General features: G+C 46.0%; 3 protein-coding genes and 1 non-coding gene across 4 annotated transcripts in view; 2 read left to right on the top strand and 2 right to left on the bottom strand.

Moving 5' to 3' along the window:
* utp20 (UTP20 small subunit processome component) overlaps positions 1 to 23,833 on the bottom strand; it is a 120,594-nt gene extending 96,761 nt beyond the window's left edge. The window contains exons 1-12 of the mRNA XM_078221075.1: positions 23,684 to 23,833; positions 20,442 to 20,522; positions 18,542 to 18,608; positions 16,361 to 16,493; positions 15,615 to 15,803; positions 13,545 to 13,626; positions 12,501 to 12,638; positions 11,339 to 11,494; positions 9,453 to 9,599; positions 6,645 to 6,779; positions 4,523 to 4,600; positions 3,309 to 3,487 (exon numbers count right to left, since the gene is read on the bottom strand). Coding sequence (XP_078077201.1) covers positions 3,309 to 3,487; positions 4,523 to 4,600; positions 6,645 to 6,779; positions 9,453 to 9,599; positions 11,339 to 11,494; positions 12,501 to 12,638; positions 13,545 to 13,626; positions 15,615 to 15,803; positions 16,361 to 16,493; positions 18,542 to 18,608; positions 20,442 to 20,522; positions 23,684 to 23,728 — 1,430 coding nt within the window. The 5' untranslated portion in view covers positions 23,729 to 23,833. The remainder of the gene's footprint in view (positions 1 to 3,308; positions 3,488 to 4,522; positions 4,601 to 6,644; positions 6,780 to 9,452; positions 9,600 to 11,338; positions 11,495 to 12,500; positions 12,639 to 13,544; positions 13,627 to 15,614; positions 15,804 to 16,360; positions 16,494 to 18,541; positions 18,609 to 20,441; positions 20,523 to 23,683) is intronic.
* A 1,836-nt stretch (positions 23,834 to 25,669) lies between these two features.
* LOC144499016 (sodium-coupled monocarboxylate transporter 1-like) lies at positions 25,670 to 49,571 on the top strand. Its single transcript, XM_078221074.1, has 16 exons — positions 25,670 to 26,020; positions 27,976 to 28,041; positions 30,611 to 30,662; positions 30,763 to 30,830; positions 32,594 to 32,748; positions 32,837 to 32,977; positions 35,664 to 35,793; positions 37,190 to 37,278; positions 37,521 to 37,633; positions 39,377 to 39,444; positions 42,889 to 42,975; positions 43,934 to 44,136; positions 46,656 to 46,759; positions 47,489 to 47,530; positions 48,302 to 48,360; positions 49,437 to 49,571. Exons 1-16 carry the CDS (start codon positions 25,670 to 25,672, stop codon positions 49,569 to 49,571), a joined length of 1,863 nt encoding a protein of 620 aa, XP_078077200.1.
* A 2,839-nt stretch (positions 49,572 to 52,410) lies between these two features.
* Positions 52,411 to 257,604, bottom strand: LOC144499015 (anoctamin-4). Its single transcript, XM_078221072.1, has 31 exons — positions 257,382 to 257,604; positions 243,207 to 243,284; positions 219,226 to 219,507; positions 201,548 to 201,688; positions 169,020 to 169,214; positions 155,955 to 155,969; positions 151,103 to 151,239; positions 146,106 to 146,264; positions 128,372 to 128,472; positions 127,313 to 127,357; positions 124,045 to 124,176; positions 116,500 to 116,606; positions 111,042 to 111,097; positions 110,325 to 110,446; positions 106,001 to 106,135; positions 97,367 to 97,463; positions 95,202 to 95,262; positions 91,537 to 91,619; positions 90,785 to 90,925; positions 88,647 to 88,811; positions 86,963 to 86,999; positions 84,976 to 85,087; positions 81,580 to 81,637; positions 75,383 to 75,480; positions 70,036 to 70,178; positions 64,195 to 64,347; positions 61,583 to 61,730; positions 58,536 to 58,655; positions 56,761 to 56,866; positions 53,933 to 54,145; positions 52,411 to 52,470 (listed from the first exon to the last, which is right to left on the bottom strand). Exons 1-30 carry the CDS (start codon positions 257,602 to 257,604, stop codon positions 53,954 to 53,956), a joined length of 3,642 nt encoding a protein of 1,213 aa, XP_078077198.1. The 3' UTR covers positions 52,411 to 52,470; positions 53,933 to 53,953.
* On the top strand, positions 246,768 to 246,839 carry trnad-guc (transfer RNA aspartic acid (anticodon GUC)). Its single transcript has one exon. It is a non-coding gene; the product is annotated as a tRNA-Asp (tRNA).
* Positions 257,605 to 288,358: the final 30,754 nt, after the last annotated feature.

The raw sequence follows: 288,358 nt of genomic DNA, 5'->3' as shown, positions 1-288,358 counted from the left end.
TACTTGGCAGGTCTGGTTCAATGTTTCGAGCCAATTGGGGTGGCACAGTCGTTAGCACTGCTGCCTCACAGCTCCAGGGACCCGGGTTCGATTCCTGGCTTGGGTCACTGTCTGTGCAGAATCTGTACGTTCTCCACATGTCAGCGTGGGTTTCCTCCGGGTCCTCCTCTTTCCTCCCACAGTCCAAAAATGTGTAGGTCAGGTTGATTGGTCATGCTAAATTGTCCCTCAGTGTCAGGGGGACGAGCTAGGGTAAAATGCATGGGGTTATGGGGACAGGGCCCGGGTGGGATTGTGGCCAGTGCAGACTCGATGGGCCGAATGGCTTCCTCCTGCGCTGTAGGGATTCTATGATTCTATGAAAGTAAAATCCCAAACTCATCCAATCTATCCCAAAGCTGCAATCTTTCATGGAATCATCATAGAATCCCTACAGTGCAGAAGAGGCCATTTGGCCCACTGACTCTGCACCGACTCTCCAACAGAACATGTTACCCAGGCCCAACCCCTCGCCCTATCCCTGTAACCCACACATTCAGCATAGCTAATCCCATCTAACCTACACATCTTCAGACACTAAGGGGCAATTTAGCATGGCCAATCAACTTTACCTGCACATCTTTGGACTGTTGGGGGAAACTGGAGCACCCGGAGGAAACCCACACAGAAACGGGAAGAACATGCAGATTCTGCACAGACAGTGACCTAAGGCCGGAATTGAACCCAGGTCCCTGGAGCTGAGAGGCAGCGGTGATAACCATTGTGACACCAATCCTGTAAAGCTTTTCTATACCTGTTCCTGTGCTACTATAGAGTGGGCAGAATTGTGCACAGTACTTATGAGAATAGCATGAGTAAGGTCAAGTTTAACATAACTTCAGCACTTTTCAATTCTACACCCCAGTAATAAATCCCAGTGCTTTACTGGTATGTTTAATTGTTTGGCTAACATACCATGCTGCTTTTAATGATCTGTCCCCCTACTCCCTGGATCATAGAATCACTACAGTACAGGAGGAGGCCATTTGGCCCATCGAGTCTGTACCGACCACAATCCCACCCAGGCCCTATTCCTGTAACCCCACACATTTACCTTGCTAATCCTCCTGACGCGAAGGTCATTTTAGCACGGCCAATCAACCTAACCCGCACATCTTTGGATCCCTTTGATCTTTTACCCCACTCAGTTATATTATCCGAGGAATGTTTCCACTTGTCCTATCCGAGTGTGCCACCTCACAGTTATCTGTGCTGAAACTTCATTTGCCACTTAACTGCTCAGCCTCAAGATCGGAATGCAGCACGCAAATCGGTTTCTGAAGAGTTTGTTCAGTTTCTCAATTAACCGTTCAAACCTGGTGCCAGGTCCGTTTGAAGATTGAGTTAGTGTTGTTTCACACACAGATCAATGCTGCTCGAAGGGACTGAAACACGATAAGAACTTAGCAGTTCAAGCTTTGGATCAGACTTCCACGTAGGCCAGGATTATAGACAACATCGCAGAGTTACACAAACCCCCGCTGCGAGATTAATCCATTATTTTCAGGGTGAATGGAGATCAGTGGGTTCTCAGGAACTCAGCACCTAACAGCGGTGGAACATTAACTCGGCAATTTCATCCACTGTGTGGTGGATTCCAGGGACCACTGACCTTGGCTTTCCCTTTCACTCAATTTCCACTCCCAACATCACCCTGCAACCTCCAACATAATAGAACATCCCAAAGTATTTCCCAGGGACATAATCAGGTGAAGATCGACACCGTGCCACATGATGAGATCTCAGAACTGAAAACAGAAAATGCTCAGTGGGTTTGGCAGGACCTGTGGCGATGCAGATGAACGATCATCGACCAGAAACATTCACTCTTTTTCTCTGCCCGCAAATGCTGCCAGACCTGCTGAGTATTTCCGGCATTTTCTCCTTTTAATGTCAGACTTCTGATGATTCAATAAGCAGTTGGAAGCTGCCAATCTCTTCAATTCAGTTTCACTTTAGGAATATAGGAACAGGAGGAGGCCATTCAGCCCGTCGAGCCTGTTCCATCATTCAGTACAATCATGGCTGATTGGACACTTCAATGCCTTTTACTATCCCCATAATTAACATTATTGTGAATCAGCAATCTCTCAGTCTCTGCTTTAAACACACTCAGTGACGGAGCTTCCACAGCCTCTGGGGCAGAGAATTAGAATCCCTGCAGTGCAAAAGGAGGCCATTTGGCCCATCGAGTCTGCACCAACCACAATCCCACCCAGGCCTTATTCCCGTAACCCCACGTATTTACCCTGTTAGTCCCCCTGACACTAAGGGGCAATTTAGTATGGCCAATCAACCTAACCCGCACATCTTTGGAATGTGGGAGGAAACCGGAGCACCCGGAAGAAACCCACTCCTTCAAAAATTACATATAACTAAATATCAACCCTATTACAGGGGTCCAACTTTAATTAAAGTATATTATAAACTATTCCAATGCATTTATCTACTGAGTCGGTGGGCGGCACGGTGGCACAGTGGTTAGCACTGCTGCCTCACAACGCCAGGGACCCAGGTTCAATTCCAGCCTTGGGTCACTGTCTGTGTGGAGTTTGCACATTCTCCCCATTTCTGCGGGGGCTTGCTCCGGGTGCTCCGGTTTCCTCCCACAGTCCAAAGATGTGCGGGTTAGGTGGACTGGCCGTGCTAAATTGTCCCTTAGTGTCAGGGGGATTAGCAGGGTAAATACGTGGGGTTATGGGTGGAATTGTCATCGGTGCAGACTCGATGGGCTGAAAGGCCTCCTTCTTTCCCTGTAGGGATTCACTGATTCTATGATTCAGTCAGGAAGTCACACAATGAGTACATACCCTCGTGCATACATTGAACTCCTGGTAAATGTTCTTATCGAGAAGAGTACAAACGAGTTCAGGAAATGATTTGTCCTGCATCTGAGGGATTGCAGTCTTTTCCCTGAACGCAACCAGCAATACTGAGACAAGTGGTGATACTCACTGCTCCTGACCCTCTTTACTCTCGTCAAAGTTCTTCAAGAGCAGATTTCATCAAGAAAGACACGTTTATCAAATGTCCTTCCTGCCCGATTCAATAACCTCTGTGCCCTTAAAGAACCTACTTCCCTCAGACAAGAGTGCCAGGGGAGACACGCGCTCTGAACTACAGCCATATCGAAGAGGTTCATGATTGTAGAATTAATGCAAAAGAATTTGAATTTTCTGAGGTTATAGAGCTGTCTATGTCCCTGGGTTAGCACACCTGCACACTTCAATGAGGTGCATCACCACAAGCCGTGCGATCACTGTACTCACACTTGCCCCTGTCCCGTGAAGTGAAGAGGGTATTTTTCGAACGCCATCGATCCAATGGTCGGGGGCTCAGCCTTGGCCAGAATCAGTTTCACCAGGAGTCCCAGCATTTCCTCCCTGGCGGATAGTTCAGCAATCGCAAAGCATTCCTCCACGTACTGCAGCAAGCTCGGCAGAAGCAGCTGTAAATAATAACAATGAACAAGTTTGTCCGTGGGGTTTCCTCTTTTCAGAGTCTACAATTTTCCAAGCACCTTTCTCTTGAGCTTAAACAAACTTTAAAAACCACTGCTTTCCTTTCGTTGAAAAAGGATAAAGTGAGAATGTGCACAAAAGTCAAAGGTGAACATCACTGCTTGCTGCCAGAGTCAGACAGCACAGAAAGGGCCCTTCGGCCCATCGAGTCTGCACCGATAATAACCAATACTAACGTGGTCATCAAGTGCACAGAGGGTGGTGGGTGCCTGGAACTCGCTGCCGGGGGAGGTAGTGGAAACAGATACGATAGTGAGTTTTAAGGGGCATCTTGACAAACACGTGAATAGGATGGGAATAGAGGGATATGGTCCCCGGAAGGGTAGGGGGTTTCAGTTCATTCAGGCAGCATGGTCGGTGCAGGCTTGGAGGGCCGAAGGGCCTGTTCCTGTGCTGTAATTTTCTCTGCTTTCAAGTTACAAAGGGACGTGGCGCATGGAAGGACAGTTTGTACTTTGCAAGAGCCTGCGTTTTCAGAAGCCTCTTGTATCACAGAATCAGAATCCTACAGTGCAGAGGAGGCTATTTGGCCCATCGAGTTTGCACCGATTCTGAAAGAGCATCCTACCCAGACGCCATTCCCGTAGCCCCACGTTTTTACCCTACTAATCCGCTAGCTTACACATCTTGGGACACTAAGGGGAGAACATGCAAATTCTACTGTCAGTCACCCGAGGCCAGAATTGAACCTGGGTCCCTGGCGCTGTGAGGCAGCAGTGCTGACCACCGTGCCGCCCGTGTTAATTGTACCGAGCAACTTAGAGTCTCCCAATAAGTATCCAATCTTTGCAAGTTTCTGGGAGGATCCACCAATACAGATTTTATTGTATTAGATCCTTGATCAGTAATCCGATTTAGCAGGAACGAATGGGACAGATTCCTGAATTTGAATACAACAATCCACTTTCCCAATGTACAATCTGAAAGCTTGCTACAGCACAAGTTACGTGTTTCAAAAGTACCTGCTCAAACTGGTCCATGGTAAACATCTCCACGGAGAACTCCAGAATCAATGCTCTCTCAAACCCACTGCTGAAAACCTGCAAAAAAGACAATTAACTTTAAATCTCTTTACCTTTTAACAAGAAGTCACAAGTTGTGCAAATATCTCCATCATCATCAGCCATAGGCTTTGACCATCGGTTAACGGTGGCAACTTGTTATTTTCACCATTCCAAAGCTACGGAAAGGTGGGGGTGAAGTTGGGCGGGGTTAGAAACGTGCTACCGTATCTCAGGGAGCAGAGCGAGAATAAATCACCCATTCTGGAAGATGCTAAAGATGCATCTTGGCAGAACTGTTTAGGATGTTAGACAATACTGATTAGGCATCAACTGGGGTAGTGTGCCCAAGTCGTATAATCCCTACAGTGCAGAAGGAGGCCATTCAGCCCATCAAGTCTGTACCAACCACAATCCCCCCCCAGGTCCTACTCTCATAACCTCACGTATTTCCCCTGCTAATCCCCCTGACACTAAGGGTCAATTTAGCACGGCCAATCAACCTAACCCGCACATCTTTGGACCTTGGGAGGAAACCAGAGCTCCCGGAGGAAACCCACGCAGACAGGGAGAGAATGTGCAGACTCTGCACAGACAGTGACCCGAGGCCAGAGTTGAACCGGGGACCCTGGCACTGTGAGGCAGCAGTGGTAACCACTGTGCCACCGTGCCCACACTGGACACCACACTTTAGGAAGGATGCAAAGTGCTTGGAAAGAATGCGGAGAAGGTTTGCCAGAATGGTTCGGGGATAAATAGCTTCAGTTCTGTGAGATTGGTTAAATACCTCAGACAGAAAAATCAATGGAGACAGAGAGTGAGACTAATCAAATAGCGCTAAGAGCCAGCATCGGCTTGATGGGTCAAACGGCCTCCTGCTGCACTGTGTGGTTGCATTATTTTCTATGAGACACGCGGAGTGTATGGAGGAGGAGAGCGAGGGCTATACCCGAAACACAGTGCTGCTTCTTTGCTTCAGCAGCTCCCAAACCAGTGACCACACTACCCAGAGAGAGAGAGCAGCAGGTGCACAGAAACACCATCACCTCACAACATTCCCTCATACATCATCTCAAGCTGGACACGTCTCAACCATTTGTTCGACGCCGCTGGGTCAGAACCGTGGAATTCACTCCCTAACAGCCCCGGCAGAGTGTCCTTAGCTCAGAGACTACAACGGTTCAAGAAGGCAGCTCACCCCCACCTTCTCAAGTGGCAACTAGGGATGCACAATAAATGTTGGCCTTGCCAGGGACACCACTTCCAAAGATTTTTCCAAATGAACAGCTGCAGAGATGCACATTTCATGAAGACAATCTGCTGTTTTCTTTTGCTGTACAATAATTGAAGAGACATGCTGCTGAAGCTTTTAGTCCTGCATTCGTCAGGAACGACAAATACAAGAATACCAAATTTCAAATGATCACAACAACATATACCGCAGGAGAAAAGAGTGCACGTTCGTTGATAATTGTTATATATGATTCCACAATTAGGCAGCACTTGTTGAACAATCCCAAGTGCGTTAAAGCTACAGTAACATCCAATTTAAGATAATCAGTCGAGTTCAGGGCCGAGTTGGCTCATTTGGAATCATGAAATCCCAACTGTGCAGGAGGCGGCCATTCGGCCCATCGAGTCTGCACCGACCACAATCCCACCCAGACCCTCTTCCCATAACCCCACAGATTTGCCCTGTTAATCCCCCTGACACTAGGGTCAATTTAGTATGGCCAATCCACCTAACCCGCACATCTTTGGACTGTGGGAGGAAACCAAGGCACACGCAGACACAGGGAGAACATGCAAACTTCACACAGGCAGTGACCCAAGCCAGGAATTGAACCCGGGTCCTTGGCGCTTTCAATAATATCATCTTTTTGGTGTCACGCTTGAAGTTGATGCAAAGCAGCATAATCAATGCAGAGTTCTCATACAACAAAAGGTGTTTACGAGTCCTGCTTAAAAAACTGAAGAACAGTCAATGGCCTGTAGACCTCGAAATGACTCCACTGGCAGAATGTATTGCAATTATAACAAGCTTTTAGTATTTTGTGAAGTAAATGAGAAACAAATCGATTACCTTTCTGGAAGCTTCTTTGATCAGTGCTTTCGGCAGAGTAACATTCTTAGCCTTGAGGAGAGTGGAGACCACCTCGAGCAGTGTCTCACAGCACGGTGTAGCCATCTGTGAATCCTGTAACATCTGGATCAGGGTCTAAAGAAAGAAGCACATTGGGTGAGGGGATCAACAGAAAGCAGGTCTGGTTTTACTGTATGGGGAGTGAAATCACCTTAAAGTCTGTTGTGCGGAGAGAATGAAGGTGCGGGTGTTAACTATATAAGTAATTGAGTATTGAATTGTACTCAGGTTGAGTATTAACTGGGGATCCACTTGTGTTTCAACAGAAAGGGGCAGACTGAAGCTGTGGTTGTTGCATTTGAAGACACATGTTTGAAAGAGGTTGCCCTGGAGATAGTGGGTGCGTTGGTGAATTTCATCTTCCAAAATCCTATGATTTCTAGAATGGTTGCCGCAGATGGGAAGATGGCAAATGTCACCCCCACTGTTTCAGAATGAGGTGGAGATGCCGGCGTTGGACTGGGGTGGACACAGTAAGAAGTCTCACAACACCAGGTTAAAGTCCAACTGGTTTAGCTGGAATCACGAGCTTTTGGAGCGCTGCTCCTTCATCAGGTGAGTCGTGATTCCAGATAAACCTGTTGGTGCTGTGAGACCTCTTACTGTTTAAGAAGGGAAGAGAAAATGGGGAACTACAGACCTGCTAGCCTTACATCAGTCATAGGGAAAATCTATTATAAAGGATATGCTAAATGTGCACTTAGATAATAAGGATCTGATTGGCATGGTCAGCATGGATACACGGTCATGTTTGGCAAACCTGTTGGAACTTTTTGAAGATGTTACCAATAGAATTGATAAAGGGGACTTGGTGGATGTCGCTTGGTGGATTTTGAGAAAGCCCTTGATAAATTCCCCCTCACGGTGAACAAAATCAAAGCACATGGGATAGGAGATAATCTAGTAGCATGAATTAAGGATTAACAATCAGAAAACAGAGACTAGGAATAAAAGGGTCATTCTCGCATAGGCAGGCTGTGACTAGAGGGGTACCACAGGGAACAGAACTCGGGCCTTACATATTCATAATATATATCCATGATTTGGATGTGGGGACCAAATGTAATATTTCCAATTCCGCAGATGACCCAAAGGTAGGTGGGAATGTGAGTAGTGAGGAGGATGCAAAGTGCCTTCAAGAGGATCCTGATGGGCTTGGTGAGTGGGCAAGGACATGACGAATGTGGGAAAATATGAGGTAATCCACATTGGGAGGAGGAACAGAGACACAACGCATTTCCTAAATGGTGAGGTTAGAGAGTATAGACGTATAAAGGGATCTGGGTGTTCTTGTAAGTAAGTCACTCAAGGCTAACATGCAGATGCAGCAAGCTATTAGGAAGGCTAATGGTATGTCAGCCTTTATTGCAAGAGGATTTGAATACAGGAGCAGCAGAGTACTGCTTCAATTGTGCAGAACCTTAGTTAGACCGCACCTGGAGCACTTGTGCAGTTTTGTCCCCTTACCTCAGAAATGATATTATTGCCACAGAGGGAGTGCAACAAAGGTTCACCAGACTTGTTGTGGGGTTGGTGGGACTGTCTAGAACAAAGAACAATACAGCACAGGAACAGGCCCTTCGGCCCTCCAAGCCCGTGCCGCTCTCTGGTCCAAACTAGACCATTCTTTTGTATCCCTCCATTCCCACTCTGTTCATGAAGATAGATTGGGTAAACTGGGCCTGTATTCTCTAGAGTTTTGAAGAATGGGAGGTGATCTCATTGAAACCTAGAAAATACTAAAAAGAATAGACAGGGTAGATGTGGGTAAGATGTTTCCCCTGGTTGGGAAGTCTAGAACCAGGGGGCACAATTTCAAAATAAGGGGAAAGCCACTTAAGACACTGTTTAAAGCAGCGATTGATAGATTTCTAAATACCAATGACATTAGGTGATCTGGGGAAAGGAAAAGGCATTGAAGTGGATGATCAGCCATGATCATATTGAAGGTGGACCAGGCTCGAAGGGCTGAATGGCCAACTCCGATATTCCCATGCATTATGTTCCTGTGTTAATAAAAGTGTCAAAATTAGGCTTCCGTTTTCTCCTTCACCAATTTTCCTTCCAGACTAGAATAGTGGAATTCCTGACTTGGGTGACTGTCTGTGCAGAGTTTGCACATTCTCCCCGTGTCTGCGTGGGCTTTTCTCCGGGTGCCCCGGTTTCCTCCCACAGTCCGAAAGACGTGCTGGCTAGGTGAATTGGCCGTGCTAAATTCTCCCTCAGTGTACCCGAACAGGCACCGGACTGTGGTGACTAGGGGATTTTCACAGTAACTTCATTGCAGTGTTAATGTAAACCTACTTGTGATAATAATAAATAAACTTTAAAAAAACTTTATTATTCTCCTCAGAGCAGATGGAGGAAGTTTTGAGGAGATTTAATGGTGATATTCACAATGAGGGTCTTCAAGTGAGCAAGTAGGGAGGAACTGTTTTCACTGGCGAATGGGTCAGTAACCAGAAGTCACAGGTTTAAAATAATTAGCAAAGCAATGAAATAAGGAGGAATATTTGTTGTAATGATCTGCATCACACTGCCCAAAAGGGTGCCAGAAATAGATTCCACAGTAATTTCCAAGTGGTAACTGGATATGTCCTTGAAGAGGAATCTATAGAGTTAATGGGCAATAGCTTCGATACGGGGCTAAATCGGAGAGTTCTTTCAAGCAGCCGGTACAGGCACAACGGGCCAAATGACCACCCTGTCTGCTGTAAAAGTCAATGATTCCATGATTACGAGCCTCACCTCACAGATCTCCTCAGGATGGGTAACCTTTGACCCATGCGCACTCTCCAACAGCACCAGGTATATCTGCAGTAAACGCTGGACTTGCTCAAAGCCTTCTTGTCTGTCGTCACAGGTTAATTTGTCACGTAGGCCCAGGGTGCATCTCTATCAAAGGCAATTGTTCAGTTTTTAATTGCAGAATATGTTTTACAATGGGCAGTCACACAAAACATAATGTATCCCTCCAATTATCCTGGTTTCTTCAGCTCCATTCACCAGTCACATGCGAGACAGAAACTTATTCCAAATCACAGTACTTAGAGGTTTACAGCATGGAAACAGGCCCTTCAGCCCAACTTGTCCATGCCGCCTTTTTTTTTAAACCCCTAAGCTAGTCCCAATTGCCTACATTTGGCCCATATCCTTCTATACCCATCGTACCCATGTAACTGTCTAAATGCCTTTTAAAAGACAAAATTGTACCCGCCTCTACTACTACCTCTGGCAGCTTGTTCCAGACACTCACCACCCTCTGTGTGAAAGAATTGCCCCTTTGGACCCTTTTGTATCTCTCCCCTCTCACCTTAAACCTATGTCCTCTAGTTTTAGACTCCCCTACCTTTGGGAAAAGATGTTGACTAGCTGATCTATGCCCCTCATTATTTTATAGACCTCTATAAGATCACCCCTCAGCCTCCTACGCTCCAGAGAAAAAAATTCCAGTCTATCCAGCCTCTCCTTATAACTCAAATCAGCAAGTCCCGGTAGCATCCTAGTAAATCTGGTCACCCTATTTTTTTTTTTTTACAAAAGACGGTTATTATAAAAGCAGGACCAGCCAGTGGCTCGTGGTCCTGCATATTTTTTTTATAACTTACTAGTTCTAAGACAGCACGATCAATGGCTCGAGATCCTTCTCACTAAACAGCAGGGAAGATGGTGGCATGGTGATAAAGTCAATGGACTAGAATCCAGAGGCCCAGGCTAATTAATGCTCCGGGCAACTCGAGTTCAAATCCCACCACGGCAGCTGGTGGAATTTAAATTTAATTCAAAAATCTGGAACATTCATTGAGGGCGGCATGGTGGCACAGTGAGTAGCACTGCCTCATAGCGCCAGGGACCCGGGTTCGATTCCCAGCTTGGGTCACTGTCTGTGCGGAGTCTGCACGTTCTCCCCGTGTCTGCGTGGGTTTCCTCCGGCTGCTCCGGTTTCCCCTCTCAGTCTGAAAGACATGCTGGTGAGGTGCAGTGGCCATGGTAAATTCTCCCTCAATGTACCCGAACAGGTGCCGGAGTGTGGCGACTAGGGGATTTTCACAGTAATTTCATTGCAGTGCTAATGTAAGCCTACTTGTGACACTAATAAATAAACTTAAGGAACAGAGCAGGGAATGCCTTTCAGCAACTTGACCCTGCTTCGCCTATTAGATCACGGACAATCTCTATCCTAACTTCATTTATCCAACCTGGTTCCGTAACCCCAAACACCCCTGCTCAACAGAAATCTATCCATGTTGGTTTTAAGAATTTTCAACTGACTCCAGTTTTTTGGGTGAAGAGTGTCCTAGATTCCCAATACCCTCAGTAGAAAGAAATACTTCCAAACATCACCCTCTGAAAAGCCTGGCTAAAATTTTAAGCTTCTGCCCCTTTGTTCTGGACTACCCACTAACATAAGAACTATCTATCCAATCAATTCTTTTAATCATCTTAACCACCTCAATCAGATCACCCCTTCATCACCTTTACTCAAATGAACATATACCTATTCTACGACACCTGTCTCATAATTTAAGCCTATAAACCCCTTGGCTCTTTGCTGTCCTCATTAAGCAACGCAGCAGGTGAGCTGTCATGAGCAATGTCACTGGAGGTTCCCTGGCACCTTTCGATGAACTCACTCGTAAACAGCTCCAGATGACATCAATGTGTTCCTCATCAATGTAGGCTGCACAACACTTGGCCATGTGGCTAATGGCTTTCCTGATGGTATCCCATGGCAGCACACTGTCGGTCTCTGTGATAGGTCCCAGTTTCTTTAAGACAACAGGGATAACCTGCAAAACAGAAAACAAATCTTTACAAATCTCAGTGACAGATTATTTTCTCTTCTGTAAAATAATAAAACTGCAAGTTAATCCTCCCCAAAAATTATATTTTAATAAGTTGCCTTTAAATTTTGGGGTTTTTTTTGTTAAAGTGCCTCTTTAAGGAGTGGTGCTTTAATTAATTAGTATAAAGAAAGACTTACTGGCTCAGTGGGCACAACAGTTACCTCTGAATCACAGGATTCCAGTTTCAAATCCCACTCCAGGCTTGAAGCACAGAGCTGACACGCCAGTGACAAACTGTAGAAGATGGATGCAAAGCTTCCTACGATGCTAGTTTAAGTGGCCTATCTTCAATTGGTTCATTTCATACAATCCTACAGTGCAGAAGGAGGCCATTCGGCCCATCGAGTCTGCACTGACCACAATCCCACCCAGCCCCTATCCCCATAACCCCATGCATTTACCCTAGCTAGTCCCCTTAACACTAAGGGGCAATTTAACACAGCCAATCCACCTAACCCGCACATCTTTCGGACTGTGGGAGGAAACCGGAGCACCCGGAGGAAACCCACGCAGACATGGGGAGAACGTGCAAACTCCACACAGACAGTGACCCAAGCCGGGAATCGAACCCGGGTCCCCGGTGCTGTGAGGCAGCAGTGCTAACCACTGCGCCACCCTGCTGCCCGACACGACAAATTTGTTTATTTGTATTTCTAAAAGTGTAGAAAGGAAGACTTGTAGGATACTGGGTGTTAGTGGGCAGGAGGCAGATATATGTAATGTCGCCTTCTGTAAATAAACCAGCTATCAAGAAATGGATTGCCGTATAGTTCCATATTTCACCACCTGGCTTAGGATTGATTTCACATCTCAGGTCACTCAGCCAAGCCTTGCCAACAGTGCCCTGCTAACCCCTCAGCGGTGGAGTCCCAATGGCCTGAAAGCAACACCAAGGATAGGTAATAAACAAGGTCTTGCAAGTGACATCCTGGAATAACTTGAATGTTACCTTGGCTGCGCACGAGTGGAAGGTATTTTGGACTCCTCTGCAGACATCAAAAAGCAGCTGTCCCACACCCTCTGCCTTCTCAGGGTGCTCCTCCAAGTCAGCGAACATGAAGTTGAAAAGGGCGTTGTGGTCAGGAGCCTGCACATACACAAGGAGGAATTTTGAACTGGTGTGTGAAGGAACAAAGACCTGCGTCAATACAGTTCCAATAGAATAAACGCGGAAAATAAATCCCACTGCACTTTCTTCAATGGGATAAGAACGCAACTTACAGCAAGTTGCGTTTACAAAACAACTTTAACATAGCAACGTTTTTTGTTATTCATTCATGGGATATGGGCGTCGCTGGCTGGCCAGCATTTATTGCCCATCCTTATTTGCGCGAGGGCAGTTGAGAGTCAACCACATTGCTGTGGCTCTGGAGTCACATGTAGGCCAGACCGGGCAAGGGTGGCAGATTTCCTTCCCTAAAGGACAGTAGTGAACCAGATGCGTTTTTCCAACAATGGTTTCATGGTCATCAGTAGATTTTTAATTCCAGATATCTTTTATTGAATTGAAATTCCACCATCTGAAGTGGCGGGATTCGAACCCGGATCTCCGGAACATTATCTGAATTTGTGGATTAATAATCTAACGATAATACCACTCGGCTATCGCCTCCCCATATTACCTGAGGTGCTTCACAGGAGTGCGAGCAGGCCAGCACTGACACTGAGCAACACAGGTTATATTAGCACAGGCTACCAAAAGCTCAGTCAGAAAGGTAGATTGTAAGAGGGAGGAGGTTGAGGAAGTTCAGAACTCAGATAGGCAGATGGTTAAAGATAAAACGTTGGACTTTATTCACGTACAAGTTTTTAGTTACATAGACACACTGTGTTCCTCCGTTCATTTATCTATATTTTATAGATACATGTTCACACACACACAGCACTGAATCTCATTAACTTCCTATCGATATACAGTTAACAGCCAGAGCCCCGGCAGCTGAAGCCACAACGCCGGTCCCAGGAATGAAGAATAATATGAAAATAAACTCACCTTTCTCATCAAGAAAGCAAAACTTTCAGCTGCAAAACATCTGATGTGTTCCTTCTTGTGGCCCAAAAGTGAACTGTACAAGCTAAAAACAAACAGGGAAAGTATATTAACTACAATAAGTTCAAAGCAATGGTACCAGACATGGTGTCACACAAAACATCTTCCCCCTTAACCAATCACCCGAAATGGATGATGTGGCTCTTACTTCAATGTTATTGATGGGACCTTGTGTGGGGAAACTGCCCAACCTGTTTCCCAATATTACAAACAAATACTTTACCAACTATTTCATTGGCTGCAGAATGTTCTTTGAATCATCGAATCCCTGCAGTGCAGGAGGAGGCCATTTGACCCATCGAGTCAATACCAACTCTCCAGGGATCCAGGTTCGATTCCCGGCTTGGGTCACTGTCTGTGTGGAGTTTGCACGTTCTCCCTGTGTCTGCGTGGATTTCCTCTAGGTGCCCCAGTTTCCTCCCAAAGTCCAAAATTGTGCGGGTTAGGTGGATTGGCCGTGCTAAATTGGCCCTAGTGGTCAGGGGGACTAGCTAGGGTAAATGCATGGGGTTATGGGAATAGGGCCTGGGTGGGATTGTGGTTGGTGCAGACTTGATAGACCGAATGGCCTCCTTCTGCACTGTAGGATTCTACGATTCTATAATCTTCTGTATCAACTATTCTTCCGCTTGGACCCGAGTAGTTCTTTATTCCAGGAATCTGCTTGTGCAATCCATTCAGTTTTTCCATTTCTGAGTTTCTTCCAAGGTGAATCCATCATTTTCTCCAAACAAAATTTGATAATATCTCTCCCTTCTCATTGCTTTGCACGTTTTCAGACAACTGCCACGTTCCTTTTGTCGAAGTTGCATCAAACTCTACTTCTACCTTCAACATTTCTTCCTTTTTCTTTTTATATTTACTGGACAATTCTCTCGAGTTGCTAACTTATTCCAACAGTTGTGTTCTTCTCTCTTTGGGTTTGTCCATTGCTGTGTCCTCTTCAGCACCCTCAAATACCGGACAGTTTCTGCCTCTCTGCAGAATGACAATTTCTCCAGCTCATTTGTGCATTCCACACGACTGGTAGCGCAATCATTCAACTGGATCTCTGCAGGATTCCCAATATGGCTTTGATGAATGATAGCTCTGCTGCAACAGTGCAGTGACTCTTGCAGATGATGCAGGATGTTGTATACATGCATCCATGGATCAAATCTTTGATGTGTTTCATTCCGAGACTAGCAGTTCTCTCACCCAACATGGAACTAATAGCATCCATTTCATGGGAAATCCTGGCTCTTCTCGAGTTCCATGCTACGACTCCTGTTGCCGAGTTCTGCTTATGCTTTTTCTCTCAACTCTTTTTTAATCTTTTATTCACATCTTTCTGCTCTGGCGGGTGGCACGGTGGCACAGTAGTTAGCACTGCTGCCTCACAGCGCCAGGGACCTGAGTTCGATTCCGGCCTCAGATCACTGTCTGTGTGGAGTCTGCACGTTCTCCCCATGTCTGCGTGGATTCCCTTCGGGTGCTCCGGTTTCCTCCCACAGTTTGAAAGACGTGCTGGTTAGGGTGCATTGACCCGAACAGGCACCAGAGTGTGGCGACTAGGGGAATTTCACAGTAACTTCATTGCAGTGTTAATGTAAGTCTTACTTATGACTAATAAATAAACTTTACTTTATAACTCTAGTTCCTTCACCGCATCCTGGTGAATGTTGTCATGTGTCTTACTAATAGATTTCCTAGTTATTTCCGCCTTTTCCATGGTGCTTCTTTTTGTTTAACTTTGATCGAGCTGGGCCGCTTCTCACTTAGATTAGGATCAAACACCTTTACCTCATTTTCGATTTGTTGTAGCTCCCGGTTAATCTCATCTTTTCTCTTCAGTCTTACTTTTTCTTCTGCTGCGCCTTGTCTGACTTTGACTGATTACAGTTTTATCGTCTGCTTGTAGTTTATTGCTAAAACTTCCAAGGAACTGCTCATTACAGTACAACAGGGTGGGAAAAGGGAGGGCACTTAATAGCCTGAAGAGAAGACACATGATAAAAGAAAATAAATACACACCTGTAAATGTCCGTTATGTCCTTCACCATAAGTCTCCAGAGGTATTTGTACAGGTAGGAGAGGCAGGTGAAGGCCCATTCCAACAGCTCTGTGTCCTGTGTGTTCAGTAGGGAGGTTATAATTATGAAGAAGTCTCTGAAGTGAGGATAGAAATCCGTCTGCAGATCTCTGGCTAGCTGTACCACCAGGCTGTAATATACAAATAGTGGATACCAATTATCACACCACCACTGTACAATTATAGATACCTATCATAGCAAAAACAGCCCAACATGCTTAATAGTAACACTAACAACCCTTGACACCTAGTCACAGTGATATTAAAGCACGCTTATCCTCCTGCAACATTATGTGAAATGTACAATAACAACAAAGCGGGGGCGATACTCCCAAAAAGGTTGTAAGTGCTGCATTCATGGGAAAACTGGTGTAAATCATGATTGTTTTTCCAGTGGGAGTTCAGACTCGGATCTCCCGCACTCAGTGCTATGCAGAGGTCACAATCGGGAATATCATTAAAAGCTCGGGGGAGGCAGGGCCTATTCGTGCCAGAGTCTGATAGTTCCAGCAGTGGTCCCGAACTGTCAGCCTGCAGTTTGCTGGCCAGCCCGGGACTCTCGCAGTGCTGCCCCTCCAAATTAGCGTGTCTGGATGGGAGAATCGCCCCCGGCGTGACTAGGGTTGGTGCCTGTGTACACTTTCTGTGGGTGAATTGTGGGGAAGAGTTCATCTGTTCAGATCCTTACTCAAGCAAAGGCTGATAGGCCAGGCTGTTCTTGGTTTGAAGATGGTTTTTCAAGCTTTCCACCACTGCATTCTGATGGTACACCAGCTGATTAAAAGACTGGGTTTTTCCGTACACCTCTTTGTGAAACTTAACTATAAAAGAAAAACAGATTGGAATCCAGTCAGCAAGTTACAACCGTGCAGATTTTGATTCTGTATCGCAGCCTTTCATCAGTTTGGCTCAGCTGAGAGACCATAAGACATAGGAGCAGAATTAGGCCACTCGGCCCACCGAGTCTGCTCCGCCATTCAATCGTGGCTGATATTTTTCTCATCCCCACTCTCCTGCCTTTTCCCCATAACCCCTGATTCCCTCATTAATCAAGAACCTATCTATCTCTGTCTTAAAGACACTCAATGACCTGGCCTCCACAGCCTCCTGTGGCAAAGAGTTCCACAGATTCACCACTCCCTGGCTGAAGAAATTCCTCCTCATCTCTGTTTTAAAAGGATTGTCCCTTTAGGATCAAGCCCCACTCCACAAGCCGAGGACACAGGGCTGCACTGCCAGATGGATCCTGAGCCAGCAATCCAGTCTGCCTCCTGGTTGGGAAGGAATAGGGAGCTCGCCCACAGTCTGGAACAATACCGACCAACAATCAGACAATATCAATTAACACAATCACTTTCGCCACTGCTGTACGAATACAGCCACTTCTAAACAGTGACTGCTCTTCAAAGCAAGACATTGAGTGCAAAGCGCTTTGGGACGTTAATGGCAGATGTGATAATTTTCCTCCCTTTATACAAAAGTTTAATTCACTGTGAAAATTAAGTTGTAATTCCAGCTATGGCCAAATATTTAATTCACTTTGTTCTGCAAGATTAAGGATGCTCATTTCAAATAAAGCACCGTGGGGTTGCTGGGACTTGTGAAACGATAGTTAAAAGCAGTTAAAAACGGCTTTTGCTGGTGTGGAAATTAAGTTACAACAACAACAAGGCAACTCTGTCAGCAAGAATGGAAAAAAACTTATCAAGCAAAGCCCCATTTGAGGTCAGCGGTTGCGCATTCAGGAATGAGAATAATCTAACCTTGTGTCAGTTTCATAAACACTTATGTGATTAACATAAATCCTCAAGTGTGACTAAAGGGGCAGCACTGCTGCCTCACAGCGCCAGGGACCGGGTTCAATTCCGGCCTCGGGTCACTGTCTCTGTGGAGACTGCACGTTCTCCCCGTGTCTGCGTGGGTTTCCTCCGGGTGCTCCGGTTTCCTCCCACAGTCCAAACATGTGCGGGTTAGATTGATTGGCCAAGCTAAATTGCCCCTTAATGTTAGGGAGATAAGGAGGGTAAATATGTGGGGTTATGGGGATAGGACAGGACCTGGGTGGGATTGTTGTCAGTGCAGGCTCGATGGGCCAAATGGCCTCCTTCTGCACTGTGGATTCTATACTACCAGCCTGCTCCTAGATATCCAAATTAGTGTAGCCCAAGGCAAGAATTTAATCTTTCCTGTGGTGATTATGTTGGGCCTTAATGTAAATCTAAGGAGACCAGTTTAAGCAGACCTAAGGAGACCATTCAGCCCCTGATGCCCATACTGCCTCTTTGAAAGAGCAATCTCCCATTAATTTGGACAGGTTCAAGGGGTCACATGATCAACCCATGCTCCTATTTCTGGTGTTAGTCTGCTCTTCCCCCGAAGGCTCAGAATCCCTACAGTGCAGAAGGAGGCCACTCGGCCCATTGAATCTGCAACAACTCTCCGATACACATTTACCATTTCCAATCCACCTAACCTACACATCTTTGGACACTAAGGGGCAATTTAACACGGTCAATCCCCTAACCTGCATATCGCTTGGACTGTGGGAGGAAACAGGAGCACCCAGAAGAAACCCTTACACAAACATAGGGAGAACGTGCCAACTCCACACAGGCAGTGACCCGAGGCTGGAATTGAACCCGGGTCCCTAGCGCTGTGAGGCAGCAGTGCTAACCACTGTGCCACCGTGACGTCCATTTTCAAGAATTTATCCGCTCCGGAGTACACCGGATAGTTCAGCGCATCAGATTGGTTTACTAGATTATCCCGACCAACTGGAGTGAAAACCAGCTTCCATATTTCACTGAAAACTGTAATAAGGTTCAGGCAGATGTTCGCGGTGTAACCGTGTAAGTGAAGCAAGCCATACCAAAGTATTCAGTGCAGTTCAGGTCTTTCCATTTCTCCAGCCCTTCATAAAAATAGGTTTCGACCTCCTAAGATGAGAAGTGCAGGCTTTTATATTCACGTGCAATAGAGTTCAGTTCGCAAGCACAAAGAGAAGACTGGAATCACAATATCTGTCACTATACTTCAGAGCAGGAGCAAACACATTGCACGCCCACCAGTCCTGTAGGTCTGCCCCACAAGTCTAGGTAACTGTGCCCGATACTCATATCTCTCACTCACTGGTCTGTTCTGCCTGAATCTGAGCATTTGGAAAGAGTTGTGCGCAGTGCTGTTGTCTCCATGGTAGAAAAATCCCAAATCAGAACTGCAAGTTTGTCGGCATTATCATTTATCTGGGATTTAATAAGATAGATACTGCAGCTTGCTGTGTAGCTGCCAAGTTAAAAAAAAATGTTTAAATAAAACCTCATTCTGGACAGTGTGCCAACAGGTCGCTAAATGAAACTGTCTTTTGTTAAAATGCACAGCCATTGGGTTAACCAAGCAATCTATCACTGGGGACGCGATGGATCCAAACATTTGTTTTTATTTATCCATTTTACAGGATGTGGGCATTTCTGGCGGGACCCAGCATTTATTGCCCATTACTCATTGCCCTCCATTTCAGAGGGCACTTGAGAGTCAACCACATTGCTGTGGGTCTGGAGTCACATGTAGGCCAGACCGGGTAAGGACGGCAGATTTCCTTCCCTATAGATTTGCACTGGAGCTCAACATGAAGTCAGATCCACAAGCATCAACCATGGCTGGGTTGGGGAGCAATTTTACCCAAGTCAGAAGCTTGGAGAATTCAAGTCGCACTCCAAGATTGGAGCACAGAATCCAGGTTGGCAGTCTCCAGGTGCAGTACTGTCATAGATGCCAACTTTCAGATGCGATGTTTAATCGAGATCCTGTCTGGTTTTTCAGGTGTAAGAGATCCCTTGGAACTATTTTGCAGAAGAGCAGCAAAGGTCTCCCATGTCCTGACCAACAGACACCCTACAGCCAAATATCACTACAACCGATCATCAGATCACATTGCGATTTGTGGGATCTTGCTGTGCAAGTTGGTTGCCACGTTTTCCTCCATTGCAACAGTGGCTGCGTTTAGAAAAACAATTATGTGGCAATCAACTGCTTCAGGACATTCTAATAACATAAAAAGCGTGATACAAATGCAAGCTGATTCTTAGTTACAAAGATTTTCACACTTCACTGTGCGCCAAGGAGTGAAGGTTACAAAAGCTTGAGTGTTTATTTACACAGGAGGACCTTAAATAAGAACACCTAATTTTTACAACGCGCCATTGGTTAATTTAGTTTTAGGAATGCAGGGAAACCAAAACAAGGCTCTTTTCCAAGTCAATGAGCACAATTGTTTTTAAAAATGACTTCAGATCACAGCAATTATAAAGGAGACCACTCAGCCCATCAGACCAATGCTAACCCAAAGAGAAAATGCTGGAAAATCTCAGCAGGTCTGGCAGCATCTGTAAGGAGAGAAAAGAACTGACGTTTCGAGTCCAGATGACCCTTCGTCAAAGCTCTTTCCTCTCCTCACAGATGCTGCCAGACCTGCTGAGATTTTCCAGCATTTTCTCTTTTGGTTTCAGATTCCAGCATCCGCAGTAATTTGCTTTTAGACCAATGCTATCGTTTCAAACCTGCTCCCATTTCCCCTTTTCTCCACATTGTGTCTCCTTCTTCAAATCCTTACCCAATGTTTCAGGCTTTGTCTCAATAACCCCTTGTGGTGAAAACATTGCCCAACAATCTTTGATGTGAAATTTTAAATCCCTCTTCATGTTACTCCAGATATTTGAGGGAGGTAATTGAAACGTATTCGTTATCAAAAGGCCTGTGCCATGAGTCATTACCTCAGCATAGCTCCCAGTTCTATCAATCCGGTGAATTATATCGATATTCACATTCGCCAATCGTTCAGAGAAGGTGAGAAACTGTAAACACAGAAAGGTTCATCTCATTTATCTCAAACACAGCACATCATCCAGAATCACTGCACACAGAGCGAGGCCAACCGTGGACCCTCTATGCGACTCAGTTGGGTAATAAAATGAAGCAATTGCTTTTTGTTCAGTCAACAACATCCTCCAGTGCAACTTCAATCAACATTCAAATCTATTTCAATATCACTCTCTGCAATAAGGGAATTTCCCAAAATAAATTTTGGTTCATTTTTAGGTCACCTATCTATAGAGACACAAATCCAACACCTCACCAACTGGCAGCAACATTCCCATGATTATGGGATGCTCCCATTTGGGAATAAAGAGTGCCTTCCATGGGGAAGAGGGTACTTCAGGACTGCTTGACAGTTTGGAATCGGGTAAAGTTTATTTATTTATTAGTCACAAGTAAGGCTTACATTAACACTGCAATGAAGTTACTGTGAAATTCCCCTAGTCGCCACAGTCCGGCGTCTGTTTGGGTCAATGCACCCTAACCAGCACGATTTTCCGGTTGTGGGAGGAAACCCACGCAGACACGGGGAGAATGTGCAGACTCCACACAGACAGTGACCCAAGCCGGGAATCGAACCCGGGTCCCTGGCGCTGTGAGGCAGCAGTGCTAACCACTGTGCCGCCCCGGGTCGGGTGGAGCGTAGGGAATTTTCATGGTTTTGACTTCAAACTAAGTGCATGTAAATTATACCTCAAGGCATAAAACAAACCCGGTCTTTTGGCTAAGATCAAGCATTGGATAGAGCCCAAGATGGGATGCAATGCCTCATCTTGTCAGCTTGGATCATGTTTGTCTTCCTTGTGGGGACCTTCAATTGGGACTAATTGGAATTTGAATTTGGTTTCCTGGACCAAGCAAGGAATGGGTTTGGGTTTGCCCGGTCCATTCTGAGCATTGGCTTTGTAACTTTAAGGATGGAGTAAAAAAATTTTTTTAAACTCCAAAGTAAAGCAGAGCCGGACTCTCCTTCAGGATTTTCACTCCAATTTGCTGTCACCTCAGATCCAAGTCCAGCTTCAAACTGCATTTCTGCTGCAATTGTAGCCCTGGTGTGAAACAAAACCGATTCCCAACAACAGCCTCTATACTTGCAGCACAAATTGTTAGAAAGTGCCCAAACACTAGCTTGATAAAGAGCCAGCATTTCCCACATTAATCAACATGATGCTCGATGCAGTCCATTCTGCGCAGCAATCTCTGAGGCTCAGGACAAGTTCACCACATAGAATCCCGACAGTGCAGAAGGAGGCCATTCGGCCCATCGAAACTGCACCGACCACAATCCCACCCAGGCTCTATATATCCCTAAAACTCCACGTATTTACCCTGCTAATCCCCCTGACACTAGGGGGCAATTTAGCATGGTCAATCAACCTAACCAGCACGTCTTTCAGACTGTGGGAGGAAACCAAAGCACCCGGAGGAAACCCTCGCAGACACGGGGAGAATGTGCAGACTCCACACATACAGTGACCCAAGCCAGGAATTGAACCCGGGTCCCTGGAGCTGTGAGACAGCAGTGTTAATCACCATGCCACCCATGAAAGTTGGAAAGGGTTGGCAATTACAGTCAACTATTCTGGGTGTGAAGCCACACACAGGACCACAGTCCATTCAGCTCACCATGTCTCTGGCAATTCTTCACTGAAGCAATCGAACCCTATTGCCCCGTTCTCTCTCCTAATACCTTCACCCGCAGAAAACATTTAAGATGCAACAGACTCTGCCTCAAATGCTCCTTGTGGCATCAGTCCATTCTGCGCAGCAATCTCTGAGGCTCCTTTCCGAGTCAATGATAATTTTAAGTCAATGACTCTCATCACCTAATTGAGAGGAAACAGTCTGCCCATATTCACTTCAGCAAAAGCTTTATTTCTCTTTTAGAAAGAGATACTAAATGTCCGTCTGTTGCAGGGGTAACAGTCCCCTTAGCTGCAACTTCTGCTTGTTAACCCCAAGCTCCCCTTGGGTGTCTCTGTAATGGGGGCAGACTCTGGATAAGCTCAACTTCTCTCTGCCCCAGGTTAACACAAATTGTACACGTGTTTTCTGATCCCAGATTCTGGAGTGTCTCCATGTTTTCCAACGGTGATTAAATACATGAACCCATATTGCAGCCATGAGTCAGCCAACGTATATACCCTGGTGACATAGCGGCCAGAATTCTCTGACGTTCGTGCTGCATCGCCAGCGCGGATGGAGAATTTGGCGTTCAGCCAGATCTCTGCTCATTGTAGCAGGACTGGAGAATCCCACCGGCGTGGATGGAGAATTTGTCTACAGCAGGACCGGAGAGCTCCGCCGGCGCAGCCGGCCGGAGAGCCCCGCCAGCACGGACGGCCAGAGAGCCCCGCCGGCACGGACGGCCAGAGAGCCCCACCGGCACGGACGGCCAGAGAGCCCCGCCGGCGCGGACGGCCGGAGAATCCCGCCGGCGCGGACGGCCGGAGAATCCCGCCGGCGCGGACGGCCGGAGAATACCACTGGTGCGGACGGCCAGAGAATACCACCGGCGCGGACGGCCAGAGAATACCACCGGCGCGGACGGCCAGAGAATACCACCGGCGCGGACGGCCAGAGAATACCACCGGCGCGGACGGCCAGAGAATACCGCCGGCGCAGACGGCCAGAGAATACCGCTGGCGTGGAAGGCCGGAGAATACCGCCGGCGCAGACGGCCGGAGAATACCGCTGGCGCAGAAGGCCGGAGAATACCACCGGCACGGACGGCCGGAGAATACCGCCGGCGCAGACGGCCAGAGAATACCACTGGCGCAGAAGGCCGGAGAATACCACCGGCGCGGACGGCTGGAGAATCCCGCCGGCGCGGACGGCCGGAGAATCCCGCCGGCGCGGACAGCCGGAGAATCCCATCCTACACAAATGGGACACAAAAAGGCCTGGTACCCAACTGGGCGATGGTTGATTTCCAGCCAAACTGCTTCCTCCCCTCCTATTTTTAATATTTTGATATCTGATGTTAGAGGTCAGCTCTGTGTTGCGATGTCCCGGGGATATTCCCCCAGGGTCGCGCACAGCACTGTCCTGGAGACTGATCCTCAATTACTGGAGGCTCCCGGCCAGTCCGGGGGGGTTGGCATGGTGACCAGCCCGGGCAGGGCGCTCCGCCGCTCACCCGGAATGTGTTGTCGGTCCGGTGCCGGGCGGGTTTGTTCTTCATGGCGGGGGCTGGGGGGCGGGAGACCCCCGGAAGGCCAGGACGGGAGTTCGCTTGTCTTCCCTCCTCTCACTGTGCCGCACGCCGCCAGCATCTGGGCGCCGCCATCTTCACTGCTGCATTGTGGGAGAGCAGGCCACGTGACCTCAACGTCACTGGGCGAGCTGACCAATGAGAGCCCGACTCGAACCGGTCACCACGTCCCCTCTCCGCGCATGCGCGGCGCAGGCAGCACCTGCTGGCCTTTCCCAATGGGAGGCCATTCAGCCCCTCCAGACTGGGCCAGCATTCAGCATCTTTCCATTCAAGCTGCTGCTTTGGGCACACTGCTGGTTTGTTAAATTTATAAAAGTAAATGAAAAATGACAATAACAAAGAAAATTGCCCTCACTTTCCAAACCCACCCACTACCGTCCAGATGGACAAGGGCAGCAGATATATGGAAACACCACCACCTGGAGGTTTCCCCCAAGCCACTCACCATCCAGACTTGAAAATCTATCGTCGTTCCTTCAAAATATGGGTCAAAATCCTGGAACGCCCTTCCTAACAGCACTGTGGGTGTACCTACACCTAAGGGACTGCAGCGATTCAAGAAGACTGCTCACCACCACCTTCTCAAGGGCAACTCGGGATGGGCAATAAATGCTGGACTAGCCAGCAACATCCACATCCCATAAAGGAATAAAACAGATTGAGGGAGTCGTTTGATCACAACAGCTTCAAATGATGGAGTTAGGAATTGTAAAACACCACAGTATTTGTACTCATTCACTCCTCACTATTAGTCATGGTTTCTAGATCAAATGCGACTAATATTTTGATTTGATTTGATTTATTATTGTCACATCTATGAGTATACAGTGAAAAATATTGTTTCCTGCGTGCTGTACAGACAAAGCATACTGTTCATAGAGAAGGAAAGGAGAGAGTGCAGAATGTAGTGTTACAGTCATAGCTAGGGTGTAGAGAAAGATCAACTTAATGAAAGGTAGGTCCATTCAAAAGTCTGACCGCAGCAGGGAAGGAGCTGTTCTTGAGTCGGTTGGTATGTGACCTCAGACTTTTGTATCTTTTTAAAATATTTTAAGAACATGTGCTGCAATCCCAGGGGTAACAACAGGACTCTTCCTGTAGTTCAATGGTTAAGTAACAGGAATAACAAACTATGTATTTCTTTGAAGCAGGTTAGAATGAATACCTCTCTGAGGACTGCTGTTACTGAGTCAGTCTTTTAAAAATTGATGTGCATAATGAGGATCAGTGCCGAGAGGGAGCGTGGGAATGTGAGAATGGAAGGTAGCTTCAGCTGAGGGAGATAATTTTTCAGACAACAGCATTCCAAGCAAAACAGTACAAGAGTTCTTTCTGCAAAAGCTAATTGGAGAAGTCGTATGAGTCAGTGAATCACAGACTGGGGAAGTCCCAGATTCTAAAATGTGGCCTGTCTTGAGCTGACTAAATTTACTCTGTGGGACCCTGGATTCGGGAAGAGCTATTTGGCCATGGTCGCTATTCCTCCTCAATGATGGCGGCTGGTGAATATGGCAACCCTTCATTCTCACCCTGTGACTGAATAACCCTTCCAACACACTCACACAGGAATAATGAACACTTGACTGAGGCCTAAGAGGCTATTTAAAGCCCATCGGTCATCCTTCCTCCCTGCTTCCTTCCTCCCTCCCTCGATCTCCTCTTTCCACATTGGTCTTTGTTGCCAAATCCTGTATGTTGGGTTAATGAATCATGTTTTCTAGTTGACTATGCTCTTTAATGGGTAACATGTGGGACATTCCTTATAAACTCAATCCAAGAGGTGGGGAATTTCAGATTGGTTTGACATTAACTTGCTAACAGGTTTGGAAGTGGACAGCTCACTGCCGCGTGGGAACATTGTCCAGATCTGCCAGCAAGCTCTGGGCTGAGGGAAGGGAGTTCTGCAGTATGCCTGCACCAAGAGTTTCTGGCGGTTTCAGTACCTGGGATTACGTGGTTTTTGCTGCCATCCTGCTGATTTCAGCCCTGGTGGGGATCTACCATGCAGTGGTGGGGAGAGGAAAGGAGACATCGGAAGACTTTCTCCTGGGAAGCCGCCAGATGAGCTCCATACCAGTGGCTCTCAGCCTCACGGCCAGCTTCATGTCTGCAGTGACAATGCTGGGGGCCCCGTATGATACCTATCACTTTGGGGCTGTCAACACCTATTTTGCCATTTCTTACACGTTAGTGGTGATTCTCAGTGCCGAGGTCTTCCTGCCTGTCTTCTACAGGCTTGGGGTCACCAGCAGCTATGAGGTAAGAGCCCAGGTGAGGGGAAGGGTCACAGCAGATTGCCAATAGTCACTGAGTAATTAAAACTGCCACAGTTAGTAAACTCCCAAATCAGTAGGAATCCATATTGATGTGTGATAGTCAATCAGTTCTGGTAAGTGACTCTCTAGATGCTTCCCTTCATGATTTGGCAATGTGATTTTTAATAGAATCCCTACAGTGCAGAAGGAGGCCATTGGCCCACCGAGTCTGCACTGACCACAACCCCACGCAGCTCCTTTCCCCATCAACCCATTCATTTACCCTAGCTAGTCCCTTTGACACTAAAGGTCAATTAAGCATGGCCAATCCATGTAACCCGCACATCTTTGGAATGTGGGAGGAAACCGGAGCACCCGGAGGAAACCCACGCAGACACGGAGAGAATGTGCAAACTCCACACAGACAGTGACCCAAGCCGGGAATCGAACCCGGGTCCCTGGCGCTGTGAGGCAGCAGTGTTAGCCACAGTGTCTTCTTAGGCAGTTCCTTGGTTGGCCACAAGCCAGGGTCTCCCATGACTGGGTACGGGAGTGGTGGGGGAGGGGGGGGTGGTGGTGGAGGGGGAGTGTGGGAGTGGATGGTGGGGGGTGTTTGGTTTCTTCAGGATATTCCTGAAGTCTTTCTGCTGTCTGCCTGGGAACATCCTGCTGTGACTGGGATTTGAGTCGGGTAGTTGTTTCAGGAATCTGGTGTCAGGCATGCGAATAATATCCGCCCTGGAGCTGGAATGGACGATTAGCACCTCGATACTGGGCGAGCTGGCCGAGGAGAGAATGCTGCTATTGGACTGCCTTGCCACTAGATTTAAAGATCTTCCAAAGGCTCCACTTCTCCAGGGCTCTGAACTGCCTGCTTTAGGTTGGCCAAGCTTTTCAAACTAATACCTCAACCAATGAGATCGATATTGAGAAACCAGTGTAGATAAGTATGCAGACTCTGCAGCTACAATGAGGAATATGGTAACCAAGTTCATTAAAGTTTATTTATTCGTCACAACTCGGCTTACATTAACGCTGCAATGAAGTTACTGTGAAAATCCCCTAGTCGCCACACTCCAGCGCCTGTTCGGGTACACTGAGGGAGAATTTAGCACGGCCAATGCACCCTAACCAGCACGTCTTTCAGACTGTGGGAGGAAACCAGAGCACCCGGAGGAAACCCACGCAGACACGGGGAGAACGTGCAAACTCCACACAGACAGTGACCCAAGCTGGGAATTGAACCCGGGTCCCTGGAGCTATGAGTGCTAACCGCTGTGCTACCGTGCCTAGTTTCTTCCTTCTGTCTCTAACATTAAACATCCTCCCTGCCTATTGTCTTCCCACTTGACTACTCTTGAGACTTTGGGTTTGCGTTTTGCAACAAGTCCAGTTGCTGTAAACTCAACAATGTTCTTTAATCATAGAATCATAGAAACCATACAGTGCAGAAGGGAGCCATTCTGCCCATTGAGTCTCCATCGAAGACAGAGCATCCTACTCCGGCCCAACCCCGTTCCCCAACGTATATACCCCGTTAATCCCACAACCCACACATTCTGGGACATGAAGGGGCAATTTAGCATGGCCAATTCACCTAACCCGCACATCTTTGGAGTGTGGGAGGAAAATGGAGCACCTGGAGAAAACCCACGCAGACACGGGGAGAATGTGCAAACTCCATGCAGACAGTGACCCAAACCAGGAATCGAACCCGGGTCCCTGGTGCTGTGAGGCAGCAGTGTTAACCACTGTGCCGTCCTCTTACAATGTTGTGATTGATCTGTGCTAAAATATGTCAAGTTTCTAGAACAATTCAGCACTTTTTGTGATATTAGTGAACCAGATGCCACATCGAGTGGAACAGCACAGCGGAGAATGAAGATGTCTCCCCCAGACAAACTAGCTTTATAAATGATATTTACACCCAGGTTTCACTTGTGACTCTTTGATTTTTAGTACCTGGAGTTGCGGTTTAATAGATGGATCCGTTTATGTGGAACAATATTGTTTATGATTCAAACAGTAAGTACCCAATTAAAATAAGTGCATAACTCCTACTATCCCATAATAATATTTTAACTGTATAAAAATAATCAAAAGTACATTTATTTTGAGTGACAGTTTTTATGGTAAGCAATCTGTAATGTTAAAATGGAATCAAAGGACTATGCCTGGCACTCAGAATGTTGAGCTGACTTTACAGCTTTGATATAGAGCTTGTATTAACTACTGGGCCGTGAATTATTCTTCTATGTACGTGCTTCTTTCTAGCCTCAGTCTTGCACTACTCTTCAATAAACTGTCCAATCAGTGTTTGCTACGCTGGCTTACCCAGCGGCATTCTGTTTCCAGCTATTCGGGAAGTGAAATAACTCCTCAGAGGCTGGTGTCCCTTCACCAGATTCTCTTTGTTTACAAACTCAATTCCACCCCTAAGAGTGTTTCAGGTACAAAGTCAGAATCCAGAGTGTCAGTAGCCCTGACGTTCCTCAGTATATGATGTGGAGATGCCGGCGTTGGACTGGGGTAAACACAGTAAGAGTTTTAACAACACCAGGTTAAAGTCCAAGAATGGCATTTGCTACAAAATAAACCTGTTGGACTTTAACCTGGTGTTGTTAAAACTCTTACTGTGTTCCTCAGTATATACACAGATGAGACTCTCTGATTGGGCAAACAACTGTTACTCCAATCAAGGATTTCTTTCGATACCAATCAAGTAAACAAACTCAAATTAACTTAGGGACAAAGTAAAAGGGGCAGCTCCCCAAAAGGAAGGGGGGGAACAGCCCGAACCAAAAACAAAGTCGAAAGGAAACTTAAAACGTCAAACCAAAAGGTGATTATCGGGGTCGATAATACACCCCAGCCCCTGCGGCGCCCAGCGGTCGCGGAAGGCGTCAACCGCGCCCGTGAACACCGCATGCTCCCTCTCCAGAGACACCTGGCCGCGAATGTAGCCGCGGTAGAGGGGCAGACAGTCGGGATGGACGGCCCCGTCGATCGCCCGCTGCCTGGACCTATTGATGGCGCGTCTCGCCAGGCCCAGGAGCAGGTTCACGAGGAGGTCGGCATCCCGACCCGCCCCTCTCCGCACCAGGTGTACTCCAAGAAGCCAACCTCGTGGGCCTCATTGAGGTAATTACAAAAAGTAATTTGATGCTCAGAGTTCACTCACCTCACTGATTCTCAATCCTTTTTGAGAATCACCAAAGTTTTCAAAACAGAAGGAGGCCATTTGGCCTATCCATCCTGTTGTGCCAGCTCTTTGAAAGAACTATCCTCTAAGCCCCATTCTGCACTTTGTGTATAGCACTAACTCAATGTGCCCAAATGTCCTCCTTCCATGTTGTAACCATTCTATGATTCCCTGTAAAATTTTACATTTCAAGTTTATATCCAGTTCCCTTGCTGAAGCTCTTTGCTTCGCTGTGCTGGCTGGGAACTCCTCGTGTGAGCAATTGCTGACACTACCACCTTCTTCTAGCCTTTGACACTGCACACTGGCCCTGCAACGCGTAACACCACAGTGATCTCCTTGAGTCACTTTCAGCATATTTTGAAGCAGTTTCCTTTATTTGAGTTTTGTCAATGTATTCCAATTTGCATGTTGACATATGTTTTGCTGTGTTTAAACCAGAATCTGCATCAGTAAACATGGTTGCATAAGTTTGCACTTGGTTAAATATATCTGTTATGTTTGTATCGCATGTAGCAACTCATTGCCCAAACCTTGCCCAAGGCAAAATGGTCACAATTCCCAAATGTGCCTCAGAACTGATCTCAGAAAGTCTCTCTCTTTCTCTTTCTCTCTTTCTATCTCTCTTTTTCTCTCAGTGGGGTGTGAGGATGGTGGGGTGGGGGGGGTGGGGGGGGGGGTGAGGTTGGGGCTCAAGATCTGGTAAAACCCAAAAGTCACAAACTCGCTGGCTACATCGCGACTTCCAATTCCCTTCTCCCCTTCCCCCCACCATCACAGGTGACATAATTAGGTTCATGTCCACAATGGGTGTGAACCTGATTTCAATACATTTGAAAACATTAACATGTTATTAGAGAACCCCCCCCCCCCCCCACCCCCCTCGCTGTATACTTAGCCCGAGGTTGGCATGTCATCACTTCACCCAGACGTGAATCTGTTGAGGGGATCCCCAGGGGAGCATGGGTGAGTATAGCCCTTAGGGGAGAGGGACGTGGCCAGGCACTGTGCCAACCTGGGAGAGCCGAACTGTACTGGTGGCAGTGCCAGGGGCAGACCCAGTGGGAGCCTCACGGAGGCAGAGAGGGATTCAGTTATTTGTGGTGGCGAGGGGGAAAGTGGACGTGGGAGCTGGGGCTGCCGGCAATGGCCGTTTCGGTGGGGGGTTCAGGGGAAGGGGTCCGATGTTCGACGGTGGTGGGGTGGGGGGTGGGGGGGAGGTTGGTGCCGGTGTTGGATATCTGGATGGAGGGTTCTCTTGTTCTCACCTTCTCTTATTCTCTCTCTCTCTCTATCTCTCTTTCTCTATTTTTCCTTCCTTTAATTTAATGGCTTTTGAAATCGGTGTTTAATGAGTCCTTGGTTATATGAATTATGCCTCATTTATTTCAGGTTTTATACACCGGCATCGTTATTTATGCTCCAGCACTGGCATTGAATCAAGGTCTGTATTACTTTCCTGCCCCATCATTTGTCAGTTCAGCAATAGTATCAGTGACTTTCTCTCCTGCTGATTCACCGATATCTTATTTCTTTGCTTTAAGTGACAAATTTCAACCTCTGGGGCTCTATTATCTCAACTGGAATCGTCTGCACTTTCTACTGCACCTTGGTAAGTTCTGATAATCGAGTTGGTGAAATTAGCAATGAGAGGGCACAAGGTTAAGGTCATCCCAAAAAAGGGTTAAAGGGTTTACGTAGAATGGGATAAAAGCAAATTACTGTGGATGCTGGTATCTGAAACCAAGAAAGAAAATGCTGGAGAACGTCAGCAGGTCTGGCAGCATCTGTAAGGAGAGAAAAGAGCTGAAAGGGTCATCTTTCGAGTCCAGATGACCCTTTGTCAAAGCCTTGCCCAGCTTTAACAAAGGGTCATCTGGACTCGAAACGTCAGCTCTTTTCTCTCCTTGCAGATGCTGCCAGACCCGCTGAGATTTTCCAGCGTTTTCTCTTTTGGTTACTTGTACATGATGCTATTCCTCTTCTTTGTTTTAAGGAGGTCTCAAAGCTGTTGTGTGGACGGATGTTTCAGAACCAGAATGAGGAATTCTCATCCACAAACCTTTGCTAACAGAGTCCGTCAATTATTTCAAAAGGAAGCTAGATGCTGGCTTATAGAGGAAAAGACCTGGGGAGTGAGGAATAGAGTGGGAATGGGCAACGTTCAGAAAAACACAAGGGCAAATGAAGTGCCAAATGACCCGTTTCTGTGCTTGGGTGCTAACTGAAGCTCGGTTAAGCTCAGTCTGGTTATCTCAAAGTGCTTTACAGTGAACTAAATGTTTCTAAAGAGTAGTCACTTTTGTATCGGAAGGCATGAGGCAGCCAATTTGCACACAGCAAGTTTCCAAAAACAACAATGAGATAATGATGGATTGTGGTTGAGGGTTAAGCATTGGCCAGGACACCATAGACAACTATCCTGTCTGCTAGAGTACCAGAACAGAAACCCGAAAGCCCAACTAGACCCCAACTATTTTTAATTTTGGCATTAGTGTGAGGATAAGATGTTTCACTCCAGGTGTGATTCTATTGACCTATTGGGAAGCTTCTTAAACTTTATTTAACAATACAGTTGAACTATAACAAATGACTTAGCTTAATCTTTACCAGTTGAAATACTTAAACATGACAAGGTATAAGTCTTAACTGCTAACCTATCTCTATTAGTTCCAATCAAGCAATATTCCTCTTATAGACTTAAACCCCTCTTCAAAATCAGTTAGCATCACCCTGGCTGACGTATTTGTACTTGTTAACAGTCCTCAAGCCTTTTGAACACCTCTGGACAGACAGAAAGACAGAGACACCTATCTTTTATCAGCCCCAAACAGCAGCCTCCAGAGAGAGAAAGATACCTCTTGCTTATTTCAAAAACTGACTGTTTCAAAATAGAAGAGAACTGTGTGCTTTTCCCTGCAAGCTAAGCTCCAGCCATTCACATGACTCTGCCTCTGCCAATCAACCTAATCAACCTACTCTGAAACCCCAAGGGAAAAACCAAAATAAACAAAAATGCATTAACTCAGCTTAAAACAAATTGGCACTGCATAAAACAGCTGAATTTTAAACACACCTCTCAAAAGGAAACATGATTAAAAATTCTTAAAGGCACAGTATCATCACATGCCCTTGTTCAAATGTCGTAGTGGAACCTATTCTGATGGCCTCGAAGGGAAGACAGGGTTATGTTTCACCTGAGAATGGCACCTCTGACAGTGCAGCACTGCCTAAGTTACACGTTGGATGTATCAGTTCGATGCGTGGTCTCTGCAGTGAGATTTGGACCCACAATCTTGTGAGTCAGAGGACTACGCACTGAGCTAAGGCTGACTCCTGACTTGTACATGATGCTATTCCTCTTCTTTGTTTTAGGGAGGTCTCAAAGCTGTTGTGTGGACGGATGTATTTCAGATTGTAATCATGGTGACTGGGCTTGTGTCAGTCATTATCCAAGCGATGATATTGGAAGGGGGCATCAATAATGTACTGAATACTGCTTCTCAGGGGGGAAGACTCAACTTCTGGAGGTAAAGTTTACAAAGATCTGGAGGTAAACTTTACAAAGACCTTTTACCAACATGCTTTGTAATTTAATGACCAACCTCTGTGTACCAGTTTTGACCCCAACCCATTTCAGAGACATACCTTTTGGACAATTGTAATTGGTGGCACTTTCACATGGACGGGAGTCTATGGAATAAATCAGGCCCAGGTTCAGAGGTACATCTCCTGCAAGACTAGAACTCAAGCCAAAGTGTGAGTATTCATTTGTCATTTTAATCTTGGAATTAACTGGAATCTGGCAGCACCTCAATTTTTAAATTCTCATCCTTGTTTTCAAATCTCTCCACGTCCTCGCCTCATCCCTTTCCCTGTGATCTCCTCCGGCCTGACAAAACCTACGCTCTCTCTGACAAAGGGTCATCTGGACTCGAAACGTCAGCTCTTTTCTCTCCTTACAGATGCTGCCAGACCTGCTGAGGTTTTCCAGCACTTTCTCTTTTGATTACGCTCGCTCTGATTCTGGTTTGCTGAGCATCCATGATTGTAATCACTCCACCCTTAGAGTCTGTGCCTTTGTGCCTTCAGTCATCTGGACCCCAAGCTCTGAAATTTCCTCTAAACCTCTCCACCTCTCTACCCCCGTCTCTCCTCCTTTAAGACACTCCATAAGTCCTACCTTTTTGACTCGCAGTTGGTCAGCTATCCCAATATCTTATGCTGCGCAGTGTTGAAATTTGTCTCATCATATTCCTATGAAGCATCTTGGGAAGGTTTTTTTTATAGCATTTATAGCGTTACATAAATGGAGGTTGTTGTTGATGAAATCATGCTGTTAAATCATTCGTTGACCACCTGAAAATGTTGGAGTAACAGGAAACTCCAAGTCGGGAAAAAGTATCTATTCCTGCATTGGCAGAATATCAATGTTGTCAGGTACGGTGGTACAGTGGTTAACACTGCTGTCTCACAATTCCAGAGACCTGGGTTCGATTCCTGGCCTGGGTCACTGTCTGTGCGGAGTTTGCACGTTCTCCTTGTGTCTGTGTGGGTTTCCTCCGGGTGCTCCGGTTTTCTCCCATAGTCCAAAGATGTGCTGGTTAGGTGCATTGGCCAGGCTAAATTGCCCTTAGTGTCCCAGGATGTGTAGGTAAGCAGGGTAAATGTGTGGAGTTACGGGAATAGGGCCTAAGTGGGATTGTTGTCAGTGTAGACTCAATGGGCCAAAAGGCCCCCTTCTGCACTGTAGGGATTCTACGATTCTTTCAGCTTGAAGGAAAATGATTTGACCGATCTTCTGTTCCAGTCATGGTGAATGATTGAGTTTGATCCCCCCGGCATTGTCAGGCATGCCTGTTTTATATAAGCAGGTAATTAGCCGTAGTCTAGAAAGGACCATAGTCACCTTTCCCCCTTTCAGAGGCAATTGGTTATCTAGCTTGAGGGGAAACATTCCATGTCAAGTTCAGGGCAAGTTAAAGAGTCAGACCTCCATCAACAGCCGAATTGGGGATCGAACCTGCACCGTTGGCGTTATTCTGCACCACACTCTAACCATCAAAGCTAACCGGCTCCCATACCTGCCTCATATAACCTTAAACTATTTGTGACTTTTAACTCTTGACATTCCTGTGCTGCATTGTTGGAGATTTTCAGGTGAAGACATTACTTCTCTCTCAGGTGGATGTAGGAGATCCCATGTCGCTATTTGAATAAGAGCAGGGGCCAATTCTCCTTTATATTCTGGCCAATATTTATTCCTCAATCACAGATGATCTGATCATTCCCACATTTCTGTTTATGGGAGCTTTCTGTGCACAAAATGGCTGCACTGTTTCCTACCCTACAACAGTGACTACACTTCAGAAGTACTTCATTACACGTAGAGTGAAGGTTTTCCAGGCTCATTCCTGGGATGGCAGCTCTGTCATATGAGGACAGGCTAAGTCGATTAGGAGTTTAGAAGAGTGAGGGGGATCTCATAGAAACCTATAGAATTCTAACAGGGTTAGACAGGGTAGATTCAGAAAGAATGTTCCCAATGGTGGGGGAGTCCAGAACTAGGGGTCATAGTTTGAGGATAAGGGGTAAACCTTTTAGAACTGAGGTGAGGAGAAATTTCTTCACCAGAGAGTGGTGAATGTGTGGAATTCACTACCACAGAAAGTAGTTGAGGCCAAAACGTCTGATTTCAAGAAGAAATTAGATATCGCTCTTGGGGCTAAAGGGATCAAGGGATATGGGGGGAAGCGGGGGATCAGGATATTGAATTTGATGATCAGCCATGATCAAAATGAATGGCGGAGCAGGCTCGAAGGGCCGAATGGCCTCCTCCTGTTTCTATTTGCTATGTTTCTATGTTGAAGCACTCTGAGACACATAGAGGCTGTGAAAGCAGCCAAAAACCAATCCAGCTTCCTATTGAAGATTTGCCAGACAGTCCAAGTCGCAGCGGTGACAGTGATTATCTCGCTGAGCAGCACAAAGCTTCTCTGGCAGTGAGCAGTGAACCTTACGCCAGTCAAACCTTTCCAACAGCTGCTACTTCAGCCAGTTGGTGATGAGAGAATATAAAACCACCCCACCCTGGACATTCTCTCTTCCACCTTCTTCCACCGGGAAAAAGATACAAAAGTCTGAGGTCACGTACCAACCGACTCGAGAACAGCTTCTTCCCTGCTGCCATCAGACTTTTGAATGGACCTACCTCGCATTAAGTTGATCTTTCTCTACACCCTAGCTATGACTGTAACACTACATTCTGCACACTCTCCTTTCCTTCTCTATGAACAGTATGCTTTGTCTGTATAGCGCGCAAGAAACAATACTTTTCACTGTATGTTAATACATGTGACAATAATAAATCAAATCAAATCAAATAAAACACAGCTCAGATCTTTCTGCCAGTTGATGTTGGAAACTTTATTTTGCTCTGCTCCAGAGCCCTTTACCTGAACCTCATTGGACTGTGGGTCATCCTGGTCTGTACGGTGCTGTCAGGATTGTCCATGTATTCTCTCTACCGTGACTGCGATCCGTGGACTTCGGGGAAGGTTAAAGCTCCAGATCAGGTACACTGCTCCAGCAGACAATTACTGACGGCTTGGTATTTTTGCACAGTTTGTCAGGAACACAGCTACATTATAAATAGTCACCGGAGGCCGTACGGGTAGTATCTACACCTCTGAATCAGAAGGTGGCGGCATGGTGGCACAATGGTTAGCATTGCTGCCTCACAGTGCCAGGGACCCGGGTTCGATTCCGGCCTCGGGTCACTGTCTGTGTGGAGTTTGCATGTTCTCCCCATGTCTGTGTGGGTTTCCTCCACTTTCCTCCCACAGTCCAAAGATGTGCGGGTTAGGTTGATTGGCCATGCTAAATTGGCCCTGGTGTCAGTGGGATTAGTAGGGTAAATGTGTAAGGTTACGGAGATAGGGACTGGGTGGGATTGTGGTCGGTGCAGGCTCGTTGGGCCGAATGGCCTCCTTCTGCACAGTAGGGATTCTATAATCCTATGATTCTAAGCTTTGAGCTTTGTTGTCTTGATTTTGGTGATGTAATCTCGGCTGTTATTTCAGTAAGTCAGTGCCGTATCATCAGATGAACAGTTGAAGCGATGCCCTATTGCTCTTTCAGGTGGATGGTGGCCACTGTTTCAGGAAGAGCAGATAAGTTCACCCTGGTGTCATGACCAATATTTACTCTTTGGCCAAAATCAATAAGGCTGGAGGGTATCTGGCCTTTCATACTGCTGGCTTTCTTTAAACTAGAACACCACTATCTCTGTACCTTTGGAGAACCAGGATGGTCGAAGGGAAGTTAAATTGATTTTGCTTCCCAAACAGTTTCTGTGTTCCTCTTTAACTCATTTCTGTTTGTGTGAATGTGCAGTCTTGAAATTGGCTGCTGTGTTTACTGCAGGTGGCACAGTGATTGGCACTGCTTCCTCACAGCGCCAGGGCTCACATTAACTCTGCAATGAAGTTACTGTGAAAATCCCCTGGTCGCCACACTCCGGCGCCTGTTCGGGTACACTGAAGGAGAATTTAGCATGGCCAATGCACCCTAACCAGCACGTTTTTCGGACTGTGGGAGGAAACTGGAGCACCCGAAGCAAACCCCCACGCAGACACAGGGAGAACGTGCAGACTCCACCCAGACAGTGACCCAAGCCGGGAATCGAACCCGGGTCCCTAGTGCTGTGAGGCAGCAGTGCTAACCACTGTGCCACCGTGCCACTGGGGATAATTCTCCTGCTCTTTATTGAAATAGTGGCCGTGAATGCAAATGAAAGGATATGTGGGGCTACTGTTTGACGACTCATCTATATAAATAGGTATTACCTGCAGCATATTACTGAAACATGTACCTAGACCTGTATGTTACCCGTAGTATATGTATGTGTATGTTATCTACAGTACATGCCTGAATAATCAGCATGTACAACCTATTGGTTGTGTTATTTAGCTGGTGCCTTACATGGTGATGGACATTCTGGGAGGTTACCCGGGGCTGCCAGGTCTCTTTGTGGCATGTGCGTATAGTGGGACATTAAGGTAGGTTGGGATAGTGGAACAGACACTCAATCAAATCAAACTTTATCTTTAACACATTGTTTTGAACTTGGACACAAGTGCTGGAAAACTTGTCAATTTAAACCGTGCAAATCGTGGCTTGTTGTCCACTGATACTTGAGTTTAATTTCTACTTAGCTTAATACGCTAATTAAAACTTGTTTGTCGAAGAACTTCTATGAACGTTTCATGACAATGGTGCATTTAAACCTCTCCCGTTGCAGCACAGTGTCATCCAGCATTAATGCGCTTGCTGCTGTAACAGTGGAAGATCTCATCAAGCCTTATTTCACAACCCTCTCAGAGAGGGAGCTCTCTTGGATTTCCAGAGCTTTGAGTAAGTCGTTGGTCTTCTTCATTTGGCAACTTGCCATTCTGTTATGCTAGGCCGGACTGAAAGGCCGGAACTTTACCACCACACCCGCCCCAGAATCAGGGCAGGCGCGGCTCACAGAACAGAATTCTCCGTAGGCCTTGGGTGGGATTTTACAAGCTTCACCCGAGCGTGGTTGTAAAATACCGGCCAAAGTGCTCAATGTCTTGGTTGAGTCAATTTGAAATTGATAAGGGTCAATTAGAGGTTGGAGAAACTTGGTTTATTCTCACTGGCATGACGGAGGTGGAGGGGCAACCTGATTATGAGGGGCATGGACAGAGTGGATAGTCAGAAGCTTTTTCCCAGGGTGGAAGAGTCAATTACTAGGGGGGCACAGGTTTAACGTGCGAGGGGCAAGGTTTAAAGATGTACGAGGCAAGTTTTTTACACAGAGGTTGGTGGGTGCCTGGAACACGCTGCCGGGGAGGTAATGGAAGCAGATACGGTAGTGACTTTTAAGGGGCATCTTGACAAATACATAAATAGGATGGGAATAGAGGGATATGGTTCCCAGAAGGGTAGGGGGTTTTAGTTCAGTCGGGCAGCATGGTCGGTGCAGGCTTGGAGGGCTGAAGGGCCTGGTCCTGTGCTGTAATTTTCTTTGTTCTTTGTTCTTTGATTAGGCCTTTCTGAAGAATGAGAGATGATTTAATTGAAACATATAACATTCTTCAGGGGGCTGACAGGGTAGACGCTGAGAAAATGCCCCCCGCTCGCTGGTCTGGGGAAATCAATAGTTACTTTCATTTGCTTTATTTCAATTGTTGGATTAATGGAACTTATTGTTAAATTCTTGTGTGAACAAGAGACCTTCTGGGAGAGTTTTTTTTTGTTGATCTGGCAAAGGTCACAAACAAACATTTTCCAAGAAAATATCCTTTCTCCTTCAATTGTACAGTTACACCAAGAATTAATATTAAGGTTCCTTTTCCAAATTCCTAGCGTTCATTGACACTTGCTACAGCATTACCTCTGAACTTGACTATTCCAATGCCCTCCCACCTTCTACCCTTCCTTAGCTTAAACTAATTCTAAACCCGTTGTCCATATCCTAACTTCTGCTAGGTCCTATTCACCCTCACTTTGTGCTCGTTGACACATGTTGGCTCCCGGTCTGACAACACCTTAATTTTAAATATCCTGGCCTTGTTTGCAAATCCTTCCATGCCCTCATCCATTCCTATCCTTGTAACCTTCTTCACCTATACAACCTATACAACTTACGTAACCCATACATCTATACAGCTTATACAACCTATACAATCCATACTCCTATACAACTTATACAACCCCCTATACACCTATACAACTTATACAACATATACACCTATTCAGCCCTCTGAAATCTCTGCACTTCTCCAATTCTAGCCTCTGGAGTATCTTTGATTTTAATCACTTCCCCATCAATGGACATGCATCCAGCTGCCTGGGCCATGGGTCCTGGAATTCTGCCCCTAAACCTCTGCACTCTCTTCACCTCACTCACCTCCTTTAAGACACTCTTTAAAATATGCCCCTTTGAACAAGATTTTGGTCATATTTCCTAATTTCTCCTCATACACCTTATTCGTTAACACTCCTGCGAAGCCCCTTGGAATGTTTTATTTTGCTCAAGGCGCTATATTAATGCAGTTTGTTGTTGTGTGTGGTCAGAGTTCCACTCCACAGGCAAAGTTCACCATTCTGTTCTGTCTTCACTTTCAGGCCTGTTGTTTGGTGCTGTATGTGTCGGGATGGCTGGGTTAGCCTCACTGATGGGAAGCCTTTTACAGGTACCTTGTTGTTTGTTGGAACTAAATTTGCCCCATTTTCAGAATCCTTTCCTTTATCTATGGAGGATTTGTCCAGCCTCCTGGGCCAATACCGATCTCTCAACCACTATCACTAATTTTGATTTGATTTATTATTGTCACATGTATTAGCATGCAGGAAAAAGTATTATTTCTTGCGCGCTATACAGACAAAACATACCGTTCATGAGAAGGAAACAAGAGAGTGCAGAATGTAGTTTTACAGTCATAGCTAGGGTGTAGAGAAAGATCAAGTTAATGCGAGGTAGGTCCATTCAAAAGTCTGATGGCAGCAGGGAAGACGCTGTTCTTGAGTTTGTTGGTACGTGATCTCAGACTTTTGTATCTTTTTCCCGACGGAAGAAGGTGGAAGAGAGAATGTCTGGGGTGCGTGGGGTCCTTGATTATGCCGGCTGCTTTTCCGAGGCAGCGGGAAGTGTATCTCATTGCTGTCTATGGGATCTTGTTGTGCACAGGTTGGTTGTTGCATTGCCCACATTACAACAGTGACCACACTTACACAAAGCGCTTCATTAGCGTAGGGGATATAGTTAAAACAGTAAAGGCCTGTGGCAAAATGCTAGAAGACATTAATGAACTCACAAAATGGGTGTGCCATTGACAAATGAACTTCAGTGTTGTTAAGTGTGAGCTCGTGCATCTTTGGGGTAGGAAGAATGATGTCCCCATTTAATCCTTGGAAATAGATGTCTAAACAGGGTGAAGGGGCAGAGGGATCAAGGAGTACAGCTACACAAATCACCAGAAGTAGCGAACCAGTTAAGAAGGCCATAAAAATTGAAACAAAACACTGAGGTTCATCGCTGGAGGGATAGAATATTGAAAAGTTAAGTTAAAGTTTATTTATTAGTCACAAGTAGGCTTACATTAACACTGCAATGCAGTTACTGTGAAAGTTCCCTAGTCACCACACTCCGGCACCTGTTTGGTTAGACTGAGGGAGAATTTAGCACGGCCAATGCACCCTAACCAGCACATCTTTGGACTGTGGGAGGAAATCGGAGCACCCGGAGGAAACCCACGCAGACACGGGGAGAACGTGCAGACTCCACACAGACAGTGACCCAAGGCTGGGAATTAAACCCGGGTCTCTGGCGCTTTGAGGCAGCAGTGCTAACCACTGTGCTGCAATGCCGCCATAGGAAGTTACGTAGCACATGGATTAGGGAATGCCTGTAATGCTCTGAACAATTCTGGTTCCGTATTATAAAAGTGCTATTAAGGCACAGGAGAAGAGACTCACGAGAATAGCTTCAGAATTGAGAGGTTATAGTGATCAGCAAAGACTCAACACTTTGTTATATATTTAAACAAGATTACAGATTGCTTTAACAGCTGATCACCTGATTTGATGGTGATGTCATTAGCTCAGGCCGCAGTTTTACTTTCAGCTTTGTATTTGACGCAGCGCAGAGAGTAGCTCCTCAATAAAACCTATTCTGTGTGTTGTTTGAATCTCTGTGTGCAAGCCAATCTGTTATCTTATCTGTTAAAACCCACAGCCCCTAACATAGTTAGGACATTACAAGGTTGGAGCTGATTTTCTCTGGAAAAGAGGAGGCTTGGTAGAGATCTTTTAAAATTATGAATGGGTTCGAATGAATCGCAAAAAGTTGATTTGCAGGTGCAGCGGGTGATTAAGAAGGCAAATGGAATTTTGTCCTTCATTGCTAGAGGGATGGAGTTTAAAAGCAGCCAGGTTATGTTGCAGCTGTTTAAGGTGCTGGTGAGGCCACACCTGGAGTACTGTGTACAGTTTTGGTCTCCTTACTTGTGAAAGGATATACTGGCACTGGAGGGGGTGCAGAGGAGATTCACTAGGTTGATTCCAGAGTTCAGAGGGTTGGCTTATGAGGAGAGACTGAGTAGACTGGGACTATACTCATTGGAATTTAGAAAAATGTGGGGGAATCTTATAGAAACATATAAAATTATGAAGGGAATAGATAAGGTAGAAACAGGGAAGTTGTTTCCACTGGCAGGTGAAACTAGAATGAGGGGGCATGGCCTCAAAATAAGGGGGAGCAGATTTAGGACTGAGTTGAGAAGGAGCTTCTTCACTTAAAGGGTTGTGAATCTGTGGATTTCCCTGCCCAGTGAAGCAGTTGAGGCTACCTCTTTGGATGTTTTCAAGGCAAAGATAGATTTTTGAACAGTAAAGGAATTAAGGGTTATGGTGAGCGGGCGGGTAAGTGGAGCTGAGTCCACGAAAAGATCAACCATGATCTTATTGAATGGCGGAGCGGGCTCGAAGGACCAGATGGCCTACTCCTGCTCCTAGTTCTTATGTTCTTTATGAAATAGAGAAATTGTTTTCATTTATGTGTGAGCCTGAAACTAGGGGCCATTAATATAAGACAGTCACAAATAAACCTACTAGGGAATGGAGGAGGAACTTCATCAGAGAGTGGTAAGAATACGGAGTTTGCCACCACAGTCTGTAGTTGAGGCAAATGACATAGCAGCATTTAAGGGGAAGCTGGATAAATACATGAAGGAGAAAGAAAAAGAAGGGCATGTTGATGGGGTGAGATGAAGTAGGGTGGGAGGGAGGATAGTGTGGGGGATGAAGGTGAACACCAAGCTGGTGAATTGAATAGAAACATGGAAACTAGGAGCAGGAGTAGGCCATTCGGCCCTTTGAGCCTGATTGCCATTCTACATGATCATGGCTGATCCTCTATCTCACCATCGTACTCCAATGCTCCCCATTGTATGCGGACGGCCTCAACCGGGATCTTGGGTTCATGTCACACTACATGTAACCCCACCATTTGGCCTGGGCTTGCAAAATCCCACTAACTCTCCTGGCTTGAGACAATTGACACCTCTTTAACCTGTGATTATCCCCTCTCCACTCACACTGTCTGTACCTGTAAAGACTTGATTACCTGTAAAGACTCGCATTCCAACCATTATTTTGCAATTGTGTCTCTGTCTATATCTGCCGTGTTTGTGAACCCAACTCTCCACTCACCTGATGAAGGAGCAGCGCTCCGAAAGTTCGTGATTCCAAATAAACCTGTTGGACTTTAACCTGGTGTTGTGAGACTTCACCCCAGTCCAATGCTGGCAACTCCACATCATCCATACCCCTCAACATCCTTAGAGTCTAGAAATCTATCCATTTCCTTCTTGAATACATTCAGTGACCTGTCCTCCACAGCTCTTCTGTGGGAGAGAATTCCACAAGTTCAGCACCCTCTGAGTGAAGAAATCTCTCCTCATCCTAATCCAAAATGGCCTCCCCCATATCGCAAGACTGTGGCCTCTTGAATAGCCTGTTTCTGTGTGCCGTACATTCTATGTTATGGGCTGTAAAGTGCTTTGGGATGTGCTGAGGTTGTGACAGGCACTGTTTGCAGATACAGGTACTCCACCTCCTCTCTGTGCTTACATTTACAGGCAGCTCTCAGTATTTTCGGAATAGTTGGTGGACCGGTCTTGGGATTGTTCACTTTGGGCATTTTGTTTTCCTGGGCCAATTGCATCGTAAGTACGACGTGTTGTCGAATGAGTGTCTTAGGATACAACTCAGGTTTTGGGGCAATTCATTCTGAGCAATCAGATGGTGCAGTCTCCCAGTTAATAAGTTAACTTTGAGCTTATAGAATTAAATTCATGCCACCAATTACTTAAGAGTCATCCTGGGGGGGGTTCTCTGGCTTCCCCTCCCTGTGTTTCTCACAGCGGGAGGCATCGCACCATTTGCCCATGGCACGATCATCTGGTCCCGCCACTGTCAATGAGATTTCCCACTGATAGTGGGTTTCCACAGCAGGGGTGTGCCGTCGGTGGGACAGCAAGATCCTGTCGGGATGAGCAGCTGGAGAATTCCGGTTATTGAGCCAAACAGCACAGAAAGAGGCCCTTCGGCCCATCATGTCTGCGCTGGCCATCAACACCTCTCCTAATCCCGTTTCCCAGCACTTGGTGAAACAGCCTTAATAAAAGCAAATTACTGCGGATGCTGGAATCTGAAGCCTTTGTATAATTTGTATATTGGAAACTAGTCATCTCAACACTTGAGATGGCTTTCACTGACTCTGAGAGTGATGGACTTTTATTCAGCAAAAATACCAGGAGATGTAGAGGAAAGGTTGAGAAATAGACTTGAGGTACCGATCAGCCATTAACTAATTGAATGGCGTAACAGGCTCCAGGGGCTGTACCTATATTAATTTCCTACAGTGTCATCGCCTTATCATTGATTTTTGTTTCCATCCCATTGAGTGTAGATCCCTGCTGGATGTGCAGAATGGGCTAAATTTCCCCATAAGGTCATTGGGCAGAGGTCGGATTGGACGAAAGCTTACAGTCATAATTAAATCAAACCTTCAGTGCTGACAGGAATTTTCAGATCCGACAGTTAATACGGACTTGGTCTTTACTGATCTCCATGTTAATAAGTTCATTTGATCTGAGCTGTTGCCTTTCTGGTTTACTGTAGGGTGGAATCGTGGGACTCATCACTGGATTTGCATTTGCACTGTGGATTGGAGTTGGATCTCAGATCCACCCACCGCCCCCTGAGGTGAATATGCCTCTAAACCTCAGTACCGCCGCGTGTAACGTCACTCAGCTGGGTAATCAGACATCCTGGAGAACCAATTCCCTTCTCGCAACAGGAACAGCAATGTTCCGAAATGACAGGTCCGTAAAAACTATCAATGGAAATTCAGGGGTTGAGATAAAGTCATTCCGCTCATTGGTCGTGTATCTAAGATCTATCCTCTATCAACCATATTGGTGTGACTGTGGCATCTTGGATAGGAGAGACACTATCGCCAGAATTTTACCGCCCCCTTGCCACAGGAATTGGAGCGGGCGAGGGATAGAACATAGAACATAACAGCGCAGTACAGGCCCTTCGGCCCTCGATGTTGCACCGACCAGTGAAACCAACCTAAAGCCCATCTAACCGATACTATTCCAATATCATCCATATGTTTAACCAATGACCCTTTAAATGCCCTTAATGTTGGCGAGTCCACTACTGCTGCAGGCAGGGCATTCCACGCCCATACTACTCTGAGTAAAGAACCTACCTCTGACATCTGTCCTATATCTATCACCCCTCAATTTAAAGCTATGTCCCCTCGTGCTCGTTATCACCATCCGAGGAAAAAGGCTCTCACTATCCACCCTATCTAATCCTCTGATCATCTTGTATGCCTCTATTAAGTCACCTCTTAACCTTCTTCTCTCTAACGAAAACAGCCTCATGTCCCTCAGCCTTTCCTCATAAGACCTTCCCATCATACCAGGCAACATCCTGGTAAATCTCTAATGGATGGACAATGGGAAGGTCCGTTGACCTCAGGCAGAATTTTACAGTTTCGGGACGAGTGAGGCCGTAAAATCCCACCTTATAAGAACATAAGAAATAGGAGCAGGAGTAGGCCATCTAGCCCCTCGAGCCTGCCCCGCCATTCAATAAGATCGTGGCTGATCTGATTTGGTTTAGTTCCACTTACCCGCCCACTCCCCACAACCCTTAATTCCCTTATTGATCAGAAATCTATCTACCTGTGACTTAAACATATTTAACGAGGTAGCCTTCACTGCTTCAATGGGCAGAGAATTCCAGAGATTCACTACCCTCTGAGAGAAGAAGTTCCTCCTCAACTCTGTTCTAAACTGACTCCCCCTTATTTTGAACAGTCCTCTACTCCATAGGAAAACCCGAGACTACAAGGATGTTTCATCCACCATGCACATGTCAGGCCCTAAGTCCAAACCTAAAACGGTGATGAAGTAAAGATATAATTAGAATATAGAGAATTAGGTAACATTCATATATATATAGGACATTGCATTTTAGTTAAATCCAAATGAATTGAACAAGCAGCCCCTCTTTCGTAAGAATTGACTGGAAATTTTTAAAAAACCTTTTTGAACATGGGCATCATGACACAGGCTGTTGGAGAACATTCCTTTTTGCTAACGACTTTCTGTTAAAAGGCTAGTAACGTTCCTCGATGTCAAGACTGGTCTGGAAAATGGCACACTGATCATAGAATCCCTGCAGTGCAGGGGAAGGCCATTCGGCCCATCAAACCTGCACCGACTCTGACTGAGTGCCTTACCCAAGCTCTCTCACCCACCTTATCCCCGCAACCCCACGTATTTCCCATGACTAATTCCCCCTAATATATTTTTAAGAATTTTTAAAATTTCCAGTGAATTCTCAAACCATTATGTAATGCTCATTTATTCTCAGTCGAGTTTTCAGAGATATTCTTGTGTGTGCAAACATGTCTAGGTGAACACTTTAGTCCTTTCTTTTCCTCACGAAAGAGGGACTGCTTGTTCAGTTCATTTGGATTTAACTAAATTGCAATGTCCTAATTACATATGAATTCTACCTAATTCTCTATATTCTAATATAGGGAATGCACATCTTTGGAGTGTGGGAGGAAACCGGAGAACCCGGAGGAAACCCATGCACATGGGGAGAATGTGCAAACTCCACACAGTCACTCAAAGCCAGAATTGAAGCCTACTCCTTGGCACTGTGAGGCAGCAGTGCTAACCATTGTGACACTGTGCCACCCCAATATTGGGAGCTGAAAAAATAAGTTAGAACAAACAGGTTCATGAGCATCAGATCAGCATTTTACACAGGGTATCCTGGAGACGGCATGAAGGATTCAAACATCACCCCCCCCCCCCCCCCCCGCCCCCACTGTTTAAAATTAATCCTTAAATAACGCACCCTCTGATTTGAGTTTCAATTCCCGCACTGGCTGAATTTATTCGTGAAGGCCCTGCATTCTCAACCTTGTCCCTCACCTGAGGTGCGGTGACCCTCAGGTTAAATCACCACCGGTCAGCTCTCTTCCTCAAAGGGGAGAGCAGTCCATGGTCAACTGGGACTTTACGTGAGAGGCTGTGTTGGAATTCCCACACTCATTGAGATTGGGAGTGAGTCACTGTAATGGCCGTTGTAACTGGTGCACTGCCTGGTGCAGTGTTCTTGCCTGCTGATTGGTGTAGATTCTGAAGGTCTAAGAGGATGGAAAAGCACAAAGGAGCTTTGAAAAGATGAAGCAATTGTTTGACTTGAAGTCACATTGATGTTTGCGTGTGATGCGGTGAATAGGGGCTGTGATAATGGGCGAGATGGTTCGTGCAGTTACATTTTGATGATGATTACTCTCATTCCACAGGGCTGAAACACTGGAAACCTGGTATTCTTTATCCTACTTATACCTGAGCACCTTTGCAACTTTACTCGTTATAATTGTCGGTTTAGTCGTCAGCATACTAACAGGTATGTACATAGCGTTTGGCTTTTCCATAGAATCATTGACTCTTATAGCTCAGTAAGTAGCCTTTCAGCCCATTGTGCTCTCATGTAAGGTTTGCCAAGTGATCCTACTACCCCTCTCCTCCATAGCCCTGCAAACCTTATCCCTTCAAGCATTTCTCCAATTCCTTTTTGGAAGTTCCTGTTGAATCTGCTTCCATTACCCTTTCAGCCAGCATATTCCAGATCATTCCAACTCACTATGTAAGAAAGCGTTTCCCCACGTCCCCTGGCTGGAGAATCTAAAATGGGGGGGGGGGGGGGGGGGGGGTGGCGGGAGGAGTGGCACAGTCTCAGAATAGGCGTCAGCCATCCATTTAGGATTGAGATGAGGAGAAACCTCTTCATTCGAAGAATTGTGAATCCAGAGGATTGTAGATGTCGAGTTGTTCAGGGTGTCAGTCGAGGTCAGGGGTCAGTAAATATTTAGCCGCTAAGGCCATTAAGGGATTTGGGGAGAGTGCAGGAAAATGGAGTTGAGATAGGTCAGCCATACAGAGCAGGCCTGAAGGGCCGAGTGGCCTACTCCAACTCCTGTTTCTTATGTTCTGATATAATGTTGCTTCTGGCACTTTTGCCAAACACCTTAAATCTGTGTCTCCCAGTTTCTGACCATCTGAAACTGTTCCTTCTTCTGGATTCTATCAAAACTATTCATGACTTTGAACACTTCTCAACCTTTCCTGCTCTAAGGTGGCCAACCCCAGCTTCTCCAGTTAGTTCAGGATGGAACTGGTAAGTGTTGAGAGTTTTTCTAACAGTCTTGACTTTTTCCAATTGGGTCGAAAATTGAAAGAAGCTGAAGAGAATTGCTTCATTCGGCTCATTATCATCAACATTTTCCTGATAACACTCCCGTGAAGTGCTTTGGGATGTGAGTTGTGTCGATGATCAGGTATAAGTGTGAACACAGTTGTGACTGCTGTCACTAGAAGTCTTCATGCGTAACCAAGCGGCGGGTGGTTTCATTAGTCGTTTTTTTGTACTGTCATTTCAATGCATTTATGGATAAATATTCTGTCAGGAGGAAGAAAAGCTCAAGTCGGCACAGAGTTACTCCTGAAACGGACAGACTTTTTGTGCTACTTTCCTTGGTCTTCTAATGGCGTAAGTAGTCCTCTCATTCGCTTTCCATGTATATCCATTTTGTATGAAGTCTGGTGTCCTACTCACAGTAAGAAGTTTAACAACACCAGGTTAAAGTCCAACAGGTTTATTTGGTAGCAAAAGCCACACAAGCTTTCGGAGCTCCAAGCCCCTTCTTCAGGTGAGTGGGAATTCTGTTCACAAACAGAGCATATAAAGACACAAACTCAATTTACGTGAATAATGGTTGGAATGCGAATACTTACAACTAATCAAGTCTTTAAGAAACAAAACAACATGAGTGGAGAGAGCATCAAGACAGGCTAAAAAGATGTGTATTGTCACCGAAAGGTCCTACTCACAGCCATGCCCATCATCACACCTCAGATTTCCACCTTCCCATCTGCAAATCTCCATCAGAATTGCATCTCATTTGCAGTTTAATGATTACAAAATTTGAGGCGATCACAACTGAGTGGGTAAGTACAGAGCAATCAAATACAAAGGGACACAAATGCCCGAGGGACGACCGGAGACATGAAAACACAAAATAAAGAATCTGAAAAATTAGGAAAAAGTGAAAATAATTCAAACCACTCAAGACATTTGACAACCTTTACATCTGCTAAGTGGTTAGTTTACAACATAATAAAAACAGGAAAAAAATTACAGCAAAATAAACATTTCTACTGTTAACACTTTCAATGCCCAATGTGCTTTCTAGTAGAAGGCGATGGAGCTGGAGCCTTAAATTGTTGCAGGTTCCAGACTATTATCATTGAACCATGCTCACACTGTCTGCTATGGGCTATGGAGATTGGGAAATCTATTCAGTTGACCAGAATAAACAGAGTTAAAAAGGGCAGAAGAACCCAAAAAAAAGCAAACGCTTCTTCACATTTTTAACAAATTGGCAGAGGGCATCTGATCCATAGCCTTGGACCTTTGACATCCAGGGTCAAGTGTTTCTCAGGCAGCTCCTTCCAAACACACCTCTACCACCTATAATGATAAGGATAATGGGTGTACAGAAAGTCCAGCACCTTCAAGTTCCCCCCCAAGTGTGACTTGGAAATATATTGCGGTTCCTTCATGGTTAAAGGGTCAAGATCCTCAAACCTCCCCTTAGTAAGAGTATCTACACCACATGGGTCAAGATAGCAGCTCACTTCGACATTCTCATGGAATCATAGAATCCCAACAGTGCAGAAGAGGCCATTCAGTCCATCGAGTCTGCCCCCCTCCCTCCCCCCACCTTATTCCTATAACCCACACATTTACCATGGCCAATCCATCTAACCTACACATCTTTGGACACTAAGGGATAATTTAGCATGGCCAATCCATCTAACCAGCACACATTTCAGTGAAAATTAGAGATGGGCAACAAATCCCAGCCTTGCCAGTGAGACCCACATCATGAAGAATGAATGGAAATCTCTTTGGAATATCTTTGGTCTGCCACTGGACTGTATGAAGGACTTCCATTCTCTAATTCTTCACTTTGATGAGCAAACGCATGGAATAATCATTTGGTGCGATGTGTGTTTTGCAGGATAGAACCGAGATTGTGGATTGTACACCTTGCAGTGACACAGAGATTGGAAACGACAATCTTGCCTTCAGTCACATGGAGCTGGACAGCACCAAGGAAAGGCCATTCGGTCCATCAAACCCAGAATATCTTTGATTGCTTCATCATGGCCATCCCCATCCATGCTACATTCACACCATATAAAAAAAAAACCTTAAATTCAGGTATAGAGTTCAATGCCTCGAATGCCTTATCTACGACCAACTCGAGAGTTATTTAAGCATAAATTTGCATTGCCAGAGGCAGTAATAGAGGCAGGTACAATTTTGTCTTTAGATGGTTACATGGGTAAGATGGGTATAGAGGGATATGGACAAACACGGGCAATTGGGACTAGCTTAGTGGTAAAAACTGGGCGGCATGGACAAGTTGGGCCGAAGGGCCAGTTTCCATGCTGTAAACCTCTATGACTCATATTCCCACTGCTCCAGAAAGTTTACCCAATCTGGTTGCAAAAAACCCCCAAAAAGTAATCAAGCAGAGGTTCCGATTTGCTCTCTCAACCCCCTTTCCCCAATAGATCATTCAACCCCTTTGTCATTTGACCCCATCACAATCTCAATTAATCCATGGAGTGCAAAAGTGATTTTTATACTGGGTAGTCTTAAGGGGGTTGGTTTAACTCAGTTGGCTGGTCTGTAATGCAGAGTGATGTCAACAGCAGAGGTTCATCCCGTATTGGCTGAGGTTACTCGAGGGTCCCGCCTTCTCAACCTTGTCCATTGCCTGGGGTGCGGTGATCCTCAGGTTAAATCACCACCAGTCAGCTCAAATGGACAGCAGCCTATGGTCACCTGGGACTCTGGTGACCTGGGATTCTGGTGACTTTACATTTTCTATAGTCTGACATTCATTGTGCAATGTGGACTGGTTATTTCTTGAAGCCAGCTAGCTAGCCACTCTGTTAATTGTGCCCCAACTCCACCTTCTCTAACCGTATCCATTAGACTATTATTTGGGACTTTATCAAAGGCCTTTGCAAAATCTAGATAAATTATATCCACTGCATTACTCGGATCCACTCAGTCACGTCTTTAAAACTTTTAATGAGATTCCTTGCTCATTATTCAGTTAGATTTTTGGCTTCTAGGTGTTCTTTTTCTCTCTCCTAGAAGAAGGGATTCCATTATTTTTTCTGCCAATGTTAAGCTGATTCCTGGGCTGGTTTTCTCTCCTCCTATCACATTAGTCAGCTGCCAATTTTCTGGATTGACACCTTTCTCATTGCAATGGCCTGAATGCAGCGTAGATGCTAGCATTGACTGACAGGGCCGAATGGCCGGCCGTTTCTTTATTTGTTCATTTTAACTTAGTTCATATCTTCCATTATTTTGACGATCGTGGGACCATTCTACAATCAAAAATCTTTAATCTATACTTGTCATATTAAAGATGTGATATTGAATATAATGACAATATAAACTACCTGGTTAGTAGTTTTGAATATAATGGCAACTTTTTAAAAATTCATTCATGAAATGTGGGCGTCACTGAAAAGACCAACATTTATTGCCCATCTCCAGTTGCCCTGGCCATTGCTGGACTATTTCAGAGAGCCATTATTGTGGCTCTGGAGTCATGTAGGCCAATCAGAGCAACGACGGCAGATTTCCTTCCCTAAAGGGACATTAATGAACCAGATGGGTTTTCATGGCAATTGCTTCATGATCATTATACTTTTAATTCTAGATTTTTAATGAAATTCAAATTTCACCATCTGCTGTGGTGGGATTCGAGCCTGGGTCCCCAGAGCATTGGTGGGTCTCTGGATTACTAGACCAGTGACAATACCACTTCCTCCCTATAAACTGACAAGATAGCGACGTTGAATATAATGGCAATATAAACTAATTAGTTAGTGGTGTGAATATAATAAACTAGTTAGTGATATTGGATATGTTCCTCTTGGAATGTGAGGTTGTGACTAAAGTTTTGAAGTTTATTTATTAGTGTCACAAGTAGGCTTATATTAACATTGCAATGAAGTTCCTGTGAAAATCCCCTAGTTGCCATACTCCGGCACCTGTTCGGCTACACAGAGAATTTAGCATGGCCAATGCACTTAACCAGCACGTCTTTCGGACTGTGGGAGGAAACCCATGCAGACATGGGAAGAACGTATAGACTCCACACAGACAGTGACCCCAGTCGGGAATCAAACCTGGGTCCCTGGCGCTGTGAGGCAGCAGTGCTAACCACTGTGTCACTGTGCTGCCCCGGGTCCCTGGCGCTGTGAGGCAGCAGTGCTAACCACTGTGCTGCCCCCGAATTATCGGAAGCAAAACAGATTGCAACCAACTTTTGGAAAATAAAATGATTTCTCAGCCGTCTTCAAACTCCAAGTGCATATTTATTTTCAATCTCTGCATCACAATATACAAGCAATAGATGTGACTTTCCGGTTCCCAAACCTGATCGTAAATCATGGAAAATTCAACATTCTGCTTTTGGCTATTTACAGAGAGTCTGCATCATACATCTTCGTCAGGAAGCGACAGGCTTCGAGAGAGAAAAAATACATCTGTAAACAGGGTTGGTGTTGGTTCAGTGGGAGATGCGGATCAAAGTAGATTGCAGAGGCAGCAAATAGGTTACACAAATTATGCAAAATAGTTCTCAGAATTTGTTATTTACAATATTGGAGGCGAGAGTGTAAAAGTCAGGTTGATGGGAGACAGATGATGCAGAACTGGAGAAACTTAACAACCCGGTGTAAAACGGTTACCCATTTTAAGTAAAAATTGGCTTATAGAATTGTATCATATTTGGAATAACATGTTCAACATGCTGACAGCGTTATAAATATTGAAAGGATCATATCCGAGTCATAAAAGTCTTCACAGCATATCCTCTTACGGTTGGATACTGGATTATTTTTTTAAATTCCTTTTTTTTTCCTGACATGCATTAAAGCTGCATCGTATTCAGTCTGTAGGTCGGTACTCAGGAGTTGCAGGGAACAGCTGCAAAAATACACAGAGAAGGCAGGCTTAACCTGTTTGGGGTTGAGGGGGGTTGGGGGGGGGGAGGGAGGGAGGGAGGGAATGGAAAGAGAAAAAAAAAAGTTTTTCAAATTGGGAATTAGTTTTGTCAGCAAAGTCAAAATAAGAAGAAAGGAAGAGGTACAGTAACTGGTTCACGGAATTCAGGCCCGAGGCATCAACATTTCATTAGCATCACAAAGCACTGAAGGAGGCCATTTGGCCCACTGTGTTTGCACTGGCTCTTCCTATCCAATTAGTCAGGATGTGGAGATGCCAATGTTGGACCAGGGTGGGCATAGTAAGTAGTCTCACAAAACACCAGGTTAAAGTCCAACAGGTTTATTTGGTAGCACGAGCTTTCGGAGCAACTTGGCTATGATAGCCAAATTCCACACACGAGGACGGCCTCATGTCACACTATCTGTAACCCCCATGATTTGCAAAATCTCACTGACTGTCCTGGCTGGAGACAATTCACACCTCTAACCTGTGCTTAACCCTCTCTCCACTCGCATTGTCTGTACCTGTAAAGACTTGATTTTCTGTTAAGACTTGCATTCCAACCATTATTTTGTAATTGAGTCTCTGTCTATATATGACCTGTTTGTGAACCCAACTCTCCACTCATCTGATGCAGGAGCAGCGCTCCGAAAGCTCGTGCTACCAAATAAACCTGTTGGATTTTAACTTGGTGTTGTGAGACTTCTTACTATCCAATTAGTCACACACTACAAACCAGGAGTAGGCCATTTGGCCCTCTGAACCTGCTCCACCATTCAATGATCAGGACTGATCCTGTATCCCAACACCAGACTCCAGCTCTCCCTCACGACCCCTCGACACAGGGTCTAGAAATCATCTTAAATAGATTCAGTAACTCGGGCTCCACAGCTTTCTGTGGTGGAGAATTCCACAGGCTCATTATCCTCAGCTCACTTCTAAATAGCCTACCCCACATCTCCTGCTCTTGCCCTATAGCCTTGCGTCGTTTCTATTTTTCAAGTATATATCTCACCCTTTCGTTTTTGAAGTTATTCCAGTTTGAATCCACCACCTGTTTGAGCAATGCACTCCAAATGGCAGTGAAACTTCCCAGTGCCTGGCCAGTTAGAACCAAGCTACTCCTTCAGCCATTAGCTTACAGGTTGAGCGAGAACAATTCAAGTCTCCGGTGATAGATTGCATCTCCAGATTCCATTTGCGATCTAGACTGGCACCCCATCCTCCACCTTAAACATTCATTCCCTCCACCGACAGTGTCAAGAGTGTGTACCAGCTACAAGATGCACCTCAGCAACAGCTCCTCTCTCAGCACCTTTCAAATCCACGACCACTACCAGCCAGGTGGATCAATCCACCAAACAGACCCTAGTTAACACTGCTTCAATAAAGCAGCGCTGTAACTAATGTGTTGTATTAAAGACACTGGTCTATGGAAGGATAAAAGGATTAAAGGACAAGGAATAATGCTACCTCGGTGATTGCTGTCTGTATTCATGGCCATTCATTGTGGGAGCCTTTCCCGTTCCTTTTCCTCTCGTTGCGTTCTTTGTGAAGCCGCTCCAGCTCAGCCTCGTACATCATCTCCTGAATTAAATACTTCTCACGCCGCATCCTGTCCCGGAGGTCTTTTGGTAAGTCAGGAATCAAATACGCAATCAGATTCTTTATACTAAAAACCAAATGCTGGAAGGAAATCAAATATATAAATCATATCAATCAAAAGAATTACAGATTTTAACCAGGAACCTGGTAAAATTCCAGGAGAATTTTATAAAATATTAAAAGTTTTCCTTTAGCAAAAGGTCTTACTGTCACTGTATTGAGTAATTAAACACAAAGGTGGTAAACTGTTCAAGAATTATTTGTGATTACATATCTGAAAAATAGACACAATGTAACTTATGACAGGTTGCACTGCAGGAACTCACCAAGGTTCCTTTGACAGCACCTTCCAAACCCACAACCTCTACCATCTAGAAGGACAAGGGCAGTAGATACCCGTGAACATCACCACCTGCAAGTTCCCCTCCAAGCCACTCACCATCCTGACTTGGAAATACATGGGCGGCACGGTAGCACAGTGGTTAGCACTGCTGCTTCACAGCTCTAGGGACCTGGGTTCGATTCCCGGCTTGGGTCACTGTCTGTGTGGAGTTTGCACATTCTCCTCGTGTCTGCGTGGGTTTCCTCCGGGTGCTCCGGTTTCCTCCCACAGTCCAAAGATGTGCGGGTTAGGTTGATTGGCCATGCTAAAAAATTGCCCTTAGTGTCCTGAGATGCATAGGTTAGAGGGATTAGTTGGGTAAATATGTAGGGATATGGGAGTAGGGCCTGGGTGGGATTGTGGTCGGTGCAGACTCGATGGGCCGAATGGCCTCTTTTTGTGCTGTAGGGTTTCTATGATTCTATGATCACCGTTCTTTCACTGTCGCTGGGTTAAAATCATGGAACTCTAACAGCACTGTGGGTGTACCTACACCTCATGGACTGCAACGGTTCAAGGAGGCAGCTCACCACCACCTTCTCAAGGGTAATTATGGATGGGCAGTAAATGCTGGGCCTAGCCAGTGGCACCCACATCCCAAGAAAGAAGAGAAAAAAGGAGAACCTCATGACTGGCTCCTCAACAACCTCAGCAGCTCTTCATTACTGGCCCAACCAATCCAAGGAGGGGCGACTGCACAGTGGTTAGCACTGCTGTCTCAGTGCCAGGGACCCGGGTTCGATTCCCGGCTTGGGTCACTGTCTGTGTGGAGTTTGCACATTCCGTGTCTGCGTGGATTTCCTCCGGGTGCTCCGGTTTCCTCCCACACTCCAAAGATGTGCAGGTTAGGTGGATTGGCCATGCTAAATTGCCTCTTGGTTGGGGGGGATTAGCAGTGCAATTATGTGGGGTTAGGGGGATAGGGTTTGGGTGGGATGCTCTATCGGAGAGTTGGTGCAGATCCGATGGGCCGAATGGCCTCCTTCTGCACTGCAAGGACTCTGACATCAGCACCAAGACCTGACATTACTTCCTGGGACTTCACTATCCTGCTCGACCCTGAACCCACATCCACCAGCCCAGGAACATTCTGCCCGAGCAGCTCTGTCACACTAACAAACAACAAAATACTGCAGGTTCTGCCATGACTGCAGTCTGTGTGCAGTGAAGGTGCTGTTAGACTGGGAGCGCCAGGATTCTGGTTTGGGAGAGTAATTTAGCAGGAACATAGGGATTATGCTGTTCCCACAACATAATTGCTGCTATTGTCCTTTTGGGTAGCGGAGCTCAGTCACATCAATGTAACCTTACTGAATCGCTGCAATGAATCCTGCAACTGTGGAGGTGGAGAGGAGAGGGGAGGGGGGGGGGGAGGAGAGGAGAGGAGGAGAGGAGGGAGAGGAGGGAGAGGAGAGGAAGGAGAGGATGGAGAGGAGGGGGGGGGGGAGGAGAGGAGAGGAGATAGAGAGAGAGAGAGAGAGAGAGAGGGAGGGAGGGAGGGAGGGAGGGAGGGAGGGGGGGAGAGGGGGAGAGGGGGAGAGGGGGAGAGGGGGAGAGGGGGAGAGGGGGAGAGGGGGAGAGGGGGAGAGGGGGAGAGGGGGAGAGGGGGAGAGGGGGAGAGGGGGAGAGGGGGAGAGGGGGAGAGGGATGGGGGGGTGGGGAGGGGGAGGGGGATTTAAAGATGTGTAGCAAAGATATACTCAAGACTCTACTGGTTTCCACCGATTGCTACTTGTTGATGCTGGCTTTTGAGTTCCAACATATATTAATGAGGTTGGTGGGATTTAAGTCAGTTAGATTGATGGAGAAACTAACACGAATTTCAGCCTATTTACACCACCCAGGAAATTCTGTCCCATTGACAGGCCATCAATTGAAACCATTAACTGTTTCTCAACAGTGTAGTGGCATTGCCACTGGATTAGCGATCCAGAGTTCGAATCCCACCACAGCAGGTAGCGAAATTGGAATTAAATAAAAATCTGGAATTCAAAGTCTAATGATGATCAAGAATCCCCACTGTTGATTGTCCTAAAAACCCATCTGGGTCACTAATGTCCTTTAGGAATCTTTCTGGTCTTGCTACACGTGACTGCAGATCCACAGCAATGTGAGTGACTCTTAAACACCCTCGGAAACAGGCAGATGAGGGATGGGCAACAAGCCAACTGCACCCATAACCCATGAATGAATAAAGGAATGTTACCTGACCTGGTAATTCCCAGCTTGTTTCCCTCTGCCTGAATGAAGTGATCATTACCAATGATTTCCTGCGACTGTAGAGGGATAATGACAAATGAAAGAGGCTGCTTACCTCAAACACAATGATAAAAGCTAGCCGAGCTGCTAACACATGCCAAAACTGCAGAGTGTAGGTGTAAGGTTCTTTGGAATGAGGTGGCTCCCTATAGTCACGATACCTGTCAGATGGTTTAAGAAAACAATTTCACATTAGTCCGAAATGACCAAACCAATTTTAAATTTTGCTCAGTGCTGTCGCTGAATGGTCTGCAGAATGATCTTCAATCCAGAAAACCTGAGCTTTTGGTTCAAACTGCTTCTTTCATTCTGCTGGGATTTCCTGTGGCCAAGCTGGCCTGCAACCATGACTCTATTTTAAAGACAGGTGCATGGATATAGAGGGATATGGGCCAAGTGCAGGCAGTTGGGACTAGCTTAGAGGTAAAAACTGGGCAGCATGGACAAGTTAGGCTGAAGGGCCTGTTTCCATTAAAGGACACAAGGTGTCAGATGTATCAGCTTATCCTCGACAGGGAGTTCTTTACAGACTTTCAGAGCCAGTGTTCCTTATCTGGACATTGGAACGTAAACAAATGCACTCGAGGACCGATATGGGTCTGGAGTGACCAATACCACTACTGAGTTAGACCAATCAAATTGACCCAACAATGCAATTGGGGTTTCTGATCAATTCATTGGCTGGTTACCAAGGAACGTGTGGAGTTTTAACTCTGCTAACATAAAGAGCTTGTTCAGAAGGCAGCGAGAAGAACCCAGGGACCAAGCACACAAGGAGACACAACATCTGGAACAAGAGGAGAACAAAGGACTGATTCCACGTGACAAAATCCTGTCCAGATTTTAATTGCAAGGTGGGAATCAACCTTAAGTTAACAGATAGTGAGTATTTGATTTCTGCATTGCAAGTATTTACTGTTGTTTAAATGGCAACTGGGCTATAGGATAAAGGAAATTGTTTTGAAGTATTTAAAGTCAACTGTATGTCTCTATTTCCGATGTGGAGATGCCGGCGTTGGACTGGGGTAAACACAGTAAGAAGTTTAACAACACCAGGTTAAAGTCCAACAGGTTTATTTGGTAGCAAAAGCCACACAAGCTTCTGAAGAAGGGGCTTGGAGCTCCGAAAGCTTGTGTGGCTTTTGCTACCAAATAAACCTGTTGGACTTTAACCTGGTGTTGTTAAACTTCTTACTGTGTCTTTATTTCCTGCAGCGGTTAAAACACACAGGCTTGTGCAACATTAAATTTGCTGCATATCAAGTTCAGTCAGTAGCCAGCCGAGTCAGTCACAGGTTCAAATCCCACTCAGACCAAGCACAAACTCTTGGCTGAGAGGGGAGGCAATGGTCTAGTGGTATTATCGCTGGACTATTAATCCGGAAACTCAGCTAATGTTCTGGGGAACCGGGTTCGAATCCTGCCACGGCAGATGGAGGAATTGGAATTCAAAGAAAAATATCTGGAATTAAGAATCTACTGATGACAATGAAACCATTGTCAATTGTCGGAAAAACCCATCTGGTTCACTAATGTCCTTCAGGGAAAGAAATCTGCCATCCTTACCCAGTCTGACCTACAAAGCCACAGCAATGTGGTTGACTCTCAACTGCCTTCCAAGAGCATCTGGGGACGGGCAAGAAATGCTGGCCAGCCAGCGATGCCCATGTCCCACAACAGAATAAAAAAGGGCACCGATATCTTGCACGACTACCACCAATAATGTCACAGATTCACACAGCTGTCACTGCACTCTTATTAATTAAGGTTAAATGATCAAGGGCAAAATCAATTGGTTTTGGGCCAGTTGAGTGTGTCCCAGCCTCTTACCTGCAGTACTCTACCTCTGTACCAAAGGAGTCACTCCCATTTGTATATGGTTCAGAACGACTTTCAAAGTCTGCCACCAGGAACACTGACAAGCTGGCATTCACGTAACCAATCATGCATCTGGGAAGGTACAACAGGCAACTGGTTAACCCTTGCCTTGCATAAATCACACCCGATTTCACAGTCTCTTCTTAGAGACCATACATTCACCGTTCTTATTCATCATTTGGTGGCACAGTGGTTAGCACTACTGCCTCACAGCGCCAGGGACCCCGGTTCAATTCTGGCCTCAGGTCACTGTGTGTGGAGTTTGCACATTCTCCCCGTGTCTGCGTGGGTTTCCTCCAGATTCCTCCCACAGTCCAAGATGTGTGGGTTAAATGGATTGGGCCGTGCTAAATTACCCCTTAGTGTCAGGGGAACTAGCTAGGGTAAATACATGGGTTATGGGGAAAGGGGCTGGGTGGGATTGTTGCTGGTGCAGGCTCGATGGGCCAAATAGCCTCCTTCTGCAGTGTAGGGATTCTATGAGATAGCAGAGGTTGCTGATGCTCACGGGCATTTGGGTTCCATGTGAGAAACTGGGCGGAGAACCCTGTGGAGTTATTTATTATTGTCACAAGTAGGCTTTACATTAACACTGCAATAAAGTTACTGTGAAAATTCCCTAGTCACCACACTCCGGCACCTGTTTGGGTACACTGAGGGAGAATTTAGCAAGGCCAATGCACCTAACCAGCACGTCTTTCAGAATATGGGAGGAAACCGGAGCACCCGGAGGAAACCCATGCAGACACGGGGAGAATGTGCAAACTCTACACAGACAATGACCCAAGCTGGGAATCGAACCCAGGTCCCTGGTGAGGCAGCAGTGCTAACCACTGTGCTGCTCCGTGCCACTGAGTTCAATCAAGATAATCCAGTGAGTGATGAAGATAAAGGCCAACCGGTCTGAGCTCCAGGTGATAAATGCCAAGAGATATCTCTCAGTCATTCCATGACCTACACTGTGGTCTGATTGAGCAAGACTGAGGGGTCCCCCCACCCCACCCAGTCTGATGGAGGCTAAAGGGCTCCCTCTCCCCCCATCCACCACCCCATATTGAACCACGGTCTAGGTCAGTATTTCTGATTGGAGGTTAGCGAATGTTGTCCCATTGTTTAAGAAGGGGAACAGAGACTTCCCCGGGAATTATAGACCGGTGAGTCTCACTTCTGTTGTCGGCAAGATGTTGGAAAAAATTATAAGGGATAGGATTTATAGTTATTTGGAGAGTAATGAATTGATAGGTGATAGTCAGCATGGTTTTGTGGCAGGTAGGTCGTGCCTTACTAACCTTATTGAGTTTTTTGAGAAAGTGACCAAGGAGGTGGATGGGGGCAAGGCAGTGGACGTGGTATATATGGATTTTAGTAAGGCGTTTGATAAGGTTCACCATGGTAGGCTTCTGCAGAAAATGCAGATGTATGGGATTGGGGGTGATCTAGGAAATTGGATCAGGAATTGGCTAGCGGATAGGAAACAGAGGGTGGTGGTTGATAGTAAATATTCATCATGGAGTGCGGTTACAAGTGGTGTACCTCAGGGATCTGTTTTGGGGCCACTGCTGTTTGTAATATTTATTAATGATCTGGATGAGGGTATAGTTGGGTGGATTAGCAAATTTGCTGATGACACCAAAGTCGGTGGTGTGGTAGACAGTGAGGAAGGGTGTCGTAGTTTGCAGGAAGACTTAGACAGGTTGCAAAGTTGGGCCGAGAGGTGGCGGATGGAGTTTAATGCGGAGAAGTGTGAGGTAATTCACTTTGGTAGGAATAACAGATGTGTTGAGTATAGGGCTAACGGGAGGACTTTGAGTAGTGTGGAGGAGCAGAGGGATCTAGGTGTATGTGTGCATAGATCCCTGAAGGTTGGGAATCAAGTAGATAGGGTTGTTAAGAAGGCATATGGTGTCTTGGCGTTTATTGGTAGGGGGATTGAATTTAGGAGTCGTGGCGTTATGTTGCAACTGTACACAACTCTGGTGCGGCCGCACTTGGAGTACTGTGTGCAGTTCTGGTCCCCACATTACAGGAAGGATGTGGAGGCTTTGGAGAGGGTGCAGAGGAGGTTTACCAGGATGTTGCCTGGTATGGAGGGGAGATCCTATGAGGAGAGGCTGAGGGATTTGGGATTGTTTTCGCTGGAAAGGCGGCGGCTAAGAGGGGATCTTATTGAAACATATAAGATGATTAGAGGTTTAGATAGGGTGGATAGTGATAGCCTTTTTCCTCTGATGGAGAAATCCAGCACGAGGGGGCATGGCTTTAAATTGAGGGGGGGTAGTTATAGAACCGATGTCAGGGGTAGGTTCTTTACCCAGAGGGTGGTGAGGGATTGGAATGCCCTGCCAGCATCAGTAGTAAATGCGCCTAGTTTGGGGGCGTTTAAGAGATCCGTAGATAGGTTCATGGACGAAAAGAAATTGGTTTAGGTTGGAGGGTCACAGTTTTTTTTTAACTGGTCGGTGCAACATCGTGGGCCGAAGGGCCTGTTCTGCGCTGTAATGTTCTATGTTCTATGTTCTATGTCCTGATCAGAAGGCTGGATTCCAGAATTCCTGGAGTTAACCTCTGGTGGGATTTGAATTAAAGACTACTGGATTGATAGTTCTATCACCATTAGGGTGTCCTATGCATCAATGACTCAAAAGGGGGTCAATTTAACCACTAGAGAACATCTATCTTGTGTCCCACTCTCCATTGACTTCAGAGTTGAATAGTATGGGAGGCAAACCATCAGTGCACCTCACCCCATTGGTCTGACAAACCAAAAGTGACCCCATTATCTCTGGGGATTGACTCAACCCTTTCCTTCTAATCATCCAAGATTTCTTCAATTTATCAATTACATCTAAACCAGTGTCATCACCACATCTGGAGTATCTGTAAAGCAATGGGATGAAAGACAGGGAGGCCAGGACTCCTACTGGGATCCCCGCTGCTCACGGGCCCAGACTCATTTCTATCCCTCGGGGCAATGGAGCAAACAGGAAACAGAAACTTACTTTTCTCCAGCCTTCCCTTGCCCAGCACAAGGTCCATATTTATACGCGTACACCAAGCGGGGGATGAAGTCAGAGGTCACCGCGATGACAAATGCATTGGTAATGACCGACAAGATCCCAATGCCTTCCAGAATTCCATACCAGATTCCTAAACAAACAAACCAAGAACAACATTCAGAAAGCTTCAGAAGGTTTGTAAACCAAATTGGATGATCAAAAAAAAAAATCACAAACTCTCCTCGATTTGTTTTTGGGACGTGGACAATAATGTCAAGTGGATGTTTGTGGCCCATCAGAAGTTGCCCTCGTGAGGGTCAAGTCAAGCACAAATGGGGTAGATTATTTTATGGGTGAAATATGAGGGTGTGGTAGGAGAGTGAGGGATCAGGACATTCTCCAAGACAGCAGCAAAAGGCCTGAAGCATGTTCACATAATCGGTATCTTATTTCAATATCAGGTGAGTTGCCCACATATTTGGGGAATTGGCAAGAAGCTTACTAATTGGTCTGGGAAGAGTGGGGAGATAAAGCTTCTCCTCAGAGACCGGTTGGTGTTTTGATTAGTGGCGGCGGTTGGGAGTTCACTAAGATCCACCAAACTCTTTCAAGAAAAAAATCAGCAAACCAAAATCTTCTAGGCCACAATCTGGAGTGGTCCTTTAATAGACTTGCAGTCAGGTCACTCAAATGCTCAGTGAGGAATCCACTTCATTGGCACTTGAAGATTGGTTTGTCCTCATCTTCAGATAGGTGGCAAAGGCACCCTGTGGAATGCCCCAATCAAAATGGTGCGGAGGAGAACAATGGGATGCACCTTTGACCCACGTTCTCACCCATGAACAGGGATGAAAACCGTAGCCAACTGGAGTTGCATGTGGGCTTCATGGTGTCAGAGCGGGCATGGCGTTCCTCCCCAGGACAGGAGCGAACCAACTGGGAATTATTAAGAATGTGGCAACTTCCTTGGCTCGATTCCAGAACGTGCTGTGGTGGGGTTAGGTCTTGATGCCTAGATTGCTAATGGTGCATCATGTGGTTACCAAATGCAGGAGAAGGACATTGATTGGATTGGGTCTTGAACACAATGAAACTTTTACTGTCACTGAGGGATGGTTGAGTTCGAAGGTATGTACTTGTAAAAGTTTCATTCTTATGAATCGAGCAAAGATTGACTTTCTTTTCATCCTTTAGTCCTTCTCCATAACAGAAAATAGGGGCAGGAGGCGGCCATTCGGCCCTTTGAGCCTGTCCCACTGCTCTCTGCTGATAACCACCAGGCTACCGTGTCCTATGCACAATATAAAAATTATATGCGCCGTCATAAGATTTGTAAACTTCACCAGATACACCCAAATCCTAGAATTGGTAAATTACAGAAGTGGCAAACACATTACTCTCCGGATAGATTCCCTCCCAGTGTCTGCTGTGTTAAAGGCTCGCAAATTCACTTAACCAAACAAAGAACTAATTCTCAATCCTGCCGCAACACCACAATTTAAGAGGCGGCTGGATATCGCACTTGGGGCAAACAGGATCAAAGGTTATGGGGAGAAAGCAGGATTAGGCTATTGAGTTGTACGTTCAGCCATGATGGTGATGAATGGTGGCCTCTTCCTGCTCCTATCTTCTATAAGAGTGGGTGGGTTTATCTTTCCTGTGACTCGGATTTCAGTGAATTTAAGTTGGTGCAGTACTGAGGGAGTGCTGCAGATGCTGTCTTTTGAACGGGAAGCCAATCCAAGGCCCTGTGCATGCCCTCAGGTGGATGGGAAAGATCTCACCGTGTTGTTTCGAAGAGTAGGAGCATCCCCTCCCCAGTGTCTTGGCCAACATTGATCCTTCAAACCAACATCACTAAAACCAGATTATCCAGGTGTGAACACAGTGCACAGCAAGATCCCACAAGCTGCAATTTGGCTGGCATGTTTCCTATATTACAACAGTGACTTTATTGGCTGCGTTTTAGTGAATTCTGAAGTCTCCACAGTGAGCACTCATGCTCAAAGTGCACTTCAATGAACTCGGAGTCTATGAGAATTGGGCAGACTGGAATCATATTGTTTCCCTCAACAGGGAGGAAACCTGCGTTTTAAATTGTATTGCGACTGCAGGAGATGTAAAAGGAGGACTGAATTTTAACACATTCTTGCCTCCTGTCTAATTGAAGCAAGAATTACAACCAACATGCTACAGCATCAGCGATTTGCAGCTAGCTATTTTACAGAGCTGAATGAGTAAATGTCCCCAGGAGGTCTCTCCACACGCCATCTTCCACTCAACTCCCGACTCATCAACAATGTAACGGGTTGGGCAAGGCCATGGTCAGGCCACCCTCACCCCCGCCCCAATCGAGAACTTCAAGTGGCTAATCCGATTGGCCTGCAGCTCTTTCCAAGCTGAGACTTCCTCCCGAGCGAGGGAGGGGCAACAGCAACAGTGGGGAGAGTAGTCTCCTCCCCCCCCCCACACCCCCCCCCCCGACCCTTTGCATGGTGCCATTATCCCGATTGGTGGAGAAACAAATTCAGCCCCAGAGCAAAGTTATTGGCTCCACACAAGCTCAGTGACTAACTCTGGGGAATAAAGTTCTAACCCGCTCGCCTCATCCTCACCTATATCCTTGGCTCTCGAAGCTAAAGGCCTTCTCCACTGCGTGACAAATTTGTAGGCGTCCAGTCGAATTTCAATGATGTTGTTCAATAAGGCTAGGAGAGGAGCCAATGGAAAGGCTGCCACAAATATCGTTGTGAAACCAAACTGCAGAACTGGAAAGAAGCAGAGATGCATCGACAGTCAGCAAGCAGCCCAAGGCAAACATTGTGCTGTAAAACATTCAGGAAACTCACCACGCTAACTGAATGGTGTTGTGGAAATTAGGTTACAACAACTGTGAAAATTAAAGTTCCATAATTGTCAAAATTAAAAACTCTGTCAAGTAATGGAAAATTATTATTAGCCAAACACAGCCTTCAGTAAGGCCAACACTGACATACGCAGGATAAGCAAGTGTATCTGAAACCTTGTTCCATAAACACGGCATTCCAGGTTAGGACAGCAGGATGAAAACAAAGAACAAGTTACCACGGCGATTACCAAATAGCAAGATATGGGGACATATTATGCTAATAAAGAATTTGTTTTCTATTATCTCTTGTTCCTGATTTGCTGTAATTGACTATAACTGCTGAGCTGTTTCTTTGTAACCTCAGAACTGCTCCGGCCATTCTGTGTCGGCCGTAGAGAGTTCCATTTGTACACCAGTAACTAAAGACCCTGCATGGTGTCCAGCACTGTTTGTGTTAAGAGTTGACTGAGTGCCTTTAGATTGCTGTTACCCAAGAGAATTCTACAGTGTGGTAAACAGTATGCAGTTAAATGCTACCAAGCACAACACCAACTTCAGTACACATGAGCGCATACCCCTGGATTAAGTTAGGCAGTTACCACAGTATCCCTACAGTGCAGAAGGAGGCCATTCAGCCCATCAAGTCTGCACTGACTGTGGTGGACCTCAGTTGTGCCTTTGTCCTATATGGACCACCGTTGTGTGTGCTTGTCATACCTGGACACATCCCCTTCCAGTTTGGTTCCTCCCCTCGGCACCTAGTATAAAGGTGGCTGTCTCCTCCCCCTTGTTCAGTCCAGGTTGGTTATTTGTTGGGATCTGCTCCTGATTCTGTTGTGAATAAAAGCCTACACTTGTATTGACACACTGGTAGTCTTTCGCTTTATTGATAGCGCATCACTGACTCTCCAACAGAGCATCTTACCCAGACCCTAAGGTCGATCTTAGACTCTCAGTACCTGTCATTTGATAAGACCCTTCAACCCGGTAGGTTGGCTAAGGTTACTGGGGAGAATTTAAACTAGATAGGTTGGGGGGAGGGGAGCTAGAAGAGTTGACTAGGATCAAGGAACTAATTGATGGGGTGGAGGATGCAGGGGTAAGGGGAATTACAAAATTAATGGTAGAGGAGAGGGTGCAAGTGAATGAAGGCGGTAATTTAGATAAGGGAGTAGAGGGAGACGGTGTTCGCGACTCATCAAAGCGGGTCCAGATAAAAGCTGGAATAAGGACACTTTGCCTGAATGCACGAAGCATTCGGAACAAGGTAAATGAGTTGATGGTGCAAATCAGCACGAGTGGGTACGATCTAGTGGCCATTACAGAAACGTGGCTGAAAGGTGACCAGGACTGGGAGATGAATATCCAGGGGTATCAGGCGTTTAGGAAGAATAGACAGGGAGGAAAAGGTGGTGGGGTCGCGCTATTAATAAGAGATAATATCAGGGTAGTACTGAGGGATGACATAGGCTCTGAGGAACAAAACGTGGAATCATTATGGGTAGAGATGAGGAATAGTAGAGGGAGAAAGACACTAGTAGGTGTGGTATATAGGCCCCCAAATAATAATGTTGAGGTAGGGAGGGCTATAAACAAGCAGATAAGGGATGCGTGTAAAAACGGAACGGCAATAATCATGGGGGACTTCAACATGCACATTGACTGGCAGACTCAAGTCGGTAAGGGTGGAATGGAGGAAGAGTTCTTAGAATGCTGTCGGGATAGTTTCCTTGAACAGCATGTTACGGAACCGACGAGGGAACGAGCTATTTTGGATCTGGTATTGTGTAACGAGGTAGGTAGAATTAAGGATCTTATTGTGAAGGACCCTCTTGGGTCTAGTGACCACAATATGGTCGAATTTCTGATTCAGATGGAAGAGGAGAAAGTTTGGTCCCAAACCAGTGTCCTCTGTTTGAACAGAGGGAAATATGATAGGATGAGGGATGAATTGGCTAAGGTAGACTGGGAGAGCAGGCTGGCAGGTAGGATAGCTGAGGAACAGTGGAGGATTTTTAAGGAGATCCTTTTCAGTTCTCAGCAAAAATATATTCCAGCAAAAAACAAGGATTGTAAGAAAAGGGAGAACCAGCCGTGGATAACGAAGGAAATAAAGGAGAGTATTAAAATAAAAACAGCTGCGTACAGAGTGGCCAAAAATAGTGGAGAAACAAGTGATTGGGAAAAATTTAAGAAACAACAAAGAGAGACTAAGAAAGCGATAAAGAAAGGAAGGATAGACTATGAAGCTAGGCTAGCAATTAATATAAAAAATGATAGTAAAAGTTTTTATAAATATATAAAAAGGAATAGAGTGGCTAGAGTGAATGTTGGACCCTTGGAGGACGAGAGGGGGGAGTTAATAGTGGGAAATGAGGATATGGCTGAGTCTTTAAATAAGTTTTTTGTGTCGGTCTTCACGGTGGAGGACACAAATAGTTTGCCAAATATTAACGATAGAGGGTTGGCAGCAGGAGAAATACTTAATACAATTAATGTTACCAGAGAGGCAGTGCTGGGTAGACTAATGGGACTGAAGGTGGATAAGTCCCCGGGTCCGGATGGAATGCATCCCAGGGTATTGAAAGAAATGTCAGAGGTAATAGTGGATGCGTTAGTGATTATTTATCAAAACTCGTTGCATTCTGGGGTAGTGCCGGTTGATTGGAAAACGGCTAATGTTACGCCGCTGTTTAAAAAAGGAAGGAGACAAAAGGCGGGTAACTATAGGCCGGTCAGCTTAACGTCTGTAGTAGGGAAAATGCTGGAATCCATTATTAAAGAGGAGATAGCAGGGCATCTGGATAGAAATGGTTCGATCAATCAGACGCAGCATGGATTCATGAGGGGAAAGTCGTGCTTGACGAACATGTTGGATTTTTATGAAGATGTGACTAGGGCAGTTGATGGAGGAGAACCGGTGGATGCGGTGTTTTTGGATTTCCAAAAGGCGTTTGATAAGGTGCCCCATAAAAGGCTACTGAAGAAGATTAGGGCACACGGAGTTGGGGGTAGTGTGTTAAAGTGGATTGGGGACTGGCTATCCGACAGGAAGCAAAGAGTCGGAATAAATGGGTGTTTTTCCGGTTGGAGGAAGGTAACTAGTGGCGTGCCGCAGGGATCGGTACTCGGGCCGCAACTATTTACCATTTATATAGATGATCTGGAGGAGGGGACGGAGTGTAGGGTAACGAAGTTTGCAGACGACACAAAGATAAGTGGAAAAGTGAATCGTGTGGAGGACGGAGAAGATCTGCAGAGAGATTTGGACAGGCTGAGTGAGTGGGCGTGGATATGGCAAATGGAGTATAACGTTGATAAATGCGAGGTTATACACTTTGGAGGAAATAATAACAAATGGGATTACTATCTCAATGGAAACAAATTAAAACATGCTACCGTGCAAAGGGACCTGGGGGTCCTTGTGCATGAGACGCAAAAGCCCAGTCTGCAGGTACAACAGGTGATCAAGAAGGCAAATGGGATGTTGGCCTATATTGCGAAGGGGATAGAATATAAAAGCAGGGATGTCTTGATGCACCTGTACAGGGCATTGGTGAGGCCGCAGCTGGAATACTGTGTGCAGTATTGGTCCCCTTATATGAGGAAGGATATATTGGCATTGGAGGGAGTGCAGAGAAGGTTCACCAGGTTGATACCTGAGATGAGGGGTTTGGATTATGAGGAGAGGCTGAGGAGATTGGGTTTGTACTCGTTGGAGTTTAGAAGGATGAGGGGGGATCTTATGGAGACTTATAAGATAATGCGGGGGCTGGATAGGGTGGAGGCGGAGAGATTCTTTCCACTTAGTAAGGAAGTTAAAACTAGAGGACACAGCCTCAAAATAAAGGGGGGTCGGTTTAAGACAGAGTTGAGGAGGAACTTCTTCTCCCAGAGGGTGGTGAATCTCTGGAATTCTCTGCCCACTGAGGTGGTGGAGGCTACCTCGCTGAATATGTTTAAAGCGCGGATGGATGGATTCCTGATCGGTAAGGGAATTAAGGGTTATGGGGATCAGGCGGGTAAGTGGTACTGATCCACGTCAGATCAGCCATGATCTTATTGAATGGCGGGGCAGGCTCGAGGGGCTAGATGGCCTACTCCTGCTCCTATTTCTTATGTTCTTATGTTCTTATGTCCCACAGCTCAAAACTCTAGAAGCACAGGGAGTTAGTATTTGTACCAAGTTTGGAAAATCCCTCAATTTCAGAACTGGTTACTGTCACCAGGCTCAGAGCAATCAAGGCAATTTAGGAGTTTGTCTATATTCCCGGCTTGGGTCACTGTCTGTGTGGAGTTTGCACATTCTCCTCGTGTCTGTGTGGGTTTCCTCCAGGTGCTCCGGTTTCCTCCCACAGTCCAAAGATGTGCGGGTTAGGTTGATTGGCCATGTTAAAATCACCCCTTAGCGTCCTGAGATGCGTAGATTAGAGGGATTAGTGGGTAAATATCTAGGGATATGGGGGTAGGGCCTGGGTGAGATTGTGGTCCGTGCAGACTCGATGGGCCGAATGGCCTCTTTCTGTGCTGTAGGGTTTCTATGATTCAACTGTGTACATTGTATGGAAAGGTACTAAAACATAGCCCAATTCCCCATGTGGCTTGGGTCCTCAGTGAAGCACTCAATGATAAAATCTAGATGCATTTCAGTGTCTAATACTTAGGAAAGGTGCATTACATAGAAACGAAAGGCAGGAGTAGACCATTCAGCCCGTCGAGCCTGCTCTGCCATCTGTTCTGACCATAAAGTTAAAAAGTTTATTTAGTGTCACAAGTAAGGCTTACGTTAACACTGCAATGAATTTATTGTGAAACTCCCCTAGTCGCCACACTCCAGCGCCTGTTCAGATCAATGCACCTAACCAGTACATCTTTCAGAATGTGGGAGGAAACCGGAGTACCCGGAGGAAACCCACACAGACATTGGTGGGGGGGGGGGGGGGGAACAAGCAGACACCACACAGACAGTGACCCAAACCGGGAATCGAATCCGGGTCTCTGGCGCTGTGACGCAGCAGTGCTAAACACTGTTAAATATCATCAAATTCAATGTCCTGATCCCACCTTCCCCCCCCCCCCCCCCCCCCCCCCATGTCCCTTGATCTCACTAGATTTGTATTGAGGACGGCACGGTGACACAGTGGTTCGCACTGCTGCCTCTCAGCGCCAAGAACCTGGGTTCGATTCCGACCTCGGGTCACTTGGAGTCTGCACGTTCTCCCCATATCTGTGTGGGTTTCCTCGCACAGGCCAAAGATGTGCAGGTTAGGTGGATTGGCCATGTTAAATTGCCCCATAGTGTCAGGGGGATTAACAGGGTAAACATATGGGGTTACAGGGATAGGTTGTTGGTGCAGACCTTCTTCTGCACTGTAGGGATTCTGTGTAATTTTAATAGCGTTTTAATTCAATATTTTCTTTAAATATCCCATCCACCACTTCCTGGTTACCTGCGGAGTTTGTCTATTTTTGTCACTACACAATTGCTACATGTTTTAAACTTGATTACTTAGTTTAAATATCTATCCAACTGGCAGTGCGATTCATGCTGCGAAAAAGTTTGTTTCTTGAAGATACCGTTATTATTAATAATTTAAACCTGGCTTACTCATCTCCAGATATTCATCAAACAGGCCGTAAGCATTCATTGGCTGCAGGTTGTAGTCCTTCTCCCATTGTGGAAAGATGGGTTTGCCATTATTCCCGTGCTCCTGTCTCAATTTTCTTCTTGTCCACCAGTTCTGAATCAGACTACAGGAAAAAGGGGAAAACAAGCCCCAAAGAATGTGATTCGAATATAAAAACTGCATCTTATAACCAACTTTATCACAGTGCCATAAAACTGCCATTTCACAATATTTCCATGAATGCTTTCCTTCGAGTCTCACCAACTCTCTTGATTAAAACTAGCAAGGCACCAATTATATTCCACAAATAAACCTTGGGGTTAAAATATTGGCCAAGGGAGGGGTAATGAGAGAGCGTGCGTGCACAGAACAGCGAGCATGTGACAATGGGCATGAGACATAGCGTGAAGTTCCAGAGCTAAGGACCTAGGCAGCTGAAGACAAGGCTGTCCATTTAGCATTCCCACTGAAGTTGAACTTAGCCCACGGTTCCTCCTTGGAACTCAAGCACACAAAGTTTATCTTGCGGGTATCCCTTCAACAACAGCCACCTACTCTGATCCCTCTTCTTCACCCTTTCCACCCCTGCCCCTTCCTGTTCCAAGGCACTCCCAGATCCCCACTGGAACGTTGCCATAGCCTTTTCTTCAGTCATTTTTTTTGCAGAACAACATTTTATATTCTAGTAACTCTTATGAAAATAAATTTGTCTAATTTATTCATCCCTCAGAATCCTCACTCTGTTCCTTCCTCATTATTGATTCACTAACCAAGGGGAAACTCTCTCTCACTGCTTCGCTCTCAATATAATCATTAAAATCTACCCAACGAGAAACCCAGCCAATTTACGTCCCACTAGCATACACTGTTATAGAAGAGATATATATACACACACACACGAACAGATGAATTTTTATAGTGGGCTAGATTTTCCATTTCCTGTTACCATTTTTACAGAATTATAAACTATATTTTTGTTTCTCTCTATGCAGATAATAGATAAATGAACCACTTTGCAATTCTCCCAGGCCGTTCTAGTAAGGGCAAGACATCATTTACATTTTCCCTTCATTGCACATGGCAAGATCCCAGAAAGAGCAATATGATGGCACACTTGTATATCAACAGTAATATACTGGCTGTGGATGGAGAGTACGGTGGTCCCCTAGGAAAGTAATAAGGTGCTGTACAAATTCTTTGGTTATTTCATGGTGTTGAGAATCCAGTAGAAATTGGAGTGTCTACAGGTAAGTCGTTACCCCAATAATCATTCATGACAATTTCTGTCCAATGACACTCCCCAGACATGAGCGTAATATTGTTAATTCCTTGTAACTGGGTGACTGCTTCAATGCAACAGAAGGGGACCATTAAAAGCAGTTCAACAATGGAGGAGAACCCAAACTAAACTGATTTGGCCAAGTGGAAAATCACGCCCGCGATGCGAGATAGCAAATTGATCAAATGTGCAATTCCCAACCCATCAAGATGGAGGTTAATGAAGGAGTTTTTGGAGGGGGAAAGAAAAAGATGGCAGAGGCACTAACCATAATTTTCCAAAAACCTTTTTGGCAGCCCTCTGGAACCTGGCAGCAGTAGAAAAGAAAAACAGAAGAGAGTTTGTGTGAGAAAGAGAAAGTGAAAGAAAAAGTGCAGCGGTGAGAAAGTTCAATTAGATGATGGTTTTCTCAAATAATGAAGGAATGGAGTTGGTTTCAAAATGACAAAGGATGAAAAATTGTTTGCGAATAGTTGGTGAATTGGGAACACAGACCAGGCTATAGGAAAGGAAATTGGATGAGAGTAGATAGTACAGTACAGGGTTTGATGGGCTGAATGGCCAAATGTTCGATAGTTTTTACAATTCCACTGATTAGAAACCCTCCCCTATTGGCTGCTGGTGGAATCCTAAACTCTGGAATTTCCTCCCTAAATCTCTATACTCTTCTGCCCCGCTCTACTTTCAGACACTCCTTAAAATCTTTGACCAAAACTTTAGCCACCTATCCTTGTGTGGCTCTGTAAAACACTGCTGTGAAGCTCAAAGTGCTTTGCTATGTTTAAAAGGTGCTATATAAATGCAAGCATTGGTTGTTTCTTTTCTTTCCTGCCTCCAGTGAATGTACAACTTCCCAAGAATATAAACCCTTCCACCACAGCCCACTTTACACATTCCCTTTTGAGCTCTACATCAGCCCAGGGTGCTAATCGTAGAGGTGGCGATGGCCCAGTGGTATTACCGCCAGGCTATTACTCCAGAAACTCAGCTAATGTTCTGGGGACCTGGGTTCGAATCCTGCCACAGTGGATGGTGGAATTTGAATTCAATATCTGGGGATTAAGAATCTACTGATGACCATGAAACCATTGTCGATTGTTGGAAAAGCCCATCTGGTTCACCAAAGTCCTTTAGGGAAGGAAATCTGCTGCCCTTACCTGGTCTACATGTGACTCCAAAGCCACAGCAATGTGGTTGACTCGTAACTGCCCTCTGAAATAGCCTAGCCAAGGGCAACTAGCGATGGACAATAAGTGCTGGCCAGCCAGTGATGCCCGTGTCCCACAAATGAATTTAAAACAAAAAATCACCTACAGAAAGCTAATTTTCATTACCCATGTAGTCTCCTTGCTCTTTCAACATCACTCATAGCAAGTGAGCGTGTGAGAGCGCGATTTCAGGTCCCTTTTACCCCCCCAATTCTAGCTCACTATCCGTATCTTCTACTGAGGTCCCGGTTCAGTGTCTAACAAGATTATTCATTTATTTATTATCACCACAATCAGGCTTCCATTAACACTGCAATAAGTTACTGTGAAAATCCCCTAGTCGCCACACTCTGGCACCTGTTCGGGTCCACTGAGGGAGAATTTAGCATGGCCAATACACCTAACCAGCACGTCTTTTGGACTGTGGGAGGAAACCCATGCAGACATGGGGAGAATGTGTAAACTCCATACAGACAGTGACCCGAGGTGGGAATTGAACCCAGGTCCCTGGCGCTGAGCGGCAGCAGTGCTAACCACTGTGCCACCGTGCGCTCAAATGCGGTTTCACTGCTCCTCGCTCTTTCAACAGAACTGTGACCTTTTCCTGTTTCTTCTCCCTGTCCCCTCCCCCAGGGTAGCACCAAAAAGCAGCCAGCTTTTCAGGACCTCACAGCACCCGGGACCCTGGTGCTGTGAGGCAGCAGTGCTAACCACTGTGCTACCATGCCGCCCTTGAGTAAGCAGGTACAATCATAGAAATCATAGAAACCCTACAGTGCAGAAACAGGCCATTCGGCCCATCGAGTCTGCACCGACCACAATCCCACCCAGGCCCTACCCCCATATCCCTACACATTTACCTGCTAATCCCTCTAACCTACACATCTCAGGACACTAAGGGGCAATTTTAGCATAGCCAATCAACCTAACCCGCACATCTTTGGACTGTGGGAGGAAACCGGAGCACCCGGAGGAAACCCACGCAGACACGAGGAGAATGTGCAGACTCCACACAGACAGTGACCCAAGCCGGGAATCGAACCCAGGTCCCTGGAGCTGTGAAGCAGCAGTGCTAACCACTGTGCTACCGTGCCGCCGGTACACGCTCCTGAGTACAAGCTCAGGAATTTTCCACCATTTTCCTTCAGGTGGAATACATTTCCCAAGACTTATCAGCCAGTGGGCTCACTAAGGAGAGAATCCAGAGAGATTCACACACCAATTCAGGGACCTCCCAAATTCCCAATTCTGGGACATCAGGAGTTTAGAAGGTTGAGGGGAGATCTTATAGAGACATAAAATAATGAAGGGGCTAGACAGGGTAGAAGCAGCGAGGTTATTTCCACTTACAATGGGAACAAGACCTAGAGGGCACAGCCTCAAAATACAGGGGAGTCAATTTAGAACAGAGTTGAGGAGGAACTTCTTCTCCCAGAGGGTAGTGAATCTTTGGAATTCTCTGCCCAATGAAGCAGTAGAGGCTACCTCGTTAAATGTGTTTAAGTCACAGATAGATTTTTAACCATTAAGGGAATTAAGGGTTATGGGGAGCAGGCGGGTAAGTGGAACTGAACCCATTATCAGATCAGCCATTCCTGCTCCTATTTCTTATGTTATGTTCTTATGGACCAAGCCAAGCCTCAACTGTCTCAGAGGAAGATTCCCACTACCTCATCAGTCCAAACTCCTTCACTCAACCCACACTGGAGAGTTCACCAATATAAGCAAAAGGAGCAGGGAGGAAGACCAGTTATACACAAAACATCATTAAAACGTGCTAGAGAAGGCAGGGTAGTCTGCGTAAAGCACTTATGACATGAACAGAATATCTGAGCTAGATGGATTAGTTACTACTCGACAGGATCGTTATCACAGAATGGCGCAGGAGGCGGCCATTTGGCCCATCGTGTCTGTACCAGCTCTCCATCCAAGCATCATGACTTAGTGCCATTCCCCTGCCTTTTCCCAGATTGGACTAGATTCTTTGGATTGTGCTGTCTTCACGGGGGAAGCAGGTTCAGTGAAGAAAAGAGTTGATGAGTTGGATCTGGCTTTGCTTCCACCTCCCGTCACCCCAACCCAATCAGAGGACCTGTGCTTGGAACGGTCTCAGGCCCAGTGTTACTATGGAAACCAGGCTGAAAATGGGTGGAAGACTGAAGGAGAAGCAAAGTTGATCCTTCTAACGGTTTCTCCTAATTTTCATAGAATCCTACAGTGCAGAAGGAGACCATTCAGCCCATTGCGTCTGCATAGACTACAATCCCACCCAGGCCTTATCCCCACACATTTACCCTAGCTGGTCCCCCTGACACTAAGGGGGCAATTCAGCATGGCCAATCCACCTAACCCGCACATCTTTGGATTGTGGGAGGGAACTAGAGCACCCGGAAGAAATCAATGCAGACACAGGGAAAATGTGCAAACTTCCCACAGACTCCCAAGCCTGGAATCAAACCCGGGTCCCTGGCGCTGTGAGGCAGCAGCGTTAACCACTGTGCTGCCCATTTTCTGGTATGATACCACAGGTGTAACGTCTACAACAGTCAGGATGTCCTAATGTCAGGTGTACAAAGTGGGTGGGGCCTGCTGCTACACTCCCATTTGCTGCCTTGGTTTCCAGCTCCTGGCTTAGCCATGTAAGGGGGTCGGGATGAACCAAGAAATGGAGGGTGGTTACGGATAAGCTGCCCCCTAAGCGGGGACAATAAGCAGTATCTAGCAGTGAAGCAGGCTAAACACCGGCGATCTCGCAGATTTAGCGAGCTGATACAGGGCACAAACACAGCAGACTCTGCTTGTTCTCGAACAACTGACCAGGCGCGAGTCGCAGCTACTTACGGGTAGCCAAGCTCCATGAAGTTATTCCAGCTTTGCTTCAGAACCATGATGATTCCCATTTGCAAACACAGATCGATAAGGCAACCACTCGGATGACACTGCAAGTTGGGCAAAAGGCAGGGTGTAAGAAGCGTTGACAAAGTGACAGTTACTGGAGGATTCCGTTCAACACAGCAACTGTTAGCCATGGGTTAGTTGTAGCAAACTCTCAAAATCATGACTTGCAGTCTCATTGCAAAGACCCCCCACCACCCCCGCCCCACCCCAAAGATTCCCCCCCCCCCCCACCATCTTATTCCAAAGTCTCCCCGCCCCCCCACACAGTCCCATTCCGAAGGCTCCCAGGGTCAGTACTGAGGGAGAGCTGCATTGCTGCTGATGCCTTTATTAAAAAAAGACATTAAAACCAAGACCCCATCTTCCCCCCTCAGCTGGATGCGAGAGATTCCTCGCTCGCTATTCAGAAGAGAGAAAGGAGGGGAGTTCTCCCAGGCCCCCTCCCCGCCACCCAAGGCCATTAATTATCTCAATCAACGTCACTGAAGATAAATTATCCAGTCATTGCTATTTGTGGGAGCTTGCTGTGCGCAAATTGGTTGCTGCAGTTTCTACTTTACAACAACACAAATAAGTACCTCATTGGCAGTAAAGTATTTAAAGATTCCTGGAGGTCATGACATACGCTTTATAAATATAACTTTATTCTTTAATAAACTGCAGTTTCAGAGAGAGGTGGTCTCACTTTACAGTAATGTGAAGGAGGAATTGGAAGGTAAATGACTTCAATCCAGAAGAAAATATTGATTGCTATCACACTGCTTCTTTGATATTTATAAATGGTCAACTTAATGAAATCATTTCATTGTGAAATAATAGTTACACTGCTGAAAAAAGAATGGTGTTGTCAAAGCTTTTCATAGAATCCCTACAGTGCAGGAGGAGGCCATTCAGCCCATTGAGTCCGCACCGACCACAATCCCACCCAGGCCCTATCCTCATACATTTACCCTAGCTTAGTCACACGGTAGCAGCAGTGTGTACCATCTACAAGATGGACTGCAACAACTCACCAAGGTTCCTTCCAAACCCACAACCTTTACTACCTAGAAGGACAAGGGCAGACAGACAGATTGGGAACACCACTTCCTGCAAGTTAACCCCAAGGCCACACACCATGTTGACTTGGAAATATAATTGACCCTTTGACAGTGAAAAAACAGCCAAGTCCTGGAATTCCCTCCCTAACAGCGCTGTGGGTGTATCTACACCTTAGGGACGGTAGCGGTTTCAAGGCGGCAGCTCACCACCACCTTCAAGGGCAATTAGGAATGGACAATAAATGCTGGCCTAGCCAGCGATGCCCACATCCCATGAATGATTAAATGGACACATGTACGCACACAGGCATCCTCTCACAAACATTAGTCCACAGGGAGAGACAATGGCCGAGTGGTTTTATTGCTAGACTATTAATCCAGAAACTCAGCTAATGTTCTGGGCAGATGGTGGAATTTGAATTCAATAAAAATACCTGGAATTAAGAATCTACTGATGATCGTGAAACTATTGTCGATTATCGCAAAAACCCATCTGGTTCACTACTAATGTCCTTTAGAACATAGAACATTACAGCGCAATACAGGCCCTTCGGTCCTCGATGTTGCGCCGACCAGTGGAACCAATCTAAAGCTCCTCTAATCTACACTATTCCAATATCATCCATATGTTTATCCAATAACCATTTGAATGCCCTTAATGTTGATGAGTCCACTACTGCTGCAGGCAGGGCATTCCATGCCCTTACTACTCTCTGAGTAAAGAACCTACCTCTAACATCTGTCCTATATCTCTCACCCCTCAATTTAAAGCTATGTCCCCTCGTGCTAGCCATCACCATCCGAGGAAAAAGGCTCTCACTATCCACCCTATCTAATCCTCTGATCATCTTGTATGCCTCTATTAAGTCACCTCTTAACTTTCTTCTCTCTAACGAAAACAACCTCAAGCCCCTCAGCCTTTCCTCATACGATTTTCCCACCATACCAGGCGACATCCTGGTAAATCTCCTCTGCACCTTTTCCAACACTTCCACATCTTTCCTATAATGCGGCGACCAGAACTGTACGCAATACTCCAAATGCGGCCACACCAGAGTTTTGTACAGTTGCAGCACGACCTCCTGGCTCCGAAACTCAATCCCTCTACCAATAAAAGCTAACACACCGTACGCCTTCTTAACAACCCTATTAACCTGGGTGCCAACTTTCAGGGATCTATGCACATGGACACCCAGATCCCTCTTAGGGAAGGAAATCTGCCGTCCTTTTGACTCCAGAGCCACAACAATGTGATTGACTCTCAGCTGCCCATAGAAATGGCCCAGTAAGCCACTCAGCTGTATCAAATCGCTCAAGGCAGCAGCTCACCACCACCTTCTCAAGGACAACTAGGGATGGGCAATAAATGTTGACCAGCCAGCGACGCCCATGTCCCACGAATGAATTTTTAAAAAATCTTTGAAGATATGAACTATCATGGACAGATAGAAACCATGTCCGTCTGTCTGCCTAGCTCTCAGATAGGTTAGCAAGCCACCTGGGAGCCTATTATAGAAAGGAATCATCAACTTAAAGTATCTACTTAGCATAAAGTATTAAGCGATATTTTCCTCTTTAAAGGGACAGAGATATTCCAATGCCCAATTAAATGTCTGTCTGTAACAATTGTGATACTCTTCCATTCTATCCAGAACCATGTGATGGAAGGATTGGTGGAATTATTTCAATGATGTGGAGATGCCGGCGTTGGACTGGAGTAAACACAGTAAGACGTTTAACAACACCAGGTTAAAGTCCAACAGGTTTATTTGGTAGCAAAAGCTACACAAGCTTTCGGAGCTCCAAGCCCCTTCTTCAGGTGAGTGGGAATTCTGTTCACAAACAGGGCATATAAAGACACAGACTCAATTTACATGAATAATGGTTGGAATGCGAATACTTACAGCTAATCAAGTCTTTAAGATACAAACAACGTGAGTGGAGAGAGCATCAAGACAGGCTAAAAAGAAATGTATCGTCTCCAGACAAGACAGCCAGTGAAACTCTGCAGGTCCAGGCAGGCTGTGGGGGTTACAAATAGTGTGACATGAACCCAATATCCCGGTTGAGGCCGTCCTCGTGTGTGCGGAACTTGGCTATCAGTTTCTGCTCAGCAACTCTGCGCCATCGTGTGGCGTGAAGGCCACCTTGGAGGACGCTTACCCGAATATCAGAGGCCGAATGCCCGTGACCGCTGAAGTGCTCCCCAACAGGAAGAGAACAGTCTTGCCTGGTGATTGTCGAGCGGTGTTCATTCATTCGTTGTCGCAGCGTCTGCATGGTTGCCCCAATGTACCATGCCTCGGGACATCCTTTCCTGCAGAGTATCAGGTACACAACGTTGGCCGAGTTGCAAGAGTAGGTACCGTGTACCTGGTGGATGGTGGCAGGAAAGGATGTCCCGAGGCATGGTACATTGGGGAAACCATGCAGACGCTGCGACAACGGATGAATGAACACCACTCGACAATCACCAGGCAAGACTGTTCTCTTCCTGTTGGGGAGCACTTCAGCAGTCACGGGCATTCGGCCTCTGATATTCGGGTAAGCGTTCTCCAAGGCGGCCTTCACGACACACGACGGCGCAGAGTCGCTGAGCAGAAACTGATAGCCAAGTTCCACACGCACGAGGACGGCTTCAACCGGGATATTGGGTTCATGTCACACTATTTGTAATCCCCACAGCTTGCCTGGACCTGCAGAGTTTCACTGGCTGTCTTGTCTGGAGACAATACACATCTTTTTAGCCTGTCTTGATGCTCTCTCAACTCATGTTGTTTGTATCTCAAAGACTTGATTAGCTGCAAGTATTCGCATTCCAATCATTATTCATGTAAATCGAGTCTGTGTCTTTATATGCCCTGTTTGTGAACAGAATTCCCACTCACCTGAAGAAGGGGCTTGCAGCTCCGAAAGCTTGTGTGGCTTTTGCTACCAAATAAACCTGGTGGACTTTAACCTGGTGTTGTTAAACTTCTTACTGGAATTATTTCCACCCAGAGGACGGTGGGGGTCTGGACCTCACTGGTTAGAAGTGTGGTAGAGGCAGAAATCCTCATTGCATTTAAAAAACACTTGCGTTTGCACGCAAGGTGCTGCGATGTACAGGGTTATGGACAAAGTACTAGAGGATAGGATTGGGCTGGGGAAGAGTCTATGATAAGGGTAGCCAATGAGGTTTAACCGAGGCATCGTCTGATGCAATGTCTCAAAGCCATCTCGGACTTTAGGCTCAGATGAAGCATTAGATCGAGCCCGGGATGGGGTGCAATGTTTCATCTCGTCAGCTTGGATCTTGTTCGTCTTTGTGGGGACCATGAACTGGATCCAATCGATTTTTGGAGCAAGGAATGGATTTAGGTCTAGCCGTTCCACTCCTGAGCATTGGCTTTGTAACTTCAAGGATGGATTAAAACATTTTAAAAATATTATAACACCCCAAAATTCATTACAAATATCTCCACCCAAACTCAAATCTTCAAATGTTAGATTCTTCTATATTAATTTCAGGCCTATTCTCAATCGCACATACTTGTGGATTAATGTAATCTTCCTTTGATGGACATATTCCCTTTCTTTCAGAAATCTTCTATCTGTAGCAAGTCTAGGTGTGAATTTTGGATCCTCTTTGGAATTTCGGGATTCATTTAGCTTTGTGGTTTATGCAATGCGTAGCCGGCAGATCACCTACTGTATTTTTATGGTAAATTTGTGTACAATTAAAACTTAAATTGTTTTACCCAGTCTTCTGCATTAAACACACCATGAACCCAACTCATGTTCCCTTGTTGGAGGGGGAAATTTTTTTACAGGAAAATGACAATCTAGTTAGAATAGAAACATAGACGATTGGGAGGAGGATGGAACTTTGACTTTTTTTTCCCCTTTGGGAGTGGGGGGGGGGGGGGGGGGGGGGGGGGGGCGGTGGGTGGTGGGTGGTGGTTGGGGTAAGTTGTATTCAGTGGGCTCAATGCCAGAGAGTCCAATTCCTTCTGGCTGGAGTTCCAGGAAACTAATTGAGGAGCACCTCTTCCCAATAGCTTTGGATAATGGGTTAGGATTGTAAAACACCACATGCACACAAATAAACACAGACAACAAAATGAATAAGGCTGCACATGCACACAGCATACACCAGAATAGTCAATCTGCACAGCACATTGAGAGAATCAGAGACCCAGCTAAACTCCTGAAGTTGAGCAGGTTGTTCCAGTTAACTTCGGAATCCTAGAATCCTACAGTGCAGAAGGAGGCTTTTCGGCCCATCGAGCCTGCACTGACAACAATCCCACCCAGGCCCTATCCCTGTAACCCCACACATTTACCTGCTCTCCCCCCTGATGCTAAGGGGCAATTTAGCCCCTTTGGGAATTCAGAGACATTGGAACGCCAGGATGAGTGCAGCTTCAATAACACGCGAAGTTCAACACATTTCAGGACAAAGCAGCCCGTTTGCATGGCACCCCCGTTCACCGCTCAAACTCATTCTGTCCACCACCAACGCATAGAGGCAGCCGTGTGTACCATCTAGAAGATGCACTGCAGCAACTCACCAAGGCTCCTTTAAACAGCAACTCCCAAACCCGTGACCTCAACCACCTGCAAGGACCAGGGTAGCAGATGCACAGGGACACCTGCACATGGAAGCTCCCTTCCAAATCACTCACCACCCTGACTTAAATATATCGCCATCCTTTCACTGTTGCTGGGTCAAAAACCCTGGAACTTCCTCCCTAACTGTGGGTGTACCTACACCACGTGGACTACAGCGGTTCAAGGGGGTGGCTCACCACCTTCTCAAGGCCAGCTAAGGATGGGCAATAAATGCTGGTCTAGCCAGCGATGTCCACATGGCATAAATTAATAAAAATACAACATGTTTGGAAGGATGCACCAGATACATCGGACATGACGACTCCGACTTCCTGATATTTTGTTTGAAGAAACGAACCAGGCAGTTTATCCTGGACAGACTGAACAAAACGGATTGTTCCGGAATATCCTTGTCAAATAGAAAAATGAGACAAATATTTAAAACATGCACACGCATAAAAAAAATGTTTACGAGGCTGTAATCTTCCTCAAGTCAGAGCTACTAACCTCCTCCAACCTCCAGCGGTTCAGAACTCTCAGATAGGCTCCCGGGCGTCCTGTTAACCTATTATAGAAAGGAATCATCAACTTAACATTTTATGCCAAGTAGATACTTTAAGAGATATTTTCCTTTGTTAAGGGACAGAGATATTCCGATGCCCAATTAAAAATGGCATTGAGGAGCATCTCTGATCCCAATAGCTTCAGATAATAAGTTAGCATTGTAAAACACTACATGTACACAAATAAACACAGACCACAAAACAAATAAGCCTGTACACGCATACAGCATACATCAGAATAGTTAATCTGCACGGCACATTGTGAGGATCAGAGACCCAGCGAAACTGAAGTTGAGCAGGTTATTCCAGTCAACTTCGGAATCGTAGAATCCCTACAGTGCAGGAGGATCATGTTCAAGAACATGGCGGCACAGTGGTTAGCACGGCTGCCTCAGTGTCAGGGACCTGGGTTCAATTCCCGGCTTGGGTCACTGCGGTCTGTGCGGAGTCTGCACGTTCTCCCCGTGTCTTTCCTCCGGGTGCTCCAGTTTCCTCCCACAGTCTGAAAGACGTGCTGGTTAGGGTGCATTGACCATGTAAATTCTCCCTCAGTGTACCCGAACAGGCGCCAGAGTGTGGCGACTAGGGGATTTTCACAGTAACTTCATTACAGTGTTAATGTAAGCCTACTTGTGACACTAATAATGAATAAACTTTTCCTCCTGTCTGCTCATTTTCATATTGGTTTCTCGTTGTCTGATTTCCATTTCTCTCTAACTCTCTTCCGACCATCATGCTCTTCGGTGGCTTAGTATCGAGACCAAGCCGTCCTTACCCTGGTCTGGCCTACATGTGACTCCAGACCGACAGCAATGTGTTTGACTCTTGACTTGCCTCTGAAATGGCCTAGCAAGCCACTCTATCCCAGGACAATAAAAGCTGGCACAGAGAGCAATGTCCACATCCCAGGAATGTATAGAAAAAAACCCGCAGATTTTTGATTGATGAGGGAGTTGAGGGTTACGGGGGCCAGGGGGGTGGTTTGGGAGTGCAGATTTGATTTGATTTATTATTGTCACATGTATTGGTATACAGTGAAAAGTATTTTTCTTGTGTGCTGCACAGACAAAGCATACCGTTCATAGAGAAGGAAAGGAGAGAATGCAGAATGTAGTGTTACAGTCATAGCTAGGGTGTAGAGAAAGATCAACTTAATGCAAGGTAGATCCATTCAAAAGTCTGACGGCAGCAGGGAAGAAGCTGTTCTCGGTTGGTACGTGACCTCAGACTTTTGTATCTTTTTCCCGACGGAAGGAGGTGGAAGAGAGAATGTCCGGGATGCGTGGGGTCTTTAATTATGCTGGCTGCTTTGGAACGTGGTTAAGGCTACAATCAGATCGTCCATCATCTTGATGAATAGTGGAACAGGCTCGATGGGCAGAATGGCCTCCTCCTATTTCTTATGGTCTCAGGATGGAAAAGCGTAATTTTCCTCAAACAGGCGAGAAGCCAGTAAATGTTGGTAACCAGAGAGATTTGGGTGTCGTATTCACAAATCACAAAGTTAATATGCAGGTAGCAGCCAGCAAATAGGAAGACAGATGGCATGTTAGTCTTTATTAGAAAGGGATTGTGATGTAGGAATAAGGAAGTTTTGGCAAAATTCTCTCAGGTTCTGGCCTGAACACATCCAGAGCACGGTGTTCAGTTTTGGCTTCTTTACCCAAGAAAGGGCAGACCTGCCTTAGATTGCAACAATATATTAATGTGGTGACAGGATTGTTCTAGAGAGGAGAGATTTAGTTTATTTATTTATTAGTCACAAGTAAGGCTTACATTAACACTGCAATGAAGTTACTGTGAAATTCCCCTAGTCACCACACTCTGGCGCCTGTTTGGGTCAATCAAAGAAATCCTACAGTACAGAAAGAGGCCATTCGGCCCATCGAGTGTGCACCGACCACAATCCCACCTAGGCCCTACCCCCACATCCCTACATATTTACCCACTAATCCCTCTAACCTACACATCTCAGGCCACTAAGGGCAATTTTAACATGGCCAATCAACCTAACCCGCACATCTTTGGACTGTGGGAGGAAACCAGAGCACCCGGAGGAAACCCCACGCAGACACGTGGAGAATGTGCAAACTCCACACAGACAGTGACCCAAGCCAGGAATCGAACCCAGGTCCCTGGAGCTGTGAAGCAGCAGTGCTAACCACTGTGCTACCGTGCCGCCCTAACCAGCACGTCTTTCAGACTGTGGGAGGAAACCGGAGCACCCGGAGGAAACCCATGCAGGCACAGGGAGAACGTGCAAACTCCACACAAACAGACAGTGACCCAAGCCGGGAATCGAACCCAGGTCCCTGGAGCTGTGAAGCAGCAGTGCTAACCACTGTGCTACCGTGCTGTTGATAGGAGTGAAATTAGTTTTTTTAATTCTTGGATTTTAGAAAATCTGAGAGGCGATCTCATTAAAACACAAAATTGAGAGAGAGTTTGATGGGTAAGTGCTACTTCCCCCGGTTGGTGAATCTAGAATTAGGGATATCTCCTCGAGGGGGTCAGCTAAGAGGAGTAATTTCGTCACTCAAGGGTTGCAAATGTTTGGAATTTTCTAACCCAGCGAGTTTTGTACACTCATTCGATGAATATGTTTAATATGATCTTGGATACTAAGGGAATTAGGGGAGGCAGAAATGTCACTGGACTAGTAATCCAGGGGCCCAGGCAAATATTCTGGGGGACACGAGTTCAAATCCTACCATGGCAGCTGGTGGAATTGGAATACAATTCACAAAATCTGGAATTGAAAGCGAGTCTCAGTTGCCATGGTCACCATTAATTGTTGCAAAAATATATCAGGTTCACCAATGTCCCTTTTGGGAAGGAAATCCTTACCCGGTCTGGCCTACATGTGACTCCACAGCTGTGTGGTCGACTCTTAACTGCCCTCTGAATAAGGGCAATAAATGCTGGCTTTTCCAGCGATGCCTACATCCCTGTAAATCCGCACATTCAACACGGCCAAGCCACCTAGCCTACACACGTCTTGCAACACTAAGGGGCAATTTGGCAGGGCCAATCCATCTAACCTGCATATCTTTGGGCCGTGGGAGGAAACTGGAGCACTCGGAGGAAGCCCACGCAGACATGGGGAGAAAGTGCAGACTCCACACAGACAGTGACCCGAGGCCGGAATTGAACCCGGGTCCCTGGCGCTGTGAGGCAGCAGTGCTAATCACTGTGCCACCGTGCCCCCGGGAATCGAACCCGGGTCCCTGGCGCTGTGAGGCAGCAGTGCTAATCACTGTGCCATCCAGCTTTCATAATGGTCTGACCCTTTTCTCAAAATTAAAACAACAATCAGACTATTCCCAAATAAAGGATTTACCTGCCCAGGAAAAACGCGATGTAAAACGTGGAGCTGTTCAAGTTAACAAACTGAAACAAAAACATTTTTAGCGTGAAGCTGTTCTCCCATTCCGACTCCGTCCGGGGCTGCTCTGTGAAACAGAATCAGCAAGAACAAAAAATAAATAAATAATCAGCCTCTCCACCCCAAGGCAGCCGGAACCTTTCCATTACATAGTTCATCCTTAATTTCATTTAACTTGCACTTTTGCTTCAATAATTATATTACTCAGAGGTGCTTGGTTTTATTGAATTAAGGTCACTTCAGATGGAATAATCAGCAAAGGCTGAAGTCATTTGCTCCGTCATAAGACATAGGAGCAGAATTAGGCCACTCGGCCCATTGAGTCTGCTCCGCCATTCAATCATGGCTGATATTTTTCTCATCCCCATTCTCCTGCCTTTTCCCCCATAACCCCTGATCCCCTTTCCCCAATCCTACAGCTTTGCCATTGGACATTTCAGAACATTATTATTGGCATACTGGTGTTCACCTTGAAGACCTGATTTGAACCCAACTTGCCTCGGGGTGGGTTGGACCCTCTCTTTAAACATGTGCCAGTATTTTACCACCTCACCTCGGGCGAAGCTCAAAGTCCCGCCCAGGGCCAACGGAAAATTCCGTTCAGCGAGCTGTGTCCGCCGCGATTCTGGGGCCGGCGTGGTGGTAAAATTCTGGCCATGAAGTCAAAGGGCAAAAACAAGACGTGACTCACTCTCACAGGGCTGGTTCTGGATATTTATAGATTGAAAAGTGGTTAAGCAAGATATACATCTCATCCAGTCTGAATGTGCATGAATTCTGTAAGGCAACAAGATTTTACTCTTCATAATTATTCTTAAATTACCCTCTTCTGCACAACAGCCCCCCGAAAAAAAACCCCCTCCAATTCCCCACCGGATGAAGTTGCTATAAAGGGACACAGAACAGATCCTAAACTGCCGAGGGGAGCGGTGAAAGTGCAAAGTCATTCACAGCACCAGAGGACAACCATTTGGCCCATTAAGTCCATGCTACACAGTCCGTTCTACTCCACTGCTCAGTCCCTGTAGCTCTGCAAGTTTATTTCCTTCAGTTGCCCATCCAACTTCCTTTTCAAATCATTGATGGTCACCGCTGCCATTGTGTGGGCAGCGGGTTCCAGGACATTACCACACGCTGGATAAAACTGTTCCTCCTTGCGTTCCCCTGCATCTCTCGAGAGGGAGATGGGGGCGATGGAGAGGGGGTTTAAAAAAGTAGGAACTAACCCTCAGACTGTCACATCTACACATCATGGGTAATATCGACAAAGCTTCGCTGTTTTACAACCAGGAGATGGAGAATGTGAAACACCAGGAGTAACTAAATTAACTAACCTAATACTAGAAAGATTATAGCATGCTGAAGTTCGAACACTTTCCAAGTTTAACATCAGCAACTAAAGCAGCCCAAGACTTTTGTAACAATGGTTTGCAATTTTTATTCAAATGATAGTCAACAACATCTTTTCCCAAAAGTAGGGGGGGGGGGGAAAGAGATACAAGAGGGTCCAGAGGGATAATTTTTTCACAGAGGGTGGTGAGTGTCTGGAATAAGCTGCCAGAGGTAGTAGTAGAGGCGGGTACAATTTTGTCTTTTAAAAAGCATTTAGACAGTTACATGGGTATCGCAGGATATGGGCCAAATGCGGGCAATTCGGACTAGTTTAGCAGTAAAAACTGGGCAGCATGGACAAGTTGGGCCAAAGATCCTGTTTCCATGCTGTAAAACTCGATGACTGTGTGTGTGTGTGTGTGTGTGTGTATATGGGTGGGTTGTGCCCTCAATAGGAAGCCGATGAGGGTTTAATCATGAGAAGCTCACCCATTTTCATTAAACTTTCCACCCATCATCATCGTGACAGTAAATCTCTCTCTAGCATCTTATAGGCTCGTGCGGACATTAAGCTCCCCGATATACCCAGCGAGACGGCACAAGGACTTACCTAAATTGGTCAGAAGGAGAGCAACTTTCTCGTACAGCTGAAAAATAAATAAATATTTAGATACGTTATCGTGGAGACACAAGACCCTGTTTGTGGCCAGTTTTCCACATCACACGTGTGGCTTTATTAAATTGACTAATGATGCTGAGCTAATATAGGTTGTAACCAAATCACAGGGAAACCCTCAAAGCTACTTTGCACACTCCCCTCCCCCACAGTGGACTCCAGCACAGACACAATGGGCCAAATGGCCTCCTCCTGTGCTGTAGGATTCTATGATCTAGGGAAGAGCAACACTACAAGGCGAGTGCTGCAGAGCATTGTGGATACAATCAATCAGTGCCGTCGTCCAGTGCACGATTTTGGCAGAGAGGAGCAACTGAGAATTGTTATCCGACAGAAATCTGATCAGTGCAAGCCTCGGAAACTGCACAACTGATCAGGGCATTGCCAAAGACAAGAAAACATCTGCAACACACTGGCCAGACCCGCATTACTGGAATTGACAGGAGCAGATGTGGAAACTTGTGTACCTGCAATGCCATTCGGCCCATCGAGCCTGCACTGACTACAATCCCACCCAGGCCCTATCCCTGCAACCCCACGTATTTACCCCGTTAGTGTCAGGGGGGGATTAAGGGGCAATTTAGCATGGCCAATCAACCTAACCTGCATATCTTTGGAGGGTGGGAGGAAACCAGAGCACCCGGAGGAAACCCACGCAGACACAGGGAGAAGGTGCAAACTCCACAAAGACGATGACCTGAGGCTGGAATTGAACCCGGGTCCCTGGCGCTGTGAGGCAGCAGTGCTAACCACTGTGCCACCTTTAGTTGGTGGATGCAAATTCAATAGTAACTTTTAAAAGGGAATTAGATAAAGACTTTGAAAGGAATAGGTTTGCAGGGCTAAGGGGGTTCGGGGGGGGGGGGGGGGGGGGGGCGGCGGCGGTGGGGGGAGTGACTTTAATCGCCAGTATGAGCATGAAGGACAGAATGGCTGTTGGGATCCACAAATATGAGGATCTTCTTGAACCAGTTGAGCACATTCTGCAGTTTCAGCTGGCTCTGTCGCAGAGGCTGCCTGGCAACAAAGGACATTACTACAGTCAAAATAAAGAGAGGCTTGCTGTCTCAGTGTCACAATACTGTCAATAATAAAGGCAAAAGGAGTATCCTTGCCTCTGTTGGTTTCAAAGTTTCGAGTCAATGGTACATTGTTAACAAAGTAGTATTGAAGTAACAACTCAGTGACGATGCCAGTGAGATGGAGATTCTGATTTAACCTGGATTAATATTACCCATCTTAATTATGGAAATTACAAAATAGAGTTCTACTTGTAGAGTTGACATCTGGGCTGATGTTTCCAATTTAAATTCTCTCTAAATGAGAGTCAATGCCCATTTCATTCGATGAAAAGGATTCTGGCTCCATTATGAAACCAAAGCATTATGTCAATTTCACAGTAATTCATTGCAGTGTTAATGTAAGCCTTACTTGTGACTCATAACTAAACTTTACTTTTAAGTACCACTGCAATGCTTTTTCACACAGGAATCCTGACAGTGCAAGGCACGAGTTGGGTGCATTGCAACACAACAGTACAGGACACCTTTCTCTCACACAGTGCTAGAGAGCCAATTGAAGAACATTCGCGTCTCCTTTCCAGTTGAAGGAAGTTTACCACATTCAGAAGCATGATGATACAGAAGTTGATGCACACTGCCGTTCCCGTGGTAGCAAGCTGAGAGTTGTTCCGAATCAGAGCCCACTCAAATGCAGCAAAAATGCTCACGGTTATCACCCGATAAATGACAATTCCAAAGACGGCAGCGATCACCACACAGATCTGAGAGAGAGGGGGGGAATTCAGAGACAGAGATTTGTCAAATTCATCAATTAGCTGAAATGGGGTCAGTCTTAATTCAAATGAGGTGAAGTGGGATTGGTTCACGGCTTGGGGTTGGGGGGGGGGGTGGGGGTTGGGAGGGGGGGGGGGGGAGCGGAGGAAATCGTTGGCCACTTTCCCATTAGGATTCTGGAATTCTGCAGCCCCCCACCTCCCCACACCAACAACCCAGAAGAAGTCCCTTCACCATATAGAATCCCTACCGTGCAGAAGGAGGCCATTCGTCCCATCTTGTCTGCAATCCCACCCAGGCCCCATCCCTGTAACCCCACGTATTTACCCGAGCTCGTCTCCCTACACTAAAGGGGCAATTTAGCATGGCCAATCCACCCAACCCGCACATTTTTGAACTATGGGAGGAAATCGGAGCACCCGGAGGAAACCCACGCAGACACGGGGAGAACGTGCAGACTCCACACAGACAGTGACCCAAGTGGGGAATCGAACCCGGGTCTCTGGTGCTGTGAGGCAGCAGCGCTAACCAGTGTGCCACCCGTGGACTGCAGTTGCTCATCACCATCCTCAAGGGGGCAACTAGAGAGATGGGCAATAAATGCCAGTCCTGCTGGAGACACCCACATTCCACTGACCAATCATACTGCTCAATCACTATCAATGAGTTTACAATAGATTCAGCCATGACCATAAGAATTGGGAACTGGAGGAGGGAATTCAGCCCATTGAGCCTGCTCCACCACTTAAGATCATGGCTGACCTAACACTCACCAAGTCCACTTTCCTGCCTTCTCTCTGCAATACTTAATCCCCTGACTGATTAAAAACCTATCCATCTCAGCCTTGAGAATGTTCAAGGACTCTGCCTCCACAGCTTCCTGGAGTAAAGAATCCCAAAGATTCACCATCCCGAGGAAATTCTTCCTCAAATCCATATTCTGCAACTACTCTGTTGTCTTTCTGCTGGCGGGGCAAATCTCCTTAAAATCAGGAAGGAATGATTCTCTCCTGTTTGATTGGATCAGGAAGACCGACTATTCCAATAAGCTTGGGAAGAGAAAGACATTTTAATACTTTCAACTGCCTCAGGGATTAGGCCCATTCTCAGGTGTGTTGTCCGAGAATTATAATTTATTATCCAAAACTTCAGAGTCACAGCTCTCAACGGAAAATCAGAAAGTGCGTTGGGAATTTAAATCCCGCCAATGCGGTCACAGTGGTGGAACGATGGGTCTGGCATGTTCACCTCCTCATGTCACCCTACTAAAGGATTAGCTGGAGTCATTAAGGTCAACGACACAGAGCAGGGGGTTGGGGGGGGGGGGGGGGGGTGGGGAGGATCATCCAAACATTCTTCCAAACTCCAATAAGTACAGGCCCAATAGCTTTGGTGCTGCCAGCTGATTGCAAGAGAGAAAAAGGAGATAGAATGATGGGCTGTGTAATGACTTGAAATCAGGCCACAGAGGTTGGTCTATTGGAATATGAACTCCCTGGGCGCTGCAGGGACTGGGGTGTATTATTGACCCTTTCAATCATATTTTGATTTGATGTTTAAAGTTTCCTTTCCGCTTTGTCTTTTGTTTCGGGCAGTTCCCCTTCTTTTAGGGAGCTGGCCCTTTTTAAGTTGTCCCTAAGTTAAGTTGATTTTGTTTATTTGGTGAACACAAAAAGATATCCCTGATTAAAGAGTCAATTGATGGAAAAGACTCCCCGATTGCCCCTTGTATTTGACCGGGCGTGTCAGTTCCTCTGGCACCCCCGATGGTAGACTGCTGACTGCGAGCACTCTGTTCACAACTCTAACAGCAGTACTCAACGGGATTGTGGTGAAGGGACTTCTGCCTCCGTAGACCTATTCCGGTTGAAAGGCAGAAATGAAGCAGATGGAATGGGAAGGGACGCAGGCAGAGCACAAATACCAAAACAGACAAGATTCCTCGACGCAATTGACTAACCATGAAGAATATTCCGGAGGCTGATACAATGATCCTGCTGCATTTGTCCGTGAACGCTTGATAAGGCTCTGGCTTTCCCGAGATGGGGTTCATGCGTTCCTTCTTGGAATACTTTGCTTCAAACTGGGGTCGGATTTCTTCCTGCAGGAAAAGCGTAAACATTTCCAAATTTCCATTTCCCCCGATTGATTCAGGCTCTGCAATAGGGTCAAAGTTCACTTCGGATTCCTGACCTGTGCGTGTAGCACCTCTAACAATGCAGCACCTCCCCCAGTTCAGCACAGCCTTAGGGCTGCCCCCACTGACAGTTCAGCACTCCCCCAGCACTGCTGGCCTGCCGCCAGTTCCAAGGCTTGTTCCCCCCTCCCCCGATAGCACAGCATTCCCTGGAGGGTGCCCCTGCCCCGCCAACAGCACAGTGCTCCCTCAGAGCTGTCCCTCGACTCATTATCAAGTCTCCAAAACAGGGTTTGAATCCCCAACCTTTGAACAGCAAGAAAGAGCTGTCGGCAAAAAAAAGTGATCAGGTCCGATTTGGTCACCATTTAGTAGGTGATAAATTTAATTAATTGGACATTTTGAGCTGATCAGCATTCCCGAGGTGGTTGTGGGGAACCAGTGGACATTAACTTTGTTCTATTGAGTACTGGAACTGCTATTTCTACATCTTTATAAATATTTGGCTTCCCGAGTACAATTAATCTCCGGAGTGAGATGTGTAGTTATTCCGATTTCAGTTACTCAGCACTAACCTCTTCTTCTTCCCAGTCTATCAGATCCCAGTCATAAGCAATAACTGCTCTTCTCCGTTTCCAAAACTCCAGGAACACAGTGGCTGAGAGAGAGAGAGAGAGAGAGAGAGAAGGAGAGACGAGGTTAGATTCAGATACCACAGAGATTAGAAAACGTCATCATTCAATAGATTCCCAAAGAGGAGATTGGGGGGTGGGGCTTTTATTCTCCAGAAGGAACCAAGATGCTTTGTAAATAAATCAAGATGCAGCTTCTTCAAAGCACAATTTCCACATAACGGGGTCTCAGTGTAATGTGCTACCTATGGTGTGAACACTTTTTGGTAGTGATTCAGAAGGGAGCGTTTATATAGTACAGGTGTGTTGGGGACGATTTTCACCTGTAAGAGACTGTATCAGTTGTATGATTTCCATTGCACTTATCCAGGTACAAAGCACAGCGATGTGAAACTTTATGAATTACCGGTTGGACCTCATGGGTGTATTGCTTCAGATTTATTTTCTTAATATTCTTTCATGGGATGTGGGCGTCGCTGGATAAGCCACTGCCCATCCCCAATTGCCCTCGAAGGTGGTGCTGAGCTGCCTTCTTAAAACCGTTTCAGTCCATGTGGTGTAGGTACACCCACAGTGCTGTCAGGGAGGACATTCCAGGATTTTGACCCAACGACTGAAGGAATGGTGATATATTTCCAAGTCAGGATGGTGAGTGACTGGGAGGGGAACTTGCAGGTGCCGGTGTCCCCATGTGTCTGCTGCCCTGGTCCTTCTAGATGGTAGTGTTTGAGAGTTTGGAAGGAGCCTTGGCGAGTTACACAAGAACACAAGATGCAGGAGCAAGGAGTGGGCCATTCAGCCCCTCGAGCCTGTTCCGCCATTCAATACGATCATGGCTGATCTCATCTCAGTCTCAACTCCACTCTCCTGCTCGTTCACCATAGCCCTTCAAACCCATTAATTAAAAATCTGTCCACCTCTTCCTTAAATTTACTCCGTTCCGGCACTCACTACGCTTTAGGGCAGAGAATTTCACAGATTCACAGCCTTTTAAGAGGTTTTAAATCCATTACCCCTTATCCGAAAACTATGATCTCTGGCTCTAGATTTCCCTACAAGAGAACATCCTTTCCACATCTACTTTGTCAATCCCCCTTATCATCTTGTAAACCTCAATTGGATCTCCTCTCATTCTTCTAAATCGAGAGAGTATAGACCTAAACTGCCCAATCTCTCTTCGTAAGACAAACCCCTAATCTCTGGAATCAATCCAGTGAACCTCCACAAAACCATCTACAACGTAGCTTCAGCCCTCCTCAAGCAAGAGGATCAAAACAACAATATTCCAAGTGCAGTCTCGCTAATGCTTTGTACAATAGCAGCAATGCTTCACTACTTTTATATTCTATTCCTTCAGGAATTAAAGCCAAAATTCCATCTGCCTTCCTTATCGCCTTCCCTGGACATTCCCTCTTCCACCTTCTTCTGTCGGGAAAAAGATACAAAAGTCCGAGTTCACGTACCGACCGACTCAAGAACAGCTTCTTCCCTGCTGCTGTCAGACTTTTGAATGGACCTACCTTGCATTAAGTTTATCTTTCTCTACACCCTAGCTATGACTGTAACACTACATTCTGCACTCTCTCCTTTCCTTCTCTATGAACGGTATGCTTTGTCTGTACAGCGTGCACAAAACGATACTTTTCACTTGTATGTTAATACGTGATAATAATAAATCAAAATCATTACCTACTGTACCAGCATACTAGCTGTTTGGCATTCATGCACAAGGACACCCAGATCCCTCTGCATGGAAGTTTCTCTCCATTTAGGTAATAATTTGCCTTTGTATTTTTCCTATCAAAATGGATAACCTCACACACATCCATGTTAAACTCCATCTGCCATTTTTGTCTCATTCACTTAACCTTTAATCCATTTGTAAATTTTGTATTTCATTGTTGCAACTCATATTTCCCACCTATTTTACTGCCATCTGCAAATGTGCCTATGGTGTCCACTGACCCTGTATCCAAGTCATGAATATAGATTGTGAACCATTGTGGCCCCGAGGACTGGACCCTGTGGCACCGCACTAGTCACATTGCGCCAACCAGAAAAAGTCTCAGTGATCCCAACTATCTGTTTTCTGTTGGTTAGCCAACCCTCCATCCAAACTAATAAATTACTCCTAATCCTTGTGAACTAACCTTGTGCATTAACCTTTCACATGGCACCTTATCAAATGCTTTCTGGAAGTCCAGATATACTACATCTACAGGATCCCCATCATCTACCTTGCTTGTTACATCTTCAAAGAACTCTAGCAAATTAGTCAAATGCGATTTACCATTCATATAACCATGCTGACTCTGATGGACTGAATTTTGACTTTCCAAATGTCCTGTTATTACTTCCTTAATGATGAATTCTAACAATTTCCCAACAACAGATGACAAACTAATTGGCCTATAGTTTCCTACATTTTGCCTCCCTCCCTTTTTGAATAAGGTCATTACATTGGCATTTTTCCAATCCACTGGAACCTTTCCTGCATCCAGGGAATTTTGGAATATTGTAACCAATGGATCCACTATCTCCAACGCCACTTCCTTTCAGACCCTAGGATGTAAGCCAATAGGCCATAGGGACTCACCTGCCTTCAATCCCAATAGTTTGCCCAGCACTAGGGAAAAAGTATCAAGTTCCTCCCTTTCTATAACCTCTACATTTTCTGTAACTATTGGGATAATGCTCGTGTCCTCCATGAAAACTGAGGCAAAATATTGATTTAGTGTCTCAGCCATTTCTGCGTTCCCTACTATCAACTCCCCAGTCTCCTCATCTTCTGAGGGATGAACATTCACTTTAGCTCCTCTGCTCTTTATATGCTTATAGAATCTTTTGTTATCCCCTTTTTATATTTTACACTAGTTTTCTTTCATAATTTACCTTGCCCTTTTTATTATTTTTTTTAAAGTCACCTTTGTTGATCTTTAAAAGCTTCCCAATTTTCCAACTGGTTCTAAAGAAAGGATTCAGGTCTCTGGGGGACATTGCTAAATTGGAACAGAGATAGCTAGCTGTTAGGAATTATATTTTATCACGTTTAAGTATTTTGATTGGTAAAAGTTATGCTAATTCTTTTAGTTATATTGTGTGTCCTTAAATAAACTTTATTTGATAAAAGCTTCCTAGTGGGTCACTTGAATCATACCTGGAGTGAAACACCTTAAGCTCACCCTAATATCAAAATCAAATGTGAAAGCTAGGGTCCAAGCTAACCTCAAAATATCCTGATGTTTCTGATCTGGTTCTCAACACGTGGAGTTTGAGCACAGATCAGGGTGCGGTCTGCCCAGCTCCGCACTCAAGTTAGCGAGAACACTCAGGCTTTGAGACCTCCTGAAATGACCTCCGAGCTCCATCTCCTGTCATAGCTGTGGAATGGGGAAGGAGCAATGCTGTCTGAATGTAGCTTTAGACAGCAATGGTCATTTATGACAATATAATTAATCCACATCCATACCGTGACAATACACAGGCACATTTTGACAATGGGTTATTGAAATTATAGCAATATAAAAATCAACAGAGAGTCAATGATGAGGTCCATCCCCTCGAGTGCCATTTATATCCCATCCTTCCCTCAGTGGCAAGAAACTTACCCCAAACAGCCATGAAAACAGCAAAGAATACAGTCGCTCCATTGTCAAAGAGGTGAGTCACCTGCAAATGGAAAAGAATTTCTTATCGTTGGTAACATTAGAAATGAGTCAACTCTTCTTTGGGGCTGAGATTTTCCAAACATCTTGCAGACAATCCATAATGCGTAGCTGGTAGTGCCGACAAGGTTAGTACTTGGAGATTTCTAAAATAATCTTATTCTCTTAAAGCCCTCAAACAATTTGCTCCAGTAAAACTGCCAACACTGTTGAAATCAGAATCTGTGAAGCTAATATTCACTTGAACTATTCCAGACGCTTGAAGTTGTCCGAATGTTCCTTTGGAACATTCCTGAGTGAAGAATATAGTGTCATGGTAACATTACTGGACTGACAATCCAGAGACTTGGATCAATAACCAAAAAGATTAGCCGTTAGCAGTGGCAAATTATTAAACCCTTCACCGTAGAGATTGAGAATTCAGGGAAAAAACAAAAACCATCTGGGAATATGATTTGGGTCTCAGTAAGATTGGCCATGGAAGTTGTCTTTTGCTGCAAAATCCCAACTGGTTCCGGAATGACCTTCAGGGAAGGGAAACCGGCTGTTCTTACCTTGCCTGGGCTGATTTGTGGCTTCAGTCTCACACCAACAAGTTGGACCCTTTCTACAAGAGTATTTTAAATCTGAAACTCCCTCCCCCTAGAGGCTACAGAGGTGAAGGGGGCAGCTCAAATCTCCCAAATTTGGTAGATTTTGTCAGGTAAGTGATATGGAGAAAAAAAAGCCAAGTTGAGATGCACATCAGGGAGAAGATGGTAGTGTGGTGGTAATGTTACTGGACTGGGAATCTGGAGACCCAGTGTAATGCTTGGAATACTGTGTACAGTTCTGGTCACCCTATTATAGAAAGGATATTATTAAACTAGAAAGAATCCGGAAAAGATTTACTAGGATGCTACCGGGACTTGATGGATTGAGTTATAAGGAGGCGCTGGATAGACTGGGAGATTTTTCTCTGGAGCGTAGGAGGCTGAGGGGTGATCTTATAGAGGTCTATAAAATAATGAGGGGCATAGATCAGCTAGATAGTCAATATCTTTTCCCAAAGGTAGGGGAATCTAAAACTAGAGGGCATAGGTTTAAGGTGAGTGGGGAGAGATACAAAAGTGTCCAGAGGGGCAATTTTTTCACAGAGGGTGACGAGTGTCTAGAACAAGCTGTCAGAGGTAGTAGTAGAGGCGGGTACAATTGTGTCTTTTTAAAAAGCGTTTAGACAGTTACATGGGTAAGATGGGTAGAGAGGGATATGGGCCAAATGCAGGCAATTTGGACGAGCTTCGGGGTTTTAAAATAAAAGATGGCACGGACAGGTTGGGCCGAAGGGCCTGTTTCCATGCTGCAAACCTCTATGGCTCTATGCTCTGGATAGATGGATTCAAATCCCATCATAGCAGCCGGTAGAATGTAATCCCAACCAATAAATCTGGAATCGAAAGCTAGTAATGGTTGTTTGTTCGTGTCCTTTGGGAAGGAAATCTGCTGTCCTCACCTGGTCTGGCCGACATTTGACTCCAGACCCACAGCAATGCAGTTGACTCTCAACTACTTAGTTCAAGGGCAAATTGAATTTAACAGGGCCCTTCTAACTGGGGCAGCTCTGCCGAAGTCGACTGGAGTTATCTTCCGCAGCCTCAGAAATCTGGTGCTGGGAATCAAAGCATCAAAACAGATGGATGGATTCTCGTTTCACAAGATTATTGGGGATTAGGGATCCAAAGCGGGTAGATGGAGCTAAGTTACAGATTAATCATGGCCTATTCGAGTGGCAGAGCAAACTTGAGGGGCGTTATGACATCCTGTAAATTCTTTGAACGCAACGAGCGGTGAAAATCAGCTTCAAAGAATCAACCATCATCTAAGAGAAATGAAGTGTCCAAAGATTTTACTCACAAAACTATCTTTACACCAATCCTCTCGCAGTTGACCATGTTCCAATACATGGGAAGAGGAAGTTTAAATACCAGGTGTGTCTACATCCAAGAACAGATTGGTTTCTATGACAAGTAACTCTCCGCAATACCCTTGTAGAAGTCGCGAATCTATCACACTATTCCGTAACATCTGTGTTGCATCCTGATTTACGTGGGTTTGGTAGAATACCGTACCTTGGCATATACACAGCTGTACGATAACCGCATGTAGCGACAGTGCTGGTCACAGAGTGGACACATGATTATTTCTGTTGCTTGGCAGATCTCTTTACTGGATGGAGAAGAAAGAAGAGACAATGAGTTAATACAGGGGGGAAACCAGGGTGGTGAATGTAGCCCAATCCATCACGCAAACCAGCCTCCCATCCATTGACTCCGTCTACACTTCCCGCTGCCTCAGAAAAACAGCCAGCATAATCAGGGACTCCCACTCATTCTCTCTTCCACCAGGTCCCGTTGGAAAAAAGATACAAAAGGCTGAGGTCACATACCAACTGACTCAAGAACAGCTTCTTCCCTGCTGTTGTTAGAATAATTGGATAGATGAAGAGCCAGTACAGGTGCAATGGGTTGAATGGCCTCCTTCTATACTTTGAGCACTGGAATGGCCAAAACCAGTGAAAAAGAGAATTCTTCTGGAGGAGCGAGATGAACAGAAATACATTTTCCCCCAAATGATATATTTTTCTAAAATGTTGAGATTTCTCATTGATAATCTAAGCTTTATTTACAGTGAAATTGATACAGCGCCAAGAAGGGCAGCACAGTGGTTAGCACTGCTGCCTCACAGCTCCAGGGACCCAGGTTCGATTCCTGGCTTGGGTCACTGTCTGTGTGGAGTTTGCATGTTCTTCCCGTGTCTGTGTGGGTTTCCTCCGGGTGCTCTGGTTTCCCTCCCACAGTCCAAAGATGTGTGGGCTAGGTTGATTGGCCATGCTAAATTGCCCCTTTGTGTCAGGGGGACGAGCGAGGGTAAATGCATGGGATTACGGGGATAGGGCCTGGGTGGGATTGTGGTCGGTGCAGACTCGATGGGCTGAGTGGCCTCCTTCTGTACTGTAGGAGTCTATAATGAGCATCAGAAACAAGTGGCTGGTATCCTTGCCTCTAGCCGGCTGCACACTTCATATAAACATCCAATTGCTTCAGGCAATTTAACTTTCAAAACAGTTCAGAAAAATAACTGATGGTGATGTGGTCTGGTGATGCCAGTTAAAGGATACTTGGAATGAAAAAGGATTTGTATTGCAAAGATAGAGAGCAGGTCCAGGGTGCCCCTTGCACATTGCAGCAGGGAATCAGACTGGCAAATCAAGGTGGCCCGCGAGAAAATCCAGAACTCATTGTCCATTCTACCACCCTGTGACCAGGTCCACGTTTCTTCACCTCTGCTAAATGTGCAGAGATTACAATTGTATTTATATAGCGCCTTATGATCCCAGGACGTCCCAAACCTCTTCACATCCAGTGACATATGTTTTCCAGTACAGTGACTGTTGTAATGTAGGAAGTGTGGCAGCCAGTTAGAGCACAGCAAGCTCCCGCAGGAAACAACATAATGATAGGGGCGGCACGGTAGCACAGTGGTTAGCACTGCTGCTTCACAGCTCCAGGGACCTGGGTTCGATTCCCGGCTCGGGTCACTGTCTGTGTGGAGTTTGCACATTCTCCTCGTGTCTGCGTGGGTTTCCTCCGGGCGCTCCGGTTTCCTCCCACAGTCCAAAGATGTGCGGGTTAGGTTGATTGGCCATGCTAAAAATTGCCCCTTAGTGTCCTGAGATGTGTAGGTTAGAGGGATTAGCGGGTAAATATGTAGGGATATGGGGGTAGGGCCTGGGTGGGATTGTGGTCGGTGCAGACTTGATGGGCCGAATGGCCTCCTTCCGCACTGTAGGGTTTCTATGATTCTATGATCACAATCTCTGCAGGGGTGGCACGGTGACACCATGGTTAGCGCTGCTGTCTCAGTGCCAGGGGTCTGGGTTCAATTCCCAGCTTGGGTCATTGCCTGCGCAGAGTCTGCACGGGTTTCCTCTGGGTGCTTTGGTTTCCTCCCACAGTCTGAAAGACGTGGTTAGGTGCATTGGCCGTGCTAAATTCTCCCTCAGTGTATTCTCCCTCAGTCCCTCATTGCTTCTTGGAAGTACAGCAGAGAGGGAGAGATTCGCGAGAGGAGTGCTGCGGGTAAGCGCTTTTATTTTTTAACTTACTTTTTCGCGGGTTTTTTAAAAAATATCTAAACCCGGAAGTGGTCGCGCAGGGAGGTCTGGGAGAGAGAGATTTTTTTTTCCCCAATAAATTGGAACAGAGAGGAATCCCGATACTCTACACTTGTAGAGTATCCCACCCTCCCTCCTCCTCTAACCTAAAAAAAAAAGACCCAGTGAGAGCAGGGCTTTGGAGAAAACAGGAGGAGGAAAGGTAAGTTTAAAATTTTCATTCACTTTTTTTTTCCCTGTGTGTTTAAAAGGGCAATTATGAGTGTGAGGCCAGTATGTTGTTCCCAATGTAGGATGTGGGAGGTCCTGGAGGCTCCTAGCCTCCCGGACGACCATATCTGTGCTGGGTGTGTTGAGCTGCGGTTCCTAAGGGACCATGTTAGGGAACTGGAATTGCAGCTCGAGGACCTTCGCCGGGTTAGGGATAGTGAGGAGGTCATTGACAGGAGCTATCGGCAGGTGGTCACACCGGGACCACGGGAGGAGGGTAACTGGGTAACAGTGAGGAAGGAGAAAGCTCGGTTGATGGTGAGCACCCCGGTGGATGTGCCCCTTAATAATAAGTACTCCTGTCTGAGTACTACTGGGGTGGACAGCCCACCTGGGGGAAGCAGCGGTGGCAGTGTCTCTGGAGCTGAGCCTGGCCCAGTAGTGCAAAAGGGTAAGGAAAGGAGGGTAGTGCTAATTGGGGACTCTACGGTGAGGGGGTCAGATAGGCGTTTTTGCGGACACAGACGGGACTCTCGGATGGTGGTTTGCCTCCCTGGTGCAGGGGTCCGGGATGTCTCTGGTCGAGTCCCAGAAATCCTGAAGGGGGAGGGAGAGGAGCCGAAGGTCGTAATGCATATAGGTACTGCTGACATAGGTAGGAAGAGGGAAGGGGTCATGAAAAGAGAATATAGGGAGTTAGGTAGACAGCTGAGAAAGAGGAATGCAAAGGTAGTAATCTCGGGATTGCTGCCTGTGCCGCGGGAGAGTGAGAACAGGAATCGGTGGAGAATGAATGCGTGGCTGAGGGACTGGAGCAAGGGACAAGGATTTGGGTACTTGGATCATTGGGACCTCTTTAGGGGCAGGTGTGACCTGTTTAAAAAAGACGGGTGGCACTTGAATCCCAGGGGGACCAATATCCTGGCGGGAAGGTTGGCTAAGGCTACTGGAGAGACTTTAAACTAGAAAGGTTGGGGGGAGGGAATCGAAATGAGGGGACTGAGAGCGAGGAGGTTAGCTCGCAAATAGATAAGGAATGTAGACAGGGTAAGAGGGAGGTTAGACGAGTGATGGAGAAGGGAAGTGCTCAGGCTGAAGGTCTGAGATGTGTCTATTTTAATGCCAGGAGTGTAGTGAATAAAGTGGATGAGCTTAGAGCGTGGATTGCTGCTTCGAATTGTGATGTGGTGGCCATTACGGAGACTTGGATGTCTCAGGGACAGGACTGGGGCTTCAGGTGCCGGGTTTTAGATGTTTCAGGAAGGACAGGGAGGGAGGCAAGAGAGGGGGGGAGTGGCACTGTTGATCAGGGATAGTGTCACGGCTGTAGAGAAGGTGGACGCCGTGGAGGGATTGACTACGGAGTCTCTGTGGGTGGAGGTTAGGAACAGGAAGGGGTCGGTAACTTTGCTGGGTGTTTTCTATAGGCCGCCCAATAGTAACAGAGATGTTGAGGAGCAGATGGGGAAACAGATCCTGGAGAGATGTAGGAATAACAGAGTTGTCGTGATGGGAGATTTTAATTTCCCAAACATAGATTGGAATATCCCTAGGGCTAGGGGTTTGGATGGAGAGGAGTTTGTTAGGTGTGTCCAGGAGAGTTTCCTGACACAGTATGTGGATAAGCCTACTAGAGGAGAGGCTGTACTTGATCTGGTGCTGGCTAATGAACCTGGACAGGTGGAGGATCTCTCGGTGGGTGAGCATCTTGGGGATAGCGATCATAATTCTATCTCCTTCACGATAGCATTGGAAAGAGATAGGATCAGGCAGGCTAGGAAAGTGTTTCTCTGGAGTAAAGGGAAATACAGTGTCATCAGGGAGGAAATTAGACGGGTTATTTGGAAGGAGGCATTCTTGGGGAAAAGTACCGAAGGAAAGTGGAGGATTTTCAAGGAATGTTTGTCTGGAGCTCTGCATGACAACGTTCCGATGAGACAGGGGGGTGTTGGTAGGGTACGGGAACCGTGGTGCACGAAGGTTGTGATGAACCTGGTGAATAAGAAAAGAGGCGTACAGAAGGTTCAGAGAGCTAGGAGGTGTTAAGGATTTAGAGGAGTATACGGGATGTAGGAAGGAGCTTAAGAAGGAAATTAGGAGAGCGAGAAGGGGTCATGAGAAGACCTTGGCGGGTAAGATTAAGGAGAATCCCAAGGCTTTCTACAAATATGTCAAGAGTAAAAGGATGAGATGTGAAGGCATAGGACCCTTAAAAGGTGAAGGGGGAAAAGTTTGTGCGGAACCGTTAGAAATGGCGGAGGTGCTTAATGAATACTTTACCTCGGTATTCACGGTGGAAAGGGATCTGGGTGGTTGTACTGCTGGTTTGCGGTGGACAGAAAGGATCGAGCATGTGGACATAAAGAAAGAGGATGTGTTGGAACTATTGAATGGCATCAAGGTTGGTAAGTCGCCGGGACCGGATGGGATGTACCCCAGGTTACTGTGGGAGGCGAGGGAGGAGATTGCGGAGCCTTTGGCGATGATCTTTGCATCGTCGATGGAGACGGGAGAGGTTCCGGAGGATTGGAGGATTGCAGATGTGGTCCCTATATTCAAGAAAGGGAACAGGGACAGCCCGGGAAATTACCGACCGGTGAGTCTAACCTCAGTGGTTGGTAAGTTGATGGAGAGGATCCTGAGAGACAGGATTTATGATCATCTAGAGAAGTTTAGTATGATCAAAAGTAGTCAGCACGGCTTTGTCAAGGGCAGGTCGTGCCTTACGAGCCTGGTTGAGTTCTTTGAAAATGCGACCAAACACATTGACGAAGGAAGAGCGGTGGATGTGGTCTATATGGACTTCAGCAAGGCGTTCGATAAGGTCCCCCATGCAAGACTTCTTGAGAAAGTGAGAGGGCATGGGATCCAAGGGGCTGTTGCCTTGTGGATCCAGAACTGGCTTGCCTGCAGAAGGCAGAGAGTGGCTGTGGAGGGGTCTTTCTCTGCATGGAGGTCAGTGACCAGTGGAGTGCCCCAGGGATCTGTTCTGGGACCCTTGCTGTTTGTCATTTTCATAAATGACCTGGATGAGGAAGTGGAGGGATGGGTTGGTAAGTTTGCTGACGACACCAAGGTAGGTGGTGTTGTGGATAGTTTGGAGGGATGTCAGAAGTTGCAGCGAGACATAGATAGAATGCAAGACTGGGCGGAGAAGTGGCAGATGGACTTCAACCCGGATAAGTGTGTAGTGATCCATTTTGGCAGATCCAATGGGATGAAGCAGCAGTATAATATGAAGGGTACCATTCTTAGCAGTGTAGAGGATCAGAAGGACCTTGGGGTCCGGGTCCATAGGACTCTTAAATCGGCCTCGCAGGTGGAGGATGCGGTCAAGAAGGCGTACGGCGTACTAGCCTTCATTAATCGAGGGATTGAGTTTAGGAGTCGGGAGATAATGCTGCAGCTTTATAGGACCCTGGTTAGACCCCACTTGGAGTACTGCGCGCAGTTCTGGTCACCTCATTACAGGAAAGATGTTGAAGCCATTGAAAGGGTGCAGAGGAGATTTACAAGGATGTTGCCTGGATTGGGGGGCATGCCTTATGAGGATAGGTTGAGGGAGCTTGGTCTCTTCTCCCTGGAGAGACGAAGGATGAGAGGTGACCTGATAGAGGTTTACAAGATGTTGAGAGGTCTGGATAGGGTAGACTCTCAGAGGCTATTTCCAAGGGCTGAAATGGTTGCTACGAGAGGACACAGGTTTAAGGTGCGGGGGGGGGTAGGTACAGAGGAGATGTCAGGGGTAAGTTTTTCACTCAGAGGGTGGTGGGTGAGTGGAATCGGCTGACGTCGGTGGTGGTGGAGGCAAACTCGTTGGGGTCTTTTAAGAGACTTCTGGATGAGTACATGGGATTTAATGGGATTGAGGGCTATAGATAGGCCTAGAGGTGGGGATGTGATCGGCGCAACTTGTGGGCCGAAGGGCCTGTTTGTGCTGTGGCTTTCTATGTTCTATGTACCCAAACAGGTGCCGAACAGGTACCCGAGCAGGTGGCGACTAGGGGATTTTCACAGTAACTTAATTGCAGTGTTAATGTAAGCTTACTTGTGACACTAGTAAATAAACTTTAAACTTGTCATTGATTGAGGGATAAAGCATTGGTCAAAACAGTAGGGAGAACTGGACTCGAAATTCAGAGACCCACGGTCCTGGGTTTGAAGGGCAGGACTCAAAATTAGAATTCAATTTTTAAAAATTGTGAATTAAAAGTCTAATAATGACCGTGAAGCCATTGTCGATTGTCATAAAAACATATCGGTTGTCCTTTAGGGAAGGAAATCTGCCGTCCTTACTCGGTCTGGCCTATATGTGATTCGAGACCCACAGCAATGTGGTTGACTCTTAACTGCCCTCTGAAATGGCCGAGCGAGACACTCAGTTCAAGGGCAATAAATGCTGGCCCTGTCAGTGACACCCGCACTCCATGAGTGAAGAAGAAAAACTCTCCCTCTTCAAAATAGTTCTTTTATATCCACCTCCGAGGGCAGACATGGCAATAACTAAAAATGTCAGTACTGCATTGGGAGCCTCGGCTTTGATCTTGTCCTAAACCTCCGGAGTGGGCCTTGAACCCATGACCTTCGGACTCCAGGAAGAGAGGATTAAACTGGAAAGGGTGCAAAAAAAGATTTACAAGGATGTTACTGGGACTGGAAGGTTTGAATTATAGGGAGAGGCTGGGACTTTGTAGAAGGATGAGGGGTGACCTTATTGAGGTCTATAAAATCATGAGGGGCATAGATAAGGTGAATAGCCTAGGTATTTTACCCCAGGGGAGGGGAGTCCAAAACTAGAGGGCATAGGTTTAAGGTGAGGGGAGAATGGGGGACCTGTGGGGCAACCTTTTCACAAAGTGTATGGAATGAGCTCCCAGAGGTAGTGGTAGAGGCAGGTACAGTTATATTTAAAAGACGTTTGGACAGGTTCAGTTTAGGAAACCTGGTTGGCATGGATGAGTCAAAGAACAAAGAACATTACAGCGCAGGAATAGGCCCTTTGGCCCTCCAAGCCTGCACCGACCATGCGACTTAACTAAAACCCCCGACCTTTCCGGGGACCATATCCCTCTATTCCCATCTTATTCATGTATTTGTCAAGACGCCCCTTAAAAGACACTATCGTATCTGCTTCCACTACCTCCCCCAGCAACGAGTTCCAGGCACCCACTATTCGGTGTAAAAAATCTGCCTCGTACATCTCCTTTAAACCTATGCCCCTCGCACCTTAAACCTATGCCCCCTAGTAATTGACTCTTCCACCCTGGGAAAAAGCTTCTGACTATCCACTCTGTCCATGCCCCTCATAATCTTGTAGACTTCTATCAGGTCGCCCCTCAACCTCCGTCGCTCCACTGAGAACAGACCAAGTTTCTCCAACCTCTCCTCATACTTAATGCCCTCCATACCAGGCAACATCCTGGTAAATCTTTTCTGTACTCTCTCCAAAGCCTCCAAATCCTTCTGGTAGTGTGGCGACCAGAATTGAACACTATATTCCAAATGCGGCCTAACTAAGGTTCTATAAAGCTGCATATAAAGAGTGATAGAGGTTTACAGCATGGAAATAGGCCCTTCGGCCCAACTTGTCCATGCCGCCCTTTTTGTAAAAAAAATCCCTAAACTAATCTCAATTGCCCACATTTGGCCCATATCCCTCTATACCCATCTATACCCTTGTAACTGTCCAAATGCTTTTTAAAAGACAAAATTGTACCCGCCTCTACTACTACCTCTGGCAGCTTGTTCCAGACACTCACCACCCTGTGTGTGAAAGAATTGCCCCTCTGGACACTTTTGTATCTCTTTCCTCTCACCTTAAACCTATGCCCTCTAGTTTTAGACTCCCCTACCTTTGGGAAAAGATATTGACTATTTAGCTGATCTGTGCCCCTCATTATTTTATAGACCTCTATGAGGTCACCCCTCAGCCTCCTATACTCCAGAGAAAAAAGTCCCAGTCTATTCAGCCTCTCCTTATAACTCAAACCATCAAGTCCCAGTAGCATCCTAATAAATCTTTTCTGCACTCTTTCTAGTTTAATAATATCCTTTCTATTATAGGGTGACCAGAACTGTACACAGTATTCCAAGTGTGGCCTTACCAATGTCTTGTACAACTTCAACAAGACGTCCCAACTCCTGTATTCAATGTTCTGATCGATGAAACCAAGATGAGTTGGGCTGAAAGGCCTGTTCTCGTGCTGTATACCTGACTTAATGGCACTACCCAGCGAGTCACGGCTGACAATAATCGCCTGGCTTGAGCACACAGTTTTCAATGCCTGCACCGTGAGATTGTAAACACAACCCCACGAAAGACCAAATGAAAAAAGCAAAATAAAATCAAAAGATCTCCAAACAGGATTCTTATCCTTACCTCACTTGGCAGTAATCAAGGGTGAAGACTCCATACAAGAACACTAGCAAGCCAACAATGGCAGCTGGAAAAAGCATTCCAGTATACCAGCCTAACCAGGCAAAGTATAGACCAATCTTCTCACCAAAGTATCGTCTGGAAACACCAAAGCAACAGATTATTGGTGAAACATGGAAGGTGAAATCTACAGAATGAGTTTATGACGCACAAATAACCATTAAATAAACAAACATTAGTTTCCCAATTCCAGGAGCAACGGTTGCAAATTGGCTATAGTGTGGAAAGCAAAACATAGAATCCCTTAGGCCCAGACTACAACACCTTGGATTACACCAAGAGCTAAACGAAATACAGTCCGAAGGGACTCAGTCCATGGGAAGCAGAATGTTTCCAAACACCCAAAAGGAACTCAACAGAAAGGAAACTGTTCAGGCTACAGCCAGTGGGCAGCACGGTGGCACAGTGGTTAGCACTGCACCTGGGAATCGGGTTCCATTCTAGCCTTGGGTGACATCCTCCCGATGTCTGTGTGGGTTTCCTCCCACACTTCCAAAGACGTACAGGTTAGGTGGATTGGGCAGGCTGAATTGCACCCTTGGTGTCCAAGTATGTGTAGAATAGGGGGATTAGTGGGGTAAATATGTGGGGTAAGCTTGGGTACGAGTTGGTGCAAACTCAATGGGCCCATAGAATCCTACAGTGCAGAAGGCCATTCGGCCCATCGAGTCTGCACCGACCACAATTCCACCCAGGCCCCATTTACCCCAGCTAGCCCCCTAACGCCAAGGGGCAATTGGCTTTTTTCTGCACTGTAGGGATTCTATAATGTAAATGCTGGCAATAAAGTAATGTGAAAAAGATGGAGGATTTATCAAAATGAGAGCTATCCATGGATTACCACCTGTAATTATTTCATCTAAAAACTAATCAAGTAAATGGCGTGACAGATCAGCCCATTTTAAATTATACAAAAAGGAGGTGACATTGAACAGATTGAGGTTAGTTGTTAAAGTAATGCAAGTTGAAATGGAACAAGAGTTTCAAATAAGGGAGGACCATTTGGCCCAAATTAGTTTACTGTCTCAGAAGAGATTTGATGATTTGTTCTAGTTTTCTTTTTAAAGTGTTGTCTTTAGATTCCCTCATCTTCATGGGTTTTTATTCCTTGTTTGCAGCTTTCTGTGCCGTTAGTGAACAATCCCTGAGCTAGTGGTGCCCTGGTTTCGAAAGTTTGGCAGACAGTGTGATCCATGTTGCTGAATGTGTTTATCCCTAAAATGTTCTCATTATTTTAAAAGCTAGATGTTGTATTAATGCAATAACCAGTATAATACTGTGCAGCACGTTTAGGTCACGGTGAACTCAATTATATAAACATTTAAACTGGCCAAGGGCTCATCACTGCAGCAAGCTCCAGCTCTCTGGCTGAAACAGTTCAGCTACAACACTCGACACTGGTCTGACATTGCCTGAATGGGATCTAAAGTGAAGCTGGGTCTACAGGGATTTCTGGTAAAAATGGTAGATCCTTCTTGTGACCATAGCATTAAAGAGAAAAACAGCTTCACACCAGAATACAATTGGAGTAAGAACGCAATCTTAATTTCAATTCTGTTCCTTTCGCCTCCCTCCTCCTCCCCCCTTCCCGCCCTCCAACACACACACACAAGGATGAGCGAATCTGGGATTTGAGGGACTGTATTTGAGAAATGTATCCATACAAGTCCGAATTCAAGATGTTCAACCTCAATTCTAACGGTCTGCAGACCAGAGACAAGTCTTTTTTCAAGTGGCCATTCCGTTCAGTCACTGGCATCAATTTGGAATTTGCAGGATAGTCAAACAGTTGGCAATCCATTTTACATCAATTGCATTGATTGAATTCAACAGAAGCAACGATGGGGAGGGATATAAACCCACTGCTACTCACTATGGGCCATTTTGATCTATTGCACTGCACAAAATCAGGACCTACTCCAATGTAACTACTCTCAAGGTTCTTGTAACCTGCCCTGCGCGACAAAGTCCAACGATGGTATGAATATCTCACCACTTCCTCTGGGGAACAGCACAAAACTACTCATTGCCAACTCTTCCCAAAACCCATTTGTCAAACTCAACTTACTGTGAGCTTAACAGAAGCCTCTGGAATATTAGGATGTTCTCTGTTACTGCTTTCACTTGGTGCTAGTTCCTGCACTTAATAACTGCAATTCTTCCAGAGGATGCAAATTCAAACTAAGAGATCAAGCAGTGATTTAAGGGTCCATGGATATGAATCTTTAAAAGCTAAACTAACAATATTAATGTGTTAATCTCAAAGGCAGCTGGAATACCCAAAGGGATAAAAGTCATGGACAGCATGGACTGTAGCGGCTCAAGATGGACTCAGCTCCACTTACCCGCCCACTCACCATAACCCTTAATTCCTTAACGGTTCAAAAATGCATCTAGCCTTGCCTTAAAAACATTCAATGAGGTAGCCTCAACTGCTTCACTGGGCAGGGAATTCCACAGATTCACAACCCTTTGGGTGAAGAAGTTCCTCCTCAACTCAGTCCTAAATCTGCTCCCCCTTATTTTGAGGCCATGCTGCCTAGTTCGAGTTTCACCCGCCAGTGGAAACAACCTCCCTGCTTCTATCTTATCTATTCCCTTCATAATTTTATATGTTTCTGCAAGATCCCCCCTCATTCTTCTGAATTCCAATGAGTATAGCCCCAGTCTACTCAGTCTCTCCTCATAAGCCAACCCCCTCAACTCCGGAATCAACCTAGTGAATCTCCTCTGCACCCCCTCCAGTGCCAGTATATCCTTTCTCAATTAAGGAGACCAAAACTGTACACAGTACTCCAGGTGTGGCCTCACCAGCACCTTATACAGCTGCAACATAACCTCGCTGTTTTTAAACTCCATCCCTCTAGCAATAAAGGACAAAATTCCATTTGCCTTCTTAATTACCTGCTGCACCTGCAAACCAACTTTGTGATTCATGCACAAGGACACCCAGGTCCCTCTGCACAGCAGCATGCTGCAATTTTTTACCATTTAAACAATAGTGCATTTTGCAGTTATTCCTACCAAAATGGATGACCTCACATTTACCAACATTGTACTCCATCTGCCAGACCCTCGCCCACTCACTTAGACTATCTATATCGCTTTGCAGACTTTCAGCGTCCTCTGCACTTTGTTCTGCCACCCATCTTAGTGTCATCTGCGAATTTTGACACACTACACTTGGCCCCCAACTCCAAATCATCTATGTAAATCGTAAACAATTGCAGTCCCAACACTGATCCCTGAGGCACACCACTGGTCACTGATCACCAACTAGAAAAATAACCATTTATCCCCACTCTTTGGTTTGTTAGTTAACCAATCCTCTATCCATGCTAATACATTACCCGTAACACCGTGCACCTTTATCTTATGCAGCAGCCTTTGGTGCGGCACCTTGTCGAAATCCACATCCACCGGTTCCCCGTTGTCCACCACACTCGCAATGTCCTCAAAGAATTCCACTACATTAGTCAAACATGACCTGCCCTTCATGAACGCATGCTGTGTCTTCCCAATGGGACAATTTATATCCAGGTGTCTCGCTATTTCTTCCTTGATGATAGATTCAAGCATTTTCCCCACTACAGAAGTTAAACTAACCGGCCTGTAGTTACCCACCTTTTGTCTACCTCCTTTTTTAACTCTTAAAAGAAGAAAATTGTTTATGGTCAGCTAAACAAAATATTTTAGAAAATGGAAAGATTAAAAGTGCAAAAGCAAGGATGTACTAATCACTGGGTTAGGCACCGCTTAGAGTATTGTCTAATTCTGGGGCACCACACTTTAGAAAAGGTGGAGTGGCCACAGAGATTTACTGGACAGTCCCAGGAATGAAGGACTTCACTTATTTGGAGAGGCTGGAGAAAATGGGATTGTTCTCTTTAGAATATAGAAGATTAAGGACATGATAGGAGGAGTGGCAGGAGGGCCAATAACACAGACTTAAGATACCCGGTGACAGAACAGTGCTTGTGGGAGAATGAGAGAGAAAAAACAGCAAATGTACGATCTGGAATGCTATGTCTGAAAGAAAATTCAACCGCAAGTTACAAAAGGAAATTGGATAGACCCTCGACAGGAAAGCTTTGCCGGGCTATGGGAAAAGAGGAAATAATTGGATGGCTCCTACAAAGAGCTAGCCCAGGCATGATGATATGAATGGCCTCCTCCTGTGCTGCAAGATACTGTGATGCCAAGTCGCAGGCAAGAGTCAAATGCACGTAATGACAACGAGTGCTCGGTCCAACATTGCAGGGGTTACCTGACCAGGTCAAGTGGCTGATATTTGTACCACACCCCCCACCATGCCCAGCACTCGAAGAGGAGGTGTCGGTGGTTCACGGCTCCGTGAGTCTTAATGGAATTTTTGCTTCTGTGGCTTCCCTGAAAAGTGCACAAAATTTACAGTTTAACATTGTTGTACCTGTTCCCCCAGCTCCCCAACACCAAATTCTGTTTTGTGTTAAAATACATACACAAAAAAACTCCCATTCAACAATTAATTGGCTATTCTAGAATTTTACTGCAGCATTCTGCTTTAGAAGACTCCTCAGGACAAGGAATAAAATGATTAAAATAAACTGAAAGGATGGCACAGTGGTTAACACTGTTACTTCACAGCACCAGGGACCCAGGTTCGATTCCCGGCTTGGGTCACCGTCTGGATGGAGTCTGCACGTTCTCCCCGTGTCTGCGTGGGTTTCCTCTGGGTGCTTTGGTTTCCTCCCACAGTCTGAAAGACGTGCTGGTTAGGTACATTGGCCGTGCTAAATTCTCCCTCAGTGTACCTGAACAGGTGCTGGAGTGTGGCAACTAGGGGATTTTCACAGTAACTTCATTGCAGTGTTAATGTAAGCCTACTTGTGACACTAATAAATGAAGCTTACATTCAGGTGAAGGTGACACTACAAAAGAGCCCCGACTATTACAGTGAAGCAATAGACTGCGATCATTCTACGATGCCAAGCTCTGTATTTACCTCATGAAGTGGAAATGCTGCCTCGTAGGTGCTGTTGCCAAGTAAACGATTGAGTCCTAAAGAAATGAATATTAATTACTGCTGAAAATCTGACAAGTAGATTAAAAAACTACTTACCACGTGATTGGTGTTAAACTTACTTGCTGTATTAGTTAATGGAAATATTGTTTCTGCTCCCGAGTGGTATTATCGTTAGATTATTAATCCAGAAACTCAGCTAATGTTCTGGGGACCAGGGTTCGAATCCCACCACGGCAGATGGTGGAATTTGAATTCAATAAAAGATATCTGGAATTAAGAATCGACTGATGACCCTGAAACCATTGTCGATTGTCAGAAAAACCCATCTAGTTCACTTTAGGGAAGGAAATCTGTCGTCCTTACCTGGTCTGGCCTACATGTGACTCCAGAGCCACAGCAATGTGATTGACTCTCAACTGCCCTTCAAGGACAACTAGGAATGGGCAATAAATGCTGACCAGCCAGCGACACCCATGTCCCACGCATGAATAAACGCCCCCCCCCCCTAACTCTTGCCTTTTGTCAGCCTCTCCCATCACCAATGAACCTTCTACTAGTTAGGCAAGTTATAGGTCTATTTGGGATGTCTAAGGTCGGTCAGCACAGGACATAATTTAAGCTGATGGTGTCCAGGTTCATTCACACCGATATAGACCTTTGTGTTCTGATGAACCTTCCCACTTGCAGATTTGGTCAAGACCTGGGAAAGGTCACTCAGACACACAGTCAGTTAGAGGGCTTGAATTCCTATTCTTACAATCAGCAATGATGCATTTGACCAGTGGAGGTAACAACTGACCACCACCCTCTGTCCCTCCGGCTCCACACACAATTTGCTTTGGAGCCATCGGGTGTGGGGAATTGAACGGAAGTTAACTTAAAAGACTCAGTAACAAAAATACATATAAATCAACACTCTGTTACATAGGGGGAGAATTTCTTATGAGAAACAGCTTTTCCACCACCAAGATGGTCTGAAAAGGAGGAACGAGCAGGGTTACTGGACAAAGGTGGGGGAGTGCGCATTCAGGGAGCTGGTGCAGACACGTCATGTCGAATGGCCTCCTTCAGCGCTGTAACAACTTTGTAAAGACTCTAACATCATGTGATTGCTTCCTGCTAGATGGTCACACGTAGCAGTTCCTCTTGACTATCACTCGGTCGAGGTGGAACATCACAAGTGCAGGTCGGTGACTGCTAATGGGCAGTACGGATTCCAAGTCGGGCCGAATGGTTCATATTCAGCATCACTTCAGAATATGATATACCAACTGAGCTGTAAAAATGTTGGATTGGATCTTATTGGACATTATTGATTTATTATTGGCTTACGAGGTGGAGGTGCTGGCATTGGACTGGGGTGGGCACAGTAAAAAATCTCACAACACCAGGTTAAAGTCCTCAACAGCCTCAACCGGGATCTTGGATCACGGCACACTACCTGTAACCCTCACCTTACTGCCTGGGTTTTCAAAATCCTACTAACTCTCCTGGCTTGAGACAATTCACACCTCTTTAACCTGTGATTATCCCTCTCTCCACTCGCACTGTCTGTACTTGTAAAGACTCGCATTCCAACCATTCTTCACATTCTAATCTGTAATTATTTTGCAATTGTGTCTTTGTCTATATATGCCGTGTTTGTGAACCTGCCTTTACCCTCGATGAAGGAGCAGCGCTCCAAAAGCTCATGATTCCAAATAAACCAGTTGGACTTTAACCTGGTATTGAGAGACTGCTTAATGTATTAGTTAGTATACAGCCAAAAGTATTGTTTCTTGTACACTATCCAAATAAAACATACAGAAAGGGAGAGAGTGCAGAATGTAGCGTTACAGTCGTAGCTAGGGTGTAGAGAAAGATCAACTTAATAAATGACAGGTCCATTCAAAGGTCGGACAGCAGCAGGGAAGACGCTGTTCTTGAGTTGGCTGGTACGTGACCTCAGATTTTTGCACCTTTCTCCCCAGACGGAAGAAGGTGGAAGAGAGAATGTCTGGGGTGTGTGGAGTCCTCGATTATGCCGGCTGCTTTTCCGAGGCAACGGGAAGTGTAGACAGAGTCAATGGATGGGAGGCTGGTTTGCGTGATGGATTGGGCTACATTCACAACCATTACACAGGAGTGTTTACTCATTATGTCAGACAAAGGGCAATGGCCAATGATCTTCTCATTGATACATCTACATTATTCTATCAATAATTTAGCACCATGCTAACTTATGTTTAATATCAACTCATTAATCAGATATTGGCATTTATCTGTGCAGTTAATTGAAAGGTTACTTTACATCACACCATTCAATTATCGCAGCTTAGGATGCTCCATGCTTTCGAAAGTATAAAATGCTAATTATTTGGCAAGTGTCTTTGGCTTTCTGCAGAATACATTTGCATAAGAAGCAGAGATAACCAATGGAGCGATGCAAAGTAACCTTTCAACCAACTACACAGAAACCAGCCAATGGCTGATTAATTTGTGCGTCACATTATTGTGGAGCCCTTAAACTGTTGATAGAGAAATATAGACAGCTCAACAAGAAGGTCATTGGCCCATTGACCTTTCCCTAATGGGAGTACTCTTAACAATTAACACTCCAATGCAAGGCGACAAAAAGATATTCAACAGCATCAATCCCCCAACAGACTGGATATTTCGAGATCAGACAGAATGGCATTTTGGATTGAAGTGAAGCTGATTATTAAGCAAGAGGTTCAGCTCCACTTGGAAACATTCAGGTCCAATTTTTCCTTTTTGTTCCATGAAATTATTTAGCCGAATTGTCAAGGCAGAAAGGCTGAAATATGGATATATTGTGACGAGACTGTGCTTTATTATTCTTGTGAAGGATATGTTTAAAATTCAACTCTGGCTTACCGGGTGCCTATGAATCCAGCAGCTCCATGCCAAGAATGCAGGAGAATAATTGATCCTAGTTATTGGAGTATTAGTTTTAATCTGAACCACTGCAGTTTTGTGTTTATTTTTTGGGTTGTCTCCTGGGGTTTCAGAGCAGGGTTTAATTAGGTTGATTTAAAGAGACAGAGACAGAGACAGAGACGAGCTTGCAGGGAAAAACAAGTTTAGTCTTTAATTGGAGGGGTGGCATGGCGGCAGTGGTTAGCACTGCTGCCCTACAGCGCCAGGGACCTGGGTTCAATTCCTGGCTTGGGTCACTGTCTGTGTGGAATTTGCACATTTTCCTCATGTCTGCGGGGATTTCCTCCGGGTGCTCTGGTTTCTTCCCATGATCCAAAGATGTGCGGGTTAAGTGGATTGGCCATGTTAAATTGCCCCTTAGTGTCAGGGGAACTAATTAGGGTAAATGTGTGGGGATAGGGCCTGGGTGGGATTGTCTGTGCAGACCTGATGGGCCAAATGGCCTCCTTCTGCACTGTAGGATTCGATGATTTGCAATGAGCAGGTGGTCTCTTTCTCTCTCTGGAGTTGGCTATTTGGGACCTGCTGGAAAATTGATCTCTCTCTCATGTCTGTTCTGGAGGCTTAAGGACTGGTAGCGCATGTATGTTTTTGCTAACTGATTTTGAAGAGGAGTTCAAGTCTATAAGAAGAACATTGCTTAACTGCTAGCCTATTTGTTCAATTTAAGAATTGTATCTCGTCATGTTTAAGTATTTCAGTTGGTAAAAGTTACGCTAATTCTTTCGTTATAGTTAAACTGTATTGTTAAATAAAGTTTGTTTTAATAAAAGCTTCCGAGTGGGCCAATAGAATCCCACCTGGAGTGAAACATCTTATGCTCACATTAATGCCAACATCATTTCTGATCTGGTCCCTAACACTATAAAAGATCATACTCGCACCCAGAGCCAAGATCAATTGGGAGTTTACAACAAAACTGAAATATTAAAATCGGACAAAAGCTTTTTTCTTTATTTAACTAAAATGGGGCTGGTTTGAACCAAAGCATTGATGAATTATTGAAGAGTCATGTTGTCTAGGTACATGAAGAAATGTGGGCCATTAATTGAGAACTGATGAGTGTAAAGTCATAGAAACCTAGAAAAGGAGCAGGAGTAGGCCATTCGGCCTGTCAAGCCTGCTCCACCATTCATACTGATCAGGGCTGATCCTCTATCTCAACGCTATTCCCACACTTTCCCCATACCCCAATACACCTTTGGAGTATAGGAATTTCTCCATTTCCTTCTTAAATATATTCATTGGTTTAGTCTCCACAGCTTCCATGGGTCCATCTCAGTCCTAAATGGCCTGCCCTGTATCCTGAGATAGTCACAACAACACTGCTGACAGGCAATCTGCTGGCAGTGGCTAGAAAATCACTTCTATATTTATTGAATAACATTACATGTTGAAATTAGTCCCTATATACAAGTGGATCAATTCATCTGATGTGTATTTGTTAGTGTGTGTCTACTGACATGGCTTTGCACACAGGGAATGAGGAGGAAGTTTAATTTGTGGCTAAAGGTGGGCTGGATGGTAAGATTAATATTTTAACCTCGCCGTCCGAGGATTTGATGGTTTGAGTTATAAAAGAGAGGCCGGATAGAAGGGGACTTTTTTTTCCCCTTGGAGCGCAAGAGGCTGAGGGGTGATCTTATAGAGGTCTATAAAATAATGGGGGGCATAGATCAGCTAGATAGTCAATATCTTTTCCCAAAGGTAGGGGAGTCTAAAACTAGAGGGCATAGGTTTAAGATGAGGGGAGAGATACAAAAGGGTCCAGAGGGGCAATTTTTCCACACAGAGGGTGGTGAGTGTCTGGAACGAGCTGCCAGAGGTAGTAGTAGAGGAGGGTACAATTTTGTCTTTTAAAAAACGTTTAGATAGTTACATGGGTAAGATGAGTATAGAGGGATATGGGCCAAATGTGGGCAATTGCGATTAGCTTAGGGGTTTAAAAAAAAAAGGGCAGCTTTGACAAGTTGGGGCAAAGGGCCTGTTTCCCACTATAAACCTCTGACTCTATTCAAAAGGGATGTGGGATCACTGGCTGGGCCAAACATTTATTGTGGTTGAGAGGTGGTGGTGGTGAGCTGCCCTCTTGAACTGCTGAAGTCCAGGTTAGACCAGAGTGAATGACATTTAATCCTACTTCATAAAAGTCAAACGTGGTCATTTTCATGTTGCTATTACAAAATACTTACATTCTCACTTATATTGGAAACTACCCTATGTCAACACGTCACAGTGTAATTACAACTTCTTGACAGCGGAGGCACTACACAGGAAACTCCCATTACAGATGGGCACAAGAGGAATTTGTAACATGAAAAACTTGACAGGAGCGAATTGCCAAGGGCAAATTTTAAAAGGTAATTCATAATGAAAGAAATCAGTACGGTCCATCTGCTCTTTGCAAGCAGCTTCAAGCTATGAATGTTCTACCGGGGGGTAATGGGTAACCATGACATTCACTCACGCTTTCTCAGAATAAAGCAACTAGACTTACCAATTTTGTTTTTTCCCTCCTCGTATTTAACCCTCTGTAAAATGTGGTGCAGAATTCTGCTCCTTGTTGCATTGTTGAAGAACGTATCTTTGTTGTTTATAATGAAGCTGAAACAAAATAGAATGGGGATTTTTGCTCATTAGTGTCACAAGTAGGCTTACATTAACACTGCAATGAAGTTACTGTGAAAATCCCCTAGTCGCCACACTCTGGGGCCTGTTCAGATACACTGAGGGAGAATTTAGCACGGCCAATGTCTTTTAGACTGTGGGAGGAAACCGGAGCACCCGGAGGAAACCCACGCAGACGCGGGGAGAACGTGCAAACTCCACACAGACAGTGACCCGAGCTGGGAATCGAACCCGTGTCCCTGGCGCTGTGAGGCAGACTGCCAACCACTGCCACCCCGGTCACCGTTTAACGCTAGTGCAATGCTGGGATCAGAAACATCCTGTTGGAAAACTGATCTACATTTTTAAAACTTAAGGAATCCCCAGAAAAGGAGCAACACAGTGCACCCGAGGCCAAAGATTTACAGCTTCTTTGCAATGGATAAATAATTGCATCATCTGTTATCCTGATAATAAACTTGGGATTTGTACATCTTTCTAGGGGGTCATTAACCACAGTCACCGGTTCAGAGGCAACTGGAGAGTTTAATCACAAAGGGATTCAATAGTGGTTGTTAGAAGGACATGGGGAGAGTGCGTGTGTAAAAGTCACCCGAGATCAGGATTGAACCTGGGTCCCTGGCACCATGAGGCATCAATGCTAATCACAGTGCCAACCATCCCCTAAGATTGATCCTGAACAATGTTTCAAGATAGACCATAAGATGGTACAAACTGGGGGAGAAGTGTTCAGAAAGGATGGAAGGAAGCATTTCTTCACACACATCTGCATTTGTATAGCACCTTCTGACTATTTATTATAAGCAAAAACAGAAAATGCTGGAAAATCTCAGTAGGTCTGAAACCATCTGTGGAGAGAGAATGGAGGGAGTCCAAAGATGTGCGGGTTAGGTTGATTGGCCAGGTTAAAAATCGCCCCTTAGAATCCTAAAATGCGTAGGTTAGAGGGATTAGCGGGTAAATATGTGGGGGTAGGGCCTGGGTGGGATTGTGGTCGGTGTAGACTCGATGGGCCGAATGGCCTCCTTCTGCACTGTAGGGTTTCTATGATTTCTATGAATACAGCCGACGTTTTGAGTCAGGATGAACCAGGAATCCAGACTCAGAATCCTACAGTGCAGGAGGCCACTTGAGCCATTGAGTCTGCACCGACCACAATCCCACCCAGGCCCTATCCCCATAACCCCATGTATTTACCCTAGCTAGTCCCCCTGACACTAAGGGTCAATTTAGCATGGCCAATCCACCTAACCCACACATCTTTGGACTGTGGGAGGAAACCTGAGCACCCGGAGGAAACCCACGCAGACACAGGGAGAACACGCAGACTCTGCACCAGTGATCCAAGCTGGAATCGAACCTGGGTCTCTGATGCTGTGAGGCAGCAGTGTAAACCACTATGCCGACTCGAAAACATTGGCTCTATTCTCCCTCCACAGGTGCTGTCTGACCAGCTGAGATTTTCCAGAATTTTGTTTTTGTTTCGGATTCCAATGGCTAGCACTCTTGCCTCACCGCACCAGGGACCCAGGTTCAATTTCAGCCATGGGTGACTGTGTGGAATTTACATGTTCATCCCGTGTCTGCGTGGGTTTCCTCCGGGCGCTCCGGTTTCCTCCCACACTCCAAAGATGTGTGGGTGAGTTTGATTAGCTATGCTAAATTGCCCCTTAGTGTCAGGGGGTCTAGCAATGTGTGGGGTATGGGGATAGGATGTGGGTGGGATTGTTGCTGGTGAAGACTCGATGGGCTGAATGGCCTCCTTCTGCACTGCAGCGATTCTATGATTCCAGCATCTGCAGTATGTTGCCTTTATTCATTGGAAACCTTGCTGGAGTTCAGAGCTGGTAGTTGTGAAAGATATCAATAAAATCTCGATACCGACAACTTTAATTAAGTTCCACATGCGGGGTGGATGCGAGTCAGCAACAGCTGCCACCACACAAGGCACATTAACAAGTTTCTGCAGATCCAACTCCCTCGGCAGTTGTTGGAAGCTGATTTGTGAGGGGGGAAATGATTTGAATGTGTGCGCATTGCAGTTTGGGCATTAGCCTGGCTTTGTTAGACTGCTGGAATATTGACATTCAGTAAAAGGGGAGATTTATGTAAAGGTCTCTCTGTCTGAGAAAATTCTTTCCGACTAAACAAAGCCCCCAATGATTCCAGTAATGGGCAGCCCTAGATGGTGATCAAACAGGAAATACTCCATCCGATAGCTGATTAGATCAGTGTTCACAGGTCAATCCCGCTACGATTAATGGGTTAAAGACACGCCATCTCAAAAGCTGAAAAAATCTACTTCCTTAATCTGCTGCTTTCAAGATGCATTTTGTCAGAAATGTCGGTGCTTTCTATCTCTTATGCCCAGTTACACAACTCTCCATATATCATTTCAAATCAAACCTAGCCCAATCCATCACACAAACCAGCTTCCCATCCATTGACTCCATCTACACTTCCCACTGACTTAGAAAAGCAGCCAGCATAATCAAGGACTCCACCTTCTTCTGTGGGAAAAAGATACAAGTCTGAGGTCACGCACCAACCGACTCAAGAACAGTTTCTTCCCTGCTGCTGTCAGACTTTTGAATGGGCCTACCTCGCATTAAGTTGATCTTTCTCTACACCCTAGCTATGACTGTAACACTACATTCTGCACTCTCTCCTTTCCTTCTCTATGAACTGTATGCTTTGTCTGTCTCGCGCGCAAGAAACAATACTTTTCATTGTATGTTAATACATGTGACAATAATAAATCAAATTCAATGCTTTACTTGAAAGTCAGAATCAGATTCAATAGTAACTTTCTAAAGAAAATCGGATACATATTAAAAAGGAAAAGGGCTCTGCAGAATGGTCAAGGGAGTGACTAACTTTTTTAAAAATTCGTTTGTGGGACATGGGCGTCGCTGGCTGGTCAGCATTTATTGTCCAAGGGCAGTTGAGAGTCAACCGCATTGCTGTGTCTCTGGAGACACATGCAAGTCAGACTGGGCAAGGACGGCAGATTTCCTTCCCTAAAGGACATTAGTGAACCAGATGGGTTTTTCCAACAATCGCCTCATGGTAATCAATAGTTTAATTCCAGATATATTTTTATTTGAATTGAAGTTCCACCATCTGCTGTGGTGGGATTCGAACCCAGGTCCTCAGAACATTAGCTGAGTTTCTGGTGTAATGGTCTAGCGATAATACCACTAGGCCATCACCTCCCCTCAAAATGGACAAAATGGCCTCCTTCTGTACTGTATGATTCCACATATCCAGGATCAATTATCCCATAGATTCTTGGATTCTTTCCAGGAAGTTGACCAGTGGAATCAGCAGGAATTCTGGGGATAACAGTTTTAATTTTTCCTGAAATAGATAATTTCAGCATTAGAAAAACAACTGCCTTTCCAACTAAATACAGCGAAATTATCTTGGCTCCTGGCCCACTGAGTGGGTTTTATCACCGTGTGGTGTTCATATCATATCTGAACATGAGAATGAGGAGCTGCGTAGGCCATTCAGCCCCTCGAGCCTTCGCTCCTCATTCGGTAAGGATTATAGCTGCTCCGATTGTGGTCTCAATTCATTCCCGTCTACCCCCTAGAACCTTCCACTCCCTCTTCAATCAAGAATCTATTTAACTCTGCCTTAAAAAAAATACTCAATGACCAAATCTCCACTGTTCTCTGGGGAAGTGAATTCTGCAGACTAACGACACTCGGTGAACAGAATTCTCCCCATCCGAAATGAGAAACCCTTCATTTCTAAACAGTGTCCATAGTTCCAGTCTCTCCCACAAAGGGGGGGTGGGAGGGGCACAAAAAACAAAATCAGTATCCAGCGGGCGGGGAAGTGGTTTTTTGATGAGTCTCTATAATTTCCGGCACTTGGTGCAACACAGAGTCAATTAGACGGTTCACACCAGTTTGGAAGCAAGGGGGTGTGGGGGGGGGGGGGGGGGGGGGGGGGGGGGTCACCAGCCTCCCAAATGCCGGCCCCAACACCATCCCCCTGGCCCCGCCCCCATGAAACCCTGCCCCCTTGACACTGTCAGGTGCTCAGTAGGCACTATCTGGGTCCCGGGCTGCTCAGGGGGCACTGCAGCCACCTGCCCCCCCCGGGGGGTCTTAATGGCCTCTGTTGCTAGGGACCAGCTGCGATTCTGGCTGGTGGAAAACCTTCACCAATGAGGTCAGAGACCAGAGTGAGCCCAGACAATAGCACCAGAGTTCGTTAGAGATTTAAATTAATTAATGAGTATTGAAAAATCAGCCTCGTGGCATTGTGATTACGCCAATAAATGGCCTGGAAATATCGTGACAGGCACCCTGCTGGGTGCGATTCCCGTTACTGGCCTCTCGCTCACATTTCTCACCCCGCTACACTACTCGAGCAGCGCATCAGGGAAGGGAAATCGCGCCCGATATGTTTCAATATGATCACTTCTCATTCTTCTAAACTCCAATGGATAAAGGCCCATCCTGTCCAAAACTCTCCTCATAAGACAACCATCCCCCCCACCGTAAAAGATAGAAAGATTCATCCCAGGAATCAGTCGAGTGAACATTCTCGCAACTGCTTCCAATCCACTGATGTCCTTTTCGCAAGGAGATCAAAACTGTACACAGCACACCAGATGTGGTCTCACCAACACCCTGAACAACTGTACAAAAACATTCCTACTTTAATGTCCTATATATAGCGCACGTAAAATAAAACTCTTAACTCCAGCGCTCCCACACCCCCAACAGTACGTACAGCGATAGGAATGAAAGTGGGAATATTACAGTGTAAATTAATCCCTTTTGAATAATGTGTGGAATTAATTCATGCGCTTTTTTGCTATTTGCATCTCCCTCTGCAAAGCAGCATTGAGGGAGACGAACCACATTAATTTTGCATTGGTTAACTCCACATAAACTGCTTAGCTTTCCTACTGCACAGTACAGTCTCTCTTCACAGAGTCTGATATTGATCAGATAGTGTACGGGGGAAGATATAAATCTTCGAGTGGATCAGAGAGCTGTGATACACTGGCATGAAATAGCAGTGTAACTAGATTCAGAGATGTCCAGGAGTGGGGAGATCGGAGGGTTAATGGAATACAAGAGCAGGGATGTACTTCTGAGGCTGTACAAGGCTCTGGTCAGACCCCATTTGGAGCATTGTGAGCAGTTTTGGGCCCCACATCCAAGGAAGGATGTGCTGGCCTTGGAAAGGGTCCGGAGGAGATTCACAAGAAAGATCCCTGGAATGAAGAGCTGGTTGTATGAGGAACGGTTGAGGACTCTGGGTCTGTGCTTGTTGGAGTTTAGAAGGATGAGGGCGGGATCTTACTGAAACTTACAGGATACTGCGAGGCCTGGATAGAGTGGACGTGGAGAGGATGTTTCCAGTAGCAGGAAAAACTAGAACCAGAGGGCACAACCTCAGGCTAAAGGGACGATCCTTTAAAACAGAGATGAGGAGGAATTTCTTCAGTCAGAGAGTGCTGAATCTGTGGAACGCTTTGCAAGAATTTTAACAACACCAGGTTAAAGTCCAACAGGTTTATTTGGTAGCAAAAGCCACACAAGCTTTCGGAGCTCCAAGCCCCTTCTTCAGGTGAGTGGGAATGAGGCAAAAGAACTCTTTGCCACAGAGGGCTGTGGAGGGCAGGTCGTTGAGTGTCTTTAAGACAGAGATAGATAGGTTCTTGATTAATGAGGGGATCAGGGATTACGGAGAAAAGGCAGGAGAATGGGGATGAGAAAAATATCAGCCATGATTGAATGGCGGAGCAGACGCGATGGGCCGAATGGCCTAATTCTGCTCCTAGGTCTTATAGAATCTCTACAGTGCAGAAGGAGCCATATGGACCATCAAGTCTGCACCAACCACAATCCTACCCAGGCCTCATTCACCCTACTAATCCCCCTGACACTAGGGTCAATTTAGCATGGCCAATCCACCTGACCCGCACATCTTTGGACTATGGGAAGAAACCGGAACACCTGGAGGAAACCCACGCAGCCATGGGGAGAATGTGCAGATTCCACACAGACAGTGACCCGATGCTGGAATCAAACCTGGGTCCCTGGCGTTGAGGGTTGTAAGACCTGTGGGCGATACAAAGCTGGGGTTTGGGGGGTGGGGTGGGGTCATTGACAGAATTGAACACGAGGTAAACAATTTTACAAACATTTACACTTCACGACAAATCTCAGAACCAACCAGTTCCAAAACATTCTGGGTTGCTTCCGAGGAATGGTGATCACCATCGGATTGCTACTCCACTCTCAGTTTACTCGCCTTACACAGGGACTCTGTGGACTTCCAAATTGGACCTCCTCCGAAATGAGTTCTCCGAGTCCTTCCCCATGGGGCAGGAATGTGGGGTGGGGGTGGGGGGAGAGAGACCACACCCCTTTTTATTACACTAGCTGCCACAGTCCGGTCATACTTTCCCTTCTGCTCTTTCACCCCCGGAAGTGTAAAAGCCATCACATTCCCAGAATATAAATAAAGCAAAACACTGCGGGTGCTGGAATCCGAAACAAAAAGCAGAAAACGCTGGATAAACTCAGCAGGTCTGACAGCATCTGGGGAGAGAGAATAGAGCCAATGTTTTGAGCCTGGATGACCCTTTGTCAGAGCTCTGACAAAGGGTCATCCAGACTAAAATGTTAGCTCCATTCTCTCTCCACAGGCACCGTCAGACTTGCTGAGATTGTCCAGCGTTTTCTGTTCACCGCGTTTCCACTTCTCTTCAGTTGGAGTCATTTCGACTCAGAAGGTTAACTCTGATTCTCTCTCCACTGGTGCAGTCAGCCTGGCTGAGTATTTCCAGCATCCTGCTTTTAAGTGGCCAATTTGCAGTTGTCTTCAGAGGATGTTCCCAACACTCGGAATATTGTTCGGTAGGGTTGGAGGAACAATCCAAAGACGTACAGGTTAGGTCGATTGGCCATACTAAATTGACCTTAGTGTCAAAGGATTAGCAGAGTAAATATGTGGGGTTACGGGAACAGGGTCTGACTGTTGGTCAGTGAGGAAAGTAAAAGCAAAGTTTATTTATTAGTCACAAATAAGGCTTACATTAACACTGCAGTGAAGTTACTGTGAAATTCCCCTCGTCACCACACTCCAGCGCCTGTTCGGGTCAATGCACCAAACCAACACGTCTTTCAGACTGTGGGAGGAAACCCATGCAGACACGGGGAGAATGTGCAAACTCTGCACAGACAGTGACCCAAGCCGGGAATTGAACCCTGGCGCTGTGAGGTAACAGTGCTAATCACTGGGCCACCAATATCAAGTGCAGACTTGATGGACTGAATGGCCTCCTTCTGCACTGTAGGGATTCTATGATCTGATTACAGGAACATCCAGCACGTGGTCTGCAATGCTCTACGCTGTTACAGAAAGGTGCGATACTTACTGATGGATCCTTTGTTGGCTGAAAGGGGCGGTGTAGCAGTCTGTGTCCTCCAGATCCGGTAACGTATCCTTGTCCAGCTTCATAGGTTTCCTAGGCAGCCATCCTCGAAACCTGCTCAACCTTTTCTCCATCCTGATTATAAAAATGTTCAACTGTTACTCACGATCTAATCTTAGTGGAACATGTATAACAAGAAGTTGAATACAGGTATTGCAGAGGTGTGTCGCTGAAATCTAACTAATCTACATTATTTCCTAGAGCGATTAATCTCTAACTGACCCGAGTCAGGCACAGTGACACCTTGTGGCCAAATAGGGGCAGCAATCACAGAGTATAATAGTTGAATAATAGTGTATTAGTTCAGAATTTTCTGGAAACTTGTGCCCTTGTAAAGACATAACACCTTAGAATCTGTTTAATGACGCAATGGTCCCAGCCACTTCTGGTGGAAGTGACTCACACCACTAGTGTCACATGGTCATTTCCTGGGACTTTGGCCATTTCACTTGGCAAATATAGTTGAACAGCAAACTTCAGTACCTTGACGGCACTCGCAGGTTTGCTGAAATAACAACACCCTGAGGATTATGGGCACTTTGAGCATTTAAAATTGGTGCCAAGGGCAAGTTGACGAATGCACCAACATCCCTGACACAGGTGATCGGGTCAATGGTTGTTTGTGGGATCTTGCTGTGCACAGCTTGGTTGTCACATTTCCCATGTTACTATAGTGACTACACTCAGTGCTTCATGAGCTGCAGAATTCTTTGGGATGTCCTGAGGTTGGAGAGACACTGCACAAATGCAAGTTCTTATCCATCTTTCACACATTACATTCTCAAAGTAAAGCCATTGTCCTGGTTCTGACCAGATTTAAACTGATTCATTTGGCTCACATTAAACATTGGCCCGAGTGCAAAGTGACACTCAACATGTTTAATATCAATAAAACAATATCTGTTTACTTGGCTAATGGTATGAGCACTGAGGGTCAATTTAAAGTGTCTAATCTGGATAACATGAATATAAGCTATTTATAAAATACCGAGCTTTGCTGGTATCTCATTGCCTATATTGTGTGTAAAGAAACAGCTTCCATTTAGCATTTGGTTTCAGAAAGTACAGCACTGCCCAATCTCCAAACTATTTTTAAAAATTCATTCATGGGACATGGGTGTCGCTGGCTGGCCAGCATTTATTGCCCATCCCTAGTTCCCCGGGGGGCAGTTGGGAGTCAACCACATTGCTCGGGAGTCACATGTAGGCCAGATCAGGTAAGGTCGGCAGATTTCCTTCCCTAAAAGGGACATTAATGACCCAGATGGTTTTTCTGACAATCGATTCATGCTCATCAGTAAATTCTTAATCTCAGATATTTTTATAGAATTCAAATTCCACCATCAGCCGCGGTGGGATTCGAACCCGGGTCCTCAGAACATGAGTTGGGTTTCTGGATTAATAGACTAGCGCTAATACCACTAGGCCCCTGCTTAAGTTGCATATCAGTAAGTTTTGCCAGGGCAATGTTTCAGCCCGTGGACCATTACTCCCACTAGTAAAATTCCAATTTCACGAGAGGGCACACTGAGGAGTCTCTGTTTTAACCAGGCTGGTGCTGGTTTAGACATGATGTGGAGATGCCGGCGTTGGACTGGGGTAAACACAGTAAGAAGTTTAACAACACCAGGTTAAGGTCCAACAGGTTTATTTGGTAGCAAAAGCCACACAAGCTTTCGGAGCTCCAAGCCCCTTCTTCACCTGAAGAAGGGGCTTGGAGCTCCGAAAGCTTGTGTGGCTTTTGCTACCAAATAAACCTGTTGGACCTTAACCTGGTGTTGTTAAACTTCTTGCTGGTTTAGACGTCAGTTATAGATAGGCGTGATTGGCAGTAAAATTAACCCGGGAAAAGAGTAGAAAGATTTTTTTTTAAATAATGAGAAACTTGCAAGAATTGTTCAGCTTTGTTACTTATGGAAATGTTAATGACCTTTTGTTGAGTTGTGTGCCTGGCCCCCTGAACATTTATCTCTGCTCCTGAATCATCACAATGCAAGCTGCATTAGTTATAGAACAAACTTTGCCTCCAAGATTCTAATGAACACCATCAGTCTTCATTTTCAAAGGATCCATGAATTTCTAGGCTTGGGGCAGCATTGCCCTCATCTCCTGCAACCTACCCAACACTAAATCCACTGGAGAGTTGCTGCTGTGTATAATTACTTTATGTTCACACCTTTTTTCTTTAGCAATAATGAAACACTTCCTCGCTCAACGATAATCCTCAAGAGGTTTCTCTTATTTTCCATAAGGCATGGCGAATTTATTTCTCAGTGTGTTGGCGGCCCCCCTCCAATACCCAGCACAGTTTAACAGCAGGTCAGGAAGGGGCAGCGTCTCAGGAAAAGGAGAGAGTCATTTTTTGGACAGAAGAGGAGGAGAAATTTTTTCACTCAAAGGGTTGTGAATCTTTGGAATTCTCTACCCAGGGAGATGTGGATGTTTGAGAATATTCAGCTGGGGTGGATACATTTTTGGATACGAAAGGGAATTAGCAATATGGGGAAAGAGGTGGAGTTAAGGTAAAAGATCAGATATAATCTTATCTAAAAGTGGAGTAGGTTCTACCCCCAGCTCCCATCTCTACCAGGCCTTGCTCCTGCTCAACCCATTCTCTTAGCAAAGTGTCCTACTGTGCAAGACGGACTTTCAAGACACGCAAGTCTTGGGCAGCATGATGGCACAGTGGTTACCACTGCTGCCTCGAAACTCCAGAGACCTAGGTTCAATTCCCGACTTGGGTCACTGTCTGTGTGGAGTCTGCACATTCTCCCCGCGTCTGCGTGGGTTTCCTCCGGGTGCTCCGGTTTCCTCCCACATTCTGAAGATGTGCGGGTTAGGTGGATTGGCCGTGCTAAATTGCCCCTTAGTGTCCCCAGTTGTGTAGGTTAGACGGATTAGGAGTTACAGGAATCGGGCAGGGTTGTGTGGGCCTGAGTAGGATGCTGAGTTGGTCCAGATTTGATGGGCCAAATGGCCTCTTTCTGCACTATGGGCATTCTATGTCCTTAATAAAAGCTTTGACCTATTGGTGGCATTACCTCCAGGTGGATAAGGACTTCCCACAACCAAATTAAAGGGCTGACACACATTGTTAGCTTTACACGCTGGTTCAGTCTGTAAGCAAGTAGCTTGAAGTGGATACTGTTGACTGTATGAAGCACACAGTCCATGTGGATTAGGTCTTGGGGCAACCCTCAGACGCACAAACCTGCTCATGAACTTGTACCGCCGCTGCAGGTAATAGATTTTTCTCCTGGAAGAACAGCAAAAATGAAGCCAGTCGAGAAGAAAACCATCGTCAGTTACAGTATGAACTATCAAGGAAGGAAAGGGAGATTGAAGACATAAACCTGCAAGAGGTAGGAGAAAAGACTAAAAGGAGAGGTTAACAGATCAAACACAGAAAACAGTTCCAAGAGACAAAAGAAACCGTCAACAATTCGCTTTGAAACATTAACGTGACAGATGGACAAGAGAGAATTTTAAACACCGATCTACAGAATTGATCAGAGCGAAAGAGGGGAGTCTGGAGACATTTCTTTTTGCAGAGAACAGAGGAGTGTTTTCCAACGAGTGACTCACTAAGAGTACGCGGCAGCTTTTAAAAGATGATAGGTGAAGTTACACAGCTATGGAGAGCGTGCAGATCAGTAGGATTAGCTTTGGATTGCTTCAAGAGTAGACACAGGCCCAGATGGTCTCCTTCTGTGCTATCCTCTTCAGTTATTTTGAGAATTATACAGCACAGGAGGCGATTTTGGGCTGAGCCTGACATTTTGGTAATTACTCTCTTCAGCCAATGAAAACATTTCATAATCTTCAAAACCTCGATTGCTCTTTTGACCTCCCGATGATAATTAATGGGGATTGTATATGTATTTAACGGGAACTCAGTGGTCAGTTAATGGATGTTTCTACAATGCCTCCAGCCAACAGCACTCAACGTCCCTGGAACATAAACAAAGATCTGATTCTAAGCAGACGACGTGATGTGTTTCTTGGTCATGATGGGACACAAGCAGGAGCTTTGGGAAGGGGCAACATTGTAAAAGCCTTGGAAACAAAACAGAAAAAGGCACAGAACTGTCAACAGCTGGAAAGAGAGGGGAGAAAGCACTCCCCAAAACGTTGATCTACTTTTTCCTCTATGGATGGAAACAGACAATTGAACATTCGGAGCTTCAGGATAACAATCCCGATCCAACAGAAATACCGACAAAACCGCCAAACAGGACAACTGGAAGAAAAACTGCAAATCTTTGCTCACCTGAAAGGCATTCGTACATTCATTAACTCCGCGTATCTACAAAGAACTTCCCAAGGGGCATGTAACTTCACAAATATTATGTCACTGTTGGTTAGCGATGACTGCAACAACAAAAAACATTGACAGCTCAACACAGAGGTTTAGGAATTTAAAAAAAAAATTCACCCAGAGACTCAGAGTCACCTTGAATATAGGGGAGTGTCGGCCACTTCAGGGCGCTGTTAAGAGTCACCCACATTGCTGTGGCTTTGGAGTCACATGTGGGCCAGACTGGGTAAGGATGGCAGATTTCCTTCCCCAAAGGTTATTAGTGAACCAGATGGGTTTTGACAACAATTGATATTTTCACAGTCACCATTACGGATTTATTTTAATTAAATTAATTTAAAATTCACCAGTCGCCTTCGTGGGATTGGAACTTATTTAGTTCAGTAACACAGCGGCTATATTATTATAGCCCTTTGCTCTTGCAAACTACACAACAACTTTTTTGTATTCACTTAGTGCCTTTATGTGTAATAAATTGTCCAATGATACCTCACAAGAGCATCACTTACATGAGATAGAGAATCTGGTGAACTGGTGCGGTGACAATAATCTCTCCCTCAAATGTCAACAAAATGAAGGAGATTGTCATCAACTTCAGGAAGTGAAGAGGAAAACATGCCTCTGTCTACATCAATGGGGACGAAGTAGAAAAGGCTGAGAGCTTCAAGTTTTTAAGGTGTCCAGATCATCAACAACCTGTCCTGATTCCCTCCCATGCCAACGCTATAGTTAAGAAATCCCAAAAATGCCTCTACTTTCTCAGAAGACTAAGGAAATTTGGCATGTCCACTACAACTCTCACCAACTTTTACAGATGCACCATAGAAAGCATTCTTTCTGGATGTATCACAGCTTGATATGACTCCTGCTCTGCCCAAGACCGCAAGGAACTACAAAGGATCGTGAACGAAGCCCAGTCCATCACGCAAACCAGCCTCCCATCCATTGACTGTCTACACTTCCTGCTTCCTCCGAAAAGCAGCCAGCATAATCAAGGACCCCACGTACCCTGGACATTCTCTCTTCCACCTTCTTCCGTCTGGAAAAAGAGGTCATGTACCAACCAACCCAAGAACAGTTTCTTTGCTGCCAGACTTTTGAATGGACCTACCTCGCACTAAGTTGATCTTTCTCTACACCCTAGCTGTGACTGTAACACCACATTCTGCACTCTCTCCTTTCCTTCTCTATGAACGGTATGCTTTGTCTGTATAGTGTGCAAGAAACAATACTTTTCACTGTATACTAATACATGTGACAATAAATCAAATAAATTATACAGCAACATTTGACTCAACCACATAAAAGGAGATTAGAGAACAGGTGACCAAAAGTTTGGTCCAAGTTTCTTTCCAGACATTCCTGATTGAATTCACGTTTGTTCAGAGTGAGGCACTGGAACGGTTTGTTAAAATGTAAGAGAAAGAACACGAGTTAAGAACTAAATTTGCAAAGCGGTACACTTGCACAGATCAGCACCAGAATGGCTGGACCTTCAATTCCCCAATATTGCACAAGGGGTAATCCATGGAAATGAACCCATGATCAGGACTGGTGCCACTGCCAGAACAAGAAAAACTCCCTACAGTAAAAGCACATTCATTAATAGTCTAAATTACTCTCATGGAACATGAGAGAACATGTGGAGTGTGGTAAGCAAGATTAGCAAATTGCAGATTGTCACTTGGAAAAATCTATGCTGATGATCGAGGTCTGGTTCAAAGAAGGTAGCCGTGATGTGGAGATGCCGGCGTTGGACTGGGGTGGACACAGTAAGAAGTCTCACAACACCAGGTTAAAATCCAACAGGTTTATTTGGAATCACGAGCTTTCAGAGCGCTGCTCCTTCCTCAGGCGAGTCACACGTGGCAGCATGGTGGCACAATGGTTAGCACTGTTACCTCAGCTCGTCTTGGGTCACTGTGTGGAGTTTGTACATTCTCCCTGTGTGGGTTTCCTCCAGATGCTCCAGTTTCTTTCCACAGTCCCAAGACGTGTGGGTAAGGTGTGGGATTATGGGGATAGGACCTAGGTGGGATTGTTGACGGTGCAGATTCGATGGGCCGAATGGCCTCCTTCTGCACTGTAGGGTTTCTGTGAAGATTGTTGAGGCACATAGAATATATGCGTTTCAGGGGAAGTACATTACGGAGAAAGCAATGGAAGGCTTTCTGATGAGTGGGAGGAGGATTGATGTGTAGGTTAGATGGATTGGCCATGGGAAATGTGTGGGGTTGTGGGGAATGAGCCTGGGTAAGATGCTCTGTCAGAGAATTGGTGCAGACTCGATGGGCCAAATGGCCTCTTCAGCATTGTAGGGATTCTATGATCCTATGACCTGAGGAAGGAGCAGTGTTCCGAAAACTCGTGATTCCAAATAAACCTGTTGGACTTTAACACGGTCTTGAGACTTCTTACTGCTTCAAAGAGCAGCAAGAGTGGATATGCAGTGTACCTGGATACAAGGCACTTAGGAAAGGTGACAGTATTTTGAAGGAGAACATTGCAATGCTGAGAGCAGGGTCGAGGATGTAATCTAGTGTCTGGCTAGAAGTAGCTACAATTACATCACTCAGTGTAGACAATAGGCACCAACTAAAGAACAAAGAAAATTACAGCACAGGAACAGGCCCTCCAAGCCTGCACCGACCATGCTGCCCGACTGAATTAAAACCCCCTACCCTTCCGGGTTCCATATCCTCCTATTCCCATCCTATTCTTGTCAAGACGCCCCTTAAAGGTCACAACCGTTTCTGCTTCCACTACCTCCCCTGGCAAGAAGTTCCAGGCACCCACTACTCTGCAAAAAATCTGCCTCGTACATCTCCTTTAAACCTTGCCCCTCACACCTTAAAACCTGTGCCCCCTAGTAATTGACTCTTCCACCCTGGGAAAAAGCTTCTGACTATCCACTCTGTCCATGCTTCTCATAGTCTTGTAGACTTCTATCAGGTCTCCCCTCAACCTCCGTCGTTCCAGTGAGAAGAAACCAAGTTTCTCCAACCTCTCCTCATAGCTAATGCCCTCCATACCAGGCAACATCCTGGTAAATCTTTTCTGTACCCTCTCCAAAAACTCCAGATCCTTCTGGTAGTGTGGCGACCAGAATTGAACACTATATTCCAAGTGCGGCCTCACTAAGGTTCTATAAAGCGTCAACATGACTTGCCAATTTTTAAACTCAATACCCCGGCCGATGAAGGCAAGCATGCTGTATGCCTTCTTGACTACCTTCTCCATCTGCATTGCCACTTTCAGTGACCTGTGTACCTGAAAGTGAGAACTAGTGAGAAAGATGTAGAGGACCAAATGTTGAAGGAAATTTAAAGAGGTGTAAGAATTAGAGTGTGGTTATAATGAAGGACTTTTATCCAATTTGTTAGATAATTAAAGGAAAGAGTGAGGCAAAGGTTTCTTCAGTGCCTTCAGGACAAATTTCTACAGCGGGAAAGGAAGCATTGCCTTGGCTCCTGAGAAGGAAGAGGGTCAGGTGGATCCAATGTTCGTAGGAAAACATTTAAGGAACAATGATCATTGTATCACAAGGTTTAGACTGGCCATGGAAAAGGACAAGCAATAATCAACTGGAAGAACAACTAAATAGGAGGCAAGCCAACTTCAACAGGGTGAGGCAAGGATGGATCTGACTCGAATAAAATGGAATCAAAGATAAGCAAGCAAAGCTGCAACTGAACAATGAGCTGCCTTTAAAAAGAACAGATAGTTCAAGTATGGTCACGGTATTGTTATGTATTCATTAGTTTGCTGTACATCTCATTTATCTCAGGGTGACTAGTCCTAAATCCAAACAATTTCAACTTTAAAACATCTCAGAACTTACAGGAGTTTCAACACACCTCTTTGCAGGGGAGCACAAGATCCTTTCTGGAATTTTTTCAGATTTCTTAATACACCCATTGGGACTCTCCCCACCACCCCAGACATCACCTGGTTCCCGCCCAGTGAAGGAAACATGAAGTGATTCATTTTGGTAGGAAGAGAAGAGTCAATAAAAAGGGTACAATTCCAAAGGGGATGCAGGAGCAAAAGGACCTGGATGACCATCTACATAAGGTGGCAGGACAGATTGAGAGAGCAGAATAAAACATTTTATCAATTTATCAAGGGGCAGAGAATTCAAAAAGGAGTTAGTCAAAACCTGTATCAAACACGGATTCCTCCGAATTTCAGCATTGCACCCAGTTCTGGAAGTACAAGGGGATTCAGAAAAGATTAACAAAAAAAAAGGAAGTTCCTCACCTTGCAGAACCAGCAATGAAGACAGATTGGAGAGGTTGAGACTGTTCTCCTTGGAGAAAAGAAGGTCAAGAGGAGATTTGAGAGATGTTCAAAACCAGGAGGGGGCTGGACAGAGTAGATGGGGAGAAATCGTTCCCATTGGTGGAAGGATTGAGAACCAAGGAGACAGAGTGGAGGTAAAGAAGCAATGATGACATGATGAAAATAAGTAATTGGGATCTGGAATCTCTGCCCACGAATGTGCTGGAGGCAGGGTTAAATGAAGGATTCAAAATGGATTTGGATCTTTATCCAAAGAGGATGAATTGGCAGGGCCATGGGCAAAAAGCACAAGAATGGCACCAAGTGACTTGCTCCTTCAGTGGGCTAGCACAGACATGGGTCGAAAGGCAACCCACGCCACGACCATTTTTTGATTCTATGATTAAAGAAGTTGTATTGGGTTAAAGAAATTAATCGAGATGAATAGCCATGGACTAGATTCAATATATTTCACCTTCTGCAAGAGGTTCAAGTGTTCAAACATTCAAATAAAATGATAAAAAGAAAACATGTAATGAACGGGGAGGTTATATTTATAATAAAGTTGGCAGTCAATCCATGATTTAAGGATTATTATCTTTGTGAAAGATAGATATCTGGTGAAAGGTAAAGCAACTGGATTTAAAAAACAACAGCTGCAGGGAATTCAATCCAAATTAATTTCAGCATTGTCAGCACTTCTGCTAAATGGGTTTCAGCAAAAAAAATTCAACATCAGAGACCTGAAGCTGGATGTTTTTTGGTGCAGGAGACAATTTTGAGAGATTTGTCCCATCGATGATAAATAAAATTAACTGGCAAGGCAGAACGGTTCAATAAACCTCATTGGTCTGTGGAAAGATTGATCTGGGAGCAGATAAGATAGTCTCCAGAAATTCCATGGTGTTTATAATGTTCAAATCACTGAATGGCTTTCGGTATGATTTTCTGTCATTGCTTTTGAGTTGATAACATTTTCTACTTCCTTAGCCTCTTGAGAAATTGGAGAAGGAATTGCAGGCTGTAATCCAGCCTCTCAACAGCAACGGTGATCGGAATCAGTCACCTGTTTGTCTGCTAGAAACGTTGATGGCAAGAAGACACACAGTTACTTTGCAATATTAAATCATTTCAGGACAAAAAAAATACTGGACACACTTGGAGCTGGGGAGGCAGCATTTGTGGAGCGAGGAGGTTTAAAGAAAGAACAGCAGGGGGCAGTAGAGTCCACCTGGTTCAGAGTGGCCAGCATGGTGGGCACAGTGGTTAGTATTGCTGCCTCTCAGCGCCAAGGACCTGGGTTTGATTCCAGCCTTGGGTTATTGTCTGTGTGGATTCTGCACGTTCTCCCCGTGTCTGCGTGGGTTTCCTCCGGGTGCTCCGATTTCCTTCCACAGTCCAACGAAGTGTAGGTTAGGTGGATTGGCCACACTAAATTCTCCCCCAGTGTCCCACAGTGTGTAGGTTTGGGGGGGGGGGGGGATTAGCGGGGTCAATACGTGGGGCCACAGGGATAGGGTCTGGGTGGGATGCTCAGAGTCGGTGCAGACTCAATGGGCCAAATGCACTGTAGGGATTCTACGATGAAGTTGTTGCCCAATCACAACAGTCAATCTCCATCAATGAGCGCGTGTGTGCGGTAGAAAGAGAGGGGTCTTGTGGCACAGTGGTGGTGTCCCTACCTCTGGGATCAAGTCCAATTTATTGGATAAGGAAGGAGTGTTCCTAACACAATTCAACAGGCTTATCAACTTGGAAATCCTTCCACACTTTCCCCCTATTCCCTAAAAAGGGAAAAAAGTGTGCATGTGAAGATACGCTTAAAAAGAAAGTTTACAACAGACCGAGACAGCAGGTGAGGTGACCCTTCTCAGTGCTGAACAGCTTTGAGAACCAGAAAATACAGAAAAGGTTTACCAGGATGTTGCTATGTGAAAAAGCTGTACCTGGCTCCTTCCTGTTCGATGGTTAGAATGTAGCTATGAGGAGAGATTGAATAAACTGGGATTGTTCTCCCTGGAAAGACAGAGGCTGAGGGGCGACCTGATAGAAGTTTATAAAATTATGAGGGGCACAGATAGGGTAAACAGTTGGAAGCTTTTTCCCAGGGCAAAAATTACAATTACAAGGGGGGCACAATTTCAAGGGGGGGGGGGGGGCACAGGTTCAGTGGAGATGTGCGGTGGAAGTTTTATTTATTTACAGAGGATGGTGGGGGCCTGGAATGCACTGCCAAGTGAGGTGGTTGAGGCAGATACGTTAGTGACATTTAAGACTTATCTGGATAGACACATGAACAGACGGAGAATAGAAGGATACAGGCAGTTGGTCTAGATAGGACAGCATGATGGGTGCAGGTTTGGTGGGCCGAAGGGCCTGTTCCTGTGCTGTACTGTTCTTTGCTCAATAGACTAATACCAGGAATGGGTGGGCTATCTCACAAGGAAAGGTTAAGTTTGTATCCACTGGAGTTTAGAAGAGCAAGAGGCTGCTCGATCAGAACATTGGAAGATTGAGGGATATTGACAGGGTGGATGTGGAGTGGAGGTTTCCTCTTGTTGGAGATTCTGGAACCAGAGGTCACTTATTTTTAAGAAGTGATCACTCATTGAAGACGGAGATGCAGAAAAATCTTTCTCCAAGGGTGGCGAATTTCTGGAACTCTTCCTCAAAAAGCTATGGAAGCAGAGTGAGATAGATTAACAAGGGGGCGAAAGGTTATTGGGGTAAACTGGAATGTGGGGTTGATCTGATTGTAACCTTAACCAGGAATTTACTGAATGGCAGAGCAGGTTTGAAGGGCTGAGTGGCCTACTTCTGCGCCTATCTTCTATGTTTTTGTTTCCTGAGCATGTTATCCATTGAAGGATTTGTACAGGATCCCAAAATGTTAAAATTCTCAAGTAATCTCTGAAGTTTACATCTGAATTAATCTATTCTGACTGCTCCCACCACCTCCCGAGGGAGCAGGTTCTTCAAAACTGGTCACTGTGCAAGTGCTTCAGCAGATTAGTTTTAAATTTCCCCCATTGTCCTGGACAAGGTGAACCAGCTTCTAATGGCCAACACTACATTTGACATGCTAGAAATCATCACCTCACACCCACGGTGGCTAGCACTGCTGCCCCACAGCGCCAGGTTCAATTCCCAGCTTGGGTCACTGTGGAATTTGCACATTCTCTGTGTGAGTTTCCTCCGGGTGCTCCGGTTTCCTCCCACAGTCCAAAAGGCGTGCAGGTTAGGGTGCATTGGTCGTGCTAAATTCTCCCTCAGTGTACCCGAACAGGTGCCGGAGTGTGGCGACTAGGGGATTTTCACAGTAACTTCATTGCAGTGTTAATGTAAACCTACTTGTGACACTAACAAATAAACTTTACTCTTTCCCAGTGAGAATATGCGCAGCATGCAAAAATCATTGCTCCAAACCCAAACAGATGCTCATTCCAGTGACGGGTTACTGACCCACCCGCTGTGTCGTGGTTACAATTTTAACATTAAGCTGTGGTTAACTCCGATTGAAAAGACCAGTTTGTAGACGTTAATCTCATCCAGCATCTTGGAGCAATCCCAAGCTCATTTCTCCAGTCCCCAGGATAATCCCAGTGATCGAACAACATTTATGTTGTCCTTAAAGAAACAAAACCTGTCCCTTTTGCAAACCAGGTGCGACACTCCCCAATCACTGATCGAGGGTCATGAACGAAGCCCAGTCCGTCTCTCAAACCAGCCTCCCATCCATTGACTCTGTCTACACTTCCCGCTGCCTCGGAAAAGCGGCCAGCATAATTAAGGACGCCACACACCCCGGACATTCTCTCTTCCACCTTCTTCCTTCGGGAAAAAGATACAAAAGTCTGAGGTCACGTACCAACCGACTCGAGAACAGCTGCTTCCCTGCTGCTGTCAGACTTTTGAATGGACCTACCTCGCATTAAGTTGATCTTTCTCTACACCCTAGCTATGACTGTAACACTACATTCTGCACCCTCTCCTTTCCTTCTCTATGAATGGTATGCTTTGTCTGTATAGCGCGCAAGGAACAATACTTTTCACTGTATCTTAATACATGCGACAATAAATCAAATCAAAAATGCATGGCTCTGACCAAAGATCATCTGGACTTGAAACGTCAGCTCTTTTCTCTCCACAGATGCTGTCAGACCTGCTGAGATTTTCCAGCATTTTCTGTTTTTGTTTCAGATTCCAGCATCCGCAGGATTTTGTCTGCGGCTGTAAGAGGATTCCGCTAACCTCTCTGAATTTTGCATTTCGAGTAGCGTTCCAAGCCGCTGAATTTCACCAGCGGGGCTTGACCTCATTAGGGTTCACTGACCCCTGACCTGACCCCTCCCTCCCTCCCCCAGGCGGCTGGGAATGGGAATGCAAAACAATAGTTTTTTGGGAAAGAAAATAAATACAATCCCGTTATTCACTTTGCGCCTCATTCCATCATCAGAATACCCCATAGTGCTTCTCAACCACCTCAATTCAATGAAGTGTAGTCACTGCTATTGGCAAGCAGAGCAGCACAGCAAGGTCCCAGAAACGAGGAGAACCATTTGGTGGCAGCAACTGAGGGAAGAAAAGTCAGCCAGGACGCCTGTTTATGGGATCTTGCTGTGCACAAATTGGCTGCCACGTTTCTTACATTATAATAGGGACCACATGTGGCTGCAGAATGCTTTGGAAAGTTGCTATATAAATGCAGTCTTTCCTCCGTTTGCCTTAGAGTCCAGTGTTTGAGCCTTACCTTCTAGCTCACTTCAACTTTGCTTAGTTACTGGGGGCATGGTGATGCGAGACAGCAGTGCTAACCACTGCGCCACCAAGGACCTGGGTCTGATTCCCGGCTTGGATCACTGTTTGTGCGGAGTCTGCATGTTCTCCCCATGCCTGCGTGGGTTTCCTCCGGGTGCTCCGGTTTCCTCCCACAGTCTGAAATACGTGCTGGTTAGGGTGCATTGACCCAAACAGGCGCTGGAGTGCGGTGACTAGGGGAATTTCACAGTAACTTCATTGCAGTGTTAATGTAAGCCTTACTTGTGACTAATAAATAATCTTAACTTTACCACACGGCCTGTTGAGAGTTGTGGTGGTATTGTGAAATTGCAAGACATTTTGACTCAATCGTCAGGTTTAAATTTGATTCATTTGTGGAAAACAAGTGAATAAATAGCAGTCAACGTGAATCAGATACAACCTGCTCAAGATGCAAAGCTGTAAATATATGTAGAAGGTTGCAATGTTCTCTACTCCATTCAATATTGAGCTTTTAAGAAATGCTTTTGTGTCATGGATCTTGGGCAGGATTTTTTTATTTTTAAAAACAGTTTGTTCTAACCAGTGCAGGTGGGTCTACAACTGACATCCTCTATTATTACTGCAGAAGTTTGATTGGTAGAATGTTTGTTTTAATCTGGACTAATGCTGTTCTGTTGTTTTTAGTGCCCCCCTGGGATTTTGCAGAGTAGGGCTTGATTAGGATGAATGACAGGGAACAAATCGTGTGGAGCGAGGCTTACACAGAATAGTCAAGTCAGATGCGGCTTGGAGTTGAGAGCAGTGCCTCTTTTCCCACTGTCTGAAGTTGGAGATTAGAATCAGTCAGGAAATAAGTCTCATTCTCTGAGATTCTGCTGTATGAGAGTCAGAAGATAGATGTCTGTCTGTCCAGAGATGTTAAAAAGCTGGAAATCCAGCATCCACACGGGGAGATCTGCTTTTGGTGCTAACTGGTTGTAAAGAAGGGATTTATGTCTCTGGGGCATACTGCTAAATTGGAACAACAGAGATAGCCAGCTGTTAAGAATTATACTTTGTCATGTTTAACTATTTTAATTGGTAAAAGTTATGATCATTCTTTTGGTTATATTCTAACCGTGTTCTTAAATAATTTTTTTTTTAATTAAAAACTTCCGAGTGGGTTAACTGAATCATAACTGGAGTGAAACATTTTATGCTCAACCCAATACCAAATCAAAAAGGAAAAGTTGGGGTCCAGGCTAACTTCAGAAAATACCTTGGAGTTTCTAATCTGGTCCCTGACATTCACACTCACGAAGGGATGAAACTGGAACTTGACAAGAGTGAATCCGCAGTCGACTTTTCACCCCTTCCATTCATTTTAATTTCTCCCCCAACTATAAAAGACCCTGGGGCTACATTAGAAATTACCTGAAGGGTAACAGGCCATAGAGACTTGCATTTATATAGCACCTTTCCCAGCCCATGGAATCCATTCGGCCCATTGAGTCTGCACCCACTCTGAAAGAACACCTTTACCCAGACCCAAGGTGCAATTTACCATGGCCAATCCACCTAATCTGCAAATCTAGGACAAAGCAGCCCCACCTGATTGGCACCCAATCCAACACCCCAACATTCACTCCCTTCACCACCAATGCAGAGTATCCCACTATCTTCCAACCCTCTTACCATTTAGAAGGGCAAGGGCAGCAGATACATAAGGACACCATCACCCCTCCAGGCTCCACACCATCCGACTTGAAGTTATATTGAGCATCATTAGGTGACAATCCTCCCTAACAGCACAGTGGGTGTACCTACATGGACTGTAGTTTATCACCGCCTTCTCCAGGCAACCACTGATGGACGGTAAACGCTGCTTTAGACGGTAGTGCCCTCATTGGTTTGGCTTTGCTACCGAAATGAAACTTCTGATGTTTGAGACGAGAAGGTGACAAGATGACTTGTGCAAAACTACAGATGCAAATTTCACAAATGAGAGCTCACTGTAACAGCTACATGGGGCTAATTCAGGTCATTATTAAAACAGCAATGCTAGCGTCCACACTCAAACTCCTACAACCTCCTGATGCATGCCAAGAGAATTCCTTCAAAGTTCTTCTCAGAATTGTTACCGACCAAGGAAACATTCACATTAACCGGCGGCACTGTGGTTAGCACTGCTGCCTCACAGCGTCAGGGACCTGGGTTCGATTCCCAGCTTGGGTCAGTGTGTGGAGTCTGCACATTCTCCCCGTGTCTGCGTGGGTTTCCTCCGGGTGCTCCAGTTTTCTCCCACAGTCCAAAGATGTGTGGGTTAGGTGGATTGGCCATGGTAAATGGCCCCTTAGTGTCAGGGGGACTAGCTAGGGAAAATGCATTGGGTTATGGGGAGGGGGCCTGGGTGAGATTGTGGTCAGTGCAGACTCAATGGGCTGAATGGCTTCCTCTTTCTGCACTGTAGGATTCTATGATTTTATGATAAAAGGTGTATTAAATTCAACAAACTACAAGCGGATTCTAAAGTAATAACCAAAGTGCCCCTTGTAGGAAAAGATTTACTATTCAAAGGCTCTTTCAACAATTGTTAAGTGCAGGCAATTACACAAAGTAATCTTCACCATTTCACACTCCATTAAAGAGAATTAATCGGAGTAAAATTGTCCCCATCATTATTTAGTTACTTTCTCGCATTATTTAGTCTGTTTTCCTCCAGTCAAATGGCCAATTTGCTCATCTGGGATACTTCATGCTCTTCCCTGTAAAGAGGAACATCACTCAAGATAAAACAAAGACTTTTATCATTTCTGTATTAATTGTTCCACGTTCTACAACAGCTCCGTCACTCAAACGGGCTTCTCACAGGCTTCCCGAGTGAGGGAAAGACCTTATCAACAGATTCAGACAGCACCAGACTACCCACTCACCCAGGCAATCCAAATTTAACCCTGCACCCATTTCCCATTCCATTGAGAATAACCTTGTGTGGAGGGAGTTCTCATTTCCCCTCTAGTTTTGCTGCCAATTATTTTAAATGTATGACCTTTGGTTACAAATCCTCTCACTGGAGGAAGCAATTATTCTCTCATCGCTGCATTGAAACCGCCTCATTAATTTTAAATATATTTATTAGATCTCCCTTTCACCTCTGCTCCAAGGAGAACAATCCCAGCTTTGCCAATCTCGCCACATAACTCAAGTCCCTCATCCCTGGTAAACTTCCTCTGCACCCTCTTCAAGGTCTGACCTCTACTACTGCCTCTGGCAGTTCGTTCCAGACACTCACGCCCCTCTGAAAAAATTGCCCCCTTACACACTTTTGTATCTCTCCCTGTAAACCTATGCCCTCTAGTTTTAGACTCCCCTACCTTTGGGAAAAGATATTGACTGTCTAGCTGATCTGTGCCCCTCAATATTTTGTAGACCTCGATAAGGTCACCCCTCAGTCTCCTATGCTCTAGAGAAAAAAGTCCCAGTCTATCCAGCCTCTCCTTATAATTCAAACCATAAATCCTTGTAGCATCCTAGTAAATCTTTTCTGCACTCTTTCTAGTTTAATAATATCCTTTCTAGAATAGGGTGACCAGAACTGTACACAGTATTCCAAATGTGGCCTTACCAATGTCTTGTACAACTTCAAGACATCCCAACTCCTGTATTCAATGTTCTGACCGATGAAACCAAGCGTGCCGAATTCTTTCTTTACCACTCTGTCCACCTGTGACTCCACTTTCAAGGAGCTATGAACCTCCCTACCATTAACTGAACAAGTCCTATCCTGGTTCGATTTACCAAAATGCATCACGTCGCATTTATCTAAATTAAATTCCATCTGCCATTTGTCAGTCCATTGGCCCAATTGATCAAGATCCCGCTGCAATCCTAGATAACCTTCTTCCAGATCTCTCTCCTCTTGTGCTTCAGAATGTCACAATTCCAATGATGATACCTCCATGTTGTTTCTACCAAGTGCAGCACTTATCTATGTTGAATTGCATCAGCCATGTCTCTGCCCACAGACCCTGGTTGGCTGTAGAGATTCGCATTCTAATCAGTATTCTGTAACTTGATTTTGTGTCCCTGTATGCCCTGTTTGAGAGCAGGTATCCACTCCATCTGACGAAGGAGCAGCGCTCCGAAAGCTAATGGCATTTGCTACCAAATAAACCTGTTGGACTTTAACCCGGTGTTGTTAAAACTCTTACTGTGTCTGCCCATTTGGCCAGACCATCCACCTCTTTCTGAAGGCTTAGGGCAGGGTTTTCCAGCTGTGCTCTTCCAAGACTTCCACCCAAGGTCAATGGACCTTTAAATGATCTGTCGAATTTTCTGTCCTGCCTGTTCCGATTCCCGCAGCGGGCAGGACTGGATAATCTCGCCCATAGAGTTTCAAGAGCAGGGATGCTATGCTGGAACTGTATAAAACATTGATTAGGCCGCAGCTAGAGGTGGAAATTCTCCGGTCTCGCACGCTCCGCTCCTCTCTCAACGAGAATTTGGTGTTCATTCAAATCTCTGTTCACAGCAGGCGAGGTCAGAGAATCGCAGCCACGGGTAAGGTCAGACAATTCGGCCAGAGTATTGTGTGCAGTTCTGGAATCTACATTAAAAGGAAGGATGTGATAGCACTGGGAAGGGAGCAGAGGAGATTTACCAGGAAACTGCCTGGGCTGGAGAGTTTTAGTTATGAAGAGGTTGGATAGATTGGAGTGGTTTTCCTTGGAGCAGAGGAGAGTGAGGGGGATGTCATTGAGATGTAAAGAATTATGAGGGGCATTGATATAGTGGACAGGAAGGAACTTTACCCCTTAGTGGAGGGATCACTAATCAGGGGGCAGAGATTTAAGTGTAATAACTCTACGGAGGCGAAAGTCCCGTCACCAAGTTACTTATTTACACAGCCAGCTCTCCAGTTGCTGCCTGCTGAATGCAGGCTGGGAGTCTGACACACCTGCTTTAAATAGGGAGCATGAGGCTCCCTGACTTAACCATCAATTAAGACTCATCAGGCAGTTCATACTCCAGCAAGCCAACTGACGCACTATCAAGTCAAAACTAGTTGTGAGCAAGACAAATAGGCTTTTATTAGCAAGAACTTGGAGCCATCCCTGTTGGAGATCTGGTCTGTACTAAACGCTAGGGGGAGGAGCATTGGTCGGAGCCGACAGGGATGTGCCACATATACAGGTAATAATAGATACTAACCAACAGTGGTTAACCACAACAGATAACAGATAACAGTGGTTTACCACACCAACCTCATCGGCCAGGCTGAAGTGATCACAGTAAAGGGCAGGAGGTTTAGAGAGGATGTGAGGAAATACTATTTCACCCAGAGGGTGGTGAGAGTCTGGAACTCTCTGTCTGAAAGGGTGGTGGAGGCAAAGACCCTCATCAGTTTGGAGAAGTATTTCGATGTGCACTTGCGACTCCAAAGCATAAAGGCTTATGGGCCAAGAGCTGGAAAATGGGATTAGAATAGTTAGTGGTTTATCTTTGCCTGGTGCAGACATGATGGGCTTTTTTCTGTAGCTGGAAACCTCTATGACTGCATCATGATGCTCAGTATTCACTCCGTGGCAAAGGTTTGCACTATTCACAAACTTGGAGATCTAGAAATATTACAAATATATCCACTCGCACATGCTGCAGAGGTTCTCCTGACCGTGTTAGTAAAGGAAACTCCCTGTGTAAATACCTGGGGGTGGGAATTTCCATCCGCGCTCACCCCGAAAATCCCACTCGAAGTCCATGGACATTCGCATCGTCCATCCCTCCCCCCTCCCTCCCCCCTCCATGATTCCCGTGGCGGAAAATTCCGGTGCTGGGCTCTAAAGATGCTGCAGCACAGCCACTGGTGGGAGTGTGCAATTACAGTGTTACATTTACATAAACCACCTAAGAATTTATATTGAAAATATAAAAAGAGGATAAGCTTGTACCACTTTCCCCCGCCTGTTAACATCTGTTTCGGCTGAAAAATACATTTGGTTTTCATTCCTCAAAATCATCTAAAACTATAAAGAAATGCAGGAGAAGTTAAAGCTTCAAAGTCAAACCACGTTGAAAAATATCATTGGCTCGAATCAGTTGGGAATTGTTATGTAGATGGAGTACTCTCTCGATTGATTGTCTAGTTAATTGCTTTTGTTCATATAGAATAATTGGATTTGCCAGACACAAGATTTAAGATGTTGTTGATGGACATACAATCCTGCTCGCACTCTCAAATTTTCAAGTGAAACAGTTGATATCTATATTCAATGACCTCAATTAACACTCCAAATAGAATGTCTAACGAGGGTTCCAAATCTGGCCGGAATGTTCCAGTCATAAAGGAAAACATTTTTGTCACTGAACATTCAAATTAAGTACTTGCATTTATGTAGAAACTTGAAGCAGGAGGCAGCCATTTGGGCCTTTGTGATTGCTATATGCAAATTACTTGTACGATAAGCAAAAGTATAATTGCTTATGCCATGTATTAGTTAAAGTCTGTGTGCCATCTTGTGGAAGGCAAACTTTTACATTTAAAAAGAGTGAAAGTTTGCTGTTCCCTTTCATGATGGATACAGGAAAATCTGTCAAAACAGACCTTTATAAAAAAAAAAATTAGAATAATGGAACCATTTTCCATGCAAAAAAATTGAAAGAGTTTCAGCGAATCACACAATCTATCCTCTGGAGTCTGACGCATTCACTTAATTTATTGCAGAAAAATTCCAAAATATTTCTCGAATAGTTAAGCAATGATTACATCCCCCTCACCTGTCTGCGGATTCTCATTATGCGACCTGTGACCAGCAGAGACGGAGCACAGAAAGCATTGTAACTAAGGGGGCGTGAACTTTAAATTAGCACTAGACCATTCGAGGCAGGGTGGGAGGAAGCACTTCACACAATCTAGAACATTCTCCCCCTGGGATGGGGGGGTTAATTGAAAAAGAGGGTGTGAGAAGGGGGGGTGGGGGGGGGGAGGCAGGAATCGATTATCCTTAACAATGACATAATGGGGATCCAGACTTTTATCAGGGCCCCTCGCTAAACTGCCTGTTCATAACATGAACTACGACAGTCCCATAACATGCAGTTGGCAAACAGAACCTGCTGGAAGCACAGTACAGCCCTCAGCAGGAAAGGGTCATTCCAGGGCAGTGCCTGGGGGAAGATTGACTTTTTTCATTTTTAAATTTAAACAATAGGGGCACCCTGAATTTTTAAGGAATAAAGTTAATAGACTCGCCCAACCATCAGCGTGGCATTGTTGAAACCCTGCCCCTTCACCCCCCTCCCCCTTCACCCAACCCCCTCCGCCCCTTCACCCAACCCCCCCCCGCCCCTTCACCCAACCCCCCCCCGCCCCTTCACCCAACCCCCTGTTTTGATTAAAAATACAGCGAGAAAAGCTGCGGGCTGCCCTCCGCAAGGTGACACTTTGCCAAGAGTTGGCAAAATTCACATCAATAAAAAGAGTTACAGAACCAAGACCGATACAGAAACAGAAAATGCTGGAAAATCCCAGCAGGTCTGACAGCATCTGTGGAGAGAGAATAGATGTGGAGATGCCGGCGTTGGACTGGGATAAACACAGCAAGAGTTTTAACAACACCAGGTTAAGGTCCAACAGGTTTATTTGGTAGCAAATACCATTAGCTTTCGGAGTGCTGCTCCTTCGAAGGAGCAGCACTCCAAAAGCTAATGGTATTTGCTACCAAATAAACCTGTTGGACTTTAACCTGGTGTTGTTAAAACTCTTGCTGAGAGAGAATAGAGCCAGCGTTGAGTCGAGATGACCCTTCGTCAAAGCCTCAACAGTTCTGACGAAGGGTCATCCAGACTCGAAACGTTGGCTCTATTCTCTTCCCACAGATGCTGTCAGACCTGCTGAGATTTTCCAGCATTTTCTGTTTTGTCTCAGATTCCAGCATCTGCAGTACTTTGCCTTTAACCCAGGCGGATGGATAGATTTGAGATCATCTACAGTCAAATCAATTTGGTGGAAGCTGTGCCATTGTGATGATGTCGCTCGGTTAGTTATCGAGGCCCAGGCTAATGCTCAGGAATGAAATGGGTTCAAATCCCACCAGAATAGAAAGCTAGTTTCAGTAACGGTGACTGTGGCAACTATCAATCGCTGTTAAAATCCACTTAGTTCCTTTAGGAAAGGGAATCTGCCGTCCTTACCTGGTCTACGTGACTCCAGAGCCACAGCAATGTGGTTGCCTCTTAACTGCCCTCTGAAATGGTCTCGTAAGTTTCTCAAGGGTAATTAAGGACGGGCAACAAGTGCTGGCCTTGCCAGCGATGCCCGCATCCCTTGAAATAATAAAAGAGAGCAGAACAGGCTCGAGGGGATAAATAACCTCTCTTGTTTCTGATCTATTTGCACACATCCCTCTAACCTAGTGAATTTAAAATATTTATACACAATGATAAACACCAGCCGCTGGTGTAACCAAAAATTTCTCATTACACGCCCCAACTGCAACACTCCATCGCTAAGTCTGTGGCGCTCCAAGGGTGTGTCCAATGACTGAGGACAGGAGGTTATCTGGGATTCTCCCGAGAGGGCGGTGAGGATGTTAACAGCAAAAGCAAACCAATTGTCAGACAGTAACCGAACCGTTATTTTAAAAACAAAAAGGATAATCAGACTCACCTCTTTCTCGATGTTCAACCCTTCAGCCCTCAGGTTTCTCTCAAACATCTCCCGCTTCTCCGCCTGCACGTTAGATTTTCTGTAAACGAGGATGTAATCAATCCGACACTTCCCATCCCTGAAGAACAGGCCGTTGCCTTTATTTCTGTCTGTAGCTTCCTACAGGGGAACAAAGCAAATGTGCACAGAGTGTCTGTGTGGACCCATTCAGCCCATTCCAGCTCCTTGAAAATCTATCCTGTTAGTGAGGCCATTCAGTCCATTCCAGCTCCTTAAAATTCTGTCCCCTTAATGAGGCCATTCAGCCCATTGTGCCCATTCCCACTGCAAACTCTTGCAGATTTCTCCTCAGCATTTATCCAATTCCCTTTGCTTCCACCGCCCCTTCAGGCGGCGCCTTCCAGATCACAACTCTCTGTGCCAAGAACCTCACCCCACTTCTGAGCCTTTTGCCAATGACCTTAAATCAATGTGCACTGTTGGAGAACAGAGACCACTCCATCTGACGAAGGAGCAGCAAGCTCCGAAAGCTTATGGTATTTGCTACCAAATAAACCTGTTGGACTTCAACCTGGTGTTGTGAGACTTCTTACTGTGCTTACCCCAGTCCAACCCCGGCATCGCCACATCATGACCAGCCCTCCCGACAGTAGACGTTGGTCAAAACGTTTTAAACCTTCTCTGCCCTCAGGAAAACAATCCCAGATTATTCCGTCTCTCCGCAGAAGTGAAGTCCCTGACGGCCCAGAACAATTCCAATAAATCTCCCCCGCACCCTCAGGGCCTTCGCACGTTTGCTAGGAATAACTCAGCCTGGTTTCTAACTTTCCAGTTCAATGATTTTATTGCTCCGTTTATCAAGAGGCTGAAAGTGTTAAAACACCACCATTAAATCACAGAGGGAAATAAGGAGCAAGTGTTTTCACTGGCTGGCAGCTTGGTTAAGCAGAAGCGACAGATTTCTGCCACTTGGTAAAAAGGAATCAGGGAGAAGGTGATGATGTTTCCCCCACAGTGAGACGGCACAGATCTCTGCAGCAGCAAATATCTGCAGAATGCTCTTCATATTCCAACACTGCAGCAGAATGACAGACTGCACTGAGTTCGTGAAACAGAATGCGCTGATATTCTGCCTCATCGCTCAGGCAGCAGACACTATTGTTTAGTGGCAGTGTTACAAAGCTGGACTGCATGTCGTATTTTCGTATGCTCACGAGGACGAGGGATGTTGGAGCTAGGGAGGAAGTGAACCCTTTTGTATCTCCGACAGACAGACGTTCAGCATTAGCACCAACATTCCAACTCTCTCCCCCCGCCAAACCCCCTCCCGAACCAATCCTCGGGAGCACCTTCACTGGACCAGTATGGTAACACATCATTACCTCAAGTGGTGGTGGCACAGTGGTTAGCACTGCTGCCTCAACACCAGGGACCCGGGTTCAATTCTCACCTCAGATGACTGCGCGGAGTCTGCACGTTCTCCCCATGTACAAGTGGGTTTCCTCCAGGTTCCTCCCATAGTCCAATGATGTGCAGGTTGGGTGCACTGGCTGTGCTAAATTGCCCCTTAGGGTTCCAAGGTGTAGGTTGTGTGGGGTAAATGCATGGGGTTCGGGGATATTGTCTGGGTAAGCTGCTCTTTTCAGAGTCGGTGCAGACAGGATGGGCCGAATGGCCTCTTCTGCACTGGAGCAACTATCATGTAGTCCGAGTGGGTGATACTGGTCAATCAAGACCAAACAGAGGACACATTGTGCTGAACAGCCCCCAGCCTGCTTGGAACAGGGCTCCCTGGGAAGGAAGCATGGTGTCCACCGGCACCCTCGAGGCTTTCCCTGCTCTATGGGCACCGCAGGGGCTGGGGTGCCTCAACCCCTTTAAAAATCACATTTTAGTTTGATGTTTCAAGTTTCGTGTGTTTAGGGCAGCATTCCCTTTTATTTTGCCCTTCAGTTTGTTTAACAAGGGAGTGTTGGAACTGGACTCCGACCCTAACCCTTTCACAGAGCATGCTCAGTCTGCTGAACCCATCGACATCCCAGAGTTACATTCTCAGGAAGTTAGTGTCGAACCCACTGCATAATCCAGGAGCCAAGCTCAGATTTAATTGGTGGTTCCTCAATTTTTAATTCAATGGTAGCATCAAGCATCCAAAAATGATGCAATCAACAACTCCCCTTTCGGTAACTTGTTTCAGGTTCGTAATGGGTTTTGTGGCAGGAATTCCCGATAAAAATCCATATTTACAAGGAACACAAAAATCCCTCGCCAATGCACTTGCTGATTCACAGTGAGACTTGATGAATTTAATGGAGAATTTGTAAACTACGCCAATCTCCATTCCATTAAGTTTTTATAAATGTACCTCATGAAACCCAAGACAAAAGGGGGTGATTCTCCCATCCCGCTGTGCTAATCTTTTAGGAACACATGTTCCTGCCCCGATAGCATCTTTCAGCATCGGATTTCCGGCTACATCCACATCGGAAATCGGCGGGGAGCTGCAGATACTACGCAAATGATCATTTCAATGCCATTAGCAGGCCCGCTGGAGTTTCCAGTCCCGCTAGCCTCTCCCCCACTCCAGCGGGGATTACAGTAGCCCGACTCCACTAGAGAGAAGGGGAGGCAATCACCCTGGGCATTGACAGTGCCAGCCTGTGACCCCTGGCACTGCCCAAGGAGCAAAGTGCCAATGCATGGGGCACCATGACATTGCCCATCAGGCATTGCCAAGGGGATGGAGTCTGCTGCCACGCTGCAGACAGGGCGGCACGGTAGCACAGTGGTTAGCACTGCTGCTTCACAGCTCCAGGGACCTGGGTTCGATTCCCGGCTTGGGTCACTGTGTGTGTGGAGTTTGCACATTGTTCCTGTGTCTGAGTGGGTTTCCTCCAGGTGCTCCGGTTTCCTCCCACAGTCCAAAGATGTGCGGGTTAGGTTAATTGGCCATGCTAAATTGCCCCTTAATGTCCCGGGATGTGTAGGTTCGAGGGATTAGTGGGTAAATGTGTAGGGATATGGGGATAGGGCCTGGGTGGGATTGTGGTCGGTGCAGACTCGATGGGCCGAATGGCCTCTCTCTGTACTGTAGCGTTTCTATGATAGGATCGGTGGGGAAGGGAGGCCAGCGATCAGGAGGCTGGCAGAGTGGGACCACTGCGTACGTGTCAATCTCTGCACTGACAGATCAGCGCATGCACAATGGCCCACTCAGTGAGCTGATTCCAGCCTCTCCAGCGGGAATAGGCCCCGCCTCCAAAATCTAATGATATTCGCTCTGGTAGCCTCTGCAGTGCAGTTCTTTTCTGAACTCCCATTGAAAAAAAAAGCATGAATTACTCCAGTTTTCACATGAATTCAACACTTTTTTTTGGGAGAATTCCAGCCAACATGTTTCTAAGTTAGATAACTCATTAAGAACCACCAAAGTCTCCTATAATTTGTATTTATGTCCCAATATTAAAGCTCCTCTAACTCCTGATTGATATAGGACTCTAGAATCTCAAAGCCCACCATCCCCCCCGCCCCACCCCAAGGAAGCAGCTCCCAACCCCTCCACCTCGGCCATCCAGAAGGGCAGCCGATACCTGGGAACACCATCACTTGCAGATTTTCCTCCAAGTCACTTCAAAACATAATCAGCCATTCCTTCACTGTCGCTGGGTCAAAATCCTGGAACTCCCTCCCCAACAGCACTGTGGGTGTACCTACACCACATGGACTGCAACACAGTTCATCAAGGCAGCTCATCAACTTCCCAGAGGGCACTAAGCGATGGGCAATAAACGCTGGGCCTGGCCAGTGACATCTTGTTAAATGGCCAATCCAGGGCTGTGGGTAGCATTGGCAAGGCCAGCATGGTCACCCATCCCTCACTTGCTGCTCGAGTAGGTGCAATCCAGTGAGGTGAAGGTGCTTCCAGTGAGGGGGGAGTTCCAGGATTTGGATCCAGCAATGTTGAAAGCTTATTTAAAATGGAAAATTTTCTCCTTTCGAGTCAATGGCACAAAACCAAAGATGCCCAGTGGCTCAAATTTCTGTAGGCCCAAAGCATATCCCAAAAGACAGGCTGAATAATTCCCCTGCCAAGCTGTGGAAATTTGAATATTTGTGCGTGGTACGGATATCAAACCATTGGGCGATTTCAAGAAGAAATTAGATATAGCTCTTGGGGCTAAAGGAATCAAGCGATATACGAGGAAGGTGGAGAGGGGGGGTGGAATCAGGATATTTAATTCAATGATCAGCCATGATCAAGATGTATGGCGGAGCAGGTTCGAAGGGCTGAATGGCCTCCTCCTGCTTCTAGTTTCTATGTCATTGTTAAGGCATCAAGTGTCACACTGTTAAAGTAGACCAACACAAGATACAGGGAGAGAACCACATTCTCAAAACAAAGCTTTTATCATTTTCAAACATCTTCCCAAATCCTTGTCAATATTCTGAATGTTGAGATTTGTGTTGGAGTGACAGCCATCTCAACACCACCCCCCACCCCCAAAAATTAGACTATCCTTTGCTTCACTTCTATCAGTGATGATTTTAAATGAGCGGACTTCACTAAAACGTGAGGTGGTACAGTGGCAAACACTGCTGCCTCAACGCCAGAGAACCTGGGTTCAATTCCAGTCACTATCTGTGTGGAGTTCGCATGTTCTCCCCGTGTCTGTGTGTGTTTGCTCCGGGTTCCTCCCGCAGTCCAAAGTTGTGCTGGTTAGGTTGATTGGCCATGCTAAATTGCCCCTTAGTGTCAGGGGGACCAGCCAGGTAAATATGTGGGGTTCTGGGGATAGGGTCTGGGTGGGATTGTTGTTGGTGCAGACTCGATGGGCTAAATGGCCTCCTTCTGCACTGTAGGATTCAATGAGAATCTATGAGAACTTTAACAATTCACTTTATGAACAATTTATAATCGTAGCAGTCTAATAAACTGAAGATCTACATTTCAAAATTGTACGTGTATTCAATATCAAAGCACGACGAACTTTTCTCACCTCGACACCCGTTTCCAGTCTACTTGTTTCATCTGATGTGCTGGTCAAATTTCCAGGATGAAGCAAGGAATCATCATCTTTCGAAGGGCTGTTTCTCCCCTCGGATTCACCCAGGTAAATATTTACATCCCGGGTCACTGAAACAGACATTGAGAAAGGTGAGAGGGGTGGTGCAGATGGAACAAATAACCTAGACAAGGCATTCCAAACTTGGCTAGACAAGATCAAAAATCACTGAAAAGGAATCAAAAGATCAGGAGCGGGCTGGTAATAACCACCTGCAACATCTGTGATGATGTTCCGCTATGTGCGGGTGCTGGAAAAGCAGGCAGAGAAATCTGCTTCAGTAATATCATCGCTCTCTTGAGCAATGTGGTGAGAGGTGTCTGAAGAACGACCAGACGTTGCTAAATATACCGGGCTGCCATTTGTGACCTCCTCAATTGAAACCATCTCGATTTCCACTTGCTTGATAGCTGAGATTTTAATCACTTAAATTCCAGCCACAGTCTTCTGCTGACCAGCCCCCAAAGCTCCGGAATTCCTTCATTTTGATTCTTAACACCGGTGACCAAGTCGCCAGTCCAACACCTCATGTGACCATTGATTGGTGTTCCTGTGGTCTCGTGTTAAGGTGCTATCTAAATGCAAATGTTGATTTTTCACTAAGCCTTTGCGCCAAGCCCCATCACTTTATTTAAAAAGGGCTGCAGGGAAAAGCCTGGGAACGACAGACCAGTGAGCCTCACATCTGTGGTGGGTAAGTTGTTGGAAGGTATTTTGAGAGACAGGATCTACAGGCATTTAGAGAGGCAAGAACTGATTAGAGACAGCATGGCTTTGAGAGTGGAAAAATCATGTCTCACAAATTAGATTTAGTTTTTTGAAGGGAGGTGAAGGCAATGCATTTGATGTTGTCTACATGGACTTTAGCAAGGCCTTTGACAAGGTAGCGCATGGTAGGTTATTGCATAAGATTAAATCTCAGGATCCAGGGTGAGGTATCTAAATGGATACAAAATTGGCTTCTTGCCAGAAGCCAGAGGGTGGTTGTAGAGAGTTGTTTTTCAAACTGGAGGTCTGTGACCAGCGGTGTGCCTCAGGGATCAGTGCTGGGTCCACTGTTATTTGTCATTTATATTAATGATTTGGATGAGAATATAGGAGACATGGTTAGCAAGTTTGCAGAAGATTGGTGGCATTGTGGACAGTGAAGAAAGTTGTCTCCAATTGCAACGGGATCTTGATCAATTGGGCCAGTGGGCTGACGAATGGCAGATGGAGTTTAATTTAGACAAATGCGAGGTGATGCATTTTGGTAGATTAAATCAGGGCAGCACTTACTCAGTTAATGGTAGGGCGATGGGGAGAGTTACAGAACAAAGATCGAGGGGTACATGTTCATAGCTCCTTGAAAGTGGAGTCACAGGTGGACAGAGTGGTGTAGAAGGCATTCAGCATGTTTGGTTTCATCGGTCAGAACATTGAATACAGGAGTTGGGACGTCTTGTTGAAGTTGTACAAGACATTGGTAAGGCCACACTTGGAATACTGTGTACAGTTCTGGTCACCCCATTATAGAAAAGGATATTATTAAACTAGAAAGAGTGCAGAAAAGATTTACTAGGATGCTACCAGGATTTAGTTATAAGGAGGCTGAATAGACTGGGACTTTTTTCTCTGGAGTGTAGGAGGCTGAGGGGTGACCTTATAGAGGTCTATAAAATAATGAGGGGCACAGATCAGTTAGATAGTCAATATCTTTTCCCAAGGTAGGGGAGTCTAAAACTAGAGGGCATAGATTTATGGTGAGAGGGAAGAGATACAAAAGTGTCCAGAGAGGCAATTTTTTCCACACAGAGGAAGGTGAGTGTCTGGAACAAGCTGCCAGAGGTAGTAGTAGAGACGGGTACAATTTTGTCTTTTAAAAAAGCATTTAGACAGTTACATGGGTAAGATGGGTATAGAGGGATATGGGCCAAATGTGGGCAATTGGGATTAACTTAGGGGTTTAAAAAAAAAGGGCGGCATGGACAAGTTGGGCTGAAGGGCCTGTTTCCATGCTGTAAACCTCTATGACAAAACAGTCCAAAAGTGTGGGCCCTACTGGTGGAAAAAAGATCGCAATATATTAAAACAATGAGACAAAGGAAAGAGAGAGAGACACAGACAGAGAAACAGAGAGAGAAAAAAGGAGAGAGACAGAGACACACCCACTTGAGCATTTAATTGCTTGCATGAAACTCACCAGGAAAGTTATTTTCCTAACCTAATTACTTGGAATTACATAGGATTGAGTGAAGGCAGACAAATAAAAAGTCTATTAAAATCCAAAACAAATGAAGAAGCAACAATACCAAGTGAAGCAGAGGAGGGGAATACGAACAGCAGGAGGCCATTCAGCCCTCAATCCTGTCCCACCAATCAATTTGACCTTGGCTGAACAGTGGCCTAACTATATACACCTATCACTGCTCTATACTAACCTTAATAATTGATCTACCATGGATTACCATTTGAGGAAGAGTGCTTTACTGCCCTGTGCAGCAATGCTTCCCAATTTTACTCCCGAAAGGGTTTGCTCCAAGCATGTCCCCTAGTCCTGGAATCCCCAATTCAGTGAAAATTGTTTTCTTCTTTCTATCTTAATTGATCCCATTAATAGCTTGAAGTGCCAAAGAATGTGACACTAGTTTGCGTAATCTCATCTCCAATATAACCCTGGGAATTCCAGTATCAGCAAATAAACCCTCCCCTGCACTCCCAGCCAAGGCCACCATTCCCTTCCTCAGGGCAGTGAGATGATTGTTCCTTTAAGGGCAACACAGGTAAGTGCTCAGAACTGTTCACTGAGTCTTTGTATAGGTAAAACGGGACTGTTATTCCTCAAGATCAAAGGACAGGAGTTCATGGTCCTTTTTGTTGATTATTTATACCTGTCCTGGAGATTTTAAACAAACACTAGAGTACACCAGCCTGCCACACCCGCTCTGCCAGAGAATTGCTAATCTTGAAATTCACCTTCATTTTTCCACTGTTCCCATATCCCTCGATTGCCAGTGGTACCAGGAATCTCTCAGCCATAAACGTATAAAATGATGGATTATCCAGTGCCAAAAATTCACAACCCTTCGAGAGAAATCATTTATTTGCATCTTGGTCTGAAATGTTAAGCCCTTTATGCAGAGACTGTGCTCCTTACCATGTAACACACTGCGTGTCTACCCTCCAGAGCTCCTTCAGAATTTGCAATGTTGCAATGACATCACCTTTCATTCTTCCAGACCCCAAACGGTATAGGCCCAATTTACTCCGTTCATCATGGACAACCTTCCCAGCCCAGGTACCTGGTGAATCTTTACTGTACCACCTCCAATGCAAGGATATGCTTCTTAAAAAACGGAGATCAAAATTGCACAGAGCATTCCAGGTGAGCTCTCAAAGCCCTGTACAATTAGAGCAAGAGGTCGTTATTCCTGTACTCCGTTCCCCTTTCATTGGAGGCCAACCTGCCATCTTCCTTCCTAACTGCTTGCCGAATGCACAAGGGTCCTGCCTTCGACCACCTGGCCCTCATTGTTGGTCATGTGACACCCACATGGCCATGATGACCCAGCTTCCCAAATGGGAATTAGCTGCTTCATTCTCTGGCTGGACCCTCAAGAGTGTCTTTCCCAACTATCTCCAATTTTCATGTAAAACTTCAGAAAATAAGAAACAGAATTCATTTTAATGTCTTGACAACTTTTCTCCTGGATATTATCCTTTAATTCCTGGACACTTCCTACCAATCCTTGGGGGCTGACATGCTTAAACCCAGCCAAGTCACTCTTAACCAAGAGAGAATTCAGATTTTCAGAATGTGTTTTGTTTTTTATTCATTCATGGGACATGGGTGTCGCTGGCTGGGCCAGCATTTATTGCCCATCTCTAGTTGCCCTTGGAGGGCAGTTGAAAGTCAACCACATTGCTGTGACTCTGGAGTCACACGTAGGCCAGACCAGGTAAGGACGGCAGATTTCCTTCCCTAAAGGATATTAGTGAATCAGATGGGCTTTCACAACAATCGACAATGGTTTCATGGTCATCAGTAGATTCTTAATTCCAGATAGTTATTTTATGGAATTCAAATTCCACCATCTGCCGTGACGGGATTTGAACCAAGGTCCCCAGAACATTAGCTGAGTTTCTGGATTAACGGTCTAGCGATAATAACACTAAGCTATTGTCCCCTCCCCTTACTAATATTGTCCCAAGCTTTTTCCAGACTACCTTAAATGCAAGAGTTTACAACTTTGCATACACCTTTTCTAACTTTTTCACGAACCATAGAATCCTACAGTGCAGAAGACGGCCATTCAGCCCATCGAGCCTGCACCGACAACAATCCCACCCAGGCCCCATCCCCATAACCTTACAAAATTTACCCTGCTAATCCCCCTGACACCAAGGGGCAATTTACCATGGTCAAGCCACCTAACCTGCACACCTTTGGAGGAAACCTGAACACCCGAAGGAAACTCAGGCAGACACGGGGAGAACGTGCAAACTCCACACAGACAGTGACCCAAGCCAGGGATCGAATCCAGGTCCCTGAAGCGGTGAGGCAGCAGCGCTGATCACTGCACCACCCTTAGATTGTGGCAAGGATTGAATACACTGATGCTGGGACTCTTGCAGTCAGGGAAAGCACTGTAGTAGGAATTTATAGTGTGGTTGTCGAGAATGGAAGTATAATGCTGAATAACTCAAATACATTGGGGAAATGCAAGGAGCTGACAGCTATAGTTAAACAGGAGATCATCAGCAACATTGGGAAATTGGCAAATACGAACGACACAATCTGTATTACCGGTGGCTGTCAGCACTTCAACAACCAAAGCAAAAATTAAGCAAAAAGGAGATTCCTGTGCCAAATGCCTTGGAACCATTCCAAAGATGATGCAATTCCATTAGAAGATGGACCAAGCTTAAGGAACAGAAAACCCCCAAGAATATCAGATAAAATTTTCTGCAAATGTCACGATCACTGATTCCAGTGGTCATGGTACCAGATTAATATTCCGGAGAACATGGGTGGGATTTTTCGGCCATTCTCGCCCCAATGCCGGATAATCCACCTCCCCACCCCGAGCTCAACAGACCTTTGCATGGTCCGTGTCCTGCCCACTACAATTCCTGCGGCAGGAAGGACGGGAAAATTCTGCCCCACGAGTTGAAACTCCATACTCAGGGATTCGAGGGGGTGTTCGGAAGTTTCAGTGAAGCCAATTGGTTGGAGAATCTCAAACTGATTTACCAGTGCCCTTTAGGGAAGGCAATTTTCCATCCTTACCTGGTCTGGGTCTATGACACGTCTCGGTCCCACGGCAACGTGGTTGATGCTTAACTGCCCTTGGAAGAGGCAATTTATTACACTTGCAGACAAAGGGGTGGGATTGTCCCGCCATTCCTGCAGATGGGATCCCCATGGGTTCCCCAGTGGCGCAAAGTGCAAACAATGGGAAACCCTGTTGACAGGTGGTAGGAACAAAGATACCGCCACCAGCCTGCAGCAGGCAGTCTCTGCAAATCACAGCACGGGGCAGCAGGGAGGTGGTTGGGGACTCCGGCCCTTATTTCTTCCCACAGGTACAACTGATCTGCAACTAGATTCTTATTCATATGGGTTACATGGAGAATCATGTAATATTGAATTCACAAATGAGACCCACTCTTGTTGCTCAGAACCTGACTGTTCAAGAGTTCCAAACCACCCTCCAAATGTTGGGGGTAGAAGTGGAGGAGGTAACCTTGGCATCACCCTCTGACTGGCTTAGGCCAATTTTTTTAAATTATTCATTCATGGGACATGGGCGTTGCTGGCTGGCCAGCATTTGTTGCCCTTCCATAGTTGAGGGCACTTGAGAGAAAACCACATTGCTGTGACTCTGGAGTCACATGTAGACCAGACCAAGGACGGCAGATGTCCTTCCCTAAAGGGCATTAGTGAACCAGTTGGGTTTTTCCAACAATGTTTCATGGTCATCAGGAAATTCTTAATTCCAGATTTTTTTTAAATTGAATTCAAATTCCACCATCTGCCGTGGTGGGATTCAAACCCAGGTCCCCAGAACATTAGCTGAGTTTCTGGATTAATAGTCTAGCGATAATACCACTAGGCTATCGACTCCCAATGGTGACTTTTTTCCCCAGTCTGAAGAGAGCTTCAATGTATAGTTCCCATAGCGATGGAAACATCCAAAATGCTTCCCTCTGAAACCAGTCTAGTTAGAGTCCCGTCCCCTTCTTCTGGGCTATTTCCCCAGAAGAAAGTTTCTCTACTGAGCCTATTGAATCGCTTTACGTTGAACACCATGTGATCACTGCTCAGTCTTCACCACACAAGTTTTTGTTTTAAAAAAAAAAGTACATTAAAACTTAAGGGATGCAAAAATAGACAGGACAGTTCAGCTAAAATTACTTCAGTGAGTCAGAATTCAACAAGACACACGCAAATTTGACTTTTACCTCCAGATAATTGATACTGATAATGATGCTTATTATCACCATCCATCCCAGAAGTAATAATAGATTTAAAAACATCGTGAAGCAGCGAAGGGTAGTTATGTAGAAGCTTGAACAAAGTGATTCAGTGACCTGCATTTCTAACCTCACTCTACTGCCGTCATGTCAAAAATCCTTCTATTGCTCGGCAAGTCATTTGGGACATTTCACCACATTAGGTGGGCATAGTGGTTAGCACCACTGCCTCTCAGCGCCAGGGGCCCGGGTTCAATTCCGGCCTCAGGTCACACTGACGTTTGCACATTCTCCTCGTCTCTGCGTGGGTTTCCTCCCACAGTCCAAAGACATGCTGGTTAGGTTGATTGGCCACGCTAAATTGCCCCTTCGCGTCCCAAGATGCATTGGTTGGCTGAATTAGCCATGGTGAATGCGCAGGGTTACTGGAACAGGGTGGAGGGGAGGGCCTGGGTTGGATGCTCAATAGGCTGAATGGCTTCCTTCTGCACTGTAGGAATTCTAGTCAAATGATTAATCAACCATAGAAACGTAACATGTTGTTGCTACCTTTCTTGTTAAAGCAAAAAGCAAATAGAAGAAGCTCCACAGATCAATGCACGGATGTAAAAAGGGCTGCTGGAAGGAGATAATTAGTCATCATTTGATGGCGCAGAACTGGAGAATTGAAAATAAGAGACATGCTGTCAAAGCTTTTCATCTTTCACTCATCAGGATAGCCATGAAGACAGAACGAGCACATAGAAATCATAGAAATCATAGAAACCCTACAGTGCAGAAGGAGGCCATTCGGCCCATCGAGCCTGCACCGACCACAATCCCACCCAGGCCCTACCCCCACATATTTTACCCACTAATCCCTCTAACCTACGCATCCCAGGGCTCTAAGGGGCAATTTTTTTTTTTAACCTGGCCAATCAACCTAACCCGCACATCTTTGGACTGTGGGAGGAAACCGGAGCACCCGGAGGAAACCCACGCAGACACGAGGAGAATGTGCAAACTCCACACAGGCATTGACCTATCTGGCTCAAATCTGTTCCAGACAAGAATGGAGGTTCATTTAAAAACAGCACTAAATTTCTTTTCTCTCCACCCACCCAGAAAGAGGCTGCTGGTCCGATTATTTAAGTGCAGACTAGAGTTATACCGTTCAGGAAGCCACCATTAACCCATTCAACAAGCCAGTGGCCAATGTTGCCTGGTCTACCCAGTCTCCAATGCAGGAGATGTATCCATCGTCTGGATGGTGACTGGGTTGCCAAATGTCTGTCGTTGCAATATGAAAGAAAGGCTGCAGGACCTTTTGTCTGAGCAGAACATCAGTCTCCTTCTGGCCAGGTTTGGGTTACTAAATGCAAGTAGTCTTTGTATAGATCTCCACAGGCAATCGTTAGTGGTTCTGCAGAGATAATCATCATAGAATCATAGAAATCCTACAGTGCAGAAAGAGGCCACCTGGCCCATCGAATCTGCACCGACCACAATCCCACCCAGGCCCTACCCCCGTTTCCCTACACATTTACCCGCTAATCCCTCTAACCTACGCATCTTAGGAAACTAAGGGGCAATTTTAGCATGGCCAATCAACCTAACCCGCACATCTTTGGACTGTGGGAGGAAACCTGAGCACCCGGAGGAAACCCACGCAGACACGAGGAGAATGTGCAAACTCCACACAGACAGTGACCCGAGCCGGGAATCGAACCCAGGTCCCTGGAGCTGTGAAGCAGCAGTGCTAACCACTGTGCTACCACACCGACCAATGAGATAATCTCACCGCATAATGAGATGGGAGTTTCCCCTAAAACTGCAACATGGCTTCCTTTGTTCAGGGGTCAGAGACAGACATGGATTCAGCTATTTTAAAGGATTCAGTTCAGTTTTAAAATTTACAAAATAGAAGTGAGGAGTGAAGGAAATCAAGAATTAAACTAAAACGATGGGGCATCACGGTGGTTAGCACTGCTGCCTCACAGCACCAGGGACCCAGATTCAATTCCAGCCTCGAGTGACTGTGTGGAATTTGCACATTCTCCCTGTGTTTGCGTGGGTTTCCTCCAACGCTCCGGTTTCCTCCCACAGTCCAAAGATATGCAGGTTGGGTGCATTGGCCATGCTAAATTGCCCCTTAGTGTTAGGGGGATTAGGAAGGGGTTATAGGGAAAGGAATTGTTGTTGGTGAAGACTTGAGGGGCCAAATGGCCTCCTTCTGTACTGTAGGGATTCTATGAGTTTCTGCCGACAAACTTGTTTCCCATCATGGTCAAGATAAATTTATAATTTATGAGGCATCTTCCTCAATTACTCTGGAAACTCCATTTTCCAATGAAGATTGTGAAGAAGGGGGTGGTAAAGGATAGGATTTTCCAGCCACACTCACTGGCAGGGTCTTCTGTTCCCCGCCAACAGTGATTCCCACCCCCCTTCCCCGAAACCCCACCGACAGCAGCGGAATTGGAAATATAATTGGCCATTCCTTCAGTGTCACTGGGTCATAATCCTGGAACCCCGTCCCTAACATCACCATGGGTTCCAGAAAGCAGCTTAAGGAGCAATTAAAGGTTAGGCAATGAATGCTGGCCTAGCCAGCGACACCCACATCCTATGAATGAATAATTAAAAAAAAAATAGGAATAGGCCATATTCCATGCCTATGCTATTCAATATCATGGCTATTAGTCTATCTTAATTGCTCCTTCCCCACCCTATCCCTATATCAATGCTGTCTTGGTGCTGGAATCCATCAGCGTCGAATAAAATCCATGATCTTCACTTGGAAGGACAAAGGTAGCAAAGGAACACCACCACCTACAATCTTCCCTCCGTGCCACACACCATCCCCACTTGGAACTAAAATCCTTGTCCTCTGGTCAAACATGCCAGAATGCTCTCAATGGCTGCATGAACTGCAACAACAGATCTCCTTTATAGACTATTGTGTATTTCACAAACAATATCCAAAATCCTGAACGTCACAGTGGTCAGCACTGCTGCCTCAGCCAGGGACTTGGGTTCGATTCCTGGATTGGGTCACTGTGGAGTCTGCACATTCTCCCCATGTCTGCGTGGATTTCCTCCAGTGCGCCAGTTTCCTCTCAGTCCAAAAGATGTGCTGGTTAGGGTGCATTGGTCATGCTAAATTCTCCCTCAGTGTACCTGAACAGGCACCGGACTGTGGCGACTACGGGATTTTCACAGTAACTTCATTGCAGTGTTAATGTAAGCCTACCTGTGACAAATAATAAAAGAAACAACACTGTCGCCAAATCTGGTTGCACGCATATCCTCAATTTTAAAATCACTTTGCCATTGGCCAATACCCAGGCCCTAAGCTCAACAATTTGCTCCTTAAACCTCTCTGCCATTCTCTTTTGAAGAGGATTCTCAAAATCCAACGCTGGCCAAGTTTTTTGTCTTAAAATATTCCTGTCTGTGTCAAATTATTTCAGACAATTGCTCCTGGAGCCTCCAAGTTGCTTCCCTATTTTATAAATGGGGCAATGGGTTGTTGTATTTGGAGATTAATCGCTATAAATTGTCGAATGGCAGAGAAGTGAATCTAGTGGACCAAGATAAATTTCAAATTCAAATCGCCTTTGAAGAAACAGACCCATTCTCGGAAGCAGTTTGCCCTGATTGGAGAGCTCATGTCGAAATTCCAGCGAGATACCTTGCCGCAGTTCATTGAAACTGGAATTACAAACTGTACCGTTTGAAGGGCTAATGGCAAAATACACTATTATAGTCTATTTGATCATGCTACATATCCAGGGAAACCTTAAATATCATCCCTTTCATATCAAACATTGCTCTGCAATATTCCTCACATTTTATACCTTTTCATTCACGCTCTCTTTGCCATTTTTCTGACCTTTAATTCTCGGTCTCCTTTTATAGTTCTCTCTCATGTTGCTGCAGTAGCGAAGGTGCTCTGATACTTCAGGATTGCAATGCTTAGAAAAGCAAGGCCATTCAGCCCCTTGAGCCTGCTGCACCATTCAATTAAATCATGGCTGATCTGTACCTCAACCCCCATTTACCAACTTTTGTTCTCTGCCCTTTCATACCAAAATAAATCACCAGTGGAAATCTGGCACTTTCTTCCCCCGTCAAGGAAACAGGGGCTGGACATCGATTGAACATTTCAAATCTGTGCTCAATAAACACTTCCTGACATTACTAAGGTTATCGTGGAGAGGTGATGGCCTCGTGGCATTATCACGAGACTATTAATCCAGAAACTCAGCTAATGTTCTGGGGACCCAGGTTCAAATCCCACCACGGCAGATGGTGGAATTTGAATTCAATTTTTTAAAAATCTGGAATTAAGAATCTACTGATGACCCTGAAACCATTGTTGATTGTCCAAAAACCCATCTGGTTCACTAATGTCCTTTAGGGAAGGAAATCTGCCATCCTTACCTGGTCTGGCCTACATGTGACTCCAGAGCCACAGCAACGTGGTTGACTTGCAACTGCCCTCCAAGGGCAACTAGGATTGGGCAATAAATGCTGACCCAACCAGTGAGGTCCATATCCCACAAATGAAGAAAGGTTTTGCCACCTTGTTCTGGATTCTCAAGCCAGAGGGAAGCTTCTCTCTTTCATTTCAATATTTTAGTTCTATATTCAAGGAAGGACAGAGCTAGCTTACAACATGTCCTTGTAATTCAAAATCATTCTGGCAAATCCACCCCCTTCAAGGTCAATACATCATTCCCTAGATGCGGTTTTCAGATCTATACACAGCTACTCCAGGTAGGGTCTGACCAATATTTTATATAATTTAAGCACAATTTGCCACCCCTTTGCACTCCAGACTTCAAGAAACAAGGCCAACATTCCATTAAGCTTTTCAATTGTGTTTTTGTAACCGTCCACTAGTTCGAAATGATTAAATAATAAATAATTCATCAGAAAATAAAAGATACTGGCATTGAATGCACAGGAGATTGACATAGTCCAAGTGCTCTTGTAATGGACACAAACAGTACCCAAGATGTTTTGACAAAGTTCCTAAATAGCCTTACTTTTTTTGTTTCAGATAGAATGAAGGAGGCCATTCAGCCAATCATGCGCCTGTTGGCTCGTTACAAGAATTCAATCAGTCCCATTCCTCCCAGTCTTTCCCCGTAGCACTGTAAATAATTATTTTCCAAAATATTTATCTAAATTTCTTTTTGAAAAAGTTAGATACTGTTGAGACCAGTGCATCCCAACTCTCAACTTGCGGCAAAAAAATGCTTTTCATCTCCCCCTGGACTCTAACCGATTCTCTTAAATCAGTGTTCTTGATTTCCATTGGCAGGATGGATGGTTACCAGTCTCTGCCTATCTACTTTATCAAAGCCTCTCGATTTACAACACCTCTGAAATCTTTCTCTACCCTGGTGCAGGTGGTGAATTCGCATGGGAGATGGCAGATGGAGTTTAATCTGGACAAATATGAGGTAATGCATTTTGGAAGGCCTAATACAGATAGCAAATATATAGTAAATGGCAGAACCCTTAAGAGTATTGATAGGCAGAGGGATCTGGGTGTACAGGTACACAGGTCACCGAAAGTGGCAACACAGGTGGAGAAGGTAGTCAAGAAGGCATACGGCATGCTTGCCTTCATTGGCCAGGGCATTGAGTTTAAAAATTGGCAAGTCATGTTGCAGCTTTATAGAACCTTAGTTAGGCTGCACTTGGAATGTAGTGTTCAATTCTGGTCACCACACTACCAGAAGGATGTGGAGGCTTTGGAGAGGGTACAGAAAAGATTTACCAGGATGTTGCCTGGTATGGAGGGCATTAGCTATGAGGAGAGGTTGGAGAAACTTGGTTTGTTCTCACTGGAACGACAGAGGTTGAGGGGAGACCTGATAGAAGTCTACAAGATTATGAGAGGCATGGACAGAGTGGATAGTCAGAAGCTTTTTCCCAGGGTGGAAGAGTCAATTACTAGGGGGCATAGGTTTAAGGTTTAAAAGAGATGTACGAGGCAAGTGTTTTTTTTAAACAGAGGGTGGTGGGCGCCTGGAACTCGCTGCCGGGGGAGGTAGTGGAAGCAGATACGATAGTAACTTTTAAGGGGCGTCTGGACAAATACATGACTAGGATGGGAATAGAGGGATATGGTCCTTGGAAGGGTAGGGGGTTTTAAATCAGACAGGCAGCATGGTCGGTGCAGGCTTGGAGGGCCGAAGGGCCTGTTCCTGTACTGTAATTTTCTTTGTTCTTTGGCAGATGGATGGTGGTGCAGGGAGTGAATGTTTAGGGTGCTCGACAGGGTACTAATCAAGTGGGCTGCTTTGTCCTGGATGATGTTGAGCTTCTTGTGTTGTTGGGGCTGCATCCATCCAGGCAAGTGAAGAGTGTTCCATCGCACTCCTGACTTTGGTCTTGTGGATGGTGGACAGGCGGTGAGTTACTCGCTGCAGGATTCACAGCCTCTGAATGAAGTTCCTCAGTCCTGGCCTCCACTACACCCAAGGCCTTAAAACCCTCCTTTAAAAAGTTAGCCTTTATTATATTCCAGTTAATCTTTCTACCCCTGTAGCTTATTTCTGTTTAACATGATTCCTACAGCGCAAAGCTCTTAAATAGACACCCAGGTAATAGCTTTTCTTTGGGGTGGGGGAAGTTTTCTGTTGGCATGGTGATGGCTTGCAAAGAGAGCAGACGTTACAGTCAGTGACAGAATCTGAAGAATCCACTTCACAACTAAGAGGTGAAAAGCGACCTTGAGCAGATACCGTCAGGCAGCTCGAGGTGGTGAGGGAGAAGGGAGCAGAACAGGAATCATGCAATCCCTACAGTGCAGAAGGTCATTCAGCGCATCAAGCCTGCACTGACCACAATCCCATCCTGACCTGATCCCCGTAACCCCACATATTTACCCTGCTAATCCCCCAACACTAAGGGGCAATTTATCATGTCCAATCAACCTAACCCACACATCTTTGGACTGTGGGAGGAAACCGGAGCACCCGGAGGAAACCTATGCAGACACGGGGAGAACGTGCAAGCTCCGCACAGTGACCCAAGGCTGGAATTAAATCTGGGTCCCTGGCGCTGTGAGGCAGCAGTGCTAACCACTGTGCCACCGTGCTGCCCCTCAAACCACAGACATGAATATTGGCAGTGGAATTTGAACCTGTTACTGAGTTGTGGGAGGAATCTTCCCAATATTGAGAGTCAGGGCATCCTGAGGTAAGCCGTGAATTGCTGGAAAACCCTCGGGTCAGGCAGCATTCAGGAACATAGGAACAGGAGTTGGCCATTGGCCCTCGCGCCGTCATTCAATAGTGTCATGGCCAACTGGGATTGTGGTCTTAGCTCCACCTTCCTGTCTGCCCCTATAACCCTGGGCCATCAAAAATCCATCGGCCTTGAACAAATCCAATGACTGCCTCCACTGCGGCCTGGAGAAGAGAATGCTGCAGAACAACAATGGGACATGGCTATCTTTAAACTGTGTCCCCTCATTCGGGGAAAACATCCCCTTCGCGTCCACCCAGTCAAGTCCCTTTGGGGACCTTGTACATGGTCACCTCTCACTCTTCTAAATGTCTATGAGTATTGGTCCAATTTGTTCAACTTTTCTTTGCAAGTTAAACCCAAACGCTTCAAACGTAATTACATCCCTTTGCAAAGGAGACCAAGACTGCACGCAGTGTTCCAGATGTGGTCTCACCAAGGTCCTGTACAGCTGCAGTAAAACAGCCCCGCTTTTATATCCCACTCTCTTTGCAAGAAACACCAACACTCCATTTGACTTCTTATTCACTTGCTATAGCTGCAAAACAACATGTTGTGATTCCTGCATCAGGACACGGAGATTCTCCCCGGACCAGAACGCCCCGAAATCTCTCTCCATTTTGATCATGCGTTTTTTTTAATTCTTCCTGTCAAAGTGGATAGATTCACATTTCACTCCATCTGCCACATTTTTGCCCATTCACTTCCCTTTGCAAATGCTCTACTTCCTGTTACTTTCCCACCCATCTGGTCATCAGCAAAATTAGCAATTCAGTCCCTTCATCCAAGTCATTGATATAGATTGTAAATAGTTTGAGGCCCCAGTGATCCCAGTGGCACTTCAGCCTGACAACCCCGGAAATAACCAATTTATCCCTACTCTATGCTTTCTGTCAGCTAGCCTATTCGTTATTCATGCTGATAAGTTAACCCCTATGCCATTAACCCCATGCCTTGTTAAGATGGTAACCTTCGATGTGGCACCTGATCAAATACCCGTCAAAAATCCAAGTAGACCACATCTACAGATTCCCCTTTCTCCACCTTGTCTGTTATTTCCACAAAGAACTCCAACAATATTTCCCCTCGCACAAAACCATATTGATTCTGCCTGATTAATGTATCTGCTGAAATCTTTTTAATAATGGATTCACGACAGATGCTAGCTTTGTTGTTTTCTGTCTCCTTTATTTCTTGAGTAAAGGCAGTACTGTTGCTATTTTCCAATCCTCTGGGATCATTCCCAGTATCTAGGAATTCTGGCAAGCTGTCAATGCCCTTACTATCCTCGCAGCTACTTCTAGGACCCCAAGATGCAGGTTCAGGTCCTGTGAGCCGGTCAGCCTTTAGATCCAATTGCTTTCCCAAGTGGTAATGATTGTTCCTCTCTGCCTTCTACTTATTGTTTCCAGGTATCTTGGGGAAATTTTCAAAGAAAACTATTCTACAGGGAAGACAGATAAAATCTATGTTCACAAATTTTCCTGTTTTTCATTAATAATTCCCTTGATGCACCCTCGAGAACCACTCACTTTAGCTACTCTTTTCCTGTTTAGTGAGGAACTTACCAGTTTTCATGTTTCTAGCTAGCTTTCATATTCAATTTTCACCCCCATCATTTTAGAGTCATGGAGGTTTACAGCATGGAAACAGGCCCTTCAGCCCAACTAGTCCATGCCACCCTTTTTTTTAAAAATCCATAAGCTAGTCCCAATTGCCTGCACTTGACCCATATCCCTCTATATCCACCTTACCCATGTAACTGTCTAAATGCTTTAGAGAGTCATTATTTTGCTAGTTCTTGAAATCTGCCACTAATCTTTGCATATTTATACAGTGTTATTTTTTCCAAATTTGGTGCTGCTTTTAACTTCATTATTTCGCCACAGATAATGCAATCTTTCTAGAGATTAACACACACCACACACACACCACACACACACCACACACACACCACACACACACCACACAACATTGTTTAAGATGTCCTTCAAAGTTTGCCACTGTATCTCTACTGCCCTATCTTTCAACCCAACTTCCCAGTCTACTTCATACCCTTGTAATCAGCTTTATTTAGATTTAAAATACTAATCTTAGCCCCACACTTCTCACCTACAAACTGAATGTGAAATTTTACCATATTATGATCGCTGTTGCCTAGTGACATCTTTACTATGAGATTACTGATTGATCCTGTCTAATTGCACGTTACCAGGTCTCGGTGGTGAATGGGGGGGGGGGGGGGGGGGGAGAATATTAATGTGAACCCCTGGCGAAAGCTTAGGGCCCCACACCTGAAATGATAACTTAACCCTCTCTCCAAAGAAGAGCACAGGTGAGCAAAGAATTCAGAAGATGAAACACAGCGACTTAGAGTGGAAGCAAATTCAATATTAACTTTCAATAGGGATCAATCCTTGGCGATTGGATTAATTGGATAGTTCCTTCAAAGAACCAGCACAACAGACTCAATTACCTCCTTCTGTACTGTTCACTTCCAGGAGTTCATAGAATCCTATCGTGCAGGAGGTGGCCATTTGGCCCACTGCACTGACCACAACCTCACCCAGACCCTATCCCCATAACCCATGCACTTACCCTGGCTAGTCCCCCTGACACTAAGGGGCAATTTAGCACAGTCAATCTACCTAACCCGCACATCTTTGGACCGTGGGAGGAAACCGGAGCACCCGGAGGAAACCCATGCAGGCACTGGGAGAATGTGCAAACTCCACACAGACAGTGACCCAAGCCGGGGAATTGAACCTGGGTCCCTGGAGCTGCGAGGCAGCAGTGCTAACCACTGTGCCACCGTGCAGTTGTACGTTAAGTGCTCCCTGTTCTGGTTTCGGATTCTAAACTGATTTACACACAAAACAAAAGGGAGACTGCGATGTATTCAAAGCCGCACCGTGCTACGGTACAGTGCTGCTAAATTAGTATCAAGCCGAGAATCTCATATTATCGCAGCATAATGATTGGTCGCCTTCACAAAGCAAACAGTGTCGTGCTTGTCACCTATCCTTGCAACAAAATGAAGACCGAATTCTGGAAAGATTTGATAATCGGAGGAAATACTGGCAGCAACGGGAGCCGCTCACCAACTACAGCAGCAGCTGAGATTTGGCACAGGCACTGGGGATTAACAGCCGTGCAGTAAGGTGCAGAGATGACCTATTTAAAAAAAGACAAAACAGTTCTTTCTGATTTACCCAGAAAGACACAAACACAGCTTTGTGCTGCTGATTGGTTAATGATTTGGTTAAGTTAGTGATCATCCTGTAAACCTAATGAAATCGAAGATTTGTCAAACCATCCACAGCAGCCATTACTTGACATCCCATTGGGAGCCTAGCCGCTTTATTGACACAGAATGAAAGCTACAGCTTGCAAGATGTTACATTGTAAAATTAATTAAGTTGCAGCACCTTCTGAGTACAAATGCCACAGGCTCCCTACAGTGCAGAAAGAGGCCATTTGGCCCATTGCGTCTGCACCAACTCTCCGCCAGAGAGCCTTACCTAGGCCCTATCCCCCGTACCCCATGTATTTACCCCACTAATCCCCCTAACCTGCGCACCTTGGGACACTAAGGGGCAATTTAGCATGGCCAATCCACCTAACCTGCACATCTTTGGAGTGTGGGAGGAAACCGGAGCACCCGGAGGAAACTGGGAGGACTCCTCAAAAATAATGCCATAGGATCACTTTAGAAACACAGAATCCCTACAGCCCAGAAGGAAGCCATTCCACCCATCAGGTTTACGCTGAGCTCCTCCCTCCCATCCCGGAAGAGCATTCTACTAAGGCCCATTCCTCCACCCTATCTTTTAACCCACGTATTTATCATGGCCAATCAACCTAACCCACACATCTTTGGACTGTGGGAGGAAACCGGAGCACCCGGAGGAAACCCACGCAGACACGGGGAGAACATGCAAACTCCACACCGAGTCACCCGAGGCTGGAATTGAACCCGGGTCCCTGGTGCAGTGAGGCAGTGGTACTAACCACTGTGCCACCATGTTAAAAGATTACAAAAGGTGGTTTTAAAAAAAAAAAGTCAGCTTTCCAATCTCATTCTATGTGGCAAATGATTAAATTACTGTCTAAATGACATGAGTAATTGGAAAATCAAAGCACGAACCTGGATAATGGTATTTCCCATTAATCGCAGATTCAATGGATCCGGAAGAGGAGCAGTCCATGGTCACAGACTTGGTGACGGGAGGAAGTGAGGAATGCCTTGTCCCAGACATCTGAGCGGATTTCTGATAGGTGGGCACAGTTCTCCGATGAATCTGAACGTGGTTTTCAGCCCCATGTATAGCTACACTCATACCTGGAATAAACCACAAAGTTCCAGTTATCAACCAAAAGCACAAGATTTTTCTATTTTAAATTAATAACTTAACACTATAAAAACTTTATTTCCACTCAACAGCACACTCCCTGGCTGGGATATTGCACCTGATGAAATTGGTGCAAATTCCTGCAAGAAATCAATAGAGAGAGATGCTTACCGGCAAGATCTTGCAGCCTTATGATTCTCTCCCCCACTCGCTAACTTGAGGTTCTTGCCAGGAATGTCATTTCAATACCATTAGCAGGCTTCCCCACTGAATCATTCTGACAAGTTACACACCACTTTTCCTTCGCTGAACCAGCACTTTAGAAGAAAAAAAAAAGGAAACTCCCACTCCTTGTTCTATACTCGTGTCCTTGAATTTCTTCATTTCTGGGACAAAACCAAAGGTGTGCCACAGCTTTCAGGAATTCAGTGGAGAATAGCAAGAATATTCAAATTCACACAAAGTATGGGGTTTCTGGAGGTCCTTTCACTAGCATCAGGCTAGGTGAGCCCTCCAATACCTCACGATTGTGGACTCTCCAGCTCAAGCATGTGCCTCACTGCATAGAGTCCAAATCAGAAAACACCTTTGGTTTCTGATAAGCCATCAGCTCCTGGTTCCAGCTGCTGACAGATTCTCTCTCCCGCTTGCTCCCAGGCGGACTCCCAATTTGAGAGAGAAACCTAACACAATAAAACACAACTCTGAAGAAAGTTCCTCCCTACAATTGTCTCCATGTCAATGTGGCCTGCACACCTGGGATATCCCAGATGGGAAACCATGTAAATGATGCAAACCCTTTATGGAGGCCGGTATAGACAACACATCACCAAGAAACTCAAGACAGGTCATGCTGCCCCACCCCCCAAACCTTATTAAATAAACTTTTCTTTAGGTCCATTTACATGTTTCTCAAACCAGTAGCTTTCATTTGTCTTGCATTTTAAGCATTTCACACCCCAACTAAAATGTTACAATCCCAAAATATATCATAAAATATGTTATCGCAAGATCTGACCAAATGGTAGAATAATCTCAAGGGACTGAACGGCCTCCACCTGTTCCTATCTACAAAACCCATCATAAAACAAGATAATTACACTTCCCGGCCACAATCCCATCTGTGAGCATTAGCTGCACGGTGTTAAAAGGAGATCAGAACATTGGACCAATACTGAAAATATCTACAGCTGATTTTCATTCATCCCATTTTCTAGAATCATAGATTCCCTAGTGCAGGCGGCCATTTGGCCCACCGAGCCTGCACCGACAACAATCCCACCCTATCCCTGTAACCCCACACATTTACCCTTCTAATCCCCCGACACTAGGGGGCAATTTAGCATGGCCAATGCACCTAACCCACACGTCTTTGGACTGTGGGAGGAAACCCACGCAGGCACGGGGGGGGAATGTGCAAACTCCACACAGACAGTGACCCAAGCCGGGAATCAAACCCGGGTCCCTTGCGCTGTGAGGCAGCAGTGCTAACCACTGTGCGGCCATCAGAAAACGTGGGAAAAAATTGCATCCCTCCATCATATACCAGAAAGAGACCAAAAAAATTAAATGTTTATAGAATCTCCAAAGATAAATTTCATACCTTAGTTAATTCTATAGACACAAATTAAAACTTTCATTACACCTCAACGTTTGAGGATTCCAGTGTGTGAAAGATCAGCAATCATATCAAATGTTAAACAACTTATAATCCCTTCAAAAGAAAAGCAAACTTTTCTAAGACAAAAATGTTTCAAACGCAACTACTCAAGCAATTACTAAAAAGGTCAGAAAAGGTTTTCTTCCTAAAATTGATTCCCATCACTTCATTTCCAGAACACCCACAGGAATGATTTAGAACTAACAGATGACTCTATATATGAGTCAGTATAATGCATCTCCAACAATGCTGCTAAACCTAATCTCAAACATGGACTTTTGGCAGCGCCAAAGGCACAAGCACAGTTCACTGGCATTCTATTGATTAGTGTCTCCATATATCATGCACTACATCACCCTGGAGCAATAGAACAGAGAGGCACAGCAGTTATTATAGGGACAATATTTAGACAGGGACTCGCCCATCCCCAACCCAGAGGGATACCTGGAACAAAATCAGGTTTCAAAGCACCAGACAACAGCGGAATGGTTTCAGTGTAGGGTGGGAGATGGCGTACATCACCTGCTGGGTGTCTGCTGTGGCTCAGGAAGCAGCACTCTCATCGCCAAGTGTCTAAAGGCTGTGGGTTCAAATCCCACTCCAGAGGCTGGAGCACAGAATTAAACTTAGACAAGGCTCCCTCAGCACTATGCTGCAGCGTAGAGGAGTATCCTTTGGACAAGATATTGAAGAGGCCTCATCTTGTTGTTTAAAAGATGGATGCGGCACGGTGGCACAGTTAGCACCGCTGCCTCACAGCGCCAGGGATCCCGGTTCAATTCCGGCCTTAGGTCACTGCCTGTGTGGAGTTTGCACATTCTCCCCGTGTCTGTGTGGGTTTCCGGTTGCTCCAGTTTCCTCCCACAGTCTAAAGATGTGCGGGTTAGGTTGATTGGCCATAATGAATACCTGGGGTTCAAGGGACAGAACAGGGGAGTGGGCCTCAGTAGAGTGCTCTTCCAGGGCGAAGGGAGAGCTCAGTGTAAACTTGATGGGTGGAAAGGCTTCCTTCTGGGCTGTAGGGATTCTATGTTTCTAAAAGATCCCATGGCATTACGTTGAGGAGTTCTCCCAGTACCATGGTCAATATCTATCCCTCAAAACGAACATTCCAGAAACAAGAAAATCAACCAGGTCACCTTTGCATTGTTTTGTGTGGGATTTTGCTGTGTACAAAGCAGCTGCATTGTTTACAGAAGCGAATTCACTTCATTTTGTGCAAAGCTCTTTGGGGATATTTTCTGAGCGACGCGATAAGGCTGTTTGAAAATCCACTTTCAAAGAGCGCCCCTGTTGTGAAATAAATTGTGCTTTGTGTCCTGGGAAGATAGCAGGGAGACAATATAGAATACGCCGGAATCTCACACAGTCTTTCCCCTGGTTCTGTTGGAATCAGCAGCAAGAATAGGCTTTTGGAAATTAAGAGTAATGAGGGCAGTAACAGAGCGATGGTATCCTGGGTTGCCACGGTGTACAATTATATTCATAAAAGTGCTCTAGTAAACCCAATCTGGTGTGAACACCTGCTGGAAATATAAAACTAACTAAATCTTCCAGTACAGCTGATCAGCTTGTTCCTGGAAAATCAAATTGCAGGCGAAACCAAATAGGTGTGAATGAGATAGCAATCAATGCGTGTACAATTCCCCCAGTGTGGGGGAATATTGATGGTGCAGACTGGCGCCAAGAGAGATGGTGATAAATAACTGGTTGTGAAGCAGGAAGGAGAAGGTTTCGACATAATTACAGTTTGGATCAAAAGTTAACATTTAAGTAAACAGTCACATGGACCAGCACCGAGTCATTTCTGCGCTTTTATTTTGGAAAGGGAGTATTTAATTTCTAAAACCAAGAGTAGGCCACAGGCACCTACTGCACCATTCAGGACAAACCATCAAATTCACTCTCTTGCCTCCTTGCTCACTCCCCATATCTTCAAGATTTCAAAAATCTATTGATTCCAAAAATGAATATCTTCCCCCTCTCTCTGGCTGAGCTCTCGGGGCAGAGAATCCCAAAGCCTCGACTGAAGAAATTTCTTACGAGTCCTAAAGGGCGGTACGGTGGCGCAGTGGTTAGCACTGCTGCCTCACAGCACCAGGGACCCAGGTTCAATTCCCAGCTTGGGTCACTGTGTGGAGTTCGCATCTTCCCCCCCCCCCCCCCCCGCGGTGTCTGCGTGGGTGGGTTTCCTCCGGGCGCTTCGGTTTCCTCTCAGTCCAAAGATGTGCTGGTTAGGGTGCATTGGCCATGCTAAATTCTCCCTCAGTGTACCGGAACAGGTGCCAGAGTGTGGCGACTGGGGGGGTTTTCGTAGCAACTTCATTGCAGTGTTAATGTAAGCCTACTTGTGATTAATAAATTTTAAGGTTGTTCCCTTATCCCAACAAGGAGCGTTGTGCACAATTTGCAGAGGTGATTAAATACAATAGTAACCCTATTACGTTAGGTAATTTCAACTTTCCCCCCAACATTAACTGGGACACACTGTTAAGGGTTTGGATGAAGTGATTTCTTGAAATGTGTACAGGAGAACGTTAAGCCAATACAGAGAGGGTCCAACAAGGGTGGGAGCTGTGCTGGACCCGATTCTGGGGAATGAAGCCAGACAGGTGGTTGAGGTGTTGGTGGGGGAGCATTTTAGTGATAGCGATCACAACACGGTACAATTTAAGTTGCTATGGACAAGGAAATAGACAAGCTGCAAAAAAAAAAGTTTTGGATTGCGGGCAAGCGGATTTTAGGAAAACACAACAGGATCTGGCCAAGGGAGACTGGGAATAACTACTAATGGGAAAATCAACGGAAGAGCAGTTTGGGGGGGGGGGGGGGGGGGGGGGGCATTCAAAAAGAAAATGGGGAGTGTGCAAACCCAGCATGTTCCCTCTCGGGTGAAAGAAGAGGAGTAACAAGCCCAGAGAACAATGAATGACCAGAGAGACTCAGGATGCAATGAGAAGGAAAAGAGGCTTTAAGCAGGTACAAGGGGAGCAAATCAGCAGAGGTGGAGCATAAGAAAGCAATTAAGAGAACAAAAGAGGGGATAGGAGAGAGCTCTGGCTGGTAAAAGTAGGTATATCAATGGGAAGAGGATAACCAGGGAAAGAATAGGGCCCATTAGGTACCCCGGGGGGGGCAAATCTGTGGCTGGAGCCAGAGGACATCGGTAGAGTGTTAAATGAATACTTCACCCAAGAGAATGAAGGTATGGAACCCGGGGAGAGACACTGAGGTTCTTGACCAAATTGACATCGGGAAGGACAAGGTATTGATAGCCTTAAAAGTGGACAAATCTCCAGGTCTTGAGTAATTTGACAAGAGAGTATTCAATGAATGGCATGACACTCAGAAATCCTGAGGAATAAAAGGGACCTTGGCATGTTTGCCCACAGATCTCAGAAGGTGGAAGGGCAAGTTAGTAGAATAGTGAAAAAGGCACATGGGACACTGGTCTTTATCAATCGAGGCATGGATTACAAAAGTAGGAAGGTCATGTTGGAGTTGTGTAGAACTTGAGGCCACAGCTAGAGTAGTGCGCGCAATTCTGGTCATCTCATTATAGGAAGGATGTGATTGCGCTGGAGTGGGTGCAGAGGAGATTCACCAGGATGCTGCCTGGGATGGAACATTTAAATTATGAAGAGAGGTTGGACAGGCTTGGGTTGTTTTCGTTGGAGCAGAGAAGACTGAGGGGCGACCTGATCGAGGTGTTCAAGATTATGAGGGACATGGACAGGGTGGATAAGGAGCAGCTGTTCCCCTTAGTTGAAGAGTCAGTCACGTGGGGGCGGGATAAGTTCAAAGTTTATTTATTGGTGTCAGAAATAGGCTTCCATTAACACTGCAATGAAGTTACTGTGAAAATCCTCTAGTCGCCACACTCTGGCGCCTGTTCGGGTACACTGAGGGAGAATTTAGCACGGCCAATACACCCTAACCAGCACGTCTTTCACTGTGGGAGGAAACCGGAACACCCGGAGGAAACCATGCAGACTCTGCCAGACAGTGACCCAAGCGCGGAATCGAACACAGGTCTCTGGCACTGGGTGGTGATAGGGGCGGGTTGCCTCACATCCTTTTTTAAAAAAAGGACCTGGATGAGCACTTGGCACATCATAACATTCAGGGCAATGGGTCAAGTGCTGACCTAGGGTTAGGTAGGTAGGTCAGGTGTTTCTCACATGATAGTGATGGGCTGAAGGGCCTCTTCTGTACTGCGAGATTCTGAGAGATACTAGCCTGTCAGTATTGATGTAGAGATAAATATTGGTCAGGATGAACATCCCAGTCCTGCAAAATAGTGCCTTAGGATTTTTCCCTGCTATGGGATGTGGGTGTCGCTGGCAAGGCTGGCATTTGTTCCTCATGCCCAACTGCCCTTGAACTCAGTGTCTTCCTGGGCCACCTCTAGGAGGGCAGTTACCACATTGCTGTGGGTCTGGAGTCAAACACAAGCCAGACCAAGGAAGGATGGCAAATTTCCTTCCCTAAGGGCATTAGTGAACCAGATGGGTTTATGACGATAGATGTCAAGCTCACCAGAATTCCTGATTTTTAATCAAAGTAAAAAAGTTCTCCAGCTTCCATAATGGGATTTGAACCCATGTCCGAAAGCCTGGGCTTCTGCTTTATTAGCCTAGATGACATCACTATCATGTAATCACCCAACCATCCAAGGGGGCAGAGGAGCCAAAATAGCGCATCCAAAAGATAGCAACTCCCAACGGTGCAGCACTGGAGTGCGCCTGGATTGTATGATCCAGAGTAGAACCGGAACCCACAATCTCTGACTCAGGAGGAGAGTGCGTGAGCCACTGAGTCACGGCTGACACCAGTCGGCAGAGAGAGGCGTTCGCACTACAAGAGTGTTTAAAACAGAATCCAGTCACTCATTGATTTATTTGCAAAATACACCCAGACAAGTTGACTTGATTTTTACTGAGTGCTTCCACCCACTGCCTTCCACAGCGAGGAGGAATTAATTGTGATTATTACTCACAAAAAAAAAGTGTTCCACTTCTTGCACTGTTATTAGCATGCTATTAGTGAAAGTGGTCCTGTACACAAAACAACATCATTCTGGCTGAGGCAAGCATTTCAGAGTGGAGTTGGTAGTTGGGAAGGTTATTTGAGAAAGCAGTGGGAATTTGGGAAGGATAGGAATCAAAGAATCTGGAAAGAATTCCAAAAATTCCACTCAGGGGAGAACACCAATCCGAAGATCAGAGTCTGAGAAGGACATAGCTGTTGGTTACAGATCGATAATGTCTTAAAGTCTCCATAGTTTTCTGCAAGTTAACCAAGTCTTTATTAACTATGTATGCATGAACATTAAAGAGTACAAAGTAGGTATCTCAATGGTCGAGGTCTATACATCTCTGCTCAACATCACAATGACCCTGGGTTCAGGGTCACGTACATTCTGACATCACTGTGTGGGATTAACTGTGCTCAGTCCTAGATTAATCAGATCCTTAAACTACAATATCCTGCCAGGTTTGTGCCTGTTGCAAAAACCACAAAGTCCAAATGAGGGCACATGATCAACATGATGGGAGTTCTTCCAACCAGACCCAGATTGATCTCAATTACAGCGAATAGAGGTCATTGCTGAAGGTCCATCACTGCACTGTGAAGCAGAGCCGAGTACCACGCAGGCAGACATCAGCAGCCAACACGAGGAATCAAAGTATCAACCAGGAGTTTCCCAAACAAATACCAGATATAAGAACAAAGAATACAGCACAAGAACAGGCCCTTCGGTCCTCCAAGCCCTCACCACTCATGTGCCCAACTAGACCATTCGTTTGTATCCCTCTATTCCCAGTCTGTTCATGTGGCTATCTAGATAAGTCTTAAACGATCCCAGCGTGTCCGCCTCAATCACCTTGCTTGAGAGTGCATTCCAGGCCCCCACCACCCTCTATGTAAAATACATTCCCCTGACAGAAGCAATATACATGTGGAGGTCACTTTGGGGGAATAAAATGATGCCAGTTATTACTGACATGAGGCCCCTTGGGTAAGATAACATTGACATGAACACTGGAAGCCATGATGTGGAGATGCCGACGTTGGACTGGGGTGAGCACAGTAAGAAGTCTCACAACATCAGGTTAAAGTCCAACAGGTTTATTTGGAATCACGAGCTTTTGGAGCGCTGCTCCTTCATCAGGTGAGTGGAGCAGTACTCTGAAAGCTCGTGATTCCAAATAAACCTGTCGGACTTTAACCTGGTGTTGTGAGACTTCTTACTATGAACACTAGAAAGAGACAATCAAGTCTGTTCAGCCAGTCAGATCATGAATGACCAATATTTCAACTCCATATCCTTCAATACTCAGGAGAGAGCGCTCCATACTTCCAATCTGCTTTGAGAAGATGCTTCATGATTTTCAGGACTAATTTTAAAAGATTATTTCTCCATGACAGCGAATACTTTACTTATCCCATTACATCCTTTAATCATTTGAAAACACTGCAGTCAAATCACCCTCAATCTAAGGGAATAAGCGCCAAAACATTTCACATATTTACTGATTTTAATCCCAAGACTATCACATGACAAATCCATCATGCAAACCAGCCTCCCATCCATTGACTCTGTCTACACTTCCCGCTGCCTCGGCAAAGCAGCCAGCATAATTAAGGACCCCACGCACCCCGGACATTCTCTCTTCCACCTTCTTCCGTCAGGAAAACGATACAAAAGTCTGAGGTCACGTACCAACCGACTCAAGAACAGCTTCTTCCCTGCTGCTGTCAGACTTTTGAATGGACTTACCTTGCATTAAGTTGATCTTTCTCTACACCCTAGCTTGACTGTAACACTACATTCTGCACCCTCTCCTTTCCTTCTCGGTGAACGGTATGCTTTGTCTGTATAGCGCGCAAGAAACAATACTATGTTAATACATGTGACAATAATAAATCAAATCATATCTTTCCTGAGGTGAACTGCGCAGAACTGAAGTTACTCTGGAGGGGTCTAGCCAAGACTCAGCACACTTGATGCATCATTCCCTCCCATTTTAACCCAGCCGTCATGGGGGGGCTTCTGGCAAGACCGAGACACCTGACATTACGATGGAGACCAGTCTAGTGTTCGTAAATCCAGGTCAGCACAGTCCACTGGTTACCAATGTCAAAACCAATTCAGGAAAGCCACTTTCTCAATGGAACAGAATCATTCAAGAGTAACTGGAGACTGGAATTTCTCAAAGTGGGTCAGAGCAGGACAACATCACCATGAAAGAATCAAAATCGAAAACACTTTATAGGCCAATATTTATTGCCCTTTCGTAATTGCTCGATAAGATGGCAGTGAGCTGCCTTTTTGAACCACTGCAGTCCTGAGGTACATCCACAGCGCTGTTAGGGAGTTCCCAGGATTCTGACCCAGCAACAGTGAAGGAACAGCAATATAATTCAAGTCAGGATAGTGAGTGACTTGGAGGGGAACTTGCAGGTGGTGGTGTTACCATGTACGTGCTGCCCTTGTCCTTCTAGATGGTTTGCAAGATGCTGCCTAAAGAGCTTTGGTGAGTTGCTGCAGTGCACCTTGTAGATGGTACACACGGCTGCTACTGAGCGTCGGTGGTGCAGGGAGAGGATGTTGGTGGATGGGGTGCCAATCAAGCAGGCTACTACATCCTGGGTTGTGTTGAATAAGTTTATTAGTGTCACAAGTTACATTAACACTGCAATGAAATTACTGTGAAAATCCCCTAGTCTCCACACTCCAGCGCCTGGTCGGATACACTGAGGGAGAATTTAGCACGGCCAATGCACCTAATCAACATGTCTTTCCGACTGTGGGAGGAAACCGGAGCACCCGAAGGCAACCGACGCAGACATGGAGAACATGCAGAGCGACGCAAACCAGGAATCGAACCCAGGTCCCTGGTGCTACGAGGCAGCAGTGCTAACCACTGTGCCACCAATAAGGATGATAAATAAACCAAAACATTGCATCAACAACATCTCTCTGTTGTAGAGGAATTATATACTTTGATCTTTCCCCATTGGAAAAGTTGTAGAAATGGGGAAATGGTTTCATGTAAAGAAAAATTTTTTTAAGTGGAGAGAGTAAAGGTTGAGGACACACTGCAGTGAGAAACAGAATGTGACAAAACATTGAGTATATCAGCAATAGCAAAATAAGCTTAAAAAGGTGATATTTTCATTCAGAAGAAGTTAGATGGATCCATGCCACTATTAGGGATTAACAGTTTGATCAGGTAGTGATTACAGAGATGAGGCTGGGTGCTATTCATCGCTGGGAAACTTGACATTTTGAAAAGATGGACAAAATGGGAAAGTAGTGATGGTGGGAGAATTAAGGCACAAAACGTAGTGAGTAATGATCTCGGCTCGGAAGAGCAAGAGGTAGATTCAGTATGGGTGGAGCCAAGACATAAGAAAAGTTAACAAATACCTCTGGGAATAGTTTAATCAGCCCCCATACTAATCATAGAATCCGGCAGTGCAAAAAGGGGGCCATTCAGCCCATTGGGTCTGCACCGACCACAATCCCACCCAGGCCCTATCCCCATAACCCCCTGCATTTACCCTAGCTAGTCACCCTGACCTTAAGGGGTCCATTGGAGGGGTAGGATTTTTAAATGAGGAACTTGCAATAGAATCTTAGTGCAGAAGGAGGCCATTCGGCCCATGGAGTCTGCACCGACCACAATCCTACCCATGCCCCATCCCCGTAGCCCCACGTATTTACCCGAGCTAGTCCCTGACAATACATCATGGCCAATCAACCTAATCCGCACATCTTTGGCCTGTGGGAGAAAACCGGAGCACCTGGAAGAAACCCACACAGACATGGGGAGAACGTGCAGGCTCCACACAGACAGTGACCCGAGCCGGGAATTGAACCCAGGTCCCTGACGCTGTGAGGCAGCGCCTAACCTCTGTGCCAATGGAGAAGAGAAAGCAGGAACTGAAAAATCAACAAATTTTCTTGACCGGAAGACGACCTGTATCCTAGGGAAGGAGGAAATGCACTGAATGCGATCTTCCAAAATTCCCCATACCCTGGGAATTGTCCCAGTGGATTGGAGGGTAGCAAATATAACACTGATTCCCTCTTTCCTTGAATGATAGAGTTGGTCATTGGGAAGGTGCTGGAATCTATTATGTGACTAAGACGCAATCAAAAGGTGGGAAGAGAGCGGAAAGAAATTACACCAGAATGTTTAACAATTCATTATATTGTGTGAGGTGAGATTGACAACATAGACTTCAGTTGCCATGGAGAGATATTTTGATGCACTCCATCCACGATGATGCACCAAATAATGGGAAATTAATAACTGTTGAGAATGGGCATCTGGTGTGAATGAGAAGAACTCTTATTTAAAATAGCAAAGTGCCTCACATACAATGGGTTATTTTCGAAGCTCACTTATTAGGTAAATGCAGCAGCTAATTTTCACAGTGGAGGTCCCACGTAGGCAGAAAAGTGTGACGAACGAGCTGTAACTGTGTTGGAGCCCACCTTCACTCTTCAGACTGCGCCACTGCATCTCTCATAGCCCAGTAAGAAAAAACAGGAGCATTAAGCAGTGACAATGCAGCACTCCCTCAACACAACTCCCTGTGGAGGAATGTTTATGCACAAATTAGCGCTAATTTTGTATTGGTGTTTCGAAAGCAAATTGTGCCTCATTAGTTCAGGTGTGTCTGTACAAGTGTACATGTTGTTAGACTGGGGAAAACAGGTGCAGCGATAGAGAGAATTTCCAGAATTATTCAAAAACAAAATATTCCAACAACACACACCCTTCGAAGTCTCCTTACTTGAGAAAGGATATACTGGCACTGGAGGGCATGCAGAGGAGATTCACTAGGTTGATTCCGGAGTTGAGAGGGTTGGCTTATGAGGAGAGACTGAGTAGACTGGGACTATACTCATTGGAATTCAGAAGAATGAGGGGAGATCTTATAGAAACATATAAGATTATGAAGGGAATAGATAAGATAGAAGCAGGGAGGTTGTTTCCACTGGCAGGTGAAACTAGAACTAGGGGGCATAGCCTCAAAATAAGGGGGAGCAGATTTAGGACTGAGCTGAGGAGGAACTTCTTCACACAAAGGGTTGTGAATCTGTGGAATTCCCTGCCCAGTGAAGCAGTTGAGGCTACCTCCTTGAATGTTTTTAAGGCAAGGATAGATACATTTTTGAACAGTAAAGGAATTAAGGGTTATGGTGAGCGGGTGGGTAAGTGGAGTGGAGTCCACGAAAAGATCAGCCATGATCTTACTGAATGGCGGAGCAGGCTCGAGGGGCCAGATGGCCTTCTCAAAAGCAGAAACTTTTAAATTGGCTATCTAACAGGAAGACAGCTTCCCAAAACACCAGAGACTCTGGTCCAGCCCCCCAAAAAAGCAGCTTTTCACCCTTCGAGAAAACAAGATCTTGTTGTAGCTAACCAAAGAGAGCGGGAAAACACTTTTTGGCTTGCTGTCCCTTCCAAAACTCAAACCTACAGTTCCAAACTGAAACCGAAATCCCTGTCACCTGACCTCCCCACAGTTTTTCACCTCCAAACAATGACACCACCTAAGGCTGTGAGCACGAATTAAAAACTCTTAAAGGTACACTAACATCACAATTGGAAAAGGCTTACATTCATGAAGCACCTTTTGCAACCACTGTCCTAATGCACGTTACAACCAATGAAGTGTCTTTCAAATCTAGTCACTGTTGTAACGTGGGATGTGAGCAGCCAGTCTGTACACAGCAAGTTCCCAAATCCGAGGCTGCCATTTGGCCCATCATGTCTAACCGGCTATCCAAAGGTGTTCGATAAGGTGCCTCACAAAAGCTTGCTGCAGAAGATTGGGGTACACGGAGTTGGGGGTAAAGTGTTAGCGTGGATTGAGGATTGGCTATCTAACAGGAAGCAGAGAGTTGGAATAAATGGGTGCTTTTCTGGTTGGCAGTTGGTGACTAGTGGCGGGCCACAGGGATTGGTGCTGGGGCCTTAACTGTTTACCATATACATAGACGATCAGGAGGAGGGGACCGAGTGTAGGGTAACAAAGTTTGCGGATGATACAAAGATGAGTGGGAAAGCGAATTGCGTGGAGGATGCGGAAAGTCTGCAGAGAGATTTGGATAGGCTAAGCGAGTGGGCGAGGATCTGGCAGATGGAGTATAACGTTGGTAAGTGTGAGGTTATCCACTTTGGAAGGAATAATAGTAAAATGGACTATTATTTAAATGGTGAAAAATTACAACATGCTACTGTGCAGAGGGACCTGGGGGTCCTTGTGCGTGAATCACAAAAACTCAGTTTGCAGGTGCAGCAGGTGATCAAGAAGGCAAATGGAATGTTGGCCTTTATCGCAAAGGGGATGGAGTATAAAAGCAGGGAGGTCTTGCTGCAACTGTACAAGGTACTGGTGAGGCCGTAACTCGAGTAGTGTGTGCAATTGTGGCCCCCTTATTTGCAAAAGGATATATTATAAGAGATAGGATTTATAATCACCTAGAAAGGAATAATTTGATTAGGGATAGTCAGCACGGTTTTGTGAAGGGTAGGTCGTGCCTCACAAACCTTATTGAGTTCTTTGAGAAGGTGACCAAAGAGGTGGATGATGGTAAAGCAGTTGATGTGGTGTATATGGATTTCAGCAAAGCGTGTGATAAGGTTCCCCATGGTAAGCTTTTACAGAAAATACGGACACATGGGATTGAGGGTGATTTAGTGGTTTGGATCAGGAATTGGCTAGCTGTAAGAAAACAAAGGGTGGTTGTTGATGGGAACTATTCATCCTGGAATTCAGTTACTAGTGGTGTACCGCAAGGATCTGTTTTGGGGCCACTGCTGTTTGTCATTTTTATTAATGACTTGGATGAGGGCGTGGAAGGATGGATTAGTAAATTTGCGGATGACACTAAAGTCGGTGGAGTTGTAGACAGTGCGGAGGGAAGTGGCAGGTTACAGAGGGACATAGATAAGCTGCAGAGCTGGGCTGAGAGGTGGCAAATGGAGTTTAATACGGAAAAGTGAGAGGTGATTCATTTTGGAAGGAGTAACAGGAATACAGAGTACCGGGCTAATGGTAAGATACTTGGTAGTGTGGATGAACAGAGGGATCTGGGTGTCCATGTGCATAGATCCCTGAAAGTTGGCACCCAGGTTGATAGTGTTGTTAAGAAGGCGTACGGTGTGTTAGCTTTTATTGGTAGAGGGATTGAGTTTCGGAGCCAGGAGGTCATGCTGCAACTGTACAAAACTCTGGTGCGGCCGCATTTGGAGTATTGCGTACAGTTCTGGTCGCCGTATTATAGGAAAGATGTGGAAGTGTTGGAAAGGGTGCAGAGGAGATTTACCAGGATGTTGCCTGGTATGGTGGGAAAATCGTATGAGGAAAGGTTGAGGGGCTTGAGGTTGTTTTCGTGAGAGAGAAGAAGGTTAAGAGGTGACTTTCTAGAGGCATACAAGATGATCAGAGGATTAGATAGGGTGGATAGTGAGAGCCTTTTTCCTCGGATGGTGTTGGCAAGCACGAGGGGACATAGCTTTAAATTGGGGGGTGAGAGATATAGGATAGATGTTAGAGGTAGGTTCTTTACTCAGAGTAGTAAGGGCGTGGAATGCCCTGCCTGCAGCAGTGGTGGACTCGTCAACGTTGAGAGCGTTCAAGTGGTTATTGGATAAACATATGGATGATATTGGAATAGTGTAGATTAGAGGGGCTTTAGATTGGTACCACTGGTCGGCGCAACATCGAGGGCCAAAGGGCCTGTACTGCGCTGCAATGTTCTATGTTCTATGGCCTTGGAGGGAGTACAGAGAAGGTTCACCAGGTTGATACCGGAGAGGAGGGGGTTAGCTTATGAGGGGAGAATGAGTAGATTGGGTCTGTACTCGTTGGAGTTTAGAAGGCTGAGGAGAGATCTTATAGAGACATATAAGATAATGAAGGGGCTAGACAGGGTAGAGGCAGAGAGGTTCTTTCCACTTAGAAAGGAAACAAGAACTAGAGGACACAGCCTCAAAATAAGGGGGAGTCAGTTTAGAACAGAGTCGAGGAGGAACTTCTTCTCTCAGAGGGTAGTGAATCTCTGGAATTCTCTGCCCATTGAAGCAGTGGAGGCTTCCTCGTTGAATATGTTTAAATCACAGGGAGATAGATTTCTGATCAATAAGGGAATTAAGGGTTATGGGGAGCGGGCGGGTAAGTGGAACTAAACCACGATCAGATCAGCCATGATCTTATTGAATGGCGGGGCAGGCTCGAGGGGCTAGATGGCCTACTCCTGCTCCTATTTCTTATGTTCTTATGTTCAAATGTGCATCACAACTCAGTGCCAATTGCCTGCCTTTTCCCCGTACCGCTGCACATTTTCTATTCAAATAATCATTTACAGACATCTTCAACCTCTCTTTACAATAATCTGAGGTCCCTATCTGCTTCAAGAAGACAACCATCATCCCGGTACCCAAGAAAACCCAGGCAGCGTGCCTTAATGACTATCGGCCGGTGACGCTGACATCATCATTATGAAGTGCTTCGAAAGGCTAGTCATGGCACAAATCAATTCCAGCCTCCCGCAATCCACTACAGTTTGCCTACCGCCGCAACAGATCTACAACAAATGCCATCTCCCTGGCCCTGCACTCAATCCTGGAACACTAAGATAACAAGGACACCTATGTCAGACTCCTATTTATTGACGACAGCTCAGCCTTCAGCACCATTATTCCCTCAAAACTCATCTCCAAACTCCGTGATCTGGGCCTCGGCCCCTCCCTCTGCGACTGGATCCTGAACTTCCCAACTCACAGACCACAATCAGTAAGGATAGGCAATAACACCTCCTCCACGATCATCCTCAACACCAGCACCCCACAAGGCTGTGTTCTCAGGCCCCTACTATACTCCTAATACACCGATGACTGTGTGGCCAAATTCCCCTCCAACTCAATTTTCAAGTCTGCTGACGACACCACCAGTGGGTCAGATCTCAAACAATGACAAGACAGAGTACAGGAATGAGAGAGAATCTGGTGAACTGGTGCGGCAACAATAATTTCTCCCTCAATGTCAACAAAACGAAGGAGATTGATATCGACTTCAGGAAGCGTAAAGGAGAACATGCCCTTGTCTAATCAACGGGGACGAAGTAGAAAGGATCGAGAGCTTCCGGTTTTTAGGTGTCCAGATCACCAACAACCTGTCCTGGACCCCCCATGCCGACACTATAGTTAAGAAAGCCCCACCAACGCCTCTATTTTCTCAGAAGACTAAGGAAATTTGGCACGTCAGCTACGACTCTCACCAACTTTTACAGATGCACCATAGAAAGCATTATTTCTGGTTGTATCACAGCTTGGTATGGCTCCTGCTCTGCCCAAGACCGCAAAGAACTACAAAAGGTCGTGAATGTAGCCCAATCCATCACGCAAACCAGCCTCCCATCCATTGACTCTGTCTATACTTCCCACTGCCTCGGCAAAGCAGCCAGCATAATTAAGGACCCCCACGCACCCCGGACATTCTCTCTTCTACCGTCGGGAAAAAGCAGCAAAAAAGTCTGAGGTCACGTACCAACCGACTCAAGAACAGCTTCTTCCCTGCTGCTGTCAGACTTTTGAATGGACCTACCTCACATTAAGTTGATCTTTCTCGACACCCTAGCTATGACTAACACTATATTCTGCACTCTCTCCTTTCCTTCTCTACGAACGGTATGCTTTGTCTGTATAGCAAGAAACAATACTTTTCACTGTTAATACACGTGCCAATAATAAATCAAATTTAATGCTCTTTTGAATGCCTCCACTGAACAGGCAAGTTGTCTGTCTTGCAGCTATCAATATTATTTCTTGATATAAAAAGAATAATATTTATTCAGACTAGAGAAATGTTGGAAGGATGCAACTCCAGCACATCGCGAACAACCAATATCCTAACGGAAATGGAATATTTAATTCACTATACATATAATTTCAGTGCTTTTAGTCATTATTTACTTCACATTGGCAACCTGAACTCTGCCAGGTACGTGGGTGAGGAAACTTCAATAATGAATCCGATTTTAAACGTTACAAATTTATTCCTGAAGATTGAGTTAAAGAACAGTAACCCATGATTCAGAAGGTCAATCATGAAGCCAGTTACAGAGTTAAAGAATTATTTTTATAGAATCCCTCAGTGCAGAAGTGGCCCATCGAGTCTGCACCGACCACAATCCCACCCAGGCCCTACTCCTGTAACCCCACATATTTACCCTGCTTGTCCCCCTGGCACTAAGGCGAGTTAGCATGGCCAATCCACCTAACCTGCACGTCTTTGGACTGTGGGAGGAAACTGGAGCACCCGGAGCAAACCCACGCAGACACGGGGAGAGAGTGTGCAGACTCTGCACAGACAGTGACCCAAGGCCGGAATTGAACCCGGGTCCCTGGCGCCGAGAGGCAGCAGAGCTAAGTCAGAGGTGGAACTTAACAAGGGGAGGATAGAGAATTCCAGATTGTGGGGATCTGAACAGTAGACTAGGTTGTGGGTGGTGAGACAATAGGGAAGTTGATGCATTAGGGGTTAGAGTCAGAGGGAAAGAGTTCAGGAGGATATTGCAGAGAACAGATAGTATCTTAAATAAAAGCAGAGGGGGAAAAACAGAGCTAGTCCTCGAGAAGATCTGGATCAGAACAAAAAAAATAAAAAATGTCAACGAAACAGTTCTGCTCAAACCCAGGCCAAGAGCAGAAAGAGAATGTAGGGGCGACGGTCTGGAATGTGCTGCCTGGGAGGGTGGTGGAGGCGGGATGCCTCACATCCTTTAAAAAGTACCTGGATGAGCACTTGGTTCATCTTAACATTCAGGGCTATGGGCCAAGTGCTGGCAGGCAGATTAGGTGGGAGTTCAGCTGTTTCTAAAGTGTTGGTGCAGACTCGATGGGCCTCTTTTGCACTGTATGATTCTGGTAAAATGGACTTAAAAAACAGGCATCACATGACTCAATTTCCCTAACCAACCACAAGGACCTGGGTTTGCTTAGGAAGGGCAATGATTAAAATTTAAGGCTGGATTGCAAGAGGATTGGGCTTTGAGTTTTAGCAGAGCTGGCAGCAGCAGCAAGCAGGTAAACACGCTGAGGAATAATAATGGGTTACCCCATGGGGACCCACTTAAAAATAATAAATAATCGAGTAGCTTGCTCGGTCACTTTAGAGAAAGAGTCAGCCAGTTCATGGGACTGGGGTTACCTGTAGGGACAACATGTTCCTAAAAGGACGCCAGTCAGGTTCTTACAACACAGCCAGGAACCAGAGAGTGGCTCATTTATCAGGTGCCTGTCCACAAATTTGGAGATTTATTGAATTCAATTCCAGAAATATCAGTGAAATTTCACTAAGTAGTGCAGCAAGTAATGGAGATGGGGAGAAAACGTAGCAGAGAGCCAGTGACAGGTGAAATTAATAAGCACCAAAGTGTGGAAGATGGAGTTGCAATGTGAGGAAGTGTGGAAGTCATCCATTCTGTAATGGAAGGAAATTTGATCAGAGTATTTTTAAATGGCAAGAACTGTGAAGAGGATCCATATAGAGAAATAGAAAAAGACTTGCATTCATTTATAAAAGTACATTTCACGACTACTGGACTCGAAACATTTTACAACCAGTGAAGTACATTTTTGTCACTGTTGTAGGGTTGAATTCTCTGACCTTGCCCACCGCTGGGATTCTCCAATCCTGCTGCTATGAATGGAGAATTTGGCCAAGCGCCAAATTTTCCATCCTCGCTGGCAGCGGTGACAAGATAGACCAGAGAGTTTTGGCCATGATATAGGCCAGTGGTTCCCAAACTTTTTTCACTGGGCCGCACTTTCGGAATAAAAATTTGCTCGCGCCACACCGAATTTTATTGATAAGAAATACATTCAAAAACAAAAACAACTCCGAGCAGTGCTGGATTCATAACATAGAACACAACTACTTTATAATATGATCATGGGACATCCAGAAAGTATAAAACAATGCTTGTTTAAACCATGTTTAAATGTTTCTTCGATTGTCCTTGATCTTCCCGCCACACTTGCCATCCTCCCTTGCCACACCAGTGTGGCGCGCCGCACCCTTTGGGAACCACTGATATAGGAGATGACAGCCAATTTAGTGCAGAGCAAGCTCCCACGAACAACAACAATGACCAAACTCTCTGCTGGTGACCGAGGGATAAATATTAGTCAGGAAGCTGCCCAACAAGGTGAAGGGAGTTGCTCTTTCATCCCATACTCTGGTGGAGCCTCAGTAGATGTCGTAGAGAGGTCTTGACATACATGAATATATGAAACATTCTTGAACTCCAAATTAAACTATTTGCATTTTTAATAGCTCCTTTAAAAAGCCAAGATATTCCAAAGTGTCTTATAGCCAATGAAATAGCTTTGAGAGTATAGTCACTGTCTTGTGACTCGGCCAACGTCGTCTACCTGATACACTGCAGGAAAGGATGTCCCGAGGCATGGTACATTGGCGAGACCATGCAGACGCTACGACAACGGATGAATGGACACAGCTCGACAATCACTGGGCAGGAGTGTTCCCCTCCTGTCAGGGAACACTTCAGTCTCTGGTCTTTGGGCAAGCGTTCTCCAAGGCAGCCTTCACAACAACGCAGAATCGCTGAGCAGAAACTGATAGCCAAGTTCCGCACACATGACAACGGCCTCAACCGGGATCTTGGGTTCATGCCACACTATCCGTAACCCCCACGACTTGCCTGGGCTTACAAAATCTCACTAACTATCCTGGCTGGAGACAATACACATCTCTAACTTGTGCCTCTCTCCACCTGTAAAGACTTGATTACCTGTTAAGACTCACATTCCAACCATTATCCCATAATTGAGTTTGTGTCTATACATGTCCTGTTTGTGAACAGGACTCTTCACTCACTTGATGAAGCGGTGAGACTCTGAAAGCTCGTGCTACCAAATAAACCTGTTGGACATTAACCTGGTGTTGAGAGACTACTCACTTATAATAGAACCAATAGAAAAGTTTCTGGACAGGAGGCCATTTGACCCATCTTGTCCGTGCCAGGAAATGTAGGAAATCTAATAACTAAATAGCACAAGAGATAAATAAACAGATAATGTGTCTTAGTGTTGTCAGTTAGGAGTTATATACCAGCCATAACATGAGAGAAAGCCCCATTTTCTTGGAGCAGTGCCACGGAACCCTTTACTTCTCGAGGGGGCAGACAGGGCTGCAATGTCATCTCATCTAAAAGACAGCATTCTAACAGTGTGACACTCCCTCGATACTGCAGCGGGAGGGTCAGCCTTGATTCCGTGCCCAAGTCTCTGGAGAGACCCCACCACCTTCAAACACTGTGACAAAATGATGCTCCTGAGTCAAAGAGTGTTCCAAGCTGAGTTGGAGAGAGAAGGAGATATGCAGTAACATCCTCATCAGTAATGAGGTATAATTGGATAATGTATTTGTGCTGCCGTCTGATTCCAATAAATCACCTAAAATTAGCATTAGCAGAAAACACACATGTGAAATGTTCTCAGTGGGAAGGAGGGAGGAGGTTCCAACCCCATCACCCCAAAGCCTTTCCTCAGATTATACAGACACTTTCTTGGGAAGATTGTGCTGAACCTTCTCCCAGGCCTCGCTTACTGGTGCAGGGCTGCAGAGGCACAACTGCCACTGGGAATATTATAAAAGCATCACAGGCTCCTAATCACCAAGTCCACCTCATGGTCCGAGGACCCGGCCTTCCTGCTGGAATCCCATCTAATAACCAGCTGACTGGGTCATGTGCCTTGTTACTATCCCTTCAGAGGCTGCATGACAGTCAGTACACCAATAAGATGATCAAAGATAACAGGCCAATGTGCAAGACATGTTAACAGCTTGGTGTTAATATGCACACAAGTTGTACTGTACAGCTGAGAATACAATTTATTATAAGCTTCAGGACAACTGACAATAAAACAGGTGCATAGAACCTACAGCAAACTCGGCCTATCTGACCCATGCCAATGTTTATATTCTACATGACCCTCCTCCTGTTCGACTCTCACTCACTCATGTATACTTGCTAGGGGAGGTGATGGCCTAGTGCTATTATCGCTAGACTATTAATCCAGAAACTCATCTAAAGGCTCTGGGGACCTGGGTTCAAATCCCATCATGACAGATGGTGGAACTTGAATTCAATAAAAAGAAAAATATCTGGAATTAAGAATCTACCGATGACCATGAAACCATTGTCAATTGTCGGAAAAAGCCATCTGGTTCTCTAATACCCTTTAGGGAAGGAAATCTGCCGTCCTCACCTGGTCTGGCCTACATGCGACTCCAGAGCCACAGCAATGTGGTTGATTCAACTGCCCTCCAAAATGGCCGAGCGAGACACTCAGTTGTATCAAAGGCAGCTTATCACCATCTCCAAGGGCAACTAAGGACAGGCAATAAATGCTGACCAGCCAGCGACACCCATGTCCCACAAATAAATTAAATACATCAGGCCTCCCCTTAAACGCACCACGTGCTGCTTCAACCACTTCTCACTACTCTAGAAAGACCCAAGATCTGTTATTTGATCTGTTTATGACTCATTTATCAACCCTTGTTTTGGGCTCTACGAGTGTACAAATTGGGAGCAGGAGACAGTCTGGTCTCAAGCCTGTTCTGCCATTTGATAAGATCGTGGTTCCTCTGTAGCTTCAACTCCCACTAAACCCTTTGGATGCCTTTCCTATCAAGACTTCATCTAACTCAGCCTGAGCCATATTGTGACTCAGTCTTCACTGTTCTCTGGGGAAGAGAATTACACAGATCAAGCACCCTCAGGGAGGTAAATACTTTCTTTATCTCCATCTTAAATAGGACTGGGTCTGCCACAGGAGGAAACATCCTTTCAGCATCCACCCTGTCAAGGCCCCTTAGGATCCTATGTTCCCCTCAATCTTCTTAAACTCCAGTAGACGCTCCCAAAGCTCACTCAAGCGGATACAGTTTCTCCACAATTTTAAATATCATTCACAGAATGAGAGTGTCGTTGGCAAGACAAGCATTCATTGCCCTCGAGAAGGTAATGGTGAGTTACCACCTTGAACCTCAGCAGTCCACACGATGTAGGTACAACCACAGTGCTGTTGGGGAGGGAGTTCCAGGATTTTGACCCGGTGACAGTAAAAGAACGACAAGTCAGGATGGGTGGGGAACTTGCAGCTTGTGGTCCTTTGCATCTGCTGTCCTTGTCCTTTCAAGTGGCCAAGGTGATGGGGTTTGGAAAATACTGTTGAAGCCATGACAAGCTGCAGTAAATCATATTGAAGGGTGCACATTAGTACAGTGTGTGCTAATGGCGGAGGGAGTGAATGATTAAGATGGTGGATGGAACCCCTAATTAAACCTTTCATTCTAAAGGCTTCCACCAGCTCTCCTGTTACCCAGAGTGAATAGCCCCAGCCTCCTCAAGAAATCATAACTTTAAGCTCAATTATTTATGGAACCTTTTTAGCAATGTCACATTTTACAACTCCCAAAAAATGTAATGAAACCATCACTCCATTGGGGGAGTGCACTAATCTCATTTAACAGAGTACATATTAGACTTTGTTTTCTTTCAAAACATCCCAAACACATTCCATAGGTTTCTACAAGAATATCAAAATACACAAGTCTTTCCTGTAGATTTCCAGCTTTCTTGTCTCTCTTCCCCCCCCCCCACCCCACACATTTAAACGAATCCCAGCAAGCAAGGCAACCACTCTCTGCAACGTGTTATCACTCAGTAGATTGCAATTGCGAATAAAACCACCAGTGACCAGGAAACTTTGCACTGGATAAGTTACGGACATTGCCAAATGAACTCCTTTACACTATAACCATGCCAGATTCTACATGGAAGTTACTATTCTCGAACCAATGTGACAATAAACCAACCCATCTCACACTAAATATTCTAGAGAAAGAAAACTCCACTCCAAGTGAAAAAAAAATCTTGCACATCTCTCCATCCGGAGCAATAGGGTGAGGAGTCTCAGTCTATCTATTCAGGTTCACAAGAATGATCCCTGGAATGAAGAGCTTGTCGTATGAGGAACGGGTTGAGGACTCCGGGTCTGTGCTCGTTGGAGTTTAGAAGGATGAGGGGGGATCTTATTGAAACTTATAGGATTCTGCAAGGCCTGGATAGAGTGGACGTGGAGAGGATGTTTCCACTAGCAGGAAAAACTAGAACCAGAGGGCACAACCTCAGGCTAAAGGGATCATCCTTTAAAACAGAGATGAGGAGGAATTTCTTCAGCCAGAGAGTGGTAAATCTGCGGATCTCTTTGCCGCAGAAGGCTGTGGAGGCCAGGTCACTGAGTGTCTTTAAGACAGAGATAGATAGGTTCTTGATTAATAAGGGGATCAGGGGTTATGGGGAAAAGGCAGGAGAATGGGGATGAGAAAAATATCAGCCATGATTGAATGGCAGAGCAGACTCGATGGGCCAAGTGGCCTAATTCTGCTCCTATGTCTTATGGTCTTATCACAACTGGTCCAAAGCAATTCAGACAAATCAACCCATGCCTTGCTTTGAAAATTATTACTTTTTTATTCATTCACGGGCTTTGGTGGCTGGCCAGCATTTGTGCCCATCCCTCATTGCCCTTTTACAGAGGGCAGTTGAGAGTCAACCACATTGCTGTGGCTCTGGAGTCACTTGTAGGCCTGATCAGGTAAGGACGGCAGATTTCAAAGAACAAAGAACAATACAGCACAGGAACAGGCCCTTCGGCCCTCCAAGCCTGCACCGCTCATGTGCCCAACTAGACCATTCTTTTGTATCCCTCTATTCCCAATCTGTTCATGTGGTTATCTAGATAAGTCTTAAACGATCCCAGCGCGTCCGCCTCAATCACCTTGCTTGGCAGTGCATTCCAGGCCCCCACCACCCTGTGTAAAATACATCCCCCTGACATCTGTGTTGAACCTTGACCCCATCACCTTGAACCCGTGACCCCTTGTGTTCGTCACCTCCGACCTGGGAAAAAGCTTCCCAATGTTCACCCTATCTATGCCCTTCATAATTTTATACACCTCTATTAGGTTGCCCCTCATCCTCCGTCTTCCCAGGGAGAACAACCCCAGTTTACCCAATCTCTCCTCATAGCTAAGGCCCTCCATACCAGGCAACATTCTAGTAAACCTTCTCTGTACTCTCTCCAAAGCCTCCTTCCCTAAAAAAGGACATTAGTGAACCAGATGGGCTTTTCTGACAATCGTTTCATGGTCATCATCATTAGATTCTTAATTCCAGATATTTTTTATTGAATTCAAATTCTACCATCTGCCATGGCGGGATTTGAACCCGGGTCCCCAGAACATTAGTAATGAACAGCACAGTGGCTAGCATTAAGGACCTGGGTTCAATTCCAGCCTCAGGTCACTGTCTATATGGAATTTGCACGTTCTGCTCGTGTCTGCATGGGTTTCTTCCGAGTGCTCTGGTTTCCTCCCACAGTCCAAAGATGTGTGGGTTAGGTTGATTGGCCATAGTAAATTGACCCGGGGTGGGGGAAGAGAGAGAATTAGCAGGGTAAATATGTGGGGTTATGGGAATAGGGCCTGGGTGGGATTGTGGTCGATGCAGACTCGATGGGCCGAATGGCTTCCTTCTGCACTGTAGGGATTCTATGATTAGCTAAATTTGTGGATTAGTCTGGCAATAATACCACTAGACCATTTAATATATTCCAGTCTATTTTTTAAAAAGTAATCTAATTATCAGTTAACACTTAGTCAAAGTGATAATTAGATTACGTGGAAAACAAACTTGTTCCATACAAAAGAAAAAAGTGCCTTTAAAATGATTCTGGGATAGTATTAAAACACAACATAATCATTGAAAAATTCTACTTCCAGAGAGAGAATAGGGAGAGAACTGCAGTGACTCAGCTGATAATTGGTACAATATCTTGTCTACCTGCCAAGGGGATACCCTGCAGTAGATGCTCAGACAGAGATACTGTGTGCAGCTTTTTCCCCCCACATTTGATTGGCCAAAAAAAACCAGATTTGTGTTAAAACAAACCTCAAACAGCTCCAATCTGCTCAGCTAAAAGAATTAAGGCATGAGTTACAAAATCCAATTGATGGCATCTTCTCCCCTGAATATACAATATATAAAAAAGACAACACTACACTGGAGGGTTGGTGTTTATTAAATAAATAGACAACTCCACAAGGTCACCATTCCGTTGACATTTTTACAGCACTCAATTCAGAGAAATACCAACAGAACTCAAATGTAAAGGATTGACATTGCACATGTTTCACTGATCCAGCGACCTCGCAGGATGCCCAGCCGTGGCCAGAGGTTGGCTCTGCAATGTCATTTAGAGACTCGCCTCTGACACACACCGCGATAACCGGACCTGCAACTTTCAATACTTAACACAGCCCAGCCCCTAGCTTACAACATTCCCGAATGCACACACAATTCCTCACACCTACAGACAGGAGGGTCCAACAATTAAATATCCAAATCCCCCCCGCCCCCCGCCATCATCAAGGACATGCAAAGTGCATAACATTATAAAGTCCTCCCGCTACAATCCTGCCACTATTCAGTTCAATGTTGCCACTCGTTTAAACAGTATTAGATACAACTGTAAATCCGTTTTTAAATGACTACAATGTGATTTTTCTCTTTTTTTTTTGCCCTTGCAGAGACTGAAGGTCACTGAACTGTGTAAAATGCAGCAATCTGCACTGAAAGACTAACACACAGCGACTACAAATGTCTCAGCACTCACCAATACAGGCATGAAGATCCACTCACACCCGCACCGACCATGTAGAATTCTCTACTGCAGGCAAAGCTCGAAGCAGCATCAGAAATTACAACACAGCAACTGTCCAGACCATTCGGGAAGGATGCACGCGAAAAAAAAAACCCCCACAAGATACCCGGGCAAAAACTTCGCAAATCACATGACTAGCATCAGCAGCAAACTAAAGGGTAATTAATTAATCACTCAGTGATCAGGCTGGGAGAAAGCCAGTGCTGCGTCCACCTGGCTGATCCTGAGTGCCAATGGGCCACTCTCCCGCAGCTCATTCACCGAGGTTGATTCCTGCTCCTTTGGACCATGAGCTATATAGCTGCATGAAGATTTTAGTATTCTTCAGCAGTAGTTGCAATCAGCCAATCGCTGCAGAATGAAGTGTGTCAGCATTTGGGCACCAACTGTGGAAGGGTAACAGTGGCAGTGAGTGCAAACGCTCCTCTCCACAATCCAACACAGCCCCCCCTGGAGCTAATAATACTCACACCAATGTCTCTCAGCAAAGAACCCACTCAAACACATCAGAGAATTCCACAAGGAGGCTATTCGGCCCATCAGGTTTGCACCAACCCTCCAACAGAGCGGAGTCTGCACATTCTCCCCGTGTCTGCGTGGGTTTCCTCCGGGTGCTCCGGTTTCCCCCCACAGTCTGAAAGATGTGCCAGTTAGGTGCATTGGCCATGCTAAATTCTCCCTCAGTGTACCCGAACAGGTGCCAGAGTGTGGCGACTAGGGGATTTTCACAATAACTTCATTGCAGTGTTGATGTAAGCCGACTTGTGACACTAATAGAAAAAACAGAGCAACCCACCCAGGCTCTAACCCCGTAGCCCTATGTATTTACCCACTAACCTAAGGGACAATTTAGCATAGCCAATTCACCTAACTGACATGCCGTTGGACGCTAAGGAGCAATTGAGCATAGCTAATCCACCTGACCATCTTTCGAACTGTGGGAGGAAACCAGAGCACCCAGAGGAAACCCATGCAGACACAGGGAAAATGTGTGCAAACTCCACACAGTCAATAACCTAAGGCCAGAATTGAACCCGGGTCCCTGGCGCTGTGAGGCAGCAGTGCTAACCATTGTGCCACCGTGCTGTCACTGGCTGGACAGATGGGAGCTTCCTGCCCATTAAAAGTATTGCTGAGCCCACAAATCTGCTTCATAACAACACTGCAAAATATTACCCTAACTTGTATTGAAACAGTGTCGCAAATATTTCAATTAAGGGGTTAAATAAATTGGAAAATCAAAACTTCTAGGGATTCATCAGAAAAAGGAGCAGATTTGAGTTATTGGAGCAGTGTAACAACTTACTAACAGAATGGTTTCAATCTATTCCATCCATCCGGTGGATACTAGCTCCCTTTGAGGGCAATTCAACTCATCCCCACTCCCCTGTCTTTAGTCTGCAGCCTTGTAAATCTTTTCTCATCAGAGAATTCCCAATCACCTTTTGAAAACCACAATATTCTCACACGGTTCATTCCAGATCCTAGCCATTCACTGCATGAAGAACGTTTTCCTCCTGTCATCTTTAATTCGTTTACCAATTACCTTCAATCCGTGCCCCCACATTCTCAATCCTTCCACCATAGGGACCAATACCTCCCTATCTAATCTGTCCAGACCCTTCATGATTTTTTGAACCCCTCGATCAAACCTCCTCTCAGCCTTCTCTTCTCCAAGGAAAATAGTCCCAAATTCTCCTGTATCCACGCATGCGAAGTTCCTCACCTGTGGAACCATTCTCATGGATCTTTTCTGCACTCTCTCTAATGCCTTCACATCTTTCTTAAAGTATGGTGCCCAGAATGGGACGCAATGCCTTGGGGTCAAATCAGTCTTTTATACGAGTTTAACATAACTTCTTTGCTTTTATACTCTATACCTCTATTTAGAGGGCATGGGAACTCTGTGTTTTATTAACCGTGCTCTCCATCTGTCCTGCCACCTTCGATGATTTATTCTGCTCCAGTGCCCTGTTTCGAATTCTCCTCTTTATTTTATGTTCGAACATAGGAATTAGGAGCGAGAGTGGGCAATTCAGCCCTTTGAGCTCGCTCCGCCATTCTATATGATCATGGTGATCTCCGTCTCATCCTAACTCCACTTCCCTGCCTTTTCCCCGTAGCCTTTTATCCCGCTTTTGATCAAATATCTATCTATCTCTTTCTGGAATCCATTGATTGATTCCGCACCCACTGTAATCTGGGGCAGCGAGTTCCACAGATGTTGAGTCCATTCAACCCTTTGAACAGACGCGGGGACAGCACGGGTGGGGGGTCTTAAAATGAATTTCTTTTACTGAACAGAACTTAAGAAAATTAACATGACAAAAGTGAAAGGAAAGTGAATTTGCAGACAGGCCTCTGAGCAAGCCAGTTCCTGTACTGAGACCTGAACAGGATCTTGAAAACTGAACTCAAAAACAAACACTCTATTCCATAATATATCTCAACCCTTATCCCGTTATTGTAAATGTCCATCACATGCTGTCTCCATTTAGAAAAACAAGTCTTGCAGTTGCTGTTATCAAAAACTTGTTTTGCCTCCATTGTGTACCCTTTAGGAATGCAGTCAATTTCTAGCTAATCCAGCATGTCTTCTGAGTTTTAAAATGTACTCAAGTTAGTAGTGTTAGTTAACCCCTACAGTCCAGCATTTAAATGTAATTGCATAGGCAGAAATATCTTAAAATGAAGTCTTTGCATAGATGAATTAAATAGGGCAAAACATACATAGGATCCCTCAACAGATTCACAACTCTTTGTGAGAAGTAGCTTTTCCTTATCTCTGTCTTGAACATCCTCCCTCTTACTCTACAACTATGCCCTCTTGTCCTAGACTGTTCTAGAAGGGGGAACATTTGGTTAACATTTACTTTATCAATCCCGTTGAGTATTTTATGTACCTCAATCAAATCCCTCCCTCATTCTTCTGTACTCCAGTGAGTACAAGCCCTCTCTTCAATCTTCCTACCAAAATGAATAATTTCATAGAATTATAGAATCCCTACAGTGCAGAAAAGGCCATTCGGCCCATCGGGTTTGCACAGACCCTCTGACAGTGTAGCTTATCCAGGCCCTCGCCCCTGCCCTATCCCTGTAACCCCACACACTTACCATGGCTAATCCACCTAACCTGCACACCTTTGGATTTCCCTATATTAAATTTCACCTGGCACATGTCCAGCCTGCTCCTGCCCTCCTTAACCCCTCCTCACATTCCACAATTGTGTCATCTGCAAATTTTGAAATTGTGCCGTGCCCTGTTCACTCAAGTCCAGAACATTGACATAAATTAAGAGAAGCAGTGTTCCCTGTACCAATCCCTGGGGAACCTTCCTTCCCTACAATTCTCTGTTCCCTGTCTCTCAGCCATATCCAAGCTGCCCTTTCATTCCACGGGCTTTAACTTTATTATTACTTTATCAAACATCCTTAACATAAAAATATCCCAAGGCATCTTGCAAGATGATGTCAAACAAAAGGTGCAATTTCCATTATCATTCACTCATGTGCAAATCACACGAGGATTGGGATCTCTTCTGGGGCAGGGATAACCTGTTCAAGAGGGACGGGTTACACCTGAACTGGAGGGTGACTAATATCCTGGTGGGAAGATTTGCTAGAGCCACTCGGGAGGGTTTAAACTGGGGGGGGGGGGGGGGGGGGGGGGGGGAGGTGCAAAGCAGTAGGGAGACAGGAGAGAAGATTGAGGACAGCACAGAAGCTAAAGAGAGTACATTAAATTGTAAAGGCAGTGTCAGTAATTCTACTACTAGACAGGTCAGGCAAGAACACGGCATAGAGCAAGGGAAACCTCGATTGAACTGCATTTATTTCAATGCAAGAGGCCTGATGGGCAAGGCAGATGAACTCAGGACATGGATGGGTACGTTGGACTGGGATATTATAGCTATTACTGAAACATGGCTAAGGGAGGGACAGGACTATCAGCTCAATGTTCCAGGGTATAGATGCTGTAGGAAAGATAGAACAGGAGGTGAGAGAGGAGGGGGAGTTGCACTTTTGATTAGGGAAAACATCAAACAGTACTGAGAGGGGATATATCCGAGGGTTTGGCCACTGAGTCTATATAGGTAGAACTGAGAAATAAGACGAGGGAGATCACCTTGATAGGGTTGTACTATAGGCCCCCAAATAGTCAGCAGGAAATTGAGGAGCAAATATGTAAGGAGATTACAGATAGCAAATATGTAAGGAGATTACAGATAGCTCCAAGAAAATAGGGTGGTAATAGGGGACTTTAAATTTCCAAACATTGGCTGGGACAGCCATAGTATTCGAGGGTTGGATGGCGAGAAATTTGTTGAGTGTATTTGGGAGGAATTTCTCATTCAGTATGTGGATGGCCCGGCTAGAGAGGGGGCAAAACTTGACCTCCTCTTGGGAAATAAGGAAGGGCAGGTGACAGAAGTGTTGGTGAGGAATCACTTTGGGACCAGTGACCATAATTCCATTAGTTTTAAGATAGCTATGGAGAACGATAGGTCTGGCCCAAAAGTTAAAATTCTAAATTGGGGCAAGGCCAATTTTGATGGTGTCAGGCAGGAACTTTCAAAAGTTGATTGGGGGAGTCTGTGGGGAGGCAAAGGGACGTCTGGTAAGTGGCACGCTTTCAAAAGTGTGTTAACCAGGGTTCAGGGTAAACACATTCCTCTTAGAGTGAAGGGCAAGGCTGGCAGAAGTCAGGAACCCTGGATGACTCGGGATATTGAGGCCCTGGTCAAGATGAAGAAGGAGGCACATGACATGCATAGGCAGCTGGAAGGTGGCAAATGTTGTGCCTTTGTTTAAGAAGGGCTGCAGGGAAAAGCCTGGGAACTACAGGCCAGTGAGCCTAATGTCTGTAGTGGGTAAATTGTTAGAAGGTATTCTGAGAGACAGGATCTTCAGGCATTTAGAGATGCAAGGACTGATTAGGAACAGTCAGCATGGCTTTGTGAGTGGAAAATCATGTCTCATAAATTTGATTGAATTTTTTGAAGGGGTAACCAAGAAGGTAGATGAGGGCAGTGCAGTTGATGTTGTCTACATGGACTTTGGCAAGGCCTTTGACAAGGTACCGCATGGTAGGTTGTTGCATAAAGTTAAATCTCACGGGATCCAGGGTGAGGTATCTAAATGGATACAAAATTGGCTTCTTGACAGAGACAGCGGGTGGTTGTAGAGGGTTGTTTCTCAAACTGGAGGCCTGTGACCAGCGGTGTGCATGATGTGGAGATGCCGGCGTTGGACTGGGGTGAACACAGTAAGAGTTTTAACAACACCAGGTTAAAGTCCAACAGGTTTATTTGGTAGCAAATACCATATTTGCTACCAAATAAACCTGTTGGACTTTAACCTGGTATTGTTAAAACTCTTACTGTGTTCACCAGCGGTGTGCCTCAGGGATTGGTGCTGGGTCCACTATTATTTGTCATTTATATTAATGATATGGATGAGAATTTAGTAGGCATGGTTAGTAAGTTTGCAGATGACACCAAGATTGGTGACTTAGTGGACAGTGTAGAAAGTTATTTAGGATTGCCATGGGATCTTGATCAATTGAGCCAATGGGCCTGACGAATGGCAGATGGAGTTTAATTTAGATAAATGCGAGGTGATGCACTTTGGTAGATTGAACCAGGGCAGGACTTACTCAGTTAATAGTAGGGCATTGGGGAGAGTTATAGCATGCTTGGTTTCATTGGTGAGAACATTGAATACAGCAATTGGGACATCTTGTTGAAGCTGTACAAGACATTGGTAAGGCCACACTTGGAATACTGTGTACAGTTCTGGTCACCCTATTATAGAAAGGATATTATTAAATTAGAAAGAGTGCAGAAAAGATTTACTAGTGTGCTACCAGGACTTGATGGTTTGAGTTATAAGGAGAGGCTGGATAGACTGGGACTTTTTCCCTGGAGCATAGGAGGCTTAGGGGTGAAATAGAGGGCTATAAAATAATGAGAGGCATAGATAGGTAGATAGTCAACATATTTTCCCAAATGTAGGAGAGTCTAAAACTAGAGGGCATAGGTTTAAGGTGAGAGGGGAGAAATACAAAAGTGTCCAGAGGGGCAATTTTTTCACACAGAGAGTGGTGAGTGTCTGGAACAAGCTGCCAGAGGTAGTAGTAGAGGTGGGTACAATGTCGTCTTTTAAAAAGCATTTACATTGGTAAGATGACAGTTACATGGGTAAGATGACTATAGAGGGATATGGGCCAAACGCGGGCAATTGGGATTAGCTTCGTGGTTAAAAACTGAACAAGTTGGGCTGAAGGGCTTGTTTCCATGCTGTAAACCTCTATGACTCTATGGAGAATCACAGGGGGGTGAGGGAACCACAGCGTGGTTGGTGCCAATGAGAACCCCTCTTGCGGTTCTCCCACTGCCTGACGTTATCTGGTTCACGTGGTTCTCCTGGCTCCAACAATTCTCCGACCCTCGGGCACGGCAGGAACCTGGCGTGAATCATTGCAGAAATGGAGACCAGTTGTGATGTCCATACCTGAGGGCTTGGAGGCCAGTAAAGCCCCCAGGTGGTCAGGCAAATGCCTGGGTAGTGCCCTGTCACTGCCCCTGGTACTGCCAATGGGCACTGCCAAACTGACACTGCCAATGTGCCTGATTGGCTGCGCCATAGTGAGGGGAAGACTGAAGGGGGTTGTATGGAGAGGATGGGGAACCTGAAGAGAAGGGAAGGAATGTGTGGGGAGATTCCTGAAGGGAGGGGTCTGGGGAGGGGGTGCTGAAGTGTTGGAGCCTGATGTGGAGGGGCCTTCGGCAATCCCATCATGGTTGTTACTCACTTGGGGTAGGGGGCTTCTGGTACCAGCGAGTGGGGGGCATGTTGCCAGTGGGGGTGAGGGTGCGGGGGTCTTGGCCAGCGAGTAGGAGACGCTGAGGAATGATGCCCCAATCTCCAAGGAGCCGGTCTTTAGGTCCCCACTCTAAACAAATTTCGAAGCGTGGGTGAATTGTGAATTGAATCTCACCAAAGCAGCCAGCAGGAATCTCACTGGGTTTCCCACTGAGAACAACGCTTCAGACATTTTTTCAGGGTCGGGGGGGGGGAGGGATTGTGACCAAATTCCGACACCAAGACACATAAAGAGATCTCGGAAACATAAACATTAAAGATGGTGAACTAAGAAAAAGTGCTTCACAGAATGATCCAAATTCATTACCCGGATCTGTTACATACGAGAGAATTGAGTTGTGGACAATGCGTTTCTGTCAGCACGCAGGGATCTATGCTCAATAGGTAATGGCAACGAAAAGACAATGAATAACAAATATCATGTGAGGACAGCTACAGATCAAATGGCACATTGATAATACTGAGCTGACATTGTGCGGTTTCTATCTCACACAAACTACCAGCGCATGCATCAATGTGGCGCCATTAACATGGTAAAACATTCCAGGACACTCGCTGGGGTGTTTTCAGACAAAACCAGACACTGAGCCACAATACAGCTTTAACATTTATTTATTTATTGTCGCAAGTAGGTTTACATTAACACTGCAATGAAGTTACTGTGAAAATCCCCTAGTCGCCACACTCCGGCGCCTGTTCGGGAACACTGAGGGAGAATTTAGCATGGCCAGTGCATCTAACCAGCACGTCTTTCAGACTGTGGGAGGAAACCGGAGCACCTGGAGGAAACCCACGCAGACACGGGGAGAACGTGCAGACTCCACACAGACAGTGACCCAAGCCGGGAATCGAACCCGGGTCCCTGCCGCTGTGAGGCAGCAGCGCTAACCATTGTGCCACCGTGCACAAGCTTAGTCAGCAAGGTCAGCTTCAAGGAGCCAATGTTTCCAGACATCACATGAATGATGGAAAGCCTATCATCCAACCGTATTTCACACAATCATGGAAACGAGGAGAAACGGGCTGGCCATTCAGCCCTTCGAGCTTGCTCCGCCATTCAATATGACCATGGCTGATCCTCAATGCCACACGCTCACACTCTGCACTTATCCCGTGACACCTTCAGAGTCCAGAAATCTAACCATTTCCTTCCTAAATACATTCAGTGACTTGTCCTCCACAGCCTTGTGTGGTGGAGAATTCCACAGGTTCACCACTCTCTGAGTGAAGAAATCGCTCCTCATCTCAGTCCTGAATGGCCTTCCTGTATCCTGAGACTGTGACTCTGGTTCTAGAATCTCTTTGCCTAAAATGCTGGCAGCACCATTTGGGCAGGTTTCAAGTTTTTGGTGATTAGTGGTGTGGAAGTGGACAAGATGGACACCTCATCTGTATCAGACGGCCCCTGATGGGGGGAGGAAGGAACAGGGATGTTCACAGAATCACAGAAACCCTACAGTACAGAAAGAGGCCATTCGGCCCATCGAGTCTCCACCGACCACAATCCCACCCAGGCCCTACCCCCATTTCCCACCCATTAATCCCTCTAACCTACGCATCTCAGGACACTAAGGGGCAATTTTAGCATGGCCAATCAACCTAACCCGCACATCTTTGGACTGTGGGAGGAAACCGGAGCACCCGGAGGAAACCCACGCAGACACGAGGAGAATGTGCAAACTCCACACAGACAGTGACCCGAGCCGGGAATCGAACCCAGGTCCCTGGAGCGGTGAAGCAGCAGTGCTAACCACTGTGCTACCGTGCCGCCCTGTGGGGCGGGGGCTGCAGAATGTTGTGGGGGGAAGAGGGGGGCAGGATGGTGGTTGGGGATGGGTTTAGAGGTGCATTCCCAACCCAGCAAGGACATTTTTATTGGGCTTTCTGTACTATTCCTCTATCTCAGGGCCTCACTAAGAAGAGTAACAAATACAAGATCTGGACAATATCCAGGCTTGGCCTCACAAGTGGCAAGTAACATTCGTGCCACAGAAATGCCAGGCAACGACCATCACCAATAAGAGACACTCTAACCATCGTCCCTTAACATTCAATGGTGTAACCATCACTGAATCCCCCACTGTCAACATCCTTAGGGGTTACCATTGACCAGAAACTCAACTGGACTCACTACATAAACACAGTGGTTACAAGAGCAGGTCAGAGGCTAGGAAAACTGCGGCGAGTAACTCACCTCCTGGTTCCCCAAATCCTATCCACCATCTACAAGGCACAAGTCAGGAGTGTGATGGAATACTCCCCACTTGCCTGGATGGGTGCAGCTCCAACAACACTCAAGAAGCTCGACACCATCCAGGACAAAACAGCCCCCTAAATTGGCTCCACATCTACAAACATTCAATCACTTCACCACCGATGCTCCGTAGCAGCAGTGTGTACCATCTACAAGATGCACTGTCGCAATTCACCAAAGATCCTTAGGCAACACCTTCCAAACCCATGACCACTTCCATCTAGAAGAAGAAGGGCAGCAGATACATGGGAACACCGCCACCTGCAAGTTCCCCCTCCAAGCCACTCACCATCTTGACTTGGAAATATATCGCCGTTCCTTCACAGTCGCTGGATCAAAATCCTGGAATTCCCTCCCTAATGGCATTGTGGGTCAACCCACAGAACATGGACTGCAGCGATTCAAGAAGGCAGCTCACCGCCACCTTCTCAAGGGCAACTAGGGATGGGCAATAAATGCTGGCCCAGCCAGTAATGCCCATGTCCCACAAAGTTAATTTTTAAAAAGTGAGAGCTCACTCTTTCCCGGTGCTCTTTAATTCCAATGGTCTGAGTACACACGTCAATCAGAACTATAGAAGTGTCATGGGATATATATTTATATATTAAACATGGGCCTACTGATTCACAGTAAGAAGTCTCACAACACCAGGTTAAAGTCCAACAGGTTTATTTGGTAGCAAAAGCCACACAAGCTTTCGGAGCGCTGCTCCTTCGTCAGGTAAGTGGGTGTTCTGGACATCAACACCACCTATTGCTTCAAACAGGCAAGTGCTCTGGTCGCCCATCAGTAGGCCCCTGCGAGAATATTAGAGGGCCAATATTTGGGGTTTAATGGTGGCGTGGAGGTGGCACATGGCGATGGGTCCCAGGGTAGTGGGCCGAGCAACTGTTCCCCGTTTCTCCAGCTGTTCACGCCCCACCACCGCTGGCAGCGAGAACGGAGAATCTGGCGCTGCGGCCAAAGCTCCATTCACAGCAGCGGGACCGGAGAATCCCAGCCGCGGGTGAGACTGGAGAATCCCAGCCGCGGGCGAGACTGGAGAATCCGGCCACTGACTCCGAACACCATCCCATTTCGTTCATCTTGTGGTGAGACAGAGCTCAAAGGCAGGAAATAATAATCTCCCCTCCAAAGGGCTCACCGTCAGAACCAAAGCAATATTTACACATTGCAGTCACGCATCAGTTTGATAACTGCTTTTGTAGCTGGTAGGTTATAACATAATTGTTAGCACTTTCAGTAAGTGATCTTGCACAGTGTTGGACTATGAAAAGAATCTAGGGTGTTGTAGGCATAATTCAATAAAGAAAACAGATTTAAAAAATAGATTTTTCTTTTATCATCATTCTGATTTCATCCTTCTAAGTGCACGCTATAAGATATATTAAAATCACAAGTACAAAAAAATGCAATTAACTTCTAAATATAGCCAAAGTTTAATGTCTTCTTTCAAAAGTCTGAACCTTTTAGATAAACTACTGAAAAAAAACACAATCACAGCAACAATAGAAACACTGTGAACGGATCTGAAATCCTGGCAGTAAAATTAAAACAACCTGCACATTCTTCATAGGTTTTGGAACACAGTAAATTATTTGTCGCAATTAGGAATACCACAAACATTAGCAGTTCCCAACTCACAATAAGCTCAAAAGCAAATACTGAGATCAAAATCCCTGCCGAGTGATGTGGTCGGACTTTGAGAGGCAGTGAAGTCTCCAATCCTCAATCCATTGTACTGCAGTGCAGTAACAGACTTGTTATGTACTCGTAGCGAGATTGGGCTGTCAACAATCCTTCATGGAAAGGCCATGTAAAGATTAAATAATTTCGCCTTGTTAGTTGATTGTGTTTAAGACAATTTCTCATCTACACTTCACAGTACTGGAGTGATCGCAACATAATCCGCAGTGAATAACATTTGATTATCTGAAGCTAATTGATTAAAAGCCCTGCTTTTTTTTGCATTGGCAATAATATTATTTTAATTAAAAACACCACACTCCCCTAGTGTGTGCAGTTTGCAAATTTTGTTCAGCGCCAATAAATTTTTAATTTGATTTGATTTATTATTGTCACATGTATTGGGATACAGTGAAAAGTATTGTTTCTTGTGCGCTATACAGACAAAGCATACCGTTCATAGAGAAGGAAAGGAGAAGGTGCAGAATGTAAAGTTACAGTCATAGCTAGGGTGTAGAGAAAGATCAACTTAATGCGAGGTAGGTCCATTCAAAGGTCTGATGGCAGGAGGGAAGAAGCTGTTCTTCAGTCGGTTGGTACGTGACCTCAGACTTTTGTACCTTTTTCCCAACGCAAGAAGGTGGAAGAGAGAATGTCTGGGGTGCATGGGGTCCTTAATTATGCTGGCTGCTTTGCCGAGGCAGCAGGAAGTGTAGACAGAGTCAATGGATGGGAGGCTGGTTTGCGTGATGGATTGGGCTACATTCACGACCGTTTTTCTTGCAGTCTTGGGCAGAGCAGGAGCCATACCAAGCTGTGATACAACCAGAAAGAATGCTTTCTATGGTGCATCTGTAAAAATTGGTGAGAGTCGTAGCGGGCATGCCAAATTTCCTTGTTTAAGTTAAGATTATTCAGCAGAGATTGTCTTTACCAATCTTGCACATTTCCACATGGGCGGATTTACTGGGTTCTCAAAGTCAACAAAAAAACAGGTACCATTTTTTCATAACTGACAGCTATTGGATCAGTTAGTCAATATTTTTCTTTAAAAAAGCTTCTTAGCTCAGGCGTGAGGCTCAGTCCCAAGAACTGTCAGATATTAATGCGGTCAGCTCATTTGTACAGTAAAGTTTTAAAGTTTATTTCTTAGTGTCACAAGTAGGCTTACATTAACACCGCAATAAAGTTACTATGGAAATCCCCCCCAGTCACCACACTCCAGCGCCTGTTCAGGTAAACTGAGGGAGAATTTGGCATGGCCAATGTACCTAACCAGCACGTCTTTCGGACGGTGGGAGGAAACCGGAGCACCCGGAGGAAACCCAGGGAGAACGTGCAGACTCCACACAGACAGTGATCCAAGGCTGGGAATCGAAGCCAGGTCCCTGGCACTGCGAGGCAGCAGCGCTAACCACTGTGCCATTAAGATAAGAGGATGAAACGGTTGAGCTTGATTAGAGAGCTGTTGCTTGCTTACAGTCCAGGATGAAAGAGAGGGAAAAACGTGCCATTAGGCCGGATTTTATGGCCTCGCTCGTCCCGAAACCATAAAATCCCTCCTGACGTCAACGGACCTTTCCGTGGTCCGCCCCTCACCCGTTCCAATTCCCTTGGCGGGCGGGGCGCTAAAATTCCAGCCAATGTCTCTGATGACGTCAAGACATGTCAGGTGACTAATCAAACAGAGATGCACTGGTTTACAATACGTAACGATGAGTGTTGAAGAAAGCACGATCGAATGTGAGCTGTATCGATCGTACCAATGGAATTAAAACACACACATTCCTTGACAAAAGCCTTCTTCACAGTTTTGAATATCTTGGGAGTCCATTTAACCCTTGCGCCTTGCATCATACTGACTGAGCTAGCTCCCCAGGCTTTGTGACAGAGCGTTTAGCGTCAGTAAGAGTCACTGATGAAGGTGAAAATCACCTTCCAGAAAATGTAGATAACCCTGGAATACAAGAGTGCAGCAAGGGAAGGCACCCCTGGATGAACCCCCACTGCCCGAAGGCATCGCAGAGAAATTCAGGGACGGGGGAGAGTTCTTCTCTCGGAGAGTGGTGGGTTTGTGAGGTTCTCGGCCCCAGAAAGCAGTGGAGGCGGGATCATTGAATATTTCTAAGGCAGAGGCAGATAGGATCTTGACTAACAAGGAAGTCAAAGGTTATCAGGGGAATATGGAGCTGAGGCCACATTTGGATTGGCTGGCCTACTTCTGCTCCTTGTGTTCATATATTTTGTATTCTATCCCCGCCTGCCCCCATAATTCGCTTGTTTTTTTTGGAAAAATCCTGTTTTCTGCATCCCCCCAGGGGATAAGCCGGCTCTGGGTGGGGGTGGGAGTGTCTGTATCGGGCAGGTTAGATGGGCCAACAGATCTTTCCCTAAGTGACACATATCCTTGTACAAGATTCACATTCCTGATGCCACCCCTTCGTGTGTACCAGCTGCCATAACTGTGACAATACTGTGCCTTTCAGAAATGAATTTGGGTCATGTTTCTTGTGCAGGATCTGTTTTAGTTTGTTTTATTATTGGAGACATTTTGGCTGCACCTGGCAGCCCATGTTGTTACTGCATTATTGATCTTAATTGCTGGAACGTTTGTTTCAATCTGGTCTAATCCTGTTCTATTATTTTAGTGTTTTCCCCGGGGGTTTTGCAGAGTAGGGCTTGATTAGGTTGATTGACAAGTAAAGTCATATGACTGGGCAGGATTAGGCTCACAGAGAGAAACCCAACTCAGATGCTGCTTGAAATTGTTTGAAAGCAGTGCCTCCCTTTCTCTCTGGATTTAGAGACTGGAATCTGCCAGGAAATAAATTTTCTTATCTGAGATTCTGCTGTTGGAAGGTAGATCTGTCTCTGAAAACTGCTGTATGGGAGTCACAGAAGGCAGGTGTCTTTCCGTAGCTGTCCAGAGGAGGTAAAAGGCTGGAAATGTAGCACCCAGGTGAGCATATTTGTTTTCTGCTAATTCTGAAGGAGGATGTATGTCTATGAAGATACTGCTTAAATTAGAACTATACAGAAAGATAGTTGTTGAGAATTATACCTTGTCATGTTTAAGTAGTTCAAGTGATAAGAGTTATGCTCATTCTTTTTTGCTAACAACTCTGTTGTTAAAAATAAAGGTTGTTTTAATAAAAGCTTCCTAGTGGGTTATTCGAATCACACTTGGAGCAGAACACCTTGGGCCCGATTTTACCATTTTCATTCTAAGTGCCGAATCTGGGCATAGTACAGATCCGACTTAGAAATCTGCTTTCAGGCACCCCCATACGCTCTCAGCCATCTCCAGTCCCATTCGCGCTGTGGGCGGGGCTTAGCGCGGCCAGAACGATCGGAGCTCTGAACTGCCCATGCGCAGTTAGAAAAAAATTGGAAAAGGCGCGCCCGTGTCAGATCGCTCCCGAGCCGCAGAAAGCGGCCCGGGAGCGAAAAGCAGGAGCAAGGGTATATCTCGGGGGGGGTGGGGGGGGGGGGGGGGGAGGCAGGTAAGGTGTATCTCGGGGGGGCAGATGGATCTCTGGGGGGGGGGGGCAGATGGATCTCTGGTGGAGGGGGGCAGGGGGTCCGCTGCCACTCTGTGGGCGATCGGTGGGGGGGGGGCAGGTGTCCCTTCACCAAATTTAGATTTATTTTCACTCAGACTGGTGCTTCCTTGTACAGAGTGTAAACCCTGACTGCCAGTAACCCTGGCATTCCACATTCTGTACCCATGCAGGGCACCCTGATTGGACAAGCCACTCCTGCCTGAATCTGGGAGCTGGTATGCTAAGGGGTCCACACCGTGGCCTCGCTGAAGTCATTACACCCTTGAACTGACCTCACTAGACCACTTCAGAGGGCAGTTAATTCTTGGGATGTGGGCATCACTCACAATGCTAGCATTTAACATAGAGATATAGAAACTAGAAGCAGGAGGAGGCCATTCGGCCCTTCAAGCCTGCTCCGCCATTCATTTTGATTATGGCTGATCATCGAATTCAATATCCTGATTCCCCCTTCCTCCCCCCCTCCATATCGCCAAGAGCTATATCTAACCTCTAGTTGAAATCAGACAACGTTTTGGCTTCAACTACTTATCACTCATCCTTCCGTGTCCTTGAGTAGCTGTTGGTGAACCTTCTTGCATATAACTGAATTATCTGCTCAACCAGTTCAGAAGCCATTCAAGAGTCAACCACGTTGCTGTGGGTCTGGAGTCACGGGTGGGCCAGACTGGGTATTAGGGAAGCAGATTGGATTTTATCACAATCAATGATAGTTTCCTGATCATTGTTACTGAGACTATTTCTTTATTCCAGATTTACTGAGTTCAGATTCCACCATCACGGCTGAACCCATGTCCCCAGAGCATTAGCCAGGGTCTCTGGATTCCTGTCCACTGATATTACCCTGTACCACCATCTCCCTAATTACCCTGCACCATCTCCCTAATTACCCTGCACCGTCTCCCTGATTATGGACTTAAAAATATCGAATGTCACACACTCAAGAAAGATACAATTAAAAAAGATAGTGCACTTCTACAAGTGTTGAATCAAAAAAAGTTAAAAGTTCAGTTGTTTGGCTTGCTATACAGGCCCATTAGAGAAAGAAGTCTCTTTTCTCTCTTGACTAGTAGTTCACATGGGTTCAAATAGTTGAATTAAGTACTTGCATTTATATAGAAACTTAGAAACTAGAAGCAGGAAACTAGAAACTTTGAACCCACCATTGAATCCGCCATTCATTTTGATCATGGCTGATCATCGAATTCAACATCCTGATTCTCCCCTTCCCCCCCATATCCCTTGATCCCTTTCGCCCCAAGAGTTTTATCTAATTCCTTCTTGAAATCAGACAACCATGAGTGCGATCAATGAGAAAATCAGCAATCCACTGGATAAATGTCTCACTATGTTTAACTTTATTAACTTTGTAACCATAATCAACCTTTGAAATATTTGTTGTATTCACGATTCAGGGAGCTCCAAGCTTACTGGTGTCAGGCAGTTGTTGAGATTCCAATATCCATTCCTTCAGGTTTTAATCATTGTTGGAGATTTAACAAAAACATTTCATTAAACACTTTCTCTCTTAATCCCACCTTTCTTTCTTTCTATATTGAATCAGATATTCTAATTTACAATTCCTGGTTTAGACACTGTGTCTCAGTAAAGTTAAAAAGGGCAGCACGGTGGCACAGTGGTGAGCACTGCTGCCTCACAGTGCGAGCGACCCAGGGGTAAAATTCCTGCTTCAGCTAACTATCTGTGTGGAGTCTGCACGTTCTCCTCGTGTCTGCGTGGGTTTCCTCCGGGTGCCCCGGTTTCCTCCCACACTCCAAAGATGTGCGGGCTAGGTTGATTGGCCGTGCTAAATTGCCCCCTAGTGTCAGGAGGATTAGCAGGGTAAATATGTGGGGTTGCGGGAATGCTCCGGTTTCCTCCCACAGTCCGAAAGATGTGCAAGTTCGGTTGTTTGGCCATGCTAAATTGCCCCTTAGTGTCAGGGGGACTAAGAGCGTAAATGTGAGGTTGCGGGGATGGCACCTGGGTGGGATTGTTGTCGGTGCAGCTCGATGGGCCAAATGGCCTCCTTCTGCACTGTGGATTCTATGATTTCATGCAGCCCATTGCAGTGGGAACCATGGCAACAGTCCCACTGACTTGTGTCAGTCTCCCAGTGATGGGAAGAACTACCGGGATTATGTTGGAGGGGCAGGAGGGACTGCCCCGGGGTTCCTGGCCAATGGCAGAATGTCAATCCTGCTTACTAATGAGCCAGTTGACACCCCTTATCCCTGAACCCACTGCGATGCACTGGCGAGGGAGCTGGCATCAGGCAGGATGTGCCCGCACACACCCACCACTGGTGCTGGCTGCATTAACAAGCTACCAACCTCTGATTGGCCGGCAGCTCTCAGCGGGCGGGACTTCCACCGTTGGGGACCTCAATCATGGGCCTGTCCTTTAGACGGTCACTTAAATGCCTGCAAGGCAGCTGATTCTGTCTGGCCTCCCCCCTCAGAACCAACGGGATTCCCCACCGGTTCTCCAATTGGTGGGCAAGACCCCCTTGGCCTGATAGCATACCAGCCAGAAACAGGCCATTCACCCATCTAGCCTAACCCAGAAACAGGCCATTCACCCATCTAGCCTAACCCAGGAACAGGCCATTCACCCATCAAGCCTAACCCAGGAACAGGCCATTCACCCATCTAACCTAACCCAGAAACAGGCCATTCACCCATCTAGCCTAACCCAGAAACAGGCCATTCACCCATCATGCCTAACCCAGAAACAGGCCATTCACCCATCTAGCCTAACCCAGAAACAGGCCATTCACCCATCTAACCTAACCCAGAAACAGGCCATTCACCCATCTAGCCGAACCCAGAAACAGGCCATTCACCCATCTAACCTAACCCAGAAACAGGCCATTCACCCATCTAACCTAACCCAGAAACAGGCCATTCACCCATCTAGCCTAACCCAGAAACAGGCCATTCACCCATCTAGCCGAACCTAGAAAAAGGCCATTCACCCATCTAACCTGACTCAGAAACAGGCCACTCGCCATCTAGCCGAACCCAGAAACAGGCCATTCATGCATCCAGCCTAACCTAGAAACAGGCTATTCACCCATCTAACCTAACCCAGAAACAGGCCATTCACCCATCTAGCCTAACCCAGAAGCAGGCCATTCACCCATCTAGCCTAACCCAGAAGCAGGCCATTCACCCATCTAGCCTAACCCAGAAACAGGCCATTCACCCATCTAGCCCATGCCAGATTCAACTCCTTCCCACCTTTCTTCATCCAAACCTATCAGGAAATCCCTACTACATTTTTCTTCCTTGTGTGTCTAACTCACCAAGGCTCCTTAAACAGCACTTTCCAAACCCACCACTTCTACCACCTAGAAGGACAATGGCAGCTGATTCATAAGATTCAAGTTCCCCTCTAATCCGCTCACCATCCTGACTTGGAAATATATCACTGTTCTTTCACTGTCGCTGGGTCAAAATCTTATGCCTTATGAGGATAGGTTGAGGGAGCTTGGTCTCTTCTCCCTGGAGAGACGAAGGATGAGAGGTGACCTGATAGAGGTTTACAAGATGTTGAGAGGTCTGGATAGGGTAGACTCTCAGAGGCTATTTCCAAGGGCTGAAATGGTTGCTACGAGAGGACACAGGTTTAAGGTGCTGGGGGGTAGGTACAGAGGAGATGTCAGGGGTAAGTTTTTCACTCAGAGGGTGGTGGGTGAGTGGAATCGGCTGACATCGGTGGTGGTGGAGGCAAACTCGTTGGGGTCTTTTAAGAGACTTCTGGATGAGTACATGGGATTTAATGGGATTGAGGGCTATAGATAGGCCTAGAGGTAGGGATATGATCAGCGCAACTTGTGGGCCGAAGGGCCTGTTTGTGCTGTGGCTTTCTACGTTCTATGTTCTAAAATCCTGGAACTTCCTCCCTAACAGCACTGTGGGTGTACCTACACCTCATGGACTGCAGCGGTTCAAGAAGGCAGCTCACCACCACCTTCTCATGGACAATAAATGCCGGCCTAGCCAGCGACACCCACCTCCCAAGAACGAATTTTAAAACTCTGGTGTCCTGACGAATGTATCCACGTGACTCGCTTCAAATAATCCTTGTGGTAGTGAGTTCCTCATTTCGTGGATAAAGAGGTTTTTCTTGAATTCCTTACGGGATTTATTGTCTTGTATTGCTGACTTTTTATTTTAGTTCCCACTATTCCAACATCCATTCAGTGGGACGGTCCCTATTACTGTTGCGAGACACCAAGATTCACTGATATTCCGTTATAATCCAGGTCAGAAACTCCAAAGTGTTTTATGAAGTCCGCCTGGATCATACATGTTGCACTTTGAATTTGGCTCGGGTGAGCATGAGATAATTAACTTCAGGTATGATTCAAATGACCCACTAGGGAGCTTTATCAAAGAAAGTTTATTTAAGAATATGGTTAACATGTATAGAAAAAAATTAGCAATAACTTTGATCAATTGCAAACAAAAAAAGACCCACCACGATTGCAACAGGATCTTGATCAATTGGGCCAGTGGGCTGGCGAATGGCAGATGGAGTTTAATTTAGACAAATGCGAGGTGATGTAATTCGGTAGATTGAACCAGGGCAGGACTTACTCAGTTAATGGTAGGGCGTTGGGGAGAGTTACAGAACAAAGAGATCTCAGGGTACATGTTCATAGCTCCTTGAACGTGGAGTCACAGGTGGACAGAGTAGTGAATAAGGCATTCGGCATGCTTGGTTTCATCGGTCAGAGCATTGAATACAGGAGTTGGGACGTCTTGTTGAAGTTGTACAAGACATTGGTAAGGCCACACTTGGAATACTGTGTGCAATTCTGGTCACCCTATTATAGAAAGGATATTATTAAATTAGAAAGAGCGCAGAAAAGATTTACTAGGATGCTACCGGGACTTGATGGATTGAGTTATAAGGAGAGGCTGAATAGACTGGGACTTTTTTCTCTGGAGCGTAGGAGGCTGAGGGGTGACCCTATAGAGGTCTATAAAATAATGAGAGGCATAGACAAGGTAGATAGTCAATATCTTTTCCCAAAGGTAGGGGAGTCTAAAACTAGAGGGCATAGATTTAAGGTGAGAGAGGAGAGATACAAAAGTGTTCAGAGGGGCAATTTTTTCACACAGAGGGTGGTGAGTGTCTGGAACAAGCTGCCAGAGGTAGTAGTGGAGGCGGGTACAATTTTATCTTTTAAAAAGCATTTAGATAGTTACATGGGTACGATGGGTATAGAGGAATATGGGCCAAATGCGGGCAATTGGGACTAGCTTAGGCGTTTTTTTAAAAAAGGGCGGCATGGACAAGTTGGGCCGAAGGGCCTGTTTCCATGCTGTAAACCTCTATGACTCTATGATAATGTATAACCCTTAACAAATATATCTAAGATGTTCCAATCAAACATAACTTCTCACAGACAAAACCATTTCCACAGGTTTAACAGAGCAAAGACTAATGCTCACGTGATACTGGAACTGAGTCCTTTGGTTAGAGGATTGAAACCCTGACTGCTCAACCTTGCAGCTTGTAGCAGCCCTCTGGATACACTCACAACAGTTTGAAGTCAGAACAGATTCCCAGAACACCAGGGAGATTCTCTGGTCAAGCCACCAACAGCAGACCCGCTACTCCAGGAAGGCAAGAAGTCTTGCTTTCAGCTAACCAGCGGAATTTCCAAAACCAGGGACAGAGAGAGAAACACTTCTTTTCAGCTTGATGCCCCTTCTAAAACTAAACCGCTGCCAGCCAAACAGAAAATGAAACCTTAAATTCACTAAGAAGGAAAGAAAACAGTCCAAAACACACGACCTGCCACGCAGTCTTCCTCCTAACAATGCAGAGTCATAAAAGATCCCCGAGTAAAAATAAACAAACCCCTTTTAAGCTACTGAAGGAGCAATAAAAGGACATCTACAGACAGTCCGGCAATAACGGCATAAGCTGAGGCTGTGAGAGCTGCAGAGAACATGATTTAAAAAAACATTTCTTAAAGATACACTCATGTCACAATACACAGATCGACTCCTCAAGCAATGCTGCTGTACACATTGTGTAAAGGCTTCACATATTCATCCAGCGGAAATCCAACCGTGCACCAATTGTTTACAGAATGGAACCTTTTTTGCTAATTGTGAACAGCAGATACCAGGTGATATTCGATTCACGGCTCATCCGAGGTCAAACTATTCAGAAATCCCTCTTCAGACAATAAAAGGGATACAGCCAAGAAGACAGCCCTCTGTCCAATGCAGAGCAAAACACTCAACTCATTCCTGGAATGAATCACAGAATCCCTACAATGCAGAAAGTGGCCATTCGGCCCATCAAGTTGACATTGAATCTCCGAAAGAGCATCCCACCCAGGCCCTCCCCTTCACCCTATCCTCATAACCCCACACATTCAGCATGGCCAATCCACCTAATCTACACATCTTGGAGCACTAAGGGAAAATTTAGCATGACCAATCCCCCCAACCTACACATAGAATCATCATAGAATCTCTACAATGCAGAAGGAGGCCATTCGGCCCATCGAGTCTGCTCGACCACAATCCCACCCAGGCCTTATCCCCATAACCCACTGCATTTATCCTCGCTGGTCCCCCTGACACTAAGAGGCAATTTAGCATGGCCAATCCACCTAACCCGCACATCTTTGGAATGTGGGAAGAAACCGGAGCACCCGGAGGAAATCCATGCAGACATGAGGAAAACGTTCAAACTCCACACAGACAGTGACCCAAGCCGGGAATCGAACTGGGGTCCCTGGCGCTGTGAGGCAGCAATGCTAACCACTGTGCTACCGTGCCGTCCATGAAGGCCTGTTCCTGTGCTGGAAGGTTGAGCAGGTTGAGCTTACACCCATTAGAGTTCAGGGAATAAGATCCTGAGGGGACTTGATAGGGAGGATGTTGCCATTTGTGGAGATATTGGAACCAGGGGATACAGTTTAAGAATAAGTGGTCTCCCCTTTAAGACTGAGTTGAAGAGAAATGTTTTCTGTCAGAGGGCCGTTATTCTCTTCCCCAGAGAGTAATTGAGTCATTGAATATATTCAAGGTGGAGTTAGGCAGATTTTTGATCGACAAGGGAGTCAAAGGTTATGGGGGACAGACAGGAAAGTAGAATGGAGACCACAACTGGATCAGCCATGACCTTATTGAATTGTGGAGCAGGTTTGACGGGCCGGATTGCCTCCTCCTGATCTTATGTCCTTTGTTCCGAAATGATTCAATAACATTGGAAAATAGTGTCTAAGAAAGAGCAAGGTTGGTGCTTGCAGTCCACAATCAGTCGGGATTTACTGGTTAAAACCACCAAAAGTAGATAAATGTCAAATCTAATCATTTCTCCTTGCCACTAATTCACTGGAAAGTGATTGTCATCCAGCCTTGCAGCTATTTTCAAATTCAAGAATGAAGCAGCTCAGTTTAAATCAGAGTTCTGATTGACTGGAGGCTAGCCTGTCGGATTCAACCCTCTCACTCCTCGGGTCTGGGGTAAATCGATTAGAGAGAGTGCTTTGGGAGCATATCTGTCATGAACCTGCCTTTTACCAATTTGCATTCATGTCTTATCGCAAGATCAGAAGAAGTAGGAGCAGGAGTGGACCATTCAGCCCATCAGGCCTGCTTTCTCACTCAATATCATCATGGCTGATCTGATTGTGGTCTAAGCTCCCCTTTCCTGCCTGACCACCCCTCCCCTGACTTGCCCCCACCCCAAACCCTTGCCTCCCTTCTCAATGAAAAATCAGTCAAACTCACCCTTGAATATATTCAATGACCCAGCCTCCACTGCTCCAAGGAAAATAACTCGGAAGACAAACAACCCTCTGAGAGAAGAAAATCCTCCTTGATTCTGTCTTAAATGGGAGACCCCTTAACTTTAAACTGTGTTCCCTAGTTTTAGCCCCCCCCTCCCCCCATGAGGGGAGGTGCCAACATTCACCCTGAAAAGTCCTGTTGCACATTTCAATAAGATCACCTCTCATTCTTCATAAACTATTGTGGTGGTCGTGAGTGAGACAGTGCACTAAATTAAAGAACAAAGAACAGTACAGCAGAGGAACAGGCCCTTCGGCCCTCCAAGCCTGCGCCGATCACGTTGTCCTATTTAGACCAACTGCCTGTATCCCTCTATTCCCCGCCTGTTCATGTGTCTATCCAGAGAAGTCTTAAATGTCACTAACGTATCTGCCTCAATCACCTCACTTGGCAGCGCATTCCAGGCCCCCACCACCCTCTGTGTAAAAAAAACCTTCCCCCCGCACATCTCCACTGAATCTTTCCCCCCCCTTACCTTGTACGTGTGCCCCCTTGTAATTGTTATTTCTGCCCTGGGAAAAAGCTCCCAACTGCTCACCCTATCTATACCCCTCATAATTTTATAAACTTCTATTAACCCTCTCTATCCCTCAGTCGAATCCTCCCTTCTGCTCAAGGATGGTGACTTTATTGTTTTTTTAACAACGTTAGAATGATCAGGGGGTAAGTAGTGAGATCACATCCACTGGAATAAGAGAATTTAAACTCTGTGGGGGACAGTTTTGGCTTTGCAGGCCTATCAGACACTTGGCTGGATGGGAGGGTTAAGTGGGCTATCGCTGTGGGGGAGGGGTTGTAGTGGCCAGGCTAATGTTCTGGGGACATGGGTTCAAATTCCCCATGGCAGCTGGTGGAATTCAAATTCAGTTCATAAATCTGGATTAGAAAGCTAGTCTGGTGACCATGAAACTAGTGTTGATTGTCATAAAACGTACAGAATACTGACAGGCCTAGGGACATGGAGAGGATGTTTCCACTCGTGGGAGAGACAAAACTCGAGGGCACAACCTCAGAGTGAAGGGACACTCCTTTAAAACTGAGATGAGGAGGAATTTCTTCAGGCAGAGAGTAGTGAATCTGTGGAACTCATTGCCACAGAGCACTGTGGAGGCCAAGTCATTGAGTGTCTTTAAGACAGTGATAGATAGGTTCTTGATCAATAAGGGGATTAAGGGTTATGGGGAGAAGGCAGGAGAATGGGGATGAGAATCATATCGGCCATGATTGAATGGTGGAGCAGACTCGATGGGCTGAGTGGCCTAATTCTGCTCGTATATCTTATGGTCTTATGGTCTAAAAGCCCATCTGGGTGACTGTTGTCCTTTAGGGAAGGAAATCAGCTGTCTTTACCCAGTCTGGCCTACATGTGACTCCAGACCCAATGTACTCAGAACTGCCCTCTGAAATGGCCTAGTGAGCCACTAAGTTCAAGGACAATCGGGGATGGGCTCAGGAACGCTCACATCCCAATAAAGATTAAATAATGCCCATTGTATTGACAATGCCTCTGAGAAATGTCTGGAGATATTTGACTATATTCACGGAGCGATAGAAATGTGGTGGTGTTTGGAGGACCTATTGAAGAGCTTCCAATCCCAGCTTTTAATCTATTGAGCGATGGGACATGGGCATCGCTGGCTAGGCCAGCATTTATCACCCATCCTTAATTGCCCTCAAGAAGGTGGTGGTGAGCTGCCTTCTTGAACCGCTGCAGTCCATGTGGTGTAAGTACACCCACAGTGCTGTTAGGAAGGGTGTTCCAGGATTTTGACCCAGCGACAGTGAAGGAATGGAGATATATTTCCAAGTCAGGATGGTGGGTGGCTTAGAGGGGAATCTCCAAGGTGGTGGTTTTCCCAGGTCTCTGCTGCCCTTGTCCTTCTAAATGGCTGTAACGTAGAATCCTGCAGTGTCACTCGGCCCAAGTCTGCACCGACCATAATCCCACCCAGGCCCCATCCCCACAACCCCAAGCTAGTCCCCTGACACTCAGGGGCAATTTAGCATGGCCAATCCACCTAAACCGCACAACTTTGGACTGTGGGAGGACATCGGAGCACCCAGAGGAAACCCACGCAGACACAGGGAGAATGTGCAAACTTCGCACAGACAGTGACCCAAGCTGGGAATCGAACCCGGGTCACTGGTAATGTGAGGCAGCAGTGCTAACCACTGTGCCACCATGCCGCCCGGTAGCAGTCACCGGTTTGGAAGCAACTGCTCAAATGCAAATACAAGTAGGCGACCTTATTCGGTCGAAATGTGGAATTATCACCTTCAATAACAAAACAAGCCTGGTTCTTTATCCTACCTTCAGTTTCTTGGCTGAGAGTTTCCTGGCTGCTGCTGTAGTACGAAGGCACTGGGGTGATGGAGAGGGAAGCCGGACAAGAGGCGGGGGCTGATTGCTCCATCTGTGAGACAAATGGTCTGGAAGGAGGCAGCTTGAAGTCCTTGCATGTGTACGGGGGTCGAGGGGAAGGCAGTGGACCATCCTGAGGATAAGGTGCTGACCATCCAGAGAGGCCAATGGCTAGTTGTCCTGCAAAATCAAAACCTAGAAAGGGAAAAGAGACATATTGGAAAGCTTGAAACACAACTAGAACAGAATCATACATTTCAATCAATGACTCGCTGCCTGTGGATTACACAGGATGCCTATGGTCACTGTATCAATTCTAATTCCATAGCTAGTAATTCCTGCAACACGTCGCTACTCTGTCACCCGGGGCTTATAGCTTGAGGGGCGCCACTCCGCATCAAGTGTGGCTGACCAGGAGTCTCTCCCGCCTCTTACCACCAGCCATTGGTGTATTTGAAAGGATTTGCAGGTTGACACGCAACCTGTTTGGCCGCATTATGGACGCACCTTCCTTGATCATTAGGTCCTGGGGTGGGTCTTGAATCCAGAGCTCCTGGCTCAGAGGCTGGGACACTACTCACTGCACCACAAGACCTTTACGGTCATTACACAGGATGCTTAATTCTGCAATAACCTCTTTGTGGTTCAAATAAAAGTGATTTGATTTATTATTGTCACATGTATTAGTATATAGTGAAAAGTATTGTTTCTTGCATGCTATACAGACAAAGCATACCGTTCATAGAGAAGGAAAGGAGAGGGTGCAGAATGTAGTGTTACAGTCATAGCTAGGGTGTAGAGAAAGATCAACTTAGTGCAAGGTAAGTCCATTCAAAAGTCTGACAGCAGCAGGGAAGAAGCTGTTCTTGAGTTGGTTGGTACATGACTTTTGTATCCTTTTTCCCGACGGAAGGTGGAAGAGAGAATGTCCAGGGTGCGTGGGGTCCTTAATTATGCTGGCTGCTTTGCCAAGGCAGCGGGAAGTGAAGACAGAGTCAACGGATGGGAGGCTGGTTTGCGTGATGGATTGGGCTACATTCACGACCTTTTGTAGTTCCTTGCGGTCTTGGGCAGAGCAGGAGCCATACCAAGCTGTGATACAACCAGAAAGAATGCTTTCTATGGTGCATCTGTAAAAGTTGGTGAGAGTCATAGCCGACATGTCGTAGTTAAACAACAAGCTTTAATACATGTTGAAAAATAGCAGAATTGATTTTATGAAACTGTTCTACAGCAGTATATTAAATGGCAACTAATTAATACAACATAGAATCATACAGCGCAGAAAAGGCCCTTTGGCCCATCAAGTCTACACTGACAATATCTACCACTAAAGTCGCACTAATCCCATTTTCCTGCACTTGTCCCAAAACCTTGAATGTTATGATGCTTCAAGTATTCATCCAAATATTTTTTAAAGGTTTTAGGGTTTCCGGCCTCCACTACCTTCCCAGGCAGCGCATTCCGGATTCCCGCCACCCTCCGAGTGAAAATAATTTTCTCAAATCCTCTCTGAATCTCCTGCCCCTCACCCTAAAACTTTGCCCCCTCGTGATTGGCCCCTGTTAAGAATTATAACTTGTCATGTTAAATTGGTAAAAGTTATGCTAATTCTTTTTGTTATATTCGAACTGTTTTTAAATAATGTTTGTTTCGATAAATTGACCCTTGTGGGACAATTGAATCACCCCTGGAGCCTTCTGCTCACCCTAATGCCAAAACCATAAAAAGGTAAGGTCTAGGCTAACTTCACAAAATAGCCTGGAGTTTCTGATTTGGTCTCCAATAGTTCTCACCGGCCTCCTGAGTTTCCCCATCACTGGTCATGACAAAGCACAAACTAGCGGGTCAGACTGAACATGTGATGGTGGCTATTTTCCTATTTTACTCTTCAATTCCATTCACCTCACTCTTTCCATACCTCTGTCTCTCTCATCTTTTCTCACTCTCTTTCTTACTCCACTCTCTCTCTCCTCTCTTTTCTCTCTCTTCTCCTCCCTCGCGCATGTCTGTCTCTCAATCACTCTTCTGTTTGCTCTACTCTCCGCTTTTTGCCTTCACAACTCAATAACAGCCTTGTCTGTGCCCTTTCCCTGTCTAAATATTCTTCCCCCCCCCCCCCCCGGCCCTTACTCTGTGTGTGTGATGAGTGCTATGCAACTTTAATTCACTATTGTGCTGTGTTGTGGTATCGAGTTATGATGGTCCAATTGAACAAGGAGGTATCCACTTCGATCAGTTAACAGTCTTTTATTTTGCTATTGGAATGCTTCGAAAACATAAGCTGCCCAACTTCCTCCCATGGGTAGAGAAAAAGATTATAAAATCCCGCCAAAACAACAGGGATTTCAAAAATCCCACAAGATTTTTTTTAACGCTTAAAGTTTAAGTTAAAGTTTAAAGTTTTTAAAGTTTTTTTTTAAGATTAGTTTCATAACAGGGCGGCATGGTGGCACAGTGGTTCGCACTGCTGCCTCACAGCGCCAGGGTCCTGGGTTCAATTCCCGGCTTGGGTCACTGTCTGTGTGGAGTTTGTACGTTCTCCCCGTGTCTGCGTGGGTTTCCTCCAGCTGCTCCGGTTTCCTCCCACAGTCCAAAGATGTGCGGGTTAGGTGGATTGGCCATGATAAATTGACCTTAGTGTCAGGGGGATTAGCAGGGTAAATATGTGGGGCTATGGGAATAGGGCCTGGATGGGATTGTGGTCGGTGCAGACTCGATGGGCCAAATAACCTCCTTCTGTACTGTAGGATTCTATGAGAATGGATAATCATAGAATCATAGAACCCTACAGTACAGAAGGAAGCCATTCGGCCCATCGAGTCTGCGCCGACCACAATCCCACCCAGGCCCTACCCGCTAATCCCTTTTTTTTACCCGCTAATTTACCCGCTAATCCCTCTAACCTACGCATCCCAGGACACTAAGGGGCAATTTTTAACCTGGCCAATCAACCTAACCCGCACATCTTTGGACTGTGGGAGGAAACCGGAGCACCCGGAGGAAACCCACGCAGACACGAGGAGAATGTGCAAACTCCACACAGACAGTGACCCGAGCCGGGAATCGAACCCGGGACCCTGGAGCTGTGAAGCAGATTTGTAGAGCAGACTCAGAGCAGGCAATCCATTCAAGGTTAATTGACACTTGTTTAAAAAGTAGCTTCCATTGTTCATTCTTGGGACACGAATGTTGAAGTTTATTGCCCGTCCCTAATTACAATAACATGGCACGGTGGCACAGTGGTTAGCACTGCTGCCTCACAGCGCCAGGGACCCGGGTTCAATTCCCACCTCGGGTGACTGTGCAGAGTCTGAACGTTCTCCCTATGCCTGGGTGGGTTTCCTTCGGGTGCTCCGGTTTCCTCCCACAGTCCATTAGATGTGCTGTTTAGATAGATTGGCTGTGCTAAATTGCCCCTTAATGTCCTAAGATGTGAGCCAGAATTCTCCGGCCATTCATGCCGGTGGGATTCTCCGGTCCTGCCGGCAGCTCACCCCCGCCGGCGTGGAGTGACATCAATGGGAATGCCCACTGACAGCGGTGGGAAACCCACCAGATTCTCACCAGAAAATCCCGCCGCTAGCAAACAGTGCGCCACCAGTGGGAAACACGTGACCGGGGGGCCGGAGAATCTCAGCCGTGCGGGTTACGTCTATTAGCCATGGTATATTGCCTCTTAGTGGCCGAAGATGTGTAGGTTAGGGGGATTAGCGGGGTAAATACGTGGGGTTACAGGAACAAGGCCTGGGTGGGATGCTCTGTCAGAGAGTTGGAGCAGACTCAATGGCCAAATGGCCTCCTTCTGCACTCTCGGGATTCTATCTATATATCCCTCTCAGTGTTTGATTCTAAAACTTGTATGGTTTTTTTCAAATTATCCTGAAATCACCCCTGGTTCTTTTGTCAATCACTTTAAAACCTCTATATCCTGATTCCGCTGCGACTAGAAATAGTTTCTCCTTACTTACTCTATCCAAACCATTGATTATTTGGAACGCTTCTATTAAATAAGATGTAGGAGCAGCAGTAAGCCACTCAGACCATCAAGTCTGCTCTGCCATTCAATGAGATCATGATGTGATAATCCTCAACTCCACTTTCCTGCCTTATCCCCAGAACCCTTCATTCCTTTACTGTTTAAAAATGTCTCAGCTTTGAACATATTTAATGACCCAGCCTCTACAGCCCTCTGCGGTAAAGAACTCCACAGATTCACTCCTCTCTGAGAGAAGAAATTCCTCCTCATCTCTGTCTTCGATGGGCGACCCCCTCACTCTGAGATTCTGCCCTCTGGTCCGAGACTCTCCGACAAGGGGAAACAACCTCTCAGCATCGACCCTGTTGAGCCCCCTGTGAATCCGAAGTATCTCAAAAAGGTCGCCTCTCATTCTTTAAAGTTTATTATTAGTGTCATAAGTAGGCTTACATTAACACTGCAATGAAGTTACTGTGAAAATCCCCTAATCACCACACTCCAGCGCCTGTTCGGGTAACACTGAGGGAGAATTTAGCATGGCCAATGCACCTGACCAGCATGTCTTTTGGACTGTGGGAGGAAACCGGATCACCCGGAGGAAACCCATGCAGACACGGGGAGAACATGCAGACTCTACACAGACAGTGACCCAAGCTGGGAATCTAACCCAGGCGCTGTGAGGCAGCAGCGCTAACCATTGTGCCACCATGCTGCCCATACATGATCTCAACTCCAATAAGCACAGGCCCTATTTAACCTCTCCTCATAAGAAAATCCCTCCATATCCGGGATCAATCGAGTGAAGCTTCTCTGGGCTGCCTCCAATACCAGTATATCTTTCCTTGTTAAGGAGACCAAAAGTGTTCACAGTATTCTGGGTGTGGCCTAACCAGTGCCTTGTATAGTTTTAGCGAGGCTTCCCTATTTTAATACTCTATTCCCTTTGAAATAAAGGCCAACATTCCATTTGCCTTCCCGAATACCAGCTGAACTTGCATGCTAGTTTTTTGTGATTTATGTCTCCAGTGCCTCTGTGCTGCAGCTTTCTTCAGTTTTTCTCCATTTAAGTAACGTTCAGCTCCTTTAATCTTCCGATCATAGCTTCACATTTTCCTACATTGTATTCAATCTGCCAGGTTTTTGCACTCTCACTTAACCTGTCTATATTCCTCTGCAAACTGTGCCGTCCTCACCACTTGCCTTCTCACCTATTTTTCTGTCATCCTCTTCATCTTCTCTGCTCTAAGGAAGACAACCCCAGGTGCTCCAGTCTTTTCACATTAACTGAAATCCGTCATCCCTGATCCCATTCTGGTAAATCTCCTTTGTTCGGGGCGGCACGGTGGCACAGTGGTTAGCACTGCTGCCTCACAGGGACAGGGACCCGGGTTTGATTCCCGGCCTGGGTCACTGTCTGTGTGGAGTCTGCACGTTCTCCCCGTGTCTGCGTGGGTTTCCTCCGGGTGCTCTGGTTTCCTCCCACAGTCTGAAAGACGTGCCGGTTAGGGTGCTTTGACCCGAACAGGCACCGGAGCGTGGCGATTGGGGGAATTTCACAGTAGCTTCATTGCAGTGTTAATGTATGCCTTATTTGTGACTAATAAATAAATAAACTAAATAAGCCCTCTACTAATCCAGCTGGGTCTCAACTCCCCTCCCCACTCCCGGTCTTGGATTCTCGCGGGATTCTGCGTCCACGTTGCCATTTGCGACCACATTTCCCAGCCCTGGTTAATCAAAAATCTATCTAATTCAGCCTTAAAAATAATCCATCGCCAGTGTTCTTTGGTACAGAAAGAGTTCCACAGACTAATGTCCCACTGAGAGAAAAGGAAATCTGCTTATTTCCATCTTAAATGGGAGACCCCTAATTTTTAAGTTCTAATCTCTCCCACAAGTAAAACATTCTATCAGCATCCACCCTGTACAAGTCCCCTTGGGGTTTTATATATTTTAATAAGATCACTACTCATCCTTCTAGTCTCCGATGGATACAGTCCCAGCCTGTCCAACCTTTCCTCATAGATAACCCCTTTTCCCAGGAATCAGTCGAGTGAGTCTTCCCTGAAAGGCTTCAAATGTAATTATATTCTTTTTAAAGTAAGGAGACCAGCATAGAATCATGGAATCCCTACAGTGCAGAAGGAGGCCATTTGGCCCATCGAGTCTGCACCGACCACAATCCCACCCAGGCTCTATCCCCATAACCCCATATATTTACCGTCCTAATCCCCCTGACACAAAGGGGGAATTTAGCAAGGCCAGTCAACCCAACCCGCACATCTTTGGACTGTGAGAGAAAACCGGAGCACCCGGAGGAAACCCATGCAGACACGGGGAGAACGTGCAAACTCCACACAGGCAGTCACCTGAGGCTGGAATTGAACCCGGGTCCCTGGCGCTGTGTGGCAGCAATGCTAACCACTGTGCCACCGTGCCACCCCAGCATCACAGACATTAATGCAGATGTGGTTTCAGTTAAGCCCTGAACAGCTGTGGCAACACTTCCCTCCTTTTATACTCAATTCCCCCCGGAATAAACATCAATATTCCACTGACCATCCTAATCACTTGCTTCACCTGCTTACTAACTTCATGTGATTCATATACCAGGACACCCAGATCCCTCTGCACCGTAGAGTTCTGTAATCTCTTGCCATTTAAATAATATAATGCCTTTCTATTCGTCCTGCTAGAGTGGACATATTCACCCTTTCCCACATTACATTCCAGCTGCTAAAGTTTTGCCCATTCACTTAATTTCTCTCTATTCTTTTGCAGACTCTTTAAAGTCCTCTTCACAATTTACTTTCCTGTGTTTCTTTGTGTTGGCACGGTAAGCAGTCTCACAACACCAGGTTAAAAGTCCACTCACCTGATGAAGGAACAGCGCTCCGAAAGCTCGTGATACCAAATAAACCTGTTGGACTTTAACCTGGTGTTGTGAGACTACTTACTGTGCCCACCCCAGTCCAACGCCGGCATCTCCACATCTTATCTTCGTGCCATCAGCAAATCTATTCATTTGCTTCATCCAAGTCATTGATAAAGATTGTAACTAGCTGAAGCCCCAGGGCTGATCCCTGTGGCACTCTACTTGCTAATGGAAGAAAAGCCCAATCTATCCCTATCTTCTGTCCCCTGTTAGCTAGCTAATCCTCTATCCACGATAAGATGTTACCCCTTAAACCAGGAACTCCAAATCTGTGTAGTAATCTTTGAATTAGCATTTTATCAAATGTCTTTTGGAAATCCAGGAACACTACATTTACAAGTTCCCCTTTTTATATGTATTTTGTGTGGATGGTAGCCATGATGTGGAGATGCCGGCGTTGGACTGGGGTGGGCACAGTTAGAAGTCTCACAACACCAAGTTAAAGTCCAACAGGTTTATTTGGAATCACGAGCTTTTAGAGTTTTGCTCTCTCCACTCACCTGATGAAGGAGCAGCGCTCCGAAAGCTCGTGATTCCAAATAAACCTGTTGGACTTTAACCTGGTGCGTGAGACTTCTTATTATGATTTTTCCTCAAAGAACTCTAACGAATGAGTCAATCATAGAATCATAGAAACCCTACAGTGCAGAAGGAGGCCATTCGGCCCATTGAGTCTGCACCGACCACAATCCCACCCAGGCCCTATTCCCCTATCCCCACATATTTACCCACTAATCCCTCTAACCTACGCATCCCAGGACTCTAAGGGGCAATTTTTAACCTGGCCAATCAACCTAACCCGCACATCTTTGGACTGTGGGAGGAAACCGGAGCACCCGGAGAAAACCCACGCAGACACGAGGGGAATCGAACCCGGGAGCCTGGAGCTGTGAAGCAGCAGTGCTAACCATGAAAGGGAATCATGATTTCCCTTTCATAAAACCGTGTTGACGTGGCCCACCCAAGTCCCTGACCACCCCATAGTTCCCCCTCTCTGGCCTTGGACGCGCGCTGGGGGGAGGGAGGGTTGTAAAATTTTGGCCATGGACTCTGAATGAGGGTGGGACTGAAGGGCTGAATGGCCTCTTCTCAGTGGAATTCCCAGTCCCTATGAATATTTGGCCATTGTAAATGGAATTAGGTGTGGCTCGGTGGCTCTCAGCTCTTGCCTCTTATGTCAGAATGTTGTGGGTTTGAGTACAAACTCCAGGCTGGCACTCTCACTGCAGTGCTGAGGGAGTGTTGCATTGTCAGGCACGCTGTTTTGGGTGGGATGGTTGAATCTGAGCCCTATCTGCCCTCTCGGGTGGATGCAGAAGATCCCACAGCACGAATCTGAAGAAGAATGGGGGGGGTTCTCCCCGATGTCCTGTCAATATTTCATCCCCAGTCGACATGACTGAACAGGTAATCTGATCGTTGGCACATTTCGGTTTGTGGGAGCTTGCTCTGCACAAATTAGCTGCTGTGTTTCGTGCACCGTGGCAGTGGCTGTACGCCATTGGCTGAAAGATGCTTTTGACGGTGAAGGACTCGATGGAATTGAAAATCTTTGTTCCTATTAGCCGTGGGGAAGCTTGATCCCAGTGTTTCCCTCGTCATAATTCATTTATATTTCCTGTCTATTCATTGCAGCTTTTTAATCTTGCAAAAGTCATTGGTGGGAGGACTTCTCTCTGACAGTGGAACACAATCCCTCTTCAATGTGCCATTAAAATGTAACACCATTGTGTATCTTTAATTTGATACTCGTAACCCAGCGATACAGTATTGCGTTTCTTGATTACCAGTGAAATGTATCTACGGTCAATAGTTTGAAATTGCAGTTTCCATTTGTCTCATTATTTTCTAGCTGTAGCCCCATTTGGATAAAATAAATTCTTCCCTATTAGCTGTTCACAGAATGGTAACAGCATAGAGGAGGCCATTCGGCCCACTATATTGGTTCTTCAAAGGTGCAGTTTACCTAGTGCCGCTCCCCGCCTATTCCTCGCAACATGAACATTCTCCCTTTTCAGATAACAACCCAATTATCTCTTAACTGTTCAGATTGATTTCAAAAACTCTTAGATTCCAACCACTCACCGCGTGAGAAAAACTCTTTTTTTATTTATTCGATTACGGGATGCGAGCATCGCTGGCTACGCCAGTGTTTAATGCCCATTCCTAATTTCCCTTGAGAAGACAGTTGCTTGCCGCTGCTTTTGTTTTTTCCAGTCACCTTAACTCCGTGCCCTCTCATTCTTGATCCTTCCATCAGTATGTTAGGCCGATAAGACATTAAAATGGACTTTCTGCTGATTTGGGGAAAAAAATGGCCGCTACAAGTCACATGACTCAAGGATCGGCTCTTTGTTCTGGAAGCTACCAACAGGAGTAACATGAACAAAAGGATCTCCTCTCATCATTGTGGAATCTCACACCCAATTCAAGGCCTGAACTCTACCACCTCACTCGCCCAGAATCAGAGCGGGCGAGGGTCCAACAATGGAAATCTCCATTGACCTCGGGCGAGAATTTCCAGTCTTGCCCGAGCGAGGCCATATTCCACCTGATAAGTTCCAAATCAGGGGATTTGCAGATCAAAACAGAGTTGTTAACAGACTCGTCTCATACCTGGGCCTGTACAAGTCCATTTCAAAAACATAGAAACATAGAAACATAGAAACTCTATAGTGCAGAAGGAGGCCATTCGGCCCATCGAGTCTGCACCGACCACAATCCCACCCAGGCCCTACCCCCACATATTTTACCCGCTAATCCCTCTAACCTACGCATCCCAGGACTCTAAGGGACAATTTTTAACCTGGCCAATCAACCTAACCCGCACATCTTTGGACTGTGGGAGGAAACCGGAGCGCCCGGAGGAAACCCACGCAGACACGAGGAGAATGTGCAAACTCCACACAGACAGTGACCCAAGCCGGGAATCGAACCCGGGACCCTGGAGCTGTGAAGCAGCAGTGCTAACCACTGTGCTACCAAAAGGAGTCATTGAGAGGACAATGGATGTCATTTGTTTCTTGATAAGCTTACGCACTTCAGCGGGTCTGCCTGGGCAGTGGATTCCCAACACAAAGCCCTCAATATGGATGGTAACACTTTCAAAAGCTAATGGCCGGGACATTATCAGTCCTGAAATCAAAACCAGTTCCAGATGCCAGATAAATGTATTTTTTCAATCATTGTGGGGAAAGAAGGTTGCATTACTCGAGTGGCCATTTTGAAATCTCTACATTCCTTTGAGTGCTCAGAAGTCCTCAGTCTGCTGTTTAATATCCAACCAGTGAATACCAAGCAGCAGAACCCCAGGCTGTGCAACCTGCTCCTTAAAGCCCATCACTGCTGGAAGACTTCCGCCCGCCTCCTGTAGATGTGACCCAGTCTCTGCACCAACTTGTGATATCGGCACCAACTGTAAAGAGAACTCTACAACCCTGGTCTTCAGCTAGCTGAACTCCGGCTCTTGTGGAATGTTCTCCTTCATTGGCAGAGGATGTAGAATATAAAAGTGAGGATATAATGGTGGAATTGTATCCTTGCAACCTTCTCTCCTCTGAGGAATACAGCCTCAACTTCTCCAATCTTACATGGGGACATATGAATTAGGAGCAGGAGGAGGCCACTCGGCCCCTCGAGCCTGCTCCACCATTCAGTAAGAACGTGTCTGATCTGATTGTAACCTCAGCCCCACACCCCTGCCTGCCAAAAACCTTTCACCCCCTCGTTAATCAGGAATCTATCCAGCTCTGCCTTAAAAATATTCAAAGACTCTGCTTCCACTGCCTTTTGAGGAAAAGAGTTGAAAAGTCTCACCACCGTCTGAGAGAAAACATTTCTCCTCATCTCTGTCTTAAATGAGTGACTCCTTATGTTTAAACAGTGACTCCTATTTCTAGATTCCCCCACAAGAGGAAACATCCTCTCCACATCCACCCTGTGCATACCCCTCAGGATCATCTATGGACTAAAATTTCTCATCCCCGAACCATTTTTGTGAATCTCTCTGTAATGCCTTCATGTCTTTGGTGAAGCATTGCACCCAGAACTAGACACAATAGTCTAGTTGAGTCTGAGCCAGTGATCTATACAATTTTACTGTCACCTCTTTGCTATCATACTCTGTGCCCCTATTAATAAAGCTGTTTTTTATTCATTTGTGGGACATAGAATCATAGAATCATAGAAACCCTACAGTACAGAAAGAGGCCATTCGGCCCATCGAGTCTGCACCGACCACAATCCCACCCAGACCCTACCCCCACATCCCTACATATTTTACCCGCTAATCCCTCTAATCTATGCATCCCAGGACACTAAGGGGCAATTTTAGCATGGCCAATCAACCTAACCCGTTTTGTGGCAGGTAGGTCGTGCCTTACTAACCTTATTGAGTTTTTTGAGAAAGTGACCAAGGAGGTGGATGGGGGCAAGGCAGTGGACGTGGTATATATGGATTTTAGTAAGGCGTTTGATAAGGTTCACCATGGTAGGCTTCTGCAGAAAATGCAGATGTATGGGATTGGGGGTGATCTAGGAAATTGGATCAGGAATTGGCTAGCGGATAGGAAACAGAGGGTGGTGGTTGATAGTAAATATTCATCATGGAGTGCGGTTACAAGTGGTGTACCTCAGGGATCTGTTTTGGGGCCACTGCTGTTTGTAATATTTATTAATGATCTGGATGAGGGTATAGTTGGGTGGATTAGCAAATTTGCTGATGACACCAAAGTCGGTGGTGTGGTAGACAGTGAGGAAGGGTGTCGTAGTTTGCAGGAAGACTTAGACAGGTTGCAAAGTTGGGCCGAGAGGTGGCGGATGGAGTTTAATGCGGAGAAGTGTGAGGTAATTCACTTTGGTAGGAATAACAGATGTGTTGAGTATAGGGCTAACGGGAGGACTTTGAATAGTGTGGAGGAGCAGAGGGATCTAGGTGTATGTGTGCATAGATCCCTGAAAGTTGGGAATCAAGTAGATAAGGTTGTTAAGAAGGCATATGGTGACTTGGCGTTTATTGGTAGGGGGATTGAATTTAGGAGTCGTAGCGTTATGTTGCAACTGTACACAACTCTGGTGCGGCCGCACTTGGAGTACTGTGTGCAGTTCTGGTCCCCACATTACAGGAAGGATGTGGAGGCTTTGGAGAGGGTGCAGAGGAGGTTTACCAGGATGTTGCCTGGTATGGAGGGGAGATCCTATGAGGAGAGGCTGAGGGATTTGGGATTGTTTTCGCTGGAAAGGCGGCGGCTAAGAGGGGATCTTATTGAAACATATAAGATGATTAGAGGTTTAGATAGGGTGGATAGTGATAGCCTTTTTCCTCTGATGGAGAAATCCAGCACGAGGGGGCATGGCTTTAAATTGAGGGGGGGTAGTTATAGAACCGATGTCAGGGGTAGGTTCTTTACCCAGAGGGTGGTGAGGGATTGGAATGCCCTGCCAGCATCAGTAGTAAATGCGCCTAGTTTGGGGGCGTTTAAGAGATCCGTAGATAGGTTCATGGACGAAAAGAAATTGGTTTAGGTTGGAGGGTCACAGTTTTTTTTTAACTGGTCGGTGCAACATCGTGGGCCGAAGGGCCTGTTCTGCGCTGTAATGTTCTATGTTCTATGTTCTATGTTCTATCTTTGGACTATGGGAGGAAACCGGAGCACCCGGAGGAAACCCACGCAGACACGAGGAGAATGTGCAAACTCCACACAGACAGTGACCCGAGCCGGGATTCGAACCCAGGTCCCTGGAGCTGTGAAGCAGCAGTGCTAACCACTGTGCTACCATGCCGCCATCACTGGCTGGACAGCATTTATTGCCCATCCCTATTTGCCCTTATGGCTTGCTAGGCCATTTCAGAGGGCAGGTAAGAGTCAACCACATTGCAATGGCTCTGGAGTCACATGTAGGCCAGACCGGGTAAGGATGGCAGATTTCCTTCCCTAAAGGACATTAGTGAACCAGATGGGTTTTTCCAACAATCGACAATGGTTTGATGGTCATCAGTAGATTCTTAATTCCAGATATTTTTTATTGAATTCAAATTCCACCAGCTGCCGTGGCGGGATTTGAACTCGGGACCCCAGAACATTAGCTGAGTTTTTGGATTAATAATCTAGCGATAATACCACAAGGCCATCGCCTAGTTTACTGCATACCCGTTATCTCAAACTACGACCTTCAGTGACTTATATATATATCCATCCAGCTCCCTCTGCTCCTATACCTCGTTTAGAATTCTACCCTTTATCGTTTTTCCACATTCTTCTATTGTATTTATCACACTAAGTTGCTCGAGGTATTGGCCTAAGTCACACACGCAAGGTGCACACACATCGGGTTAGAACAAATCAGGCAGTTCAGTCACATTAGGGAAGGATGCAACTGAGATTTGGCTACTTCAGTAGATGTGGAATTAACTATTTTATATCTGACATTAACATGAAGACATGCCGATTGTCCAGAAAATGCTGGAAACACTCAGCAGGTCTGGCAGCATCAGTGGAGGGAGAAATGGAGTTAGCCACCGGTATTTTACAACTTCGCTCGGGCGAGGCTCATAAAATCCCCTCCGAGGCCAACAGAGAATTCCGTTCCGCGAGCCGCGCCTGCCCCGGGGCAGGAAAATTCCGACCAACGTTTCTGGTCTCTGACCTTTTGTCAGAACTTTTCGTCACTCCCTGAGTTCAAACAGAAGATCATTGACCTGAAAGGTGAACTCTCTCTCTCCATAGATACTGCCTGACCTGCTGTGCATTTCAAGTATTTTCTGTTCCGATTTCCAGCATCCACGGTATTTCGCTGTTGTAAAGGCAATGACATCTTGCTTTTGATGCAAGGTAAATCTTCCCCCAAAATCTTCTCCTAAATGACTGTGCACAGAATCCATAGAGTCCCTACAGTGTAGAAGGAGGCCATTCAGCCCATCAAACCTGCACTGACTCTCTGACAGAATGTCTTACCCAGGCCCTCTCCCCCACCCTATCCCCATAACCCACATATTTTTAACATGGTTATCCTTCTAACCTCCACATCTTGGGACACTAAAGGGCAACTTAGCATGGCGAATCCACCTAACCCGCACATCTTTGGACTGAAGGAAATCGGACCACCCGGAGAAAACCCACACAGATACGGGAAGAATGTGCAAACTCCACACAGATAGTGACCCGAGGCCGGAATTGAACCCTGGTCCCTGGTGCTGTGAGGCAGCATTGCTAACCACTGTGCCACCATGCTGCCCAAAAGAGCTCGTCCAGGATTTGAACTCAGGACCTCTCGCATGCTAATCCCTAAGAAATACCTTAAGCCGGGAATCATACCCCTAGACCAATGAGCCTGCATCAGACTAACAGTAGTCTGGTGATAGTCTGAATGGAGACAGCTCAGGGCTCGGAATAAAGAAAGTAAAGTTTATTTATTAGTCACAAGTAGGCTTACATTCACACTGCCATGAAGTTACTGTGAAAATCCCCTGTGGAAAGAAGCCTTGTATATCTGTATGTAGTCAATAATTGCCGGTCACAGAATCTCACAATCCGTACACTACAAAAGGAGGCCATTTGGCCCATAGAGTCTGCACTGACTCTCTGACAAAAATGCCTTACCTAGGTCTTCTCCCCCACCCTATCCCCCTAACCCACACTTTTCACCATGGCTAATCCCCCCTAACTTGTACACCTTTGGAGTGTGGGAGGAAACCGGAGCACCCGGAGGAAACCCACGCAGACATGGGGAGAATGTGCAAACTCCACACATTGAACCCCGCTCTCTGGTGCTGTGAGGCACCAGTGCTAACCATTGCACCACCATTTCACCCACAGACTCAATGGCTGGGATTTTCCACCCCACCCTTCCCAGCTGCAGCGAGCCACTGGCTGCAGGGAGGATCTTCCAGTCCCGCCAACAGCTATGAGCTCTCCTGCCCCACCACCTGAGAAGACACTGCGAGGGTTCGGCTTTGTCTGGACTGGAAGATGTCGCTGGTGGGATCCTGCCCTGTGCGTCTGAAACTCTTCCTTAAGCAACCGTAACAACAATGAGTCCTTTGTCTTTCTACATTATGAGCAGTTTTAGAAAAGGAGCCAGGCGGCTTTGAGCAAACAGGAAGAGGGTGAAAGATTATTTAATCACATGTTAAATCTGTATTAAGTGTACATTATCAAGAAGCACCTTTATTAATAAGTGGCATGGTGGCACAGTGGTGAGCACTGCTGCCTCACAGCGCCAGGGACCCGGGTTCAAATTTTGGTTTGGGTCACTATCTGGGCGGAGATTCTCCCCGTGTCTGCGTGTGTTTCCTCCGGGTGCTCTGGTTTCCTCCCACAGTCCGAAAGATGTGCTGGTTAGGTGCATTGGCCATGCTAAACTCCCACAGTGTACCCGAACAGGCACCGGAGTGTGGTTACTAGGGGACTTTCACAGTAACTTCATTGCAGTGTTAATGTAAGCCTACTTGCGACACTAATAAATAAACTTTAAAACTTTAACCAGGCAGATACCTGGTGAATATTAACAAAAGGGAGGTTTTTGTGATGAATCCACCTGCATTTTGACTTATTGTGCCACATGCATTTTTGTATATATAAGTTTTACTGTCACTGTTTGAATCTTGCTGAAATTAGATATATGTTACTGAAGTTTTTTGTCTGGCACTCATCAGGATGATGACAAGAATACCAACTTTCAAACTTCCCTCTGGTGGGGGAGTCCGGAAACAAAGAGGGTGAATTAGAGCGACGCTATTCAGCGATGATGTCAGGAAGCACTTCTTTGCACAAAAGGTAATGGAAATCTGGAACTCTCCCCAAAAATAGCTGTCAGGGCTGAGTCAGTGGAATATTTGAAATTTTTTGGGTGAGGGGTGTAGAGCTACGGAACAAGGGCTGATAAATGGAGTTGGGATACAAAGCAGTCATGATCCAATTGAACCGCAGAACAGGCTCACAGGGTTGAATGGCCTTATCCTGTTCTTAGGAGACAGGTGGAGGAAGGGAAGTGCTACTGAGAATACAACATTCCCCTCGGTACTATGTGCAGTTATAGAAACATTACATACCCTTTGTCCAGGCCTAGCCCCTTCCGATACCAGGTGTATGCTTGCCCCAGCTGTGGATTAATGGCCAGAAAAATCTCCATTTCTCAGCCAGGTCAAATGGTCAATGTCAGAAACTGTCTGTGCTGAGCGCTGGACTGTTTACATTCTGCTATCCCCACAACCCGCCAGTATGACTGTACACTGCCACTGCATGTTCCAGATCCAACACCACCATCTAGTGGAGCTGCAACGTTATCAGACATGGAGAATTTTCACTGAGAATCTCCTCCGAGACCTTCTGTTTGTTGAGGAAAATGCAGTTGTGGAAACAATAAAAAGTATTGTGGACACAACATTCAAAACCAAATATTAGTCAATGTGGTGAGGTAGAACTTTCAGCAGTTATTTGAAAAGAAGAACAAAGAACAGTACAGCACAGGAACAGGCCCTTCGGCCCACCAAGCCTGTGCTGATCATGTTGTCCTATCTTGACCAACCACCTGTATCCCTCTATTCCCCGCCTGTTCATGTGTCTATCTGGATAAGTCTTAAATGTTGCTAACGTATCTGCCTCAACCACCTCACTTGGCAGTGCATTCCAGGCCCCCACCACCCTCTGTGTAAAAAACTCCCCCTGCACATCTCCACTGAACCTTTCCCCCTTACCTTGAACTTGTGCCCCCTTGTAATTGTCATTTCTGCCTTGGGAAAAAGCTTCCAACTGTTCACCCTATCAATGCCCCTCTTAATTTTATAAACTTCTATCAGGTTGCCCCTCAGCCTCCGTCTTTCCAGGGAGAACAATCCCAGTTTATTCAATCTCTCCTCATAGCTAATACCCTCCATACCAGGCAACATCCTGGTAAACCTTTTCTGTACTCTCTCCAGAGCCTCCACATCCTTCTGGTAGTGTGGTGAATTTGCATTTATATAGCCTCCTTCACAGCCACTGGATGCCCCAAAGGGCTTTTCAGCCAATGAAGAAGTTAGTTGAAGGGAAATGGTGGTATTTGGGTTGTTACAATTTGCACAGATTAAGCAAGATCAGAGATCACAGCTTCAAGATTTGCCAGGTCTGATCTAGATGGAATGTCAAGCGCTGGTTCTGTCCCTGGGGAATAGTGAATCTCTGGAACAGACTGTCGTCTCGTGTGGTGAATAATTCATCTCTGAATTCCTTCAAGCAAGAGCTGGATGTGTCTCTGGCTGGGGAGGTGATCACGGTGTGCAGGAGGTTAGTGCTGAGGGGATTCAGGGACCACCGCATTGGCTGGACTAGTTTCCATTGCTCGGGGAGGGTTGGAGAGGAACTGTCAAGGATGTTGTACTTCAGATCAGCACATTTCCATTGGCCTGTACCACTGGTTAGGAGTTGCCTCTTTGATACCTGTAGCCTTCAGATTATAAAGAATTATATAGCATTTTAGCAACATAGGAACAGAAATAGGCCATTCAGCCCATCGAACATTCTTGGCTGATCATCCATTTCATTGTCTTTTTTGCCTCACAATCCCCAGATCCTTTTATGTTTTTGGCATTTAGAGATCTCTCAATCTTTGCTTTAAACACACTCAGTGACTGAGCTTCCTCTGCCCTCTGGGGTAGAGAATTCCAAAGATTCACAACCCTTTGTGGAAAGAAATTTCTCCTCACCTCAGTCCAAAGTGGCTTTTCCTTTATTCTGAAATTGTACCCCCTGGATATAGACTTCCCATGATGTGGAGATGCCGGCATTGGACTGGGGTAAACACAGTAACAGTTTTAACAACACCAGGTTAAAGTCCAACAGGTTTATTTGGTAGCAAATACCATTAGCTTTCGGAGCGCTGCTCCTTCGTCAGATGGAGTGGAAACCTGCTCTCAAACAGGGTACAGAGACAAGTTTGAGAGCAGGTTTCCACTCCATCTGACGAAGGAGCAGCGCTCTGAAAGCTAATGGTATTTGCTACCAAATAAACCTGTTGGACTTTAACCTGGTGTTGTTAAAACTCTTACTGTATAGACTTCCCAACCAGGGGAAACATCTTATCCACATCTACCCTGTCTATTCCTTTAAGTATTTTGTAAGTTTCAATGAGATCACCTCTCATTCTTCAAAACTCTTAGAGAATACAGGCCCAGTCTACCCAATCTCTCTTCATAAGACAGTCCCCCACTGACCCCAAAACAAATCTGGTAAACCTTTGTGGCAATAATATCCTTTCTGAGGTAAAGGGACTAAAACTGCTCCAGGTGTGGTCTAACCAAGCTCCTATATAACTGACTCACTACATTCCTTTAGTCTTTCTAATAGTTTGCTGCACCTGCATGTTAGCCTTCAGTGACTTATTGATGAGGACACCCAGGTCCCTTTGCACATCTGTACTTTTAATCTGATTTCAGAAATAACCCTCTGTATCTGTTCCTCCGACCAGAGTGGATTACCTCCCATTTTCCCACATTTCATCCTCTGGAAGCCACTTTGCCTCTTCCTTGAAACACACATTCCCAATTAGCTTTGTGTGATTTGTGAACTTGGAAATATTACACTTGGTCCCGACATCCAAATCATTGATACATATTGTGAACAGCGGGGGGTCTAAGTACTGATCCTTGTCGTACCCCACAAGTCGCAGCCTGCCAACGTGAGAATGATCCATTTATTCCTATTCTGTTTTCTGGCTGCTAACCAATTCTTAATCCATGCCAGTATATTACCTCCTCTCCCACTTCACAGCACAGTAACAGGCCATTTAGTCTAACCGAGTCTATGATAGTGTTAATGCTCTACCAGCCTCCTCCAACCCTCCTATCATCTTCTATTCCTTTCTCACTCATGTGTTTCTCCTTAAGCACATCTATACTATTTATTTCAACCACTCCCTGTGGTAGCTTGATGCATATTCAGAAGGCATTTGATACAGTGCCACACAAAAGACTTGTGAGAAAAGTTATAGCTCATGGAATAAAAGGGACAGTGACAAAGTGGATACAAAATTGGCTGGTGACGATTAATAACTATATTTTGGGCTGGAGGAAAGTGTGTAGTGGAGTTCCCCTGGGGTCAGCAGAATTAAGGGCCCCACGCACCCCGGACATTCTCTCTTCCACCTTCTTCTATCGGGAAAAAGATACAAAAGTCTGAGGTCATGTACCAACTGACTCAAGAACAGCTTCTTCCCTGCTGCTGTCAGGCTTTTGAATGGACTTACCTTGCATTAAGTAGATCTTTCTTTACGCCCTAGCTCTGACAGTAACACTACATTCTGCACTCTCTCCTTTTCTTCTCTATGAATGGTATGCTTTGTCTGTATAGCACGCAAGAAACAATACTGTTCACTGCATGTTAATACATGTGACAATAATAAATCAAATCAGTTTTGCTTTTCCTGATATATATTAATAATCTAGATTGTGGTGTGCAGGGGACAATTTCAAAGTTTGCGGATGACACAAAACTTGGAAATATTGTAAACTTTGAGAACAGTGTGGGTGGAACTTCAAAAGGACATGAACAAGTTGGTGGAGTGGACAAATAGGTGGCAGGTAAAGTTATATAGAGAAGTGTGAGGTGAAGCATTTTGGTGGGAAGAACATGGAGAGGCAATGTAGAATAATAGGTACAATTCTAAAGGGGGGCAGGAGCAGAGGGAGCTGGGTGTATCTGTGCAGAGATCATTGAAGGTGGCAGGACAAGTGAAGTGAGTACTTAACAAAGCAAACAGTATCCTGGGTTTTATTAATAAAGGCATAGAGTACAAGAGCAAGGAGATTATACTGAACATAAACAAGACACTAGTTAGACCTCAGTTGGGACATTGTGCACAGTTCTGGGTGCCGCACTGTAGGAAGGATGTGAATGCATTGGAGAGAGTGCAGAAGAAGTTTACAAGAATGGTTCCAGGGATGAGAAACTTCAGTTATGAGTCTAGATTGGAGAGATTGCGACTGTTCTCATTGGAGAGAAGAGGGCTGAGAGGGGATTTGATAAAAATGCTCAAAATCATGAAGCGTCTGGACAGAGTAAATAGGGAGATAACTGGTGAAAGGATCGAGAACGAGAGGGCACAGATTTAACTTTACTTATTAGTGTCACAAGTAGGCTTACATTAACACTGCATTGAAGTTACTGTGAAAATCCTCTAGTCGCCACACTTCAGTGCCTGCTCGGGTACACTGAGGGAGAATTTAGCACGGCCAATGCACCCTAACCAGCGCGTCTTTCAGACTGTGGGAGGAAACCGGGGCACCCGGAGGAAACCCACGCAGACACAAGGAGAACGTGCAAACTCCACACAGACAGTGACCAAGCCGGGAATTGAACCTGGGTCCTTGGCGCTGTCTGGCAGCGGTGCTAACCACTGTGCCACCGTACTGCCCCCGCAGTGATTTGCAAAAGAAGTAAATGAGATGTGAGAAAAAAACATTATCACATAATGAGTGGTTTGGGGTCTGGAATGTTCTGGAAGTGTGATGGAGGCAGGTTCAATCGAGACATCTAAGAGGGCATTAGATGATTATTTGAACAGAAACAATGTGCAGGGGTACGGGGAAAAGGCAGGGGAACGGAACAAAGTCATGATGCTCATTCAGAAAGCAGGCATGATGGGCCGAATGGCCAGCTGCTGCACTGTAACAATTCTGTGATTCTTACCTCTCTCCAGGTGAGGAAGTTGCTGCTGAATTCCCTGCTGGATTAGTGACTATCTTAGATTTATGGCACTAGTTCTGGTCTCTCCCACAAGTGGACGCAACTTCAGAACATCCACACGATCGAACCCTTTACCAGTCACCCCTCAACTCTAGGATTTGATGCCAAAGAGTTTTGTCCAGTTGCAGTATCTCAGATACTGAAAGGAATTTGGCAATTCAGAATGGATATTAAGCCAATAGAAATAAAATGTAACCTTTTCCTTTGGCGGCAGCTCTGTGAAGTTATAAAATGAATTTCAGGCTTTACCTCTGTGAGGAAATGATTGCTCTGAGCATTCTGAGTTAAGCTGTTATTTACGATGTGAAGCAGATCCCTGGACAAACTACCTGGAGAGTTGCTTATTATTAATGTCAGTGACCAGCAGTGTATACCTGAAAACTGAACCGCAATGATAAAGGAGCAACTTCTCAAATAAAAGGCAGCTCATCACCGCCTTCTCAGGGGCAATTAGGGATGGGCAATAAATGCTGACCCAGCCAGCGACACCCACATCTCATAATCGAATACATTCCTCTCTGCCAGCACTGAACTGGATCCTGAACTTCCTAACCCACAGACCCCAATCAGTAAGGATAGGCAGCAACACCTCCTCCACGATCATCCTCAACACCGATGCCCCACAAGGCTGTGTTCCCAGCCCCCTACTATACTCCTTATACACCTATGACTGTGCGGCCAAATTCCCCTCCAATTCGATTTTCAGGTTTGCTGATGACACCACCGTAGTGGGTCGGATCTCAAACAATGATGAGACAGAGTACAGGAATGAGATAGAGAATCTGGTGATCTGGTGCGGCAACAATAATCTCTCCCTCAATGTCAACAAAACGAAGGAGATTGTCATCGACTTCAGGAAGTGTAAAGGAGAACATGCCCCTGTCTACCTCAACGGGGACAAAGTAGAAAGGGTCGAGAGCTTCATGTTTTTAGGCGTCTAGATCACCAATAACCTGTCCTGGTCCTCCCATGCCAACACTATAGTTAAGAAAGCCCACCAACGCCTCTACTTTCTCAGAAGACTAAGGAAATTTGGCATGTCAGCTACAACTCTCACCAATGTTTACAGATGCACCATAGAAAGCATTCTTTCTGGTTGTATCACAGCTTGGTATGGGCTCCTGCTCTGCCCAAGACCGCAAGGAATTACAAAAGGTCGTGAATGTAGCCCAATCCATCACGCAAACCAGTCTCTCATCCATCGACTCTGTCTACACTTCCCACTGCCTCAGCAAAGCAGCCAGCATAATTAATGACCCCACACACCCCGGACATTCTCTCTTCCACCTTCTTCCGTTGGGAAAACGATACAAAAGTCTGAGGTCACGTACCAACCGACTCAAGAACAGCTTCTTCCCTGCTACTGTCAGACTTTTGAATGGACCTACCTCGCATTAAGTTGATCTTTCTCTACACCCTAGCTATGACTGTAACACTACATTCTGCACTCTCCTTTCTTTCTCTATGAACGGTATGCTTTGTCTGTATAGCGTGCAAGAAACAATACTTTTCACTGTATGTTAATACATGTGACAATAATAAATCAAATCAAAACTGAAAAAGAATCTGTGAACTGTCTCAATCTACAGACCAGCATTTATCACTCAGCCAATACCATTAACACCCAGACAGTGTAGAAATTCACTTGACCTTATCTGGCAATTTTGTTATTTTAAGCTTCTGTGGAAAATATCAGCAATATGATCAATGGGAAACAGGAGGAGACAGTAAGAGTTTTAACAACACCAGGTTAAAGTCCAACAGGTTTATTTGGTAGCAAATACCATTAGCTTTCGGAGCGCTGCTCCTTCGTCAGATGGAGTGGAAATGTGCTCTCAAACAGGGCACAGAGACACAAAATCAAGTTACAGAATACTGATTAGAATGCGAATCCCTACAGCCAGCCAGGTCTTAAAGATACAGACAATGTGGGTGGAGGGAGCATTAAGCACAGGTTAAAGAGATGTGTATTGTCTCCAGACAGGACAGCCAGCAAGTCCAGGAGGCAAGCTGTGGGGGGTTACTGATAATGTGACATAAATCCAACATCCCGGTTTAGGCCGTCCTCATGTGTGCGGAACTTGGCTATCAGTTTCTGCTCAGCGACTCTGCGCTGAGTCACTCTGCGCTGACTCTGCGCTCAGCGCAGAGTCGCTGAGCAGAAACTGATAGCCAAGTTCCGCACACATGAGGACGGCCTAAACCGGGATGTTGGATTTATGTCACATTATCAGTAACCCCCACAGCTTGCCTCCTGGACTTGCTGGCTGTCCTGTCTGGAGACAATACACATCTCTTTAACCTGTGCTTAATGCTCCCTCCACTCACCTTGTTTGTATCTTTAAGATCTGGCTGGTTGTAGGGATTCGCATTCTAATCAGTATTCCGTAACTTGATTTTTGTGTCTCTGTGCCCTGTTTGAGAGCACATTTCCACTCCATCTGACGAAGGAGCAGCGCTCCGAAAGCTAATGGTGTTTGCTCCCAAATAAACCTGTTGGACTTTAACCTGGTGTTGTTAAAACTCTTGCTGTGTTCACCCCAGTCCAACGCCAGCATCTCCACAAACAGGAGGAGAGGCAGGATAGAATGTTCCTGCCTTATACCCAGTGTGTGTGTGTGTGTGGGTGTGTATACGTGAGTGGGTGTGTTCCCCTGTGTGTGTGTATCTGGCTGCCGGTGTGTGTGTGTGTGTGTGTGTGTGTGTGTGTGTGTGTGTGTGTGTGTGTGTGTGTGTGTGTGTGTGTGTGTGTGTGTGTGCATGTGTGAGAGTGTGTGTGTGTATATGGGTGTACGTGTGTGGGTGTGTGTATGTGAGTGTGTGTGGGTGTGTGTGAGCATGTGTGTGTATGCATGTGTGTGTGTGGGTGTGTGTGTGAGTGTGTGTGTGGGTGAATGTATGTGGGTGTGTGGGTGTGGGTATGTGGGTGTGGGTGAATGTGTGTGGGGGTGTGTGGGTATGTGAGTGTGTGAGTGTGGGTGAATGTGTGTGGGTGTGTGAGTGTGTGGGTATGTGTGTGTGTGAATGTGGGTGAAAATGTGTGTGAGTGTGTGTGTGAGTGTGGGTGAAAGTGTGTGTGAGTGTGTCTGGTTTCCAACCTATAGCAGAATGAGGGCTATAACTAGAAAAAATAATTATTTAAGACTGGTTAAATCAGACTGATAGAAAGGATTTGTATTCCTTCTTTCTATTGAACTTTCTATTTATACACAGAACAGTAAAACAGCAGCCTGTAATTATAGAGCTGTATCTTCGTACATACCGACAGTCACCTGGCTGACACAGCTGTAGTAACTGGTTCCAGTGGAGAGGTTGTGACTGGCACTGCTCGACTCTCTGTCTGTAAAAAAAAATTTACAACCTTAAATACACCTCAGAATCTCACTTCACTCGAGCGTAAATTGCAATTCTTAATCAGACACAATATGTCAATGAATGTTTCTTTCTTTACGAAACCCTGTCATTCACCTATCGTCCCTGTGCTGCCCCCTCCCAGTGCGTAACTACCTAAAATTCCCATCCTTCCTTTAAAATCCCTTTCTGGCCTCAACAATCCCGATCTCTGTAACCTCCTCCAGCCCTACAACCCTCCCTATCTCTGTAACCTCCTCCAGCCCTACAACCCTCCCTATCTCCATAGCCTCCTCCAGTCCTACAACCCTCCCTATCTCGGTGACCTCCCCCAGTCCTACAACCCTCCCTATCTCCGTAACCTCCTCCAGCCCTTACACCCCCTCCCTATCTCGGTTACCTCCTCCAGCCCTACAACCCTCCCTATCTCCATAACCTCCTCCAGCCCTACAACCCTACCTATCTCGGTGACCTCCCCCAGTCCTACAACCCTCCCTATCTCCATAACCTCCTCCAGCCCCTATAACACTCCCAGTCCGTACCCTCCTCCAGCACTACAACCCTCCCTATCTCGGTAACCTCCCCCAGCCCTTAAACCCTCCCTATCACCGTAACCTCCTCCAGCCCTACAACCCTCCCTATCTCCATAACCTCCTCCAGCCCCTATAACACTCCCAGTCTCCGTACCCTTCTCCAGCATTACAACCCTCCCTATCTCGGTAACCTCCCCCAGCCCTACAACCCTCCCTATCACCGTAACCTCCTTTAGCCCTACAACCCTCCCTATCTCCGTAACCTCCTCCAGCCCCTACAACCCTCCCTATCTCCGTAACCTCCTCCAGCCCCTACAACCCTCCCTATCTCTGTAACCTCCTCCAGTCCCTACACCCCTCCCTATCTCTGTAACCTCCTCCAGCCCTCCCTATCTCGGTTACCTCCTCCAGCCCTACAACCCTCCTTATCTCGGTAACCTCCTCCAGCCCTACAACCCTCCCTATCTCCATAACCTCCTCCAGCCCTACAACCCACCCTATCTCCATAACCTCCTCCAGCCCCTACAATGCTCCCAATCTCCGTACCCTCCTCCAGCACTACAACCCTCCCTATCTCTGTAACCTCCTCCAGCCCTACAACCCTCCCTATCTCTGTAACCTCCTCCAGCCCTACAACCCTCCTTATCTCGGTAACCTCCTCCAGCCCTACAACCCTCCCTATCTCCGTAACCTCCTCCTGCCCTACAACCATCCCTATCTCCATAACCTCCTCCAGCCCCTACAATGCTCCCAATCTCCGTACCCTCCTCCAGCACTACAACCCTCCCTATCTCTGTAACCACCTCCAGCCCCTACAACCCTCCCTATCTCTGTAACCTCCTCCAGTCCCTACACCCCTTCCTATCTCCATAACCTCTTCCAACCCTACAACCCTCCCTATCTCCATAACCTCCTCCAACCCTACAACCCTCCCTATCTCCATAATCTCCTCCAACCCTACAACTCTTTGAGGCCTCTGCACTCTTCTAACTTTTGTCCATTCCTAACTCCCATCACACCGGATGGTGGCTGTGTCTTCAGCTATTAGTCTGAAATTCCCTCCTTAAACCTCACCTCCTTTAGGGACTCTGATTAAAACCCACAGCTTTGGCCAAGTCTCTATTCTCCCTTCACAGCCTTTTCTTCTTTGGCTCAGCATTTACTCTCTACTTTCTCAGAAGACTAAGGAAATTTGGCATGTCAGCTACAACTCTCACCAACGTTTACAGATGCACCATAGAAAGCATTCTTCCTGGTTGTATCACAGCTTGGTATGGGCTCCTGCTCTGTCCAAGACCGCAAAGAACTACAAAAGGTCATGAATGTAGCCCAATCCATCACGCAAACCAGCCTCCCATCCATTAACTCTGTCTACACTTCCCACTGCCTCGGCAAAGCAGCCAGCATAATTAAGGACCCCACGCTCCCCGGACATTCTCTCTTCCACCTTCTTCCGTCAGGATAAAGGTACAAAAGTCTGAGGTCACGTACCAACCGACTCAAGAACAGCTTCTTCCCTGCTGCTGTCAGACTTTTCAATGGACCTACCTCGCATTAAGTTGATCTTTCTCTACACCCTAGCTATGACTGTAACACTACATTCTGCACTCTCACATTTCCTTCTCTATGAACGGTATGTTTTGTCTGTATAGTGCACAAGAAACAATACTTTTCAGTGTATGTTAATACATGTGACAATAATAAATCAAATCAAATCAGAATTTATTTTGTTTATAATAAAAGTGGGAAATGGCCTTGGGATTTTTTTTGATTAGAGCAGTTGTTGATGACGAAGGTGCCCGGCGCAGACAGTAGCCTTGCCCTGTGATCTCCTTATTGGCACTTTTGGTGCATTCCAATATACAACAAGAGGACCTTGTGAATTCTTCGATTCTCTCAACACTGAACTGCGTGAAAATTGAAGAGGGAGTTCTGAGGAGGTGATGTGTCCCATGCGGAGCCTGACTAGATGGGAGCACTGGAGTTTAGGAATGATCTTCTAACGCAGACAACAATCCACACTCCTGCCCAGCAAGACTCCAGGTTGTGAGGACACCCTCAGAGAATTACTAATAGTTCCATTTTCACCATATTCCCAGGTGAGTGGTTAGTCGTGACGTACATTAGGTAAGTTGGGAAACTTCAGCAAAGGCCGGGATAAGTAGATCATGGAGAAAATGTTCAAATAGCTGCAGAACGATTAGGGAAATGGGTGCCCACTACCCTCTCCCCATAACTCCACACATCTATCCTCCTAACCTCGGCATCTTTTGATTTGTTTTGATTTGATTTGATTTATTATTGTCACATATATTAGTATACAGTGAAAAGTATTGTTTCTTCTGTGCGACACAGACAAAGCATACCGTTCATAGAGAAGGAAAGGAGAGAGTGCAGAATGTAGTGTTACAGTCATAGCTAGGATGTAGAGAATGATCAACTTAATGCAAGGTAGGTCCATTCAAAAGTCTGACAGCAGCAGGGAAGAAGCTGGTACGCAACCTCAGATGTTTGTATCTTTTTCCCGATGGAAGAAGGTGGAAGAAAGAATGTTTGGGGTGCATGGGGTCCTTAATTATGCTGGCTGCTTTGCCGAGGCAGTGGGAAGTGTAGACAGAGTCAATGGATGGGAGGCTGGTTTGCGTGATGGATTGGGCTACATTCATGACCTTTTGTAGTTCCTTGCAGCCTTGGGCAGAGCAGGAGCCATACCAAGCTGTGATACAACCAGAAAGAATGCTTTCTATGGTGCATCTGTAAACATTGGTGAGAGTTATAGCTGACATGCCAAATTTCCTTAGTCATCTGAGAAAGTAGAGGCGTTGGTGGCTTTCTTAACTATAGTATCAGCAGGGGGGGTCAAGAACAGGTTGCTGGTGATCTGGACACCTAAAAACTTGAAACTCTCGACCCTTTCTACTTCATCCTCATTGATTGCTTCCTCGTTAGTATAGTGGTTAGTATCCCCGCCTGTCACGCGGGAGACCGGGGTTCAATTCCCCGACGGGGAGTTTATCGCAATTTTCGTGAATCAAATTGCACATTTGAGGTCGCCAACATTTGAAAGTGAAAATAATAACTCTCAAAGCAATACGCTTTCCAAAATGTCACTCTTTATGGGGCGGCACGGTAGCACAGTGGTTGGCACTGCTGCTTCACAGCTCCAGGGACCTGGGTTCGATTCCCGGCTTGGGTCACTGTCTGTGTGGGGTTTGCACATTCTCCTCGTGTCTGCGTGGGTTTCCTCCGGGTGCTCCGGTTTCCTCCCAGTCCAAAGATGTGCGGGTTAGGTTGATTGGCCATGCTAAAAAAAAAATTGCCCCTTAGTGCCCTGGGATGCGTAGATTAGAGGGTAAAATATGTAGGGATATGGGAGTAGGGCCTGGGTAGGATTGTGGTCGGTGCAGACTCGATGGGCCAAATGGCCTCTTTCTGTACTGTAGGGTTTCTATGATTCTATGTAGACAGGGGCATGTTCTCCTTTAGGCTTCCTGAAGTCAATGACAATCTCCTTCATTTTGTTGACATTGAGGGAGAAATTATTGTCACCGCACCAGTTCACCAGATTCTCTATCTCATTTCTGTACTCTGTCTCGTCATTTTTTGAGATCCGACCCACTACAGTGGTGTCGTCAGCAAACTTGGAAATAGAATTGGAGGGGAATTTGTCATAGGTGTATAAGGAGTATAGTAGGGGGCTGAGAACACAGCCTTGTGGGGCACCGGTGTTGAGGATGATCGTGGAGTAGGTGTTGTTGCCTATCCTTACTGATTGCGGTCTGTGAGTTAGGAAGTTCAGGATCCAGTCACAGAATGAGGAGCCGAGGCCCAAGCCACGGAGTTTGGAGATGAGTTTTGTAGGAATAATAGTGTTGAAGGCTGAGCTGTCGTCAATAAATTGGAGTCTGACATCGGTGTCCTTGTTATCTAGGTGTTCCAGGGTTGAGTGCAGGGCCAGGGAGATGGCGTCTGCTGTGGACATGTTGCGGCAGTAGGTAAACTGTAGTGGATCCAGGTAGTCCGGGAGATTTGTGCCATGACTAGCCTTTTGAAGCACTTCATAATGATGGATGTCAGAGCCACCGGCCGATAGTCATTAAGGCACGCTGCTTGGTTTTTCTTAGGTACCGGGATGATGGTCGTCTTCTTGAAGCAGATAGGGACCTCAGATTGTTGTAAAGAGAGGTTGAAGATGTCTGTGAATACCCCCGCCAGCTGATCCGCGCAGGATCTGAGTGCATATCCGGGTACCCCATCCGGGCCAGTCGCTTTCCGTGGGTTGATCTTCGAGAAAGCTGCTGTGACAGCTGCAATGGTGACCTTGGATACAGGTTCATCCAGGGCTTCCAGGGTGGAGGGCATGCTCTCGCTGACCTTTTGCTGAAAACAGGCATAGAATGCATTGAGCTCATCAGGGAGGGGTGCGTTGGAGCCGGTGATTTTACATGCCTTCATCTTGTAGCCTGTTATGTCTTGCAGACCTTGCCATAGTCGGCGGGGGTCGGTGTGGCTAGCCTGGGACTCTGGGTTGGTCCGGTATTGTCCTTTGGCATCTTTGATGGATCTGCTTAGATTGTATCTGGCTTTCTTGGAGAGTACAGTAAGAAGTCTTACAACACCAAGTTAAAGTCCAACAGGTTTATTTGAATCACTAGCTTTCGGAGCGCTGCTCCTTCATCAGGTGAGAGGGCAGACGAGACATTGGTTTCTGATCTCAGCTAAAGCAGTTTGTGTGAAATATTTGAAACATTGAGACAACCACATTGTAATTCTGAGTGAGCACTGAAGGAAAGGGGCAGCACGGTGGCACGGTGGGTTCGCACTGCTGCCTCACAGCGCCAGGGACCCGGGGCAGCACGGTGGCACAGTGGTTAGCGTTGCTGCCTCACAGCGCCAGGGACCTGGGTTCGATTCCCGGCTTGGGTCACTGTCTGTGCAGAGACTACACGTTCTCCCCGTGTCTGCGTGGGTTTCCTCCGGGTGCATCGGTTTCCTCCCACAATCCAAAGATGTGCTTGTTAGGGTGCATTGGCCATGCTAAATTGCCCCTCAGTGTACCCGAACAGGTGCCGGAGTGTGGCGACTAGGGGAATTTCACAGTAACTTCATTGCAGTGTTAATGTAAGCCGACTTGTGACACTAATAAATAAACTTTAAACTTATTCAGGATACCATTACAATCAGCTCCAATGTTTAGTCTACTTATTTTGATTTCAGGCAAACAAGTACAGTTGAAGTCACTATTGTAATGTATGCAATTTTAAAAAGAAGTCCATTTATTTATAGTGAATAATGTATGTAAGGCCAAACTGACAGGTCAATCAATAGCGATGTGATTTGAGTTTAATGGTTATGTGATTGGATTCCAGTGAGGTAATTATCTCAACCTATGCAGACGTTTGACTTTGTTATGAAGGTCTTAATAGTAGATAAACACAAGCTCCATCCCTCTCACTGAATATAATTCTCCCTCCTTCTGTTTAGAATGTCAGCTATTCAATCAAAAGGAACAATTGAATCTAATCTCCTCAATGCAAAGGAACCTGATCGGAATCAGGTTTCACGCACTCAACCCCAGGAAGCTAAGCAGTTAATGATTTGTGCTCTACACTAATTGTTTTCTAGGAATTTACAGGTTTATATGTCAGTGATTTATTTAAGGTGGTTTACAAAAGTACCAAAGGGGAGATTTGAAACCTTTTTTTAAATGAACACAAACTCCCAAATTCTTTGAATTGTATAACAGAATCCTTTTGTTCCCCTACTCATTTATGGAACACAAGACCATAAGACAATAAGACCACTCGACCCATCGAGTCTGCTCATGGCTGATATTTTTCTCATCCCCATTCTCCTGCCTTTTCCCCATAACCCCTGGGACAGCCAGCAACGATGTGGAGACACCCATGGGTGTTGCTGGCTGTCCCAGCATTTATTGCCCATCCCTAATTGCCCTTGAACTGAGTGCCTTGCTAGGCCATTTCAGAAGGCAGTTAAGAGTCAACCACATTGCTGTGGCTCCGGAATCACATGTAGGCCAGACCCGCGTAAGGACGGCAGATTTCCTTCCCTAAAGGGACATTAGTGAACCAGATGGGTTTTTCCGACAATCGGCAATGGTTTCATGGTTATCAGTGGATTTATAATTCGAGATATTTTTATTAAGTGAATTCAAATTCCACCATCTGCCGTGGCGGGATTCGAACCCGGGTCCCCAGAACTTTAGCTGAGTTTCTGGATTAATAGTCTAGCAATAATACAAAGATGTGCGGGTTAGGTTTATTCGCCATGCCAAAGTGATCCTAATATCAGGGGGATTAGCAGGGTAAATGAGGGTGACAGGAATAGGGCCTGGGTAGAATTGTGGTTGGTAACACTTGATGGGCCGAATGGCCTCCTGTTCTGTAAGGATTCTATGAAATCTCTCTGAAAACTTTGTAGATTGCAGCTGGTGAAACTGGTGCCGTTAATATATTTCTCCTTTGCTACACAAATGTAGTTTCAACTTTAACCGCATTTCCACAACATTACAGAGATTTGAATGAACACTCTGCGATCACTGCTGCAAAATACCAATGATTCCTTTATCGAGTGGATCGACAGTCAGAATTCGCAATGTACGCACAATGAATTCATAATTTAAATGAAGCTTTGGTTAAATAACCAAAATATAAAATTGAATTCACACCATCTTCAATATTTTATATCACATTCTCACTGTTGCTTTCAGGTTAAAAAATGAAACGCTCGGGTGATCGTTCAGTTCTCACTTTGTGCCTGAAATCTCCTTAAACATGGAATAACCCAAAATACTCTCTGTCTTTTAACAGGGGGGAAAGAATTGTAACTTGGTTACATAATCAGGAGTTACTCCCATCCTCTCGCCACCAACTAAGAGGCAGGTGCAGAATAATTACACTGAGTTCCAAAATCTGACACAGTTTTCTCCCTCCCTGCTGAAGATATTACTACAAAACTCAGTGCACTTCTCAAGGTCATAATGAATGCCAACATGCCACAGAACGGAAAAGCAAAATATTGCAGATGCTGGAAGAAAGAGAAGCAGTGGCTGTGTCCCTACCCTCCCGCAAATCCCCCTAAAATCGCCCAAAAACCCCCAAATCCCCCCCTATCCTCCCAAACCCCCTAAAACCCCCCAAAAATCCCCAAATCCCCCCAAAATCCCTCAATCACCCCAAAAAACCCCAAGCCCCCTAAAACCTCCAATCCCCTCTAAATCCCCAATCCCCTCTAAATCCCCAATCCCCCCAATCCTCTCAATCCCCCAAAACCCCCCAATCCCTCCAAAACCCCCAATCCTTCCAAGCCCCCCCAATCCCCACAAGCATCCAAAACCCCTAAATCCCCCCAAAAAACCCAATCCCCCCTGATCCCCCAAACCCCCCCCAAAACCCCCAATCCCCCCAAACCCCCCCAATCCTCCAATCCCCGCAAGCCCCCAAAACCCCCCAATCCCCCCAAAACCCTCAACCCCCCAAAACACCCAATCTCCCCTAAACCCCCAATTCCCCAAAAAACCCCAATCCCCCCTGATCCCCCTGATCCCCCAAAACCCCCCCAATCCTCCAATCCCCGCAAGCCCCCAATCCCCCCAAAACCCTCAACCCCCAAAACACCCCAAAACACCCAATCTCCCCTAAACCCCCAATTCCCCAAAAACCCCAATCCTCTCAATCCCCCAAAACCCCCCAATCCCTTCAATCCCTCAAAACCCCCAAATCCCCCCAAAAAACCCCAATCCCCCCAAAAGCCCCCAATCCTCCCAAAAGCCCCAATCCCCCAAAAAACCCCAAAACCCACAATCCCCCAATGCCCCCCAATCCCACAATCCCCCCAAAACCCCCAATCCCCACAAAATCCCCCAATTTCCCCAAAACCCCTCTAAAACCCCCAATCCCTCCAAAACCCCCAACCCCCCAAAACCCCCCAAAACTCCCAAAACCCCCAGGTCCCTGGAGCTGTGAGGCAGCAGTGCTAACCGGTGTGCCACCATGCCACCCAATCAAGAATGTAATTTGTGCGACACAGTTCTGGAATCAAACACAATAATAGCATTTATTACAGGAAAAGACTTTGGGCGGAATTTTTCCAAACAAATTCCATTATAGTCTAGAAACGGGAGTGAACCGCACTGTTTCCTGGGCGAGTTCAGCAATCTTCCTGCACTCAGTCTGCTGACAGCTGGGAGCTTTGTGTCGGTGGGGAGGGGCTCCCAATGAGTCCCCTGGGGCATCCCCGACATGCTCCCCATCACGACCCCCTCCCTGACCCACCCCAGATGACCTCTGCATGTCCCCCCCTCCACACAAACCCCCCCTTTGCTGATCACCCCCCTTGCCTAAGACCCCCATCATTGTGCATACCCCCTCTGTCATAGCCCCACCCCAACTCAGGCTCCACATCCATTTAGACCCCCCCACCTTGGCCCTGCCCATGGCACACTTGTGGTGTCCAACCGGACACTGCCAGGTGGGCATTGCCATAAAATATAGGAGCAGAATTAGGCCATTCAGCCCATCGAGTCTGCTCCGCCATTCAATCATGGCTGATATGATTTTCATCCCCATTTTCCTGCCTTCTCCCCATAACCCTTGATCCCCTTATTGATCAAGAACCTATCTAAGTCTGTCTTAAAGACACTCAATGAGCTGGCCTCCACAGCCTTCTGCGGCAAAGAGTTCCACAGATTCACCACTCTCTGGCTGAATAAATCCCTCCTCATCTCAGTTTTAAAGGACTGTCCCTTCACTCTGAGGTTGTGCCCTTGAGTTCTGGTCTCTCCCACTCGTGGAAACATCCTCTCCATGTCCATTCTATGTAGGCCTCTCAGTATTCCAATGAGCACTTTCCAGCCATGCCCTGACCTTCCGGGGGCTTCGATGGCCACTGATGCCCCCGGTGTGGCCATGGTCTTGGTCCCCGTTGGTGGAGGTCAGTAGTGGGTGGCACGGTGGCACATTGGTTAGCACTGCTGCCTCACAGCGCCAGGGACCTGGGTTCAATTCCGAGCTTGGGTCACTGTCTGTGTGGAGTTTGCATGTTCTCCCCGTGTCTGCGTGGGTTTCCTCCGGGTGCTCCGGTTTCCTCCCACAGTCTGAAAGACGTGCTGGTTAGGGTGCATTGACCTGAACAGGAGCTGGAGTGTGGCATCTAGGGGAATTTCACAGTAACTTCATTGTGGTGTTAATGTAAGCCTTACTTGTGACTAATAAATAAACTTTACTTTTACTTTACTTTAGTGATTCTCGCCGGCAAGGGGAGGTGTGGGGGGGGGGGGGGGGGGCAGCCACGTCAAACCAGCTAATCACATTATAATGTAGGCAAATCAATGCAAATAGCCTTGGCGCCCTTTCTGGGCAAAACAGAGCCAGATAACAATCCGATTCACAGTGGGTACAAATCAGATTTTTAGCCTTGCAAGCTATCCTCCCGGCTTGCCATGTTGATCAACCGGCAAGTCAAGTTTTAAAGTTTATTTATTAATCACAAGTAAGGCTTACATTAACACTGCAATGAAGTTACTGTGAAATTCCCCTCGTTGCCACACTCCGGCTCCTGTTCAGGTCAATGCACCTAACCAGCACGTCTTTTGGACTGTGGGAGGAAACCAGAGCACCCGGAGGAAACCCATGCAGACACAGGGAGAACATGCAAAGTCCACACAGACAATGACCCAAGCCATGAATCGAACCCGGGTCCCTGGCACTGTGAGGCAGCAGTGTTAACCACTGTGCTACCGTCCTGCCCACAGGGAGGGAGCTTCAGAGTTTGGGGCACAGGTTGCTTGAGATGAATTGAACAAAATGTGGGAGGTTCATGAAGCAGAAAGAGGAGCTGAGAGATCGGGGAGGATTGTAGATCTGGAAGTGGTTGCCAAGATGGGGAAGGGATATGGAGGTATTTAAATGTTCAGTCGTGGAGAATTAACAGTCTTTTCCCAATACTTGCACTTTGCTCCATTTGTCATGGCAAAGTGTTTCGGAGGGGCTTGCCATTAGAATATTAGAATGGGCTTGCATTAAGTTGATCTTTCTCTACACCCTAGCTATGACTGTAACACTACATTCTGCACTATCTCCTTCCCTTCTCTATAAACGATATGTTTTGTCTGTATAGTGCGCAAGAAATAATACTTTTCACTGTATGTTAATACATGTGACAATAATAAATCAAATCAAATTTCTACAATCATTTAGGCCGCGTGTTTAATTTGCCACGTGTCTCTGAATGTGAGAAGCCAGTGTTGTTTATCTTGGTGATGATGGGACGGAGGAACAGAGTAGCAAGGAAACATTGAATCGCACTGAGGCATCTTTCACATGCAACCTGGGTGGGACTAGAGTGGTATTGAAGACAAGCCCTCCAACAAAAGCTGCAACGTTATCACCCATCTTATCACCTTACAGACGTCAACTGAGCGGCTGTATCATTCCAGTACCTCCTATGCTCAGGTTCGTGGTGGAGCTCATAACACCAAGCTAATTCTGAGAGAAGTGTGATACCAACTTAACCAAGTTGTCATAAAAATGTAGCGCTTCTTTTAATAAAAAAAATCATTGTCGTGCTTTATTTCCCATATACCTGGTTCTCTAAACTAGACAACGAGTCCATTCTAATACACAATCTATTCAGCACAAGGCCTTTGACAGGACTAATGACAGACCGACCTTGAAGGAGTGTAACCAGATACCTAGTTGTTTCTGAAAGCTTGTGTAATGTTATATATTTGCCTCGCATTTTGAGTACTTACCCCCAAAACTCAGGCCCATTTGTGTTCCTCCCTTGCAGGAATATCACAGCTTCGGCTCACCAAAAACTATCACCCAGGCACTTTCAGCGCAGGAAGTTCAACAGTCTGTCAAACTCACTTGTTGGATGTGGGTGTCGCTGGCTGGGCTAATGTTGGTTTGCCCATCTCTTATTGCCCTGGTGGTGGTGGCGAGCTGCCTTCCTGAACTGCTGCGGTCACTTTGTCACTTAGTCGCAGGGGATATCAGGGCAGATGAAGAAAAACTCGATCGGTTTCAAGAGGATCATCGAAGGAGGACTCCCCTGCCACATCCAAACATAGGCGGGTGGGAGAATTTTACACCAGGTGAGATTTTCCAGTCCTTGGAACATATGAATAGGAGGAGGCCATTCAGCCTGTCAAACCCGCTCCACCATACAATACAATCATGGCTGGTTGGACACTTCAATGCCTTTTACACCCACTATCCCCGTAACCCTTTGTGTCATTGTTAATCAGAAATCTATCAACCTCTACCTTAAATATCATAGAATCATTGCATCCCTACAGTGCAGAAGGAGGCCATTCGGCCTCAAGCCTGCACCGACAACAAACCCATCCAGCTCCTATCCCACCCTGCTAATCCCCCTAGCACCAAGGGGCAGTTTAGCACGGCCAATCCACCTACCCTGCGCATCTTTGGAGTGTGGGAGGAAACCAGAGCACCCGGAGGAAACCCACACAGACAGTGACCCAAGGCTGGAATTGAACCCGGGTCCCTGGCGCTGTGAGGCAGCAGTGCTAACCACTGTGCTACCGTGCATCCTGACATACTCAATGACTGAGCTTTCATAGCCCTCTGGGATAGAGAATTCCTCTGAGTCCGGCCAAAACCAATGGATGGCACGCCCTGACAGGACTGCAAAATTCAGCCTGTGGGATTTTTTTTATACCCACTTGAGAGGGCAGTCAGGCACCTCAGCGTAACGTCTTATCTGAAGGACCATCTGACAATGCTGCACTCCCTCAGTACTGCACTAGAGTGTCAGCCCGGATTTCTATGCTCCAGTCGCTGGAGTGAGATTTGAATTCACTACTTTCTGACTCAGAGAAAGAGTTACCCAGTGTCCTGGCTGCCAACTACATGATATGTGATTCAAGTTAGTCCAATCCATAGGAGAGCAGTAAAAGCAAATTACTGCGGATGCTGGAATCTGGAACCAAAAGAGAAAATGCTGGAAAATCTCAGCAGGTCTGGCAGCCTCCCATCCATTGACTCTGTCTATACTTCCCGCTGCCTCGGCAAAGCAGCCAGCATAATCAAGGACCCCATGCACCCTGGACATTCTCTCTTCCACCTTCTTCCTTCGGGAAAAAGATACAAAAGTCTGAGGTCACGTACCAACCGATGCAAGAACAGCTTCTTCCCTGCTGCTGTCAGACTTTTGAATGGACTTACCTTGCATTAAGTTGATCTTTCTCTACACCCTAGCTATGACTGTAACACTACATTCTGCACTCTCTCGTTTCCTTCTCTATGAATGGTATGTTTTGTCTGTATAGCGCGCAAGAAACAACACTTTTCACTGTGTGTTAACACAATAATAAATCAAATCAAATCAACGCTGCCAGTCCTGCTGAGATTTTCCAGCATTTTCTCTTTTGGTTCCATGGGATAGGGGTGACAGGTTGCCCATCCTGAAGGACATTAGTGAATCTGTTTGACCAGTTCTGCTGTAGCAAAAACCCCAAATTGTGAAATTATTTTTAATTCAATCCCTCAATTTGCCACAGTAGGATTGGAAATCCTTCATTCCAGGCTTTTGGAAGCACCACATAAATCTGTCTGAAATCGTCCCCCTTTCGATGGCAATCAAAAAAAAAATGAAACAAGCAACATTCATTTCAACGGTGCCTTGTGGTAGTCACCGGATCAATTAGCAACCCAGCCACACACATTGCAGTTAAAGTTAAAGTGCTCTTTAAATCCACTCACTGTGCTCAGACCAGTTAATGTCCCTGCTATCAGAGAGATTGCACAATAGTTACTGACATGCTTTGCCCAGGCTCTTAATGAAAGGCTGACAACTTAAAACAACGTAAATGCTCAAATAAATATTTGGCATCATTTGAAATGCCAACCACTGCGTTTAACATAACATAATGGAATCTATCGAAACATTACCCAGGACTGAGGGCATTAACGTACAAGCTTTTGTTACAATACTAGGTGGAGCTGAAACAGTTATTCTGTGGCTTCATGCAGCTATTTATGTGAATACAATTCTCAGATCCTGCATTATTCAACCCCTGCAAATTACTGCCCAATTGCACTGATTTAGTTACCGTACAGAATTAAAGTTTAATCTGCAGATGAGGATTACATTCCAGCCATCACCTGGCTGCTTGTTTTGTAAACCCAGAATGTCAGTAAGCCAATCATTTTTCCATTTCTGTTCCACCCAGGTTGTCCCTCTCTCTCTTCCTGCATCGCTATCTCTGTCATTTTTATTCGCTCTTTCTATGTGTGTCTTTCTCTCCCTTCTGTACATCTCTGTGTTCTTTATTCTGCTGTCTCTCCCTATTGTTTCTCTGGGTCTGTTCTCCCTGCTGCCTCCCCCCCCCCCCCCCCCCACATCCTCCCTCCCCAATATTTCTGTCTGTCTCCCTACCCCAGTTTGTTCTGCTGTCTCTATTCAAGCCTTTCCCACTTCTTCATCTGTGTTTTTTTCTCTCTCTCTCTTTCTTTGTTCTCCTGTCTCTCTCAGTGTATCCCTCTCTGTCTCTGAGTCATATTCCTTACCCTGTCCAGTTACAGATGACCCTCGGGATCTCAGTTCAGGTGGGCTTTGTGTCAGGGATTCCCCGCTCACTGGCTGCTGCTGCTGCTGTCTCTCTGGTATTCGGAGCACTGGAGCCCTGTAACCCTTCAGATCCAGCGAGTCGGTGGCGAGCAGAGGGTTGATTTTCATGGCTTGGGGACTGGGCTGTCCATCAGTCCTGGGCTGGTGGCAGGAATTCCACATCGTCCGGCAGTTCAGACCAGGCAGGGGAGCCAGGCGAGAGGCATCGCTGCCGCTGGCTTCATTCAGTGAGGCTCAGCTGGAGACAGAGCAGGGACTCGGAGCAATCTTGCAGCCCAGCTGCATTGTGTACACGTGGTGGAGTAGGATTGACATTCCCCAGCCCGGGGGAATTGGACAACCCTTCCCCTCTTTATCCAGCTGGGGAGATGTTTTATCCCTCTGCTCTGGGCTGCACATGTCCATTCTGAGGGATGCACAGAGACTTGCTGCCAGTCAGGGAGCTGAACTGGTTACAACAAGTTACATTATTGCCTGCGATTAGCATAGACCCAGACTGCAGGAGGAGACCGTTCGGCCCATTGTGTCTGTGCTGGCGCCTTTGAAAGAGCTATTCACGAGAAAGAACAACCCCCCTGTCTTAAATTCTCGCATTAAGTTGATCTTTCTCTATACCCTAGCTTTACTGTAACACTACATTCTGCACTCTCTCCTTTCCTTCTCTATGAACAGTATGCTTTGTATAGCGCACAAGAAACAATACTTTTCACTGTATGTTAATACATGTGACAATAATAAATCAAATCAAAAATCAAATCCACATGAGATTAAAGTGTGAATTGTGTTTAGATTGGGAAGATGCTGTAAAGCAAATACTCCTTTGGCATCTGCCTATTTCAAGAGGTGGTAGAATCATAGAATCCCTACATTGCAGAAGAAGCCATTTGACCCCTCGACTCTCTTACCCATCCTACCCCCATAACCCCACATATTTACCCCGCTAATCCAACTAACCTACACATCCCTCATGACATCAATACTTTCATAGAATCCTACAGTGCAGAAGGAGGCCATTCAGCCCATCGAGTCTGCGCCGACCACAATCCCACCCAGGCTCTATCCCTATAACCCCATGCATTTACCCTAGCTAGTCCTCCTGACGCTAAGGGGCAATTTAGCATGGCCAATCCACCCAACCTGCACTTCCTTTGGAGTGTGGGAGGAACACCAGGTTAAAGTCCAACTGGTTTTATTTGGTAGCACAAGCCATAAGCTTTCAGAGCGCTGCCCCTTCATCAGGTGAGTGGGAGTTCTGTTCACAAACAAGGCATTTACAGACACAAACCCAATTTACAAAATAATGGTTGGAATGCGAGTCTTTACAGGTAATCAAGTCTTAAAGGTACAGACAATGTGAGTGGAGAGAGGGTTAAGCACAGGTTAAAGAGATGTGTGTTGTCTCCAGCCGGGACAGTTAGTGAGATTTTGCAAGCCCAGGCAAGTCGTGGGGGTTACAGATAGTGTGACATGAACCCAAGATCCCGGCTGAGGCCGTCCTCGTGTGTGCGGAACTTGGCTATCAGAGCACCCGGAGGAAACCCACGCAGACACGGGGAAAACGTGCAGACTCCACACAGACAGTGACCCAAGGCCGGGAATCGAACCCGGATCCCTGGCGCCGTGAGGCAGCAGTGCTAACCACTGTGCCACCCTGCTGCCTCGGCAATACCAATAATTTTGTAAAAGGTTGAGTCACTTACGACAGAAGGGTCCGGCACGTGTAGTTACATTAAACCATCTGCAATGTAGTTGACTTTTAACTGCTCCCTCAAGGGCAATTAGGGATGGGCAATAAATAAGTCCTGGCCCAACCAGCGACACCCACATCCCATGAACGAATAAAAAGAACGACTCCCCCTCTCCATTTCGATGTTGTTTCTGCCAAGGGTGAAACTTTAATTCATTTGGTGATTACACTTCAAACCTGTCACTTCCCTGCTTTTCAGCCAGTGTTCCAAATCAATCATAATTAAGCGAATAACTAATTTAAGCTGGGCAAAATGTTTTCAATAATCACTGCTGACAAGTGTGTCCCAGGATTCAAACACTTACAGCCAATAAAAATAGGAAAGAACAGAAAGTGCAGGGAATACAGAGCAAGCCTGTCAGTGTCTGAGAGAGATTAATGTCTGCAGAGGCTGACTTCTATATCAAAGGGTCAATTTCCTCTTTCTTTGCTGATTCTCTCGATACTAGTTCTGATTATTAACTCCTGATTTGAAGACACTTATCTCCCAGTGCCCAGTGAGAATAGGACAATCAGAGGGGTTTTATAATTCGCCTCATTTACCCATTTAACAGACCTATGGCCCAAGCAATGGTGAACCTCATTGAAATACAAAACATCATTGGACAGTAACTTGCACTTACAGAGCGCCATTAATATACTAAAACATCCCAAGCCATGGGGTGTTATCAAACACAACTTAACCACTGCAGCATGGTGGCACAGTGGTTAGCGCTGCTGCCTAACAGCGCCAGGGACCCGGGTTCGATTCTTGGCTTGGGTCACTGTCTGTGTGGAGTTTGCACGTCCTCCCTGTGTCTGCGTGGATTTCCACCGGGTGCTCCGGTTTCCTCCCACAGTCCAAAAGATGTGCTGGTTAAGTGCATTGGCCGTGCTAAATTCTCCCTCAGTGTACCCGAACAGGCACCAGAGTGTGGCGACCAGGGGATTTTCACAGTAACTTCATTGCAGTGTTGATGTGAGCCTACTTGTGACACCAATAATTAAAACTTTAAAAAACACGAGGGCGGCACAGTGGTTAGCACTGCTGCCTCACAGCGCCAGGGACCCGGGTTCGATTCCAGCCTTGGGTGATTGTCTGTGTGGAGTTTGCACGTTCTCCTCGTGTCTATGTGGGTTTCCTCCCACACTCCAAAGATACGCAGGTTAGTTGGATTGACAATGCTAAATTGCCCCTTAGTGTCACACAATGTGTAGCTTAGGGGGATTAGCGGGATAAATATGTGGGGTTATGGGGATAGGGCCTGGGTGTGATAAAAAGGTGGGTCGGTGCAGACTTTATGGGCCAAATGGCTCCCTTCTGCACCGTAGGGATTCTATGATTCTATGTCATAACAAGTGACCAAAGGCTTGGTTGAAGAAGTAGGTTTTAATGAAGGGAGGGGGAGAGATTTAGAAAGGGAATTCCAGAGATTAGGGTCCATTGCGAATGGTGGAGCAATAAAAGTCATGGATAGGTAAGAGGTCAGAGTTGGAGGGTACCAAGGTTTTGCAGGGTTTTGGGGCCGGAGAAAGGATTTGAAAACAAGAATGAAAGATTTAAAGTTGACACATTGATGAACCAGGAGTCGGTTGGCACTGGTGAACGATGTTGTAACATGCCTTTATAAGATAACAACATGGCATCACTAAAAGGGAAGTGTGTCATGCGATTCAGTCTTAGTTTCCCCTTTGCTTGGAGCAGAGCACACACACACACACAGCTCTGATGCCTTCCAGCTTTGTACCTAGGTACTGTTCTCATGTACCTAGTCTTAATAAATGAACTCACAACATGTTTACCCAATCCTTTATGAGTGATTTTCTTTTTATTTGTTCACGGGATCTGGGCATTCTTGGCATTTATTGTCCATCCTTAATTGCCATTGAACTGAGTAATCTGATAGGCCATTTCAGAGGGCATTTTAAGAGTCAACCATATTGCTGTCGGTCTGGATTCACATGTCAGCCAGACCAGGTAAGGATGGCAGATTTCCTTCCTTAAAGGACATTAGTGAACCAAATGGGTTTTTACAGCAATCAACAATGGTTTCATGGTCATCATTAGACTTTTAATTCCATCTGTTGTGGTGGGGTTTGAACCCAGGGCCCCAGAGCATTACCCAAGGTCTCTGGATTACTAGTCCAGTGACAATACCCGTACACCATTGCCTCCCCACTATATTGTTATAATAACACAACGAGTGGGTACTTGGCGTGAGTTAGGTAGCCGAGATTTTGATGAATTGAAGTTTGTCATAGAATCCCTACAGTGCGGAAGGAGGCCATTCGGCCCATTGAGTCTGCACTGACCACAATCCCACTCAGGCCCTATTCCCTTAACCCTAAATATTTACCCTGCTAATCTCCATGACGCTCATGGAGCAATTTAGCATGGCCAGTCCACCTAACCCTCACATCTTTGGAGTGTGGGAGGAAATCGGAGCACTCGAAGGAAACCCATGCAGACACGGGGAGAATGTACACCCTCCACACAGACAGTGACCCAAGCTGGGAATTAAACCCAGGTCCCTGGCACAGTGACACAGCAGCACTAACCACTGTCACTGTGCCATATGGTGAGCAATGTCAGCCAGCCAAGAAAATGATGAAACAATTGTTTGAAACGGTAACAGAGGAATGGACGAGAGTTTCAGCAGCAGATCAGCTGAGGCGGGGATGGGATCAGGTGATATTATGGAGATGGAAAGAAGTGACCGTGGTGAGGAGGATGGAATGGTGTCAGAAGTTCAGGGGCGGCAGGGTAGCACAGTGGTTAGCACTGCTGCTTCACAGCTCCAGGGACCTGGGTTCGATTCCCAGCTTGGGTCACTGTCTGTGTGGAGTTTGCACATTCTCCTCGTGTCTGCGTGGGTTTCCTCTGGGTGCTCCGGTTTTCTCCCACAGTCCAAAGATGTGCAGGTTAGGTTGATTGGCCATACTAAAAAAAAAATTGCCCTTAGTGTCCTGAGATGCGTAGGTTAGAGGGATTAGTGGGTAAAATATGTAGGGATATGGGGGTAGGGCCTGGGTGGGATTGTGGTCGGTGCAGACTCGATGGGCCGAATGGCCTCTTTCTGTACTGTAGGGATTCTATGATTCTACGACTCTAAGTTCAGCTCAATATTAAGTAGGATGCCAGGGCTGCCGACAATCAAGAAAGATCACACATCATATGCAAATTGAAAAGATTGGCCGAAAATCTCCGATCCCACCCGCTGCCAGAATCGTAGTGGGCAAGGCAGGAAATCCGGGGCAACCAATCGGGTGGGAATTTCTGCTCCTTGGGCACCTCCAGCCGGAAAATGCCGCTCAAATTAATGTCTGGAATAGATTGATCTTGGATCTTAACTGAGTGGGCGGCACGGTGGCACAGCGCCAGGGACCCGGGTTCAATTCCCGGCTTGGGTCACTGCCTGTGTGGAGTCTGCACATTCTTCTCGTGTCTGCATGGGTTTCCTCCGGGTGCTCCGGTTTCCAGCCACAGTCCGAAAGACGTGCTGGTTAGGGTGCATTGGCCGTGCCATATTCTCCCTCAGCGTACCCGAACAGGCGCCGGAGTGTGGCGACGAGGGAATTTTCACAGTAACTTCATTGCAGTGTTAATGTCAGCCTACTTGTGACGCTGATAAAAAAAAACTTAAAACTGGCCTTTTATCTCTTTAGATGTTGATCGGCATTTTTCAATCAATTGTGTCCCCTGTGTAGCACTGCAACCCATGTGCTGCTGACGGGGTTCCAGAAGACTGACTAACCACACATCCCCTGCCTACCCCCCCCCCACACCCACCACCCACCCACCCCCCCCCCCCCACACCCACCACACATCCCCCCACCCCGACCCCTCACCCACCCCATTCTGGATAATTCCTTCCTCTTGGCACAGCTATTGGAAACCTGGAATTCACTGCTCCCTCAATGCCTTTCCCAGACCCAATAGTTATGTTTTAAAAGGAGCCAGTTTAACCAGGCTTTCTTGAGTCAAGATCGAGTAAGTTTATTAACAATTTAAAAGGAGGAATGGTAACACACGTATGAATTAGAAGTAAGAATTGAGTCTAATAGTAAGTAAATGTAAATAAAGGGTTATACAGAACAGTTCTTGGATTGCAAGGAGTAGATAATGAAACGTTGTGCTCGTTATGAATTGGTTCCAGTGTAGTTGACCTCTGCAGGTGAATAATGGATTCTCTGATTCAGGTGTCCTGTGGTTTGGTAGAGATTTCAGGTCTTTTTTTCCAGCTGCGAGCCTTTTGCTGGCTGGTTACTTCCACAGTCAGAGAGAGAGTTTATAAATATTCCTGCAAAAGATGCTTATTTTCTTTTTCCAGGGGCACTGCTTCTGTTACTGTATCACACACCTTCAGACACACACTATCTAAATGGATACAAAATTGGCTTCTTGACAGAATAACAGTAAGAGTTTTAACAACACCAGGTTAAAGTCCAACAGGTTTATTTGGTAGCAAATGCCATTAGCTTTCGGAGCGCTGCAGCCAGAGGGTGGTTGTAGAGGGTTGTTTTTCAAACTGGAGGCCTGTGACCAGCGGTGTGCCTCAGGGATCAGTGTTGGGCCCACTGTTATTTGTCATTTATATTAATGATTTGGATGAGAATATAGGGGGCATGGTTAGTAAGTTTGCAGATGACACCAAGATTGGTGGCATGGTGGACAGTGAAGAAGGTTATCTCCAATTGCAGTGGGATCTTGATCAATTGGGCCAGTGGGCTGACGAATGGCAGATGGAGTTTTATTTTGACAAATGCGAGGTGATGCATTTTGGTAGATTGAACCAGGGCAGGACTTACTCTGTTAATGGTACGGTGTTGGGGTGAGTTACAGAACAAAGAGATCTAGGGGTACATGTTCATAGCTCCTTGAAAGTGGAGTCACAAGTGGACAGAGTGGTGAAGAAGGCATTCGGCATGCTTGGTTTCATCGGTCAGAACATTGAATACAGGAGTTGGGACGTCTTGTTGAAGTTGTACAAGACATTGGTAAGGCCACACTTGGAATACTGTGTGCAATTCTGGTCACCCTATTATAGAAAAGATATTATTAAACTATAAAGAGTGCAGAAAAGATTTACTAGGATGCTACCGGGACTTGATGGATTGAGTTATAAGGAGAGGCTGAATAGACTGGGACTTTTTTCTCTGGAGCGTAGGAGGCTGAGGGGTGACCTTATAGAGGTCTATAAAATAATGAGAGGCATAGACAAGGTAGATAGTCAATATCTTTTCCCAAAGATAGGGGAGTCTAAAACTAGAGGGCATAGGTTTAAGGTGAGAGGGGAGAGATACAAAAGTGTCCAGAGAGGCAATTTTTTCACACAGGGGGTGGTGACTGTCTGGAACAAGCTGCCAGAGGTAGTAGTGGAGGCGGGTACAATTTTATCTTTTAAAAAGCATTTAGATAGTTACATGGGTACAATGGGTATAGAGGGATATGGGCCAAATGCGGGCAATTGGGACTAGCTTATGGGTTTTTAAAAAAATAAGGCTGGCATGGACAAGCTGGGCCGAAGGGCCTGTTTCCATGCTGTAAACCTTTATGACTCTATGACTCTATGACATGCATACACACACACACACACACACACAGGATGGGCAGACATACACACACACAGACAGGCAGGGCAGATACATACACAGGTGCACACACGCACACACACACACGCACGCACACACGCACACACACAGCAGCCAGGGCAGGCACACGCATGCAGAGCGGCAGGGCAGACACACACACACAGCAGCCAGGGCAGGCACACACATACAGAGCGGCAGGGCAGACACACACACACAGCAGCCAGGGCAGGCACACACATACAGAGCGGCAGGGCAGACACACAGGCAAAGTCGAGCAGCTCTCTCTCAGCTCCATTTTTAAACCCATTTCTTTGTATATTCTAAGAGGAACCCTGAATACAAGTGTCGATCTAGGCAATTACACCCAGGGTCTTTGAGATGAGATAGTCGTTATGTTCCTTTGTCTTTACCAGGGCTGGTAATCAGTTTTTGGATTCTTTTAGAATGACCTTGCCTGGAAAACACAGGGAGGGGGGTTCCATTGTCCCTGAGAGCGACCCCCCTGCAGCCAATCTTGTCAGTGACTAACTGTACATTCTCAGCTAGCTTCGGGATTTGTGTCCATTTTAAAATATAAAACTCCAATATTTCTGTGTACAATTCCCTGGTCTATCTCCACCATCTATGATTTCTATGATCATAACAATACTGAACCGAGTTAAATGGAGTGGAGATACAGATCAAGCATGATCTAATTGAACTGCGAAACATGCTGAATGTTTTCCTGTTCCCAGATTCCTACGATGCTGTGCCCATGATTCTGCAACAGATTCCCAGCATTTCCTCGTCATCACTCAGATTTCCAACATTTACAATTTACTTTTGAGTCCCAGGAACAGACAAGTCAGGGGTCAGCTAACGTTTCCAGTCTGGGTGCTCTGATAAAGGCTCATCCAGACTCGCAATGTTGGCTCTATTCTCTCTCCATAGATGCTGTAAGAAGTCTCACAACACCAGGTTAAAGCCCAACAGGTTTATTTGGAATCACGAGCTAACGGAGCGCTGCTCCTTCATTCATTCACCTGATGAAGGAGCAGTGCTCCGAAAGCTCGTGATTCCAAATAAAGCTGTTGGACTTTAACCTGGTGTTGTGAGACTTCTTAATGTGCTCACCCCAGTCCAACGCCGGCATCTCCACATCATGTTAACAGATGCTGCCAGACCTGCTGAGATTTTGCAGCATTTTCTGTTTTGGCTTCAGATTCCAGCATCTGCAGTAATCTGCTTTTACATACAAGACTGAGGGGGTGGCCTGATAGAGGAGTTTAAAATGATGACAGAGTTTTAATAGAGTGAACTTACAGAGAATGTTTCTGCTTGTGGTGGAGACCAGAACCAGGGGCCATAAATATAAGGTGGTGACTAATAAATCCAATAAGGAAGCTTTACCACCCAAAGTCTGACGAGAACGTGGAGCTTGGGAGTGATTGGAGCAAAAATAGATGTTCATGTATTTGAGGAGGACAAACAACTAAGAACAGTACAGCACAGGAACAGACCCTTCAGCCCCCGCAAGCCAGCGCCGATCATGATGCCTGCCTAAACTAAAGGCCTAAGCACTTACAGAATTCGTATCCCTCCATTCCCAACCTATTCATGTATTTGTCTATTTGCCCCTTCAATGCCGCTATCGTACCTGCTCCCACCACCTCCCCGGGCAGCGCCTTCCAGACATTCACCACCCTCTGTGTAAAAAACCTTGCCTCGCACATCTCCTCTAAACTTTTCCCCACGCACCTTAAGCCCATGTCCCCGAGTACTTGACTTTTCCACCCTAGGAAAGAGAATCTGACTATCCACTCTGTCCATGCCACTCCTAATCTTGTTGTTGGATAAACACATGAGGAAGAGAGGAATAGGAGGAACTGCAGATAGGGTGATATGGAGAGGGGGTGGAGAACACTCCAGTGAAGCATAAACATCAGCGCGGGCCGAATGGCCTCTTTCTGTGCCTGAAATTTGATGAAATACTGTGTAAAATATTGAGTTGTTAAATGGCGGTCAGTGCACACTCAGTACACAGGAGAGAGAGAATATACCCACAATAACCTGACACCTATTGTATTTGGAGTAATTTTAGACTCTATAAGTGTGTCCATGATAAAGGAGGTTACTATAGCAACACCAAATATACAGGCTGTCGTCACTAATGCACAGCCCGGCTCAGCTACTGTCCACTAGTTACAGCTGCCAGTCCCTCGCTCCAACTGTGTGCAAGGATGGCAGTGACCCTTCTGAGACTTCCCAACATCAGCCGTGCAGGGATCAGGGCTGCACCAGATCCTCTGAGCCTGCTGGTGGAGGGAGACAGTTCGGGATCGGGATCAGCCCACTTCAACCAAGCGAGAGCTGCCACGGCACAGCCGCACCCCAGCGTCCGGGCATCTTGGTCGCCAGGTAAGGAATCTTGGCAAGGCAGAGGATTGGGCAGATTGCTGTCCACCTTTCTGCGGGTGTCTTTCTGTCCCTGACTCTCAAAGGACAACTCCCACAGTCTGTTCCCCATTTCAGAGGGGGTGTATTGGCACCTGAATGTGGACGTAACTCAAGGGAAGCACTCTCAAGGGAGCGCAGCGAAGGTTTACCAGGCTGATTCCGGGGATGGCAGGACTGATGTATGAGGAGAGATTGACTGGGTTAGGATTGTTTTCGCTGGAGTTCAGACAAATGAGGTGGGACCACATAGAGACTTATAAAATTCTAACAGGACTAGACAGGGTAGATGCAGGAAGAATGTTCCCGATGGTGGGGGGAGTCCAGAACCAGGGGTCACAGTCTGAGGATTCGGCTTGGACCATTTAGGACGGAGATGAGGAGACATTTCTTCACCCAAAGAGTGGTGAGCCTGTGGAATTCATTACCACAGGAAGTAGTTGATGCCAAAACATAGAATGTATTCAAGAGGCGGCTGGATATCGCACTTGGGGCGAATGGGATCAAAGGTTATGGGGAGAAAGCAGGATTAGGCTATTGAGTTGGATGATCAGCCATGATCGTGATGAATGGCGAAGCAGGCTCGAAGGGCCGAATGGCCTCCTCCTGCTCCTATCTTCCATGTTTCTATGTCTAAATGGGAACAGCACCTGTTGTGTGCGCTCACTCTGCACTCACAGTGCACGTCACTCACACAAATCCTTCACAAGCCTGTGTTTCTGTAGAGAGAGAAGGTGTGACTGTTTCAATAAGGGGTGCAGTTCTCCGAAAAAAATTCAAAGTGCTGTGGGAATCGGCACGGTCCAGTTCACAATCCACCCACTTGGACAGTTTGGCAGCATAATCAACGACCCCACGCACCCAGGACATTCTCTCTTCCATCTTCTTCCGTTGGGAAAAAGATACAAGAGTCTGAGGTCACGTACCAACCGACTCAAGAACAGCTTCTTCCCTGCTGCTGTCAGACTTTTGAATGGACCTACCTCGCATTAAGTTGATCTTTCTCTACACCCTAGCTATGACTGTAACACTACATTCTGCACTCTCACATTTCCTTCTCTATGAACGGTATGCTTTGTCTGTATAGCGCACAAGAAACAATACTTTTCACTGTATGCTAATACGTGTGACAATAATAAATCAAATCAAATCAAATCAAACTCGCTGGCATCAGGCTTTCCCTCAATCACCACTACCAGTGACCCCCAGCAAAGTGAGCAAAACCCTGCTGTGGGAGCGTCAAAAGCCCCCCACTTCAGCCCCCCAACCCTTCATGACCACTTTCAGGCCCTCCCTCGCATGGTTCCCTTCAGGCCATGTCTCTTCACAGTGCCAACCTGGCAGTAGAGAAAATGCTGGAAAATCTCAGCAGGTCAGGCAGCATCTATAAGGAGAGAAAAGAGCTGACATTTCGAGTCCAGATGACCCTTTGTTAAAGCTCTGACAAAGGGTCGCCTGGACTCGAAACGTCAGCTCTTTTCTCTCCTTACAGATGCTGCCAGACCTGCTGAGATTTTCCAGCATTTTCTCTTTTGATTTCAGATTCCAGCATCTGCAGTAATTTGCTTTTAGCCAACCTGGCAGTGTCAGATTAGCATTGCCAGGGTGCCATGGAGAGTGCTAGGTTGGCATTGCCAGGGTTCAAGAATAGTGTCAGGCTGGCATTGCCAGGGTGCCGGGTGCAGTGTCAGGTTGGAGCTGTCCAGCCATGTCCCTGACCACCCAGGGGCTCCACTGGCCTCAGAGCTCCTGGCATGGTCATCACACCTGGTTGGGTTATTGGAGAGCATTAGTGATTCCCGTGGGCTTGATGTTGTGCCGGTGGGTGGGTGAAATCCGGGAAGCTGGTGAATCCGGCTTAAAGCAAATCCTGCATAATTAAATAAAGATCTCAGCGTTGATTTAGATGGACAGAGGGCTGAGAATTTCTAAACGTTTCACACATTCCTCATCCCAGTGCTGACGGCCAAACATCCAATGAAACACTCACTAATTCTGTCTGAGAAATACGAAAATTGAAATCCAAACTTTGTTCTCACAACACTCAGTCCTCTCAGATTTACACGACCGAAGTACATTTTCCTTGGATTGTGCTGTGGCGTACTTTGCATATTTTGTTTGCTTTGATTCGATTCCTGGAAAAATTGTCTCCTTGCTAATTAATCTTCAGCTTTGTAAAGTGGAATCCATTGAGAAATACGTTACAGGATCTTCAGGCAAGTATCAAAGCAAGTTTGCTTCATAAAGAAGAACATTAAGGAACAAAAGATTCGTTTTAAAGGCTTATCGTCCATATTGTAGTCTTTGGCAAACTGTTATTCATTTGTAGATATTTTCTAAAGCTATGCAATTTGTGGTGTAGTGCTTATGTTTCTAGACCAATCAATTTGAACAGTGGCACAGTGGTTAGCACTGCTGCCTCACAGAGCCAGGGACCCGGGTTCGATTCCGGCCTCGGGTGGAGGCCTGTGTGGAGTTTGCACGCTACCTCCGTGTCTCCATGGGTTTCCTCCGGGTGCTCTGGTTTCTTCCCACAGTCCAAAGGTGTGCGGGTTAGGTGGGGGGTTGGCCATGCTAAATTGCCCCGTAGTGTCAGGGGGATTAGCAGGGTAAATATGTGGGGTTACAGGGATAGGAACTGGGTGGGATTGTTGTCGGTGCAGACTCGATGGGTCAAATGGCCTCCCTTCTGCACTGTAGGGATTCTATCTGGAGAACCTGAGTTCGAATCCCACATAAAATCGGAAACAAAAAGCTGCTATCAGCAAAATGACGACGGGTCATCCAGACTCGAAACGTTGGCTCTATTCTCTCTCCACAGATGCTGCCAGACCTGCTGAGATTTTCCAGCATTTTCTGTTTTTGTTTCAGATTCCAGCACCTGCACTAATTTGCCTTTATATTACGACAGTGAAGCAGTTGGATTGTTGCAAGTACCTATTGGTTCACTAATGTCCTTTAGGAAGGGAAATTCTTTGACGTTACTAAGCCTGGAGAATGAGTGAGTCCAGCCTTAAACCAATATGGCTGACTCTGAGCAGCCCCCTTTGAAGCAGCCAGTGAACTGTTGAGTTCAGCGTGCTGTCAGTGGTTTAAGAAGGCGGCCATTATCCTGCCCTCAGAGTAAATAGGAATGGGCAATTAATGTTTGCCGATGATTGCACAATGTTCAGCACCATTCGCGACCCCTCAGATACTGAAGCAGTCCATGTTCAACTAAAACAAGATCTGGAAAGTATCCAGGCTTGGGTTGATAAGTGGCAAGTAACATTCGTGCTACACAAATGCCAGGCAATGACCATCACCAATAAGAGACACTCTAACCATCGCCCCTTGACATTCAATGGTGTTACCATCACTGAATCCCCCACTGTCAACATCCTTGGGGTTACCATTGACCAGAAACTCAACTGGACTCATCACATAAACACAGTGGCTATAAGAGCAGGTCAGAGGCTAGGAATACTGCGGTGAGTAACTTGCGTCCTGACTCCCCAGAGCCTATTCACCATCTACAAGGCACAAGTCAGGAGTGTGATGGAATACTCTCCCCTTGCCTGGATGGGTGCAGCTCCAACAACACTCAAGAACTTGACATCATCCAGGACAAAGGAGCCCACTTGATTGAAACCACATCTAAAAACATCCACTCCCTCCACCACCGATGCTCAGTAGCAGCAGTGTGTGCCATCTACAAGATGCACTGCAGCAATTCACCAAAGATCCTTTGACAGCACCTTCCAAACCCACTACCACTTCCATCTAGAAGGACAAGGGCAGCAGATACATGGGAACACCACCACCTGCAAGTTCCCCTCCAAGCCACTCACCGTCCTGACTTGGAAATATATCGCCGTTCCTTCACGGTCGTTGGGTCAAAATCCTGGAATTCCCTCCCTAACGGCATTGTGGGTCAACCCACAGCACGTGGACTGCAGCGATTCAAGAAGGCAGCTCACCACCACCTTCTCAAGGGCAACTAGGGATGGGCAATAAATGCTGGCCAGCCAGCGGCACTCACGTCCCACGAATGAATAAAAAAAAGAATGCTGACCTTGCCAGTGCTGCCCACTTACACATGGAATGAATGAATATCAAAATAATTTAAAGCAATTTTTCTTTAGTTCTTTCATGGGATGTGGGTGTCTGGGCCAGCACTTGTTGCCCATCCTTAATTGCCCTTGAACTGAGTATCTCGCTCGGCCATTTCAGAGGCCAGTTTAGAGTGAACTACATTGCTGTGGCTCTGGAATTAACTGTAGGCCAGACCGGGTAAGGGCGGCAGATTTCCTCCTCGAAAGGACATTAGTGAACCCGATGGGTGTTTCATGATCACCATTACTGAGGTCAGTTTTATATTCGAGATTTTATTAACTGAATTTAATTTTCACCAGTTGCTGTTACAGTGTGGTCATCATTTTAATAAAAAATGTTGCTCAATTCTTGCAAATAGGGGAGGATTTGATATTGTCCCTTTGGGGATGCTGTGTATTCGGCACAGTGCTGAGGGGCTGCTGCATTGTTAGCTTTAAAGTTTATTTATTACTGTCATAAGTAGGCTTACATGAACACTGCAATGAAGTTACTGTGAAAATCCTCCAGCTGCGACACTCCAGCGCCTGATTGGGTCAATGCACCCTAACCAGCACGTCTTTCAGACTGCGGGAGGAAACCGGAGCACCCGGAGGAAACCCACGCAGACACGGGGAGAACGTGCAGACTCCACACAGACAGTGACCCAAGCTGGGATTTGAACCCAGGTCCCTGGCGCTGAGAGGCAGCAGTGCTAACCACTGTGCCATCGTGCCACGCCTGTTGGAGGTGCTGCCTTTCGAGTGAGATATTAAACTGAGATTCCATCTGCTCTCTTGGGTGCAGAATGGCCCAGGGCACTATTTCAAAGAAGTGGAGGGTAATTCTCCCCGGTGTCCGAGCCAATATTTACCCTCAGACAGAACATAAAAAGCAGATGATCTGGTTCTTTGTCTCACTGCAGTGTGTGGGAGCTTGTTGTGGCAAAATTGATTGTTGTGTTTCTTACATTACAGCATTTACTGCACTTCAATAATACAGTTTCATTGTAAAGTACTTTCCAATGTTTTGATGTTATCAAAAGCACAAGTTTCCAATTGTTCTGATTATAAAATTGTGAGCTTGAGTGGGTGGCATGGCAGCACTGTGGTTAGCACTGCTGCCTCACAGCGCCAGGGACCCGGGTTTGATTCCCGGCTTGGGTCACTGTCTGTGCGGAGTCTGCACGTTCTCCCCGTGTCTGCGTGGGTTTCCTCCGGGTGCTCCGGTTTCCTCCCACAGTCCGAAAGACGTGCTGGTCAGGTGGATTAGTCATGCTAAAATGCTCCTTAGTGTCCAAAGATGTGTAGATTAGGGAGGATTGGCCACAGTAAATGTTTGGGGTTATGGGATGGGGAGGAGGGGAGCACCTGAGGGGGGGATGCTCTTTTGTACAGTCAGTCATGGCTTGATGGGCCGAATGGCCTCTTTCAGCACTGTAGGAATTCCGACAAACACTCTGAGGCTCCCGAGAGTTGACGCGCTGTACTTACTGTTATTTAACATCATAGATTTTAATTGTCTTTACTCACAGTGTAAATGTGAAGCTGATGATGGGATGTCCACAGCAACAGCCTCCTGCAACCACACCATCCTCCCATTGGATTTTCTGCTGCTTGAAAGCGATCTGGTTTCCTGTTTCTTTTCTAAATCTATTCCCGTTTTTGCACACACCTGCAGTATTCTGCTTAGCAACAGTGTTCATACCTGAAAATATATCCTCCTGTACAGATGCAGTCCGAGGGATTAACCATTTGGAATCACATTGTCCAGCATTGAACTCTTAAACAGAGAGGGACAAGTCACAACAAGCCCGCTAATTAATGAATTTCTATTGCAATCTGGAGTAATAATGAATAAACATTGAAAGATTCGAATCTCACATTGTTAAATTATAGGTTGAAGCCAGACTTTCTATAGTGAAGTTATCAGATTGTGTAATATGACACACATATACATGGTCAATATGCTGTCTTTTGGTTTCAGTTCCCAGGTCATAGGGCAGCTTCATTTCTCTCTGCTGGTCTCTCCAGCCTGCCGCTGGGAGACTGTTAAAGTTGAGATAAAAAGAAACACACTGCAGATGCTGGAAACTCAAAATAAATAGGGAAATGCTGGAAGACTTTAAGCTAAAATGGCACCGGAGCGTGGCGACTTCTTCTGCCCCCAGTATACCCTCTAATTCTATCTTTTACTCTCATTCGGTGTTTTTAAAACTGTACTCTAACTCCTATGACTGCAACACTACATTCCGCACCCTCTCCTTCCTTTCTCCCCTATGCACTCTATGATCGGCATGCTTTGTCTGCATAGCACGCTAGAAACAATACCTTTCATTGTATCCCATTACATGAGGGCAGTACGGTGGCACAGTGGTTAGCACTGTTGCCTCACAGCGACAGGGACCCGGGTTCAATTTCAGCCTTGGGTGACTGTCTGTGTGGAGTTTGCACGTTCTCCCCGTGTCTGCGTGGGTTTCCTCCGGGTGCTCCGGTTTCCTCCCACACTCCAAAGATGTGTGGGTTAGGTTGATTGGCCATGCTAAATTGACCCTTAGTGCCAGGGGGATTAGCAGGGTACATGAGGGTTACGGGAATAGGGCCTGGGTGCGATTGTGGTCGGTGCAGACTCGATGGGCCAAATGGCCTCCTTCTGTGCTGTAGGGATTCTATGATTTCTATGTGATAATAATAAATCAGATTAAATCAGATCAGATCAGGCAGTGTCTGTGGAGAGAGAGTGTTGGGGGGAGAGGGGGTTAACAAAGGGCCACAGACCTGAAAAGTTCACCTCGTGCCCCTCCCTCTCCCCACAATTCTCCCTCCCCAGAGATTTTCTAATTTCCTTATTCCAACTCCTCTCCGTCACAAGTCTTTGTGAAGTGTTGTTGCGATTCTCCTTTTCTGCTAAGTGACAGGTTAATTTATCGGCTGCAGACCCTGAGACATTAATCTCGTCTCTTTCTGTAGACTGACTGACGCGTTGTGGTGCCATCAGCATTTCCTGTTTATATTTCAAGTTTCCAGTATTTGCAGTTTTTCTTTTAAAGTTGTGACTAAATGCAGCTCTGAAAACTATAGGAAAAACTGATAAACGCTGCCTCTGAATAGTCCTTCTGCTACTGGGGAGGCAAGCGTGAGGAATGTTCGCATCAAGAGGACACAGGTTTAAGGTGCTGGGGGGTAGGTACAGAGGAGATGTCAGGGGTAAGTTTTTCGCTCAGAGGGTGGTGGGTGAGTGGAATCGGCTGACGTCGGTGGTGGTGGAGGCAAACTCGTTGGGGTCTTTTAAGAGACTTCTGGATGAGTACATGGGATTTAATGGGATTGAGGGCTATAGATAGGCCTAGAGGTAGGGATATGATCAGCGCAACTTGTGGGCCGAAGGGCCTGTTTGTGCTGTGGCTTTCTATGTTCTATGTTCTTAAGTCCCACACTCTGGCACCTGTTCGGGTACACTGAGAGAGAATTTAACACAGCCAATGCACCCAACCAGCACGTCTTTCAGACTGTGGGAGGCAAGTTTTTTACACAGAGGTTGGTGGGTGCCTGGAACTCGCTGCCGGGGGAGGTAGTGGAAGCGGATACGATAGTGATTTTTAAGGGGCGTCCGGCCAAATACATGAATAGGATGGGAATGGAGGGATACGGTCCCCGGAAGGACAGGGGGTTTTAGTTAAGTCACGCAGCATGGTCGGTGCAGCTCGGAGGACCGAAAGGCCTGTTCCTGCGCTGTAATTTTCTTTGTTCTTTGAAACTGGAGCACCCGGAGGAAACCCATGCAGGCACGGGGAGAATGTGCAAACTCCACATAGACGGTGACCAAAGCCAGGAATCGAACCCGAGTCCCTGGCGCCGCGAGGCAGCAGTGCCACCATGCTGCCCCCTGTAATACCCCACCTGTAATGGTGGGCAGCAGTGTCAGTTGTGACTCAGCTTGCGGCACTCTCACCCTCTGCATCGGATTGGCCCTGGGGTTAAGTGTCATGCCAGATACTCGGACACGCCGACATGGCCACTGCAGTACCGGGAGTGTGCTGCACTGTCAGAAATGCCTTCCCTCAGAAGCTTGTCCTTACAGGTGTTTGTAGAAGGTCCCCTGGGAAGGTATACCCCAGGATCCTGACCAGTGCAACACTCTCTCAACACTGGCACTGAGCACATCAGCCTAGGTTCTGTAGTCAAGTCTCTGGAGGGAATCCTTGAACTCACAAACTTCTGATTCAAAGGTGAAAGTGTTACCTCTAAAATTAGCACATGGACACTTCATGGAAAGAGCCACATGTGACCATGTGGGAATCCAGATGTACCTTTCTGATTAGTAAATTAAAGTATGTATCAGAAATATGTATTGTGGGGAGGTGGTGGCATAGTCGTATTATCACTGAATTAGTCATCCAGTGACCCAGTACAATGTTCTGGGGACCCGGGTTCAAATCCTACCATGACAGATGGTAAAGTTTGAGTACAATAAAAATCTGGAATTAAGAATCTAGTGATGACCATGAAACCATTGTCGATTGTCGGAAAAACCCATCTGGTTCACTAATGTCCTTTAAGGAAGGAAATCTGCCATCCTTACCCAGTCTGGCCTACTTGTGACTCCAGAGCCACAGCAATGTGGTTGACTCTTAACTGCCCTTTGGAATGTATGAGCGAGACACTCAGTTCAAGGGGCAATTAGGGATGGGCAACAAATGGGATGAATTAAAAGAAAAGACATGTGGGGTGGGATTTTATGGCTGCGCTTGCCCCAAAAACCGGAAAATCCCTCCCAAGGTCAACGGACCTTTCCATGTGATTGTGAATTTCTGGGAAAATTCACCCTGTGATCTCCATATTCACAATGATGGAGTGACTGTAAGTGAACTTTTGTACACAAGAGACCCTTATAAAGCAGGCCCATGAGTGGGTCCATCATAAATAATCTTTTGATTGTTTTATTGATGGACAGCAGAGGCATGAGTGCTTTTTGATTGTTGGTGTTAATTCTCGGAGGCGGATTTTTCAGTAACTATTGCATGTGTGCGGAACATTTACTGGATTACGTAGGAGGTATTTTCGACTAAAATTATTGCACAGATAAAGCCGTGTCACCATCTGTGGTTTGTCAGCAGTTTCTATTCGAGGGACTGATTTAGATAATTATTTACCATGATTTACAATGTTTCAGTTTTGCTCCATATTTATAAAGAGATAATTGTGTAATGTTTGACTGACTTTCACAGATAGAAATAAAAAAAGATTTTTGTTGTAGCAGATTTCACAAGTGTAACATGTGATGGAGTGCATTGCACTATCGGAGAGAACCTTCCTGGACAAATTAATCAACCCAGCTTTTCCCAACCTCTCGTTCATAAACATTACTTTGTGCATTTGATGTTCATTTTTAACATTGACCTTGAGGGCGAAATGACAGGAGGCTTAGCAATGGAATCTCGAATTGGAAATATCACTGACCAAGCTGGCCAGCCAATCTTGTTGCCTTTCTCCTGAATGAAAAGCAAAACTCAGTGGATGCTGGAAGTCTGTTGCAGAAACCCGAAACCCTGCGTGGCGGGAGCTACTGCAGAATTCAGAAGAATCATAGAAATCATAGAAATCATAGAAACCCTACAGTGCAGAAGGAGGCCATTCGGCCCATCGAGTCTGCACCGACCACAATCCCACCCAGGCCCTACCCCCACATATTTACCCGCTAACCTACACATCTCAGGGGCAATTTTTTTTTTTTAACCTGGCCAATCAACCTAACCCGCACATCTTTGGACTGTGGGAGGAATGCAATGGCTCCTGTAATCATTTGCTTTCTATAATAATTCCAGGAGAGGGCTGTAAAGGAACAGTACTTTATTGCACAAAATAAAGTAAAGCAAAAACCACAAACCTGTGGTGAACACAGGCAGGTCCCAATCGGGATAATGGAATGATGGACCCACTCATGGGCCTGCTTTATAAGTGGCTCTCTGTACAAGCTCCACCTGGTAAGATAATCATCAGGGAGCTTATATTCTATGAGTCCTACATGGTGGTCAATCAGTGATTCCCTTGTGGTTATCACTTTCAATAAATGTAGCCTGCCCGGTCGAGTGTTTCCAGAGGGGGAATCTGTTCTCCATTTTCTCACTGCGTTCATGTTTTGAAGATGCTCAGTTTGTGTATTTGGGTGGCACAGCAGCACAGTGGTTACCACTGCTGCCTCACAGCGCCGGGGACATGGGTTCGATTCCCGGCTTGGGTCACTGTCCGCATGTTTTCCCAGTGTCTGCATGGGTTTTCTCCGGGTGCTCCAGTTTCCTCCCACAGTCCGAAAGGTGTGCTGGTTAGATGGATTGACCGTGCTAAATTCTCCCTCAGTGTACCCGAACAGGCACCGGAGTGTGGCGACTAGGGGAATTTCACAGTAACTTCATTGTAGTGTTAATGTAAGCCTACTTGGGACACTAATAAATAAACTTTAAAAAAACATTTTTTTTCTCCCTTGTAGGTTTTTCAAGGGGCAATGATGAACGATCTCGTGCTCACACAGCAATGGGCCGTTTCTCCATGATGTGTTCACCCAGACTGGCATACGACACTAATAAGGTCGGCACCACCGCGTCAGCTTTCTTCCAGACTATTCTTTCGATTCTTGCTCTTTTCTCTTGGAGAGATACCAGCTGTATTGTGCTGAGCATCATTAGTGAGTTTCTATCTGATGGTTAGACAGAGGTTGTAAGAGAATAAAGGTGATATTAGTGCAAGGTTAAGGAAGTGGGAAAGGGGAAGTGAAAGGTGAGGGGACAATGTGCATTAAGAGGAGAAAAGATATCCAAAATCCACATTGCACTTAGGGCAACACAGTGGCACAGTGGTTAGCACTGCTGCCTCACAGCGCCAGGGACCTGGGTTCAATTCCTGGCTTGGGTCACTGTCTGTGTGGAGTCTGCATATTCTTCTCGTGTCTGTGTGGGTTTCCTCCGGGTGCTCCGGTTTCCTCCCACAGTTCAAAAGACGTGCTGGTTAGGTGCATTGGCCATGCTAAATTCTCCCTCAGTGTACCCCAACAGGTGCCGGAGTGTGGCGACTAGGGGGTTTTCACAGTAACTTCATTGCAGTGTTAATGTAAGCCTACTTAAACCAGTTGAAAGCAGAATTATCCATGGAGGTACAGCTGGCCTTTTTGAGATTACTGAAATGAAGTGGCTGAATAGCTTTTGGTTTTCTTGTCAATATAAAGTGGTGAACCTTGGGTCAGAACGAGTGAGGTACATTGACATCACACCTATTGGGTCACAGTCGCAGAGTATTTATGTTACTGGACTAATGATCTTATGAGTTCATGAGTTCAAATCCCCCACATTTAATATTTATTAATGATCTGGATGAGGGTATAGTTGGGTGGATTAGCAAATTTGCTGATGACACCAAAGTCGGTGGTGTGGTAGACAGTGAGGAAGGGTGTCGTAGTTTGCAGGAAGACTTAGACAGGTTGCAAAGTTGGGCCGAGAGGTGGCGGATGGAGTTTAATGCGGAGAAGTGTGAGGTAATTCACTTTGGTAGGAATAACAGATGTGTTGAGTATAGGGCTAACGGGAGGACTTTGAATAGTGTGGAGGAGCAGAGGGATCTAGGTGTATGTGTGCATAGATCCCTGAAAGTTGGGAATCAAGTAGATAAGGTTGTTAAGAAGGCATATGGTGTCTTGGCGTTTATTGGTAGGGGGATTGAATTTAGGAGTCGTAGCGTTATGTTGCAACTGTACACAACTCTGGTGCGGCCGCACTTGGAGTACTGTGTGCAGTTCTGGTCCCCACATTACAGGAAGGATGTGGAGGCTTTGGAGAGGGTGCAGAGGAGGTTTACCAGGATGTTGCCTGGTATGGAGGGGAGATCCTATGAGGAGAGGCTGAGGGATTTGGGATTGTTTTCGCTGGAAAGGCGGCGGCTAAGAGGGGATCTTATTGAAACATATAAGATGATTAGAGGTTTAGATAGGGTGGATAGTGATAGCCTTTTTCCTCTGATGGAGAAATCCAGCACGAGGGGGCATGGCTTTAAATTGAGGGGGGGTAGTTATAGAACCGATGTCAGGGGTAGGTTCTTTACCCAGAGGGTGGTGAGGGATTGGAATGCCCTGCCAGCATCAGTAGTAAATGCGCCTAGTTTGGGGGCGTTTAAGAGATCCGTAGATAGGTTCATGGACGAAAAGAAATTGGTTTAGGTTGGAGGGTCACAGTTTTTTTTTTTTTTTTTAACTGGTCGGTGCAACATCGTGGGCCGAAGGGCCTGTTCTGCGCTGTAATGTTCTATGTTCTATGTTCTATGTTCTACAGCATTTTGTGAATTGAACTGAATTCAATAAAACGCTAATGTCAGTATTCCTAATTCTCCTCTCGCATCGAGCGGTGCACGAAGGCAGACTTTCATCTGTTTCCATAGCTAGTAATTCCGGAACAGGTCACTTCCCTGTCACCAGGGGTTCATAGCTTGAGGGGCATCACTCCACACCAAGCATGGCTGACCAGGAGTCTCTCCCATTCTTGAGTGAGTGGGCAAATGCATGGCAGATGCAGTATGTTATGGATAAATGTGAGATTATCCACCTTGGTAGCAAATACAGGCCAGCAGGTTATTATTTGAATGGGTGTAAATTAGGAGAGGGGAATGTGCAGCGGGACCTGGGTGCCCTTGTGCACCAGGTGCAGCAGGCGGTAAAGAAGGCAAATGGCATGTTGGCCTTCATTGCGAGAGGTTTCCAGTACAGGAGCAGGGATGTCTTGCTGCAATTATACAGGGCCTTGGTGAGGCCACGTCTGCAATATTGTGTGCAGTTTGGTCTCCTTATCTGAGGAAGGATGTTCTTGCTCTGGAGGGAGTGCACCGAAGGTTTGTTTATCAGACCGATTCCTGAGTTGGTAGGAATGACATATGAGGAGAGATTGAGTTGGTCATGATTATATTCGCTGGAATTTAGAAGAATGAGGGGGGGAATCTCGTAGAAACCTATAAAATTCTACAGGACTAGACAGTGGTGATGCAGGAAGGATGTTCCTGGTGGTGGGGGAATCCAGAACCAGGCGTCACAGTCTGAGGATGCAGGGGTAAACCTTTTAGGACCGAGATGAGGAGAAATTTCTTCACCCAGAGAGTGGTGAGCCTGTGAAATTCATTACCACAGAAAACAGTTGAGACCAAAACATTGTCTGTTTTCAGGAAGGAGTTGGACATAGCTCTTGGGGTGAAGGGAATCAAAGGATGTTGGGGGAAACAGATTACTGATCCATTGAAGAATCCGTAGAATCAATATGATCCCTACAATGCAGAAGGAAGGCATCCAATCCATTGATGACCAACCATGATCATTATGAATGGCGGAGCAGGCTCGACGGGCCGAATGGCCTACTCCTGCTTCTACTTGCTATGTTTCTAACTTCAGTTATGAGGATAGATTGGAAAGGTTGGGACCTTCTTCCTCGGAAAAGAGAAGGCTGAGAGAAGAGTTGACAAGGTGTATCCATGTGTGAAAGAATTAAGAACCAGAGGACCAGGTTTAAAGTAATTAGCAAAAGAAACTGTAATAAATCAGGAAGCCGACTGGAAAGGAACAGTGTTTATTACAAATTATAAACATAAAACCACTATTTCATGGTGTTGCACATAAGATCCAAACAATTCTGCAGACGCTTCCTGGTGTCTGCCTTATAAAGGGCTCAGGTGATGAGGTCCATGTGGGTAGGCTATTGCCTGTTACCAAGGGAACTCGTACCCTACAAGCCCCACAGGGAGATCAGTTAGAGATTCCCCGAGAATCACAGAAGCAAAAGTGACATGAGGAGAAACGTTTTCACACTGTGAGTAGTTAGGGTCTGAAATGCCTGTGGTGGGGTTCACTTGGGGAATTCAAAAGGGAATCTCACTGTTACGTGCAGAGGAAGAATGTGCAGGGGTACAGGGAGAAGGCGTGGACATGGCACTAGACAAATTGCTTATTTAGAGAGCCAATGCAGACATAGAATCATACAGAACAGAAGAAGGCCATTCGGCCCATCGAGCCTGCACCAACCACACTCCCGCCCCAGGCTCTAACCCCATAACTCCATGCCGTAGCTAGTCTCGACACTAAGGGGCAATTTAGCATGGCCAATCCACCTAACCCACACATCTTAGGACTATGGGAGGAAACTGGAGCACCCGGAGGAAACTCACACAGACACAAGGAGAACGTGCAGACTCCACACAGACAGTGACCCAAGCCGGGAATCTAACCCAGGTCCTTGGCGCTGTGAGACAGCAGTGCTAACCACTGTGCCACCGCGCAGCCCTTTTATAAAGTTAAGTTAACTGTTTTATTCGATGTGTGTGAATTATTTATGCATTTTCAATGGTTTCAGAGTCATGGACATGGGATAGTCATTTGGATAGTCAGAAGCTTTTTCCCAGGGTGGAAGAGTCAATTACTAGGGGGCACAGGTTTAAGGTGCGAGGGGCAAGGTTTAAAGGAGATGTACGAGGCAAGTTTTTTACACAGAGGGTGGTGGGTGCCTGGAACCCGCTGCCGGGGGAGGTAGTGGAAGCAGATGCAATAGTGAGTTTTAAGGGGCGTCTTGACAAATACATGAATAGGATGGGAATAGAAAGATATGGTCACGGAAGGGTAGGGGGTCTTAGTTCAGACTGACAACATGGATGGTGCAGGCTTGGAGGGCCAAAGGGCCTGTACATGTGCTGTAATTTTCTTTGTTCTTTGTTCTTTTACATGATGGGCCAAATGGCCTCCTTCTGCATTGTAACAATTCTGTGATTCTGTGGAAGATCTCGGAGATAGGGAGCAGCAGAGATTAGTAATATCTAAATGTATACAGTTGCCATCACTTGAAACACCCACGTTTGAGTATTTCCATACAGGCAACTGCTTTTATGGACAAAAGGTTATATCCATTATCCATTGGTATTGACATTCATTTCAAAGTTGTTGTTTACGGTGTATTAAGTGTTCTGTGTATTATGGGCAGAAGCAGCAATGCTTACTCACTCATTCGCATCTCATTAAGTTATGCTGAAAGCAAGAACAAAAAGGACTAAATAAAATCTGCTTAGTGTTCAAAAACCTTTTGTGTACTTAAACCCAGCTAATCCCCTCTAAGTGATGTTTCGGATTACAATCATAGAATCCCTACAGTGCAGAAGGAGGCCATTCGGCCCATCGAGTCTGCACCAACCACAATCCCACCCAGGCCCTATTCCCATAACTCCTCATATTTACCCCGCTAATCCCCCTGACATTAGGGTCAATTTAGCATGGCCAATCAGCCCCCAATCCGCATATCTTTGGACAGTGGGAGGAAACCGGAGCACCCGGAGGAAATTCCCACAGACACGGCGAAAGAATGTGTGAATTCCACACAGACAGTGACCCAGATTTGAACGCGGGTCCCTGGCGCTGTGAGGCAGCAGTGCTAACCACTGTGTCACCATGCCGCCCATATCACTGTGCCACCATGCTGCCCGTACCACTGTGCCACCATGCCACCCATACCACTGTGCCACCATGCTGCCCATAATGTATAGCAAGGACTGACGGCAGGATAAATAAAGCTGGAGGTCAGGTTGAAATGGGGATGGGTTGGACACGCAGGAGGAACAGACTGGGACAGTGAAGTATTGTAAGAGCATCACTCCGTTATGCTGGTCTGTTTTGTGGGCTAATCTCCATCACATGACAGGTACCTGTTTGGCACATAGGAGCAGGAGGAGGCCATTCAGCCCATCGAGCCTGTCCTACCATTCAATTAGCTCATGGCTCATCAGCTGCCTTAATGTTACTTTTCCATGCTATCCCTTTGTACCAAAACGATCCAGTTCCTTGGAGGGGGAGGGGGCGGTTCTATTATATTGAAGGCACTTGGTAAATGTAAATATATAAAGTTACTACATAAATGCTGCAAAAGCAAAATACTGTCACGGCTGGAAATAAAAACAGAAACTTGTCCCTGGCCTCCTGTGTGGGGCTCCAATGATACCCAACAGGATCCCAAAGACCATCTCTCAATTAGGCACTTTCCAGCCTTCTGGACTTCAACAGGATTCAACAATTTCAGGTCACAACCACTGCTCACAACTTTTCAGACACACTCGTTAGAATTCTACCGCCCCGCCCACCCCAGAATCGGAGAGGGCGAAGGGCGGACAAAGGAAATGTCCAGTGACCTCGGGCGGGGATTACTGGTCTCGCTTGAGCGAGGCCACAAAATCCCGCCCATTAACATACAAAATAGGACCAGTATTCGGCCATTCAGCCCTTCGAACCCACTCTGCCATTCAATAAGATCATGGCTGATCTGTTTTCAAATCCCACATTCCCATCTACTCCCAATAATCTTTGACTTGTTTGCCTAACAAGAATCTGTCTAACACAGCCTTAAAAACCTTCAGTGATCCCGTCTCCACCGCCCTCTGGGGCAGGGAGCTTCCAAAGGTGCACAACCCTCTGAGTGAAAACAATTTTCCCCACCTCTGTCCCAGAAGGGGCTAGTTGTGGACTCACCCACACGAAGAAACTGTCTACACTTCCCGCTGCCTCGGCAAAGCAGCCAGCATAATTAAGGACCCCACGCAACCCGGACATTCTCTCTTCTACCTTCTTCCTTTGGGAAAAAGATACAAAAGTCTGAGGTCATGTACCAACCAACTGAAGAATAGCTTCTTCCCTGCTGCCATCAGACATTTGAATGGACCTATCTTGCACCAAGTTGATCTTCCTCTACACCCAGCTATAACTATAACACTGTAACAGTCCAAAGAAGTGCAGGTAAGGTGGATTGGCCATGCTAAATTAACCCTAGTGTCAGGGGATTAGCAGGGTAAATATGAGGGGTTAAGGGAATAGGGCCTGGGTGGGATTGTGGTTGGTGCAGACTTGATGGGCTGAATGGCCTCATTCTGCACTGTAGAGATTCTATTACATTCTCCACCCTCTCCTTTCCTTCTCCCCCTTTTACTCTATGAATGGTATGCTTTGCCTGTATAGCGTGCAAGAAACAATACTTTTCACCGTATACTAATACATGTGACAATAATAAATCAAATCAAACCAAATCAAAAACATTCTTTCCATATCCACCTTGTCAAGACCATTCAGGATCTTGTATACTTCAATCAGATCAGCCCTCACTCTTCAAAACTCCAGGGGAAACAAGCCCAGTCTGTCCAACCTTTCTGCATAAGGCAACCCGCTCATTCCTGATATCAACCTAATAAACCTCCTCTGAACCACTTTGAATGCATTCACATCCTTCTCTCAATAAGGACATCAAGCAGCTGTTTGCCATTTACATCTCAGCTGGACCAATCTTTTGTATCTTTGCTTGTCCCAGTTCCACTGTCTTTTCATTGAAAACAATTATCCACTTTAATCTCTCTTGTCTTCCAGAAAAGATTTACCGGGACTTGATGGATTGAATTATAAGGAGAGGCTGGATAGACTGGGACTTTTTTCCTGGAGCGTAGGAGGCTTAGGGGTGATTTTATAGAGGTCTATAAAATAATGAGGGGCATAGATCAGCTAGATACTCAACATCTTTTCTCAAAGGTAGGGAAGTCTAAAACTAGAGGGCATAGGTTTAAGGTGAGAGGGGAGAGATTCAAAAGGGTCCAGAGGGGCAATTCTTTCACACAGAGGGTGGTGAGTGTCTGGAACAAGCTGCCAGAGGTAGTAGTAGAGGCAGGTACAATTTTGTCTTTTAAAAAGCATTTAGACACTTACATGGGTAAGATGGGTATAGAGGGATATGGACCAAACATGGGCAATTGGGACTAGCTTGGTGGTTTAAAAAAAAAGGGCAGCATGGACAAGTCGGGCCAAAGGGCCAGTTTCCATGCTGTAAACCTCTATGACTCTTATCTCATCTCGTCCTTTCCCCGTCATCTCTTCCTTTAAAACCTCCTCTATCTCTCTAACTTCATCCAGTTTTCACGCAAGGTCACTGACCTGAAGTGTTAAATGTTTTACTCCCTCTGCAGGTTCTGCCAGAGTGTTTCCTTTTGAAACGCTATCGACCGTGTGTGCTGGCGTGTGAATATATGTGAGTGCGTGTGTGTAAACCACGTGCTGAGACGGTGTAGCGGATGAGTTGATGTACTGTGTCATTTCTGAACCATGTGTTATCACGGTGCCGTGTGCTCCCTTTAACGCCAGGTCACAGCTCTGATCAGGGAGAAGCTCAACTCCAGTTTTCAGACAGTTCAGCGGATGTTCCAGGCGAGCGATCCTAAGGGAAGAGGCACAGTTTCAAAGTAAGTCATAAATTCTGCAAAGATTTTTCTTTGGGAGGAAGCCAAAAGTCTTGACGGATCGTACATCTCCTGCTTGTCTTTAATACGGTAGGGTTTATTTTAGGCGTGGAGTGTGCTGGCTGGAAGATACAAGAACAGTTGGATTCTAAAGCTTGTACCTGTTAGCGATTACCATAAATTATCGGTGACGAGTTACAGGAATGACAGGAGTTTATTATTAATTAATGCTGATGCTTGTTGTTTCATAGAGTCTATTGTTAGAGCACAGGAGGAGGCCATTTGGCCCATCAGGTCCATCCTGGTTTCCTTGAGTACAGATAAGGGCCACACAATTGGGCTCTGAAGTGCCCGTGGTTTTGATGCCACGGGGCACTATTCTGCTCCCACAATGCCATTGGCAACGTGCGTCTAGCACATTCTGTGTCGAATGTTATCTTTGTGAAGGTGTTAATGAGGATTTAAGGAGCGTATGTTGGAATAGATGGAGGTGGCAGGAGGTACATCAGTCAGTGCGTATTGCTGATTTGACTATAGCGTCTGCATGGAGAGACCTGGTTGGGTTTTTGGTGATCTGGACACCTAAAAACCTGAAGCTCTCGACCATTTCTACTTCATCCCCATTGATGTAGACAGAGGCATGTCCTCCATTATGCTTCCTGAAGTCGATGACTATCTCCTTCGTTTTGTTGACGTTTGAATGGGCACAGGTTAATTGCACTAAACAATTCCTGCACCCATTTCCAGGGGCTATTAATATTTTAGCCAAAGCAGTTTTTACGTTTATTGGCCATGAGATCCCATGAATGAGCTCCCTGGTACTTACAGTTAATCCAGTGTCCTAATATCTTGTGTTGTCTTCGTCTTCTAAGATTCTTTGGACGGGATTTTCCAGCCGCACTCGCCCCAAGACTGCGGTCAGTGGACCTTTGCATGGTCCGTGTCCCGCCTGCGATGATTCCCGTGGCAGGCGGGATGGGAAAATTCCGCCCTTTGGCTCTGACATGGGAAGCCAAGAAATGGATATTTACAATGGAAAAGGTCAAGCATTTTTCAATGACATTTTAAGATTTAAGTAATTCATTGGCTGTGAGGAGGCCTGAGATATCTTGAAGATGTGTTGAAATGTTCTGTAAGTGTAGCTTCTTCTTCCTTGAGACTGTAATAAGTAGGGAGGCACACAGCCAAGGAAAATCAGTGCAAAAGCTGAGGGAGTAACTGGATCTCATATGGCCTGTTCTGCTGGTGTGAAGCACACCAGTTAACCGCGTTACAACAACTTCTGTTCAAGATGCAACAGAAGTGAATGAATCCATCATCACGGTTTGGGTGCCCACTGGAAAGAAAGTTCTTTCAAATTGTAAGATCAAAATCAGGAACCTAGACAGTTTTATTTTAACATCTTAAGCACTGTATAAATGCAAGTTATTAATATTCTTGTAACATTACAATTTTAATTGTAATTATTTAACCATTTGGAATCACCATGTTATAACCAATGTAAGGTAACCAAAAGAAATCGATTTGTGATATTTAAAATGCGTTATTGATATACGGGACTATTCCAATGATTCTTGGTCAGCTTCCCATCTTAGCTCTCGGTGAATGTGAGATCCTCCAAAACTCTGCTGTCCATATCCTAACTCACATCAAGTCCCGTTCACCCCTACATTCGTGACCAAGATTGACTCCCAGTCTGACAACACCCCAGTGCGAATGTTCTTATCCTTGTTTGCAAACCCTTCCATGGTTCAGTGTCTCCCTGAGATCTCCTCCGATGCCACAAGCCTCCAAGATATTTATGACCCTCTGGATTTGGCCTCTTGTGCAGCCCTGATTTTAATCGGTCTATCATGCCGTCAAATCCCAAGGCCCTAACCTCTGGAATTCCCTCCTGATTCTCTATTCCTCCTTTCAGACACTTCTTAAAGTGATATCTTTGGTAAGGTTTTGGTCACCTGTCCAAATACGAGGCTCAGTAAGAAGTCTCACAACACCAGGTTAAAGTCCAACAGGTCTATTTGGTAGCATGAGCTTTCGGAGCGCTGCTCCTTCATCAGGTGAGTGCAGGATTTGTTTCACAAACAGGGCATATATAGACACAAACTCAATTACAAGTTAATGGTTGGAATGTGAGTCTTCACAGGTAATCGAGTCTTACAGATGCAGACAATGTGAATGGAGAGAGGGTTAAGCACAGGTTAAAGAGTACGAGGCTCAGCCTCATAAATTTCTGATAAAGCTCCTGAGATATGTTTGTTCACACAGAGGGTGGTGAGTGTCTGGAACAAGCTGCCAGAGGTAGTAGTAGAGGCGGATACAATTTTGTCTTTTAAAAACCATTCAGATGGTTACATGGGTGAGATTGGTATAGAGGGATATGGGCCAAACGCGGGCAATTGGGACTAGCTTAGTGATAAAAACTGGGCGGCATGGACAATTTGGGCCGAAGGGCCTGTTTCCAAGCTGTAAACCTCTATGGTTCCATGACTCTCCAAATAAATGCAAGTTGTTGTTGACATATTAACTAATCCTTAACTGGTAATTGTTCATTTGGCACAGAGAGGGACTGGCGAGGATTCTGTGGAATTTGTGCGGATATTTAAATACTCAACAGATCAATGACCTCCTCGGCAGGTACTGACAATCTTTACATACGTTCCAGTCTGTTTTCATTTTGCTCACAATTGGAGGAGATTAATGAATGCAATGGCTTTGTGCACCTGGGGGGGAAAGTCTCAGTGAAGTACTGGAAATATGTCTCCTTGTTCCACAGGTGGCACGGTGGCTAGCACTGCTGCCTCACAGCTCAAGGGATGCGGGT

This window comes from Mustelus asterias, chromosome 9, assembly GCF_964213995.1.
Source record: "Mustelus asterias chromosome 9, sMusAst1.hap1.1, whole genome shotgun sequence".
In the NCBI taxonomy this organism is placed as follows: domain Eukaryota; kingdom Metazoa; phylum Chordata; class Chondrichthyes; order Carcharhiniformes; family Triakidae; genus Mustelus; species Mustelus asterias.
The sequence above is the reverse complement of the archived record's forward strand: the minus strand, read 5'-3'. Positions and strand labels throughout refer to the sequence as shown.

Excerpts from the sequence above, each read along its gene's own strand:
- LOC144499015 (XM_078221072.1), bottom strand. The coding sequence starts at position 257,604 with ATGTGGAATTCCTGCCACCAGCCCAGGACTGATGGACAGCCCAGTCCC. Across the intron at positions 91,620-95,201 it reads TGTTTTCATGGCTGTTTGGG|CCACTGTGTTCCTGGAGTTT; the intron begins GTAAGTTTCTTG and ends TCTCTCTCTCAG. Across the intron at positions 75,481-81,579 it reads ACCGCTGGAGGTTGGAGGAG|TGTCATCCGAGTGGTTGCCT; the intron begins GTTAGTAGCTCT and ends CCCAACTTGCAG.
- LOC144499016 (XM_078221074.1), top strand. The coding sequence starts at position 25,670 with ATGCCTGCACCAAGAGTTTCTGGCGGTTTCAGTACCTGGGATTACGTG. Across the intron at positions 32,978-35,663 it reads ACTAGAACTCAAGCCAAAGT|AGCCCTTTACCTGAACCTCA; the intron begins GTGAGTATTCAT and ends GCTCTGCTCCAG. Across the intron at positions 37,634-39,376 it reads TTGGATTTCCAGAGCTTTGA|GCCTGTTGTTTGGTGCTGTA; the intron begins GTAAGTCGTTGG and ends CTTCACTTTCAG.